Source organism: Salvelinus namaycush, chromosome 21, assembly GCF_016432855.1.
Source record: "Salvelinus namaycush isolate Seneca chromosome 21, SaNama_1.0, whole genome shotgun sequence".
NCBI classification, from domain to species: Eukaryota; Metazoa; Chordata; class Actinopteri; order Salmoniformes; family Salmonidae; genus Salvelinus; species Salvelinus namaycush.
In genome coordinates, this window is record NC_052327.1 from 47,648,008 (window position 1) to 47,892,545 (window position 244,538).

General features: G+C 42.8%; 1 protein-coding gene across 1 annotated transcript; it reads left to right on the forward strand.

Annotated features, from left to right (window-relative positions):
* Positions 1 to 30,729: 30,729 nt before the first annotated feature.
* Positions 30,730 to 168,878, forward strand: LOC120065933 (protein O-mannosyl-transferase TMTC2-like). Its single transcript, XM_039016975.1, has 12 exons — positions 30,730 to 30,881; positions 75,387 to 75,966; positions 116,931 to 117,777; positions 119,959 to 120,073; positions 120,694 to 120,779; positions 122,190 to 122,374; positions 122,979 to 123,057; positions 125,458 to 125,579; positions 134,498 to 134,579; positions 136,020 to 136,134; positions 140,374 to 140,437; positions 165,619 to 168,878. Exons 1-12 carry the CDS (start codon positions 30,730 to 30,732, stop codon positions 165,796 to 165,798), a joined length of 2,607 nt encoding a protein of 868 aa, XP_038872903.1. The 3' UTR covers positions 165,799 to 168,878.
* The last annotated feature ends 75,660 nt before the right edge of the window (positions 168,879 to 244,538 follow it).

Sequence of the window (244,538 nt, forward strand, 5' to 3'; positions counted from 1 at the left end):
GTAGGAAAATACAGCTGTTCTCCTGCGTCAGCCCTGAGGGAGTTGATCAACTTAATGTCTTCTTAGAAAACAGATATAGAGATTTACATTTTTCAGAAGGCCTAGGCCTATACCTACATGCTCTTTTCTGAAATATTGTTGACAATTTCATGATGAAATGAGAGCATTGATCTGAAAGTACTATACCCTAATGGTACATAAGAGTTACAATATCACTATATTGTTTGAGTTACATTACCTTCGGAAAGTATTCAGACCCCGTGACTTGACCCCTTGACTTTTTCCCAAAAATGTTTACGTTACAGCCCTATTCTAAAATGGATCAAATTTAAAAAATCCTCAATCTACACACAATACCATATAATGACTAAGAGAAAACAGGTTTTTAGACATTTCTGCAGAAAAAACGTATTTACATACACTACCGTTCAAAGGTTTGGGGTCACTTAGAATGTCCTTGGTTTTGAAACAAAAGCAATTTTTTTGTCCATTAAAATACCATCAAATTGATCAGAAATACAGTGGAGACATTGTTAATGTTGTAAATGACTATTGTAGCTGGAAACGGCTGATTTATGGAATATCTACATAGGCGTTGTCACGCCCTGGCCTTAGTATTCTTTGTTTTCTTTATTATTTTAGTTAGGTCAGGGTGTGACATGGGAAGTTTGTGTGTTTTGTCTAGTTTAGGGTGTGTGTATTGTTTAGGGGGTGTTGTATAGTGTATGGGGTTGTGTTCAGGAGAGAGTTCTAGGAAAGTCTATGGTTGCCTGGTTTGGTTCTCAATCAGAGACAGATGTCATTTATTGTCTCTGATTGGGAGCCATATTTAAGGCAGCCATAGGCTTTAGGTGATTGTGGGAGATTGTCTATGTTGAACGTAAGTAGCTTGTGTGTGCACTTTCGTTTGTAGCTTCACGGTTGTTTGTTGTTTTGTATAGTTTGTATAAGTGTTTCGTTTCGTGTTCATCTTCGTCGTAAAATAAAAGAAGATGTATTCATATCACGCTGCGCCTTGGTCCATTCATTCACCTCAAGACGACCGTGACAGAATCTCCCACCACACATGGATCAAGCAGCGTGAGCGGAACCAACAACAGCGGCAAAGTAACCAGGACTCGTGGACATGGGAGGATGTATTGGACGGCAAGGGTTGCTACACATGGGAGGAGATCCGAGCTGGAAGAGATCGCCTTCCATGGGAACAGCTGGAGGCGATTAGGAGAGCAGAGGCAACCGGAGAGAGGAACCGAAGTTATGAGGGTACGCGACTAGCAAGGAAGCCTGTGAGTAAACCCCAAAAATTTCTTGGGGGGGGGGCTAAGAGGTAGTGGGCCGAGGGCAGGTAGGAGACCTGCGCCCACTTCCCAGGCTAACCGTGGAGAGCGGGAGTACGGGCAGACACCGTGTTACGCAGTAGAGCGCACGGTGTCTCCTGTACGTGTGCATAGCCCGGTGCGGGTTATTCCACCTCCCCGCACTGGCAGGGCTAGATTGAGTATTGAGCCGGATGTCATGAAGCCGGCCCTACATATCTGGCCACCAGTGCGTCTCCTCGGGCCGGCTTACATGGCACCAGCCTTACGCATGGTGTCCCCGGTTCGCCTACATAGCCCGGTGCGGGTTATTCCACCTCCCCGCACTGGTCAGGCGACGGGGAGCATACAACCAGGTAAGGTTGGGCAGGCTCAGTGCTCAAGGGAGCCAGTACGCCTGCACGGTCCGGTATTTCCGGCGCCACCTCCCTGCTCCAGCCCAGTACCACCAGTGCCTACACCACGCACCAGGCTTCCAGTGCGTATCCAGAGCCCTGTTCCTCCTCCACGCACTCTCCCTATGGTGCGTGTCTCCAGTCCAGTACCACCAGTTCCGGCACCACGCACTAAGCCTCCTGTGCGTCTCCAGAGCCCTGTACGCACTGTTCCTTCTCCCCGTACTCGCCCTAATGTGCGTGCCCTCAGCCCGGTACCACCAGTGCCGGTACCACGCACCAGGCCTATAGTACGCCTTGAGAGTCCAGTGTGCCCTGTTGTTGTTCCCCGCACTAGCCTGAAGGTGCATGTCCTTAGCCCGGTACCTCCAGTTCCGGCACCACGCACCAGGCCTACAGTGCGTCTCAGCCGGCCTGAACTGCCCGTCTGCCCAACGGCGCCTGAACTGCCCGTCTGCCCAACGGCGCCTGAACTGCACGTCTGCCCAACGGCGCCTGAACTGCCCGTCTGCCCTACGCCGTCTGAACTGTCCGTCTGCCAAGTGCCGCATGAGCTGCCCGTCTGTATTGAGCCTTCAAAGCCGCCCGTCTGCCATGAGCCTGCAAAGCCGCCCGTCTGCCATGAGCCTACAGAGCCGTCCGCCAGACAGGAGCCGCTAGAGCCTTCCGCCAGACAGGAGCCGCTAGAGCCTTCCGCCAGACAGGAGCCGCTAGAGCCTTCCGCCAGACAGGAGCCGCTAGAGCCTTCCGCCAGACCGGATCAGCCAGAGCCTTCCGCCAGACCGGATCAGCCAGAGCCTTCCGCCAGACCGGATCAGCCAGAGCCTTCCGCCAGACCGGATCAGCCAGAGCCTTCCGCCAGACCGGATCAGCCAGAGCCTTCCGCCAGACCGGATCAGCCAGAGCCGTCAGCGAGCCATGACCAGCCAGAGCCGTCAGCGAGCCATGACCAGCCAGAGCCGTCAGCGAGCCATGACCAGCCAGAGCCGTCAGCGAGCCATGACCAGCCAGAGCCGTCAGCGAGCCATGACCAGCCAGAGCCGTCAGCGAGCCATGACCAGCCAGAGCCGTCATCCAGCCATGACCAGCCAGAGCCGTCATCCAGCCATGACCAGCCAGAGCCGTCATCCAGCCATGACCAGCCAGAGCCGTCATCCAGCCAGGATCCGCCAGAGCCAGCCAGCCAGGATCCGCCAGAGCCAGCCAGCCAGGATCCGCCAGAGCCAGCCAGCCAGGATCCGCCAGAGCCAGCCAGCCAGGATCCGCCAGAGCCAGCCAGCCAGGATCCGCCAGCCAGCCAGGGTCAGCCAGCCAGTCCGGTGTTGTCCCTCAGTCCGGAGCTGCCGTCCCTCAGTCCGGAGCTGCCCCTTATCCTGGTGCTGCCCCTTATCCTGGTGCTGCCCCTTATCCTGGTGCTGCCCCTTAGTCCGGTGCTGCCCCTTAGTCCGGTGCTGCCCCTTAGTCCGGTGCTGCCACTTAGTCCGGTGCTGCCCCTTAATCCAGTGGGGTTAATTTGGAGGGTGGCCATTTGGAGGAGGATACGAAAGCGGGTAGTGACTATGGTGGGGTGGGGACCACGACCAGCGCCAGAGCCGCCACCGTGGACAGACGCCCACCCAGACCCTCCCCTAGACTTTATGCTGGTGCGTCCGGAGTTCGCACCTTGAGGGGGGGGTTATGTCACGCCCTGGCCTTAGTATTCTTTGTTTTCTTTATTATTTTAGTTAGGTCAGGGTGTGACATGGGAAGTTTGTGTGTTTTGTCTAGTTTAGGGTGTGTGTATTGTTTAGGGGGTGTTGTATAGTGTATGGGGTTGTGTTCAGGAGAGAGTTCTAGGAAAGTCTATGGTTGCCTGGTTTGGTTCTCAATCAGAGACAGATGTCATTTATTGTCTCTGATTGGGAGCCATATTTAAGGCAGCCATAGGCTTTAGGTGATTGTGGGAGATTGTCTATGTTGAACGTAAGTAGCTTGTGTGTGCACTTTCGTTTGTAGCTTCACGGTTGTTTGTTGTTTTGTATAGTTTGTATAAGTGTTTCGTTTCGTGTTCATCTTCGTCGTAAAATAAAAGAAGATGTATTCATATCACGCTGCGCCTTGGTCCATTCATTCACCTCAAGACGACCGTGACAGGCGTACAGAGGCCCATTATCAGCAACCATCACTCCTGTGTTCCAATGGCACGTTGTGTTAGCTAATCCAAGTTTATCATTTTAAAAGGCTAATTGATCATTAGAAAACCCTTTTGTAATTATGTTAGAACAGCTGAAAACTGTTGTTCTGATTAAAGAAGCAATAAAACTGTCCTTCTTTAGACTAGGTGAGTATCTGGAGCATCAGCATTTGTGGGTTCGATTACAGGCTCAAAATGGCCAGAAACGAAGAACTTTCTTCTGAAACTCGTCAGTCTATTCTTGTTCTGAGAAATGAAGGCTATTCCATGCAAGAAATTGCCAAGAAACTGAAGATCTCATACAAAGCTGTGTAATACTCCCGTCTCAGAACAGCGCAAACTGGCTCTAACCGGAATAGAAAAAGGAGTGGGAGGCCCCGGTGCACAACTGAGCAAGAGGACAAGTACATTAGAGTGTCTAGTTTGAGAAACAGATGCCTCACAAGTCCTCAACTGGAAGCTTCATTAAATAGTACCCGCAAAACACCAGTCTCAACATCAACAGTGAAGAGGCGACTCCGGGATGCTGGCCCAACAATTTACTGAGCAAAGGGTCTGTTTTTCCTGTATTTGCTTTGTCATTATGGGGTATTGTGTGCAGATAGATGAGGGGAAAAAATATTTAATAAATTTAAGAATAAGGCTGTAACGTAACAAAATGTGGAAAAAGTCAAGGGGTCTGAATACTTTCCGAATGCATTGTATCTCTTGTCATGGCTAGTATGAAATGCCTTGCTCTTCTTCAACAATGGCCAGGTCGCAGTTGTAAATGAGAACTTGTTCTCAACTAGCCTACCTGGTTAAATAAAGGTGAAATAAAAAATGCTGCATGGCACACATCCCTTTCTCAGCTACAATGTGATCTTGTTAGGATGGTGATATATATAAATGTGTGAATGACATACGTAGTTTGTTATTGAGGACAGAGCCTTCCTGAACGTTGCTGTGGCCTGACAGAGAGAGGAGGGGATGCAGTCAAAGCCTGTAGCACTGCAGTCGGATGATGTGGTCTGGGACTTGATGGCCAGAGCGCAAATGCTTCAGGTCATTGACACTCAAGGCTTCTTCGGTTGGGGAGAGGCAGTGGAATCCCGAAATTCCTAGACTTTTTTATGATAAAGTAGGGATATGTGGAATATAATTAGAATAATATTTTTACAGATATCAAGCACTGCTTAGCGGTAGGATGAATAATTTCCCCCCCAACATGTTGTTACTTAATGTTCAGTATGGATTCATGGTCCATAGTTCCTGCCTGCCCAGTAATCTGTTATAAATAAACCTTGACATTTACTGTATGTTCCCAGTCTTCCACGTATCGCATTAAGGAGTGGTTGAGTAGCTCAAACTGTATTGAATCACTTTGTTTGATGACACGTCTTTAAGTAGCTTTCTGTCAATTAACAACCTCTGCCTCTTATAGTGTAGTCAGAGTGCTGTGTGTGTTTAAAGTGTTATTGTCACGTGCACAAGTACAGTGAAATGCCTTCCCTGCTTGCTCTTTCCCAGCAATGCAGTAATCAGTATCAGTAGGACTATAAAAAAGGTAAAGTAGAACAAAAACACACCAGAAATAAGAAGAACACAAGAAAGTAAGTAAGCTATATACAGGGCCAGTTCCAGGGTCAGTAAGCTATATACAGGGCCAGTTCCAGGGTCAGTAAGCTATATACAGGGCCAGTTCCAGGGTCAGTAAGCTATATACAGGGCCAGTTCCAGGGTCAGTAAGCTATATACAGGGCCAGTTCCAGGGTCAGTAAGCTATATACAGGGCCAGTTCCAGGGTCAGTAAGCTATATACAGGGCCAGTTCCAGGGTCAGTAAGCTATATACAGGGCCAGTTCCAGGGTCAGTAAGCTATATACAGGGCCAGTTCCAGGGTCAGTAGCTATATACAGGGCCAGTTCCAGGGTCAGTGGCTATATACAGGGCCAGTTCCAGGGTCAGTAGCTATATACAGGGCCAGTTCCAGGGTCAGTAGCTATATACAGGGCCAGTTCCAGGGTCAGTAGCTATATACAGGGCCAGTTACAGGGTCTGTAGCTATATACAGGGCCAGTTTACAGGGTCAGTAGCTATATACAGGGCCAGTTTACAGGGTCAGTAGCTATATACAGGGCCAGTTCCAGGGTCAGTAGCTATATACAGGGCCAGTTCCAGGGTCAGTAGCTAGGTTCAGTAAGCTATTTGCAGGGTCAGTTCCAGGGTCAGTAGCTATATACAGGGTCAGTTCCAGGGTCAGTAGCTATATACAGGGTCAGTTCCAGGGTCAGTAAGCTATATACAGGGTCAGTTCCAGGGTCAGTAAGCTATATACAGGGCCAGTTCCAGGGTCAGTAAGCTATACACAGGGCCAGTTCCAGGGTCAGTAAGCTATACACAGGGGCAGTTCCAGGGTCAGTAAGCTATATACAGGGTCAGCAAGCTATATGCAGGGTCAGTTCTTGGGTCAGTAAGCTATATACAGGGCCAGTTCCAGGGTCAGTAAGCTATGTACAGGGTCAGTTCCAGGGTCAGTAAGCTATACACAGGGCCAGTTACAGGGTCAGTAAGCTATATGCAGGGTCAGTTCTAGGGTCAGTAAGCTATGTACAGGGCCAGTTCCAGGGTCAGTAAGCTATATACAGGGTCAGTTCCAGGGTCAGTAAGCTATATACAGGGTCAGTTCCAGGGTCAGTTCCAGGGTCAGTAAGCTATATACAGGGTCAGTTCCAGGTTCAGTAGCTATATACAGGGTCAGTTCTAGGGTCAGTAAGCTATGTACAGGGTCAGTTCCAGGGTCAGTTTCAGGGTCAGTAAGCTATATACAGGGTCAGTTCTAGGGTTAGTAAGCTATATACAGGGTCAGTTCTAGGGTCAGTAAGCTATGTACAGGGTCAGTTCCAGGGTCAGTTCCAGGGTCAGTAAGCTATATACAGGGTCAGTTCCAGGGTCAGTAAGCTATGTACAGGGTCAGTTCCAGGGTCAGTAAGCTATACACAGGGCCAGTTCCAGGGTCAGTAAGCTGTATGCAGGGTCAGTTCTAGGGTCAGTAAGCTATGTACAGGGCCAGTTCCAGGGTCAGTAAGCTATATACAGGGTCAGTTCCAGGGTCAGTAAGCTATATACAGGGTCAGTTCCAGGGTCAGTTCCAGGGTCAGTAAGCTATATACAGGGTCAGTTCCAGGGTCAGTAGCTATATACAGGGTCAGTTCTAGGGTCAGTAAGCTATGTACAGGGTCAGTTCCAGGGTCAGTTTCAGGGTCAGTAAGCTATATACAGGGTCAGTTCTAGGGTTAGTAAGCTATATACAGGGTCAGTTCTAGGGTCAGTAAGCTATGTACAGGGTCAGTTCCAGGGTCAGTTCCAGGGTCAGTAAGCTATATACAGGGTCAGTTCCAGGGTCAGTAAGCTATATGCAGGGTCAGTTCTGGGGTCAGTAAGCTATATACAAGGTCAGTTATAGGGTCAGTAAGCTATATACAGGGTCAGTTCCAGGGTCAGTAAGCTATATGCAGGGTCAGTTCTAGGGTCAGTAAGCTATATACAGGGTCAGTTCTAGGGTCAGTAAGCTATATACAGGGCCAGTTCCAGGGTCAGTAAGCTATATACAGGGTCAGTTATAGGGTCAGTAAGCTATGTACAGGGTCAGTTCCAGGGTCAGTAAGCTATATACAGGGTCAGTTCCAGGGTCAGTAAGCTATATACAGGGTCAGCAAGCTATATGCAGGGTCAGTTCTAGGGTCAGTAAGCTATGTACAGGGTCAGTTCCAGGGTCAGTAAGCTATATACAGGGTCATTTCCAGGGTCAGTAGCTATATACAGGGTCAGTTCCAGGGGCAGTTCCAGGGTCAGTAAGCTATATACAGGGTCAGTTTTAGGGTCAGTAAGCTATATACAGGGTCAGTAAGCTATGTACAGGGTCAGTTCCAGGGTCAGTAAGCTATATACAGGGTCAGTTCCAGGGTCAGTAGCTATATACAGGGTCAGTTCCAGGGTCAGTAAGCTATATACAGTTGTCTGTCCATGTAAGGCTACCTGAGCCCTGTAAATAGCCTTGGCTGGCCCTGGTTGGTTTTCTGTGGTACTGCTGTCTGGGCTCTGCTCTGCTTTGCTCCAGCCCTGCCTGTAGTGTCCACCCAGCCCAAGCACAACCCCGCCCCGGCTCAGCCCGCCCCAGCCCAACCCCAGCCCAGCCCAACCCCAGCCCGCCCCAGCCCGCCCCAGCGCTGTGGGAATGTAAAGAGCCCAAGAACCCAAGGGCGTCAACCTAACAGTCTGAGCATATCTCCCTCAGTCTCTCCCAGTGCTCTGTAATTAGTGGAAGCCTCCAGAGTGGGGTGGATACATGGACGGCAGACAAGGCGTGCAAGACCTCCCGCTCTAATCTTCCGTCAGCCGCCAGATGGTCACATTTGAGAAGCGTTGAGGGTTTTTCTCCCCTGTGCCCTCCGGTTTGAGGTGGAGTCAAGAGGAACATGTTCAGTGCAACCAGGATGGAGATGTCAGTGTTTGCCAGATGACAGATAGTCTGAGCGATGAAGCCATCTAAGAGGTCCATGTGAGAGGGGTCCTTTGTATTGTTCACACATTGACACCTGTTATTTTTCCATGTGCTTTGAGATTTCTTTGAACGCCATTGAGACTCTGAAGAGTTTTGAAATTTTCTCTTATTTCAATGGTTTACCATACAATACAATGTCCTTCCATTCTATTATTAGGCCTATCTCTTGCGACTTCCAGTTATTGAGTTATGCAGTTATTGTTCCCTTAATGCAAATGCTTAGAAGTTGGTTTCAATTGTGATCAGACATAGGATTTCTCATCTACAGTCTAATAAGATCAGCACAGTTCTGATCAGTGATACATGGGTTGACTTCACTTCATAACTGTATTTTCCAGCAGACATGAACATGTTATTTTCACTCTCGCCACAAATGCGAGTCTAAAAAGCTTTCAGTATTTGTTGCTAAAAATACTATTAATAAGAGGTTTCAGTATGTTGTGCATTGCTTCAGTTTCCCACAAACCCACATAATTACTTGAAACATTTTAGCCTTGGATACGATCAGTTCACTTTTAGGTCATGAGAAACAGTTGACTAGATACGATGCACATTTTTCGAACTGCCAATAACCTCTGAATACGATTTGAGGAGACCTTGGTATTTCACGTGACAAACTGACTTAATTTAAAGGCACTGGCCCTCAGTCCACATTTCCTGAGCTGTGGTAGCAAGAATAGCTCAAATACCTGCAATGAGTTTCCATTGAAATTAACAATCGAATCGCATAAAATGTGGAAACATTTGCTCAATATTCCAAGTTTGAACATGAGAATGTGTTGTGTTGATGCACTTTGCAGCACATAATCAGGCTCAACATGGAATGACAGGAAAGGAGGGAGGGATTGGGGTTGCACGTCACACAGCAACACTGTTAACTAACTCAGGGGTATTTTTTACTGCCCTTCTTTTCTGGGTCACTGCCTCTCTCAGTGACTGTCAACATTATTACATGTGATGGCAGCTCCCACTGGGTGATCTGGTGTGACCCTGCCGCGCTGAGGTGAACTTTCTCAGTCATAATCCCTGTGAGCTCTCACTGTCGAAGCACTGCTTCAGGTTATCAAAACTGGATTTGGTTAGAAAAATCAAGGGCGTTGTGGAGAGTAATAACCTTTTGGGTTGGTATCTGCTCTGTAATAACATATTATATATTTTTACATAATTTCAAAGTTACATATCCTCTGTAATCCTCTGCAACCTTACATATCCCAGTATCTCTACTTGCACATTCATCTTCTGCACATCACTCCAGTGTTTAATTGCTAAATTGTAATTACTTCACCACTATGCCCTATTTATTGTTTTACCTCCCTAATCTCACCTCATTTGCACACACTGTATATAGATTTTTCTATTGTGTTATTGACTGTACTTTTGTTTATTCCATGTGTAACTCTGTGTTGTTGTTTTTTTCGCACTGCTTTGCTCCATCTTGGCCAGGTCACAGTTGTAAATGAGAACTTGTTCTCAACTGGCCTACCTGGTTAAATAAAGGTGAAATAAAATAAAACAATGTATCACTGTAGGTTAATTCAAAACAGTAGTGCAAAATGTCAAGTGCTTATCAATTGCAAGTAAATTATCTTTGGACTTTTAATTAATTATTGATGGCATTTAACATAATGAAGGTGTTCCAGAGATGCCAGCAGATAGCCATAACCACCATGGTCCAGATGGTGTCTAGACTTAGGTCTTAAGATAGAGGTCTTACCCTCCCTCTCTCTCCAGCTATTTGAGATGAGCTGCATCAGCATGGAGCAGGTCGAGAGGTTGAAGGGATCAAACTCCCCACGGCTTTGATTGTTGGAGCTGACTGGTATCGGCCATGGGAGAAATTGGATAGACTTGGCCCATTCTGCTGCCTCTGTGATTGCCTTGGCAGATGATTGTCATGTGTGAGTTGCAGTAGGAATAGGGTGAGTGTGGGTTGGCCTGATCAGTCACTGCCCACCAGTTCATGAAAGACCCTGTGCACAGACCGACAGCCTCACAGTAAGTGCTCCTAAATTAAGCAGATGCTTTGTAATCGTCCTACAGGCACCCACAGAGATGAGAAATGGGCCGTATGTAGTTGTCGGGTTTACTGCTCTGTGGTGGACAGCATTAAAGATGAACTTGAAGCATGTTGCACAAGAGTTTAATCGGCGCCCTCTTTGCTTTTTTCCAATCTCTTTGCTGGCTATTTAATTATAGCCAACAGATTATCTCTCCAAATGTATCATGTGGTGCCCTCAACAGCCCCTTGACACACACACACACACACACACACACACACACACACACACACACACACACACACACACACACACACACACACACACACACACACACACACACACACACACACACACACACACACACACACACACACACACACAGACTACTCATAATCATCTTAGACACTTAAGATTGAACAGAAGATTTGATCAACCAGCACGGAAATCTTTCACGTGGGCAGCAGTGCATTGCAAAAAATGCAAGAGTGCGACACAGTAATGTGACATAAGTAATTAAGCTGCCAAAAGAAGACATGAAGCTTGTCTGGGTAAAAATCATGTTTTTGGAAAAGCTGCTTGGTCAAAGAGTAGAACCCTTGCAGCACACTCTCCACAATATCTGAAGGGAGGCCCCCCTCAGTAAAGGTTTGGTGTAGTGTAGGGATCATCAACTAGATTCAGTCGTGGGCTGATCTTTTCTTTAGCAGATGGTAAGGGGGTCGGAACATAATTGGAAATAATTTGTAGACTGCAAATTGACCACAAGAACCCCAAACAGATATAACATTTGACTAAAACATAATAATTTTAAACCTTGCTTACATTTGTATAGAATCACATATACAGTTGAAGTCGGAAGTTTACATACACTTAGGGTGCAGTCATTAAAACTCGTTTTTCAAACACCCCACAAATTTCTTGATATCAAACTATAGTTTTGGCAAGTCGGTTAGGACATCTACTTTGTGCATGAAACAAGTACTTTTTCCAACAATTGTTTACAGACAGATTATTTCACTTATAATTCACTGTATCGCAATTCCAGTGGGTCAGAAGTTTACATACACTAAGTGGACTGTGCCTTTAAAAAGCTTGGAAAATTCCAGGAAATGATGTCATGGCTTTAGAAGCTTCTGATAGGCTAATTGACATCATATGACTCAATTGGAGGTGTACCTGTGGATGTATTTCAAGGCCTACCTTCAAACTCAGTGCCTCTTTGCTTGACATCATGGGAAAATCAAAAGAAATCAGTCAAGACCTCAGTAAAAAAGTTGAAGACCTCCACAAGTTTGGTTCATTCTTGGGAGCAATTTCCAAACACCTGAAGGTACCACCTTCATCTGTACAAACAATAGTATGCAAGTATAAACACAATGGGACCACGCAGCCATCATACCGCTCAGGAAGGTGACGCGTTCTGTCTCCTAGAGATGAACGTACTGTAGTGCGAAAAGTGCAAATCAATCCCAGAACAGCAAAGGACCTTGTGAAGATGCTGGAGGAAACAGGTACAAAAGTATCTATATCCACAGTAAAACGAGTCCTCTATCGACATAACCTGAAAGGCCGCTCAGCAAGGAAGAAGCCACCGCTCCAAAACCGCCATAAAAAAGCCAGACTACGGTTTGTAACTGCACATGGGGACAAAGATCGTACTTTTTGGAGAAATGTCCTCTGGTCTGATGAAACAAAAATAGAACGGTTTGGCCATAATGACCATCATTATTTTTGGTGGAAAAAGGTGGAGGCTTGCAACCCGAAGAACACCATCCCAACTGTGAAGCATGGGGGTGGCAGCATCATGTTGTGGGGGTGCTTTGCTGCAGGAGGGATTGGTGCAATTTACAAAATAGATGGCATCATGAGGCAGGAAAATTATGTGGATACATCTCAAGATATCAGTCAGGAAGTTAAAGCTTGGTCGCAAATTCGTCTTCCAAATGGACAATAACCCCAAGCGTACTTCCAAAGTTGTGGCAACATGACTTAAGGACAACAAAGTCAAGGTATTGGAGTGGCCATCACAAAGCCCTGACCTCAATCCCATAGACAATTTGTGGGCAGAACTGAAAAAGCGTGTGCGAGCAAGGAGGCCTACAAACCTGACTCAGTTACACTAGCTCTGTCAGGAGGAATGGCCCAAAATTCACCCAACTTATTGTGGGAAGCTTATGGAAGGCTACCCGAAAAGTTTGACCCTGTCACGTTCTGACCTTAGTTCCTTTTTTATGTCTTTATTTTAGTTTGGTCAGGGCGTGAGTTGGGGTGGGCATTCTATGTTGTTTTTCTATGTTTTGTTCGATACGTTATATTTCTATGTGTTTGGCCTAGTATGGTTCTCAATCAGAGGCAGGTGTCGATCGTTGTCTCTGATTGAGAATCATAGTTAGTAGCCTGTTTTCCCACTATGGGTTGTGGGTAGTTGTTTTCCGTTTTAGTGTTTTCACCATTCGGGACTGTTTCGGTTTTCATTTTGATTCTCTTGTTCTTTTTGTGTTTTGTATTCATTCTCATTAAAAGTTATTATGGATACGTACCACGCTGCATTTTGGTACTCCTCTCCTTCCACCAACGAAAGCCGTTACAGACCCAAGTTAAACAATTTAAAGGCAATGCTACCAAATACTAATTGAGTTTATGTAAACATCTGACCCAGTGGGAATGTGATGAAAGAAATAAAAGCTGAAATAAATCATTCTCTCTACTATTATTCTGACATTTCACATTCTTAAAATAAAGTGTTGATCCTAACTGACATAAGACAGGGAATTTTTACTAAGATTAAATGTCAGATATTGTGAAAAACTAGGTTTAAACGTGTTTTGCTAAGGTGTATGTAAACTTCCGACTTCAACTTTATCTCTCTATTACGCATAGGAATACTTTGGAACAGATTTCCACAATTAAAATCATTTGGAGTTGATTTGCTGATGTTTTTACAGTCTTTTACAGTCCCCCCAAAAAATCTCTCTCTCTCATATACATGTACAGTACCAGTCAAAAGTTTGGACACACCTACTCATTCCAGGGTTTTTCTTTATTGTTACTATTTTCTACATTGTAGAATAATAGTGAAGTCATCAAAACTATGAAATAACACATATGGAATCATGTAGTAACCAAAAAAGATAGCCTAACATTCTCCTGCAAAATGTCTTTATATACATGGAATTCATTTTTCCGTCAATAATAGCAAGCTGTTCAGGCCCTGAGGCAGCAAAGCAGCCCCAAACCATGATGCTCCCTCCACCATACTTTACAGTTGGGATGAGGTTTTGATGTTGGTGTGCTGTGCCTTTTTTTCTCCACACATAGTGTTGTGTGTTCCTTCCAAACAACTCAACTGGAGTTTTATCTGTCCACAGAAGATTTTGCCAGTAGCACTGTGGAACATCCAGTCACACTTTTGCAAACTTCAGATGTACAGCAATGTTTTTTTCGGACTGCAGTGGCTTCTTCCGTGGTGTCCTTCCATGAACACCATTCTTGTTTCATATTTTATGTATCGTAGACTCGTCAACAGAGATGTTAGCATGTTCCAGAGATTTCTGTAAGTCTTTAGCTGACACTCTAGGATTCTTCTTAACCTTATTGAGCATTCTGCACTGTGCTGTTGCAGTCATCTTTGCAGGACGGCCACTCCTAGGGAGAGTAGCAACAGTGCTGAACTTTCTCAATTTATAGACAATTGGTCTTACTGTGGACTGATGAACAGCAAGGCTTTTAGAGATACTTTTGTAACCCTTTCTAGCTTTATGCAAGTCAACAATTCTTCATCTTAGGTCTTGTGAGATCTCTTTTGTTCGAGGCGAATAGCAAACTCAAACGTTGTCAGTGTTTTTTATAGGACAAGGCAGCTCTAACCAACATCTCCAATCTCGTCTCATTGATTGGACACCAGGTTAGCTGACTCCTGACTCCAATTCTCTTTTGGAGAAGTCATTAGCCTAGGGGTTCACATACTTTTCCCAACCTACACTGTGAAGGTTTAAATTATGTATTCAATATAGACAAGAAAAATACAATAATTTCTGTGTTATTCGTTTAAGCGCACTATGTTTGTCTATTGTTGTGACAGATGAAGATCAGATCAAATTTGAGAACCAATTTATGCAGAAATACAGGTATTTCCAAAGGGTTCACATACTTTTTCTTTCCACTGAATGTATATATAAATATATATATATATATACATGTTGCTTAGACAACTTCGGGGGACAAATAAAGTCAACCGCGGGCCCCCAGTTGGGGAACCCTGGTGTAGTGTTCCCCCCATCAATAGACATGGGTCTCACATCATTTGATTTCATGTGGGTGTGTCAGTAATGGGTCTAGACAAGGCCTTGGATTCAGAGGGCCAGTGTAGGCTAATGGGTCTAATGCCGTGTTCCAGCCCGGGTTGCCGAGCTCTCTTCATATTAATGGGATTAACGGGCTGTCGATGAGGGGGCGAGTAAAGATCCCAATCCATTAGAAACAAAAACTCCCTTGTTGCCTATATCGAACAAGGATGCTGTAGTTCGCCGTTTCAATAAAGGAGCCACTTTTTTCAGTACCGCCATCCCGGTGGCCTTGTTTCCCCGTAACATGGGACATTGGCACATTGTGATAAGACTGTGACACATCCTGGCCCAGACCTGTGCCTTTGTGCATTGTAAAGGGACTGTGTGGGTCTCACTATTCTCCCTGGACCCAAAGAAGGTCCTCATTTGTCACAGATGGCCGAATTAAGGCCCTGGTTGTGTCGGCCGTTGTTTTGGACAGACAGTGAAATAAGACCTCACTGTTGGGGCAGAGAAAAGATGCGGCACCTTTGTGGAACAACTTGTCAGAGCCAATCGGGTCAGCTCTTTGTGGGTGGATGGGGTGTACGTGCCTGGGTTAATGTAGCCTACTTAATGGGAGGGAGAGTTCAGTGTTGCGATGGCCAACTGAAGCTGTTCTGCTGTGTCCGCTCAGCAGTGGGTGGCATGGCTGTGGGATGGATGGGTGTCTGAAGAGTTGAGAAATAAAGTCACCTGTGATAAAATTGTAATATTGTATCTATTTTACAAATCAACTTTTCTCAGTCAGTTAATGTTCTCTGTTGAAGAAGCACTCAGCTTTAGCCAGTGCTGCAAAATACAGGTGTTGGATTTGTTTGAGGTTCTGTTATTATTGTGGTTGTTTTAAGATAGGATTACTGTATCTTGATTTTTCCTAAATGTGGAGAGTGAGTCAGATGTAGGACAGGAGAAACTGTGGTTAGTTATATTTAGTTGCTGTAGTGTTGGCAACCAGGCTCTCTCCACAGATCCTTACTGTCCCACTGCTGAGGTCATATTTTATTTATTTTTTTACCTTTATTTAACTAGTCAAGTCAGTTAAGAACAAATTCTTATTTTTAATGACGGCCTACCAGGAAACAGTGGGTTAACTGCCTTGTTCAGGGGAAGAATGACAGATTTTTACCATGCCAGCTCAGGGATTCAATCCAGCAACCTTTCAGTTTCTGGCCCAACACTCTAACCACTAGGCTACAGACATGCATGGTTTGTTACAGCAGTTGAGAAAGATCAGGCTAAGGTGTGTTGTGAATACTAAAGTAATTTGATGGTGATATGCGGGTAGATAGGCTGTGTGGGAGGTGCCTGCACTGAGACCCAGAATACTAGTCCCAGTAGTGGGCCTGCGCTGTACCGTACTTTATGTCATCCAGGTTTGTGTGAGTACCCATCTCAGGTTGTCACAGTTCATCTCTAATTGTTACTGTGAAGGCTTAGTCCTCCCAACGTTGAATTCATGTCACTCTGCATCGTCTGGCAACCTTTGAGACCCTTAGGACAGTTGCACATATTAACATCCAGACGGAATAGTCTTTACTGTACAGTATACCATTTGTCTCAAGTGGGTGAAAGAACAGCTTTGAAGTGTGACCCCCAACCTTTCCTCAAATTGCTACATTGAGAAAGAAGAAGTTGAATCCACTCCAGCACGGTAATCTCAGGCCCCTGGGGTTTTTCACCAGGTGGTTGTGTGGGGTATAGAATAATGAAACCTGAGATGTTACAGGGTTAAGTCATGGCTATTGAAGCTGGAGTTAACTAACATCCTCCTACTTTTCATTCTCTGCTCAGTCTGACTCAAGCTGGCTGTTATTTTAACTTCTGCTGAGCAGTGAGGGTTTCATCAACCCTACTTCTGTTTTGGCAATAACTGTGTTTTTTTGTGTATGTTGGACGATTGCATATGGCATTATTTGCACAACAAGTAACAACTATGGTAATGAAATTTAGTGTGTAATGGATTTTATTCTAATTCCAGTTTTCCTGGCTCTGAGAGGAAGACAAGTCTGACATTTCTCCAGATGGAGAAAGACTCATGTTGTATTGTATTTCACATGTTCATCCAAGTCTCTCTCTCGCTCTCTGTCTCTCACCATCAAACTTCTTTCTGTTTAAACAGAAAGTATTTCATTAAGACTTCAACAATGAGTCAGCGATAGACAGTGTCAGTCCACCCACTGTTCGAAACATTAACACATTTGCTTCCCGTCGTTTATTTTGGCTGCGCATTGACCCTCAGGATCGCAAACCGTAGCATTTATTATAATCTTTGAACTTGGCATATATGATTTCCCCCCTCTGCCGATCAAGCCAAGTGAGGTCTTCCTCTCCGACGCAAGGAGGGTGCACATGGTGATTGACAGGGGTTATTTCTGGTCAGTGAGGAAGTTTGGGGTTCTGAGAGAGTGTGTGCAACTGTTTTTACTTCATAGGCCCTGAGGTTTGAGAAGCTGAAGTGGAGTGCTGTTAGCTCACCTGACAGACTAATCAGACTTCCTAAATGTAATCTCAACAAAAGTAAAGGATTCAATCTGGAGGGGAAGAGACATTATGAAAAAGGCTGATCTCTGTCTGTTGGTTCATGCTGCTAAGAAGGCCTTGGGCTATCTGTTCTGACCATGAACTCCTGCAGCCTATAAGGACTTGACTTAAAGGACTTTTACCTGATGGTGTCGGCACCACCTCCATATTTAGCACAGTCAGCTCAGCCACAAGTTAAAATCATCAGCCTGTCTAATTATGACAAGTTTAAGTCAATTCATCCTAGTACTGATTGGTGTTTTAAGTTCTGCTTTTCTTTAGTGTGAGTGACTGGTGTAAAAGCCGGGGCTCCTCTTCAAGTCGTTCACAGAGCGAGAACTCTTGAAACAAATTGTCGCTCAAAAACTTCAAGGGCCCCCTCTCTCTACCTCATCAGGGCTCATTTGGATCAACATTCCAGGATTGGTAATGTAGGGCGCCTGTCACTCTCTCTGATTGATGTGACTGAGTACTGGATGGCAGCTAACTAGCGCAGCCCGGCCTTCTCAGGTTGGTGCCATGTGTGCTCCCAGGACCCAGGCTCTTTGTTCGAACAGAATAGATTGACACCATTATCTGTCAGCTCCCCCAGGAATGCTCCCATGCAGCTCAGCTATTGTCAATTGCCTGACAATCATAGAGGCACTACAGGCTGACATTATGGGGTTATTGATTTCTGTTGATGAGTAAAATTGTGGGTCACAGTTTGGTAGTGAGACACCGATCGCTGGTCCTCTTTGGGAGATTTTTGACATTTTATTAATTCATCCCCAGTTTGACAATAAAGGGTATCCATAATGGAAAATAAAGGGTTTTAGCGTCTCTTGCCTACAATTTCACAGAGCCATACTTTATGTATTATATATACACCCTGGGTCTGGATACTGTCTCAAAATGGCGTGTGCACTTATTTATTGATGAATGGAGCCTAGAAGCCACTTTTTTGACTATCACAAGGAAATTAAAGTGCACTAAAAGGACTCTCCTATATCTTCTTAACGTGTGATCCATAGCATGTGGGGCCTGCTGACACACAGAGATCTGAGGTGTGTCTGGAGATGTGGTATATCTCACCCGCTGGGTGCTGTATTGGGAGAGGCGTCTGGGAGTAAACTATGGGAGTGATTGATACTGGGTGTCATGAAGAACAGATGAACTGGCAGGACCCATGCTCTGTGTTTGTCTGCTCAACGAGCTTTTAATTGTGCGGTAATGACTCAATGAACAAAGATGGGGGTCTCTGGTAATCAGAAGCCGTAGGAAAGAATGCTACCAGGTTCTGTTTCCATTTCTCAGGGTGCACTGTTGTAACACGTGTCCGTTGTGTCTGATAGAATAATCTTGTGGTGAGAAAAGAGTTGAAAGATGTGTTTGTTGGACATGGGTGAGACCCAATGAAATGAAAGCTTTCAAAAAGACAATCCGGTGACGTTTGTTTGTTTGTTTGTTTCAAGTTGTAGTTCATTTTTTTATCGCAGCAGTGCCCCACCACTTTCATTTTGATGTCTTGCTTCCAGAAGTGATAGCAAGCTGTGCTTCCGAAGCGCTTGCTCTTTTCAAAAGCGAACAGAAGTGAACACTAGGAGACATCTCGTCTGAAAATACCTAAATTACACAAGGCGAAATACAGTCATCCTTGCTTGCTGGAACATTGGGCACAGTGTGTGTCTCAGCAATGATGCAGCCGCCCATAATCAAAGGCAGATTTTGTGTGTTATGCAAGTCCTCTCCAAAACCCTGCTGATAAGGCTGATGCCTTGTGGTGGATGTCACCTATTCACATGAAAAGTTTTCATGTTCCTTTTTGTGTTGAGCTTTTCGTCTCTCAAAGTGAAGAGCATGACACACAGACGATTTGGCATTCTGAAATGTTTCTCTCATTAAGGCATTTATTTCCTCTGTGTATAAGTTCTGGAGATATTAAACAATAAAACCCAACGAAGCTTTAATTATTTGCAGATTTGTCTGACTTAGGAGACTTTGTGGGTAACTGTTAGGAGATTCACAGGGGATGAGGCAGCTGTTACAGGACTAGACCCCCACTAAACCAGATAAGGGGTTAAAACATTCTAGAGGCAGGGGTTGAGAAGCTCTGTATAACTCTCCTGTGGTGTGCATCTATTCTCTACAAAGGCCTATACAATACATTGGAGAACAAGGTACAGTAATTGCATTTCTATGAAACAGGAACATCACAAATCCTCATTATCATTCAACTCAGGGTTAGAATCCAATTTTATCTGCAGGAACATGCCCATATGAATGACAGAAACCTGTTCTGCTGCCATGGCTCACAACTGAGGATGAGCCTAAAAGGGTCAAAGAATCAATCCTCAGATCACTGGAACCAGAGGCAAAATGTTGCTACACTTTCTAACAGCGTACTGTTTGGACACCCAGGTGCATTTAATAAGCCCTTTGAAGGTTGACCTAGCACAGGGAGGTGTACAAAGCTCTGACAGTGGCAGGAAAGGGCAGCCTTGACAGGTTCATCCATGGCTGTTTGAAAAATGGTCTTTGGATTTATTGAGATCACACAAAAGCAAGTCTGGCTGTACACATCTTTGCTGAGGACTTGCAAGGAGGACCATATATCAGGGCAGGGGTCCAATAAATAATAATTTTCAGGAGATTGCAGCTGCTGTCAAAAAAGTGAACAGCTCTATAAATGGTAGGCCTAGATGCCAGGATTGTCAAACTCACTGCAAAAATAGAAATATAGGCACCTCATAGAGCTCCTGTGCTGTCGATCAAATGAACCAGTGATGATGGTGTGCGTGTTGTGGGGTGAGGGGTAGCCCTTGGCTGTCTCGCTGGTTGTCGCAGGCCCAGCCAGCCCTGTGTAGCAGCCAGCTTCCTCTCTGCCCTTAGCTATGCGGTCGGCTTCCACATCTACTATTACGGAAGTAACTGCTGGTAACAGTAACAGGCATGGGCTTACACAGCTAGACGCGGCTTTATAAACATTGATACATTCAGCCAGTCTCCTCAGTATTTTTTTCTACACAAAACAAATCGGACAAACAGCCTCTTTAAGGGTGTTTCTGAGGTCTAACCAATCTTTATTAGCACAAGCATGTACAGTCGTGGCCAAAAGTTTTGAGAATGACACAAATATTAATTTTCACAAAGTCTGCTGCCTCAGTTTGTATGATGACAATTTTCATATACTCCAGAATGTTATGAAGAGTGATGAGATGAATTGCAATTAATTGCAAAGTCCCTCTTTGCCATGCAAATTAACTGAATCCCCAAAAAACATTTCCACTGCATTTCAGCCCTGCCACGAAAGGACCAGCAGACATCATGTCACTGATTCTCTCGTTAACACAGGTGTGAGTGTTGACGAGGACAAGGCTGGAGATCACTCTGTCATGCAGATTGAGTTCGAATAATAGACTGGAAGCATCAAAAGGAGGGTGGTGCTTGGAGTCATTGTTCTTCCTCTGCCAACCATAGTTACCTGCAAGGAAACACGTGCCATCATCATTGCTTTGCACAAAAAAGGCTTCACAGGCAAGGATATTGCTGCCAGTGAGATTGCACCTAAATCAACAATTTATCGGATCATCAAGAACTTCAAGGAGAGTGGTTCAATTGTTGTGAAGAAGGCTTCAGGGCGCCCAAGAAAGTCCAGCAAGCACCAGGACCATCTCCTAAAGTTGATTCAGCTGCGGGATCGGGGCACCACCAGTACAGAGCTTGCTCAGGAATGGCAGCAGGCAGGTGTGAGTACATCTGCACGCACAGTGAGGTGAAGACTTTTGGAGGATGGCCTGGTGTCAAGAAGGGCAAGAAAGAAGCCACTTCTCTTCAGGAAAAACATCAGGGACAGACTGATATTCTGCAAAAGGTACAGGGATTGGACTGCTGAGGACTGGGGTAAAGTCATTTTCTCTGATGAATCCCCTTTCTGATTGTTTGGGGCATCCGGAAAAAAGCTTGTCCAGAGAAGACAAGGTGAACGCTACCATCAGTCCTGTGTCATGCCAACAGTAAAGCATCCTGAGACCATTCATGTGTGGGGTTGCTTCTCAGCCAAGGGAGTGGGCTCACTCACAATTTTGCCTAAGAACACAGCCATGAATAAAGAATGGTATCAACACATCCTCCGAGAGCAACTTCTCCCAACCATCCAGGAGCAGTTTGGTGACGAACAATGCCTTTTCCAGCATGATGGAGCACCGTGCCATAAGGCAAAAGTGATAACTAAGTGGCTCGGGGAACAAAACATCGATATTTTGGGTCCATGGCCAGGAAACTCCACAGACTTTAATCCCATTGAGAACTTGTGGTCAATCCCCAAGAGGCGGGTGGACAAACATAACCCCACAAATTCTGACAAACTCCAAGCATTGATTATACAAGAATGGGCTGCCATCAGTCAGGATGTGGCCCAGAAGTTAATTGACAGCATGCCAGGGCGGATTGCAGATGCTTGAGAAAGAAGGGTCAACACTGCAAATATTGACTCTTTGCATCAACTTCATGTAATTGTCAATAAAATCCTTTGACACAAAAAGTGACATATTGCAGGTTGTCTCTGCCCCTGACCTCAACATCCTGAGTTTTTTCCCGTCATCTACCGTTTTCTATTTGGCAGCATTGAATCAATAGCACCTGGCGTAGAATTGGCAGAATGAGCCCTTTTCGATCCACTGTGTTTCCCTCTGATTGTAAGAGACATAAGGAGTATCACAGGCAGTCCACGAGGACTAAATCATTTAAACACTGTCTGTGTTCTAACACACTTTGAGAATTGAGTGGGCTGCCTAAGGCTGACCATGGATTGGAAAATGTTCACCACAAATGGTCCAAATGTTACTGTGTGCCTTGGCAACACAGTAACATGACAAAATGGTGATAACTCAAGGATTAAGATTCAAGACTCAATATTAGACTCAAGATTACTGCTGTGGAATATCAAATTAGTCCGAAGCATGGCCGAAATGCTTGTGATAATGTGTGCATTCAAACATACAGTATTCAAGCGTAGGTATTTTAGGTATTTTTTTGTCATTTAATCATGTACGAATTGTGTCCTTATTTTTTTTCTCCTCTATGGTCCTCAACCTCTCCCTAACTCTGTGCTGCTGGCTCCTTATCAAAGGTAATGCAATCATGTTGATTTCTATATGCAATGCTGTGCTCTGCTTTGTTGTTAACATCAATGGTGTCTTTAAGTGGAAATTCCACCTATTCTAGATCAGACCCAAACTGCCCTCTCTTCTCAATACTTTCACATTTCAAACAAAAGGATTCCAGTTTTTCTCAGTGATTTGAAGGAAAATAGGCAATCAGAGTATCTGGAACCAGGCAGCAATAGATCAGTCCAGTTCATCCCTATCACGCGGAGAGAGCAGCATCTGAGCTAACTAGACAGACTAAAGCCAGGAGGGCTCCCCATCAGAGGCATAGGCACCCAATAAGATTATGTTATTTGCTTTACTTGTCAGTGTTCCAAACAGGACATTATTTGTCTTTTTACCTAAGACAGTACTTGACTTGGGCAGGAGCTCACCGGAACTGAGTACCGACACCTCACATGTTCTTCTGCTTGAGTTCCTGCACCTGCTATAGAATATTAGCTCAAAATAATTAAGGAGTTCCTGCACCTAAATATAAATGTGACCAGCACCCAAATTGAGTACAGGCACCTATTTCAGTCCAAGTCAAGCACTGGCCTAAACATGCATACAGTGCCTTCGGGAAGAATTCAGACCCCTTGACTTTTTCCACATTTTGTTAGGTTACAGCTATACTCAAAAATTGATTAAATTGTCCCCCCCCCTCATCAATCTACACACAATACCCAATAATGACAAAGCAATAACAGGTTTTTAGAAATGTTTGCTCATTTATTACAAATAAGAAACTGAAATATACATTTACATAAGTATTCAGACCCTTTAGTCAGTGCTTTGTTGAAGCACCTTTGGCAGTGACTACAGCCTCGAGTCTTCTTGGATATGATGCTACAAGCTTGACACACCTGTATTTGGGGAGTTTCTCCCATTCTCTGCAGATCCTCTCAATCTCTGTCAGGTTGGATGGGGAGCATTGCTGCACAGCTATTTTCATGTCTCTCCAGAGATGTTTGATCGGGTTCAAGTCCGGGTTCTGGCTTGGTCACTCAAGGTCATTCAGAGACTTGTCCCGAAGCCTCTCCTGAGTTGTCTTGTCTGTGTGCTTAGGGTCATTGTCCTGTTGGAAGGTGAACCTTCACCCCAGTCTGAAGTCCTATGCGCTTCAGAGCAGGTTTTCTTTAAGGATCTCTCTGTACTTTGCTCCGTTCATCTTTGCCTCAATCCTGACTAGTTTCCCAGTCCCTGCCGCTGAAAAACATCCCCACGGCATGATTCTGCCACAACCGTGCTTCACCGTAGGGATGGTTTCCTCCAGACGTGACTCTTGGCATTCAGGCCAAAGAGTCTTGGTTTCATCAGACCAAGAGTCTTGGTTTCATCAGACCAGAGAACCTTGTTTCTCATGGTCTGAGAGTCTTTAGGTGCCTTTTGGCAAACTATAAGCGGGCTGTCATGCACCTTTTACTGAGGAGTGTCTTCCGGAGTTGCTTCCGTCTATCCACTCTACCATAAAGGCCTGATTGGTGGAGTGCTACAGAGATGTTTGTCCTTCTGGAAGGTTCTCCCATCTCCACAGAGGAACTCTAGAGCTCTGTCAGAGTGACCATCGGGTTCTTGGTCACCTCCCTGACCAAGGCCTTTCTCCCCCGATTGCTCAGTTTGGTCAGCTCTAGGAAGAGTCTTTGTGGTTCCAAACTTCATCGATTTAAGAATGATGGAGGCCACTGTGTTCTTGGGGACCTTCAATGCTGCAGACATTTTTTGGTACCCTTCCCGAGATCGATGTCTCGACACAATCCTATCTTGGAGCTCTATGGACAATTCCATCGACCTCATGGCTTGGTCTTTGCTCTGACATGCACTGTCAACTGTGGGACCTTATATAGACGGGTGTGTGCTTTTCCAAATTCTTCAAATAGTGTGCTTTTTCAAAACAAGTGTGTGCTTTTCCAATCAATTAAATTACCACAGATGAAATTCAATCAAGTTGTGGTGACATCTCATGGTTGATCAATGGAAACAGGATACACTTGAGCTCAATTTCGGGTCTCATAGCAAAGGGTCTGAATACTTATGTAAATATGTTATTTCTGTTTTCGCTTTGCCATTATGGGGTATTGTGTGTGTAGATTGCTAAGAATTTTTACTTTTTTTATCCATTTTATAGTAAGCTGTAGGCCTACATGGAGAAAATCAGACCTCTCTTATTATATATGAACATAGGCAAATGCATGAAATAATATTTATTTTCAGTCAATGTAAATAGCCTATCACCATTGATCATTTTAATTGATATCAAACAATACATTGTCGGCGTACTTCATCTCCCGCGCCCAGCAGAGAATTGCACTCTGCTTGCATTTTGACTCATAAAGTGATCTCGACTAAGAAAAGGTTGGTGACTATTGTGATTATTACTGTTATATCAAGTCATTATGTTCTAATCTCATAGTCTATTAATTATATGCCTATGGTTTATTATGTGTAGGTTATGTAAGCGGTATGTTAAATTCTAGAGTCATGGCTTTACGTAGGCCGAGAAGACTATTTGGTCTGTAATGTTAGATGGTTTGTTGTGTGTGATTGATTACAGTAGGGCATAGGGTAGGTTATTATTTTATGATCATTTAATGATGATTTGAGTGCCGAAATGTTGTCCCACCTACATTTTTGCTGGCCCTGCCAACAATGGATTTCTGCCTACGCCACTGCTTCCCACAGCAGTGTTACCGGTCATTTATTTGATGGAACTACCTGCTGAGGTGACAAGTCCAGAGGGGACAATGGGAGATGGGAGAGCCTGAGGGCGTTCAATGCTGCAGATTGTGGGCTGTGCATGCTGCAAGGCCTTTGTTACCAACTGCCCCTCTCAGTTGTGAGATTACAAAGGACCATATTTCTGCACAGCCCATTTGTTTTTATGGCCGTATATTGGACCCTGTGGTTTTCCATCGTACCACAGGCCAAAAATATTTATTTTTTCATTTTAAGAGATATCAAAGTCATAAAATGCAATATGAATCCCAACCAAGGGCTGTTAATACGGCATGACATAGACGTCCTGCTATGAAGTTATGTACACGTTACTCACCCTTCTACTGAACTCAAGCCATAAGGAAGGGCAATAACCACAATTCCTTTCTAATAGAAATGTGGTGATATATAGTACAACAGCCGATGCGCGACATTGAGATTGCAGTAGATTCCAACAAAAGCTGTCGCTGGGGTTTGGAAGTTTGTGAGTACATTATGAATTTCACAGGGAAACATTTAATGACAAATTATTTATTTTAGTACTCCTAAACTCCAAAACCAGCTGTACCCATAGTTTAATTCATATGTTTTCATGCAACTGAACCTTACCTTACCTCACAGTACAGTACCTGCCAGCTTTGCCTTTTGTAGCCAACAGACTGGCTTGGTCAATTGTACTGACACTTCTCAAATCGTAAAATTCCATATATTGTACATATTTTTATTTAGGTTCACAATTCCATACTGTGAGGAGGAGAGGGGAAGAGAATAATACCCCACTTTGCACCTCATAAAAACCTGAGTACACCCCTATTGTTGCAGCAAAAGTGCTTTCAATCCCCCTCTGGAGGGGCCTCAGTTGCACCCCTGAATGGGGGTGTCCCAGAGAATAGTAATTTGAAGTGGTGAGGGAGGGTGTGTGAGGGCACTAACTGTCCTCATATTTAAAGTTGTGGAAATGTCTGACAGTTGAGAGTGCTTCTCTGTCTCTGCTTCTCTCCCTCTCCTTCTCTGCCTATGTTTGACAGTTTAGAGTGGAAGTTGATAGGATGCAGGAGGAGCCTGTGACTGGCTTCCACATTGACCCGGCCCCTCTAGCCCACCGCGGCTGCCGGCTGACACTGCCGAGAAGTAAAATGATTATCCCCCTTTTTGTCGCAAATACAAGCGTCTGGGCTGAGCTTTTGGCCACTGAGCTGAATCGAATGTGTATACTGTGTGGTGTTTTAATCCAGTTTACATGATGTCAATTTTTTATATCTGTTAAGATCCAGGAATGCATTCTGTTGCGCTGAAGTTGTTGGATGGGGGAGAACTACCCTCTCCCCAAGTGATTCAATTATTCTGCAACAGTTCACAAACACCCACCAATTAGTGCTCTCCCAAGCTCAAAATGGATTATTGCCACAAATGTCGATGAAAAAGGCAGTATCCCTTAAGCAGCAAGCCATCTTGAATGTGAATGAATGGGACGGCAGGTGGCCTAGTGGTTAGAGCATTGGACTAGAAACCGAAAGGTTGCAAGATCAAGTCCCCGAGCTGACAAGGTACAAATCTGTCATTCTGCCCCTGAACAAGGCAGTTAACCCACTGTTCCTAGGCCGTCATTGAAAAGAAGAATTTGTTCTTAACTGACTTGACTAGTTAAATAAAGGTAACAAAAAAAATATGACCTCAGCAGTGGGACAGTAAGGATCTGTGGAGAGAGCCTGGTTGCCAACACTACAGCAACTAAATATAACTAACCACAGTTTCTCCTGTCCTACACTCATCTGACTCACTCTCCAAAAATGTGTTGTTACTTTGAAAGTAGTAACATTTCCATATCTGGAAGATGTAGTATACAATTCTGATTCCCATGTAGTTAATTTAAAACTAAGAGAGGGGGAAGAATGGGAGGCTATGCTCATAATAACACACTGGGTCATTATCCATGGAATGTGGTTATAGACCTTCCACTGGGAGATGGGTAGTGATTGAGGAATGATTGATACTATCAATCCAGAGGTATCACCAGAGTATCACCAGAGCTTATCAAACCACTGCTCTGCTCATTACTACACAATGATTGTGATGTGTAGCCTATATCAGACTGCCAGGACAGGAGGTATTTTGGAGCTGCTATCATTTATTAGACCAGAAAGATCAAGATAAAAGGACAATTATAGTCTAATTGATTGTCTGGGGGTGGCAAAAATAAGCAAGTAAATGCTCTTCTTTCCTGCTCTTCTCTGAAGTCGTTCATTATAGTATGCCACTCTGGCCAGATGAATGTGGTTCTTATGTCAGTGGATGATGATCCACTAACTCTAAATAGCTAAACACCATTAAGAAATACTGGGGCATTGCGGTGGTAATATTTCTTTCTGCACATAGAGTTAATTTGAAATGTGTCTAATTATCAGACTAGGTTGGAATATCATTTGAACTACAACTAAGACTGTACAGTACTGTATGTGACATGCTAGAAAGTTTGAATTAATCTGTTCCTTCACTGACTTATCCCAGACAATGAGGCCTAAGCCTCACAATGAAAATTAGTGACCTCTTCTGAACTCTGTTATCAGGGAGAAGATCTCTTACTGGCAGGTTAAACCCAACCATGAGTATAATTCAACTCAATGCTTTAATGGGGGCTTTCTATCTACTATCTCTGTCGCTTTTGCTCTCTCTCTCTCTCTCTCTTTCTCAGTCTCAGCATTCCTAATTTATTAAGCATACTGTTTGCTCCTAATTAAGTACATTAGTGCATTAAAGGCCACACACACACACACACACACACACACAAACACACACACACACACACACACACACACACACACACACACACACACACACACACACACACACACACACACACACACACACACACACACACACACACACACACACACACACAGAAGCCTGATGGAATTGATGGTGTAGTAGGATTTGCAGAGCACCTTTGCTCAGCATAGTGGAAGAGATAATTCATACACATTGCCTATATTTAAACATATTTTCTAAAGCATAATGGTATTCAGGTAACATCCTTTTTATGTGGTATGTAATGGCACTTTCTAAAAATACATATCTAATATGTCTATAATATAAGACATATTAGATATTTATTTTTAGGAAGTGCCATTACATACCACATAAAAAGGATGTTACCTGAATACCATTATGCTTTAGAAAATATGTTTAAATACAGGCAATGTGATCAATCAAATTTCAATCAAATGTATTTCTAAAGCACAAAATGCTTCTACAGAAACGAAGCCTAAAACCCCAGAGAGCAAGCAATGCAGATGTAGAATCACGGTGGCTAGGAACAACTCCCTAGAAAAGCTGGAACCTAAGAAGAAACCTAGAGGAACCAGGCTCTGAGGGGTGGCCAGTCCTCTGCTGGCTGTGCCGGGTGGAGATTATATGAGTTCATGGCCATTAAGGCCAGATCGTTCTTCAAGATGTTGAAATGATCACCAGCAGGGTCAAATAATAATCTGTGGTGATCAAATCAAATCAGACTTTATTGTCACATGCGCCGAATACAACAAGTGTAGACTTTACCGTGAAATGCTTACTTACAAGCCCTTAACCAACAGTGCAGTTCAAGAAGATTTAAGAAAACATTTACCAAATAGACTAAAATAAAAAGTAATAATAAAAAGTAAAACAATAAGAATAACAATAACGAGGCCATATACAGGGTGCACCGGTACCGAGTCAGTGTGCGGGATAACAGGTTAGTCGAGGTAATTTGTACATGTAGGTGGGAGTGAAGTGACTATGCATAGATAATAAACAGCAGTAAATTGTCCGGTGACGATTTTATTAATTGTTCAGCAGTCTTATGGCTTGGGGGTAGAAGCTGTTGAGGAGCCTTTTGGTCCTAGACTTGGTGCTCCGGTACCGCTTGCCGTGCGGTAGCAGAGAAAACCGTCTATAACTTGGGTGACTGGAGTCTCTGACAATTCTATGGGCTTTCCTCTGACACCGCCTATTATATAAGTCCTGGATGGCAGGAAGCTTGGCCCCAGTGATGTACTGGGCCATACACAATACCCTCTGTAGCGTCTTACGGTCAGACGCCGAGCAGTTGCCATACCAGGCGGTGATGCAACCGGTCAGGAAGCTCTCGATGGTGCAGCTGTAGAACCTTTTGAGGAACTGGGGACCCATGCCAAATCTTTTCAGTCTCCTGAGGGGGAAAAGGTTTTGTCGTGCCCTCTTCACGACTGTCTTGGTGTGTTTGGACCATGTTAGTTCATTGGTGATGTGGACACCAAGGAACTTGAAACTCTCGACCCGCTCCACTACAGCCCCATTGATGTTAATAGGGGCCTGTTCGGCCCGCCTTTTCCTGTAGTCCACGATCAGCTCCTTAGTCTTGCTCACATTGAGGGAGAGGTTGTTGTCCTGGCACCACACTGCCAGTTCTCTGACCTACTCCCAATAGGCCGTCTCATCGTTGTCGGTGAACAGACCTACCACTGTTGTGTCGTCAGCAAACTGATGATGATGGTGTTGGAGTCGTGTTAAGCCACTCAGTCGTGGGTGAACAGGGAATACAGGAGGGGACTAAGTACACACCCCTGAGGGGCCCCAGTGTTAAGGATCAGCGTGGCAGACGTGTTGTTGCCTACTCTTACCACCTGGGGGCGGCCCGTCAAGAAGTCCAGGATCAAGTTGCAGAGAGAGGTGTTTAGTCCCAGAGTCCTTAGCTTAGTGATGAGCTTCGCGGACACTATGGTGTTGAACGCTGAGCTGTAGTCGATGAACAGCATTCTCACATAGGTGTTCCTTTTGTCCAGGTGAGAAAGGGCAGTGTGGAGTGCGATTGAGATTGTGTCATCTGTGGATCTGTTGGGGTGGTATGCGAATTGGAGTGGGTCTAGGGTGTCCGGGAGGATGCTGTTGTTGTGAGCCATGACCAGTCTTTCAAAGCACTTCATTGCTACCGACGTGAGTGCCACGGGGCGGTAATCATTTAGACAGGTTACCTTCGCTTCCTTGGGCACAGGGACTATGGTGGTCTGCTTGAAACATGTAGTTATTACAGACTCGGTCAGGGAGAGGTTGAAAACAGTTGGTCCGCGCATGCTTTGAGTACACGTCCTGGTAATCCGTCTGGCCTAGCGGCTTTGTGAATGTTGACCTCGGCTACCGAGAGCGTTATCACACAGTCATCCAGAACAGCTGGTGCTCTCATGCATGCTTCAGTGTCGCTTGCCTCGAAGCGAGCATAAAAGGCATTTAGCTCATCTGGTATGCTTGTGTCACTGGGCAGCTCGAGACTCCAGACTGAGGCAGATGGCGGATTGTTGCTCCCACACCGCCGTTGCACAGGCGAGTGCCCTCCCGGACATCAACGTAATAATATACACTATCTTCGAGCGGTCCAATGGAATGTTAAAGGCTGCAGCTTGAAAACGAAGTAGCACTGGGAGAGAAAGACCCAGCAGGTCTCCATCGTAGCTCTCCGGGGGAGGTAAGCGGGGTTCCCAGGAAACCAGCGTGATGGCGCTGCTACCAGCCAGGTTACTGAGGGGCTGGGAGGTTACCATCGTGGTAGACTGCCTAGTAGGCAACCCACTGAATTACATCCCGCAAAGCGTACAATGCTAGGTCATGACGTTCAGCCACGTTCTGGAACCCTTCCATCAGACCATGAAGCAACTCCTCGTGTCTACCAATGAGGGCTCCTTGGGTGGAGATGGCGTTGCGGAGCTGGTACAAGTCTGCTGGGTCAGTCAGGGCCAGATCATACTATCAGGTTTCAGGTAAGACCCAAGTGCAGACTGTGTTGAAGTAACAGTTTATATTGCAACAACAGGGGCAGGCAAACAACAGATCAAAGCAGGCAGGGGTCTATAATCCAGAGTAGTGGGGACAAGGTACAGGATGGCAGGCAGGCCCAGGGTCAGGTCAGGCAGTGGTCGGTCATCCAGAGTAGGGGCAAAGGCACAGGACGGCAGGCAGGCTCAGAGTCAGGACAGGCAAGGGCCAAAACCAGGAGGACGAGAAAAAGAGAGACTGGGGGAAAGCAGGAGCTGAGACAAAACGCTGATTGACTTGAACAAACAAGACGAACTTGCAACAGACAAACAGAGAACACAGGTATAAGTACCCGGGGGATAATGGGGAAGATGGGTGACACCTGGAGGGGGGTGGAGACAAGCACAAGGACAGGTGAAACGGATCAGGGCGTGACACACTCAGGAACATTCACTGTGTTCTTGGTAAGCAACTCCAGTGTAGATTTGGCATGGTTTTAGGTTATTGTCCTGCTGAAAGGTGAATCCATCTCCCATTGTGTGGTGGAAAGCAGACTGAACCAGGTTTTCCTTTAGGATTTTTCCTGTGCTTAGCTCCATTCTGTTTCTTTTTTATCCTGAAAATCTCCCCAGTCCTTAATGATTACAAGCATACCCATGACATAATGCAGCCACCACTATGCTTGAAAATGTGATGTGTTGTGTTGGATTTGCCCCAAACATAACACTTTGTATTCGGGATTTTTTTTTTATTGCTTCGTCACATTTTTTGCAGTATTTACAGTATTAAACAGGATGCATGTTTTGGAATATTTTTATTCTTTACAGGCTACCTTCTTTTCACTCTGTCAATTGGGTTAGTATTGTGGAGTAAGTACAATGTTGTTGATCCATTCAGACTGTAGCACAACAAAATGTGGAAAAGGTCAAGGATGTGTGTTCCATCCTCAGTTTTCTTCAATCACAGCCATTAGACGTGTGTCTGTTTTAAAGTCACCATTGGCCTCATGGTGAAATCCCTGAGCGGTTTCCTTCCCCTCAAGGCAACTGAGTTAGGAAGGATGCCTGTTTCTTTGTAGTGACTGGGTGTATTGATACACCATCCAAAAAGTAATTTATGCCTTCACCATGCCAAAAGGGATATTAAATGTCAGTTGTTTTTTACCCATCTACCTATAGGTGCCCTTCTTTGCGAGGCAATGGAAAACCTCCCTGGGCTTTGTGGTTGAGTCTGTGTTTGAAATTCACTGCTCGACTGAGGGACGTTACAGATAATTGTATGTGTGGGGTACAGAGATGAGGCAGTCATTCAAAAATCATGTTAAGCAAATTTTTACTCCTGAACTTATTTAGGCTTGCCATAACAAAGGGGTTGAATACATTTTTTATAAATTTGTTAACATTTCTAAAAACATCACTCCACTTTGACATTATGAGGTATTCTGTCTAGGCCAGTGACAAAAAAAACTGAATTGAATCAATATTAAATTCAGGCTGTAACACAACAAAAAGTAAAGGGGTGTGAAGGCACTGTATATAGTGAAAACAATAGTGGTGCTAGTACACCGAAACTTAACCATTGATTTGTCAGAGGATAAACCATCCATAGGGACCAACTGATAGCTTTCCGACAAATAAGATCTAAACCACACAATAACTTTTCTTTGTACATCAAATACGGTTTCCAATCTGGCCAAAATAATCTGGTGATCGAAAGCGGTACTAACGTCTAGGAGCACGAGGACAGACGCAGAGCCTTGGTCTGTCGCCATTAAAAGGTAATTTACCACTGAGTGCGGTCTCAGTACCATGATGGGGTCTAAAACCAGACTGGAGTGTTTTGTATACATTATTTGGCTTCAGGATGTAACGGCAGTCCTCCTCCTCTTCATCTGAAGAGGAGGAGTATTGAGGGAACCAAGGCGCAGCGTAGTGAAATGACATATTTTATTAACGAAAACACGAACTTGATTAAACTAACAAAAACAACAAACGGTGTAGACAGACCTAGACGACGTACTTACATAAAACAAGAAAACGCACGAATAGGAACATAGGCTACACAAACCGAACAAACCGTAAACAGTCCCGCGTGGTGTACAAACACAGACACGGAAGACAATCACCCACAACGAACACTGTGACAACGCCTACCTAAATATGACTCTTAATTAGAGGAACGCCAAACACCTGCCTCTAATTAAGAGCCATACCAGGCAACCCAAAACCAACACAGAAACAGAAAACATAGAATGCCCACCCAACCTCACGTCCTGACCAACTAACACACATACCAAACTAACATAAATAGGTCAGGAACGTGACATAACCCCCCCCATAAGGTGCGAACTCCGGGCGCACCAGCACAAAGTCTAGGGGAGGGTCTGGGTGGGCATCTGACCACGGTGGTGGCTCAGGCTCCGGGCGAGGTCCCCACCCCACCATAGTCAATCCTAACCTCCATCTACCCCTAAAAATGTCCACCCATATCTTACCCCCACAAAATCGTCTTTGTAACATCCATGACAGGGACAGCACCGGGACAGAGGGATAAATCAAGACCGAGGGATAGATAAGAATAAAGAGGTAGATCAAGATAGAGAGGGAGATCATAATAGAGGGGCAACTCCGGACTGAAAGGCAGCTCCGGACAGAGAGACAGCTCTGGACTGAGGGGCAGTTCTGGGTATATAGCCGTTTCTGGCTGAAGGGCAGCTCATGGCTGACTGACGAATCTGGACGCTCATGGCAGGCTGACGGCTCTCGACGCTCATGGCTGGCTGACGGCTCTCGACGCTCATGGCTGGCTGACGGCTCTCGACGCTCATGGCTGGCTGACGGCTCTCGACGCTCATGGCTGGCTGACGGCTCTCGACGCTCATGGCTGGCTGACGGCTCTCGACGCTCATGGCTGGCTGACGGCTCTCGACGCTCATGGCTGGCTGACGGCTCTCGACGCTCATGGCTGGCTGACGGCTCTCGACGCTCATGGCTGGCTGACGGCTCTCGACGCTCATGGCTGGCTGACGGCTCTCGACGCTCATGGCTGGCTGACGGCTCTCGACGCTCATGGCTGGCTGACGGCTCTCGACGCTCATGGCTGGCTGGCGGCTCTCGACGCTCATGGCTCGCTGGCGGCTCTCGACGCTCATGGCTCGCTGGCGGCTCTGGCTGCTCATGGCTCGCTGGCGGCTCTGGCAGATCCTGTCTGGTTGGCGGCTCTGGCAGATCCTGTCTGGTTGGCGGCTCTGGCAGATCCTGTCTGGTTGGCGGCTCTGGCGGATCCTGTCTGACGGGCGGCTCTAGCGGCTCCTGTCTGGCGGGCGGCTCTAGCGGCTCCTGTCTGGCGGGCGGCTCTAGCGGCTCATGGCAGACGGGCGGCTTTGCAGGCTCATGGCAGACGGGCGGCTTTGCAGGCTCATTGCAGACGGATGGCTCAGACGGCGCTGGGGAGACGGATGGCTCAGACGGCGCTGGGGAGACGGATGGCTCAGATGGCGCTGGGGAGACGGATGGCTCAGATGGCGCTGGGGAGACGGATGGCTCAGATGGCGCTGGTGAGACGGATGGCTCTGGCCGGATAAGGCGCACTGTAGACCTGGTGCGTGGTGCCGGAACTGGAGGCACCGGGCTAAGGATACGCACCTTCATACTAGTGCGGGGAGCAGGAACAGGGCACACTGTACTCTCAAAGCCCACTCTATACCTGGTGCGTGGTACCGGCACTGGTGACACCGGGCTGAGGACAAGCACATCAGGATTAGTAGGGGGAGAAGAAACAGTGTGTACAGGGCTCTGGAGACGCACAGGAGGCTTAGTGCGTGGTGCCGGAACTGGAGGCACCGAACTGGATACACGCACTACAGGGAGAGTGCGTGGAGGAGGAACAGGGCTCAGGAGACGCACTGGTAGCCTAGTGCGTAGTGTAGGCACTGTAGGTACTAGGCTGGGGCGGGGAGGTGGCGCCGGAAATACCGGACCGTGGAGGCGTACTGGCACTCTTGAGCATTGAGCCTGCCCAACCTTACCTGGTTGAATGCTCCCGGTCGCCCGACCAGTGCGGGGAGGTGGAATAACCCGCACCGGCCTATGTAGGCGAACCGGGGAAACCATGCGTAAGGCCGGTGCCATGTATGCCGGCCCGAGGAGACGCACTGGAGACCAGACGCGTTGAGCCGGCCTCATGACACCTGGCTCAATACCCAATCTAGCCCTACCAGTGCGGGGAGGTGGAATAACCCGCACTGGGCTATGCACTCGTACAGGAGACACCGTGCGCTCTACTGCGTAACACGGCGCCTGCCCGTACTCCCGCTCTCCACGGTAAGCCTGGGAAGTGGGCGCAGGTCTCCTACCTGCCCTTGGCCCACTACCTCTTAGCCCCCCCCCAAGAAATTTTTGGGTGTTACTTACGGGCTTTTTGGGCTTCCGTGCCAGACGCGTTCCCTCATAGCTCCGGTTCCTCTCTCCGGTAGCCTCTGCTCTCCTCAGTGCCTCCAGCTGTTCCCATGGGAGGCGATCCCTACCAGCCAGGATCTCCTCCCATGTGTAGCAACCCTTTCCGTCCAATATATCGTCCCATGTCCATTGCTCCTTCTTTTCCTGTCCCTTACTCCGTTTACTCCGCTGCTTGGCTCTGGTATGGTGGGTGATTCTGTAACGGCAGTCCTCCTCCTCTTCATCTGAAGAGGAGGAGTATTGAGGGAACCAAGGCGCAGCGTAGTGAAATGACATATTTTATTAACGAAAACACGAACTTGATTAAACTAACAAAAACAACAAACGGTGTAGACAGACCTAGACGACGTACTTACATAAAACAAGAAAACGCACGAATAGGAACATAGGCTACACAAACCGAACAAACCGTAAACAGTCCTGCGTGGTGTACAAACACAGACACGGAAGACAATCACCCACAACGAACACTGTGACAACGCCTACCTAAATATGACTCTTAATTAGAGGAACGCCAAACACCTGCCTCTAATTAAGAGCCATACCAGGCAACCCAAAACCAACACAGAAACAGAAAACATAGAATGCCCACCCAACCTCACGTCCTGACCAACTAACACACATACCAAACTAACATAAATAGGTCAGGAACGTGACACAGGAAGGCAGTGAGTTGCTAAGCAACAGCTTTTTAAAAATAAATCGAGAGGTATGGGAAATTCGATTTAGGCCGATTAGTTAAAAAACAAATCTGGGTCAAGGTTTGGCTTTTTCCGGATAGGCTTTATTACTGCCACTTTTAGTGAGCACAGGAAGTAGCTCTTTCAGTAGTTTAGTTGGAATAGGGTCCAGTAGACAGCTGGAAGGTTTAGAGGCCATTACTATTCTTGTGAACTAAGTTTTGGAGAAATGTGCAGAGTCCGTCATTTGTATTTTAATGATCGTTAAAGAAGTGAAGGCCATCCTCAGTGGGAAATGCTGCTTTTTAGTGCTTTGCGACAGTATTGTTTTTATTCTCCTCAATCAGGTTGAAACAGTAGGCTGATCGAGCAGCAGTGTGGGATTTTCGATATTGCACTGTACTGTCTTGCCAAGCTAGTCGGAAGACTTCCAATTTGGTGGAGCGCCATTTCCGTTCCAATTTTCTGGACGCTTACTGGAAGGTTCCTGTATACCAAGGAGCTACTTTCTTGTGACAAATTGTTTTTGTTTTTAGCATCTAGGTTAGTACGCAAGATTAAGATTTTGTACTCCAACGTCCTTGGGTAGGAGGGAGTCTGGAAGGGCATCTTTGGGTTGTCGAATAATTTATAGCGCAGATTTTGATAATCCTTGGTTGGGGTCTAAGCAAATAATTTTTTCACGATTGCAAACATAATAAGATGGTGGTCTGATAGTCCATGATTATGAGCAGAAGCATTTAGATCCACAATATCTATTCTACTGGACAAAACTAGATCCAGGGTATGATTGTGGCAATGTGTAAGTTCCAAGACATGTTGGACAAAACCCACTGAGTCGATGATGGCTTCGAAAGCCTTTTGGAGTGGGTCTATGGACTTCTCCATGTGAATATTGAAGTCCCCAAAAAATGTAATATTATCTGCATGACTACAAGATCCGATAGGAATTCAGGGAACTCAGTGAGGAACGCTGTATATGGCCCAGGAGGCCTGTAGACAGTATGTGCTCTGTGCATCTCAAATCCTTTATACCATTACAGATAAGACTTGTAGTCAATTCAATCAGGCTTTGAGTTTGTTTATTTGTTTGGCACTATGCTGTGTCTGCTTTTCTGATGTCAGAGATTTTGGATTTAAACCACATTATGAATATCGGTTTTAGTTCAATTTAATCTGCAGGTTGGGTCCTGTGAAATAAAAGAGCTCTATGCATGCAAATAGAAGATAGCATATCATTTCTTGGCATAAACCTATTAGACTCAAGTCTCAACTCGTTAACGGTACGGTCTATCAACATATTGTGTTTGAGGCTATATCATTTACAGTTTCCTGGTGAAAGTTTAGTTGACACAGTGAATATCAACTAATTTAATCAACTTTAATAGCTAATGTTGTTTTGTCTGCCTTAGGGCCTTCAGTGCTATACTGTTCTAGTCCATAGTAGATGATCATCACCCTTGGAAAACCTTCCATGTTAGAGAAACACTGCAGCCCATTCTCTAAGGATTCTAAACACCTTTCAACATGTGTCAAGGGAAGCAGTAGGTGTCATACCCTGCATGAGCTGGAATAGATGTAGTTTTTGGCTCCAAAGGAGATCAGGAAAGCATAGCACAACAGCAGAAGCTCAGTGTCTGAAAATATCACCTCTCTTCGGGCTAATGAGAAGCATTGTGAGTCATTGAGGGAGACAAGGGGATTTAGACGATGATGTGATCAGCTCTCGAGGCTTTCTCCCCAGTAATCTGAACCAGTCTGTATGATCAGTGAAGAGAGACGCTTACTGAACTTTTGATTTACTGATACTCTGGGCCTTTGTTCAAAAAGCATCTCAGAGTATAGGATCAGGTCCTCCCTGTCCATATAACCTTATTCATTATGATATCAAAGAAAAAAAGTATCTTATATCAGAACTCTTTTGTCAATACGAGCCCTGAACTCAGCTCCTCTCCCCCTTCAGAGGATGGCTTGGTGTGTGCTTACAGATGAAACCAGGAGTGAGTTCAAGTCTAAGCAGCTGTAATTTCATCACTGTTAACCAATAAACCCTGATGCCTGAGTGTTTCCAAAGGTCTTGGCTTCAAGGAATGTTTACAAATCGCCCCTGTCCACATGATGAGAAAATTATCGTTTTACACCGCAAACAGAAAGATTATCTATCAACCCTGGAAGCCTCAACTGACATGCCGAAGCCACCAGCCAGCCAACCAAACAAAAACCAAATCCCAGTCCAGGGACCAAGAGTGATAAATTCCTGTGAATTGATGATGATTGCCTCCATGTTCCTCCAAAAGCAGTTTACGCTTAGTCACTCACTGAGCCCAGTTTTTACGAGCTCGTATCAGTAATATCCCATAGAGAGTTTTACTACTAGATTCCTCTAGGATGAGTCCGACTGTTTCACTTCCCTACTGACCTCCAGACCTCCCAGTCTCTGGCTTCTTAATGAGCATCGCTCCTAACCGGTGGTCCCTTTGCTCTGGAAAGGCATGTGAGGAAGGATGTTTGCATGTGTAATATTTATTTGCCTTACTGAATATTAAGGCAATACTCTCATATTCCACAGTCGTCTTCTATGCAGCAAATGGTGATCCATAATGTTGGAATCACAATATACTGTATGTCCAATGCCTAAAGAGAATGCAAGATCTTAAAGTGAATAAGTAATCATCCTGAATTGAAATACTTTGTTTTACTATGACATGTAGTAATATTGTAATAACTCCTAACATGAGGCTGCTGACGTTTCCTACACATGCTGCATTCCACAGTGAGTGAGCTGTATTGGAATCCCAATATAAAGGCGGCTCCATGTTACAGCACAGCTGGAATGAAAACAGCCATAAAACAGGTTATTGTTTCCAGTAGTTGCCTGTCCAGCATTTTGCTGGTTCACAGCCAGGAGTCTTACATCTTTTGTGAAACTGTATCTGTATATATAAAGGCCTTTATCCAGACACTCCTTCTGCCCAGCCAATTTAGCAACAGTTTTCATGCTTCATATATTAATTCCCCTTCTGTTATTTTCACTCTTGAAAACCCAACATAAATATAGCTCATACATAGGCCTGCATGTGTTTCCCCCCCAAACGTTCTATATGGCTTGTATGGTGAGCCACAAGCATACTTTTTTCTTAAAGGTCCAATGCAGCGGATTTTATCTCAGTATCAAATCATTTCTGGGTTACAATTAAGTACCTTACCCTTTTCAATTAAAATTATCAAAAATAAACAAAAATAGCTTCTTAGCAAAGAGCAAGGCCAAAACTCCATCCCACCACCAAAACAGGCTAACATTTCAGGCGTTCTTTTCAAACAGCTCATACACTAAAAGGGCATTATCATAATTTTCACAATTTCACAATATTTTTCCAACCTCATAGTGTCAAACTGTATATATAAAAGACAGGAAAATCTTATTTTTTTATGCACTGGGCCTTTCATCTGAAAACGTTGCCCCCATAACTATGTTTGTGTTTTACATATGCTGAGGGCTGAGTCAAGTTTATTTGTTTAAATTAAATGCAACTTCATATTTGACTCGGAATTTAAATACATACTCTTCGATTTACATTTTTTACAAGATCCGAATTCTCTGTAATACTTTGCCATTTTTTCAAATGAGGAGAGTACTGTTACTTTAGCTATGCCAATTGTTACAGGCTATGGTTTTTCCATTTATATTCCAAGGTTGAACTTCAGCCCCTATTGCTCGTTAATATGTAGGGTGCACCGAATGGTGTCACCTCGTTAGTCAGTATGTGTTTCACCGGTGCTGGTTGACATCTCGCTAGTGGGAAGGTGTTTCACCTGGCTCGCCCTATTTTGATTTCTAGACAAGCAATCCTTTATCCAATTTTCCTGGTTGAGTTTTGCGCCACCTTTTTGGTTTGCTTCTTATCTTTAAGTTTGTTGTGGGTTTTTCTTTAGTTTGCCTCTTAGTGGGTAAATTTAGTGGGCACTTATTGTGGGTGTCTTTTAGGTCCCAGTTGTTGTTGCTATGCAACTTTCAGTGGACACCCATGAGTGTCTTTCAGAACCCCTCCTAAAACCCCACCTGTTTCGTTTTGGTTGTTGTTAGTGACTCTTTGTTAGTTCCCCCTTCTGTTTGAGCAACATTTTTGGTTTTCTTGCTGGGGAACGTAACACAATGCGTAACAGGAGCACTCCTGTGTTCTTTTCACTTTCATCTCTGCCTCACTTGTCACTGTGGTTTAGCCACCTACTCCCCCCTCTCCCATGCTACTCCCCCCTCTCCCATGCTACTCCCCCCATGGACATCCTCCACCCCACCCTCTCAACAGTCTTTACTCTGCCTCCACCCCAATGGACATCCTCCACCCCACCCCCTCAACAGTCTTTACTCTGCCTCCACCCCAATGGACATCCTCCACCCCACCCTCTCAACAGTCTTTACTCTGCCTCCACCCCCATGGACATCCTCCACCCCACCCCCTCAACAGTCTTTACTCTGCCTCCACCCCAGTGGACATCCTCCACCCCACCCCCTCAACAGTCTTTACTCTGCCTCCACCCCACCCCCTCAACAGTCTTTACTCTGCCTCCACCCCAATGGACATCCTCCACCCCACCCCCTCAACAGTCTTTACTCTGCCTCCACCCCAATGGACATCCTCCACCCCACCCTCTCAACAGTCTTTACTCTGCCTCCACCCCAATGGACATCCTCCACCCCACCCCCTCAACAGTCTTTACTCTGCCTCCACCCCAATGGACATCCTCCACCCCACCCTCTCAACAGTCTTTACTCTGCCTCCACCCCAATGGACATCCTCCACCCCACCCTCTCAACAGTCTTTACTCTGCCTCCACCCCCATGGACATCCTCCACCCCACCCCCTCAACAGTCTTTACTCTGCCTCCACCCCCATGGACATCCTCCACCCCACCCCCTCAACAGCCTTTACTCTGCCTCCACCCCAATGGACATCCTCCACCCCACCCCCTCAACAGTCTTTACTCTGCCTCCACCCCAATGGACATCCTCCACCCCACCCCCTCAACAGTCTTTACTCTGCCTCCACCCCAATGGACATCCTCCACCCCACCCCCTCAACAGTCTTTACTCTGCCTCCACCCCAATGGACATCCTCCACCCCACCCCCTCAACAGTCTTTACTCTGCCTCCACCCCACCCCCTCAACAGTCTTTACTCTGCCTCCACCCCAATGGACATCCTCCACCCCACCCTCTCAACAGTCTTTACTCTGCCTCCACCCCCATGGACATCCTCCACCCCACCCCCTCAACAGTCTTTACTCTGCCTCCACCCCCATGGACATCCTCCACCCCACCCCCTCAACAGTCTTTACTCTGCCTCCACCCCAATGGACATCCTCCACCCCACCCCCTCAACAGTCTTTACTCTGCCTCCACCCCAATGGACATCCTCCACCCCACCCCCTCAACAGTCTTTACTCTGCCTCCACCCTCATGGACATCCTCCACCCCACCCCCTCAACAGTCTTTACTCTGCCTCCACCCCAATGGACATGTATTTATTCATTACAGTTGTTATGGTGTATAAAGTGCTATTTCTATTGTTTTTTTATTACCAATTTAATTATTTTATTTCGCTAGTACTGCATGTTGGAGCTTGAAGCCTAATATTTTCACTGTACCCTGCAATCACACCTGCAACCCGGTATATGTGACTATTAAACATTCTGAATCTCAATCCGAATCTGAAAGCTGTCCATATGAAAAGGAGTGCTGTGTTACTTGTAGTTGTCACTGCCATTAGAACATTGGAAAATGTTCTAATGAGTCACGCCGAATACATCTAGTCTGCAGCCCCATCCAACGTCTATTATTTAATGTACAAACTGTGGGGGTGCAGTCCTAGAGAATAAAATAAACCAACTTTCATCTTTAGTTACTGGCAGTAACTTGGTTTTCATTTGATTACAGAATAAAAGTTTGACACTTGCAACAAACAAACTTTCTCACAGACTAACAATGTGCACTGTGCTCCCCAGCTGTCCTCTACAGAACAGAAACCTAATGAGTCACACAAGACAAAACATTACTGAAGTTTTATTTGATATACACTTTAATGTCAGTTTCAAAGGAACAAATGTGGATTGATACATGCTTCATCTGAAACATCCCACTGGGCACAGACGTCAATTTCAAAATGCATTGAAATGATATGGAAACAACGTTGAGTCAACCAGCGTGTGCCCAGTGCGGTAACTCTTTTTTATATTGATAATTCATACTTATGCAGTCTCATTGTCAGAAGAAATGAATGGTTTTGTAGTATTTTGGAACAAATGACTTACAAATGTTGCACTAATCCTTTGTAAACTTTTCAGAAGATGAATAATCAGAGAACCAGTGCCTGGGCAGTTGTTTCCTTGGCAGCCTAGACTTTTGGAAAGCTGGTTGCTTAGGCCTCTGCCGACTGCCAAGTGGCGACTCCACATAAAAGCACCAATCTTCAACAATATCCGGGGAAGAAATGTGAAAATAGAGCTGTCATGGACATAGTTCAGAAAAGATTATGATGAATTAGATCAAGCTGTGTTTCTTTTTCCTTCTGGCCCCCATGGCTTCCATTTTCTCTTACACGTCTGGGTTGGGGATTCTTGGTCAGTGCTGGGGCGGCTAACCAGAGTGATGAAACAAAGCAGGCCTGTCTGGCGAGCCCATGTCTTTGTCTCAGAAGTATAGCTCATTAGTTGATGATGGCTGCTCAGGGCATTCCTCTGCACTACAATGTTACTCCACAGGATCGCTTCTGGCTGCAGCTGACTTTTAATAGAAATCGGACTTGAAGGTTGGTGAATAATTCCTTCGTGGGGGTGTGGTTTTTAGGTCACTGTGCCATCGTTTGTCCCTGGTCTGTCTGAGGAGGAATGGCTTGGGGGAGGGGGGACGGCCGTGGGGGAGAAGGAGAAGGAGAAGCCGGTGATGGTTTGTTCGCTTGTGTTGTCAAAGAATTTCAGCACGTCTTGCGCTGCACTGCTGTAGGTGGACTGGAAAATATCCCCCAGCCTGCTTGACCCAGAATTCCCCTCTTCACAGCAACAAAGGGATTAAAATCCAGATATAATTCATCTACTTCCATTAATATACTTGTTCAAAGCATTTTTAACACATGCAACAGATGAATTCCTAATCTGAAAATGCATGCATCATGAATATGCATGCATCATGAAAAGCTGCCTCTGTGGTAACTTTAGTAGAACAAAGAAAAAACATGATATTGTTTACATACTTAACGTTTTGTATTCTTTAGTAGAGGTACTTTAAAGGAGGAGTGATGTTCAATAGAGTCATCTGCAATAACAAATTATTTTCCCATAAGTGATTAGAGAGCAAAACAAGAGTTGCAACGTGCATGCATGTCACGATTGTCGTATTGTGGAAGAGAGGGGGACCAAGGCGCAGCGTGATAACAATACATCTTCTTTTATTAACGAAGACGAACACGAAACGAACACTGACAAACTATACAAAAACAACAAACGACCATGAAGCTATAAAACGAAAGTGCAGACACAAGCAACTAACGTAAAGACATAGACAATCACTCACAAACTACCTAATGACTATGGCTGCCTAAATATGGCTCCCAATCAGAGACAACGATAGACAGCTGTCTCTAATTGAGAACCAATCTAGGCAACCATAGACATACAAACACCTAGACTGAACACTGCCCCATAAACATACAAAAAACCCTAGACAATACAAACACATACATCCCCCATGTCACACCCTGACCTAACTAAAATAATAAAGAAAACAAAGATAACTAAGGCCAGGGTGTGACAATGCATTTGATTTCATTTAGATTATTTAGTAGTATACAGGTTGCACTTGAAATATTACTCATGGTGTTGCATGCAGTATTGCTCTCTATCAATGCACTTCTTTTTTTATGAATAGGGTGCACAGACAAATATCTTTTCACATACCTGATATTGCAGTTCACTAATTGGACAAATTCCTAGACAGATGTTCTCATGTCTCTATCATAAAATGGACCAGCCAAACTAAAACAACTTTGATCTCCACTTTGTTTACATTATTGTTGTCATTCTTATCTATCTCTGTATGAATGAATGAATAAATTAAGTTGTATTTTCGTATCAAATCGCCAATTTGCAACCCATCCCTTATGGGATTAATTGACACATAAACAAACATTACAATAATTCACTATGGTAATTAAATGATAATTCTTCTTCCGGTGTTCTCTGCATTGCGCATTGCATAAAGAGTGAAAACAAAGTAAGGTAAAAATCAATACATAAAAGTAAATTACATCCATGGAGCAGTAAAATAATATACATACATACATATGTAACCGATGTGAAATGGCTAGCTAGTTAGCGGGACGGAAGCTATACTGTTACATTGATGTTGTTGACCCGGATCACTGGTTGCTGCGGAAAAGGAGGAGGTCAAAAGGGGGGTGAGTATAACCGATGTGAAATAGTTAGCGGGGTGCGCGCTAATAGCATTTCAATCGATGACGTCACTCGCTCGGAGACCTTGAAGTAGTTGTTCCCCTTGCAGAGCAAGGGGAGCGATGGGTAACGATGCTTTGTGGGAGGCAGTTGTAGATGTGTGCAGAGGGTCCCTAGTTTGACGCCAGGTAGCGGCGAGGAGAGGGACGGAAGCTATACTGTTACGGAAGCTATACTTTAACTATACTATACAGTTAAAGTTGTAAGTTTACATACACTTAGGTTGGTGTCATTAAAACTCGTTTTTCAACCACTCCACAAATTTCTTGTTAACAAACTATAGTTTTGGCAAGTCGGTTAGGATTGTTGTTGTATGTGTCGAACTGCTTTGCTTTATCTTGGCCAGGTCGCAGTTGCAAATGAGAACTTGTTCTCAACTAGCCTACCTGGTTAAATAAAGGTGAAATAAAAAATAAAATAAATAGGACATCTACTGTGTGCATGACACAAGTAATTTTTCTAACAATTGTTTACAGACAGATTATTTCACTTATAATTCACTGTATCACAATTCCAGTGGGTCAGAAGTCTACATACACTAAGTTGACTGTGCCTTTAAACAGCTTGGACAATTCCAGAAAATGATGTCATGGCTTTAGAAGCTTCTGATAGGCTAATTGACATCATTTGTGTCAATTGGAGGTGTACCTGTGGATGTATTTCAAGGCCTACTTCAAACTCAGTGCCTCTTTGCTTGACATCAGGGGAAAATCAAAATAAATCAGCCAAGACCTCCACAAGTCTGGTTCATCCTTGGGAGCAATTTCCAACCGCCTGAACGTACCACGTTCATCTGTACAAACATCAGTACGCAAGTATAAACACCATAGGACCACGTAGCCATCATACCGCTCAGGAAGGAGACGCCTAGAGATGAACGTACTTCGGTGCGAAAAGTGCAAATCAATCCCAGAACAACAACAAAGGACCTTGTGACGATGCTGGAGGAAACAGGTACAGAAGTATTTATATCCACAGTAAAACGAGTCCTATATCGACATAACCTGATTGGCTGCTCAGCAAGGAAGATGCCACTGCTCCAAAACTGCCATAAAAAAAGCCAGACTACGGTTTGCAACTGCACATGGGGACAAAGATTGTACTTTTTGGAGAAATGTCCTCTGGTCTGATGAAACAAAATTAGAACTGTTTGGCCATAATGACCATCATTATGTTTTGAGGAAAAAGGGGACGCTTGCAAGCCGAAGAACACCACCATCCCAACCGTGAAGCATGGGGGTGGCAGCATCATGTTGTGGGGGTGCTTTGCTGCAGGAGGCACTGGTGCACTTCACAAAATAGATGGCATCACGAGGCAGGAAAATGATGTGGATATATTGAAGCAACATCTCAAGACATCAGTCAGGATTTTAAAGCTTGGTCGCAAATGGGTCTTCCAAATGGACAATGACCCCAAGCATGCTTCCAAAGTTGTGGCAACATGGCTTAAGGACAACAACGTCAAGGTATGGGAGTGGCCATCACAAAGCCAGGACCTCAATCCTATAGAACATTTGTGGGCAGAACTGAAAAAGCATGTGCGAGCAAGGAGGCCTACAAACCTGACTCAGTTACACCAGCTCTGTCAGGAGGAATGGGCCAAAATTCACCCAACTTATTGTGGGAAGCTTGTGGAAGGCTACCCGAAACGTTTGACCCAAGTTAAAAATGTTATAGGCAATGCTACCAAATACTAATTGAGTGTATGTAAACTTCTGACCCACTGGGAATGTGATGAAATAAATAAAGGCTGAAATAAATCATTCTTTCTACTATTATTCTGACATTTCACATTCTTAAAATAAAGTCGTTATCCTAACTGACCTATGACATGGAATTTTTACTAATATTAAATGTCAGGAAATGTGAAAAACTGAGTTTAAATGTATTTGGCTAAGGTGTATGTAAACTTCCGACTTCAACTGTAAATACACATTTTTTCATACATACTGTACATAACATATACTGATGAATAAATACAGTCACTTGAACCCTGTCTGGCACAAAGAGAAGATTCATATGGGAGACAAGCCTATACACAATCTATATACACACATGCCGTTAACCACATGTAAACTAAATATTTTTTTACAATTTAATTATAGGTAGCGCTTTTTCTTTTTTTCCAGGCTTTATCTAAATATTCTGCAAATGGAAATACACAATGGACAAAAAAACATTTCAATTTCTCCTCATCACTCAGCCACATAATGCCAGGGTATATCTGGTGGGCTTTCTGGAATTATAGCAAGCGTATATCATGGTAGAAAGCTCAATAGAGGATAACATGAGTTTCATTCTTTATTTCTTCGAGGTCACAATAGTTACATAGGCTTTCCTCTTCCATTTCACCACAATATGCATAATATATCTCTCACACACAAATTCACCCTTAATCAAACAGAAGGTTCTCAATTTGGGTTTATGATTCATCTCCTCCACCCATTTTTTTCATATTGCATCAACAGTTGTTTTTGAATCATATCTATGTCTCCCTTAATTCGGTTTTTGTTCAGATGTTCACAGTCAGACTGTTGAAAGAAGTCAGACATTTCAGTTGCCCAGGCTCCCCCTATAGATAGATTCCATTGAAAAACTTTACTAGCTATTCTGTAAATTATCATTTCATTTATTTTCTTATTTCACCTTTATTTAACCAGGTAGGCTAGTTGAGAACAAGTTCTGGGATGAGGTGGAGAGGTTTAATAAGGCTGTATTAATCATCCTGTGTTTTCTTAGGTCACACAAATGGAATAGGGCTGTATTCCATCGTGGCTGGCTCCAGTTGTCTTGTTGAAAGTCTTTTGTCTTTTACGTTTTGATAAGGCATTTCCCAGGCTCATACGTTTTATGAGAGGAAGAACGAGACAAGAGATGTAGCTATGTTTCACAGAGGGTAGTTTCAGAGCATGTTCATAATTCATGATAGTGATAATTACATTACTGTTTTAATTTACCATGAGCATTTAATGATCCTCATTAATATCGAATCAATTCATCACACAATCCTTTATCAGTTTATCACACAGGCTATCACACAGTCCTTTATCAGTTTATCACACAGGCCATCACACAGTCCTTTATCAGTTTATCACACAGGCTATCACACAGTCCTTTATCAGTTTATCACACAGGCTATCACACAGTCCTTTATCAGTTTATCACACAGGCTATCACACAGTCCTTTATCAGTTTATCACACAGGCTACCACACAGTCCTTTATCAGTTTATCACACAGGCTATCACACAGTCCTAATTGGTCAGATTGTGTTGCTTTGATGCCTGATGCTTCTCTGTCTCACATGGGATGTGTTTGACTTTGCACGGTGGGAGAACGTGTGGGTCATGTTACTCTGTAACGTATTGTTTGTTGTAATTTTTTCCACATCGCCCCCAGATGCTTTATATCTGGGTGGTCATCCACCCATAATGTTGAACTATGCTGTTTTACGGCCCTTTTTTAAACTTATCCTCTTACAAGGGATCAAAGTGTATACACAGTAGGACCGTTTTACTACAGGCACTTTTACTGGTTTACCTCACCAGCTCAGTACACAAGCCACACACTTTACGTCGTGGGGGACAGATCCTAATGGGGATATTTCCAGATGTTCTCATGGTCAACTCACCACCCCTATTCTTAGACTTGTTGATTTTACATCTGGTTAAAGGGTCCAGTGAGAGCAGGGTCTCGATTTTGATTCAGTATTAAAACATTTTACTATGTAAATTGTTAGATATTACTGTACTGTTGGAGCTAGGACAGAAGCATTTTGCTCCACCTGCAATAACATCTGCTAAATATGTGCAAGATTTGATTTGATTTGATTTTGTTTCCAATGATCGTTTACATCATTTACTGCATTTACTGCCACATCTTGGGACATGCACTCGCCTACAGTTGAGAGATTTTTCTCTTCTTCTGGTACAGTGTTGAGTTACTTCCTTAACCTTATCTGAACCTTTCCTGAACAATCTCATGTTGCATGGACCAGGAAATACTGTATGCCCTTCACACTTCCTCTCTCAGCCCTCCACACGTACTCCATGTGAATTCAAACGTCATGTCGTCACTCAGGCATCCGTCACCGGCTGTAATAAGCGACTTTTCAAAGTATGTTGCAGGATCCTCTCTGAACCTTTAAGATACAGCATGCAGCAACATACCGCAGGCCGGGGTTGTGTGTCAGGCCTGGGTCGTGTGTCAGAGGGGGGTCTACCCGCCTTCATCCTCTCTAAGCAGCAGATAAGATGGCACATAGCCTGTTGTGTAAGACCTGGCTGACTGGTCAGGGCAGGGGAGTGACGTCAGTGTCCTCCTGTTCTTTCCTGTGTTCCCTTGACCTCTTATCCTGTGCACTGGAAGAACACGGCAGACCCTATTTCCTTAAAGAAAGGTTTCCTGAAAAGAGCACTGTTAGGCTGTTATATGTCTTGGCAGGCTGATCTGGAAACAGTGAGAAGAGAGCTAATGCAGATACATCTGTATGTTTGGAGAGGCATGGTCTGTTATGGCCGCTTCCATCCTTTGATGTGAGAAGGATATGGTTCCATCTGTTTCCTGCTGTGCTGTTATGTTCTCAGCATTTGGAGAAGACAGGATGAGGACAGATGAATGTGGAAGGGATGAGGTCTAATATTCATGGTGACACTTGAGTGCTTTAGTGTGATCGTTGAACATTGGTTCAGATTATGCTGAGTAGAGATAAAGGTGGTGTTTCATGATTCCAGATGGAACATGACTGAATAAACACCCTTCGTTCTCAGATGTATCCGTAGACAATAAAAACGTTTTAATGTGGTTGTGTTTACCTGGTAGGGTTCCATTGTTTGTTCTTTCTTAACAAGTTACACAAAATGCGAGACATCAATTCCTGCGGTGCTCTCATCAGAGAGACAGTTGTTTTGTAGGAGTTTGCTTGTTCTGTTTGCTAACCAGCCACCTCCACACTGTGCCTTCTCTCTCTGTCCTCCTCCAGCGCCTGTCAGTGCCATTGTCTCCCCCTGAAGGAGAGGAAGCCCACGCTGTCATGCTCTTACGGCCGCCCCTTATCAATGGTCCTGGTTCTCTCTCGCATTCAGTGAAGGGTGTGCTGGGTGTGGTAATGGACCACACATGGTCCTGCTCCAGTGGCTCTCTAAGACCGGGCCTCAGTGCGTGGGCAAAGGACCGGCTCTCCCTCTCCCTCCCCGATCGATGGACAGATCCACTCAGCTCTTTGTCTGGCTCATTCACAGAGCCAGCTTCTAGGCAGAGCTCTGCCTGTCTCTTTGTCCTCCTCGCTGGGGGCTTGTACCACTGTGTCCTCTGTCCCCTCCCTCTGCTTTATTCACTCCATCTACAATATGCCACCAGAAAGTATTCCAGAAATGCAATGAATGCCAGTTCCTTTGTGAATTTGAATATGCTTAAGTGAAGTGTTGAGTAGGTCGGTCCGTGAATGTATTCGGGTATAAGGATAAACTAAATTCCAGAATTCCTTTCCTTTCTTATAAAAGCTAAAGAGGGTCCTTTACAGGGGGTCTTGCTCTTCTAAATTGGTACTTCTGCAGGGTATTTTGCTGCATAAAGGACTTCACATGTAATTTTGTTAAGTCTATTTGAGTTAAAGGCATCGTGTTGCAAAATATTCCGAATGCTTTGGATTGAAACCCCATATATGGTAAACACTTCAGCAATACTGAACAGACATCACACCCACGCCACTGCTATTGAGTTGTTGAATCCCCTACATTACTGACCACTAAACATTTTAGTGAGTGTGGCAAGAAATGGGTGCTTGGGTTTTGATCAAGCTCAGATCTGAAGACATTATACAGTGGCTCTGCTGAAAGAAAGAGCCAAAAATGATCCTCAAAATCTGGATATCGTAAACAAAAATGTCTGCAGGATAATATATGCCCCTCCGTCTCCTTCTAACATGGCTGACATTGGACCCATAAAATCCCCCTACATGTGAAAGGTTGATTATGGGGCCTTTCTTTCAGAAGGGGTGCTGATTGTTGGAGGATGTTGGAGGATTTTCTTTCTCCTTTTTCATGACGCCGGAGAGCTTGTTAATTTCAAAAACTTCTGTCGAGCCCCCCGGTGGTGCCCTACCCACTCTGATAAATTAACGAGCCACGTTTAGTAGAAATATGATGTCACCTTCATGACAACCCCAAACTTGATTAACTACAATTCATAGTAAACACGCTGTAGTGATGAAAAGGAGGGGACGCTTCCAAATCCCTTGTGAAATGTTTTATATCTTGTTCACTCTCGTCGATATAACTGTCATGGCCAGAAAGACAGGGAAGAGTCAGTTCGATGTGGCGATGGATTTTTCAGCAAATCCCATGATTTATCAAGGCTGCCTTGCCGGCTGAAACCAGCCATAGAAATTACAGACTGACGTATTCCCTCTGTGGCTTGGGTTTATCCATGCTAACAGTATGTCCCCTGTTGTTCTGGTGCTAATCAGGAAACATACTTTGTGAGAACCTGGGGCTAGCTTTGCAGGGCTTCTTTCCTTGAAAAACACTTAAATGTTAGTTTTTTTGCTAGGCTAGCTCAGGCATCTGTGCTGGCAATGGCATAGTTTAAATACATTCAGAGTGGATTCTTTGAGCTATCATTGGGCAGAAAACGTCCTATTATTATGAAAGGAATGGATTTGATTCTTGACTAGGTTAGCTGACCCATGTGAAATTGCTGCTACTTTATTCCAACTTTATTTTGCCTTTTTTATGACTGTTTTTTTCTTCTCTGCTGCATCAGATCTAACTTCTGGTAAACTTTTATAACCCATCATCAAGAAAATACGAGTACGTAAACCAGGAAATCCCCCCAGACCAATCGTGCGTAGTTACAGTGCCTTCAGAAAGTATTCAGACTCCTTGTCTTATGCCACATTTTGATGTGTACAGCCTGAATTTAAAAGGGATTAAATCGTTTTCTTTTCTCTCTACAAATAATACCCCATAAGTGAAAACATGTTTTTAGACATTTTATTTTATATATATATTTTATATTCTTCAAAATAGCCACCCTTTGCCTTTGAACATTTAGCATTCTCTCAACCAGCTTCACCTGGAATACTTTTCCAACAGTCTTGAAGGAGTTCCCACATATGCTGAGCACTTGTTGGCTGCTTTTCCTTCACTCTGCGGTCCAACTCATCCCAAACCATCACAATTGGTTTGAGGTCTGGTGATTGTGGAGGCTAGGTCATCTGATACAGCACATAGTACCACTAAGCGCAAACCAGATTGGATGGTGTATCACTGCAGAATGCTGTGGTAGCCTTGCTGGTTAAGTGTGCCTTGAATTCTAAATAAATCACTGACAGTGTCACCAGCAAAGCACCCCTTGATTCACGCAGTCTCCTCTGAACAGTTGATGTTAAAATGTGTTTGTTACTTGAACTCTGTGAAGCATTAATTTGGGCTGCAATTTCTGAGGCTGGTAACTAACGAACTTATCCTCTGCAGCAGAGGTAACTCTGGGTCTTCTTTTCCTGTGGCGGTCCTCTTGTGAGCCAGTTTTATCATAGTGCTTGATGGTTTTTACGACTGCACTTGAAGAAACTTTAAAAGTTCTTGAAATTTTACAAATTGATTGTCCTGGGGTGGCAGGTAGCCTAGTGGTTAGAGTGTTGGGCCAGTTACCGAAAGGTTGCTGGATTGAATCCTCGAGCGGACAAGGTAAAAATCTGTCGTTCTGCCCCTGAACAAGGCAGTTAATCCACTGTTCCCCAATAGGCTGTCATTGTAAATAAGAAGTTGTTCTTAACTGACTTGCCTAGTTAAGTAAAGGTTAACAAATAAGTATCTTAATTTCTTAAAAGTAATGATGGACCTTCGCTTATTTGAGCTGTTCTTGCCATAATATGGACTTGGTCTTTTACCAAATAGGGCTATCTTCTGTATACCACCCCTACCTTGTCACAACACTGATTGGCTCAAACGCATTAAGAAGGAAAGAAATTCCACAAATTAACTTTTATCAAGGCACACCGTTTAATTGAAATGCATTCCAGGTGACCACCTCATGAAGCTGGTTGAGAGAATGCCAAGAGTGTGCAAAGCTGTCATCAAGGCAAAGGGTGGCTACTTTGAAGAATCTCAAATATAAAATATATTTTGATTTGTTTAACACTTTTTCAGTTACTACATGATTCCATGTGTTATTTAATAGTTTTGATGTCTTCACTATTGTTCACTATGCTCCTTTTATTCTCTGTTCCCAATGCACTAGACGACCAGTTCTTGTAGCCTTTAGCCGTACCCTTAACCTACTTCTCCTCTGTTCCTCTGGTGATGTAGAGGTTAACCCAAGCCCTGTAGCCCCCAGCACCACACCTATTCCCAGGCCCCAGGCACTCTCATTTGTTGACTTCTGTAACCGGAAAAGCCTTGGTTTCATGCATGTTAACATCAGAAGCATCCTCCCTCAGTTTGTTTCACTGCTTTAGCACACTACGCCAACCCTGATGTCCTAGCCCTGTCTGAATCCTGGTTAAGGAAGGCCACCAAAAATTCTGAAATTTCCATCCCCAGCTACAACATTTTCCGACAAGATAGAACTGCCAAAGGGGGCGGAGTTAGCCTGCAAAGTTATGTCATACTATCCAGGTCTGTGCCCAAACAATTCGAGCTTCTACTTTTAAAAACCCATACTTTCAGAAATACGTCTTTCACCATTGCTGGTTGTTATAGACCCCCCTCAGCTCCCAGCTGTGCCCTGGACACCATATGTGAATTGATTGCCCTGCATTTATCTTCAGAGTTCGTACTGTTAGGTGACCTAAACTGGGATATGCTTAACACCCCGACCGTCCTACAATCTAAGCTAGGCGCCCTCAATATCACACAAATTATCAAGGAACCTACCAGGTACAACCCTAAATCCGTAACCATGGGCACCCTCATAGCTATCATCTTGACCAACCTGCCCTCTGCTGTCTTCAACCAGGATCTCAGCGATCACTTCCTCATTGCCTGCGTCCATAATGGGTCCGCAGTCAAACGACCACCCATCATCACTGTCAAACACTCCCTAAAACACTTCTGCGAGCAGGCCTTTCTAATCGACCTGGCCCGGGTATCCTGGAAGGATATTGACCTCATCCCATCAGTAGAGGATGCCTGGTTGCTCTTTAAAAGTGCTTTCCTCACCATCTTAAATAAGCATGCCCCATTCAAAAAATGTAGAACTAAGAACAGATATAGCCCTTGATTTACTCCAGACCTGACTGCCCTTGACCAACACAAAAACATCCTGTGGTGTACTGCATTAGCATCGAATAGCCCCTGTGATATGCAACTTTTCAGGGAAGTCAGGAACCAATATACACAATCAGTTAGGAAAGCGAAGGCTAGCTTTTTCAAACTGAAATTTGCATCCTGCAGCACTAATTCCCAAAAGTTTTGGGACACTGTAAAGTCCATGGAGAATAAGAGTACCTCCTCCCAGCTGCCCACTGCACTGAGGCTAGGAAACACTGTCACCACCGATAAATCTATGATAATCAATAGTTTCAATAAGCATTTTTCTACGGCTGGTCATGCTTTCCACCTGGCTACCCCTACCCCGGCCAACAGCTCTGCACCCCCCTCTGAAATTTGCCCAAGTCCCCCCCGCTTCTCCTTCAGCCAAATCCAGACAGCTGATGTTCTGAAAGAGCTGCAAAATCTGGATCCCTTCAAAGCAGCTGGGCTAGACAATCTGGACCCTCTCTTTCTAAAATTATCCGCCGCAATTATTGCAACCCCTATTACTAGCCTGTTCAACCTTTCTTTCGTATCGTCTGAGATCCCCAAAGATTGGAAAGCTGCCGCTGTCATCCCCCTCTTCAAAGGGGGAGACACTCTAGACTCAAACTAAAATCTTCGAAAGCCAAGTTATCAAACAGATCACCGACCATTTCGAATCCCACCGTACCTTTTGGATGTAGTCTATCACAGTGCCATCCTTTTTGTCACCAAAGCCCCATATACTACCCACCACTGCGACCTGTATGCTCTCATTTGCTGGCCATCCAGGTCATCTATAAGTCTTTGCTAGGTAAATCCCTACCTTATCTCAGCTCACTGGTCACCATAGCAACACCCACCCATAGCACGCGCTCCAGCAGGTATATTCCACTGGTCATCCCCATCCCCAACAGCTCCTTTGGCCGCCTTTCCTTCCAGTTCTCTGCTTCCAATGACTGGAATGAATTGCAAAAATCACTGAAGCTGGAGTCTTATATCTCCCTCTCTAACTTTAAGTATCAACTGTCACAGCAGCTTAACGATCACTGCACCTGTACACAGCCCATCTGTAAATAGCACACCCAACTACCTCATCCCCATATTGTTATTTATTTTTTGCTATTTTGCAGCCCAGTATCTCTACTTGCACATCATCATCTGCACATCTATCACTCCAGTGTTAATGCTAAATTGTAATTATTTCACCTCTATGGCCTATTTATTGCCTTACCTCACTATTCTTACTACATTTGCACACACTGTACATAGATTTTTCTATTGTGTTATTGACTGTATGTTTGTTTATCCCATGTGTAACTGTGTGTTGTTGTTTTTGTCGCACTGCTTTGCTTTATCTTGGCCAGGTCGCAGTTGTAAATGAGAACTTGTTCTCAACTGGCCTACCTGTTTAAATAAAGGTTACACACACACACACCACACTGACCAAAAAGTTATTTTGTTGGCATTTACGTATATCCCCATTACCAGTAAAACATAATCAAAACCTTTTTCTTTCACTTACTTGCTGTGCTGTTTCGTTGTTCATTTGATCATTCTCAACCAGGATTTCAGTGGAATGCCGTTTGGGTCTTTGCGTGTCAAAAAAATACTATTTAACACTATTTGACGTGTCAAATAACACTATTTGACGTGTCAAATAAGCTTGTTGACCAATCAGGACCTGAATATGACTGCACGTCACATAATAATTTAACGCACTCATTCATTTTTTACGTAGTTATTACACATTGATTACACTATCACTCGTATTTCATATGTCACAACGATTCATCGATACGTATGCTATGATGCTGGTAAAGTTGTCTCGCGCACCTGCAGTGCTGGTCATAAAAAAAACCTAGCTAGCTCATGGATGCAAACAATGTTCTTCCCCAAAGACATAGCATCCCTATTCTACAATGTAGAAAATAGTACAAATAAAGAAAAACCCTTGAATGAGTAGGTGTATCCAAACTTTTGACTGGTACTGTAAGTATTCACACCCCTGAGTCAATACATGTTAATCACCTTTGGCAGCGATTACAGCTGTGAGTCTTTCTGGGTACGTCTCTAAGAGCTTTGCACGACTGGATTGTACAATATTTGCCCATTATTCTTTTGAAATTCTTCAAGCTCTGTCAAATTGGTTGTTGATCATTGCTAGACAACCCTTTTCACGTCTTTCCATAGATTTTCAAGCAGATCTAAGTCAAAACTAACTTGCCCACTCAGGAACATTCACTGTCTTCTTGGTAAGCAACTCCTGTGTAGATTTGGCCTTGTGTTTTAGGTTATTGTCCTGCTGAATGTTGAATTCATCTCACCGTGTGTGGTGGAAAGCTGAACAAGGTTTTCCACTAGGATTTTGCCTTTGTTTAGCTCCATTACGTTTCTTTTTTATTCTGAAAAACTCCCCAGTCCTTAATGATTACAAGCATACCCATAACATGATGCAGCCACCACTATGCTTGTAAATATGGAGAGTGGTACTCAGTAATAGGTTTATTCTTTACATTCTTTTCACTCTGCCAGTTAGGTTACTTTTGTTGAGTCACTACAATGTTGTTGATCCATTCAGACTGTAACACAACAACATGTGGAAAAAGTCAAGGGGTGTGAATTAGAGGTCGACCGATTAATTGGCATGGCCGAATAATTAGGTCCGATTTCAAATTTTCATAACAATCGGTAATCTGCCTTTTTGGACGCCGATTACATTGCAATCCACGAGGAAACTGCGTGGCAGGCTTGACCACCTGTTACGCGAGTGCAGCTTCAAAAGGACCTTGTGGCTGCAATGAGCCATGGTAAGTTGCTAGCGAGCATTAAACATATCTTATAATAAACAATCAATCTTCACATAATCACTAGTTAACTACACATGGTTGACGATATTACTAGGTTAACTAGCTTGTCCTGCGTTGCATATAATCAATGCTGTGCCTGTTAATTTATCATCGAATCACAGCCTAATTCAACTGCGCCAAACAGGTGATGATTTAACAAAAGCGCATTCGTGAAAAAAGCACATTTGTTGCACAAATGTACAGTACCTAACCATAAACATCAATGCCTTCTTAAAATCAATACACAGAAGTATATTTTTTTAAACCTGCATGTTTAGTTAAAATAAATGCATGTTAGCAGGCAATATTAACTAGGGAAATTGTGTCACTTCTCTTGCGTTCAGTGCACGCAGAGTCAGGGTATATGCAACAGTTTGGGCCGCCTGACTCGTTGCGAACTGTGTTTCTTCCTAACAAAGACCATAATTAATTTGCTAGAATTTTTCATAATTATGACATAACATTGAATGTTGTGGAATGTAACAGCAATATTTAGACTTAGGGTTGCCACCCGTTCGACAAAATAAAGAATGGTTTCGTATTTCACTGAAAGAATAAATGTTTTGTTTTCTAAATGATAGTTTCCGGATTTGACCATATTAATGACCAAAGGCTCGCATTTCTGTGTGTTTATTATAATTAAGTCTATGATTTGATATTTGATAGAGCAGTCTGACTGAGCGGTTGTACGCAGCAGCAGGCTCGTAAGTATTCATTCAAACAAGCGAGCAGCTCTTAACATTGCTTGAAACACAGCGCTGTTTATGACTTCAAGCCTATCAACTCCCGAGATTAGGCTGGCAATACTAAAGTGCCTATAAGAACATCCAATAGTCAAAGGTATATGAAATACAAATGGTACAGAGAGAAATAGTAGACACGGCATAATTCCTATAATAACTACAACCTAAAACTTCTTAACTGGGAATATTGAAGAAGTGGGAATATTGAACCACCAGCTTTCATATGTTCTCATGTTCTGAGCAAGGAACTTAAATGTTAGCTTTTTTACTTGGCACATATTGCACTTTTACTTTCTTCTCCAACACTGTGTTTTTGCATTATTTAAACCAAGTTGAACATGTTTCATTATTTATTTGAGACTAAATACATTTTATTTATGTATTATATTAAGTTAAAATAAAAGGGTGCATTGTTCATTCAGTATTGTTGTAATTGTCATTATTACAAATATATATAAAAATCGTCCGATTATTCGGTATTGGCTTTTTTTGGTTCTCCAATAATAGGTATCGGTATCAGTGTTGAAAAATCATAATCGGTCGACCTCTAGTGTAAATACTTTCTGAAGGCACTGTATGTGCTACTCTTACAAAAGGTATTTTAATTTCTGATATGTTTCCCTTCAGACCAGACCAGTGGCTTTTGCTTCCTGAATTGAGCTAATTTCACAGTTTGGAGTATTGAAGAGAAACACACAGTAAATGTTATTTAGATCAAACGTGTACATTCTGGGAAAGATTGAGATGCAGAAAAGCTCCCAGCTTAAATCCCACAACACTGTTTTGGCTAGCTAATCAAGAGAAGCTGGTAACCTAGTGGTTAGAGTGTTGGACTTGTAACCGCAAGGTTGCAAGATCGAATCCTTGAACTGACAAGGTACAAATCTGTCATTCTGCCCCTGAACAAGGCAGTTAACCTGCTGTCATTGAAAATAAGAATTTGTTCTTAACTGACTTGCCTAGTTAAATAAAGAGAAAAACAAAAAAAGCAGCTGACAGGTCTACCCTCAGAACAGTGTTTTTCCCCCGATAATTAAATTATCTTCCATCACAGCAGGGAGAATACATCAGGCAAAGCACATTGATCATAGACTATCGATTCTGCTTAGTTTCCCCCAAGCTATTTCAATGCTAATTGGCATTTAGCTCTTCCCATTTAAAACCCCTCAAATGGGATGTTGGCTCTCACAAGGAAAACAAGTGTGCACTGCTTATGGAATGTCTTTTTTATGGCACAAGAACCACACAGAGAGAAATGAGCTGATGATTGCCTCTGTACTGTGGAATTGGTTTACTGAATGGAATGTGCTGACTGTTGTAGTACATCTAGGTCTGTGATTCGATTGAGCCAGCTGAAGGGACTGAGGAAAAATGTTCTTCTTTTTTTTATTAACTCATGGAAGTGGATTAAAGAAAGTATCTCTTAATACCACAGTGATATAATAATGCAGACTATGTGAAGTGACCAGGAAACTGGTTGAGAGGTTGGCTTGGTTAACATCACTGTCTGTGTGGTTGCATTGAACCCGTATGACTTCTTTAGCCTGTTTGCAAGTGGCAATCCTGCTAAAAGTGTTGTTTTCCCCCAGATATCGATCAGTCTGTTTGATCAGTGGTTTTGCATGGTATGTGACCCATAATCTGACACTGTTAGACTGTGTGACGATTAAGCGCGCTTTGTTGTAGGTTCTCACCAATAGTTTTCCATTATTCTATTTAAACAGCTTGTTTTTATTGGCCAGCAGTCTTTTTAACTAAGCCTATGGCAGACTTAAATAACCCGCCACGCCATCAACTGTCTGACCATGTTGTTTATTTGTGTTAATTTCCACATTGATGATTTCAGCATTATATAAATGAAAAAGTAAATGGTAAAATCTAAAGGCAGTAAAAGTACAACTGCTTACCAGGAAGTCTGTGCGGTTTTCGTTATTTGGTGGCCATAAAATTTGAAATACGTAAATGAGCTCCTTCACAAAAATGCAAATTGACACCATGTGGAAGACAAAAGCATTTAAAAACACATAAGTGTCTATTTGGGCTCCTCTTAGTTTATAGGATTACTAGACTCTGCAGTCTCATGCGAGAGCGGTGCCCTTATAAGGCCAATGAGATGGACCAGATCATGAATCCTCATTTCTTTATATATAGATTTATTTATTTTGATCTAACTTTTCAGTTCAACCACACATTTCAGATTTTTTTAAATTCTATATTCCGATATTTGTGTTTTTATACCTGAACTATTACATAGTCTCCTCTGGCTCACCAGTAAATGCCCCATTATGTTTGATACCCGATTACTAGACCTTGACCAGATTACATTTCTCCTTGCGTATCGTGTTTGTTTTCCAGATCACAGCCTGTCATTGGCCTTGGCTATCTAAGAACAAACACTGAGTTAAATGCTGCATTATCAGATGGAGCAGTTAGGCCGCATTGAAGACCATTGGAGAGCTACCAACTACACAATGGGGAACTACTCAATGTTAAGCTAGCTTGGCCCTCCACTGTAGCACTGGGAGCCTTCGCTCAATATGGTCTCCTCCAATGGGGGCTCCATGCACATGTGCCTTCATTTAAGCTCGGAACCCTAATGGGTAAGTAATAAGCTGTACGGTTGGGTGGGAGGCATATGTGAACATAGGCCTGTTGTGATACTATCTAATGAGATCACACAGGGCCGCATCCTGCTTGAGACCACCCTCATTTGCATAATGAATGTGTGCACATGTGGATACGCCACATATGCCACCAGTCTGTGGTGTTGATGCCTCGTGAAAAACAAGGGTGGATACATGCAGTATCCTGTTTCAGAGAGTACACTTGTTTCAAAATAGCAAATGTGTTAGTGTGTCATAGAATTTTGTTTTTCTTTACATAATTTAAACAGAGTTTTTATTTTAATTTGGTTATGGCATCCACATTACACTGATCATCACAATGTGCCAGCCCTGAAGTTTAAAAGGATAGCTGGGTTTTTCACCTCTTGCTCATCTACATAAAGAGGAAATTGGGAATACAATCATGTAAAACCCTAGTTCTCTCTCTCTCTCTGTCTCTCTGTCTCTCTGTCTCTCTGTCTCTCTGTCTCTCTCTGTCTCTCTCTGTCTCTGTCTCTCTGTCTCTCTCTCTCTGTCTCTCTCTCTCTCTGTCTCTCTCTCTCTCTCTCTCTCTGTCTCTCTCTCTCTCTCTCTCTCTCTCTCTGTCTCTGTCTCTCTCTCTGTCTCTCTGTCTCTGTCTCTCTCTCTCTCTCTCTCTCTCTCTCTTCTAATTGATTTGCTATCATGGCTCTTATGTTGATAGATTGCACTGAGCTCTCAGAAAACGCTAGGTAATCACAATTGCTGCCGGAGTGATCAGTAGAGTGATAAGCCATGGCCTCATTATGTACTAACGCACCAGCAGAAGGACAATCGGCGGTAGTAGTAAGATGAATAGAATTTAATGTTACTCCTACAGCTGTTTCGAATGTCACAGACTGAAATAAGACTCGCGCTTGCAGAGGTCAGATCACTAAAACCGTCCTCTCCCTCCTCGTCCACTGGCATTCTTTGTCAGTGGCTCCTCCTGCTACTTACGTTCCTTCTGTAAACTTCAGTGGACAGAGGAAGAGGGAGGGTCAGTGGTGCCGTGCCATGATCTAGCCCATCCTGAGTGTCGGCATGCCTCATAAAATCCTTCAGTGCTGGGGGGCACAGGCCCACCACCCACCCCTCTTCCCTGTTACATGTGCAGCCTCATGGGAGTCTAGAGCTCGGCATTCCACAGGCGCGCTCTCATTCATCTGGTGTCAGCCCTCCCTTTATATCCCCAATCCCCTCCCTTTGCCCTCCTCCAGGTCAACAACCCCCAGCCAAAATGATTAAACAAACTCATGGTTAGCAGGATGGGACTCACATGCAAAAATAGCATGAGCAGATGAGTGAATGGGCCCCCGTATTGATGTTCCAGTCCATGAGAGATGAGGACTCTCCAAAACACAAGGGGAACAAAGTCGAAGGAATTGATTAAACTCTGTCCGAAAAGGTCAATGTTTGACAAAATCTCTCCTGTTGTGAGGAGGGCTGTGGAGGAGCCCCCCCCAAAACTAGAGAGAAACCATTGTTCCGCCGGATCATTGGATAAAGCTTATTTGTCTGTCAGAGCTGTCTGTCAGTAAGATTCTTAAGAGCTAAAAAGTTAAATGCATGTTTTTATTTATTTAACTAGGCAGGTCAGTAAACACTTAAAATTATCCAATTAAAAGATTGTTTGGCTTAATCGGTTTTTAAATATGTATTCCTCTGACTTCACGATCCGTACAGACGTTCAAGCCAGCAGCACATGTATGACCACAAGACAGGCTGAGTTTCCCTGTCTTGTATGACCATACTTTAGACCTGTGTACATGTGTCCCTACACCATCGTTTTGAAGCCTGTCTCATCATATGTCAACGGGGAGCTGTTTAGCAGACAGGTGTTCGAGTTTGTGAGTAGAAGTCCTCACAGGAGGGCCTGCATGTTGAATTAAATCCTCAGGAAGTGGATTAACCCCTGAAGGAAACTACCTGAGACACAACAGTGGAAACCACTGACTTTTGTCTACCCACAATACTTCACCAAAGACAGAGGAGAGAGGTGGGATGGGGATGGGGGGTATATGTAGAGGGGAAAGATACAGAGAGAGGGACGGATAGAGAGTGCATGATGTTGTGTTGTCCCAACAGCTTCCTGTTTTCTATGCCGGAGTCAGGAGCTCGTTGACAGATTTATGGGATGTAATAATCTGGGTGTATATCACCCAGCCTGCTCTGCACTGGCAGGTTTGTAATTGGCTCTCACGCCTGGCTGAGATTGGCTAGGCAAGGCTATAACCTACATGCAACTTGAAAGTTAACCTTGGAAGAGGCACTACAAAAAAAGGATTGTTGTACTGAAGAACACCCTAACTTGGCTCAATGGAAGCAAAAGTGTTTTAGCTATAACTATCATTTTACAGAGGAACTGCTACTGTACACTAAAAGGGTCTTTATAGCTTTCAGAAGAAGCTCAACTACGCAATGCAGCTACAAAATGCAAGATTTCCATGTGTGAAAAGTTGAACTGCTCGCAGAACATGTATCGCCATCCGTGGCTCCCGTTTGACTAAACAGAACTGAGCTGAGTGCTGAACATTTCCTTCATTACTCCGTCCAACCCTGGACAGTGAAGCCAAACAGTGTTCTGTCATAGGGCTAGGGGCACTCCAACAGCCCTATCAATCACAGCCCTGCTGTGGCTCTGCTCTCGATGAGTCTGTTACAGTACCGCCAGTGATGCAACAAACACCTCACCCCCAGCAACCACCCTTACACCATGCATAGCTGCCTAACCAGGGCTGCCCTGCGCTTATTTCTCATGGTGATCAGGATGCATAGCTGCCTAACCAGGGCTGCCCTGCGCTTATTTCTCATGGTGATCAGGATGCATAGCTGCCTAACCAGGGCTGCCCTGCGCTTATTTCTCATGGTGATCAGGATGCATAGCTGCCTAACCAGGGCTGCCCTGCGCTTATTTCTCATGGTGATCAGGATGCATAGCTGCCTAACCAGGGCTGCCCTGCGCTTATTTCTCATGGTGATCAGGATGCATAGCTGCCTAACCAGGGCTGCCCTGCGCTTATTTCTCATGGTGATCAGGATGCATAGCTGCCTAACCAGGGCTGCCCTGCGCTTATTTCTCATGGTGATCAGGATGCATAGCTGCCTAACCAGGGCTGCCCTGCGCTTATTTCTCATGGTGATCAGGATGCATAGCTGCCTAACCAGGGCTGCCCTGCGCTTATTTCTCATGGTGATCAGGATGCATAGCTGCCTAACCAGGGCTGCCCTGCGCTTATTTCTCATGGTGATCAGGATGCATAGCTGCCTAACCAGGGCTGCCCTGCGCTTATTTCTCATGGTGATCAGGATGCATAGCTGCCTAACCAGGGCTGCCCTGCGCTTATTTCTCCATGGTGATCAGGATACAGAGCACACCCCAATGGGACCTTCCCTGTCTAATACAAAGGACTGATCAGGATACAGAGCACACCCCAATGGGACCGTCCCAGTCTAATACAAAGGACTGATCAGGATACAGAGCACACCCCAATGGGACCGTCCCAGTCTAGTACAAAGGACTGATCGGGATGCAGAGCACACCCCAATGGGACCGTCCCTGTCTAATACAAAGGACTGATCGGGATGCAGAGCACACCCCAATGGGACCGTCCCAGTCTAATACAAAGGACTGATCGGGATGCAGAGCACACCCCAATGGGACCGTCCCAGTCTAATACAAAGGACTGATCGGGATGCAGAGCACACCCCAATGGGACCGTCCCAGTCTAATACAAAGGACTGATCGGGATGCAGAGCACACCCCAATGGGACCGTCCCAGTTTAATACAAAGGACTGATCGGGATACAGAGCACATCCCAATGGGACCGTCCCAGTCTAATACAAAGGACTGATCGGGATGCAGAGCACACCCCAATGGGACCGTCCCAGTCTAATACAAAGGACTGATCAGGATACAGAGCACACCCCAATGGGACCGTCCCAGTTTAATACAAAGGACTGATCGGGATGCAGAGCACACCCCAATGGGACCATCCCAGTCTAGTACAAAGGACTGATCGGGATGCAGAGCACACCCCAATGGGACCGTCCCAGTCTAGTACAAAGGACTGATCGGGATGCAGAGCACACCCCAATGGGACCGTCCCAGTCTAGTACAAAGGACTGATCAGGATACAGAGCACACCCCAATGGGACCGTCCCTGTCTAATACAAAGGACTGATCAGGATACAGAGCACATCCCAATGGGACCGTCCCAGTTTAATACAAAGGACTGATCAGGATACAGAGCACACCCCAATGGGACCGTCCCAGTCTAGTACAAAGGACTGATCGGGATGCAGAGCACACCCCAATGGGACCATCCCAGTCTAGTACAAAGGACTGATCGGGATGCAGAGCACACCCCAATGGGACCGTCCCAGTCTAGTACAAAGGACTGATCGGGATGCAGAGCACACCCCAATGGGACCGTCCCCCACAGCATTGAGTTTCTGACCTGAGGATATGGAATCCGTTTTCTTGGAGGTTTATGCCACAGCATTGAGTTTCTGACCTGAGGATATGGAATCCGTTTTCTTGGAGGTTTATGCCACAGCATTGCGTTTCTGACCTGAGGATATGGAATCCGTTTTCTTGGAGGTTTATGCCACAGCATTGAGTTTCTGACCTGAGGATATGGAATCCGTTTTCTTGGAGGTTTATGCCACAGCATTGAGTTTCTGACCTGAGGATATGGAATCCGTTTTCTTGGAGGTTTATGCCACAGCATTGCGTTTCTGACCTGAGGATATGGAATCCGTTTTCTTGGAGGTTTATGCCACAGCATTGAGTTTCTGACCTGAGGATATGGAATCCGTTTTCTTGGAGGTTTATGCCACAGCATTGAGTTTCTGACCTGAGGATATGGAATGAGGTGAATATGAGTGTATAGCCTAAATGGGAGAAGAAGGAAATTCGTAGAGGTTGAGCATTGCTCTTGTTGACTTTGGCCCTGTGATCTATAGGTGTCCATGTCCTGTATCTTGACCCTCCGGTCTCACAGGAGTCACTCCGGTCGCACAGGAGTCATTTACCCTTGTCCGAGGAGAGACGTGTAACACCCAGCACTTCATTTGTGTAGCTGGTGCTTCTCGCTACATCGTGGTATGTAGAAGATATCACATCAAATTGTGGGTCTTCTTTAACCTGTATTTTAGGAGTTTAGCTGTGTGTAATTCATGTAAATATGTTTTTTCCCTCTGACTTATCAAACAATGGATGCATTGAAAGGGATCCTGATTTGTATAACACTCACGCTTCTCAAGGCTGGTTTTGTCTGAGGCTTCTATTATAATCTCACTAATCATACGTGTCAAAGAGTGGAGGAACTATTCATCCCTGACAATGGGGATTTAACGGTGGCCACAGTGGTTGTGTGCTGGCTACAATGAGCTACACCACAATAACCTTCTCTGTTTGTCCTGGCTGACTGGCGGGGTGACTCTACTCTACTCCACTGACTGTATAGCCTGGTGGTCCTGGCTGACTGGCTGACTGGCGGGGTGACTCTACTCTTCACCAATGACTGTATATCTTGGTGGTCCTGGCTGACTGGCGGGGTGACTCTACTCTACTCTACTGACTGTATAGCCTGGTGGTCCTGGCTGACTGGCGGGGTGACTCTACTCTACTCCACTGACTGTATAGCTTGGTGGTCCTGGCTGACTGGCGGGGTGACTCTACTCTACACCACTGACTGTATAGCCTGGTGGTCCTGGCTGACTGGCGGGGTGACTCTACTCTACTCCACTGACTGTATAGCCTGGTGGTCCTGGCTGACTGGCTGACTGGCGGGGTGACTCTACTCTACACCACTGACTGTATAGCCTGGTGGTCCTGGCTGACTGGCGTGGTGACTCTACTCTACACCACTGACTGTATAGCCTGGTGGTCCTGGCTGACTGGCGGGGTGACTCTACTCTACTCCACTGACTGTATAGCCTGGTGGTCCTGGCTGACTGGCTGACTGGCGGGGTGACTCTACTCTACACCACTGACTGTATAGCCTGGTGGTCCTGGCTGACTGGCATGGTGACTCTACTCTACTCCACTGACTGTATAGCCTGATGGTCCTGGCTGACTGGCGGGGTGACTCTACTCTACACCACTGATTGTATAGCCTGGTGGTCCTGGCTGACTGGCGGGGTGACTCTACTCTACTCCACTGACTGTATAGCCTGGTGGTCCTGGCTGAATGGCGGGGTGACTCTACTCTACTCCACTGACTGTATAGCCTGGTGGTCCTGGCTGACTGGCTGACTGGCGGGGTGACTCTACTCTTCACCAATGACTGTATAGCTTGGTGGTCCTGGCTGACTGGCGGGGTGACTCTACTCTACTCTACTGACTGTATAGCCTGGTGGTCCTGGCTGACTGGCGGGGTGACTCTACTCTACTCCACTGACTGTATAGCTTGGTGGTCCTGGCTGACTGGCGGGGTGACTCTACTCTACTCCACTGACTGTATAGCCTGGTGGTCCTGGCTGACTTGCGTGGTGACTCTACTCTACTCCACTGACTGTATAGCTTGGTGGTCCTGGCTGACTGGCGGGGTGACTCTACTCTACTCCACTGACTGTATAGCTTGGTGGTCCTGGCTGACTGGCGGGGTGACTACTCTACTCCACTGACTGTATAGCTTGGTGGTCCTGGCTGACTGGATCGGTGACTCTACTCTACACCACTGACTGTATAGCCTGGTGGTCCTGGCTGACTGGCGGGGTGACTCTACTCTTCACCACTGACTGTATAGCTTGGTGGTCCTGGCTGACTGGCGGGGTGACTCTACTCTACTCCACTGACTCTATAGCCTGGTGGTCCTGGCTGACTGGCGGGGTGACTCTACTCTACTCCACTGACTGTATAGTTTGGTGGTCCTGGCTGACTGGCGTGGTGACTCTACTCTACTCCACTGACTGTATAGCCTGGTGGTCCTGGCTGACTGGCGTGGTGACTCTACTCTATTCCACTGACTGTATAGCCTGGTGGTCCTGGCTGACTGGCGGGGTGACTCTACTCTACTCCACTGACTGTATAGCCTGGTGGTCCTGGCTGACTGGCGGGGTGACTCTACTCTACTCCACTGACTGTATAGCCTGGTGGTCCTGGCTGACTGACGGGGTGACTCTACTCTACACCACTGACTGTATAGCCTGGTGGTCCTGGCTGACTGGCGTGGTGACTCTACTCTACTCCACTGACTGTATAGCCTGGTGGTCCTGGCTGACTGGCGTGGTGACTCTACTCTATTCCACTGACTGTATAGCCTGGTGGTCCTGGCTGACTGGCGGGGTGACTCTACTCTACTCCACTGACTGTATAGCTTGGTGGTCCTGGCTGACTGGCGGGGTGACTCTACTCTACTCCACTGACTGTATAGCCTGGTGGTCCTGGCTGACTGACGGGGTGACTCTACTCTACTGACTGTATAGCCTGGTGGTCCTGGCTGACTGGCGGGGTGACTCTACTCTACTCCACTGACTGTATAGCCTGGTGGTCCCAGATATATGTTTTGCTGTCTTGCCAACTCCTATGCATTGTCAAGATTCAGATTTAGCGATTCAGAGTGTTTAATAGTTACGTATGCAGGTGTGATTGCAGGATGCAGTGAAAATATTAGGCTCCGATATCCAACATGCAGGACTAAGTGAAATAAAAGTATTAAAAAAACAACAATAGAAATAGCACTATGTACAGTGAGGCAAAAAAGTATTTAGTCAGCCACCAATTGTGCAAGTTCTCCCACTTAAAAAGATGAGAGAGGCCTGTAATTTTCATCATAGGTACACTTCAACTATGACAGACAAAATGAGAAAAAAAAATCCAGAAAATCACATTGTAGGATTTTTTATGAATTATTTGCAAATTATGGTGGCCGTTTCAGCTTCCCTGAGATGTGTATGTCAAGGAATTTGAAGTTATTGACCATCTCCACGGCGGCCCCATTGATGATGATGGGAGTGTGTTCAGCCTTGTTCCTCCTGAAGTCCACAATCAGCTCCTTTGTTTTGCTGACTTTGAGGGAGAGGTTGTTTACCTGGCGCCACACCGTCAGAGTGCCTACCTTCTCCCTCTAGGCAGTCTCATCGTTGTTGGTAATCAGGCCTACTACTATCGTGTCGTCAGCGAACTTGATGATGGAGATGGAACTACTGTATGAGACCACGCAGTCGTGGGTATACAGGGAATACAGGAGGGGACTGAGGACGCACCCTTGTGGGGCCCCCGTGTTGGGAATCAGTGTCGAGGAGGTAATGTTGCCTACTTTCACCACCTGGGGGCGGCCCGACAGGAAGTCCAGGACCCAGTTGCATAGAGAGGAGTTCAGAGTTCAGCGTGAATTCTGATTGGTCGGACCAACACTGTACAGACCTGACCACCGGAACTTCCCTCTTGAATTTTTGTTTGTAGGCAGGGTGAAGCAAGATGGAGTCATGGTTGGATTTGCCGAAAGGAGGACGGGAGAGGGCCTTACACCCGTGTCGAAAAGGCGTGTAGCAGGGGTCGAAACTAGAATTTCCGCAAGTTAGACAGTCGATGAGTTGGTAATAATTTGGGAGCACTGTTCTCAAGTTACTTTTGTTAAAGTCCACTGCAACAATGAACGCTGCCTCCGGGAATGCGGTTTTGTCACGATCGTCATAATAAGCGGACCAAGGCGCAGCGGGATATGAGGACATCTTCTTTTATTAGAGATGACGAAACACGAAACGAACACTTTTACAAAACAAAACAACAAACGACCGTGAAGCTACAAACGTTCAACATAGACAATTACCCACAAACACCTAAAGCCTATGGCTGCCTTAAATATGGCTCCCAATCAGAGACAACAATAAACAGCTGTCTCTGATTGAGAACCAAATCAGGCAACCATAGACTTTCCTAAACACCTACACTGAACACAACCCCATACATACTACAAAACCCCCTAAACAATACACACACCCTAAACTAGACAAAAACACACAAACATCCCATGTCACACCCTGACCTAACTAAACTAATAAAGAGAATCAATATAACAAAGGCCAGAGTGTGACAGGTTTCCAGTTTGTTCAGTGTCCAATAAAGATCTTTGAAAGGCTTTTTGGTGTCGGCTTGGAGATGAATGTACACAGCCATGGCGATAATCCTTGAGAACCCTCTCAGAAGGTAAAAAGGGTGACATTTGATGACCAAGTATTCCAAGTCGGGGGAGCAGAACCTCGCAAGTTCCTGTACGTTTCCTCCGTTCCACCATGTGTTGTTGGTCATAAAGCAGAGCTCACCACCTTTGCTCTTGCCAGAGAGACCACCTCCTATCTTCTCCAAAAACTGTAAAACCCGCTGGTCGTGTGTAATCCAATTGGATGTTGGAGGAAAGCCAAATCTCAGAAAAACAGTATGTTGCAGGATATGATGTCCTTCTGGAAGGAGATTCTCATTCTGAGTTTGTCAAGTTTGTTCATTAATTATTGAACATTGGCGAGTAGTATGCTCGGTAATTGAGGACGGGTCGCCCGGCGTCTTAAACTCACTAAGACCCCGCCACGTCTACCTATCCTTTGGCGTCTTCGCTTCCTACTCTCTAGTAGGACTCCCAAGCAGCTAGGCGCCTCACTGAAGAAGCTATCCCATTGTTCAGGGAATTTGTGGAGGTCGGGTGGACAGTGAGTACCCAGCGATTCGTATTCCAATTGTTCTACCCAGGTATACATAGTAATGCACGAAACAAACTGATTAACAACATTTGAGAAAAACACGAGAAAACCTGCAATGTTTTAACAGAGCTCAAGGCGAGTCCATCTTAACCAGTTAAACTGCACAAGATGGCACATATCTGAGACCAGGCTACTTATTGGCCTACTAAACGCAAGTATAAAAATGGCTGACATTTATTCTAGTCGGCTGCCAGCGGGCCATATACATTAAAAAAAATAATAATTGGGGTTTAGCTGGGTGGGGCAGAAATGAATGGTCGTGATAACTCAGGAGATATTGTTGTTGATCAACGTGTCTGTTGACAACGAGATCTGTTATGATTGTTGTCTGAATATGAATGGGACGCAAACCCGCTGTTTCTCAGAGAAGTTATACCTCTGTATGAGTATTTAATAGCGCTGAGACATGATTTTGAACATTTGGCATATTCTTATCCAGACATGTCCCATTAATAGTGTGTTTCTCTAAGAAGTGATTTGTAACAATGACACAAAGGAGTAGGTTTTTCTCTCTCTCGGCAAATCTTTCTCTAGGCAAATTACCCCTGTGACTGACTTTGAGCTTTTTATTTTTCCCTGAGTGAAAGAGACTTCTAAATTTTAACATCTTCAATCAGATAGATGACTTTCACACTAGCACATATGTTCTCTCATGTTCTTATATAATAACATCATTTTCATGTTACACTTCCTTAACAGATATTGTATGTATTGTCAGGATTTTACAAACAGAATCAGTTTTCAAAAGCACTCAATAGTACAAAATTAATTACATTTGTGTTGTTATCAAAAGAGAGTAAGATTGCCAACCTTGAGAAATCACTCAAATTGGCACCATGAGGGTATTCTACTATTCTATTATTGACCTGCTAGCATGCCCATGGGAAGAGACATTAGACAAAGGAGCTGGCAGAAAAGCTGAATGGACAACCCTGAAGCCTCAGTAGGCATTCGCAAAATATGGCTGTGTTCCTTTCAGATATTGAAGCAGGGTGATGACACGTACTTGGCATAGACGACATCACTTTTCCCAACTGCCAGAGCTGTTTTCCTTCATTTCACATGCTGGCATAAATAGAAAAATATGTTCTGAGAAATGTCACTTTCTTCGGTCCTTGCTCTCCCTCTCTACAATTGTCTCTCTGATAGCATGCTGGATGATTAAAGTTACATTTATGTAGGCTATTTAAGTGTTTTACCTAGTAGTTAGTCATCTTTCCATTCTTTTAATCTTAACATTTCCTGTCAAAGACGATGTGTAGTTGTTTTGATGTGAAACCCTTCATTCTCAACTGTCATTTATTAGAGGAAGGAAACACACTGGAAGAATTAGCATAGTCATTCATCTGCAAGTTTCTTCAGTCTTTGGAAGACTATCTGTCCTCATATCTGGCTTCTGCTCTCAGAATTATCTGATTCACCATACCATCCCAAATGGCTAATGGTACTGTTAAAGGAAGATGTGGATTTATATTCCTCTGGCTTTCAATCACAACTCTATTATCTCATCTCATCTCTGTCTCTGACCGCTCCTGGGCCTTTTCTGCCCCTCTTCCTCCCAGAGAGGAGATGGAAAAGTCAATCAATTCTCAGTTTCAGATGGTCTAATGTGGGTTTCTGTTGTCATGGGAATGGTGTAAGCCCTATTTATTTAACCCCAACTGATTTATTCACATGTCAAGCTCTTCTAGGAATACTGAATGATACTGAATGCTAATTACCACAGTGACCATTTCCTATGGATGAGGACACTGAAGGTACCACTTCCTACAGCAAAGCTTAGCTGCATCAGTATCTGTCAACAACTAGAGATAATATTTAATATCACAATATTTGATGACTGACAGAGTAAAAACAACCATTTTGTAGACTTCTTTGCAAAAATACAGTTACAAAATACATTGAGTGTACAAAACATTAAGAACACCTGCTCTTTCCATGACATAGACTGACCAGGTGAAAGCTTTGATCCCTGATTGGTGTCACTTGTTAAATCCACTTGAATCAGTGTAGATGAAGGGGAGGAGACAGGTTAAATAAGGATTTTAAGCTTTAAGACAATTGAGAGATGGATTATGTATGTGTGCCATTCAGAGGGTACATTTTGTTTTAAATCGGTGCAACTGAATATTAGGAAGGTTTTCCTAATGTTTAGTATAGTCTGTGTATTTTCTGTTGCTGTCTCTTTAATGTTGAGCCTGTTTGAAGGGAAAGTGATCCTCCTCATTGAGGGAATTTGGAGGTTGTGAGGAGGGTTAGTCACGGCTTTGATATAAGCACCATACACTTTACTGGGTTTGTTTTTATTTCTGGGTGAATCACACGCCTTTATTTCAATGCACTATTCTGGTCAAAACACTGGGGTGGCGAGCTGCTATCAACACTGCTGCATTTGGGTTTTGTCTAGATCCACCGTAGTAATCACTATGAGTACCATCTTGTCTGGAGGATTAAGTTATCTACATACTAGGCCTACATAAAGTTTAGAATGTTTCCTCTTTGAGCTTACATCCTTTATAGTTGATGTTTTTCTGACTTGCCTGCCCTGTCTGTATCTCTTGAGCTTTCGACGAACCCTCCTTTTGTAACGGAAGTTTCACTACAAATATTTTGTACATAAAAAATGCACCAGACTCTGTGCAAACATTTTGACAAGGCAGAGTGATAAGGAAACAAATATCTGACCGATTGAGTCACATGATACTCTTCCTAGAGATTGGGTGCAGACATGACTTGGCTCGGACAGAGTTGAAGTCTTCGATGGTGATGGGAGTGGGAGGTAGTGCTTTTCGGGTTTATCCGCCACGCAGGCAGGCGGATAAAGCATGGTGTTGGCGGAAGGAATGCGGTCCCGGCTGGAAAAGGTTTGCAGTGCACAGAGAGGTCCTGCTACCGCCAGCTTCCCAGAAGGATGGGGCCCAGCCACAGAAACCCAATCTTCCACTCCACCAGGCAGGCAGGCCCGGCAGGCACTTTAGCCAGAGCTGAATGGGGCTGGATGCGCTGTGGTGATCAGGACCCACGCAGCCATGCAGGATTAATGAATGAATGGCCTTGGATTGCATTGGACACATCATCATGCAAATTTGTTGACATCCACTTGGAACAGTGGTGGGTAAGGAGACATGGGTTAGACGACCCCTTCTCTTTTCCCCCTCTCTCTCTTTCCACATTCTTCTATCCTCTCCCCCTAGAGTGCCTGTCAACCCCAGTGGTGTAGGTGCTCGCCTGCCTCTCTAACATTCAAGAAGAAGGCAATCTGAGAGCTGAACATTTGCATTGTGATTCAGGCATCTATGACTGCTTCAGAGAGACTTGATGGACTGGCATTGGTTTCTGGCCTTCTATTTTGGTGCCAGAGCTGGAGTGTGTTTTGAAGCAATATATATTGTATCTGTCCTTTCTGTCTCCACGGCAATGTGCAATGGAAAAAAGGCACACTTGTCATCCAAATGGTTTAAAGATGTAATTGAACCATAATACCGCTGATGTGAGCCTTTTGTGGTGGAGTGAAGATCTCACTTGACAAATGGGCCAGAGAAAATAAACTGGCATAAACTGGCATGAACCAAAGAGAGAGGCCTAACCCTGCCAGTGATGAGCTGCCTGGAGCCCCAGAAAAACCCATCGGATCTACGTTTAAATATTATTCGAAATCTATCAAATACTTTCAGCGTTTGTTTTAGCCTGTTTGGAGGTCCAGATGGGCAGGGTTGGCACTATTGCAACCATTCTATTGGTTCCATTGCACCAGGCAAGCTCAGTCAAGCCCAGCTTAAGTATATGACATTATTTAAAATAGTTTTGAACCCAGGTCTGAAACCTAATGATCTGCTCACTGACATGTCAGGCATTTCTATTATATAGAAATATCCCCGGCTGATTATCTTGCCTCCCCACTTCCACATAGGCCAGGTTAGTTGTATTCATTTCCCCCCAGATCCATCATAAGGCGGGCTATTTCTCCTCGCCCTGTCAGAAGTCGTTTATTTGGTCATTTGTTGTGGGTTGCAATCTCCACACCCTTTCCCTTTCCAACAAACCCATCTGCTTTCTGGTAAAATCATATTAAGGGTCAGTGCAAGATGGTTGCTACTGGCGGCTACACTATTCAATAGGACAATGTCAGGTAAAAGTACTAGGTTTCAGAGCAACACAAATGCTGCAGTAGTAAGACAAATAAAACATTTTTATGTTTTTAACAAAATCAATGGACCCATAGATCAATTTCAGCTTGATTCATCTGCCGCCGTGGCCTCTTTCTTTGAATTTCTTGTTTGTCTCAGTCTGTTAGTGTGTTGTGCAGTGTGTGCCTGTTTTCTCCCTCTCCTCGCTCCACACCTAATTGTGTGTGCTAATTGAGCTTGCCATGGGGACTGATTACAACCTGGAGCTCTCTGTGTGTTATCACATGTGTCATATCCCATCCATCACTTTTTTAAATGATGCATTCTATGTTATAATGTATCTCCTCCTCTCTAAAGAGACTCATTACATTGCCATCACCTCCCTTCCTGCTCCCCCTGCCTCCCATACACACAGGGTCAAGGCCTTGTCTCACTGCCAGAGCCAGACAACACCTCAGAGCTGGGTGACAAATACCCAGACACTCTCTGCTCCGGTAGGGGGAAAATAGCACACCCTTCCACCCCTCACACAGCTTGGGGCTGATGTATGACCACCAGGGTCAAACACTCAGGCTCGACCCCATCCATCGGGAGAGGGGATAGTACAGTACCCAGGCCAGGGCTGCCCTGTGGTGGGGTAACTACATGTACAGAAATGCACAGACAGCATGGTCTCTCCATGGGCGTTCCATGGCCCCTCAACACTGAATATCCATGGCCTGCTATCCACTGCTTTCTAGTTTGCTCTCTAGTCCCTCCTGCTTTATTCTCTCTCACTCTCTCACTCTCTCACCCCCCCCCCCCCCCCAGTGTGGTGTGTCTGTGTGTGAGATACCCGTTGCTAAACACAAGGCTAGCTGTGATTGACAGGTCCCTGGCTCCCCACGCTCCATTACGCCAACATGGCATTCCCCCTCTATCTCTCGTTTGCTTTATTTGTTTTTGGTGAAGGGTGTGGAGCATGCTCCTCCCTGGCCCCTGAGTCCACACAGTAAGATCACTCCTGTTGGTGGAGGAAACATGACCACACTCTCAAAGGAGATTTACACAACTTTAAAGCTACAGTTCTTGTATACGCCAAAGTATACTACAGTGCATAGCCTACTACTGCTGTTTAGGTCTCCAAAACAGCTAAAAAGGAGACAATACATCCATAGTTTATCAGGAGAAAGGACACACACTGCCTGTGGCATTTGGTCTTGTTGGTATAAATGGATTGAGGCCCCAGGTGGTCAAATTGGAGAAGCTGAGATGGTCACTCAGAGGTTTGATCACACATCCTTACATGTACCTCATCTCTCACTGTGATTGGTTGTGTCTCTGAGCATGAGCAGGTTTCAAGGTGAACTGATTTCTTTCTGAAGCTCTTTTCTTTGGGGCATGATAAATGACCACTTCTGCGTTTAATAGATATCTAGACATGTCTTTCAGTCCTTGCAGTTCTACTGAATGTCATAGTACAGTGAAGACTGAATTGACTGAAAAGACCCAAGTACTATGGTGGCGTTGCTCTTGATCAGGTTATCCATAAGCATGAGGATCATTACACATACACCTTCTAACCCCTCTGTTGTCCTTCTCCCCACAGCCGTGCGATCAAAACTAACCAGGACCTGCTCCCAGAGACCCCGTGGATCAACATCTTCTACGATGACTTCTGGGGCACCCTGCTCACCCACAGCGGCAGCCACAAGTCTTACCGGCCCCTGTGTACCCTCTCCTTCCGCCTCAACCATGCCCTGGGCGGCTTGGAGCCCTGGGGCTACCACCTAGTCAATGTGGGCCTCCATGGGGCAGTCACAGCCCTCTTCACCTGGTTGGCCCGCCTGCTGCTTGGAGGGGGCCTGTGGAGCCTCCTAGCTGGGTTATTGTTTGCCTCGCACCCCATTCACACAGAGGCAGTGGCGGGCGTGGTTGGCCGGGCCGACGTGGGCGCTGCTCTGTTCTTCCTGCTGTCGCTGCTGTGCTACGTACGTCACTGCACCCTGCGAGGGGGCTCTGCGGGGCCCTGCAGGCTGGGGGCCTGGCTCCTGGGCAGCCTGGGCTGCGCCGCCTGCAGCATGCTGTGGAAGGAGCAAGGGGTGACGGTGCTGGCCGTGTCGGCCCTCTACGACGTCTGTGTTTTCCACCGGCTCAAATTGCGTCAGGTCATCACGCTGGTTTACAAGGTAAACAGTTTGTCCTTGCCCTGCGGTGTTGTTTTTTCCCATGTATCTCATTTCCTCCTCTCTCTCCCCTTGGCAAAAGCCTGGCAAACCGCAAAGTGGAAAGCTGATCTGTTCACATGTGGAAGTATTCCTGTGTGTTGTTTGTTTTCATTAGGATGTAATTAAAATTAAAAAAATTAATGTATGTACAGCTGTGTGATCTGGAAGGAGCTGCTGTTTTGTCCTCTGAATGCAAGGAAAATATACAAGTGGGGAAAGAAAATAAAGGGGAAACTATTTATCCTGTTTCTTCATGGAAATTGAGCGTAGACTGTTTGTATATACCCATACAAACACACAGAAACACACATCCATACATGAATGTCAGAGCAGTGACTAGCACTCCAAACCCTTCTTATTATCCCTAGGGTTTTCAGTGGTTAGCTTCGCCCACGGTTGGCTGAGCGTGAACTACAATGTGTAGTTCAAACATTTAGAAACGTCAATAATCATTGCTTGCGAAACGATTTTCGAAACATATGCTGATATTCCACTTATCTTTCATATCAGTCTGATGGAATCGCTCAAATAAAAAATATACACTTACTGTAGCAGTTTGGCACAGATCCACCAGCTGTGTGCCTCCAGCTGACCAACTACACTTCCTCCCAAGTTACGCTTACACACAGGTGTTCAGAGCATGCTAGATAGCTAATTAGCACAGGTGGCTGCCTATCTTCCGTGTGTCTTCCATAACAAGCGATGTAACATGGCCGTGTGGGAACCCTAACCCTATAAAGGTGTGTAGTAATTGAACCTTTTGTTTTTTGGAAAATAATTTCTTGCTGAAATGAAAAAATACGTTCCTTATGTTTCCAAAACCATAACATAAGCAATGCGTTTTTACGTTCAGAATGAGCTTTGGGGATCTTAACAAAACGCCCCCAGCCAGAAGATACTATCGTCAATAGACACTAAAGCAGTTGGCGTCTATGAATGGGTTATGCAGTGACATGAGTTAGGGAACCATATTATTATGGAAATGGGGTCATGGGAGGCTGCTAGGGAGTTTTGTCAGTTGAATTTGAATTCCCATCGTGCCTACATCATTACATTATCCTTAAACAGTGTCATTATCATTATGCATCGTTGCCTTCCCTTGCAACATGATTTGTTACCAAACCCCAATTAGAAAATGCTTTATTAATAAGTAAACCATCGACCCAAACTCAGTTTGTTAATGATTTGTTAATTACTCGTCCGTCACCATAATGTGGTGCATGTTATTGAGATGAAGGATACTGGTATGTAACATAATGATGATAAGCTATTTTGTTTACATGAAATTCATAACATTGACATTAATCTTCAGTGTGTGTGTGTGTGTGTGTGTGTGTGTGTGTGTGTGTGTGTGTGCGCGTGCTTGTGTTAACTGCGCCTTGTCAAGTGCTTACTGTCTGCTGTCTAGTCAATGTGACTTCCACCAGTCTTTGCGCATCAGGCCAAGTTGAAAAAGACGTGCACAAATGTGACAAAGGGGATCCAAGAAGAGTCGATGGCACTCTAGGATGCTGACGCATACATGCGAACGCCAAAGGGTGTTTCTGGGAGTGGGAGAGTTGGTGGAGGGGTGTGGGCGGGGGGCGGGGGAGAGTGAATGAACAGAGAGAAGAGCGAGAGACGGGAAGAAAATCTAGCTTCTCCGTTTTAGTGCTCATCACAGTGTGAAAAAGTGAGTGAGGGCCCTTGCTGTCTTTGTCTCCATGCTAGCCTCTCTCTCTTGATTTAAGCCTTATCTGAGGTTTGGTGTCTTCTGGAGTACTGCCCATCCATTGACAGAGGCATACAGGCCTGCTAATAGTGTGTCAGGGCTGGCTGGGAGAATGCAGTGCTAGGAGGACTGAAGGAAAGGATACCTCATATCTGACAGCTTCTCAACATTTGATTGGAAATCCACCGTACCAACACATCTCCCCTGTCAACCCTTCCCTGAGACGAGAGTCGCAGATCTACTTACACAATGGTCGCATGGATGGACCCGAGCCTATGGATTTCTGTCATGCTTTGCCATGGTGTTGATGAATGTTCTTGGCAGACACCCGTGGGCCATATGCTATGTATACCCATTTCTAGTGTGCAGCTTTGAGGTGGCAGTTGTCAGTTTCACAGACTCACTGCATATCTTTGAACCCCAGCACAGAAGAAACAAGCAGGGAACGTTGAGTGATGTTAAGGCTGGCAGGTCTCATGCATTCCTTGTTAATTATAAGGTTACAGTATGTCTCTTTCTGTGATCACGACGCCAAGTCACCTGAATGAATTCTACTTTGTTATTATGATTGGGACCGGCGCTCTCTCTCTCTCTCTCTCTCTCTCTCTCTCTCTCTCTCTGTCTCTCTGTCTCTGTCTCGCTCTCTCTGTCTCGCTCTCTCTGTCTCGCTCTCTCTGTCTCGCTCTGTCTCTCTCGCTCTGTCTCTCTCGCTCTGTCTCTGTCGCTCTCGCTCTGTCGCTCTCGCTCTCGCTCTGTCGCTCTGTCGCTCTGTCGCTCTGTCGCTCTGTTTCTCTCGCTCTCGATCTGTCGCTCTGTTTCTCTCTCGCTGTCGCTCTGTCTCTCTCGCTCTCTCGCTCTGTCCCTCTCGCTCTCTCGCTCTGTCTCTCTCTCTCAATTACATTTCAATTTAAATGTAAGGGCTTTATTGGCATGAGAAACATATGTTTACATTGCCAAAGCAAGTGAAATAGATAATGAACACTTAGTGAAATAAACAGTAAACATTACACCCACAAAAGTTCCAAAAGAAAAAAGACATTTCAAATGTCTATATACAGTGTTGCAACAATGTGCAAATAGTTAAAATACAAAAGGGAAAATAAATAAACATAAATATGGGTTGTATTTACAATTGTGTTTGTTCTTCACTGTGATTGCACCCAGCAGATATGGGAGTTTATCAAGATTGGATTTGTTTTCGAATTCTTTGTCAGTCTGTGTAATCTTAGGGAAATGTGTCTCTAATATTGTCATACATTTGGCAGGAAGTTAGGAAGTGCAGCTCAGTTTCCACCTCATTTTGTGGGCAGTGTGCACATAACCTGTCTTCTCTTGAGAGCCAGGTCTGCCTACGGTGGCCTTTCTCAATAGCAATGCTATGCTCACTGAGTCTGTACATAGTCAAAGCTTTCCTTAATTTTGGGTCAGTCACAATGGTCAGGTATTCTGCCACTGTGTACTCTCTGTTTAGAGCCAAATAGCATTCTAGTTTGCTCTGTATTTTTATACATTCTTTCCAATGTGTCAAGTAGTTATATTTTTGTTTTCTCATGATTTGGTTGGGTCTAATTGTGTTGCTGTCCTGGGGACCAGCTTGCTTAAGGGACTCTTCTCCAGGTTAATCTCTCTGTAGGTGATGGCTTTGTTATGGAAGGTTTGGGAATCGTTTCCTTTAACGGCTCTTTTCTGGATTTTGATAATTTATCTGATATTTGCCTAATTCTGCTCTGCATGCATTATTTTGTGTTTTACGTTGTACAAGGAGGATATTTTTGCAGAATTCTGCATGCAGAGTCTCAATTTGGTGTTTGTCACCTTTTGTGAATTCTTGGTTGGTTAGCGGATCCCATACCTCACAACCATAATCGGTAAGGGGTTCTATAACTGATTCAAGTATTTTTGGATCCTAATTGGTATGTCGAATTTTATGTTCCTTTTGATAGCATAGTTGGCCCTTCTTGCCTTGTCTCTTAGATCGTTCACAGCTTTGTGGAAGTTACCTGTGGCGCTGATGTTTAGGCCGAGGTATGTATCTTTTTTTGTGTGCTCCAGGGCAGGTATTCCCAAACTGGGGTATTCAAGTATTCCCCAGGGGTACACGCAACGCTGTCGGAGGTACGCCAAATAAAAATGTGATTCACATTAAAATATATATATATATTTTTTTCACATTTTCTAACAGTCCATTTATATTTTTAACTTGCCTGAGTAGCCTTGTTTCACTGCCAAAAATAAAATTAAACCATCTAGTGTTCAGCAAAATAACAACACAATGTCAAATACAGGTAGCCTAGTCAAATAATTAACATCAAATCACTTTAACCGTTACTCTCTCGCGGGAATTCCACTAACGGTCCGTATGTAGCCAAACGTAGCTGCTGCTCATGTTGGTATCTGTACTGATGGCGCAAAAGTCATGACAGGGAGACATAGTGGAGTAGTAATGCACATGAAAGCAGTTGCCCCCGACACCACTTGGGTACACTGCAGCATCCACTGAGAGGCTCTTGCTGCCAAGGGAATGCCTGACAGCGTGAAAGACGTTTTGGACATTACAGTGAAAATGGTTCACTTTGTTAAAGCAAGGCCTCTGAACTCTCGTGTATTTTCTGCACTATGCAATGATATGGGCAGCGACCATGTAACGCTTTTACAACATACAGAAGTGCGCTGGTTATCAAGGGGCAAAGTATTGACAACAATTTTTGAATTGAGAGACGAGTTTAAAGTTTTCTTTACTGACCATAATTTTCACTTGTCTGACCTTGTCAGTGATCTGTTTGTTAACTTGGCTTTCAAAGACTTTAGAAAGGCAGGGCAGCATAGATATAGGTCTGTAACAGTTTGGGTCTAGAGTGTCACCCCATTTGAAGAGGGGGATGACCGCGGCCGCTTTCCAATCTTTAGGAATCTCAGACGATACGAAAGAGAGGTTGAACAGACTAGTAAAAGGGGTTGCAACAATGGCGGCTGATAATTTTAGGAAGAGAGGGTCCAGATTATCTAGCCCAGCTGATTTGTAGGGATCCAGATCTTGCAGCTCTTTCAGAACATCAGCTGTCTGGATTTGGGTGAAGGAGAAGCGGGGGGGGGGGGGGGGGGGGGGGGGGGGGGGGGGGACTTGAGCCAGTTGATGTGGGGGGTGCAGAGCTGTTGGGGTAGCCAGGTGGAAAACATGGCCAGCCGTAGAGAAATGCTTATTGAAATTCTCGATTATTGTGGATTTATCGGTGGTGACAGTGTTTCCTAGTCTCAGTGCATTGGGCAGCTGGGAGGAGGTACTCTTATTCTCCATGGACTTTAGTGTCCCAAAACCTTTTGGAATTAGTGCTGCCGGATGCAAATTTCTGTTTGAAAAAGCTAACCTTTGCTTTCCTAACTGACTGTGTGTATTGGTTCCTGGTTCCTGACTTCCTGAAAAGTTGCATATCGCGGGGACTATTTGATGCTAGTGCACAACTCCACAGGATGTTTTTGTGCTGGTCAAGGGCAGTCAAGTCTGGAGTGAACCAAGGGCTATATCTGTTCTTAGTTCTACATTTTTTGAAAGCGGCATGCTTAATTAAGATGGTGAGGAAAGCACTTTTAAAGAACAACCAGGCTTCCTCTACTGACGGGATGAGGTCAATATCCTTCCAGGATACCCGGGCCAGGTCGATTAGAAATGCCTGCTCGCTGAAGTGTTTTAGGGAGCGTTTGACTGGGATGAGGTGTGGTCGTTTGACCGCGGACCCATACATGATAAGGGGTGGTCGTTTGACCGCGGACCCGAACGACTTTCTGTATACTCTCAGCGGAAGTAGGTTGACATTTCCAGAACTGTGTTCTAGGATAGTGAAATGGGTTCCTTATGTGATTGTGGCTTTCAGTCTATTATTTTATCATTTTATATCCACTGCAAATCTCCCATTGTGTCATTATGGGTTCGTTTTGCGGTTTCAAAAATCTTGACAGTTAAGAGCTAGGGGCTTGAGAGTTATTGTGTGAAAGCAGAGTTATTCTGTGAAAGCAGAGAGTCATTCTGTGAAAGCAGAGAGTTATTCTGTGAAAGCAGAGAGTCATTCTGTGAAAGCAGAATCATTCTGTGAAGTCAGTGCAATAGTATATTATTCAGTCCAAGTTCTTCAGTTAGAGGGGATTTCCACGCAACATGTTCATTTAGATAGCCACTCTAGCTTTGCCCTCATGTGGGTGTTAGCAAGCTAGCAAGCAGGCTAGTTAGTGCTAGGTATCAACAACCAATCCAGTAGGGGCTGGAAGCTATAGTGAGCTTCGATTGGTCAATAGCGTTGTGATACAGTAGAGTATTTGCATAAAGTTCACATTTTCCCCAACTTTGGTCTCGCCTTGTTCACGCTCCAGCACCCGTGCTCGCATAGGAAAGAAGGGAAGAGACTTATAAAGAGAGAATGTGCATGGCTCACTCTCTCTGTATATCCCAGTTTTAGCTGGCCCACTCTCCAAGAACACGAACCACTGGCGTACACTGTACCAGGCACACGTCCACACAGTAATCACTCGACAATGTGAAAATCCCTGCATATTTCATCACGTTTTATTGGAGTGTTGTTGTTGTTTCACCCCTCCCATTCCATATGTATGAGCCTTGGCCCCTTCGAAGTGCTGCTTTATCTGGGCCTAATTTATTAGAGCTTCTATTTACATGCTAATGTACGTTTGTCTCTGCCAGCATCGGATGGCTGCTGTCCATGTCTTTTCATACCTCGGAAGGCACGCAACTGATTGGTCGGTTAAGAAGCCCTATCACACACATGCAGGGGAGAAAAGCATGTTGTTGAACTAAAGACCGAGAGGTCAATCACCCCAATTTAGCATGTGCAATTTCCTGGGAAATTACATGATTATTTTCAGACCATTTTTGTATGCAATCTATTGATAGCACTGAGAATAAATGAATATAATTATATTTTTCTATGCCTTGTCTCAAAAGAACAATAGAATTTATATTACCCTCTTTGGAGGAGGGTCACATCAAGTGTGTCTCTGCTGTCAACCTGAAACAGCCGCCTTTTGGATTTTGTGTTTAGCCATGCTGAAAGAAAGTTACTTTCCACTGGGCACAGACGTCAATTCAACGTCTGTTCCATGTTGGTTCAATATAATTTCGTGGAAATTATGTTGAAACAACATTTATCCAACCAGTGTTTGCCCAGTGGGTTATATTTCAAATGTCATTGGTTCCAATGATTGTTGGTGCTGGAGGGTGGTCACATCAAATGTGTCTCTGTTGTCAGCCTGAGACAGCCACTATTTGTATTTGTTGAAAGATAGGTGTTCTGAAAGAAAGTTGCTTATATTTCAAATGTCTTTGGTTTCAAAGATTGTTGGTGTATTACAGGCATGTGGATTTTCATAAATAAGCATTTAGATAGATATGCTGAAACGCCAGTCTGACTGACGATAAACATGTCATTCATTAATTTGCTAACTTTTGTTTCTTGTATGTATTACAGTATGTAGCCAATCTGTGTATGGACCCTAAAACGTTTGGTATGAATATTAGTTCAGAACCAGAATCTATGAACCTCAGCTATCATAGTTGTTGTATCGACTTCAAGTCTGAATGGCATTAATGAAGCCTATGGATTGAGTAGAATATAATAACTTTATTGTGCCAAGGATGCAAGTCCTATATACATGTAGTTATTACCACGAATGAGATCCCCACATTGTAGCCTGTACATTGAATATATTCACTGATCATGAACTCTTCCTTGACAAATAAAGGTGCGGTTCCATTCTTTGAATGATGCTGTGTCTGCATGTATGTATTACAATTATACACTTCAACAGTGTTTACCACTCCTGCTCCTGGGACATCAATGATTACACAATGTAACTATGGAATAGACTAGAAACACGATTTAAGTGAATGCTGATTTGTAATTCATATATACAGAAAATAAACAGTACACTACACTTCGTATTCGTGTCTAACTCCCTTCATCGGCATTAATCTGAGGACACAGGATAGGTGTAGTATTTCAATGAGATACTTAATTTCAACCAGAGGAGAATGTGAAACACTTTATTGAAAGTTCATTATCCAGGTGTTATAAATGCATAATACATGCATTATGAATATTATAATTGTGATATTATATTATAAATACAAGTTCAATCTGTACTTCAATGCACATATGGTGTGCATTATTAAAAAAAAGAGGCAGAAAGACGAGGTGGGTAGAGAGGTAAGAACAGAGGCAGACAGGATATAATTAATGAATTACAGTGCTACCCTAATATTCTCTCACTTCATCACAATTACATAGTGTCTCTAGCGGTGTCTCCTAACCAGCCTTGGGGCCCCAGTGGCGATGACGGGACTGGCTCCTCTCTCACATCAAAACATACCTGCAGACGAGAGACAGATGGATAGAGAGAGAGCATGATTAAGCCTTGTTTTTTATTCTAACACAGTCATCATAATCATCAGGTGAAATGTAAAACTGACCTTGGATCATTAACTCTGGGACTACTACATCTCTATGTGTATTTCAATGTAAAGCATCTCTTTATTAACACTTCCCGTTGATCCGACCAAGTGACATCTCACCTTTGATCATGCTGTGCCCTCTATGTAGCCAGTCCAGATGCGGGAGGGGTTCACCGACACAGCTGATATAACCTAGAGGATTTAGGGAGAAGGGGGAGAGAGATGAAGTGAAGGAGAGAGACTGTTATTGAGAAAATAAGGTAGTTAAAGAGACTGTTCAATAGGAATCTGTGTGTGTGTAGTCTCACCTGGTGTCCACAATAAGTGGCTACAGAGTACTTTATGCTGAAAATCAGACACATGAAGACAAACAATAGAAGATAATGTCATCATTCGACTTTTACATTACCAGATCATTGTGAATTACTAAAGTATAATATCCCTTATAACAAATCATGATAACATTGGATAGATAGATACATGTGCATGTGTAGCATGTGACAATAACAGGATCATATCAAGGATATCGTCACAAATGAATACATAAATACCACTTGAAGCTTGATGATGACTTGATCATTTGAATCAGCTGTGTAGTGCTAAGGCAAAACAAAAATGTGCACCCCTTTGAGTCCCCAGGACCACGACTGAGAACCACTGCTCTTCATTGGGACCTCTTAATCTGCAGACAGGTTTTCACAGCTCTCTGTATCTGAGGACAGAAAACCTCACAAGAAATAGACTTCATTATACTCAAATTAAACAGCACTGAACATGATGTTCTCTGTCCTCACTTCTAAGGACTGGAACTACACAAAAGTACCTGCTGTATGCAGAATAGCCTACTCTCTCATGTTGACAGCTGGGCCTGCTATCCTTCACCCTCCTCCATGGCTGTTAGCTAGCTACCTAGGTTCTCCCAGCCATCTGGACAATTGAAAACAGGACAGCAAAGTTTGTTTGTCACCAGAGCGGTTTAGAGCATATTACTATTTGCCTGTGAATAATCAGACCTTCATACAAACTTGCTATGCTGAATTCTAGACGCACAACCGAAGGTGCTGCCATATCCTGCCAGCACGCCCACAAGCAAGCCACTCAGGCGGAGAATGACACGTGGAAGAGGGCGAGGAACAAGATGGGAGTTACAATCCAGGCTATTTAACAAGTGTAAAGGGGGAAATTATTATTATTATTATTAACCCTGCATTATAATTATATAAAAGCTCCTTAGATATTCTGTGTTTCGACAGCTGGAGGCATTTTGTTTTTCACAAGCGGACTGTAACAGGCTGTGAATTCTGCAAACAATGTTTCTAGGATGGGCTATCAGCTGAACTGTCACGTCTGCTCCTCCCAAACGGCATTATGATTCACAGCTGAACTGTCACGTCTGCTCCTCCCAAACGGCATTATGATTCACAGCTGAACTGTCACGTCTGCTCCTCCCAAACGGCATTATGATTCACAGCTGAACTGTCACGTCTGCTCCTCCCAAACGGCATTATGATTCACAGCTGAACTGTCACGTCTGCTCCTCCCAAACGGCATTATGATTCACAGCTGAACTGTCACGTCTGCTCCTCCCAAACGGCATTATGATTCACAGCTGGACTCCATTACCTCCATCATTTCCTCCCCTTTTTATGTCACTCTCCCAGGTTCACTCACCAGTTAGTATTGTTCTTGTATATCGGCGTACTGCCTTTTGTTAGTGTCGTGTTCTTGGTTTTGTTGTTTTACTAAAACGTTTCACCTGCACCTACATCTGACTCACCACCCATCATTACATGAACAATAGACTATTCAACCTTTACTAAAGAATTGTCTAATAGCCGAACTAGGTGTGAAAAACCCCTCTCCCCAACTCGCAACATATAATTTGTATCGACCTTTCTAAGGCACTGCATCTCAGTGCAAGAGGCATTACTACAGTCCCTGGTTCGAATACAGGCTGTATCACATCCGACTGTGATTCCGAGTGCCATAAGGCGGCGCACAATTGGCCCAGCATCATCCGGGTTTGGCCGGGGAAGGCCGTCATTGTAAATAAGAATTTGTTCTTACCTGACTTGCCTAGTTAAATAAAGGTTACATTTTAAAAACAACTGGCGGCAACCACAGCGCAATGAATAGGAGGTGAACAGTGGCTGGTGCTGAAAATATAGCTAACTTGTTATACAAGTGACAAGTACACCAACAGATGGAGAAAACCTTCACAAGTCGAGCAATTCATTTCAACAATAATCTTAATTTTAATTTTACTTTACAAACAACAAGAGTGTTTAATTGGAGTCTATTTCTTCAGAGCCTAGACCTATATAAAATAACTTCAAATCAAATCAAATTTTATTTGTCACATACACATGGTTAGCAGATGTTAATGCAAGTGTAGCGAAATGCTTGTGCTTCTAGTTCCGACAATGCAGTAATAACCAACGAGTAATCTAACCTAACAATTCCACAACTACTACCTTATACACACAAGTGTAAAGGGATAAAGAATATGTACATAAAGATATATGAATGAGTGATGGTACAGAACGGCATAGGCAAGATGCAGTAGATGGTATAGAGTACAGTATATACATATGAGATGAGTAATGTAGGGTATATAAACATAAAGTGGCATAGTTTAAAGTGGCTAGTGATACATGTATTACATAAATATGGCAAGATGCAGTAGATGATATAGAGTACAGTATATACATATACATATGAGATGAGTAATGTAGGGTATGTAAACATTATATTAAGTGGCATTGTTTAAAGTGGCTAGTGATACATTTTTACATACATTTCCATCAATTCCCATTTATTAAAGTGGCTGGAGTTGTGTCAGTATGTTGGCAGCGGCCACTAAATGTTAGTGGTGGCTGTTTAACAGTCTGATGGCCTTGAGATAGAAGCTGTTTTTCAGTCTCTCGGTCCCTGCTTTGATGCACCTGTACTGACCTCGCCTTCTGGATGATAGCGGGGTGAACAGGCAGTGGCTCGGGTGGTTGTTGTCCTTGATGATCTTTATGGCCTTCCTGTGACATCGGGTGGTGTAGGTGTCCTGGAGGGCAGGTAGTTTGCCCCCGGTGATGCGTTGTGCAGACCTCACTACCCTCTGGAGAGCCTTACGGTTGTGGGCGGAGCAGTTGCCGTACCAGGCGGTGATACAGCCTGACAGGATGCTCTCGATTGTGCATCTGTAGAAGTTTGTGAGTGCTTTTGGTGACAAGCCGAATTTCTTCAGCCTACTGAGGTTGAAGAGGCGCTGCTGCGCCTTCTTCACAACGCTGTCTGTGTGGGTGGACCAATTCAGTTTATCCGTGATGTGTACACCGAGGAACTTAAAACTTACTACCCTCTCCACTACTGTCCCGTCGATGTGGATAGGGGGGTGCTCCCTCTGCTGTTTCCTGAAGTCCACAATCATCTCCTTTGTTTTGTTGACGTTAAGTGTGAGGTTATTTTCCTGACACCACACTCCGAAGGCTCTCACCTCCTCCCAGTAGGCCGTCTCGTCGTTGTTGGTAATCAAGCCTACCACTGTAGTGTCGTCCGCAAACTTGATGATTGAGTTGGAGGCGTGCATGGCCACGCAGTCGTGGGTTAACAGGGAGTACAGGAGAGGGCTCAGAACGCACCCTTGTGGGGCCCCAGTGTTGAGGATCAGCGGGGTGGAGATGTTGTTTCCTACCCTCACCACCTGGGGGTGGCCCGTCAGGAGTTTGGAGGGTACTATGGTGTTAAATTCTGAGCTGTAGTTGATGAACAGCATTCTCACATAGGTATTCCTCTTGTCCAGATGGGTTAGGACAGTGTGCAGTGTGGTTGCGATTGCGTCGTCTGTGGACCTATTGGGTCGGTAAGCAAATTGGAGTGGGTCTAGGGTGTCAGGTAGGGTGGAGGTGATATGGTCCTTGACTAGTCTCTCAAAGCACTTCATGATGACGGAAGTGAGTGCTACGGGGCGGTAGTCGTTTAGCTCAGTTACCTTAGCTTTCTTGGGAACAGGAACAATGGTGGCCCTCTTGAAGCATGTGGGAACAGCAGACTGGGATAAGGATTGATTGAATATGTCCGTAAAGACACCAGCCAGCTGGTCTGCGCATGCTCTGAGGACGCGGCTGGGAATGCCGTCTGGGCCTGCAGCCTTGCGAGGGTTAACACGTTTAAATTTTTTACTCACCTCGGCTGCAGTGAAGGAGAGCCCGCAGGTTTTGGTAGCGGGCCGTGTCAGTGGCACTGTATTGTCCTCAAAGCGAGCAAAAAAGTTATTTAGTCTGTCTGGGAGCAAGACATCCTGGTCCGCGACGGGGCTGGTTTTCTTTTTGTAATCCGTGATTGACTGTAGACCCTGCCACATACCTCTTGTGTCTGAGCTGTTGAATTGCGACTCTACTTTGTCTCTATACTGGCACTTAGCTTGTTTGATTGCCTTGCGGAGGGAATAGCTACACTGTTTGTATTCGGTCATGTTTCCGGTCACCTTGCCCTGGTTAAAAGCAGTGGTTCGTGCTTTCAGTTTCACGCGAATGCTGCCATCAATCCACGGTTTCTGGTTTGGGAATGTTTTAATCGTTGCTGTGGGTATTATGTCGCCGATGCACTTTCTAATGAACTCGCTCACCGAATCAGCGTATTCGTCAATGTTGTTGTTGGACGCAATGCGGAACATATCCCAATCCACGTGATCGAAGCAGTCTTGAAGCGTGGAGTCAGATTGTTCGGACCAGCGTTGAACAGACCTGAGCGCTGGAGCTTCTTGTTTTAGTTTCTGTTTGTAGGCTGGAAGCAACAAAATGGAGTCGTGGTCAGCTTTTCCGAAAGGAGGGCGGGGGAGGGCCTTATATGCGTTGCGGAAGTTAGAATAACTATGATCCAGGGTTTTACCAGCCCTGGTAGCACAATCGACTGGCTGATGATGCAGGTTCATAACTTAACTGGCTGATGCAGGTTCAATACCCGTGCCAGCCTCCACCGGGAGACCTATGAGGTGGCTTTTGGTTTTAATCCTCCAATCCTCTATACGTAATTATTGGCGGAGTGTCGCTTCATATTTTTCGCCCACCATAGACGACATAAGTCTCACTAGTGTTGAGTAAAGTGCTGTTAAAAGTGGTGTAGGTCTTATTTATTTAAAGAGCATATTGAAGTTAGAAGCAATAGTGTTATACTGTTATAATCTCCACCCGGCACAGCCAGAAGAGGACTGGCCACCCCTCAGAGCCTTTTTCCTCTCTAGGTTTCTTCCTAGGTTCCGGCCTTTCTAGGGAGTTTTTCCTAGCCACCGTGCTTCTACACCTGCATTGCTTGCTGTTTGGGGTTTTAGGCTGGGTTTCTGTACAGCACTTTGAGATATCAGCTGATGTAAAAAGGGCTTTATAAATACATTTGATTGATTGATTGATTGATTGATTGATTGAATAGGATTTGAAGCAAAAGCCTACAACTATTTTAGCACCGTTTCGCACTGCTCTGAGACATGCATGGGGACTGGTCTTGATAAATCAATGACATTTTTATTTTCACTTAATCTCCGTTTGGGTATTGGTTAGACTAGAATAAAAACATTTGGGTGCAGAATTGTTATGCTCTTAGTGTAACCTTTATTTAACTAGACAAGTCAGTTAAGAAACAATTCTTACTTACAAGGACAGCCTGCTCCTTCCTCCCCGTCAGGGAATTGATCCCCGGTCTCCCGTGTGCCCTGCCTCTTTAGCTAAATAGCCCAGTACTGTACTGCCGACCCCCATGTACAGCGTCATATTTTCCGTTTCATCCTGACGGAAACCCAGAGGGTTTTTAGTTTTTCTTGGAATAAAAGAATCATAATATTAATCTAATTAATTAAGCAAGTACCAGACAAAAGTTTGGACACACCTACTCATTCCAGGATTTTTCTTTATTTTTACTATTTTCTACATTCTAGAATAATGGTGAAGACATCACAACTATGAAATAACACATATGGAATCAGTTAAGAACAAATTCTTATTTACAAGGAGATCCTACTCCTTCCTCCCCATCTGGGAATTGAACCCCGGTCTCCCATGTGCCCGTATTTTCTAGTACAGCCATTATTGAAGGTACTTGAGGTCACCAAGAAAGTCAGGACATGGCCTGCTCTCCCTTATGTAAGGAATTAAGCACCTCCCTATGTTTACTACATTATGTATTTTAGGCTATGTTTACTTGTCAGACTGCACCGTAGCCTAATAAACAAATGCAGGTAGCTTATATCTTCAAAATACTTTAAATGCTTTATTATCCAAATGTAAAAGCATATAGTGTACAGTACTGTATTTCTTCATCAGCATCTTTATGCTTTTGCTAATAAAATAATGATAAAAATAATTTTTCAAAATGCAGATGTTGATTTAGTTATGGATCCATAATGAATTACTATGGGAATAAATATCACTGAAATACAGAAATATTGGAACAAAGTCTAATAAAGGCAAACAAATTGTTGCTTACTGGAAATTATGGCTATTAGCAGAGCTATATTTTGGCCTTTACAAATATTATTTTGGCCTTTATTCAGATTACAATCGCTCACTGTCATTTTTTAAAATGAAATAATCTCCAAATATCATTATATATAGCCTTCCCGCTGTGGATGTCTATTTCAGCACCGTTCAAGATATATGTGTTGACTGAATATAAGCAAGTGATGTCTGCTAAATAATCAAGTTAGGTTTCTCTAGAAATAAATAATTCTAAATAACAAACTGGCTTTATTTACAAATTAGTGTGAATGTCTCACACCATGTTCAAGAATTGCCTTTTTCCTCACTCACTCTAGGTCAAATGAAAACAAAATCTCCAAAATACCATTACTTTTTAAACAAAGTGATCATTATTATTATTATTATTATTTTTATTTTTTATTAGTTAATTTAGAATTATATAAAATCCCCTTAGATATTCTCAGATATTCTCACAGATCCTAATGGAAAATGCCCCTTAGATATTAATGTAGAATCCTCCAATCCTATAAATGTAATTATTGGCGGAGAGTCACGTCATCGGAAAAAATATTTTTAGATTTACTGTAGGCCTACCATAGGCGAAATGAGTCTTGGTTACACTACAAATAGGGTGTGGAAATGTTATGCCCCATAGATATTAATTTGGAATCCTCCAATCCTCTTATGCTGTAGCCTACTCCCGACCGTCACGTTGCACAGTGCAATATTTTCCATTCCATCCTAACAGAAACCCTAAGGGTTTCGTTTTTCATTTTTCTCAGAATAGAAACACCATAATATTAATCAAATTAATTAAGCCAAATTTCTTAATCAATCCCATGTTATTTAAAAAAAGGTTTTAATTCTCTAGAAATGCCAATATGGAAGACGATCAAATGCTTCTCAAAGATGCCCTCTTGTGGTTAAACAAGCACTAACTTTCATTAACGTAAAAAATGTCTGACAATTAAATAACATGCCGTAGAATGCTGCAGCAGCCCGTAAGGTGTGCTGCAGTATGACACACCTTTTAAAGGAGGTACCACTGTATGTGCTTGTTGTAATGGTAGATTTATTGTCATCAGCATGAAGTATAATCAGCGTCAAATATGCTGATGTTCAGTATTTCCCGTTCCTTACATAGTCAAGCAATGAAGCGGTGTGCGTGTGTGAGAGGTGATTAGGCGTGTGTGTGCGTCCAAGAACAAAAAAGAGGATGAGAGTAAGTGAATGAACACGTTGGGTTAACAGAGAGAAAGAGAGAGAGAGAGCGGCTGGAGGCTGAGTCTAGTGAGTTGTTGGCAGCCTCTCCTCCCTAGTTCTCTGGGGTGAGTTTTATTGAGAGACCTGGTAGAACTCTTGGTTGCTTTCGGTTGCTGTTCACTTTATAAAAAATCCAAAACACACTGTACTCCTCCAGCCAATCACAGTCGCCCATCACTAAGCTCAAAGAGCTGTTTTTAATTACCATGCAGACTTTTTGTACATCTAGTATGCTGATGGTGTGATATTAACGTCTTTATGACTAACGAACAAACCATAGTATATCCTACTGCAAACATTACTACTATCACGTTTCTTCTAGCTAGCTATAGCTACACTGTATGGGAGTTGGGCCCAATGTTTACAGTGGGGATATCACATTCTGCACTATTTCCAACAGGTCAGGATTAGACTCTTTTTCAATACTAGACTACAGCCAAGACATGTAGTCGATAGGGATGGGAGTAATTTTCGACACTGTCAGTTTGTTTATTCAAGTCCCCCTTCTCTACGTGGATATTCATAATGTCGCCTTTGTAAGTCTTGTAGCATTTATGGAAGAATAGCATGCTAGCCTGTATTACGCCTACCAAATACTTTATTAGCATTCAAATATAACATGGCTGGCAGCGCTTACGTTTGTGGTCTAACCGATTTATCTTTATGTGGAAAAATGTTTTTTATGAGCTAATTTTGTGCGGGGAACTGGTTAATAGGCTCATTTTCAATAACAGATACTGAAGTAAGATACAATTAGTACACCTAGCTTGGCCAACGTTAGCATTGCTTTTCAGTATGAGCTCTTCATTAGCAATATGCAGTAAAATGTCTTTCCTGAGGACTTGGCGTTTGCAATGTTTTTCCACCACGCAAATTGCTTTGTTGGTTGGCTATTAAAGTAAATGTTTGGACAACTGTGTGACAAAGCGTTTTCTCTACTCGGGAGCATTAAAAATGAGAAAAGAGAGGATATATAAATGTTTACCCCATGCTTTTGGGTAAACATTTTATAATGACTGTAATTAAAATAGTTCCCTTTTGATGTGTGGTTAAAATGTTGTTTAAAGGGACTGGGAGTGAATGCCCATTTGTTCCTCTGTTTGTGACTGTGGACAGTTGTGCCCACATAATAGTACATTCGGCCATAATATCTCAAACAGGGGGAAAAACAGAGCACCTCTTGCATCATGTGTACTTTTTATGTTGGGAAAAAGACAGTGGTGGTCAGTGATGTTGCGTATACTCATATGGTCTTATGTCCCTAAGGGGTTGTCAGTCATTCTTTACCATACCATGCCTCCCATACTCTGTGAATACACAATGCTGAAACACCATACATTACAACTATCAGCTGGATAAAGAGGACTTCTCCTGGTGTGATGTCATGACACTTCATGTGACTAACATTAAGGTTAGGTCATCCTCACCGTCACCCCCAAACTAGTCCTACCCCCACCCCTACCCAAACAGGCTCACTCCTGTTCAAGTTCATATGGCTGCAGAGAAACCTGAGAGCAATCTGCAGAGGTCATTTATCCCTCGTCAACATTTAGAAATCAACCATTACACACCTATTTCCCTAAACAAGATTAGATTGAGTGTCAAGCTAACATATTCTTGACATCTCACACCAACTCACATTATCCCCACCTCACATAACATTTGATGCACCCATAGATATAGAACCCTGATATATTGTTGAAGGATGTACTCTCCTCAGACTGCTGCTATTAAGGACATTGTTTCTTTGTTCAGGACTGAGCATGCCCAGTGTAACCAGCCTGGCTCAGGTGTTGTGGAACTGCCGAGGGCTTGGCCTCTCTGTCTGAGAAGAGGGCACTATCTGGGTGTGTTAGGCTTGGGCAGTATACCATATATACCGTTTACCGGGGTATTTGAAATTAGCCATGGGATGGTTTTTCAATATAATTGAAACTATTTATTTGAAGTTTTTCAATACATTTTAATATTTGTAGGTATTTTTTAAGTAAATACCTGCAGTCAACTTGTGCAATGCGTTAGGAGATAAAGCAGATCTCGTTCTTATTTCACCTGTCACATTATTTTACATTATGAAGCTTACTTAGTTCCCCAGCACAGTTGAGCCAGTTACGTTTGTGTTTTTTAAATAGCACAACAGGAGTTCAGCAGTGTATTGACTGGAGTTCAGCAGTGTATTGACTGGAGTTCAGCAGTGTATTGACTGGAGTTCAGCAGTGTATTGACTGGAGTTCAGCAGTGTATTGACTGGAGTTCAGCAGTGTATTGACTGGAGTTCAGCAGTATATTGAAAGCCAACAGTGTATTTTTGCTTCAATATAATGATCAAAGACGTGGAACTATAATTTTCCTTCACAGAAAATACATTAGTGCAACACATTTGGCATAAAATATCTTTATTTTCATCAGATGACAAAATATGTGCAACACTATTTTGATGGTAGCCACACAAGTAAATGAGCTTACAATGAAAAAGCAAAAACGATGCATGGCCATCATATTTCTAATGTTTAGGCCTATCATAGAAATAATGTAGCCAGCTACATTTCCTAATGTTTTGCTTAAAGTTAGTCTTGCATTTTACTGGAGAAACATAGACTGGCTACACTGAGAAAAGTAGCTTCACATCAGTCAGAGCGCTGTCTGCTGATAGATTGCGTTTTATCTTGCTTGAAAACGCAGAATTATACGTTAACACAACCCATAGTTTAACTTGCTATTTAAGTAAGTAGCTGAATTTATAAGGTGACGGTGCATTATATGGTGTTAGCTTTATGCCGTGTTTGAGAAGGCAAAGCCCTTTGGATGAGTCATCTGTACAGCTGCCACTGCTATCTTGATTTCCTTGCATTTTTTCTCCTCTATGTTCTCGGAAGTCTTCTCCCCCCTCTTCTCTGAGCAGAGCAGGCAGGCCCGTTACCCTAGCGACTCCACACAGACACAGCTTGTAGACATGCTGCTGGAGAGCCAGTACTGCATGCCTCAAAACTTTTTTCATTTGCACGTCTCTCATTCACATTCACTTGTCATTGTCGAAACTCACCAAAAATGATATTCGGTAGCTCCTACCTATATACACTACCAGTCAAAAGTTTGGACACACCTACTAATTGCAGGGTTTTTCTTTATTTTTACTAATTTCTACATTGTAAAATAATAGTGAAGACATCAAAACTATGAAATAACACATATGGAATCATGTAGTAACCATAAAGGTGTTAAACAAATCAAAATATATTTGAGATTTGAGATTCTTCCAAGTGTACATTCCAATTAGCAGGTGTGCCTTGTTAAAAGTACATTTGTGGAATTTCTTTCCTTCTTAATGCGTTTGTGCCAATCAGTTGTGTTGTGACAAGGTAGGGATGGTATACAGAAGATAGCCCTATTTGGCAAAAGACCAAGTCCATATTATGGCACCAGCCTCAGAAATTGCAGCCCATATAAATGCTTCACAGAGTTCAAGTAACAGACACATCTCAACATCAACTGTTCAGAGGAGACTGCATGAGTCAGGCCTTCATGGTCAAATTATTGACACCAATAAGAAGAAGAGACTTGCTTGGGCAAGAAACATTAGCAATGGACATTAGACCAGTGGAAATCTGTCCTTTGGTCTAATGAGTCCAATTTTGAGATTTTTGGTTCCGTGTCTTTGTGAGACTCAGTGTAGGTGAATGGATGATCTCCGCATGTGTGGTTCCCACCATGAAGCATGGAGGAGGAGGTGTGATGGTGTGGGGGTGCTCTGCTGGTGACACTGTCAGTGATTTATTTAGAATTCAAGGCACACTTAACCAGCATGGCTACCACAGTATTCTGCAGTGATACACCATCCCATCTGGTTTGCGCTTAGTGGGACTATCATATGTTTTTCAACAGGACAATGACCTAACAAACCTCCAGGCTGTGTAAGTTGAGATGTGTCTGTTACTTGAACTCTGTGAAGCATTTATTTGGCCTACAATTTCTGAGTCTGGTAACTATAATGAACTTATCCTCTGCAGCAGAGGTAGCTCTGGGTCTTCCTTTCCTGTGGCGGTCCTCATGAGAGCCAGTTTCATCCTAGTGCTTGATGGTTTTTGCGACTGCACTTGAAGAAACTTTCAAAGTTCTTAACATTTTCCGTATTGACTAACCTTCATGTCTTATAGTAATGATGGACTGTTGTTTCTTTTTGCTTATTTGAGCTGTTCTTGCCATAATATGGATTTGGTCTTTTACCAAATAGGGCTATCTTCTGTATACCACCCCTACCTTGTCACAACACAACTGATTCTCTCAAATGCATTAAGAACAAAAGAAATTCCACAAATGTACTTTTATGAAGGCACACCTGTTAATTGGAATGTATTCCAGGTGACTACATCATGAAGCTTGTTGAGAGAATGCCAAGAGTGTGCAAAGCTGTCATCAAGGCAAAGGGTGGCTACTTTGAAGAATCTCAAATATAAAATATATTTAGATTTGTTTAACACTTTTTTGGTTACTACATGATTCCATATGTGTTATTTCATAGTTTGATGTCTTATTCTACAATGTAGAAAATAGTAAAAATGAAGAAAAATCCTTGAATGAGTAGGTGTGTCTAAGCTTTTTACTGGTACAGTATGTATAGCTTTATGAGCTGGATTGCCTGTCTTTGCAATTTGTTTATTTTCTGGATACCACCCAACCCTAGTGTGTAGCCTCTCCGGGGGCGGTGAGAACCAGAGGCGGCCAGGTGTGTGTGAGGGCACGTGAGTTGTTGTCACTGCATGTAGACTTGACATGTCCTTGGCATTTCATTTTCTAGAGTGAGACCGTTCAGGGTCTTATATCTCGGGCTCCACAGATGGCTTATGCATGCTCTAATGGCTGCTGTCACTGTATGATGGAGTGAGCATGGTGGAGGTAGCCAGTATCCCCTGCCCTCACCCACCTGCCTCCCACCTGGGGATGGCTACACTCTAGTGGACCTCGCATGACTGAGCAGACCTATAGGCAGACGGTTCAGGTAAAATGCATCTGTCTTTGGAGAGAGCTACTGTTCTGGGTATTTAAAAGTTAAGCAGATATTTTCCACATAAGAGTAGACAAAGTTTATTCTATTTAGGTTGGTCACATGGTCAACAATAAGGCTTTGTTCTCAGTGGTTTCTCTCATTCTACAGATGCTAATATCAAGTAACAGTATAATAATGTGTAGAAATTCCATCTGATGCTGGAGGAACAGGTCTTTCAGTGCATCCAGAGTTTCTCCCGTAATGTCCTCCACAGCTCCAGAAAATGTGGCTACAGTAGTGGGCCTGTGCTGATAGAAAGTGACTGGATTAGGAAGCTCTTGATCTCTCTCTCTGGCCTACCACTCATCAGGGATAAGAGGCGCTGACACACGTCGTGTCGGAGACAGCCAAAGCTCTGACCCTGGTTCTCCCTGTGGCGAGAGAGAGAAACCAAGAGAGTGTGAGAGTGAGAGAAACCGAGAGAGTGAGAGAAACAGAGAGAGTAAGAGAAAAAGAGAGAGTGAAACAGAGAGAGAGAGAAACAGAGAAACAGAGAGAGAGAGAAACAGACTACACCCACTAAGCAGAAAGGAACATTACATCTCTTCGATAACAAAGACCAATCCGTTCACTAGCTGCTCTAAATATTTTACAGCCACTTTCTTTCTCTCCGTCTCTTATTCTTGCTCTTCTTTATTTATCACCAGCCTGTTCCCCCCTTTAGCATTGGCAAGCAGTGTCAGAACTTCTTCCATTGATTCTCTGTTCATTTCCCCCCAGAGTTGCACGCTACAGAAAGAGTGAGAAGTGTCATGCAGCACCCGCTTTAGGTTAAATATAGATTCTGTGGTTGGTGAGTCTGTCTGTTCCATGATCATTGAGGCTTTCCCTGAGCATGTTTGATTTATACGCTGGGCTGAAAATAACCCTGGTCACAGATACAGTTGAGAAATAATATGAAGCTCATGTCTTCGTCAGTGCAGTGTCTTGGAATGCATATTTTCATGCAGAGCTAATTCAATTCATTTGGATGTTGTACATTTTACGTTTTTTTTTTACTTTAACTTTTTACACATTTTAATTCGTGTTTTTATTGAAATCACTCTTGATTTGTTTCGACTGCTGATGCATTTTTTAAATATATATTTTTCACCTTTATTTAACCAAGTAGGCCAGTTGAGAACAAGTTCTCATTTACAACTGCGATCTGGCCAAGATAGAGCAAAGCAGTGCGACACAAACAACACAGAGTTACACATGGGAAAAACAAACGTACAATCACTAACACAATGGAAAAGTATATACACAGTGTGTGCAAATGTAGTGAGATTAGGGAGGTAAGGCAATAAATAGGCCATAGTGGTGAAATAATGACAATTTAGCAATTGAACACCGGAGTGATAGATGTGCAGAAGATGAATGTGCAAGTAGAGATACTGGGGTGCAAATCAGCAAAAAATATAATAACAATATGGGGATGAGGTAGTTGGGTGGGCTATTTAGAGATGGTCTATGTACAGGTGCAGTGATCGGTAAGCTGCTCTGACAGCTAATGCTTAAAGTTAGTGAGGGAGGTTTAACTCTCCAGCTTCAGTGATTTTTGCAATTCGTTCCAGTCATTGGCAGCGGAGAACTGGAAGGAAAGGCGGCCAAAGGAGGAGTTGGCTTTGGGGGTGACCAGTGAAATATACCTGCTGGAGTGTGTGCTACGGGTGGGTGCTGCTATGGTGACCAGTGAGCTGAGATAAGGCAGGGCTTTACCTAGCAAAGACTTATAGATGACCTGGAGCCAGTGGGTTTGGCGACAAATATGTACCGAGGGCCAACCAACGAGAGCATACAGGTCGCAGTGGTGGGTAGTATATGGGGCTTTGGTGACAAAACGGATGGCACTGTGATAGACTACATCCAATTTGTTGAGTAGAGTGTTGGAGGCTACTTTGTAAATTACATCGCCAAAGTCAAGGATCGGTAGGATAGTCAGTTTTACGAGGGTATGTTTGGCAGCATGAGTGAAGGATGCTTTGTTGCGAAATAGGAAGCCGATTCTAGATTTAATTTTGGATTGGAGATGCTTAATGTGAGTCTGGAAGGAGAGTTTACAGTCTAACCAGACACCTAGGTATTTGTAGTTGTCCACATATTCTAAGTCAGAGCCGTCCAGAGTGGTGTTGCTAGACGGGCAGGAGGGTGCGGGCAGCGATCGGTTGAAGAGCATGCATTTAGTTTTGCTTGCATTTAAGAGCAGTTGGAGGCCACGGAAGAAGTTTTGTATGGCATTGAAGCCATACGTCTGGAGATTTGTTAACACAGTGTCCAAAGAAGGGCCAGAAGTATACAGAATGGTGTCGTCTGCGTAGAGGTGGATCAGAGAATCACCAGCAGCAGGAGCGACATCATTGATGTACACAGAGAAAAGAGTCGGCCCGAGAATTGAACCCTGTGGCACACCCATAGAGACTGCCAGAGGTCCGGACAGCAGGCCACTTCGATTTGACACACTGACCTCTATCTGAGAAGTATTTGGTGAACCAGGCGAGGCAGTCATTAGAGAAACCAAGGCTGTTGAGTCTGCCGATAAGAATGCGGTGATTAACATAGTCGAAAGCCTTGGTCAGGTCGATGCAGACGGCTGCACAGTATTGTATTTTATCGATGGCGGTTATGATATCGTTTAGGACCTTGAGCGTGGCTGAGGTGCACCCATGACCAGCTCGGAAACCAGATTGCATAGCGGAGAAGGTACAGTGGGATTTGTTAACTTGGCTTTTGAAGACTTTAGAAAGGCAGGGTAGGATAGACATAGGTCTGTAACAGTTTGGGTCTAGAGTGTCACCCTGTTTGAAGAGGGGGATGACCGTGGCAGCTTTCTAATCTTTAGGGATCTCAGACGATAAGAAAGTGAGGTTGAACAGGCTAGTAATAGGGGTTGCAACTATTGCAGCGGATAATTTTAGAAAGAGAGGGTCCAGATTGTCTTGCCCAGCTGATTTGTAGGGGTCCAGATTTTGCAGCTCTTTCAGAACATCAGCTATCATGATTTGGGTGAAGGAGAAAGGGGGAGACTTGGGCCAGTTGCTGTGGGGGGTGCAGAGCTGTTGACCGGGGTAGGGGTAGCCAGGTGGAAAGCATGGCCAGCCGTAGAAAAATGCTTATTGAAATTCTCGATTATCGTAGATTTATCGGTGGTGACAGTGTTTCCTAGCCTCAGTGCAGTGGGCAGCTGGGAAGAGGTGCTCTTATTCTCCATGGACTTTGCAGTGTCCCAGAACCTTTTGGAATTTGTGCTACAGGATGCAAATTTCTGTTTGAAAAAGCTAGCCTTAGCTTTCCTAACTGCCTGTGTATATTGGTTCCTAACTTCCTAACCTAATGTTTTTGTGCTGGTCAAGGGCAGTTAGGTCTGGAGTGAACCAAGGGCTATATCTGTTCTTAGTTCTACATTTTTTGAATTGGGCATGCTTATTTAAGATGGTGAGGAAAGCACGTTTAAAGAATAACCAGTCATCCTCTACTGACGGAATGAGGTCAATATCCTTCCAGGATACCCGGGCCAGGTCGATTAGAAAGGCCTCCTCGCTGAAGTGTTTTAGGGAGCGTTTGACAGTGATGAGGGGTGGTCGTTTGACCGCGGACACATTACGATGCAGGCAATGAGGCAGTGATCACTGAGATCCTGGTTGAAGACAGCAGAGGTGTATTTAGAGGGCAGATTGGTCAGGATGATAGCTATGTGGGTGCCCATGTTTACTGATTTAGGGTTGTACCTGGTAGGTTCCATAAACATTTGTGTGAGATTGAGGGCATCTAGCTTAGATTGTAGGACGGCCGGGGTGTTAAGCATATCCCAGTTTAGGTCACTTAACAGTACGAACTCTGAAGATAGATGGGGGGCAATTAATTCACATATGGTCTCCAGGGCACAGCAGGGGGCTGAGTGTGGTCTGTAACAAGCGGCAACAGTAAGAGACTTATTCCTGGAAAGGTGGATTTTTAAAAGTAGAAGCTCGAACTCTTTGGGCACAGACTTGGATAGTAAGACAAAACTCTGCAGGCTATCTCTGCAGTAGATTGCAACTCCACCCCCTTTGGCAGTTCTATCTTGGCGGGAAATGTTGTAGTTGGGGATGGAAATTTCAGAATTTTTGGTCGCCTCCTAAGCCAGGATTCAGACACGGCTAGGACATCAGGGTTGGTGAAGTGTGTTAAAGCAGTGAATAAAACATATTTATGGAGGAGGCTTCTGATGTTGACATGCATGAAAGCAAGGCTTTTACGGTTACAGAAGTCAACAAATGATAGCGCCTGTTGGATAGGAGTGGAACTGGGAGCGACAGGGCCTGGGTTCACTTCTACATCACCAGAGGAACAGAAAAGGAGTAGGATAAGGGTACGGCTAAAGGCTATATGAACTGGCTGTCTAGTTTGTTGGTGACAGAATAGAATGAGCAGATTTCTGGGCGTGGTAGAATAGATTCAAGGCATAATGTACAGACAAGGGTATGGTAGGATGTGAGTACAGTGGAGGTAAACCTAGGCGTTGAGTGACGATGAGAGAGGTTTAGTCTCTGGTGGGACAAGTTAAGCCAGGTGAGGTCTCCACGTGTGTGTGGTTTGACGAAAGGGCTATCTAAGGCATTTTGAGCGGGACTGAAGGCACTATGGTGAAATAAGACAGTAAAAACTAGCCAAGACAGCAGTAGACAAGGCATATTGACATTAGAGAGAGGCATAAAGCAATCACAGGTGTTGATCAGGAGAGCTAAGACAACAACGGGTAAATGGCGATGAATGGGCAGAGCGGCTCAGTTAGGTACATACAGGACCTGAGTTCGAGGCTGGGGCTGACCGGTAAACAAAATGTGGCACCGTGTTATTGAAACAGTCCAGGGGGCATCAGCTGTGTAGTCGAGTGATCATAGGGTCAAAACAGAAAACGTCTTAAGGTTCATTTATATTTTTCTAACTGTGATTGGATTGTCGCAAACCACTCTTCTGGAACTCAAAGCAATTCATATTTTTCTTGTTAAAAACTATTTCAGCCTTGATTCAAGTACTAAACCTTGCCCAATAAAGAGACACGTCAAGTCATTCAGCCAGAACCAGCTAATTTGGGAGTATAAGTGAGGATGGTAGTGTAGTTGCTGTGATGTGCCCAATACAGCCTGAAAATACTGCTTTATTAACCACAATGTGTTATCTGTTATCCTCTTCGATCAAATATTTTTTATCCACTTTCATTACATTGTGTCTTGTGGGGTGGTCAGTAATATACTCTAATAAAGGCCTACCGCTTGCTTTTTTTGCATTTACGTCTGAACCCAAGAAAGGCACAGAAAATAGGAACGTATATTTGTGAGAGCTCTCCTGCATGTTGTCCTATAACATCAATATCATTTTTTCTGAGCTCACCCAGAGCAGAGTTGTGGTCTCATTTTTACCTGCGTTGATTGGCTAGCTTTATGATGATTGACTAGCTGTCTGCTGATTGGCTAGCTGTCTGCTATGGTTATGTGACAGGGCTGTGATCGCTCTGAGCACAGCAGCCAAGGCCAGTAGACCACTGCCCACCTACATCTCCCTGCTGCCAAGGCTTCTGGAGATGAGGAGGGAAAGAGAGGAGAGGGAGGAAGGGAAGAAAGGAAGAATGGGGAGTGAGAGAGGAAAGAGGTAAAGAGAGAGAGGGAGAGTGATGGGCAGAGAGAGAGCGAGAGAGAAAGATATACAGAGTTAATGGAGAGAGAAATAGGGAGAGAAAAATAACGATAAAGATGGAGGCTCTGGATGGAACATTCTCAGGGCAATGTTCCATCTGACGTCCTTCACTCAGACGTTTTTGTATTCAGCAAATGTAAGCCAGTTCGATGCACTTCTTTTTTTGTTCAGGGCTTTTTAAATAGCTGTAAAAAAAAAAAAAAAAAAAAATGTTATTCCTAAATGTCTTCTGGATATTTTCTGATTAAGTGTAAAAAATAATGGGGCAAAATAATGTTTACTCTTGATTATTAATGGTCTTTGTCACCAGTATAATCATTTTTTCCATATTTTTAGTCAATATTTCTGTGACCTTATTTGAGGGGGGTTTCTATTGAGTGCTCTGTAATGAGTCAGAGAAAATGGCTCCGATATTCTACCACACACACACACACACACACACACACACACACACACACACACACACACACACACACACACACACACACACACACACACACACACACACACACACACACGTTCACACTCACGCTCACACTCACACCGTCTCTGACAAGCTAATTATTATCTGTTTAGTCATTCATTCGTGAAACCTGCAAGGTTTTTATCCTTCACTCTACCTTGCGGTGTGATCGTGTGATTGTGTGTGTGGGAGGGGTTGTCATATATTTATCTGTTCATATTTAACTTTTGTGTATAGACAATTTAATTCACTCTCATATTTATAACTGAAATAGCGATTATGACTAGATCCAGGGTGAATGTCAAATTGCTTGTTATCGGGTGGGATTTGATCTTAAAACCAATATAAAAAAAAATATTATAATTTTAGTGTACTTTTTAGTCCCGAATGTTGTGATATCCAATTGGTAGTTAGTCTTGTCCCATCGCTGCAACTTCCGTACGGACTAGGGAGAGGCAAAGGTCGAGAGCCATGCGTCCTCCGAAACAAGACCCCACTAAACCGCTCTGCTTCTTGGCACAACGCTCCCTTAATCCGGAAACCAGCCACACCAATGCATCAGAGGAAACACCGTACAGCTGGCGACCGTAGTCAGCGTGAATGCGCCCGGCACGTCACAAGGAGTCGCTAGAGCGCAATGGAACAAGGACATCCCGGCCGGCCAAACCCTCCCCTAACCCGGACGAAACTGGGCCAATTGTGCGCCTTCTCATGGGTCTCCCGCGGCCGGCAGCGACACAGCCTGGGATCAATCCAGGGTCTATAGTGGCACCTCTAGCACTGCAATACAGTGCCTTAGACCACAGCGCCACTCGGGAGGCCTTAAAACCAATATTACCCACTAAATGCTCCCTATAAACCTACGTCAGCAATTCATTGTCACACCACAAGTCATCACTTTGTCTTTATTGAAGTGTGGCCAATAGAAACAGCGCTAATATTACATTGTCACAGCGATGCGGTGAAGATTAACAAGACAAAACAACACAACAATGTCAGTGAAAACCACTCTATGAAATGACCCCTCTCTGACAGAAGTGAAAGTGATTTGCTTCTGACAGCCCTAAGACAGCAGATCTTCTTGGCTTAGATAATCAGAGCTCTTGTCTGCCTCCAAGCATGTTCTGTGAAGAGGCTTACAGTGGTCTGATCTGCCAAACGGCATGGTAATGAGTGGGAATCCCAGGCAGAGGGCAAAGCTCTTTCAAATATTCAACAAGTGTTGTCAACCAACAGGCGACTGGGAATATACAGCATGTGGCTCTATAGAAATCCCAAATCCATGCAGTTTTTGTGGATCGTGCGGAATTATCATCAAACTCCAGGACCTCTGTCCTCTGTCTTTCCTCCCCCCTGCAAGCAAACTTGAATCAGCATCTTGTCTCAGCAGATTAGACATGTATTTCTCACACAGCCAAGCAGGACTCACACAGCCAAGCGAACAAGATAAATAGATAGGGAAACCGGAGGACTAGAATATAGGAGCTGTCACTGGTTAGATTTCAGGCCCTTGTGGTTTCACTCAATAAATATTTCCAATTAAATGTTTTGACTTGTTTTTTCTGTTGTCATTACAGTGTTTTCATTTGGTCTCCATTACCCTTTCTCCTCTTCTGCGAACGGTTTTGGCTAATATTGGTTACTAATGAAGACACATATTCAAACGTATTTCCGTTGGCCTGGTAATAAGGCACTTGAATGAATTGATATTGATTTAATTCTGATTCCACTGTTGATGGATGAGGAGCTAATGTGAGTAACAACTCTATGAAGTCAGCACATTTTCAAGTGAGCATGACCCTTTGCATGACCAGACTCAACAACATAAGGATCTCCCATTGATTGACTGTTTATGTTTCCTAAGGCTTTCGGGTTGGTGTTAGACCACCTCCATCATACTTCAGGGAGAGAAACTGTAGCGCTCCAGCTAACGCAGCACATTCCCTACCCAGCGTTGTTCTACACAGCGATCCGCTTACCCGACACTAGACGTTCACATTTCATCCACTCAAGAGCCTCTCTCCAGTTGGGGTGAGGAAAACATGTCGTTTTTACACTTTGAATTAAGTGTAAATTATTGCTACTGATGAGGGGCATTAATGGGCTCTAATTAAGGCACAAGGGGACCACATGGGAAAGGGGAACCTCACTGACCCTCAAACCAGGGTCACCTGTCTTTGGCACGAAAAGGAACCATTTCCACAGGAGTTTGTGTGATTGTGGTTTCCTCAGAAGGAGCAGAGAGGATTATTGGAACATCAAATGAGAGTGTGCTAAAGAGGTGGAGTTTGAGAGCTGGGAGACGGAGAGAGAGGAAGAGAGGTGCTGGAATGTAGCATTCTGTAAGGGGTCCTCTGTTGATTTTGTGATTATGGTTAATAAAGGCTGACCAACAGAACATGAGCTGGCGTAACTCAAGGCATTTCAGTTGAAACAGTTTCCAGGCTCTATTTGCGCTCATCATCTAGGGTGAAATTCCTCATTGGTTTTGTATATATAGTGCCTTGCAAAAATATTCATCCCCTTGGCATTTTTCCTATTTTGTTGGATTACAACCTGTAATTTAAATGGATTTTTATTTGGATTTCATATAATGGACATACACAAAATAGTCCAACTTTTTGAAGTGAAATTTAATAAATAACTTGTTTCAAAAAATTCTGCGAAAAAATAACTGGAAAGGGGTGCGTGCATATGTATTCACATGCTTTGCTATGAAGACCCTAAATAAGATATGGTGCAACCAATTACCTTCAGAAGTCACATAATTAGTTAAATAAAGTCCACCTGTGTGCAATCTAAGTGTCACATGATCGGTCACATGATCTCAGTATATATACACCTGTTCTGAAAGGCCCCAGAGTCTGCAACACCACTAAGCAAGGGGCACCGCCAAGTACGCGGCACCATGAAGACCAAGGAGCTCTTCAAACAGGTCAGGGACAAAGTTGTGGAGAAGTACAGATCAGGGTTGGGTTATAAAAAAAATATCCGAAACTTTGAACATCCCACGGAGCACCATTAAATCCATTATTAAAAAATGTAAAGAATATGGCACCCCAACAAACCTGTCAAGAGAGGGTAGCCCACCAAAACTCACGGACCAGGCAAGGAGGGCATTAATCAGAGAGGCAACAAAGAGACCAAAAATAACCCTGAAGGAACTGCAAAGCTCAACAGCAGAGATTGGAGTATCTGTCCATACTACCACTTTAAGCCATACACTCCACAGAGCTGGGCTTTACGGAAGAGTGGCCAGAAAAAAAGCCATTGCTTAAAGAAAAAAATAAGCAAGCACGTTTGGTCTTCGCCAAAAGGCATGTGGGAGACTCCCCAAACATATGGAAGAAGGTTCTCTAGTCAGATGAGACTAAAATGGAGCTTTTGGCCATCAAGGAAAACGCTATGTCTGGCGCAAACTCAACACCTCTCATCACCTAAATACAGGGAAATTCTTGAGGGAAACCTGTTTCAGTCTTCCAGACATTTGAGACTGGGACAGAGGTTCACCTTCCAGCAGGACAATGACCCTAAGCATACTGCTAAAGCAACACTCGAGTGGTTTAAGGGAAAACTTTTAAATGTCTTGGAATGGCCTAGTCAAAGCTCAGACCTCAGTCCAATTGAGAATCTGTGGTATGACTTAAAGATTGCTGTACACCAGCGGAACCCATCCAACTTTAAGGAGCTGGAGCAGTTTTGCCTTGAAGAATGGGCAAAAATCCCAGTGGCTAGATGTGCCAAGTTTATAGAGACATACCCCAAGAGACTTGCAGCTGTAATTGCTGCAAAAGGTGGCTCTACAAAGTATTGACTTTCAAGGGGTGAGTAGTTTTGCACGCTCACGTTTTTTTTTGTCTTATTTTGTCTTATTTCTTGTTTGTTTCACAATAAAAAATATATTGCATCTTCAAAGTGGTAGGCATGTTGTGTAAATCAAATCAAATCCCAAAAATCTATTTTAATTCCAGGTTGTAAGGCAACAAAATAGGAAAAATGCCAAGAGGGTGAATACTTTCGCAAGCCACTGTAGGCTGAAACAGAATGCCTAATCCAATCAATATTAGTATAGAAAGGAAATAAAGTGCTTTTAAAGTTCAGCAGTGAGTACTTCATGTCATTGAATATTTTACCAAGATAACCATGGATGATGAATGTTGTAAGTCTCATGCAGAGTTATACTCTTTAATAGGTAATGTCCTGTCATGTGAAGTGATGCTGTGCCATCCTCTCATCTTCCCCTCTTCCTGGCCTTTGCCACTCTGCTGGAAGCCCCCATGTTTTTATCTTCAATGTTTCACAGTCAATAAATGTCCGATTTTATCTCAACCAGATTCCTGCCTCATCTCTGGTCCATTCCCAGAGTCTCCTGTGGGTTTTTCCATGGCTGTCTCTTGGCAGATTCCATTTGCTCCTCAGTAATGGTGACGAAGGGGGTTCCATACCTTCCATACCAGGACCACCTGACTCTGTGGGTTGTGTCTGGGCTGTAAGGAGGTTCAGCCATGATAAATGCTTTGATCCAGGCCACTGCTGTGGCTGACCCACTGAAGGTTTGAAAGTTTGACCCTGTAACCCCTCGGACCCTATGGCCTATGGTCACAACATGACTGCCAGATACAACGATACCAGATTTTCCTTGGCAAAAAATAAAACGCGAAGCAGACTCAACTCTATGGTCCTTTTAAAACCTACTGTATGTAAAATAATGTGTTCTACAGCTTGCAAAATAAACAAATGTGCCTCTGGGTGATAATATAAGACTGTTTTTGCCAACATTGGGACTGTTTTCCTAAAGAAATCGCGTCCGCTTCATGTTTTGTTTCCTTTTGCTTCCTTACTTCTTAGTATTACGATACTAGTATCGTGGTAACGCTACTGCCTAACATGCGAAACCATCGAGGAAACCTTGGCCAGCTGTTGGTAGTCCACAACACATTTTATGGAAGTAAAATAGCCAGCCTCTTATCTTGGCTGCAAACAATCAGTGTTTTACTCACCAGGGTTCCATGCTTACTGAAAGCCAAAGACCAGAACAAATCCGTCAGATAAGAAGAGAGAACACAGATTATCCAATAGTACATGACAGGCCAAAAAGGGCTTTTGCATGTGCTGCATGCTAAAGATTTTGGAGGTCATTCTGTGGTTTAAAGCGGTTGGTTCATATGGTTGGAGTTGTCTGCAATCTATTTGTGTGAAGGAAATCCATGATGAAAGTCCCCCGTTGGGCGATCGATCTGGGTAACGATGAAGATGAGAGAGAGAGGTCAGGCACGCCACTTCTCATTTCAAAGGATTGGTTTTATGGTGGGGTTGATCTGTCAGGCTGACTGGATCTGTCAGTGCCCCCAACTACAAACCAGCTGGGAGATTGGCTTTAGATGAATTTGTTAGGTGTAACATGTAGTAGGTGGTACTCAAAGTAATGTTGAACGATGGTAGGTTCTAATTGACATATTCAAAAGTAAATGTGTGTGGGTTTTGAAAACCGGATTGCCAAAAAAAATAAAAATTAAACGCTGCCCATTCCGGTCCCCAAGCATAATCAATGGCACAGCACCTATCCGACAATTCAGTGGCAGCACTCAAGAATCCTTTCTGGATTAAATTTTCTTACCGGTAGCTTCCACCCCAAGTGTTGAGAAGAAAGGCATTCAAAGCACCAGAAAATACTTTCTGTGAATTGGTCTATTTTGCACTTCATCTCCAAGGATATTTTCTTCGCCTGCCTCATAAAAGCAAAATTGTTTCAGTTCTGAACTGATTGAGCCTGAAATACAAAAGAAAAGCCCCATGCTTCCTACCGGGTTGTGCTAAACCACTTATTTCAAGCTAAACTGGATTAAAGACAAACGAGACAAAGCTGGAATTCCTTGGCTTGCATCATAATGGGGTTGTGGCAATCGGGTACCCCTCGCCGGGCCCCTATTTGAACTTATGCTTTTGAAAAGGCGGACATTTTAACTGGAGGCATATTAGGGAGACGCACATGTTTGTTTACTTGTGAGATAATAGTGATGGTCCTCTAGTTATCCACTGCCGAAAAGTAAACCCTTGAGAGTTTTATTAGCAGGCCCTAATGCATTTCCAGTATGTTCAACTGAAATCCTGTTTTGCAGGCAGTGAGGTTAGTCCATATACAAAAGATTTCAGAGGTCACAAATGTTGTGTCAATATCATTAAAGGCTTTTTTCATGTTTGCCGTACTGCCCTAAGGTATTAGCCTGTACTTAACAGAGAAACATCAGAACATATACACACGTGAATAAAGAAAACTCCAACAAACATATGGATGTGGTTAGCATGGTGGTGTTTGACAGTGTGCACCAAGGCTGGGGAGTGAGTTAGAGTTAGCATGACATACTTTTGTGCCTGAGCCAGGTAGTTCATATGTGTTGGCCCTGGGCCAGAGAGCCATCAGCAGCACACAGGCAGCAGGAAAGACACCCTGCCCTTCTGGAGGGTGGTCCCATCACAACAGGGATAAATCTGCCTGGCAGAGCCAGAGGCAGCCGTGCGCAGCGAGCTCAGCCCTGCAGAGTGGGGTGGTTGCGTGGTGTTCGTTACGTGGCTACAGTACCTCTTACTCTGGCTCCCTGCCAGCATCCTACAGCAGCTTCAGGCCGTGGTCTCCGTCTACATCCACATCATCTTATTTACAGTTTCTCCCGCTTGTTTCAATTTGAGAAGTGGCGGAGCTACTTTGCACTGTAATCGTTTTTCGAGTGTGATTTAGTGTGTGTAATGCCGATGGTGAGATTTGTGGAGTTTTTCAAGCGGACAGCCGACAGGTTCCCGAGAAGTTCATAAGACAAAACTGTGGGACCTAACGGCAGGGTGATCTGGGATGTAGGGTGGCCACCAACAATACTGCTGATTTGTATCTGTTGAAAAGCATTAAATGTCCCCATCGCCACTTTCCTTCTTTTATGCATGTCATATTTCAACCCAAAGCTGTGCTTCTTCTCTGTTACTTCATCCCCAAACTAAACCACATGAACATATTTTAGGCTTTTAACTTCCCTCAAACATAGCAGGAACTCCTACAGCTGTTTACTTCTCAAATTCTTCCCTTTGAAAGATTATGAATTAAGAATTGAATTCCGGTACGTCACCATCATAAGAAGTGCAGTAGACTCGTTATATTAACCCTGTTTGTTCTATCCATTGCCTAAATTCAGCTCCTCACACCGATACATACAGTGGGGCAAAAAAGTATTTAGTCAGCCACCAATTGTGCAAGTTCTCCCACATAAAAAGATGAGAGAGGCCTGTAATTTTCGTCATAGGTACACTACAACTATGACAGACAAAATGAGAAAACAAAATCCAGAAAATCACATTGTAGGATTTTTTATGAATTTATTTGCAAATTATGGTTGAAAGATGTATCATGGCCGGGTGTTGTAATAGCTTTAAACCTCCATGGAACAAGTTTAGTAGGAATTTTATAACATGAAAACCAATGATTTCTTTATTTCGGGAAGAATAGCCATTGTATGCTGTTTACCTGAAGTAATGCTGAGGTGTCTGTTAACGTGTGAAACTGTCCCTCTTCAACCGTTTCCACAGGGACCTGACCTTTTTTTATTTACATTTTTTATTTATTTAATCTTTATTTAACTTCTCTGGGATATGTGGGACGGTAGCGTCCCACTTGGCCAAAAGCCAGAAAAAATGTAGCGCGCCAAATTGAAATATATTACTATAAAAATCAATCTTTCATGAAATCCCACATCAAAGACACAAAATTAAAGCTACACATGTTGTGAATCCAGTCAACATGTCTGATTTTAAAAAGGATTTACGGCGAAAGCACACCAAACAATTATGTTAGCTCAGTACATAGCCACAGAAAAACACAGCCATTTTCCCAGCAAAAGATAGTAGTCACAAAAAGCAGAAATAGAGATACAATTAATCACTAACCTTTGATCTAGTGGAAGGCGTAGGAAGTGCAAACAGATCCATATCTTCCTGGGAATTGAATCGGCGATGAGTTGAACATTGACCAGTCTCAGAATTCTCACTTCCTGTTTGGATGTCTCTCAGGTTTTTGCCTGCCATATGAGTTCTGTTATACTCACAGACATCATTCAAACAGTTTTAGAAACTTCAGAGTGTTTTATATCCAATGGTAATAATAATATGCATATATTAGCATCTGGGACAGAGTAGGAGGCAATTCATCCAAAAGTGAAAATGCTGTCCCATATCATAAAGAAGTTAACCAGGTAGGCCAGTTGAGAACAAGTTCTCATTTACAACTGCGTCCTGGTCAAGATAAAGCAAAGCAGTGCGACAAAAACAACACAGAGTTACACATAGGATAAACACACATACAGTCAATAACACAATAGAAAAATCTGTATACAGTGTGTGCAAATGAAGTAAGGAGGTAAGGCAATAAATAGGCCATAGTGGCGAAGTAATTACAATTTAGCAATCAACACTGGAGTGATAGAATGTGCAGATGAAGATGTGCAAGTAGAAATACTGGTGTGCAAAAAAAAAAAAAAAAAATGGGGATGAGGTAGGTAGTTGGATTGGCTATTTACAGATGGGCTGTGTACAGCTGCAGCGATCGGTAAGCTGCTCTGACAGCTGACGCTTAAAGTTAGTGAGGAAGATGTACGTCTCCAACTTCAGTGATTTTTGCAATTCGTTCCGGTCATTGGCACCAGAGAACTGGAAGGAAAGGCGGCCAAATTAGGTGTTGGCTTTGGGGATGACCAGTGAAATATACCTGCTGGAGCGCATGCTACGGGTGGGTGTTGCTATGGTGACCAGTGAGCTGAGATTAGGCGGAGCTTTACCTAGCAAAGACTTATAGATGACCTGGAGCCAGTGGGTTTGGCGACAAATATGGAGCGAGGACCAGCCAACGAGAGCATACAGGTCGCAGTGGTGGGTAGTATATGGGGCTTTGGTGACAAAACGGATGGCACTGTGATAGACTGCATCCAATTTGCTGAGTAGGGTGTTGGAGGCTATTTTGGAAATGACATCGCCGAAGTCGAGGATCGGTAGGATAGTCAGTTTTACGAGGGTATGTTTGGCAGCATGAGTGAAGTATGCTTTGTTGCGAAATAGGAAGCTGATTCTAGATTTAATTTTGGATTGGAGATGCTTAATATGAGTCTGGAAGGAGAGTTTACACTCTAGTCAGACACCTAGGTATTTATAGTTGTCCACATATTCTAAAGCAGAGCCGTCCAGGGTAGTGATGCTAGTCAGGCAGGAGGGTGCGGACAGCAATCGGTTGAAGAGCATGCATTTAGTTTTACTGCCATTTAAGAGCAGTTGGAGGCCACTGAAGGAGTGTTGTATGGCATTGAAGCTCGTTTGGAGGTTTGTTAACACATTTTCCAAAGAAGGGCCAGATGTATACAGAATGGTGTTGTCTGCGTTGAGTAGAATCACCCACAGCAAGAGCGACATCGTTGATATATACAGAGAAAAGAGTTGGCCTGAGAATTGAACCCTGTGGCACCCCAAAAGAGACTGCCAGAGGTCCCGACAACAGGCCCTCCGATTTGACACACTGAACCCTATCTGAGAAGTAGTTAGTGAACCAGGCGAGGCATTCATTTGAGAAACCAAGACTGTTGAGTCTGCCGATAAGAATACGGTGGTTGACAGAGTCGAAAGCCTTGGCCAGGTCGATGCAGACGGCTGCACAGTACTGTCTTTTATCAATGGCGATTATGATATCGTTTAGGACCTTGAGCGTGGCTGAGATGCACCCGTGACCAGCTCGGAAACCAGATTGCATAGCGGAGAAGGTACGGTGGGATTCGAAATGGTCGGTGATCTATTTGTTAACTTGGCTTTCGAAGACTTTAGAAAGGCAGGGCAGGATGGATATCTGTCTGTAACTGTTTGGGTCTAGAGTGTCTCCCCCTTTGAAGAGAGGGATGACCGCGGCTGCTTTCCAATCTTTATGAATCTCAGACGATACGAAATAGGTTGAACAGGCTAGTAATAGGGGTTGCAACAACGGCAGCGGATAATTTTAGGAAGAGCGGGTCCAGATTGTCTAGCCCAGCTGATTTGTAGGGATCCAGATTTTGCAACTCTTTCAGAACATCAGCTGTCTGGATTTGGGTGAAGGAGAAAGGGGGGGGGGGGGGGGGCTTGGGCCACTTGCTGCGGGGGTGCAAAGCTGTTGGCCGAGTTTGGGGTAGCCAGGTGGAAAGCATGGCCAGCCATAGTGAAATGCTTATTGAATTTCTCGATTATCGTGGATTTATTGGTGGTGACAGTGTTTCCTAGCCTCAGTGCAGTGGGCAGCTGGGAGGAGGTGCTCTTCTTTTCCATTTACGATGGTGAGGAAAGCACTTTTAAAGAACAACCAGGCATCCTCTACTGACGGGATGAGGCCAATATCCTTCCATGATACATGGGCCAGGTCGATTAGAAAGGCCTGCTCGCAGAAGTGTTTTAGGGAGGGTTTGACAGTGATGAGGGGTGGTCGTTTGACCGCGGACCCATAACTGACGCAGGCAATGAGGCAGTGATCACTGAGATCCTGGTTGAAAACAGCAGAGGTGTATTTGGAGGGCAAGTTGGTTAGTATGATATCTATGAGGGTGCCCATGTTTACGGATTTGGGGCTGTATCTGGTAGGTTCCTTGATAATTTGTGTGAGGTTGAGGGCATCTAGTTTAGATTGTAGGACGGCCGGGGTGTTAAGCATATCCCAGTGTAGGTCACCTAACAGTACGAACTCTGAAGATAGATGCAAGGCAATCAATTCACATATTGATTGCCCCCCACCTAAGACTTTTGACAGTTGTTGTCGAATTAGCAAGAAACGTGGGATATGGATTGAACTGGTGACCTTTCTGTTGCCAAGCAACATATTAACCTCTAGAACGGTGGTGGATTGTCTTCCTTTGGAAATCATATCCTGATTTGTCAAAAGTTTTGTTGTGGTTTTGATAGTGTTGCCCTTACACATTGTTTTAATAGGGATGATCTCCCCTGAGCAAGGGAGTCTAAGATAAAGGAATCTTGCTATGGAGCTGTATGGTAGCATAGCCTACATCAACAGGCTTACTCGCAAAATTAGTACCACATGGCTGAATACATGTTTAATACATGTCTTTTAAATCTCAGGAACTGTCTTTATTTTCCCCCAGCATATGCGACTTGGCATAATCAACAGCATTTTCCAAGAAGCATTGTGAATAAATTTAGCTCCAACATACCGAAGGCCTATTTCAAGGCAATGACTAGGAAAGCATTGTTGCTGAACAATTTGTGCCTTCACTGAAGAATTGCTGAAACGCCTAAGATAGGAAGAGTCTCAGGCTGGCTCTGCCTTTCTCTTCAGTCATTATTTTCCTCTCAGCCTCTGTAGCCTGCCGCTGGGTACACAGTTAAACTACCAGGCCCTTTTGACATGAGGCCTACTCCATGGGGGCCTAGCCGGCCCACAAAACCATACCAGGGGAAAAGGAAAGAGACTAAATGCTGGAATCCATCAAGATTTGATCACTGTCAATAGTCCTACATCTAATGATCCGATGATCATCTCCTAGCTACTCTGACACTACACCAGTATATAGTTGGTATTGTAACGGGTGGTACAGCATAGCAGAATCTCTCAACTCAATGTTTATTTGAAGAAAAACTTGGATCAATGAACTTAAACAGAATTATGACGTCTTCAACATGTAGATTTGCAACATTTATTTCTGTAATTTACTAGATACAGTTAATAAATAAAGTCGCTATACTAACTACACATTTGGAATGAAGTGATGTTATTTTATAAAGCTACCAATCGGGTTATGGTTGATACGATGATACGATATACTTTATTGTCCATTTACATGGAAATTCATTTTGTGATGTCAGCATTCAAATACACAAACACAACACAACATATTACATGCAGTACGAAAAACTGGAAAGTTAGTACACAAGTCACACGTCTACATTTTCACATATTCAAAGTCTCTGCGGCCTACTGTCCGACCGTGTGTTTGGCCTGCATCTGTCCTATGTCCCACTGTTCAACAGTCTGGTGGCTGATGGAATGAAACTTACTTTATTCCTATTGTTACTGAACAGTGGGACCCTTAATCTCCTTCCGGGGGTGCAGCAAGCTTGTGCGTGGGTCTTCTATGATGCGCTTGGCCTTGTCCCTTGCCCATTTCTCATAGAAGCCCTGAAGCCCCCTGCACTGCAACCGGCAGAGCTAGGACCCCATGTTCACAGTCCGACTGAGGATACTCCTTATTAGCCACTGTGATCTATTTGGCATGGAGAGATGGAAGAGGGGACATCAAATGGATTTGCACCTGTACACTAGCCGTGGCTTTCCATTTAATGGTAAAGAAGGGTTGTGTGTATATTACCAAAGGAATACTATACAGCACATGGGGAATAAAAACAAATACTCAATTTTGTGTAAGCCTGTAATCTTGAGATCTGTAAGGAATGATATGAATTAAAGACAATTGCAACGATTTTGCCTTTTGGTAGGCCGTTATTGTAAATAAGAATTTGTTCTTAACTGAGTTGTCTAGTTAAATAAAGATGAAATACATTAATAAATAAAAACGCTGCAGGGCTGTTTGTTGGACAGTTAATCATATGACTATGCTGAAAATGTACATTGACCCCCTTTATTATTTATTTATCGTAATTGTTTTGTACTGGCTCTATGGACTCTCACTAGACTACCCATACACTCACACACTACACTGACACTCCAACACACACACACTACATACTGTACGCTCTCACACACCCAAAACACACACATAGAAACACTGTCACACACCAAAAATGCTTTGCTTTGTAATGAACCTATCCTCTACATTGAATCTCTATGGGGAAATCAGTCAATTACTGCATTGCTGGGACATGAAATGCATGTACTGTATGCTAGCCTCATTGTTGTGTACTGTACCAGTATGAGATCATCCTCCCTTGAATACAGAGCACCACTGCAGGGCACAAATGGATGTTGCCCTGCATGTATTAGCTGACAATATTTTGGAAGGGAAGCCATAAAGATTTCTTAGCAGTAGTGTGACTTCCAAAATAAACCCAGTAAGAAAGACTAGTTGATCCTACAGCAGGAACAGTTCTATTGGGAACAATATAGGCCAGGTTTTTTTCTGCACTCCCACAAACGTGCACAAGTTTCAAACACTCAATACTTCATAATCATTTCCATGCAGGAGTTTCAGAAAGTGTTTAATATCGAGCCTGCATTATGATGAATAGGACTGTCTATTGGCCTGTATTCTGGTGTTTATTTAGTCATGTTTAAGGCCGGGTGTGTGAGGAGAAAGATAACACAGAATAAGGGAATGCTATGATGTAAGACCACATTTGCTCAGCAACAGTCAATGAATCCAGTATAGCCATGATTATTTTGGCTTGAATCAAAGACAAAGTCACAGGGCATTTTTCCCCTTTCTTTTTTGATTTGTTTGGTTTATAAGCCCCAGCAACAAAGACATTCACGGTTAACTGATATCTTCCTGTTCATGGGTATTCAAAACCCCACATCACAGCCAAAACATAACAATAAAATCAATTGTAGTTGACTTTCCTTGCAATGCATTCTAAATCTGCAGGCTAACACTTGGCTGGACAAATAGTGCATGAACACAGCTTTTGTTCCAGATAACGTTACATAACAGACTCTTGCGTTTTTTTTCTTCTAAATTACATTCAATCTTATGCTTATAATCAAATGCCAAGAGTCAGAAAAATCACCAACCAACCAGAAAACTACTTTGGCCCTAGCGTCTCATAATATTTTTTCTTGCCTTTGCTGCTAGCTTTCCAGTCAATTGCCGTTCCTCCTAGTTTCAGCTCTGTTGTTGTTTTCTCTCTTCTAGAGGAGGAACGTCCACCTGCTGTTGAGTGTGTTGCTGTTGGCTGCCTGGGGGGCTGTTCTGCTGGCATACCGCCTCTACTGGATGGGTAACAAACCGCCCAACTTCTCCAACTCAGACAACCCAGCGGGGGACTCCCCATCCCTCCTCACTCGGACTCTAACCTTCCTCTATCTGCCCGCCGTCAACATGTGGCTTCTCTTGTGCCCAAACACCCTGAGCTTCGATTGGTCTATGGACGCCCTGCCTCTGATCAGAAGCATCGCCGATTGGAGGAACCTTCATACTTTGGCCTTCTATGTGGGACTGCTCCTTCTGGCTTGGTTTGGGCTTCGCACCCGCCAGGTCAAGGGCAAGGAGACCAACGGAAAAGCCCATCATGTAACCAACGGGAACGGGAGGTCCCACACCAATGGACACAGCTGCCACCACCCCGATGTTTCCAACCACACAAACTCTGAAACAGAGCCTCACACTGCTAGTGCACAGAACGGTACCAAAAAGCACTACATCACCAGGACTCCACTGCCCACCACTGAAAACGTAGTGGTGTTCTCCTTGGGCCTATTGGCCGTCCCTTTCCTCCCTGCCACCAACCTGTTCTTCTACGTGGGCTTTGTGATAGCAGAGAGGGTACTGTACATCCCCAGTATGGGCTTCTGTCTGCTGCTGGCGGTGGGGCTGAGGGCCCTGTACGTACGGCTGAGGTGGAGCTCCTCCAGGACTGTGGTGGTGTACTGTAGCGTTGCCCTGGTCCTACTGTTTGGGGTTAAAACAGTGCTGAGGAACCAAGACTGGCAGAACGAGGAGATGCTCTACAAGTCAGGAATATACTTTAACCCTGCTAAAGGTAATACACAGACAGATCGACACACACAGACACACTCCCTCACTCCCTCACTCACACACTCACACAACATTTCAGACTATGACGTTTCTATAGCCTGAGTGTGCTTTTAAAAGGTGTTCAACAGGCTAGTGTGTGTCATGTCAAATGAGCTTTCATGACTTCTGCACTGAATAATGTAGCTTAGAGCTGCCTGAAAAAGGTCCTACTTAGACAGCCTTCTTCACTTTAACATTCTCACATAATATATTTACAGGTTGACTGTATGACCTAAAGTAGCATCACGTTAAGTGATAGCTACTTCCTGGGATTGAACGAAAGTGTGATTTTCAAGATGTAATTAAAAAATATATATAAGTCAGTTAAGAACAAATTCTTATTTACAATGACGGCCTACCCCGGACAATGCTGGGCCAATTGTGCGCCGCCCTATGGGATTCCCAATCACGGCCAGTTGTGATACAGCCTGGAATCGAACCAGGGTCTGTAGTGACACCTCTTGCACTGGGATGCATTGCCTTAGACCGATGCACCACTCGGGAGCTCATGAGGATTCATGAGTGTTAAGTGCTACCTGTTAAATTGTTTACAGTATGTCTACTTCCAGACAGTTTATCCTCTCCAGGCAGTATATCATGGCTGAAGGACCTTTCAACACAAGGCCTCCATTGTAAACCTACTAAATCCCTCACTATGGGCAGATTACAGTTTCTCTCCTTTTTACTTTTGGAGGGCATCTTCACTGACATCCCTGCTTGACTGGCAATGAGGGGAAACTAGAATACTTGAATAATCAAACATTCAAATTCAGGGTCATCCAAAGATAATACTGAATAACTAGTAGTGTACTAGTGTTATTCTTGAGATAGTGATCCCGGGCTAGGGACAGATGTAACGGCAGGACATGTTGCAGCAGCTATGTTCCTTCCCTGACTCACTGTCCTCATACCATTTGTGAGTCTGAAATAGTGACACGCTCGTTAAGCATTGAGAATGAGTTCTGTGAGAAAACACAGTAAAAGAGACCTAACAAATTCACAGTGGATGGTAACACCACTTAGAACATTTTCTGTTCTAGCATATTTATTTTAAAATGTTTAATATTGTGTTTCCAATAAAGTTCTTGTCTTTTTTTCTCTGCTTGGCTTTGCTAATATTGAATTTGAGACTTTTGAGATATCTCACTCAGATGCCTTAACTAATAAATAATGCACAGCTCAAAGGAGCCTTTGGCATATGTGAGCACTCGATACATTTGAATGAATGCTACACGGGTAACCCGGTAACTACTATAAGCTCTATTTTACTTTCCCCTCCTATACAGCCATCAGGAGAACAAGAAGAAACCGTGTCTAAGGGGAAGATTTTTCTCTGTCAGGCCTGTTCACAGTGCTCATACTGTTGCCCCAGTGTGCCCTGGCTTCAGCTGTACTGTATGTAGACACAGTTAAATAGTGTATAAGCCCATATGTATACATGATGGATTCCAACTGCCCATACTAAGCAGTATGGATTTAGTTTTCAAGCTAAAATATTGAAGGGAAATTATTCAGTCAATTTGGTTGTCAGGCTATGTGCATTTTCCTCTATATGTGAGGTAAAGCATTAATCAATGTAGATGTAGGAAAATAGAATATATAATTACCACTTGACAACTGAAAATTGTCTACCAGATTAATTCCTATAATTTTCACTATTATGACATTTCAAGACCCAATTTACCTGTCAATTAATCTGCAATCCATTTTACAGTAATGCCATTAATCTACTATGGAGTGTCAGGGTGAGCCATTGTTTTCTTCTTTTTCTGTTAGGGAATAATTGGGCTCTTTGACACACTAACTCCCAGGTGCGCCATCAACTCTATCTGTCCTCAGTCTCTAAGCCCAGTAGTTCAGTAGCAGCAGATATGCCCTCTGTTTTAGCCTGCACAATGTCCTCTGAGGAGGGTCAAAACCAGCCTGGTCCCAGATCAGTTTGTACTGTCTTACCAACTCTATACATAGCCTATGTTCATTGTTTGACTTGACATTTGACATGATGAGGCAAGACAGTACAAATAGATCTGGGACCAGGCTAGATAACAAACCGTAAACCCAGGAAGTGATAGTGTGTCCAAAAGGGGCGGGCAGCCATGTTGGTTGACCCTGTTAACCTTAATTACTTTATTCCTCCCTCTATCAGCATGGGGCAACCTTGGGAATGTCCTGAAGAACCAGGGCAAGATGGCGGAGGCGGAGCAGGCATACAGGAATGCCCTCTACTACCGCAGGAACATGGCAGACATGCTGTATAACCTGTGAGTGTCTATAGACTATGTATGCATACATGAGCAGGACTGTCTCTCCTTACACACACACACACACACACACACACACACACACACACACACACACACACACACACACACGCAGGGGCGGACTGGCCATCTGGCATTTCGGGCAAATGCCAGATGGGCTGGTCCATTTTTTGCCTCGAGGGGAAAAAAAGGGCCGATGTGTTAGAAATACGGGGCCGATTTCTGGCTCCAGTCTGTTCCGGCACACACGACTGTCTAATGATCAGTGGTCTTCACAGAGAGATAATGGTGCTTTGTATTCCCCTGGGTACTGTTTCTGTGACAGTAGGTTATTAATCATGCTGTGTCAGCCTGAGGGGAGGACAACAGGAAGCACACACTCAATACTCAACACTAGCCCCAAGGGCTTTAGATGTTACTCAACAGATCCTTAGATTATTTACAGAATTAGATTGTTTAGAACAGAACTAGAGATTTGGTAGCACTACATTTTACAGTACTGTATTTACTAGGAAACTGTATTACATTTAGTTGTCTTATGTTATGTTATTCAGTCTTAACAGACACACACTTCTGTTGAGATTTGTAACCATGAGAGTCCTTAACTTTCTCTGTTACAGTGGTTTGCTGCTACAAGAAAACAACAAGTTCGCTGAGGCACTCCACTACTATAAGCTGGCCATTGGGAGCAGGCCAACTCTGGCTTGTAAGTACCACCGCTCTTTTTATTGACAATTTCAAACTCTTGTGTTTGCACAGCGCAGGTGTCCAGGCATCTGCCAATGGGGGAGGGAGGGCACAGACAAGCTTGCTCCATTACTGGATGAATGATTGAACACAGCCTGTAGATTGGTGTTCAAGGACCACTCATGTCAACAGATTCAATTATTACACAATTGTATTTATTATGAATCCAGTTCAAAGTCAGAGCCTCTCCCTCTCCCCCTTTCTCCCTCTCCCCTTTCTCCCTCTCTCCCCCTTTCTCCATCTTCCCCTTTCTCCCTGTCCCCTTTCTCCCTCTCTCCCTCTCCCCCTTTCTTCTCTCCCCCTTTCTCCCTCTTTCTCCCATTTCTCCATCTCTCCCTCTCTCCATCTCTCCCTCTCTCCATTTCTCCCTCTCTCCCCTTCTCTCCTTATCCCCCAATGGTGGTAGTTTTCCTTGAGTCTTACCTTGAGGAAACTCTTTCAAGCATGCTTCCTGCTAGCCCATTACTGTATCAGTAAGGTTCAGCTGTCACACTGCCTGCTTAGCAGAAGTCACTTTCACCCTCCACTGGTCATGTGCTAAATTATTCCCCTATAGATTTCTATATTAACTGATCACCGACAAGCGGTGGAGTCCTTTCCTTTGTCTCCCAAAGTGTAATTAATAATTATGAATGTAATCAGATGATGATCACACTTTGTAGTTCTCGTTCATTATGCAATGATCCTATCTGTTACTGCCGATAACTAAATTAATGAGTTACCTAAAGCGGTGGTGGGGGGTAATGGAAGTGAAGGTATGAGAGTCAGTCAGATAATAAAAGTCATTTGTCAAGGTTGTACCATAGTTCAGTGTGTTTAGCTGGCAACTGGTACAACGTAGAATCTGTTCATTAGCAATTCCAAAGTGGCAGCTTCATGATGATACTCTAATGATATCCAGTTCCATTCCCACTGCTCTCATGTCCATTCTCTTTCAGACACACATCCTTTATGGGAACTGTCTTCAGAAACACTCTAGCCAGGGGGATATATGCAATTTATTCCTACAAAAGGATTGTTGATTGGACCAGTTCACTTTGGATGGATGAAGGACAGAGAGAACTGTGGATAGGGGCTAGGTTGAACTTTAGTCTAGCGTACAGTTCATCTTGGCATGCCGATGTACACATACAGTATTGGTGGAGCAACGACCACCCCATACACTCCCTTCCACATTCCATCCCCATGAGTGTTCAATATGTATTGGCACCCCATGGATGCGGCAGCCAATTGATCCACAGTGGCTGGCCAATTTATTCAGAAAGAAGTTTGATAATGACTAGTTTCAGCCCCATAGAGCCTAATTACTATCTGGCTGCATGTTGATTACGTAATGGATCACCTATATGTCTCTCGTTCCCCCCTGCAGCCGCCTACTTGAACACAGGGATCGTCCTGATGAACCAGGGGCGACTGGACGAAGCCAAGAGGACCTTCCTAACCTGCGCCGACATCCCTGACGAGAACCTGAAGGACCCCCACACCCACAAGAGCTCCGTCACCAGCTGCCTGTACAACCTGGGAAAGCTGCTCCATGAGCTAGGGCACCAGGAGGTAGGATAGGGGAGCAGACAGGGGTGCACACACACACATACACAGGGAGACACACACCAAACATATTCACAGGAACACACACACTAATCATACACCAACAGGTCTAAAAGTGAACCCGTTCTGAGATTGTGGATATTGTCACGAGAAAAGCTCCACTACCCACTGACCTTCTACACTAGTATACCCACTAATTAACCTAACATAGCAGGCGTAAAAGAAAACGCCTGATTGGAGTTCCCGAATATGGTTTTCAGCAGATGAGGAAGCTAGGTTGAATTAGCTGTATCCCTGAAAACCGGGTGCATCCAGTTGTTAGCAACTCCGCTAAGCCTACCCACTAAAAGAGCCTAAAGGGAATCACTGCCTCGGGCTTTAGCGAGAGAGAGGCTGTGTGACACTGCACTAGCTCTCTGACTGGCCATGTCAAGGAGAGGATAGATCCTTTCTCCTCCACCAAGTCTTAACCACCTCTTAGTGACCTCTGATTCCATGCTTCCATTCAGCTTGTGAGGGCCCAGGCTGCAGTAGACAAATGACTTGTGGCCCTGGCATGGTTGGCTCCTCGTGCCTAACGGATGGTTCCTTCTGTTTTATTCATTCATAGGAGGCCCTCTCCGTGTATAAAGAAGCAATACAGAAAATGCCAAGACAATTTGCACCTCAGAGCCTCTATAACATGATGGGTAAGTGGCAATTATCTTTCTCTCAAACTAAACACACAAGCTAAGATTTTTTTGTGATGAGAAAAAAGAATGGAATAGAAGATTGGTAGATTGGAGGTGTGGGGGGTACATTTGTAATCATTGTGTCAGCTATTGGTTGTCAGCTTGGGTCCATGCACTTCTGGCTGAGTTTGTTGAACTTTATTCCACCTGAAGGATTCACAGGATTGAGTTGCATTGATTGTGGCCAGGGTCTTGAGCTCGTCAGCTGAGCTATGCTTACAGTAAGCATTACCCCTTAGCCCATATTTGTGTAGCAGAGTGTAGACTCTGCTTAAGGCCGTTGGTTTTAGAGGTGCTCTGTTTTCACAACGTCTTATAAATCTCAAGCCAGGATTGGACGTGTAAACCAGCATCAAAGTCGAGTGTGTGGCTCCAGCTCAACGCTCCCATTGAGGCCCCGATGGTGAGGTTTCCACAGCGCGTTAACGATAATAACTGCGCTCCTCGTGTTACAGTCATGTGAAAGCAGCTGCAGACTAAATTGCTGCAGACTAAATTGTGACTTTTGATTTCAAAATGCAATAATTTTCAATTTCAAGTGACCCCCTTAGTACAGTACATTCACCAGTGGAGTCAAATTCAGCTTGACAGAGGTGCTGAGAAATCGTTAGCAAATCGCCTCCCACAGTTTGAAAGCTGTAAGGGCATTAGCAGGGTGGATGTTGCGGCATTTTCCCATATTTCTTGCAGCTGATTTTTACATTACTCTGAGGAGCTCATTTAAATGTTTGGCGCACCTGCTCCTATCTATTTACAATCCAATTCACTTGGGTGCTGCCATTTTGTTTGTCATTCTCAAGAGGGGGAACTTTCGTAAGTGTACATAGCAGTCTGGGTCAAAGTTGGGTCTTTATCTGCCAAAAAAACCCTCCGCTCAAATGGGCAATGGAATGTTCCACTAGATGTGATTTTCAACTCCTTGGAAATTGTGTCACTAACTATTTTATGTCCATGTCTGTGCTTCCTCATAGACCTCCGTCTGAATCTGATGGTAGACTAGAGAGGCACAAAGCCCATTTGACCACACTCAGTCTTCTGCTGTTACTAGCTCTGCGTTACACCATGTCTGACAAATATGTAGATAAAGCGATTCATGTTGCCCTTATCATAATCATAACAGTCAATGTACAGTATTATATTAGCTGCTGGAAAGGAAATACATGAAGTCTAGGTATTCTGTAACCCAACTAGGACATACAGTAAATGTTTCTGCTTATGCAGAACAATTTGAAAGATATCTACTCCAACATAAAGCTGGCTTTCCTTGGATACTTTATATACTTGCTTACAAAAGACTGCATTAACTCTGATCCTTATCATGAGCAAAAATGGAAGTGGGGTCTTATATTTGATACCACTACATGCTTGAGTACCCTGTATTTAGAGGTATATTAAAAGGTCTATTACAGGCCATTGCTAATGAAGAACAGTCTGATGATCGTCTCAGAGGTCAGCAGGTCAACATTCATCACCAGACACCTGTTGTTTCGCTCCTGTTTCTTATCAATGGAAATGATTCGCCATAATCCCCAATGTATTATCTAACTTCAATTAGCACTCCTCTCAAAAACGAAAAAAAAAATATAAGACCCCTGTTACAGGTTCAGAAACTTATCGCAGTCACGTCCCCTATCCCAGTATTATTCCTGTGACCATTACATTTAAAGCATTGTTTTGGCTTGTGTTTTCCCCAATTACCCGACTATGTCGTGAAATGCAGTTATAATTGGTGTCGGGGCAGGAGAGAGAAAGAAAGAGGGACTGTTCGTTCAGGTGGGGGTAAAGTCTTCAAGGCTGGACGAGGTATCAGATACTGTCTGAAGAATTAGGAAGGGTGTTTCTACACATGTCAGCAACATATCAGACAATCAGCTCAGGCCAGTCATAGCAAAGGATTGAGTCAGGCCCATGTCTGTTCTCCTACTCTGAAGTACTTTAGACATCCCAAAGAACTCCATCCAACTAACACATGGGGGATCTGAAAATATACCTTAGTTCGATGACTATTTTTATAGGATTGTTGCTGAGCAGGTATTATCAGTTTGTTATAGGATAGAGGATATTAATAAAACATATTGTGATCCTATCTAGGCTTTTAGTGGGACACTATTCAACTGATGCAGACAAATTCAAAAGCCGTCCTTTGCTTTGCGATTTTGTTATGACCCTAGTCCTAGTAAAAGGTCCTTTAGCTAATAAAACACGAGTTTGGTATCGGGTTTCAAAGTGCACTGAAGTGATGGCAGGCCTTTCTGCATGACTACCCTAGCTGTCATTGGATTCCTTAGTAAGACAATGGGAAGACGTGTGGTTCCTTAACCTCTGAACCTTGACCTGACGCCTCACTTCCCCTCACAGGTGAGGCCTACATGAGACTGAACAAGCTGACCGAGGCCAAGCACTGGTACAGAGAGTCCCTGAGAGCCAAGCCAGACCACATCCCAGCACACTTGACCTATGGCAAACTCCTGGCCCTCACGGTAACTTATTCATCATCATCATCATCATCTTCCTCCTCCTCTTCTTGGCTTTTGTATTCTTATTCAGCTCTGCAAGTAGCCTGAGAGTGTGCATGCAGATAATCAATTGCATGTGTGTGTGTGTGTGGGGGGGGGGGGGGGGGGGGGATCACATTGAGTTTCTCAAGGTGCCCTATCGTCCTGTGGGGATAGCTTCCTGATTGAAACTGATGTCACGGCTGCCCTGTGTTTTTAAAATCTGTTACCAAATCCCATGACTGATTCTTTACAACTGCCTAAACCGGCACTCCATATTGAACCCTAATCAGTTTCACTAACACAGGTTGCAAATGGCTCCAGCTAACTAACCAGCCCCTGCAACACATTAGCCCTGAAGGACTGATCTGATGTGGATCCTCCTCTAACTCCGGACCCTACTGCCTTCTGGGCCTCCGGGGCCTTCCGACTACTCAGATGCTATTCACCAAGGTCACGTAGTTGACCTGGGTTGGACTAAGAGGAGAAAGGCTGGTTTGTGTGCTAGGGGTAATTCACTCCACAGGGTCCCAGACAAAGACAAAGAGCACATTTATCTTTGTCAATCACTCGTTTACCTTTCTAGGGAATAATGGCTGTAGATGAACATGATCTTTCTCCATATTGACCACCTTGCCAGATGTATTTCCCTGTCTGTAGTCAGTGAGTGGTGGTCAGTTTAACAGCTTAGCAGGCATTTAAGGGAAAAGCTGACATGAACTGGTCTCTTAATAAGAGCCATTAGATACAATCTCTGAAAGGTAGATTTGTCTCATCATTACACCAGGGGAACAACAATATACAATAGAAGAAAAAAAACTTCCCTTGAGTGAGCAGGCAAGGGAAAACACACTGGAGAGTGAAGTAGAGTTGTTTTAGTAAAGAAAGGGATATTGATTTAGAGGAAAGCAGGGAGTTCCGAGCTCATGCCTGTATTCCTCTTCTCTCAATCATCCCTGGAACACAAGTGACGTCATCAGAGTGCGCGGCTCAACACTATGCAGGAAACACTCGTTTTGTTATTTTTGACTAAAACATAACCAATATTCATTAAATATAAATACCGAACTTGTTTTTGCATGTATTCCATGACGCGGTTAGCTTTTAACAGCTGGGACCGCTATTTCTTGTCCCGGAATCCCTCTTAACAGACAGCCTGCTTAACAGAGCCGCTAAGCTGCTAGCCATCAAGCTAATGAAGTTAGTCCCAGATTAGTTTTGCAATTGGAAATAAATGAACGCTTCCAGCGCTGTAGATACAGATACAAACAACGAGTAGTATCGCCGTCCTGGAGCCTGATCTTCCTGCACTTTCGTCGCTGGGGGTACCTGTGTCTGCGAGCGGAGTGCCTACTACTACGATTTCGAAGTCGACGTCAGCAAAACTTCCGTTCCTGCTCTGGATCGAGCGGGGCTTCTCCATTTGTCGGAGGCCTGCACCAGTCCCGGGAGCAACGGGCTCAAGTTATCCTGCCTCTCACCCATCCAGAAAGGGTTCTCTGAATCCTGTGAATGAAGCGTGGGAGTGGACGGATTTCCTCGTCCTTCTCGCCAGCCATGATTTTGGTCAGGTCCATGGTTAGAAATATGACCGTTCCTGGTGCAAAAACATCCTATCCCGGAGCTCGAGTAAATTACATTACTAAGCTGCTCCCGAATGTACTACGTCAGGACATGGAAATCGATTCTATCATAGTCCATGTGGGTTTTAATGACATTATGAAGGGCAGTTGAAACTGGATTTTAAAGAGCTGATTGACGCCCTGCTAGACACTAATAAAAGACCCATCATATCTGGCCCTGTGCCCTCTCTGAATCATATCTGGCCCTGTGCCCTCTCTGAATCATATCTGGCCCTATGCCCTCTCTGAATCATATCTGGCCCTGTGCCCTCTCTGAATCATATCTGGCCCTGTGCCCTCTCTGAATCATATCTGGCCCTGTGCCCTCTCTGAATCATATCTGGATCTGTGCCCTCTCTGAATCATATCTGGCCCTGTGTCCTCTCTGAATCATATCTGGCCCTGTGCCCTCTCTGAATCATATCTGGCCCTGTGCCCTCTCTGAATCATATCTGGCCCTGTGCCCTCTCTGAATCATATCTGGATCTGTGCCCTCTCTGAATCATATCTGGCCCTGTGCCCTCTCTGAATCATATCTGGCCCTGTGCCCTCTCTGAATCATATCTGGCCCTGTGCCCTCTCTGAATTGTGGCATTGAGCGCTTTAGCAGGATTCTTTCTCTTCACAACTGGCTAAGTGATTATTGCAGCTCAATGGGTGTAACTTTCATTGACAATTTCAATACCTTTTGGAAACAAAACACATTTTATAAGGAGGATGAGATCCACCCAAATCATTTGGGTTCCTGGATCCTTTCACAGTATTATAAAGCTGCATTGAGACAATGGCTTATCAATGACCCAAGCCCAGCTCAGTTAATCTCTACCATTGTGACGCTGAGTTGTCATAATGCTTCAGCAAATGTACATTATACCAGGGGCGTTGGTAGACACAATGTAAGTAATCTAATTTATGTTCCTCTAACTAACCTCTGCTGATCCTACAGCTATTGTATGCAGTAATCATGTGCCTATGAACCAGATTTATACTGTTAGCACTGAGGCGGTGTGCCCTAGTAGGAAGTCCACTGTGTGCAGCTCACCCTGCACAAACATAAATAAGATGTGAATATCTATTTCTGCTAAGCTTCCCAGTAAAGCAATGAAAACAAGTAAGCATCCCAGAAGAAAAGTTCTCAAAATAGCCCACGTTAACATATGTAGGTTCATGAAATCAATAATTTGCTAGGTACAGATGACATTCATATTCTGACAATCTTTAGAAATCACTTAGATAATACCTTTCATGATACAGTGGTAGCAATAAAAGGTTATAAAATGTACAGAAAATACAGGAATGCCAATGGTGGATGTGTTGCTGTTTTATATTCAGAACCACATTTCTGTAAAGCTTAGAGAGGACCTCATGTTAAATACTGTTGATGTAATATGGCTACAGGTTCATCTGCCTCACCTAAAGCCCATTCTGATGGGACGCTGCTATAGACCACCAAGTGCTAACAGTCAGTATCTGGATAGCATTTGTGAAATGATTGATAATGTATGTGATATCAACAGAGAGGTGTATTTTCTGGGTGATTTTAAATATTGACTGGCTTTCATCAAGCTGCCCACTCAAGAAATAGCTTCAAACTGTAACCAGTGCCTGCAACCTAGTTCAGGTTATCAGTCAACCTACCAGGGTAGTTACCAACAGCACATGCGTGAAATCATCATCATGTATTGATCACATCTTTACTAATGCTGCAGAAATGTGCTTGAAAGCAGTATCTAGATCCATTGAATGTAGTGATCACAATATAGTAGGCATATCTAGGGAAACCAAAGTTCCAAAGGCTGGGCCTAATATAGTGTATAAGAGGTCATATAATACATTTTGTAACGATTCCTATGTTGATGTAAAGAGTATTTGTTGGTCCGTGGTGTGTAATGATAAGCAAACAGACGCTGCACTTGACACATTTATGAAATTGCTTATTCCAGTTACTAATAAACATGCAGCCATTAAGAAAGTGACTCTAAAAACGATTAAATCCCTGTGGATTGATGAGGAATTGAAAAGTTGTATGGTTGAGAGGGATGAGGTAAAGGAATGGCAAATAAGTCTGTCTGCACAACCGATTGGCAAACGTATTGCAAATTGAGAAATCATGTGACGAAATGTAATAAAAAGAAGAAAAAACTACACTATGAAACCAAGGTAAATGACAAAAAGAATGATAGTAAAAAGCTTTGGAACACCTTAAATTACATTTTGGGAAATAAGGCAAACTCAGCTCCATCATTCATTGAATCAGATGGCTCATTCATCACAACAATGACTGATATTGTGCTGACAAACTGCCTGGGAGCTCCTCAGTGGTGAAACTCCTCCTCCTTCAATCAGTGGTGAACCAGGTGGAACAAATCTTCCAGGCAATCTGGGCGTGCCAGCACCTGGCTCTGCTGTTGTCTTTAGACCGCAGTGAAAGGAGCATTTATAACACCACAAGACCAAGGAAACTTCATCTTTGTGATCAAGGTGACTGTGCAAGTCCAAGCCCTCCACAAAACTGTGAAAGACAGCCGGTAAGCGCCATATTGGCCATGCTAGGCTAGACTGACTTAAGCAGTGCACTGCTAATGATACTCTGGAAAACACAGACTCTTAACTCTTAACTTTGATAGGACTTTTGCAGTGGTATTTATAACTTCAAATGTTGTTTGTGGGGTATAAAGGAAAAGTAAGAAGAGCCAAATTCATTGTTGACAAAGAACTTGTTTGAAATGGTTAAAAGTAATTTAAACTTTGTAGAAATCTTAGTAAACCAAGTTCTTAATTCAGTAACAAATGTATAGTCTAAAAAATCTTTGGCTAAAAAATGTAAGATTTGTCTGCTTAAAACTACTGATTAGAAAATAAATGTAATTTTTTACTACTAAAAATATTTTGAATGTATTTGGCTAAAATGCAAATTTAGATAAAAATATACTGATTCTGCTCATTTGATTAAAAATGGTGGGTTTCTATTTTTGGAAAACATTTGCTTAAAAGTGGAAACCTTGTATTTTATAATGGCAGAAACGGGTTTATCTGAGGTGAATGTGGATAATTTTGTGTATTTAATTAGGCTGTCAACTCAAATAATAACTTGTATTTGTCATCACTTTTTTGAGGTTTTTCACCTGTTTACTGACAACCAAAGAATGGTAAATAAAAGACAAACAACTGATTCTATGGCTGTTTATTGAGTGAAATCCAGTTAAAATCTTCATGTGGAGGGACTGTCCTTTTCAAGTGGGGAATTGCACAAGAAGGAGGTCAAAACTTGACAGATATTGACAACTACTTTAATGATTTTTTCATAGGCAAGATTAGCAAACTTAGGCATGACATGCCAGCAACAGACGCTGACACTACACATCCAAGTATATCTGACCAATTTATGAAAGACAAGTGTTGTAATTTTTAATTCCGTAAAGTAAGTGTGGAAGAGGTGTTTTTTTTTGTTGTCTATCAACAATGACAAGCCACCGGGGTCTGACAACTTGGAAAATTACTGAGGATAATAGCGGACAATATTGCCACTCCTATTTGCTATATTTTCAATTTAAACCAACTTGAAAATGTGTGTCCCCAGGCCAGGAGGGAAGCAAAAGTAATTCCGCTACCTAAGAATAGTAAAGCCCCCTTTACTGGCTCAAATAGCTGACCAATCAGTCTGTTACCAAACCTTAGTAAACTTTTGGAAAAAATTGTGTTTCACCAGAAACAATGCTATTTTATAGTAAACAATTTGACAACAGACTTTCAGCACGCTTGTAGGGAAGCACATTCAACAAGCATAGCATACAAATGAGGAATTGATGATAAAAGAGATTGTTGGGGCTGTTTTGTTACACTTCAGTGCGGGTTTTGACATTATCGATCAAAGTCTGCTGCTGGAAAAATGTATGTGTTATGGCTTTACACCCCCTGCTATATATAAATAGTTACCTGTCTAACAGAACACAGAGAGTGTTCTTTAATGGAAGCCTCTCCAACATAATCCAGGTAGAATCAGGAATTCCCCAGGGCAGCTGTCGAGGCCCCTTACTTTTTTCAATCTTTACTAACAACATGAGTAAAGCCAGGCTGTCTATGTATGCGGATGACTCAACATTCTACACGTCAGCTACTACAGCGACTGAAATGACTGCAACACTTAACAAAGAGCTGCAGTTAGTTTCAGAGTGGGTGGAAAGGAATAAGTTAGTCCTAAATATTTCTAAAACTTAAAGCATTGTATTTGGGACAAATCATTCACTAAACCTCAACTAAATCTTGTAATAAATAATGTGGAAATTGAGCAAGTTGAGGTGACTAAACTGCTTGGAGTAATCCTGGATTACTGTCATGATAAAAACATATTGATACAACAGTAGCTAAGATGGGGAGAAGTCTGTCTTGGATGGGGAGAAGTCTGCCTTGGATGTACACAGAGAGCTAACATTAATAATATGCATGTCAATCTTTCCCGGCTCAAAGTGGAGGAGAGATTGACTTCATCACCACTTGTATTTATGAGAGGTATTGACATGTTGAATGCACCAAGCTGTCTGTTTGAACTACTGTCGCACAGCTCGGACACCCATGCATACCCCACGAGACATGCCACAAGAGGTCTCTTCACAGTCCCCAACTCCAGAACAGACTATGGGAGGCGCCCAGTACTACATAGAGCCATGACTACATGGAACTCTATTCCACATCAAGAAACTGATGCAAGCAGTAAAATTTGATTTAAAAAATAGATAAAAATACACCTTATGGAACAGCGGGAACTGTGAAGCAACACAAACATAGGCACAGACACATGCATACACACACACGATAACATATGCACTATACACACACATACACATGGATGTTGTATTGTAGATATGTGGTAGTGGTGGAGTAGGGGCCTGAGTGCACACAGTGTGTTGTGAAATCTGTGAATGTATTGTAATGATTTTAAAATTGTATAAACTGCCTTCATTTTGCTGGACCCCAGGAAGAGGAGCTGCTGCCTTGACAGCAGCTTATGGGGATCCATAATAAATACAAATACCAATACAAGTCTCAGGCAGAGATCAACAATGGTTTACCCGGGCCTTCTTTCTCCTCTGGGTGTAAATGATGCAACCTCAGGGATGAGGAGAGGAGAGAGCTGTCAGACTTACAGACTCAATAGCCTTGAGATGGTTTTCAAAGAACAGAGCGTAGTGTGAAATGCAGTGGCTCAACCAGTTCTAGCACATATTTGTATCTATGAGGGCCCAGGTGTGTAAGTTGGTAAGAGCTACCTTGAAGATGTTCACTTCACCTTCTACCTCCATCAGCCCCATCGTGACCTCCGGCCTTCCACCATACCACTACCTCTACTGTCTCTTCACTGACGACTGAGTTTAGTCTTGATCAAATACCACACCAGGAAAGTGACCCCCACCTCCACTCCCATACCCTTTACCCCCACTGTGAGTGAGGAAACAGCCTTCCTGTCAAGGGTCCTAAGTTCAGATCCTGGCAGGGGATCGTCGGTTGGGGGAGGAGTTGCGCGCATTGGGGGACAGGGTTTGGCGGTGGAGATTGGTGTCGTTCTCCTGCTGGGCTGACCCCTGTGCACCACATCCGGGACCCCCTGCGGGGAGGGGTGTAGCTGAGGGTGGAAATGTGTACCATGGTGGTGGGTGTTATTGAACTCAGTCATTCACAAGTCATTTCCGGGCCTAATCAGATGCAGGCTCCATTCATAATCACCTTGATGGCTGCCAGAGTGGAAGTACACATCTGTTCCACGTCTGATATCACTGGGAGATTAGGGGGTCAACACTAACAATAAGCGCAGTATGTGTGTAAACCGGAGATTTCACCTCCATAATAAGTTGATATTGAATAGGAAGTGGATATGGGTGGTGGGAGACAGACAGACAGACAGATAGAAAGACCGACAGAGCTGTTTCTTCCATCCATTCAAACACTGCAGGCTGTCAGGCCATCTATCAGCATTGATCACACATATTTAATAAGAATCTCTCTCTGCTGCTGTTGCTGTGGGCCGATGTGCTGCACAGCCAGTTTAAGAACCTACTAGGATGCATACAAACCGCCACTTTCCCCCCACACACTAAATAATGTTTTGGATACCTGACAGTTGTGAGGGGGAAAGCTAATGAGCTCTAATGTTGAAATTATGATGTTCGTTAGCAGTCTAGACATGAAACTGGATTTCATTGAACAAGCCACTCAGGAATAGAACTCCTCTAAGCCTGATAATGCCAAAATTGGATTCAAAAGATGAGAACATCAACTGGGGCTCATGGGAAATATTATTTTCACATTCTGCAAAGATTTCTTGACAACTTTTCTCCAGTAAAGAGAGTTTCCTCACTTCTCAGTCAAATCTGCAAAGTACAGGTAACTGACAAAATAATGGAAACATGAGGGAAACAAAGTCTATTGAAACAGGTGCTTCCACACAGGTGTGGTACCTGAGGTAATTAAGCAATTAACATTCCATTATGCTTAGGGTCATGTACAAAAATCCTGGGCAGGCCATTATTTTGGTTACCATGGCTATGCCTCCATAGAATGACAATGCCCCAATCCACAGAACACAAGAGGTCACTGAATGGTTTGATGAGCATGAAAACGATATAGTCCTCCCAGTCACCAGATCTAAACCCAATTGACTACTTTTGGGAGATTCTGGAGCAGTGTCTGAGAGCGTTTTTTTTCACCACCAAACAAAACACAGAATTATGGAATTTCTTGGGTAGAATGGTGTCACATCCCTTCAATAGAGTTCCAGACACTTGTAGAATCTATGCCAAGGTGCATTGAAGCTGTTCTGGCTCGTGGCCCAACGCCCTATTAAGACACTTTATGTTGGTGTTTCCTTTATTTTGGCAGTTACCTGTATGTACCACATGATTCAAATCCACACAAACAATGAGAGCCAGTGCATTAAATTGTCATAACGTGGTTTCCTGACAGGCTTTTTGTTTGAACTTCAATAAATAGAAATATGCTGATGTTATGACTATTCCAGCTGCTCCTCAGCTGAGCGCTTTGTACTATTTGTGAATTTGAGCGCATTGAGCTGCATTAAACATATAATTCAATGTTCCATCTCATCAATGGAGAATACACTCAAATATTTACACTTGGAAATTTTGAGTACTTTTTGAGTTATTGAAGGTAAACCCGGTGAAAAATGTATGAGGCACGGAATCATCCAAATCTGATTTCAGTGTTTGGATAAAGGCAACAAAACAGCAACAAATACTGACAATTGATTTAATTCCTCTCCCTTCGTAGGGTCAGAAGACTGAAGCAGAGAGGTTCTTTCTGAAGGCCATCCAACTAGACCCCACTAAAGGAAATTGCTATATGCATTACGGTAAGTACTGCCATTCTGGGTCAGTTTCTTTTGATTCACCAACATTATATTAAGGTTATAAATTAAGGAATTATCATGGTCAACACACATCAACACAGTCGTGAAGAGGGCACGACAATGCCTCTTCCCCCTCAGGAGGCTGAAAAGATTTGGCATGGGCCCTCAGATCCTCAACAAGTTCTACAGCTGCAGCTTTGAGAGCATCTTGACTGGCTGCATCACCACTGGGTATGGCAGCTGCTTGGCATCCGACCACAAGGCGCTACAGAGGGTAGTGCACACAGCCCAGTACGTCACTGGGGCCGAACCCCCTGTCAACCAGGACCTCTATACCAGGCGGTGTCAGAGGAAGGCCCTAAAAATTGTCAGACTCCAGCCACCCAAGTTATAGACTGTTCTCTCTGCTACTGCACAGCAAGCAGTACCGATGCACCAAGTCTGGAACCAACAGGACCCTGAACAGCTTCTAAGACTGCTAAATAGTTAGATAAATAGTTAACCAATAGCTAACCGGAATTTCTGCATTGACACTTTTTTTCACTAATCTCTTTTGACTCATCACATATGCTGTTGCTTAACATCCGTTGGTTAGTCACTTTATCCCTACCTATATGTACATTTCTACCTTAATAAAGCATGTGACAAATCACATTTTATTTGATACTAAGTCACTTCAAGTTTCCTCTTTGAAATGTGCGTTTGAGAGGGAGTGCCAGTAGAAGAATTTGTGGTTACATACATTACATTATCATTCGTAAAATGAAATCATTTTTTTCATTTCTTGATATTTGAAGGAATTGCTCTTACATATTCTTAACCACTCCAATAAAATAAGAGTTGACATATTGAAATCTATCCCCTGCCAGTAGTGTTTCTAAGCTGTAGGTGCTCTGCAATACATTGGTAATCAGTCTTTCCTTCACATAAGGCCTGTAGCAAGGTCTACATTCACAGCTATTTAGGAAAATATACTTGGTTTCACCCAGTGGTTTGGGAGCATGGTACAGTAGTGGAGCCCACCAAAATCAACAGACTATTAATTCCTCCCAGTTCGTGGCTCCTTCAGTGGTCCACACTCTAGCGTCATTAGGGAGGTCTACAAAGGCCCTGCTCTACATTTCAGCTGCACCTCAGACGTACAGAACTCAGATCTCCAGCCAGGCCTGACGCACATGTAAGAGAAACATTCCTATCACAACCCTACTAATTGGACAAATGGGCCTGAGTGATGGCCAAAGAGTGATGGTACGCTCCACTCGTATCTTGTGTTTCAGCAAATCACTCTTAGGGCTGACAGAGGCTTGCCTATTTCCCCTGGCCAAAGGCAATATTCCCAGCCACTATTCATCCCTCTCTAGGAATACATCCACACGCCGCGTTTTAACATGGTGTTCCTATTCTCTCTCCTTCCCTTTCCTTTCCCCCTCTGGCTGCTCCCAGGTCAGTTTTTGTTGGAGGAGTCTCGTCTGCTGGAAGCTGCTGAGATGGCGGAGAAGGCAGCTCGTCTGGACAGCGGGGAGTTTGATGTGGTCTTCAGCGCAGCCCACATGCTCAGGTGAGTGTTGGATGGGACAGTCACACTGAGAGGGAGGGGAGGGGACAAGGGCTGGAGGAGGGAGGGGACAAGGGCTGGAGGAGGGAGGAGACAGGGGCTGGGGGAGGGAGGAGACAAGGGCTGGGGGAGGGAGGAGACAAGGGCTGGAGGAGGGAGGAGACAAGGGCTGGAGGAGGGAGGAGACAAGGGCTGGAGGAGGGAGGAGACAAGGGCTGGGGGAAGGAGGGAGAGCATCTACTATCTATATGCTTTATTCCAGGGCTTACAGCTCTCCTCTGCCAGTGTGATTTACTTGGCCAGCTGCTGTAATCCCCTTCTCTACTGCAGCGAGCGGTAGCCAGGGAGCTGCCGTCTTGTCTTAGTGCGGCGCGCGGCTACGTGCCTGCCTCTGCTGTTTCTGTCTTATTCATGCGGAGCCAGTTCCAAACCAGAGCAAAGTTCAGCAGCGCGGCGTCTGTCTCACAGCTCTCCTGGAAGCTGCAAGGTGCTGTGTTTCAAGGCACAAGGCGCGAGTGCAAATGTGTAAATAGAGGAACATGCCAATTTAGAATATGCCACACAGACTGAGAGAGGATTACTAGAGCCAACAATATTATATTTCCTAGTTTGGAGATTTCCCTTGTTAAGACTTACCATGGTTAATCAGGGGTTTTCTGTGTGAGGATTACTACTGCTGTCTGTGGGAAATTACGACTACTAAAACAGTTAATGCGATGTCTTGAATCATTGTGCTTCGGGTTCACTTTCTTGACCAAAGACAGAAAGAGGCCATGTCATACAGCTGTGTATAATGTCTTTATCCAGCTGGTTTTCACAAGGTGTCCCACTGCACAGCGCTATGATCCAGGGGGATGTGCACCACCAGCATCCCAGCCGTCCATGCTTTACAGAGCCTCTTCCAGGGTCAGGACCCCTGGCTGTTAAAGAGGGTCTCAGGCTGGGCTCATTGAGGGACTCCCCACCGCCGTGCTGGCATGGGGTCTCTTTCCTATGGAACTCATGTTCTTTATGTGTTTGTCTTGGAACCAAGACGTGGAAGGCCCTCGGTTGGTGGGGGATACTAGTGAATCTGAACAGGGGTGGGAGAGGGTGGGGAGGAGTCGACTTTAAGATGTGCAAACCTTCTCTTATTGCTCTCTGGGGCTCTTGGTCTTTGACAAGTTTACTTCCTTGCTATCCATTTCCCCCGGCCTTCTTTAAACAATCAGCACATTATTCCAAACCTTCGTCCGGGTCTACAGATCAGTGGCAGCAGCCAGCAGACGAGGCGAGGCGAAGGAAAAGGAGAGGAAGGTTGGCTGAGTGCTAACTCCCAGGGGAATGTGCTAATGCTGCCCTTTAAGTGCTCAAATCCCTCGAGGCTGTGAGGCTGTGTGGTGTCACATCACTGTTCTGGAAACCCAGATCTGTTTGACAGAAGGAACAAGGAACAATTGAGTAACGTTTGTGTAACAAGTGTGTCTTGTTGCACGAGACAGATGGGCTAGATGTCGTTAGTACACAGATTGTACACTGGCAGTTGATGCTGAAACAATTAGTTAATTAAGTAATCTGTATTATTTAGATTAAGTGATGTGTAGTGTCAGTCGTGTGATTTGTGTGTCTGTGCGTCTGCACCGGGGTTAATAAAGCACATTTAAATTATTTTCGTTCACTCATTATCCCTATTTTCCCTCTGTCTCTTCCTCTCTGGGCTCTTCTAGTTCTCCTCTCTGCTCTCTTCCCAACAGCTGTATCTCAGAGGACGGGTCTAACCGAAGGCAGACGTTTCGGTTGTTTTCTCCCATTGTGCTTGTTGTGCTTTCACAACCCACTATCCACAGGCAATCCTTTGCCACTCACATTAAATATCTTGTTTGTTTGGTGACAATGGTGTGGCAGTTCTCCAGTCTGATAATGATGTGTTTATAGACCTGAAAATGACATAGAATTAGATTAATTCTTGAGACAATATTCTATTCTGAATATGATTGCCGTTATTGCAACACATGGTCACAGTTAGACAACAAACCCATCTTTGTCATTACTGTACATTTTTTGTAACTTAATATTTTCTGGATTTTTGGTATGGGGCACTATTTAAGTTACTTTTTAAAGGCTATTGATTAAACAGTTCATTGAAGTTAAGCAAATAGTTATTGTTGAGCAAAGAAGTAATACTGCTTGTATGACGGTCATTTAGTGTGAGGCATTTGTTTATTCAACTTGACAAATGATAATTCTTGCTGCTTAATAGAGGTTTGAGTTTGGGCTCTGCTTCCTGGAGTTGAATAAAGACAGGGTGTTTGAGGTTTCGTTGTGAGGACACACACCAGTTCCCACACCTCCTACACAAAAGCCTTGAACTAAAGTGTATCAATAATTCTTTGAGTGAGGCAGTACTCTCTGCACTGAGTAATGATCCTCAATGAGTCTCAGTGATTCTCCACCCTCATTAGTGCTGGAGATACAGTATGACAGATGCAGAAGACAAACTGTGATCCTATACATCAGTCATTCTTCTTGAGTTTGATCATGTCGTGTCCGTCCAAAACATATATCATATCAGTTCACACCATAGAGACTCATTCACCCCACCACTGGTGTTACCTCATTGGGAAAGCATCCACTCCCCATGTCTGTTGACCAGCCATTACCACTGTGGCTTAACGGCAATGTTGGTCACATATGGAGCTTAATGGTCTGTTTGTTTTGAAATGAGCCACAAGGGTATCAAGTGTCGTTTCTTGGAGACATTTGTTTTTGTATGTATATTTAGTTTAGTTTAACCGTCCTAAGAATACACAATGACCCGTTCTCTTACCTTATGAAGTACATACTGTTTTAGCATCTCAAATGTGATTGACTGATTTGGCAGAATTAACATTTCATGAGGGGAAAGCCCTACAGCTGAAATTGGGGTGAATTAAATGTCATTGTCGGGTGCTGGATAGAACTGTTTTTGCTATGATTAGAATCACATGCTGTATGCTAATAATGCAGACTGACATAAGATTAAGATAGCGCATTTACCAAAACTGCTTCTCTTGCCTCACTCATGTCATATTGTGATGACACTTCAACAGGAATAGGACAGCACTTATGCTCTACGGTATGACATGTAGCTCAGGTATTAGCTCTATTGACATCCTATGAGATTTCGTTCTGGGTTTAGAGACTACTCAGGTATGGTGTTGTCATGCTAGTTGTGGAATATGAAAATGTCTGTATATCGCTGCCATATGGAGGAGGATACCTTAATAAGATCAGACAGGCTTAATGGAAGCCCAGTTCAGTTCAGATGGTCTCGCTTTCATCATTACGACTCAGGGCTCCGGAGCCAGCCGTCCTTGACTCCGTCCTTGACTGTGTCAAAGTTAAACTCTTTGCAATGAGACAATTGCTACCATCAGTGAAATGCAGCTGCAGGTTGTAAAAATGATTCCTGGTTTATAGGAATATGAATAAACGGAAAAGCTCTTGGCCAAAGGGAAAGAGTCACACAGTCAGGTACGATGGTAATCTAAGCGTACTGGCGTGGTGTGTTGTACACGGAGATGAGCATATGGAAGACATTCTTGTTTTGACTGGAGTTCTTATTGGAGCGTCTACAGACTTTAAATACTTGTAGTCTTCTGGGATTTGCAGGAGGACCATCTGTCTAGAGGTGCCTTTACCTTAAAATATGTTTTTCACTGTCTTTCATTGTATGATGTGTTGTATTTGTGGCGTCCTTTACAATTTGATTAGATATGATAATCGTATGTGCTCAATGTTTTTGTAAGAAATACTTTAAACGTGCAAATTATTTGACATGGAATTTTGTGACTATCTTCTTCCTAGGCCTCAAATCCTCCCAACCCCATTGACCTTCAGTACCAAAAACAACAGATATTTTTACACAGAAGACAGGGGACTCGCCTTTGAAGTTATATTTGTTCTTACTAAGGCAGTGGTTGATGAGAAGCCTATTTTAATGACACACAGGTCAAAGCTCATGACACAAAGGTCACAACCCCGGATATAATGAAAACAACCAGGGCATGCTGTACACCACTCAGCATGGGGTGCTGTCTGCTGTAAGGCCTGGAAACAAACTGCCTGTTTCATTGACTCCTCTAATTTCGACATGGCATTCTCTCCTCAGCCTGTCCTCACTGACCCCGGAGCAGCAGTAAACAGACAGAGGTCAAGGTCTCCTCTGAACCCTCTGAAGTTCGAAGGAATAAGTGATGATTGTTTTTTTGCTTTCCTTTGCAGACAAGCCAGTCTCAATGACGCAGCCGAGAAGTATTACGGACGGGCAGCCAGCATAAGACCCAACGTGAGTATATCAACCTTTAATCACCCTTTATTACTCAACATGGACACTGAATCACTGGCTGGGTGGCTCTCTGGCCAATCACTGGCTAGGTGGCTCTGTGGCCGGTGGCTCTTTGGCCAATCACTGGCTGGGTGGCTCTCTGGCCGGTGGCTCTTTGGCCAATCACTGGCTGGGTGGCTGTTTGGCCAATCACTGGTTGGGTGGCTCTCTGGCCAATCACTGGCTGGGTGGCTCTCTGGCCGGTGGCTCGTTGGCCAATCACTGGCTGGGTGGCTGTTTGGCCAATCACTGGTTGGGTGGCTCTCTGGCCAATCACTGGCTGGGTGGCACTCTGGCCAATCACTGTCTTGCCTGTTTCCTCATAATGGCCTTTATTGTCAAAAGAGTCATCGGAGTTTCGAGAAAGACATGGGTTAAGTTGTCCTGAGCTGTAAGGTTTGTGTGTGCAGCATCAATCAGGGACTTCAAAGGAGGGGCCAGGGCCATTTTAGGGTGGTCAGATTGAAAGGAATAATGATAATAACACTTAGTCACAGGACTTTGGTGTGTGGATAATGAATAGACCCAAATAGTTGAGTAGGCTATCGTTTGACAACACAGATTTGACTTTGTTTGAACTGCAGTGGGGGAAAGAATGTTTTGCTTCTGTGGTCTTAATGTTAGTTCCTGATTGAAAGAATTCACTTGTCAAGGAACAATCAAAGTGTGTCTGGATAGTGTCAACCGACATTGATGTTTGATTCAGCCAACGGAAATGTTTCCTGTAGATACAAACGTACAAAATACACAATTTACACGGTTTACCCACTATGTTTATGTAATGGTAGTGAGTAAAAACTTTGATTATTTGTTTGAATGCATTCAAATATATGTCTGGCTTCAATGGACTATCTTGTATTTATGAGTCTCAAACTCCCACCCTCTTAGAGCAGCACAATCCTCATTGTCATAGTTCAGCTAAATGCATTGATAGAGACCGTACACCAAAGAATGGGAAGGTAAAGTGTGAAACTCATTTCCATAACTCAGTGCTACTAATAGTATAGACCCCCAGACAGTCCCCGCTGTGAAGACACTGTGATTGTTGTATAGTAACACAGTTATTCTATTTATTTTATATTTTATTTAACCTTTATTTAACCAGGCATGTCAATTAAGAACTAATTCATATTCACAATGATGTTCTACCACAGCAAACTGGAAAAAGGAAAGAGCATAATGTAGTTGGTGTTGAAGCGATGCAAGCTATCCAACCTTACTGGTAAAAATTCTATCTATAATTACAATAGTTCTTGAAGTGTGAGAACCACAATAAGGTCAGAACATTGGCTGAGATCAGAGCAATATATTTAGAGAGTTAGGCCACATGTTAGAATATTTTTCTGATTCTATACATTCCGTTACATAGTATTGTTTAAATATTGTAATATCCCCATGTAATGTTAATGGGGAGCTAACATGGCTGCCATAGACTGTTGTAGTGTCATGTAAATGGGTCATCATGCAGAAACAACATTGGCCCAACTGTCTAAATAGGTTGTTATCAGTAAAACATCACAATAAGGTGCACAGTGTTTTGCCTGCTGGGGGGCTATCTAGCTAATAACAGATCAGGTCAATATGGCTAGTTAACAAGCTAACTTTCAGGGGATAAACTAGATGGCTATATCCAAATATTGTTTGATTTGCTTGCCATCTAGTGGTAATGACATTAGTCCGACTGACAACTTTACCAGGACGAGGACTTGCCGATGTCAAGCTCTTTACAAAAGCCTAATCTCTGATGAAGCAAGCTAAATGACACATAGATAGCTACATGCCAAATGGATAGGCTACCCTCACGTATCTGAAAATACATGATCAATTGATGTTTACTGATCATGAAAAGCAAGCAGTTACTTGCTGTATAACTCTGATGATAGAGCTAAATGTGGAATGCTCTTCAAGATATTATGATATTAAAACCAAATAGTCATAACATTTATTTAACAATCCCTTGAAAATAGTATGTAGTTGTCAATGGTTTTAGTCGAGCTGGGGGTTTCCTTGCCCCACAGCAGCCAAATTGAACGCTCTGCACCCGTATTGTGACATTCTATTGATAATGAGCTATACATGGCTCTGGCTATATTTTTGCCCTCGGAGCAGCAAGATGATTGGCTTTCCTATGTACTTGTCTATTTCAGGAACAGATCATCATTATAATATTTACATTTTAGTCTCTTGGCATCCACAAATATGTAAACATGCATTTGATGCATCCAAGTCCAAAAACAGAGGCTGTTTCAGCCCACTGCGGTCACATTGTTGGGATGCCTCCCTTGCCATTTGGCTTGCTTACAGTGGAGGCTAGGTAATGATTGAGGATGTTCATCCATCTTCCACAGTATTACCCTTTGTTCTCTCGGACAATGTTCCTGTCTATCTTCATTTGTGATTGCATGCTATGCTTCAACTCCTGTATAGCTTGATTGCTTGACTTAGCTTGACTTTCAAGCACTGGCAATTTCATAATATATTAAGTCCACTTGTCCGTTCACTTTACTTAGGACTGGACGATTGGCTTAACTCAAGGGCTTTGGTGCCTTCCTATGCTTTCTATTTACAGTGGTATAAAGTAGGTTTATGGCCAGTCATTGCTCCCTCCTCATCATACTCCCATGGCTTTAAGCAGCTGTTTCTTCTGAGGTCCGGCTAATATACTCTACATCTGGTGATGCTTCCATTACAACTACATGCCAGAGGAAAGGTTTGGAGGGTGTGGAGGGTCGCTGGGGCGGGGATCTTTTGAAGCTCGACTGGAGGACTAAAAGGAAAAGCAGGAAGAGAACGAAGAGCAGTAGAATCCCTACCCAGGAGTCCTTGCACACCATTATCTCTCATGTGTAAGTGTCTGAGGCTGAGGATGTAAAGGCCTAGCCTGTGATGGTATTTCATTGTGTTCAGTCCAAGGAGTCAGAGGTGTTCTCCTCCAGGGGTCTCAGCTTTTACTTCCCCTGATTCTTTCTTCCCAGACAGCTGGTTTCAATTAGTCTTCCTCAAGACAGTTTGATTAAATCAATCCCTAAAACACGTTTACACACTGTCGGTGCGACAGTGTGTAAACGTCGCACCGACGTTTCTCTCTCCCTCTCGCGCTCTCTCGTTCTTGCTCTCACTCTTTCATTCTCTCTCTCTGTCACACACATATGCACCACACACCCAAATATTATGGTAAAGTACAGAGTTGCAAATCAGACAACCAACTAGGCTTGGGCATTATACAGATTTTCATATCGTCATACCGGCCGTCACTCATCCCAGGATTCACGGTATTACCGGCATATCACACAAGGGGTCGCTAAAAACACAAGAAAAGCCCATCAGGCCTCTAATACTAGAATGCTAACCAAATTTGCACAAACTAATAGAGAAATCACACAGACGCTGTTAGCTAAATACTAATGAGCGAAAAAGAACAAAACCCATTGCAAAGACAGGCAAATCCAGCTCATAAAGTTATACAAGCATAGCTAGTAGCTACCGAATGTAATTTTCAGTGAGTGTAGACATTTACAAGCGAAAGTGAACGAGAGAAATTGTGCTAATGGACAAAGTTGTGATGCATGCTTTTCTGAAAGAAGAGCAGCATATGTACATGGAGTAGAGGGGAGAAGAACAGAGGAGAAAAAAATGCTAGTCAGAAGCACAGGGGAAAAATGGCAACTGTACAGATAACTCATCCAGAGCTCTTTGACTTCTGGCAGAAAGCCATTATAATATATCTGATGGCAAACATTGAATAGTGAATTGCATACAAGTGTAACTTCATCACCTTATGAGACTTGTCGATAGATATATCTTATTTACAATGACGGCCTACCCTGGCCAAACCCAGACGACGCTGGGCCAAATGTCCGCCGCCTTATGGGACTCCCAATCACAGCCAGCTGTGATACAACATGGATTCAAACCAGGGACTGTAGTGACGCCTCTTGCACCTAGATGCAGTGCCATAGGCCCTGCGCCACTCAAGAGCCCATCTATGTGCTTTCTTTTTAAAGGAGTTACATTTCGTTGTGGTCAGTTATGGTTATCATTTTCTGGGTTCTAGTTAAAAAGCTCCATCCTGCAAATTGGTTCCTAAAATCTTATCCTGCGCTTTGACCCATCAATTGCAGGGTCAAATACAGGGTAATTTATTACTTAAGCCAGTAAAAAAAGTACCATGACCGTTTAACCATGAAATCTGGCTTCTCATGTGATTTAAACATATAGAAATGTTTTTACTTCTTCTGCTAGAGGATATTGCTTTAGCTACAAAAGTATCAGTCCCGCAGTCTGTGGTTACCGAAGCACTTCTAAGATGAAATCACAAATTATTATTTTTTCTGGCAATTAAACGCTTTAACACATTGGAGAAAGCGGGAGTGGGAATTCCTGGTCAGGCCAGCCTTTACTTTGGCCCCGGCCACTGTAGCCAATGTGTTTTCTTACATCTGTTAAGGGATACGCGGGGCTCTCTAAGGGACAATGAGATTATTCCACAGGCAAGTTTGATTTATTTATCAATTTAATTCCCCCTATGAGAGAAGCGGCGATATTGGACATATTGTTCCCATCGAAATGCTCATGCATGGAGCATCACTCATCTAACCTTGACAATGGAAAAACAGAGATGATGAGTGTCTGAGACCAGAGCCCAGAGCAGAGCAAAACACAGCTGAACACGACTTCTACTGCAGGTAACACAGCTCAGATTACTGTGGACAAAGCAAGACAAATGGCCAGACAATGGGAGAGGGTCTGTGGTTTTATGTCCACAACTCCAGGACCTCATTCAGACTAGATGACCAAAAATGCCTTAAGTGTAGTTCACTGTCACCGTGACATAAGAAGTATTTTAGGTTGCATACCTTCAGACTAACGCTTCTAGGGCCAAGGGTTATGGGGCCAGACATATAGGTAACTGCCACAATAGAAGAAACATTTGAGTAATTGAGGGATTCTAAGTATTCAAAGCAGGTGCTTCCACACAGGTGTGGTTCCTGAGTTAATTAAGCATTCATTTTCCCATCAAATTGTATTAGTCACATGCGCCGAATACAGTGAAATGCTTACTTACAAGCCCCTAACCAACAATGCAGTTAAAAAAAATATGGATAAGAGTAAGAAATAAAAGTAAGAAGTAATTAAAGAGCAGCAGTAAAATAACAATAGCGAGACTATATACAGGGGGGTACCGGTGCAGTGTCAATGTGTGGGGGCACCGGTTAGTTGAGGTAATATGTATATGTACAGTGGTTCCTCCATTAATAGTTGCGAGCTTTAGCCACGGGACTTAGAGGTCATTTGTTGTTTAGTACGGTACCCTGTGTCACCTCTTATTGCTCCAGGCCAGCACAAGGGGGAGTTAGAGCACTGATTATGCCTTTGGGTCCTACTGTTTCTCTAACTGACAAAGAATGGGCGACAAACCTAAATAGAAACTGATAATTGTGCACGACTTCAGTATTACTTACTAAAATTGTTGTTACACTAAGGTTTTTATTATTTGATTTTGTTATGATTATTTTGCTCTTACTGTAGTACTGTAGGCCAATCCCGACCGGTCGCATTGTACACCGCCTGAGTGGCGCAACGGTCTAAGGCACTGCTTAGCAGTGCAAGCTGTGTTGCTACAGATGCTGGTTCAATACCTGTGCTGGCCTTCATGGGGAAACCCATGAGATGACTGTAGGTTTTTGGGTTTTGTCCCTCTAAAAACAGAAATAAATCATTCTAAATAACAAACTGGCTTTATTTACAAATTAGTAACAATATCTCACCCCATGTTCAAGAATGGCCTTTTTCTCACTTATTTTACGTTATTTGAAAATCTCCAAAATATTTAAGGAGCATTGCACTAATAATGGTGCTGACTAGGGAAACGTTCCCGATGTTCTGTTCTTAGTGCCAGTCTGCACGTTCAAACTAAAACAATGTTACTAATAATGGCATCTTTAAAAATAATGATAACAATACTCTTTCAAAATTCAGATATTTATTTAGTTATGGATCCATAACGAGTTACTATGGGAATAAATATCACTGAATTACAGAAATATCTTCCAATGCTCTATCTGTAATTATTGGCGGAGAGTCATGTCATATTTTTTGATATACTGTAGGCCTACCGTAGACGACCTGAGTCTCACAAGTGTTGAGTAATGTGCTGTTAAAAGTGGTGTAGCTCTTATTTATTTAAAGAGCATATTGAAGTTATAAGCAATAGCCTACAACTATTTTAGCACCATTTCGCGCTGCTCTGAGACAAGCATGGGGACTGGTCTTGATAAATCAATGAGATTTTAGAGAGCCTTTTTATGTCTCTATTTGGTTTGGTCAGGGTGTGATTTGGGGTGGGCATTCTATGTTTTGTTTTCTATGTTTCTTTATTTCTATGTTTTGGCCGGGTATGGTTCTCAATCAGGGACAGCTGTCTTTCGTTGTCTCTGATTGGGAACCATACTTACGTAGCCCTTTTTCCCTCCTTTCAGTGTGGGTAGTTAACTTTGTTTGTGGTACTAATGCCCTGTAAGCTTCACGATTGTTTCTTTCGTTTGTTGTTTTGTTGGCGACATTTTAAATAAAAAGGAAAATGTATGCTCACAACGCTGCAGTTTGGTCCACTTCTTTTGACGGCTATGACAGAACTACCCACCACCAAAGGACCAAGCAGTGTGGCCAGGAGGAGCAGGGATCCTGGGCCCGGGAGAAGAGAGAATGGATGACATCTTGGACATGGGAGGAGGTTATGGCAGCGGACAAGACCCTGCCATGGAAACAGGCTGAAGTAGCGAGGGAGGAACGACTTCGCTACCAGGAGCCACGGCAACGGAGCAGGCACGAGAGGCAGCCCACGAGGAGATTGGCTGAGTCAGGTTGGAGACCTGAGCCAACTCCCCGTGCTTACCGGAGGGAGTGTCGTACTGGTCAGGCACCATGTTATGCGGTGGAGCGCATGGTGTCTCCAGTGCGCGTTCATAGCCCGGTGCGCTACATTCCAGCTCCCCGCATTGGACGGGCTAGAGTGAGCATCCAGCCAGGACGGAAGGTGCCGGTTCAGCGCATCTGGCCTCCAGTGCGTCTCCACGGCCCAGGATATCCTGCGCCGGCTCTGCGCACTGTGTCTCCGGTGCGTCTGCACAGCCCAGTGCGTCCTGTGCCAGCGCCTCGCAGCTGCAGGGCGAAAATAACCATCCAGCCAGGACGGGTTGTGCATGCTCTACGCTCAAGACCTCCAGTGCGCCTCCACGGCCCAGTGTATCCTATGCCTGTCCCCAGAACCAGGCCTCCTGTATGTCTCCCCAGCCTGGTGAGCCCTGTGGCAGCTCCACGTACCAGACTGCCCATACATCTCCTCACTCCAGTGATGATCCATGGCAAGAAGCCACCAATGATGATCCATGGCAAGAAGCCACCAATGATGATCCATGGCAAGAAGCCTCCAGTGATGATCCATGGAAAGAAGCCTCCAGTGATGATCCATGGAAAGAAGCCTCCAGTGATGATCCATGGAAAGAAGCCTCCAGTGATGATCCATGGCACGAAGCCTCCAGTGATGATCCATGGCACAAAGCCTCCAGTGATGATCCATGGCAAGAAGCCTCCAGTGACGATCCATGGCACGGAGCCTCCAACGACGTTCTCCAGTCCGGAGCCTCCAGCGACGGCCTCCAGTCCGGAGCCTCCAGCGACGGCCTCCAGTCCGGAGCCTCCAGCGACGTTCCCCAGTCCGGAGCCTCCAGCGACGTTCCCCAGTCCGGAGCCTCCAGCGACGGTCCCCAGTCCGGAACCTCCAGCGACGGTCCCCAGTCCGGGGCCCGCAGCGAGGGTGCCCAGTCCGGGGCCCGCAGCGAGGGTGCCCAGTCCGGGGCCCGCAGCGAGGGTGCCCAGTCCGGGGCCCGCAGCTAGGGTCCCCAGTCCGGGGCCAGCTACGAGGGTCCCCAGTCCGGGGTCGGCGACGAGGGTCCCCGCACCAGAGGTGCCACCAAAGTGGGGTGAGCCAGAGGTGGAGCGGGGTCTGCGTCCCGCACCTGAGCAGCCACCGCGGATAGATGCCCACCCAGGCCCTCCCCTATAGGTTCACGTTTTGCGGCCGGAGTCCGCACCTTTGGGGGGGGGGGGGGGTACTGTCACGCCCTGACCTTAGAGATCCTTTTTATGTCTCTATTTGGGTTGGTCAGGGTGTGATTTGGGGTGGGCATTCTATGTTTTGTTTTCTATGTTTCTTTATTTCTATGTTTTGGCCGGGTATGGTTCTCAATCAGGGACAGCTGTCTATCGTTGTCTCTGATTGGGAACCATACTTAGGTAGCCATTTTTCCCTCCTTTCAGTGTGGGTAGTTAACTGTGTTTGTGGCACTAATGCCCTGTAAGCTTCACGGTTGTTTCTTTCGTTTGTTGTTTTGTTGGCGACATTTTAAATCAAAAGGAAAATGTACGCTCACCACACTGCACCTTGGTCTTCTTCCAGCATCGGCCATGACAATGTAAAAGCTTATGCTGTACAGTACTGTATTTCTTCATCAGCATCTTTATGCTTTCATTAATAAAATAATGATAAAAATACTCAAAATGCAGATGTTGATTTAGTTATGGATCCATTACAAATTACTATGGGAATAAATATCACTGAAATACAGAAATATTGGAACAAAGTTGTCTAATGAAGGCAAACAAATTGTTGCTTACTGGTAAATACTCGTTCAAACACACATGGTCACGTTGTACAGCCTCATTAAGGCTATTAGCAGGGCTATATTTCGCTCACTGTCTTTTTAAAAAAACGAAATAATCTCAAATATCGTTATATATTGCCTTCCCGCTGTGGACGTCTATTTCAGAACCGTTTCGCGCTGCTCTGAGACAAGGATGGAGAAATTATTAATATTCCATGATATTTTTAAAATATATTTGTTGACGGAATATAAGCAAGTGATCTCTGCTAAATAATAAAATTAGATTTCTCCAGAAATAAATAATTCTAAGTAACAAATTGGCTTTATTTACAAAATAGTGAGAATGTCTCACCACATGTTCAAGAATTGCCTTTTTCTCTAGGTTAATGGGAAACGAAATCTCCAAAATATCGTTACTTTTTAAACAAAGTGATTATTATTAATATTAATTAATTTATAATTCTCCGCCCAGGTATGACGTAAAGGTAACGTAAGGGTAATGGCGGACTGAAGGGATTTATGTAGAGCACCTCAAGATAAAACATAATATTCGAAATATCTGCTAAATTAGACTAAAATATTAGCACTACTTAATCTGGTGAGTGATAACCTTCAATCTGGACAATAACACAAAACAAATCCTAAAACTAGAGACATTTATCGACAAATATTACGAAAACAGGCAACAACCAAACATGACGGAGAGTAAGACAGGGGAACCGATTACAAAACGAAAACGTGACTCTTCTACAGACACTGATGATTTAATATTCTCACCACCGGGAATGGTAAAGGTCGAAACCGATCTGTTAAAATCAATAAATGACAAACTGGGTATACTTGAATTAGTTAGTAAGGATATAAAAGAGTTGAAGGCAAGCCTAGAGATGAGTGATGAAAAAGCTGCGACATTGGAGAAGCAAACACACGCGCTAAAAGGGACAGTCAATAAGATTGAAACCGAAATGAATGGAATTAAAAAGGAGAACACCGTTCTGAAGGAAACCTTACTGGACATACAAACTAGATCCATGAGAGAGAATTTGGTACTTACAGGTATCCAAGAAAAAGAAGGAGAAGTTCCTGAATCTATAGTTAGAGAGTTCCTCCTTACAGCGCTTCAGATTCCACGCGAAGTTATCGACAAAATCCAACTTGAACGCGTTCACCGCTTCGGACAGAGAGGGCAGAGGTACGAACGCCCAATCGTTGCCAAATTTGCTTCATTTAAAGATAAAATAATGGTTAAAAGCCTGGGTAAAAGACTTGCTGGGACCAAAATTGGCATGAATGATCAGTTTCCGAAGGAAATTGCAGAACGGCGCAAAGTTCTGTATCCAATTTTCAAAGAAAATAGATTAAAAGCGAAACGAGTAGCTCTCGTCGTTGATAAACTATGTATTGATAACCAGTTGTTCAGAGACACAAAGACTACTCCATGGTTATTTTAAAAATTACAAAGTTCTCATAGACGAGGGAAATAAACACAATTCAAGCCCGGTTACTGATTGTAACAATACAATAAAAAATATAGCTTTTCTATAAATCTTCACATATAACTAATTGAACACACAAGCACTAATTCAACATAGTGAAGATAAAAACTAAGTAAACAGAAGGCACAGTATGTGTGGATGGTATGGTTTGTGTTTATTTTTTATTTTATTTGTTATGTTTGGAAAGTTGAGTGAGTGAGTACTGAAATGGTTGCATATCCCAGAGCCAATGTATTGCTGTGAGCCGGGTATGAGAGGGCTTTCAATGTTGTTCAGATGATGGATATACTTTTATAATGAATTATACGTCTTATTTATTTATTGTCCTACCATGGAGAACTACATTTTTTATTTATTTTTTTATAAATTATATCTAATTATTTATTATCCTATTTTAATGGTACGGTCCATGGCACTATACCCTAGACACCCACCTGAATGACCCAGATACTAAGGAGAAGTCCCTAACTGTTTTATGTGCCCGCTGTAAGCGGTCTGTATGCAGCTAAAATGAGGTCAGAGACCAAGAGCAGCACTGCCCCCTCAAGATTCTGAGCCTGCTTGGCAGGGTTGGTCCTGCAAAGCCAAAGCCCCATAAAGGGAGAGCATAATATACAAGGAAATTCTCAAAGCTGCTAATGAGAACCTTGACGACCTTGTACCTAGCCGGTGGGGATTCCGGTGGGGTGCCCCCACCCAGGCAGTGGCAGTGCTGGCAACACTAGCTGCAGTAACCCATGGGGAGGGGGTCACACTCGGACATTCAGAGAGGAGGTATATTATTGTGGCCCTGGCGGCACAAAATCAAAGTCGGACTGCATGGAGATGCGTGGGGACATGGTCATGACGGGTGGCCGTATTGTGGGTGTTTCAGGAATAAGGTGTACATTTGACCTCCATTATCTAGGATATGACAATGGTAAATAAATCTCTCAATTTTTGCTAATTTTTTGTGCGGTCTTGCAGGCCTTCTCATGCAGCTGCAACTGCAAGTGCATTTGTAAATCATGACCCATCTTGAGTTGGGCTCTGGGATGGTGCAATTGTTGAGAAAGTGAGCTTATGGTTGTGTGGGGGTAAGGGCTGAGTGTGTGTGGGTGTATGTGTGTATCCCACAACTGTTGCGAAGGAAGAAGTAAAAGATGTTAGGGACAATAGAGGATGATCCACAGATATATATAATACAAATCGAGGTGAGGGCAATGGAAATGCATATGGTAATTGATCTTCTTCAATTCGGTAAATGGCACTGTATGCTCTTTTCAAAGAATGGATCCCAGTCGGTTCAGGGCTATGGGATACAGGGGGTCGAGGGTGGTCTGCCGGGCATTGGGATGACAAGCCATCTCGAGATGAGGCCTTTTGGCGGGTGGAATAGTAGGGACCAATTGGAGGTTTACTTAGTAGAAATGCAAATATCATGGTACAACTATATAGACACTCAATCATTATGTTACTTTTTAATAGTACGTTTACAAAAATATATTCTGATTAAAAGAATGAAAGGTGTGTCTCATTATGGTAAGTGGTGAAATAAGTATAGCCAGTTACAATTGTAATGGCTTAGCAGATAATAAGAAAAGACGATCAGTATTTACCTGGCTAAAAGAGAAGGATTATAATATCTATTGTTTACAGGAAACCCATTCAACAGTTTTAGATGAAGTTTTGTGGAAAAAGAACTGGGGGGGCAAAATATATTTCTCCCATGGGCAAATAAATTCAAAAGGGGTGATGGTTTTAATTAACAATAATTTTGATCCAAATGTGCAAATTGTCCAAACAGATCCTCAAGGTAGATGGATTATTTTAAATATGTTATTGGACAATAAACAAATATGGCTTGTTAACCTATACGGTCCGAATAATGATGATCCAAGCTTCTTTGAAAATATATATAAGAATTTATCAACTCTACAAGCAACACTAGACTCTATTATTATAGTGGGAGATTTTAATACGGTCTTAAATACCTCTATAGACCGGAAAGGAAATCACACTACAAACTATCACCCTCAGGCACTTAAGGAAATCATGAATGTCATGGATATATTGGAATTAGTGGATATATGGAGACTTAAATACCCTGATTTAGTGAGATATACATGGCGGAGGCTGAATCAAGCTAGTCGTCTTGACTACTTTCTTATACCATTCTCTCTGGCACCAAAAGTTAAAAAAGTGTTGATAGGGGACAGAATGCGGTCGGATCATCACATAATTGGCATATATATTTCTCTTACAGAATTTCCACGTGGGCGAGGATATTGGAAATTTAATCAAAGTCTACTAGATGATAAATTGTTTAGAACTAGGACAGAAGATTTTATAACTGACTTTTTCAGACATAACATAGGTACAGCAGATCCCCTTATTGTATGGGACACTTTTAAGTGTGCCTTTAGAGGCCATGCAATTCAGTACTCATCTATAAAACAAAGGGAATTTAGATCAAAAGAGTCCATATTAACAAAGGAAATTGAAGGACTAACAGTACAGTTAGATAGCAATAAAAACGGTACCATAGAGGCACAGAATAAGTTAGAGGAAAAACAAAAAGAAATGGAGGAACTTATTCAAGAAAGATCCAGTGTAATATATTATAAAAATAAAGCGAACTGGATGGAATATGGGGAAAAATGCACCAAATTCTTTTTCAATCTTCAATATAGAAATGCTACCAAAAAAAATGTATTAAAACTTGTTACAAATGATGGAGTCACGCATGATTCACCAAATGATATTTTGAAAGAGGAAGTAAAGTACTTTAAGAATATGTTTTCGTTTCAGGCTCCTCCATCTCCACTAACTGAAACTAATTGTATGGATTTTTATCCTATTAATAATGTAAAATTAACATCTGTACAGAAAGACTCATGTGAAGGCCAAATTACAGAGGAGGAACTGCTTGATGCAATTGGGGCCTTTAAGGATGGGAAAACTCCAGGGCTGGATGGCATACCAGTGGAAGTATACAAAACTTTTTTTGATATACTCAAAGGACCATTATTAGCTTGTTTTAACCACTCCTATATAAATGGTAGATTATCAGACACGCAACAAGAAGGTCTGATATCGTTATTACTGAAACAGGACCCAAGTGGTATATATAAAGATCCAGTCCAATTAAAAAATTGGAGACCTCTTACACTTCAGTGTTGTGATGCAAAAATCCTAGCAAAATGCTTGGCGCATAGAATAAAAAAAGTTTTGTCATATTATTCATCCTAATCAGACAGGTTTTTTACATGGACGATACATTGGAGATAATATAAGGCAAGTACTGGAAACAATAGAACACTATGAAATATCGGGGACACCAGGTCTGGTTTTCATAGCTGATTTTGAAAAGGCTTTTGATAAAGTACGACTGGAGTTTATATATAAATGCCTAGAATATTTCAATTTTGGGGAATCTCTTATAAAATGGGTTAAAATTATGTATAGTAACCCTAGGTGTAAAATAGTAAATAATGGCTACATCTCAGAAAGTTTTAAACTATCTAGAGGAGTAAAACAAGGTTGTCCACTATCGGCATATCTATTTATTATTGCCATCGAAATGTTAGCTGTTAAAATTAGATCAAACATTAATATTAATGGATTAGAAATCCGTGGCTTAAAAACTAAGGTGTCATTGTACGCTGATGATTCATGTTTTCTTTTAAAACCACAACTAGAGTCTCTCCACGGCCTCATAGAGGATCTAGATACCTTTGCTATCCTCTCTGGATTAAAACCAAATTATGATAAATGTACCATATTACGTATTGGATCACTAAAAAATACACATTTTATATTGCCATGTAGTTTACCAATTAAATGGTCTGACGGAGATGTGGACATACTCGGTATAAAAATCCCAAAAGAAAGAAATGATCTCACTCCAATAAATTTTTATAGAAAGTTAGCAAAAATAGATAAGATCTTGTTACCATGGAAAGGAAAATACTTGTCTATTTGTGGAAAAATCACCCTGATTAACTCTTTAGTCATATCACAGTTTACCTATTTGCTTATGGTTTTGCCTACACCTAGTGACCTGCTTTTTAAATTATATGAACAAAAAATATTCCATTTTATTTGGAACGGCAAGCCAGATAAAATTAAAAGGGCCTATTTATATAACGAATATGAATTCGGAGGGCAGAAATTATTAAATATTAAAGCATTAGACCTCTCACTAAAGGCATCAGTCATACAAAAGTTATACTTAAATCCAAACTGGTTCTCTAGTAAATTGGTACGAATGTCTCATCCTATGTTCAAGAAGGGCCTTTTTCCCTTTATTCAGATTACACCTGCTCACTTTCGGTTGTTTGAAAAGGAAATAATCTCCAAAATATCCTTATTTTTTAAACAAGCCTTAGAAAGTTGGTTGCAATTTCAGTTTAATCCACCTGAAAGGACGGAACAAATAGTACAACAAATATTGTGGTTAAATTCAAATATAGTAATTGATAAAAAAACTGTATTTATCGAAGAAATGTTTAAAAAAGGTATAATTTTTGTGAATGATATCATAAATAGGACTGGTGGAGTTATGTCACACATGCAGCTAACACAGACATATGGAAATGTCTGCTCTACCCAAAATTACAACCAATTAATTGCAGCATTACCACAAAAATGGAAGAGGCAAGTAGAAGGGGAAAAAAGTAAGGAACTTGTATGTCGGCCCTGTATTAAAGAACATAAATGGTTAAAGAAAAGTGTGATAAATAAAAACATATACCAATTTCATTTAAGGACCAAAAAACTGACAGCTGTGCCATATAAATTGCAAAATAGTTGGGAAGAGATTTTCGATGTACCCATTCCATGGCACATGGTTTATGAATTGATACGCAAAACAACGCCGGATTCAAAACTTCGAATTTTTCAATTTAAATTACTGTACAAAATTCTTGCAACTAATAGAATGTTATATATATGGGGTATACAATCTTCCCAGCTCTGCAGATTCTGTTGTGAGGAGGCAGAGTCATTAGATCATTTATTTTGGTATTGTCCATATGTAGCTCGTTTTTGGTCACAGGTCCAGGAATGGCTGAAGAATTGCAACATTTGCCTAGAACTAACGCTACAGATAGCAATACTGGGGGATTTGAAAAGCCATAGTCAATCAATCAATAATATAATAATTATTTTAGCAAAAATGTTTATTTTTAATTTACAATCTGTAGAAGCTATGAGAATAGGAAGGTTCAAATCTTTTGTGAAGCATCACAGCACAGTTGAAAAATATATGGCAAATAAAAATCCGAAATGGATGATGTTGGAAGATAGATGGGAAGGGTTGAGTGGAACTGAAGGGTGGGACTAATAACAAGATAAACAATGTAGGGCATACGGGATCTGTGAAATGTGTATAGGTGCGGAGCTTTTGTGAAATAGCACAGTTACAAGTGGAAATAAAATTGGATGGACAACAGAAATAGAGGAAGGACTAAGAACAAACAAGAGAGAACTATTATAAAGTAGTCTGTGTCTGTAAAATAGGTATAAGATGTATAAATTGAAGGTAAAAGCAGAAGTGTTTATTAGTTTACTCCAATTGGGGGAGCGGTGGTAGGGTTGCGGGGAATAATAATAAAGGTATATTCTTTAAAAAAGTATGTATGTCTATATAGGTATGTGTATGTATATATGTATATATGTATGCATGCGTGTATGGATATATATATTTACCCAAAAAAATATGGGGGATTGGAAATGATGCAGACAATTACATTGGAAGCAACATTCTTTCCGCAATATTAAGCTGATCCACCCCAAAAAAAAAAAAAAAATATATATATATTAATTAATTTAGAATTATATAGAAGCCCCTTAGATATTCTCACAGATCCTAACGGAAAATGTCCCTTAGATATTAATTTAGAGTCCTCCAATCCTATAAATGTATTTATTGTCACGTCATTTAAAAAAATATTTGTATATATACTGTAGGCCTACCATAGGCAAAATGAGTATTGGTTACACTACAATTAGGGTGTGAAAATGTTATGCCCCTGAGATATTAATTTCGAATCCTCCAATCCTCTTATGCTGTAGCCTTCTCCCGACTGTCACGTTGTACAGCGCAATATTTTCCATTCCATCCTAACGTAAACCCTGAGAGTTTTGTTTTTCGTTGTTCTCAGAATAGAAATACCATAATATTAATCAAAATAACTAAGCCAAATTTCTTAATCAATCCCATGTACTATGCTATTACAAAAAATGTTTTAAATTCTCGTGTAATGCCAATATGGGAGAATATCAAATGCTTCTCAAAGATGCCCTCTGGTGGTCAAACTAGCACTAACTTCCATTAACGTAAAAATGGCTGACAATGAAATAATGTGCCATAGAATGCTGCAGCAGCCCGCAAGATGTGCTGCAGTATGACATAACTTTTAAAGGAGGACCCACTGTAGGTAGAGTTATTAAAGTGACTATGCATAGATGATAACAGCAGAGAGTAGCAGCGGTGTAAATGTGATGTACTGGGGGGCATTGCAAATAGTCTGGGTGGTCTTTTGATTAGGTGTTCAGGAGTCTTATAGCTTGGGGGTAGAAGCTGTTTAGAAGGCTCTTGGACCTAGACTTGGCGCTTGCCATGCGGTAGCAGAGAGAACAGTCTATGACTATGGTGGCTGGATTCTTTGACAATTTTTAGGGCCTTCCTCTGACACCGCCTTGTATAGAGGTCCTGGATGGCAGGAAGCTTAGCCCCAGTGATGTACTGGGCCGTTCGCAATACCCTCTGTAGTGCCTTGCGGACGGAGGCTGAGCAGTTGCCATACCAGGCAGTGATGCAACCAGTCAGGATGCTCTCGATGGTGCAGCTTTAGAACCTTTTGAGGATCTGAGGACCCATACCAAATCTTTTCAGTCTCCTGATGGGAAATAGGTTTTGTCGTGCCCTCTTCACGACTGTCTTGGGGTGCTTGGTCCATGTTAGTTTGTTGGTGATGTGGACACCAAGGAACTTGAAGCTCTCAACCTGCTCCACTGCAGCCCCATCGATGAGAATGGGGGCATGCTCGGTCCACTTTTTCCTGTAGTCCACAATCATCTCCTTTGTCTTGATCATGTTGAGGGAGAGGTTGTTGTCCTGGCACCACACGGCCAGGTCTCTGACCTCCTCCCTATAGGCTGTCTCGTCGTTGTCGGTGATCAGGCCTACCACTGTTGTGTCATCGGCAAACTTAATGATAGTGTCGGAGTCGTGCCTGGCCGTGGAGCCTTGAGTGAACAGGGAGTACAGGAGGGGACTGAGCACGCACCCCTGAGGGGCCCCTGTGTTGAGGATCAGCATGGCGAATGTGTTGTTACCTGCCCTTACCACCCGGGGGCGGCCTGTCAGGAAGTCCAGGATCCAGTTGCAGAGGGAGGTGTTTAGTCCCAGGGTCCTTAGCTTATTGATTAGCTTTGAGGGCAGTATGGTGTTGAAGGCTGAGCTGTAGTCAATGAATTGCATTCTCACTTAGGTGTTCCTTTTATCCAGGTGGGAGCGGGCAGTGTGGAGTGCAATAGAGATGCATCCTCTGTGGATCTTTTGGGGCGATATGCAAATTTGAGTGCGTCTAGGGTTTCTGGGATAATGGTGTTGATGTGAGCCATGACCAGCCTTTTGAAGCACTTCATGGCTACAGACGTGAGAGCTACTTGTTGGTAGTCGTTTAGGCAGGTTACCTTAGTGTTCTTGGGCACAGGCACTATGGTGGTCTGCTTAAAACGTTGGTATTACAGACTCGGACAGGGAGAGGTTGGAAATGTCAATGAAGACATTTGCCAGTTGTTCAGCGCATGCTCGCAGTACACTTCCTGGTTATCCATCTGGCCCTGCGGCCTTCTGAATCTTGACCTGTTTAAAGGTCTTACTCACATCGCCTGAGGAGAGCGTGATCACACAGTCTTCCAGAACAGCTGGTGCTTTCATGCATGTTTCGGTGTTATTTGCCTCGAAGCGGGCATAGAAGTAGTTTAGCTCGTCTGGTAGGCTCGTGTCACTGGGCAGCTCTCGGCTGTGCTTTCCTTTGTAGTCTGTAATGGTTTGCAAGCCCTGCCAGATCCGAAGATCATCATAGCCGGTGTTGTACAATTCGATCTTAGTCCTGTATTGATGCTTTGCCTGTTTGATGGTTCGCCGGAGGGCATAGCAGGATTTCTTATAAGCTTCCGGGTCAGTGTCCCACTCCTTGAAAGCGGCAGCTCTAGCCTTTAGCTTAGTGCGGATGTTGCCTGTAATCCATGGCTTCTGGTTGGGGTATGTACGTACGGTCACTGTGGGGACGACATCATCGATGCACTTATTGATGAAGCCAATGAATGAAGTGGTGTACTCCTCAATGCCATCGAAGGAATCCCGGAACATATTCCAGTCTGTGCTCTCAAAACAGTCCTGTAGCTTAGCATCTGATTCATCTGACCACTTTTTTATTGATCTAGCCACTGGTGCTTCCTGCTTTAATTTTTGCTTTTAAAGCAGGAATCAGAAGGATAGAATTATGGTCAGATTTACCAAAATAAGGGCGAGGAAGAGCTTTGTATGCGTCTCTGTATGTGGAGTAAAGGTGGTCCAGGTTGCTCATTTAACATGCTGATAGAAATTTGGTAAAACGGATTTACATTTTCCCTGCATTAAAGTCCCTGGCCACTAGGAGCGCCTCCTCTGGGTGAGTGTTTTCTTGTTTGCTTATGGCAGAATACAGCTCATTCAATGCTGTCTTAGTGCTTAGTGTGGTGGTATGTAAAACAGCTACGAAAAATACAGATGAAAACTCTCTAGGTAGCTAGTGTGGTCTACAGTTTATCATGAGATACTCTACCTCAGGCGAGAGCAATAGCTTGAGACTTCCTTAGATATCGTGCACCAGCTGTTATTTACAAAAATACATAGTCCGCCACCCCTTGTCTTACCAGACGCCGCTGTTCTATCCTGCCGGTGCAGCGTATTACCAGCCAGCTGTATGTTGATTAGTGTCGTTGTTCAGCCATGACTCCTTGAAGCATAAGATATTACAGTTTTGAATGTCCCGTTGGTAGTTTAATCTTGCGCGTAGGTCATCTATTTTATTGTCCAAAGATTGCACATTTGCTAGCAGAATGGAAGGAAGTGGGGGTTTATTCGATCGCCTACGAATTCTCAGAAGGCAGCCTGCCCTTTGGCCCCTTTTTCTCCACCTCTTCTTGCAAATCATGGGGATCTGGGTCTTTTCCCGAGAAAGCAGTAGAGGATAGGGGGTTTAACTTGTTATGGATAGGGGCAGCATTTTCACGTTTGGATGAAAAGCGTGCCCAGAGTAAACTGCCTGCTACTCAGTCACAGTTGCTAATATATGCATATTATTAGTATATTTATATAGAAAACACTCTGAAGATTCTAAAACTGTTTGAATGATGTCTGTGAGTATAACAGAACTCATATGGCATGCAAAAACCTGAGAAAAAAATCCATCCAGGAAGTGGGAAATCTGAGGTTGGTGGTTGTTCAACTCATTCCCTATTGAAGATGCAGTGGGATATGGGTCATGTTGCACTTCCTAAGGCTTCCACTAGATGTCAACAGTCTTTAGAACCTTGTCTGATGCTTCTACTGTGAAGTGGGGCCGAATGAGAGGGGAATGAGTCAGAGGTCTGGCAGAATGCTTTGAGCTCATCACGCTCGTTCACGTGAGAGCGTTGCTTTTCTACAGACAAAGGAATTTTCCGGTTGGAACATTATTGAAGATTTAAGTTAAAAACATCCTAAAGATTGATTCTATACTTCGTTTGACATGTTTCTACGGACTGTAATATGACTTTTCGTCTGAATTTTTGCCTGGACCTGCCCGCGCGTCGTGAGTTTAGATTGTGTACTGAACGCAGGAACAACAAGGAGGAATTTGGACATAAATGATGGACTTTATGGAACAAATCAATCATTTATTGTGGAACTGGGATTCCTGGGAGTGCATTCTGATGAAGATCATCAAAGGTAAGTGAATATTTATAATGCTATTTCTGACTTATGTTGACTCCAACATTGCGGATATCTTCTTGGTTTGTGTTGGTCTCTGAGCGCTGTACTCAGATTATTGCATGGTTTGCTTTTTCCGTAAAGTTTTTTTGAAATCTGACACAGCGGTTGCATTAAGGAGAAGTATATCTTTAAATCTGTGAATAACACTTGTATCTTTTCTTAATGTTTATTATGAGTATTTCTGTGATTTGATGTGGCTCTGTGCAAATTCACGGGATGCTTTGGAGGCAAAGCCAAAAGTAAACTGAGGTTTTTGGATATAAATATGAACTTGATCGAACAAAACATACATGTATTGTGTAACATGTTGTCCTGGGAGTGTCATCTGATGAAGAATATCAAAGGTTAGTGATTAATTTGATCAATATTTCTGCTTTTTGTGACTCCTCTCTTTGGTTGGAAAATCGCTGTATGCTTTCTGTGACTAGTTGCTGACCTAACATAATGATATGTTCTGCTTTCGCCGAAAAGCTTTTTTGAAATCGGACACTGTGGTTGGATTAACGAGAATTTATCTTTTAAATTGTATTTTAAAAATAAAATTATTTTCGTTTTGTAAATATTTAAGACTAACTTATTTATTGCCACTCGTTTTGAAGCTGACGGCAGCTCTTTGTTAAGTGTTGCAGTGATTTCACTCTCTGTAGTAGCTGATGTGTATAATGTTGAGTGACGCAGGTCATTAGTAAAGATTGAAAAAAAGTAAGGGGCCTAGATAGCTACTGTCATGGAAATTCTAACCAGAAAAGAAGAGAGACTGTAGATTCTTCAAACAACAACTTTTATTAAAGAATTGCAATTCTGGAGCGGTTAACAATCTCTCAAAAGGTTTTTATTATAAAAGTACAACCCCCCTTTGGGTGGTGTGACAACCAAACAGAACAATAGCCGTGAGGAAGCACTGGTTGGTGACCCCAATGTACAGCCAAAGGACTATGAGAAGCTGCGGTTGGCCTGTGGTGAGGTCTTGTTGATAAATGTCACGCCATTTCTAAATGCTCATTGTCTCGACACTGTTTCTAAAAGGAACCGAAACCATTTGTCTTGCTCGTCTCTCAGAGCTTAGTCCAGTCTACTGCTAAATTTGACCTTAAGTCCAGAACCATGAGTCAGTCACTTAGACAAAGGGGAGTGTTCTAGCAGAGGGAGCAAGTCACATTAGTACATTGTGACTTTAGTTAAATGCATAGATACACTGGATAAACGTTATAACAGCAATTTTGCCACCATCCTGCCCTTGGGAATGCCTGATTCTGCCTGGATTATGTTGGAGAGGCTACCATTAAAGAAACCCTCTGTGTTCTGTTAGAAAGGTAACTCTCAATCCACAGTATAGCAGTAAAGCCATAACATATAGATTTTTCCAGCAGCATACTATGGTTGATAATGTCAAAAGCCGCACTGAAGTCTAACAAAACAGCTCCCACAATCTTTAGATGATCAATTTCTCTCAGCCAATCATCGGTCATTTGTCTGAGTGCCATGCATGTTGAATGCCCTTCCCTAAAAAATTTGCTTTTATGTACTGTAAAATAACATTGTATCCGGTCAAACCATTTTTTCTCTCCAAAAGTTTACTAAGGGTTGGTAACAGGCTGATTGGTTGGCTATTTCAGCCAGTAAAAGGTGCTTTATTTTCTTGAGTAGCGGAATGACTTTTCCTTCCTTCCAGGCCCGAGGACACACATAATTACTGTAGGCTTAGATTGAAAGAGATGGCAAATAGGAGTGGCAATATCGTCCGCTATCATCCTCAGTCATTTTCCATCTAAGTTGTCAGATCCAGGTGACTTGTCATTGTTGATAGGCAACAATAATTTTTTCACCTCTTCCACACTCTGAATTCGAGATTATGGAATTCAAAATTACAATAGTTGGATGTGTAGGTTCGGCATTTGTTGCTGGCATGTCATGCCTAAATTTGCTAATCTTGCCAATGAAAAAATCCTTAAAGTAGTTGACAATATCAGTGGGTTTTGTGATGAATGAGTTATCTGATTCAATGAATGAGGGAGTTGAGTTTGCCTTTTTTTCCCAATAATTTAAGGTGCTCCAAAGCATTTTACTATCATTCTTTATATAATTTATCTTAGTTTCATAGTGTAGTTTCTTCTTCGTTTTGTTCTGTTTTGTCACATGATTTCTCAATTTGCAGTAGGTTTGCCAATCAGTTATGCAGCCAGACTTATTTGCCATTCTTTTTGCCTCATCCTTCTCAACCATAACATTTTTCAATTTCTCATCAATCCACAGAGATTTAACAGTTTTTACAAGTCATTTTCTTTTTCAGTCAGTTTCATAAATATGTCAACTGTGGTGTCTGGTTGCTCCTCATTACACACCACAGACCAGTAAATATTCTTTACATCAACTCACATTGCATACTTTGATTCATGGACGGTCTATATCCAGGTTGCAATACGGTTTATACGGACCAACATCACATGCACACTAGCACTCAGTGCACAAAGGGAGCAACGTGAGCAGCGACGATGTCATGAATATAAAATATATTTGTGTGTGTGTGTGTGTGTGTGTGTGTGTGTGTGTGTGTGTGTGTGTGTGTGTGTGTGTGTGTGTGTGTGTGTGTGTGTGTGTGTGTGTGTGTGTGTGTGTGTGTGTGTGTGTGTGTGACTCAGTCACCAGATCTCAACCCAATTGGGAAATTTTGGAGCAGCACCTGAGACAGCGTCTACAAAACACCAAATGATGGAATTTCTCGTGGAAGAATGGTGATGCCAGACACTTGTAGAATCTATACCAAGGCGCATTGAAGCTGTTCTGGTGTCTCGTGGTGGCCCAACGCCCTATTCGGACATTTTCTGTTTGGTGTTTCCTTTATTTTGGCGGTTACAGTGCCTGTATCTATTATTAGCTAGCACACAACATGATTTGGAATTACTAGTCCAGTTTCTATTTGTTCCACACAGTTGATGTTGTTTCATCAATTACAACATTCAAGGTGAAAATTATTTTTGTTTTAAGGACATGAATTGAGTCTAGAGATTTAAGTTCTTCATGTCAACTTTTAATATATCACCAAGACGCTGTTGTTTATACTAATGTGCACAGTGGGGTCCGTTTAGAAATGTGTAAACCTTTGCCATGCAGCATTTCCCATTCCGTTCATAGACACGTTTCCCCTGTCATGCTACAGTATTGGCAGCAGCATTACTCCACAGTGGTTTATGGTCTGAGGGGAAGAAATTAAGTCTTTTATAAACTTTTGGTGAAATTTGTGAAAATGTCAAACCATGATGACATAAACACATGGCGTTTCATGAGGCAAATACCTATGTGTGATAATTACTTATAAGTCACAAAAACAGCAGAATTATATTCTATGACTTTACAAACTGTTATTAGTAATTTTATTGAGACAGATTACACTTGACAAATAGCAAATCAGAAAAAACTATCAGAAAATAATCAATGCATGTGCAGTTCAGCAACTCACCCAGTATGTGTCATTATTTAGTTAGAATTATTTTGATCTTTCTCATGACATGCTCTCAAGTGAACTTTACTTTCAAAACAGTAATTAGTCAACCATAACATAAAGCCATGTGTTATTACTCTGTAACAGTAGCGTAACTACACAAGTACAATGAATTATGTTCCAAATGAATATGAGACGTGAGACGCTTCCTTGGTCTCACGTCTCTCTGGATTGTTTTGCTCTTGTTTTGCTCTGGATTGTTTTGCTCTTGTTTTGCTCTGGATTGTTTTGCTCTTGTTTTGCTCTGGATTGTTTTGCTCTTGTTTTGCTCTGGATTGTTTTGATTTAGATTGGGATTTGAACACTACTCTCCTACGATCCCGGGTGACACATCCCTTGAACTGACTCTGGTATTTTACCTCATGGCATCAGCAGGAAAATGCATTAAAAGATATTAATCCATGTGTCTCACTTCAAAGAGCTGGGTTCAGATGTGGAGCCCCGAACAGAGGGACATGGAGAAGTCCTGACACCACCCCCTGAGAAGGGCACTATGGCCTGGGCGGTCTAGATGTCTGGTCCAATAGCATATCACTACTGTCACAGTATGCTGTGTAACTTTGGAGATTGGTCCTGTTAACTGAGACAGATTTAGTTTAAGGTCTGAAAAATGACTACTTAATCCTATTGGCTGACTGAATTAACCTACAGTATCATGACATTTGTCCTCTGTTTTGGCAATCAGACATTATTGTAATAGGTCAACTGAAAGCATGTTGAGTAGGCCTGTACGATAAAGAGGATTGAGTATTCTGTATTGAGGTAGAGCTTGGTTTCAGGCAATAAAATGGCTCCATTCTAGTCAAACAACCCCAGCAATTTCTATGTGATTAAAACTGTTCTGCTACTTTATTTAAACTTTAATCGTTGTCCTATCAATATTTTCTCAGGACTTGTTAGTGGACTGTCATGCCGTCTCTTTCGAGAAGTGCTTTCCTTATTAAATAATGTATCCGACCAAGTCTAGATTCATAAACTAAGTAGATATGACATAACTTGCATTATTTATATCCAAACATCTTTTTATGGCTGTCAGCCTTGGGATGTTGTAACATTATATATGATCTATGCAATTAATTCCACAGTCAAAACAGAGGCTGTTAGTGGGAGGTTAATAAAATGTTTGAATGAGCTAACAGCTCTGGGGGGTCTGACTGAGTTGTACTGTAGGAGACTGTTACTCTCCTGCCACTTCTGCTACTGCTTCAATAGGTCTAACTGTGCTCTCAGCACTCTACTCCACCCCCAACCACATACTCACTCCCCTTCATATCCATCTCTGACTGTTAGTGTCTGCGATTACTGAAGAGACCATTGAGAGTGACATTTGAACAAAGATTTTCTATACTGCTAGAAGAAATGGTGCTATAAAGAACCAAAGATAACCATTATTTTAAGCAGTGTTGCCTTCTGTGAGATGTGATTCTGAGAATGACTGAACTGAACTGAACTGTCCTGCTCTTGTGTTCCAGTACCCAGCAGCCCTGATGAACCTAGGGGCCATTCTCCATCTCAACGGGAAGCTGCAGGAGGCGGAGACCAACTACCTGCGAGCTCTGCAGCTGAAGCCAGACGACACCATCACCCAGTCCAACCTGCGCAAGCTGTGGAACATCATGGAGAAACAGGGCCTCAGGACCATGGGGCTGTGAGTTTGCTCTCCAGCCAGCCAGCCAGCCATCTGTGCAGCAGGCCTGGGGAAGAAGTGGCCTGCTGCACCCTCAGAGGATGGGGGGAGGAGAGACTGGGAAGGTGAGGAAGGGGGAGGACAGCAGAACGCTCCTCGTGACTGTCTGTTGTGAGGAGCGCTACATTTATGATGATAACTTTCTGGAAATTTGTCCAAAAAGGGTGCTCTCCCAGGATCTGTGATTCTTGACCAGAGCACTTAACTTGAAGTGGGCCATAGGTACAAACTTGATATTTTGTGGTTAATTAGGTTTTGAATTAGTTATAGATGCTTAAAAATTATTTTAGGACAATGTTTGTCCTGGGACAGTGCAAGATTAAAAGTGTGTGCGAGTGACAGGGAAAAAAGACTTCCCAAGGCCCTGCCCTCTGAAGCAGGGGCAGTGGAGCAGAAGTTACTTTTACTCACCGTCTAATTACGTTTTTCGTCTGAAGTCAGTTCATTGGCTTCTGTGCATATCAGTGGAACTCGTGGCATGGTATTGGACTTTACAGCTTTGTCAGTTATGGTTTGTTCTCAAATTTAACACACCCACTGGGTACAGACATCAGTTCAACGTCTAGTTTTGATTCACATTTGGTTGAGTTGTCAACTAACATGAATTCAATGTGAAATCAACAACAACAAAATCACCATGTTATTGGATTTAAGTAAAATGCTGAGTGAAAATAAGACAATTGCCTTACGTTAACTATTTTCAAATCCAATCTGTTATCCACGTTGATTCAACGTCATCACATAGAATTTGGAGGTGGAAATGACATGGAAACCGTTTTTTGCCCAATAGGCAACTAGTGGAGGTCAGTGTTGATTAATTATTGATTCTGATTGCCTATGAGATTTCACTGATTTGACATGTTGTTGGACATTGAGACCTACAGCACCATGCCTGCAAACGATATGTAGCAGATTGTTGAGCATCATTGAGTGATAAAAAGGGAACCCACTAATAGACTTATAAATAACACTTCCACAAGATAAAACAATGTGATACCTTATAAATGGGACACCTGCCCTCATGTAACAGTCATGGAGAGCTCAGAGTATTTCCCACCCTTAAAGATATAGATCCATAGAATATTGTTGCCAAAAAACAGTGGTAGTTGTGAAATAAAATGCCAATACATTTGTCAGAGGGAAAGGTGAAATGACTTTGAACTGAAGGAAATGTCTGTCATTATTTGCAAACTCTATTATACCTTTCTAATTGAAGGTGTGAAACTATTCCATGTAAATGTAGCAGAGAATTTCACATTCCTTCACTAAGCTTGTTGTTTCATAGAGAGACATCACATGGCTCCTGTGTAGGCTACTCATGTGTCCTTGGATATTTGTCTTAGAGGAAAGTAATGTGTTATGAAAGGAAATGGCCAACTAACTTCCGATGGTACTAACATTAGCCCCTATAAGTTGGCATGCTAGCTGGAGGTTTGGACATTACCAGAGAACTGAGGACTTCCCCTTCCTTCGTGATTCATACTGATGACCTGTCTTCAGACATGATTAGAGGACAGTCGGAAGCCATTACTGATGACTGAAATCTCCTAACCAAAATAGCTGTCTAATTGATGCACTCCTTTACATAACAATGCACAGCTTTAGTTTGTCTGAGGGAATCTTTTTATGTAATATTGCTTTGAAAATGTAAATGTTATTTTATTTGTATGTATACATGAAGTTTAATATATACAGTTAAAAGCCACATACATTATAATGGAGACAATAGTCTGACTTGCAAGGGAAGGTCAGTGCCCAGCAGGTTCAGTATCTGTAAGATATTAAGTCTTTTCCATAGTATCAAAACATAATGTTCTCTCACTCTTCTCGGTCTTAAACATCCATTTTGTATATATTATGTGTAATTAACATCTACTTGGTGCTTGTCATTAAAACATTTACCACCGTTTATCAACTGTATCTTACATTTGGAAGGAAGAAAAAGTATTTTGGAGATGATCCCGCTATGACATTTATGTTTATTGTAAAGAAGCCCACAGCCACCGGGCGGTTTAATATTTGTAAGTTATTTCTTTGCGTTATCTTGGCATATAAACCAGCTGGTACTGTGTTATCTTTTTAAATGTATGTTGAAGGAAGTTCGTAAGATAAATATTGATTCATTTCCCTTCAAGAAATGTGATATACCTGTACACGTTTGTCTGGAAGACTTTGCCTTGTAATATGACTGAAAAACAATATTATACAGCTATTTGATTCCTAACACCATTTTCTGACAGGTGTATCTTGATTATGCTAAGATATTGCATTTGATTTAAAAAAACTAAGTTCATCATAGACAATACATTCAATGGCTACCAAAAAGTCAAAAGTATTAAAGCATTGCCATTTCTTTTGCTGTCCACTTAACTTCAGTCACCCCATCCATCCAAGATCATATCCAGTGCTTTATGAAGTTAGTAGTCTGATAGTTGCCTTGTTCTTTCTTGAACAAAAAAATGTATGAGCCCTGTTCCACTCTGTACGTAACCTCTGTTCTCATGTCTGTCTGCCAGTATTGGAGTCACAGCATGGCAATGTGTCTGGCTCTAGCTGGATGGTCTTACTGGTTGTTACAGTGCTGACGATTGTGATGGTCTTGACCATACAGCACAACACTGTACAACACTGTGTTGTATATAGCTATGGTCACCATGTCTATTTGTCTGTTATAGTGAAATGTTGAACTAGGTTATCACAATAAACTATTCTACCTTCACACCTTCCACCCCACTCCCACAACCCCCCATCACAAGTTGTGCTAATTTCTCTTGTGTATAAATTGTTTATGAACAAATTATAGTATGAATGAAGATGGAAATAAGTGTTTCATTCTGTCTCTCTGCTCAGGGATTTCAAGCGGTGGGTTGTATTGCTGAATCATACTCACAGAGCACTCGGAGAGTTTACTAAATTAAAGTTTTATTTTTTGAAAGTTGTTGTATTTGTATAAATGATCAAGATTTGTAGCCTTTCCTTAAACGATGCGCCAGAATAAACTTTCCCAATGTTGCTTTTTTTCCACAATAAAGTAATGGTGTTCTGCTTTCATTGTCTGTCTGAGTATTTTAGGGGGACAGTTTTGGAAAGTTTATTTTACATTTACAGTACTTTAGCATGTCACACTTAGCCTCTAAAACAACATTCCCATGACGTCCTTCTATATACTGATATACAGTGCATTCGTAAAATAATTTTTCCACGTTTTCTTACGTTACAGCTTTATTATAAAATTGATTAAATAGTTTTTTCCCCACATCAATCAATCTACACACAATACCCCATAATGACAAAGCAAAAATACGTTTTTACAAATGTTTGCCAATGTATTAAATATAAAAAACTGAAAATATCACATCTATATAACTATTCAGACCCTTTACTCACTACTTTGTTGAAGCACCTTTGGCAGTGATTACAGCCTCGAGTCTTCTTGGGTTTGACGCTACATGCTTGGCAGTGATGTATTTGGGGAGTTTCTCCCATTCTTCTCTGCAGATCCTCCCAAGCTCTGCCGGGTTGGATGGGGAGCTTTGCTGCACAGCTATTTTCAGATCTCTCCAGAGATGTTCGATCGGGTTCAAGTCCGGGCTCTGGCTGGGCCACTCAAGCACATTGAGACTTGTCCCAAAGCCACTCCTGCTTTGTCTTGGCTGTGTGCAACAGGGTCGTTGTCCTGTTGGAAGGTAACCTTCACCCCATTCTGAGGTCCTGAGCCCTCTGGAGCAGGTTTTCATCAAGGATTTCTTTGTACTTTGCTTCGTTCATCTTTGCCTCGATCCTTACAAGTGTCCCAGTCCCTGCCTCTGAAAAACTTCACCACAGCATGATGCTGCCACCAACATGCTTCACCGTAGAGATGGTCCCAGATTTCCTCCAGATGTGGCGCTTAGCATTCAGGCCAAAGAGTTCAATCTTGGTTTCATCAGACCAGAGAATCTTGTTTCTCATGGTCTGGGAATCTTTAAGTGCCTTTTGGCAAACTCCAAGCGGGCTGTCATGTGCCTTTTACTGAAGAGTGGCTTCCATCTGGCCACTCTACCATAAAGGCCTGATCGGGTTCTTGGTCACCTCCCTGAACAAGGCCCTTCTCCCCCGATTGCTCAGTTTGGCCATGCGGCCAGCTCTAGGAAGAGTCTTGGTGCTTCCAAACTTCTTCCATTTAAGAATGATGGTGCCCACTGTGTTCTTGGAGACCTTCAATGCTGCAGCTATTTTTTGATACCCTTCCCCAGATCTGTGCCTCGACACAATTCTGTCTCTGAGCTCTACGGACAATTCCTTCAACCTCATGGCTTGGTTTTTGCACTGTCAACTGTGGGACCTTATATAGACAGGTGTGTGCCTTACCAAATAATGTCCAATCAATTGCATTTACCACAGGTTGGTAAATCAAGTTGTAGAAACATCTCAATCAAGTTGTCGAAACATCTCAAGAATGGTCAATGGAAACAGGACGCACCTGAGCTCAATTTCGAGTCTCATAGCAAAGGGTCTGAATACTTATGTAAATAAGGTTTTTCGGTTTTTTATTTGTAATACATTTGCAAAAATTTCTAAAAACCTGTTTTCGCTTTGTCATTATGGGGTATTGTGTAGATTGCTGAGGATTTTTATTTATTTAATCAATTTTAGAATAAGGCTGTAATGTAACAAAATTTGGAAAAAGTCAAGGGGTCTGAATACTTTCCGAAGGCACTGTATACAGTCCGTAGGCATAAGGCATATTTACCTCCTATTCACAAAGGGTTTCAGACATAATGGGGTGGTCTTGCAGGCTATGGAAAAAGGTTTTACAAGGCATTTGAAGTTCCCCTGCAAATTTGCTAAAATGTGTCACACAATCAGCTCAAACTGATCTCCTGCTTTCATCTTTGTACAACACAAAGGGGAAGTAAACATTCCCATATGGAAGGGAAGGGTGGGTAACACAGTGTCTACATGTGGCCTGCCTGTCTTGCCCCCTCCTTCCCCGCCCCATATCTCTGACCCCGCTGACAAGCAGAAGTCCTACCCAGTAACCCTTCAGACATGGGAGTCAGTCTTGTGATGTTTCTCATGTGTGAGCCTGATGGCCACTCGCATGATGTGAACACCCCATGGTGACCAGGGTTCCTTATTGATTCATTCAAAATGTCATGTGCAAAGGCCATTGTCATTGTCTGTTCCATTTTGGAACTGTATTCTCCGAATGCAGGTGTGCTCTTATCATGACAAATTATGATCAAACATGTCAGAAAGCAGGGCTCTGGACATTCCAATCCCTTTCAGATGCTAACCATATGATATGGTTGACTTGGACACCATTCTATAAATGCACAAGCAGTTAAAATACATTCTGTGTATGTGTGGTGACTGCCGTTAGAGTGGAAGCCTATATTGCGCAATGCCAGTTCAAATCAATTTTTATTTGTCACTATTTTCTATTGTGGCTAATGCTTTCTCCATTTGCTCCACTCACGTCTCCAAATTAATTAAAAGGTTAATCCGTCTCCTCGCTGCCAAAAAGTGAGGTAATAGTTCTGAAATGAGAGAAACAGGCACATATGTAAAGGGTGTTCACGCACAATATCTCCACATCATAATATTTCTTATTTTGCCTAGCTATATACCTATCAGCATTACAGGTATTTATGTACCACTAATAACTCCATCAGGCATTATTAGCAAGGCATTACAAGTTGAGGACAGATGATGACAGATTACATCCAGTAATGCCATAAGGATGTGATGGTCAATAATAGCCAATAATAGCAAGTATAGTCACTTACTAGGAGAGCAGTGATGCGCTTGGCCATTTTTCATAATAAATGTATTGTTCGCTGCTGCCATATGGGAGCTTTTGTATGCACACCTACATGACAGAGCAGATTGAGAACCTTGTATTCTAGCCATGTAAGATGACCACGACGACTCTTTAAACGTTATAATGAAAAAGGTCTGAACTCACTAAAAAACTTTCCATCTCTGAGGAGCACATCTCATGCGATCTGATATCCTGCTTCTCTATCAATAAATGCACATTTTCATCAGGGCATTAAGCATTAAGTCATGGATTCCCTGTGTCCAGCACCCAAGGAAATACATCACATCTGTCTTCCATTTTCATGACCTACTTCATCACGTTACGATATTGCCTTTTGCATCTAGAGGAGTCCGAGCTGGAAGAGAGGGGCTTACCATTTCCTTATGAGGGTATTTTTCTTATTATGTTGTTATATGGCAAATCTGCCAGCTGTTATCAAGCAAATATTTTGCGGAATGCGCCGGTGACCTATCGGGGCTTTGATCTGAGCGGCATGGGCCAGCCGCTCGGAGCGAACATGCAGCGTCTTTAGAACGGATCGCTGTGCGTGACGCATGGAAGTCTTTCCCTCTGGACCCAATAGCCATTGTTATTGCTTAACAGAAGAAGCATTAGAACGAGGATTAGGCACGAAATGCTTGACTCAACAATAAGGTATCTACCTCTCCAAGACACTGCTTCATATTATTGAAGTGTCTTTTTTAGCTTCAGGAAATTGCATTTCTTTTTGCATTTCTGTGGAAATACTCCTCTCAATGCTCTCTGTTCCACAGGTAGCAGAGGTACATTATCAGTTGAGAAAACAATTTCAGGCCCTGGGGATCAAAGATGCTGGAATGATGGTAGGCCCTCTCTTCCTCTTCTTTGTAGACAGTGTCTGAGCTAGGGTTGCAAAATTCCATGAACTTTCAATACATTTCCTGGTTTTACAGAAATCCTGGTTTTTGCAACCATAGACTGACTCAGAACTAACTCAGTACAGGGAAACCAACAGAGAAAACCATGCGTTTTGAATGATTAATCCATTCCATAAATAGTAGGTATTGTCCTAAATGCTTGTGAAGATAGTCTTTACTGAAGTTACATGAATCTGTGGATTAATACCAAACACTGCGGCAAATGTACCTATAGCTAAATGTAGTCTACTTTTGAAATTTCACAGGCCAACATCTGCCTAAATACTTCCCCTATGTCAAATACATAATCTTAGCTGAGAGTAGAGGATGACTAAGTCTTTCTGTAGTAGGGCCTGCAGAATCATCTCTGACATGCTATATTGTATGTTTTTTTTAAATTGAACATTTTAATTTAACCTTTATTTAACTAGGCAAGTCAGTTAAGAACAAATTCTTATTTACAATGACGGCCTCCCCCGGACGACACTGGGCCAATTGTGCGCTGCCCTATGGGACTCCCAATCACGACTGGTTGTGATACAGCCTGGAATCGAACCAGGGTCTGTAGTGACGCCTCTGGGACTGAGATGTAGTGCCTTAGACCACTCGGGAGTGAACTTGGGCGGCCCGTTGCTATAGAAACGATCAGAAACTAAAAGTGACACCACAGGTCTTTACAGATACAACAACGAGAGAGATATCTTGTCTTTACAGATAAAACAATGAGAGAGATGAGAGAGGTATCTTGTGTTTACAGATACAACAATGAGAGAGATGAGAGAGGTATCTTGTCTTTACAGATAAAACAATGAGAGAGATGAGAGAGGTATCTTGTCTTTACAGATAAAACAATGAGAGAGATGAGAGAGGTATCTTGTCTTTACAGATACAACAATGAGAGAGATGAGAGGTATCTTGTCTTTACAGATACAACAATGAGAGAGATGAGAGAGGTATCTTGTCTTTACAGATACAACAATGAGAGAGATGAGAGAGGTATCTTGTCTTTACAGATAAAACAATGAGAGAGATGAGAGAGGTATCTTGTCTTTACAGATAAAACAATGAGAGAGATGAGAGAGGTATCTTGTCTTTACAGATAAAACAATGAGAGAGGTATCTTGTCTTTACAGATAAAACAATGAGAGCAATGAGAGAGGTATCTTGTCTTTACAGATAAAACAATGAGAGAGAGGAGAGAGGTATCTTGTTTTTACAGATACAACAATGAGAGAGATGAGAGAGGTATCTTGTCTTTACAGATAAAACAATGAGAGAGGTATCTTGTCTTTACAGATAAAACAATGAGAGCAATGAGAGAGGTATCTTGTCTTTACAGATAAAACAATGAGAGAGATGAGAGAGGTATCTTGTCTTTACAGATAAAACAATGAGAGAGTTGAGAGAGGTATCTTGTCTTTACAGATAAAACAATGAGAGAGATGAGAGGTATCTTGTCATTACAGATAAAACAATGAGAGAGGTATCTTGTCTTTACAGATACAACAATGAGAGAGATGAGAGAGGTATCTTGTCTTTACAGATACAACAATGAGAGAGGTATCTTGTCTTTACAGATACAACAATGAGAGAGATGAGAGGTATCTTGTCATTACAGATAAAACAATGAGAGAGGTATCTTGTCTTTACAGATACAACAATGAGAGAGATGAGAGAGGTATCTTGTCTTTACAGATACAACAATGAGAGAGGTATCTTGTCTTTACAGATACAACAATGAGAGAGATGAGAGAGGTATCTTGTCTTTACAGATACAACAATGAGAGAGATGAGAGAGGTATCTTGTCTTTACAGATACAACAATGAGAGAGATGAGAGAGGTATCTTGTCTTTACAGATACAACAATGAGAGAGATGAGAGAGGTATCTTGTCTTTACAGATACAACAATGAGAGAGATGAGAGGTATCTTGTCTTTACAGATAAAACAATGAGAGGTATCTTGTCTTTACAGATAAAACAATGAGAGCAATGAGAGAGATATCTTGTCTTTACAGATACAACAATGAGAGAGATGAGAGAGGTATCTTGTCTTTACAGATACAACAATGAGAGAGATGAGAGAGGTATCTTGTCTTTACAGATAAAACAATGAGAGAGATGAGAGAGGTATCTTGTCTTTACAGATACAACAATGAGAGAGATGAGAGGTATCTTGTCTTTACAGATACAACAATGAGAGAGATGAGAGAGGTATCTTGTCTTTACAGATAAAACAATGAGAGAGATGAGAGAGGTCTTGTCTTTACAGATAAAACATTACATTACATTTACATTTAAGTCATTTAGCAGACGCTCTTATCCAGAGCGACTTACAAATTGGTGCATTCACCTTATGACATCCAGTGGAACAGCCACTTTACAATAGTGCATCTAAATCTTTTAAGGGGGGGGGGGGGGTCAGAAGGATTGCTTTATCCTATCCTAGGTATTCCTTAAAGAGGTGGGGTTTCAGGTGTCTCCGGAAGGTGGTGATTGACTCCGCTGTCCTGGCGTCGTGAGGGAGTTTGTTCCACCATTGGGGTGCCAGAGCAGCGAACAGTTTTGACTGGGCTGAGCGGGAACTGTACTTCCTCAGTGGTAGGGAGGCGAGCAGGCCAGAGGTGGATGAACGCAGTGCCCTTGTTTGGGTGTAGGGCCTGATCAGAGCCTGAAGGTACTGAGGTGCCGTTCCCCTCACAGCTCCGTAGGCAAGCACCATGGTCTTGTAGCGGATGCGAGCTTCAACTGGAAGCCAGTGGAGAGAGCGGAGGAGCGGGGTGACGTGAGAGAACTTGGGAAGGTTGAACACCAGACGGGCTGCGGCGTTCTGGATGAGTTGTAGGGGTTTAATGGCACAGGCAGGGAGCCCAGCCAACAGCGAGTTGCAGTAATCCAGACGGGAGATGACAAGTGCCTGGATTAGGACCTGCGCCGCTTCCTGTGTGAGGCAGGGTCGTACTCTGCGGATGTTGTAGAGCATGAACCTACAGGAACGGGTCACCGCCTTGATGTTAGTTGAGAACGACAGGGTGTTGTCCAGGATCACGCCAAGGTTCTTAGCGCTCTGGGAGGAGGACACAATGGAGTTGTCAACCGTGATGGCGAGATCATGGAACGGGCAGTCCTTCCCCGGGAGGAAGAGCAGCTCCGTCTTGCCGAGGTTCAGCTTGAGGTGGTGATCCGTCATCCACACTGATATGTCTGCCAGACATGCAGAGATGCGATTCGCCACCTGGTCATCAGAAGGGGGAAAGGAGAAGATTAATTGTGTGTCGTCTGCATAGCAATGATAGGAGAGACCATGTGAGGTTATGACAGAGCCAAGTGACTTGGTGTATAGCGAGAATAGGAGAGGGCCTAGAACAGAGCCCTGGGGGACACCAGTGGTGAGAGCGCGTGGTGAGGAGACAGATTCTCGCCACGCCACCTGGTAGGAGCGACCTGTCAGGTAGGACGCAATCCAAGCGTGGGCCGCGCCGGAGATGCCCAACTCGGAGAGGGTGGAGAGGAGGATCTGATGGTTCACAGTATCGAAGGCAGCCGATAGGTCTAGAAGGATGAGAGCAGAGGAGAGAGAGTTAGCTTTAGCAGTGCGGAGCGCCTCCGTGATACAGAGAAGAGCAGTCTCAGTTGAATGACTAGTCTTGAAACCTGACTGATTTGGATCAAGAAGGTCATTCTGAGAGAGATAGCAGGAGAGCTGGCCAAGGACGGCACGTTCAAGAGTTTTGGAGAGAAAAGAAAGAAGGGATACTGGTCTGTAGTTGTTGACATCGGAGGGATCGAGTGTAGGTTTTTTCAGAAGGGGTGCAACTCTCGCTCTCTTGAAGACGGAAGGGACGTAGCCAGCGGTCAAGGATGAGTTGATGAGCGAGGTGAGGTAAGGGAGAAGGTCTCCGGAAATGGTCTGGAGAAGAGAGGAGGGGATAGGGTCAAGCGGGCAGGTTGTTGGGCGGCCGGCCGTCACAAGACGCGAGATTTCATCTGGAGAGAGAGGGGAGAAAGAGGTCAGAGCACAGGGTAGGGCAGTGTGAGCAGAACCAGCGGTGTCGTTTGACTTAGCAAACGAGGATCGGATGTCGTCGACCTTCTTTTCAAAATGGTTGACGAAGTCATCTGCAGAGAGGGAGGAGGGGGGGGGGGGAGGGGGAGGAGGATTCAGGAGGGAGGAGAAGGTGGCAAAGAGCTTCCTAGGGTTAGAGGCAGATGCTTGGAATTTAGAGTGGTAGAAAGTGGCTTTAGCAGCAGAGACAGAAGAGGAAAATGTAGAGAGGAGGGAGTGAAAGGATGCCAGGTCCGCAGGGAGGCGAGTTTTCCTCCATTTCCGCTCGGCTGCCCGGAGCCCTGTTCTGTGAGCTCGCAATGAGTCGTCGAGCCACGGAGCGGGAGGGGAGGACCGAGCCGGCCTGGAGGATAGGGGACATAGAGAGTCAAAGGATGCAGAAAGGGAGGAGAGGAGGGTTGAGGAGGCAGAATCAGGAGATAGGTTGGAGAAGGTTTGAGCAGAGGGAAGAGATGATAGGATGGAAGAGGAGAGAGTAGCGGGGGAGAGAGAGCGAAGGTTGGGACGGCGCGATACCATCCGAGTAGGGGCAGTGTGGGAAGTGTTGGATGAGAGCGAGAGGGAAAAGGATACAAGGTAGTGGTCGGAGACTTGGAGGGGAGTTGCAATGAGGTTAGTGGAAGAACAGCATCTAGTAAAGATGAGGTCAAGCGTATTGCCTGCCTTGTGAGTAGGGGGGGAAGGTGAGAGGGTGAGGTCAAAAGAGGAGAGGAGTGGAAAGAAGGAGGCAGAGAGGAATGAGTCAAAGGTAGACGTGGGGAGGTTAAAGTCACCCAGAACTGTGAGAGGTGAGCCGTCCTCAGGAAAGGAGCTTATCAAGGCATCAAGCTCATTGATGAACTCTCCGAGGGAACCTGGAGGGCGATAAATGATAAGGATGTTAAGCTTGAAAGGGCTGGTAACTGTGACAGCATGGAATTCAAAGGAGGCGATAGACAGATGGGTAAGGGGAGAAAGAGAGAATGACCACTTGGGAGAGATGAGGATCCCGGTGCCACCACCCCGCTGACCAGAAGCTCTCGGGGTGTGCGAGAACACGTGGGCAGACGAAGAGAGAGCAGTAGGAGTAGCAGTGTTATCTGTGGTGATCCATGTTTCCGTCAGTGCCAAGAAGTCGAGGGACTGGAGGGAAGCATAGGCTGAGATGAACTCTGCCTTGTTGGCCGCAGATCGGCAGTTCCAGAGGCTACCGGAGACCTGGAACTCCACGTGGGTCGTGCGGGCTGGGACCACCAGGTTAGGGTGGCCGCGGCCACGCGGTGTGAAGCGTTTGTATGGTCTGTGCAGAGAGGAGAGAACAGGGATAGACAGACACATAGTTGACAGGCTACAGAAGAGGCTACGCTAATGCAAAGGAGATTGGAATGACAAGTGGACTACACGTCTCGAATGTTCAGAAAGTTAAGCTTACGTTGCAAAAATCTTATTGACTAAAATGATTAAAATGATACAGTACTGCTGAAGTAGGCTGGCTAGCAGTGGCTGCGTTGTTGACTTTGTTTGAGAGTGTAGCTGGCTAGGTAACCTCGATAGCTGGCTAGGTAACCTCGGTAACTGGCCAGATAATTAGTCTAACTACACAATTGTCCTAGATACAAGGACAGCAAAGACAACTATGTAGCTAGCTAACACTAGCTAGCTAACACTACACTAATCAAATCGTTCCGTTGTAATGTAATAGTTTCTACAGTGCTGCTATTCGGTAGAAGTTGGCTAGCTAGCAGTGTTAGCAGTGTTAGCAGTGTTGACTAGCAGTATTGACTAGGTAGGGGAACGGCAGCGCGGCGGACGACAATAGCTGGCTAGCTAACCGAAAATTACTTTAGACTCCACAGTTATCTTAGATACAAGGACAGCAAAGACAACTGTGTAGCTAGCTAACACTACACTAATCAAGTCGTTCCGTTGTTCCGTTGAATGTAATGGATTCTACAGTGCTGCTATTCGGTGGCTAGCTGGCTAGCTAGCAGTGTTGATTACGTTACGTTACGTTAAAAGGACGAAAATAGCTGGCTAGCTAACCTAGAAAATCGCTCTAAACTACACAATTATCTTTGATACAAAGACGGCTATGTAGCTAGCTAAGATCAAACAAATCAAACCGTTGTACTGTAATGAAATGAAGTGAAATGTGATACTACCTGTCGGAGCGAAGTGGAATGCGACCGGGTTGTTGAAAGCGGAAGTAAATCAAGGCTGTAAAGACAATGAGAGAGATGAGAGAGGTATCTTGTCTTTACAGATAAAACAATGAGAGAGGTATCTTGTCTTTACAGATACAACAATGAGAGAGATGAGATAGGTATCTTGTCTTTACAGATACAACAATGAGAGAGATGAGAGAGGTATCTTGTCTTTACAGATAAAACAACGAGAGAGATGAGAGAGGTATCTTGTCTTTACAGATACAACAATGAGAGAGATGAGAGAGGTATCTTGTCTTTACAGATAAAACAATGAGAGAGGTATCTTGTCTTTACAGATACAACAATGAGAGAGATGAGAGAGGTATCTTGTCTTTACAGATACAACAATGAGAGAGATGAGAGAGGTATCTTGTCTTTACAGATAAAACAATGAGAGAGATGAGAGAGGTATCTTGTCTTTACAGATACAACAATGAGAGAGATGAGAGGTATCTTGTCTTTACAGATACAACAATGAGAGAGATGAGAGGTATCTTGTCTTTACAGATAAAACAATGAGAGAGGTATCTTGTCTTTACAGATACAACAATGAGAGAGATGAGAGAGGTATCTTGTCTTTACAGATACAACAATGAGAGAGATGAGAGAGGTATCTTGTCTTTACAGATACAACAATGAGAGAGATGAGAGGTATCTTGTCTTTACAGATAAAACAATGAGAGAGGTATCTTGTCTTTACAGATAAAACAATGAGAGCAATGAGAGAGGTATCTTGTCTTTACAGATACAACAATGAGAGCGATGAGAGAGGTATCTTGTCTTTACAGATACAACAATGAGAGCGATGAGAGAGGTATCTTGTCTTTACAGATAAAACAATGAGAGAGATGAGAGAGGTATCTTGTCTTTACAGATAAAACAATGAGAGAGGTATCTTGTCTTTACAGATAAAACAATGAGAGCAATGAGAGAGGTATCTTGTCTTTACAGATAAAACAATGAGAGCGATGAGAGAGGTATTGTAACGGGTGTCTAGTTCTTCCTCCTCCTCGGACGAGGAGAGGAGAGAAGGATCGGAGGACCAAAATGCAGCGGGTTGTGAATACATACTGAATTTATTGAAAGACGAAAACACGAAAAAACACTTGAATAAACTACAAAACAAATAACGACGTAGACTGACCTAAAACATGAGAACTTACATAATACATGAAGAACGCACGAACAGGTACAGACTACAACTAACGAACGAACAAACCGAAACAGTCCCGTGTGGTGCGCAGACACAGACACGGAAGACAATCACCCACAAACAAACAGTGTGAACAGCCAACCTATATATGGTTCTCAATCAGAGGAAAACGTCAAACACCTGTCTCTGATTGAGAACCATATAAGGCTAATTACAAGTGACCTAAACATAGAAACACAAAACATAGAATGCCCACCCCAACTCACGCCCTGACCAACTAAACACATACAAAAATAACATAAAACAGGTCAGGAACGTGACAGGTATCTTGTCTTTACAGATAAAACAATGAGAGCAATGAGAGAGGTATCTTGTCTTTACAGATACAACAATGAGAGAGATGAGAGAGGTATCTTGTCTTTACAGATAAAACAATGAGAGAGATGAGAGAGGTATCTTGTCTTTACAGATACAACAATGAGAGAGGTATCTTGTCTTTACAGATACAACAACGAGAGAGATGAGAGAGGTATCTTGTCTTTACAGATACAACAATGAGAGAGATGAGAGATATCTTGTCTTTACAGATACAACAATGAGAGAGATGAGAGAGGTATCTTGTCTTTACAGATAAAACAATGAGAGAGATGAGAGAGGTATCTTGTCTTTACAGATACAACAATGAGAGAGATGAGAGAGGTACCTTGTCTTTACAGATACAACAACGAGAGAGATGAGAGCGGTATCTTGTCTTTACAGATACAACAATGAGAGAGATGAGAGAGGTATCTTGTCTTTACAGATTCAACAATGAGAGAGATGAGAGAGGTATCTTGTCTTTACAGATACAACAATGAGAGAGATGAGAGAGGTATCTTGTCTTTACAGATACAACAATGAGAGAGATGGGAGAGGTATCTTGTCTTTACAGATACAACAATGAGAGAGATGAGAGAGGTATCTTGTCTTTACAGATGCAACAATGAGAGAGATGAGAGAGGTATCTTGTCTTTACAGATACAACAATGAGAGAGATGAGAGAGGTATCTTGTCTTTACAGATACAACAATGAGAGAGATGAGAGAGGTATCTTGTCTTTACAGATACAACAATGAGAGAGATGAGAGAGGTATCTTGTCTTTACAGATACAACAATGAGAGAGATGAGAGAGGTATCTTGTCTTTACAGACACAACAATGAGAGAGATGAGAGAGGTATCTTGTCTTTACAAATACAACAATTGTAACAACTCTCCTCTTCATCTGATGATGAGAAATAGGAATCATCGGACCAACACGCAGCGTGGTAAGTGCTCATAGTAAATTTAATTAAATAAACTGAACACTGAATGACAAAAAACAACAAAGAGCGTGAACGACACGAAACAGTCCTGTAAGGTGAAAAAACACAAAACAGGAAACAACTACCCACAAACACAGGTGGGAACAGGCTACCTAAGTATGGTTCTCAATCAGAGACAACGATTGACAGCTGCCTCTGATTGGGAACCATACCAGGCCAAACACATAGAAAAGGACAACATAGAACAAAACATAGAATGCCCACCCCAACTCACGCCCTGACCAAACCAAAATAGAGACATAAAAAGGATCTCTAAGGTCAGGGCATGACAGTCCCCCCCCCCAAAGGTGCGGACTCCGGCCGCAAAACCTAAACCTATAGGGGAGGGTCTGGGTGGTATCTATCCGCGGTGGCGGCTCTGGTGCGGGACGTGGACCTCGCTCCACCTTAGTCTTGGCCCACTTAGGTGGCGCCTCTGGAGCGGAGACCCTTGCCGCCGACCCCGGACTGGGGACCCTCGCAGCGGGCCCCGGACAGGAGGGCGACTCTGGCAGCTCCGGACAGGAGGGAGACTCTGGCTGCTCCGGACAGGAGGGAGACTCTGGCTGCTCCGGACAGGAGGGAGACTCTGGCTGCTCCGGACAGGAGGGAGACTCTGGCTGCTCCGGACAGGAGGGAGACTCTGGCTGCTCCGGACTGAATCCCGTCGCTGGAGGCTCCGGACTAGAGGGCGTCGCTGGAAGCTCCGGACTAGAGGGCGTCGCTGGAGGCTCCGGACTAGAGGGTGACGCTGGAGGCTCCGGACTAGAGGGTGACGCTGGAGGCTCCGGACTAGAGGGCGTCGCTGGAGGCTCCGGACTGAAGGGCGTCGCTGGAGGCTCCGGACTGACGGCCTTCGTTGGAGGCTTCGTGCCATGGATCATCACTGGAGGCTTCTTACCGTGGATCATCACTGGAGGCTTTGTGCCATGGATCATCACTGGAGGCTTCGTGCCATGGATCATCACTGGAGGCTTTGTGCCATGGATCATCACTGGAGGCTTCGTGCCATGGATCACCACTGGAGGCTTCGTGCCATGGATCACCACTGGAGGCTTCTTGCCATGGATCATCACTGGAGGCTTCTTGCCATGGATCATCACTGGAGGCTTCTTGCCATGGATCATCACTGGAGGCTTCTTGCCATGGATCATCACTGGAGGCTTCTTGCCATGGATCATCACTGGAGGCTTCGTGCCATGGATCATCACTGGAGGCTTCGTGCCATGGATCATCACTGGAGGCTTCGTGCCATGGATTATCACTGGAGTGGAGAGACATACAGGAGGCCTGGCTCTGGGAGCAGGCACAGGACTCACCAGGCTGGGGAGACATGCAGGAAGGTTAGGGCTTAGCACAGGCACAGGACTCACCAGGTTGGGAAGACATGCAGGAGGCCTTGTCCTTGGCCGAGGCACCGGATGCACTGGGCCGTGGAGGCGCACTGTCTCGAGCAACGAGCCTGCACAACCCGTCCTGGCTCGATGCCCACTCTAGCCCGGCCGATGCGAGGAGCTGCGATGTAGCGCACCAGGCTATGCACATGTACTGGAGACATCGTGCGCCCCACCGCATAACACGGTGCCTGACCAGTACGACGCTCCACCCGGTAAGCACGAGGAGTTGGCTCAGGTCTCCTACCTGACTCTGCCAATCTCCCCGTGTTCCCCACCCAAAAAAATTCTGGGGCTGCCTCTCGTGCACCTCTCCTCGGGCTAACTCCTTGTAGCGTCGCCGCTCCGCTTTAGCTGCCTCGAGCTCCACTTTAGGACGGCGATACTCACCCGGCTGTGCTCAGGGTCCCTTGCCGTCCACGATTTCCTCCCATGTCCAGGAGTCCATCAATTGCTGCTCCTTCCTACCATGCTGCTTGGTCCTTTGGTGGTGGGTAGTTCTGTAACGACTCTCCTCTTCGTCTGATGATGAGGAATAGGAATCATCGGACCAACACGCAGCGTGGTAAGTGCTCATAGTACATTTAATTAAATAAACTGAACACTGAATGACAAAAAAACAACAAAGAGAGTGAACGACACGAAACAGTCCTGTAAGGTGAAAAAACACAAAACAGGAAACAACTACCCACAAACACAGGTGGGAACAGGCTACCTAAGTATGGTTCTCAATCAGAGACAACGATTGACAGCTGCCTCTGATTGGGAACCATACCAGGCCAAACACATAGAAAAGGACAACATAGAACAAAACATAGAATGCCCAACTCACGCCCTGACCAAACCAAAATAGAGACATAAAAAGGATCTCTAAGGACAGGGCGTGACAACAATGAGAGAGATGAGAGAGGTATCTTGTCTTTACAGATACAACAATGAGAGAGATGAGAGAGGTATCTTGTCTTTACAGATACAACAATGAGAGAGGTATCTTGTCTTTACAGATACAACAATGAGAGAGATGAGAGAGGTATCTTGTCTATTGTGAAGTAGCACTCTTAGTGGTGGAGGTTTCCGTGATGAGGCAGTAAGATGGTAACGGTGCAATGCTCAAGGTGAGGCGTTTAAGTTTCAAGTTTTATTGTCATGTGCACAAGTATAGTGAAATGTCTTTCTTGCTTTTCCAACAGTTCAGTAATCAATATCAGTAGTACTATAAAATAATATAAAGTCAAGTAGAACAAAAACACACCAGAAAGTAAGTAAGCTATATACGGGGTCAGTTCCAGGGTCAGTAAGCTATATACGGGGTCAGTTCCAGGGTCAGTAAGCTATATATGGGGTCAGTTCCAGGGTCAGTAAGCTATATACGGGGTCAGTTCCAGGGTCAGTAAGCTATATACGGGGTCAGTTCCAGGGTCAGTAAGCTATATATGGGGTCAGTTCCAGGGTCAGTAAGCTATATACGGGGTCAGTTCCAGGGTCAGTAAGCTATATATGGGGTCAGTTCCAGGGTCAGTAAGCTATATATGGGGTCAGTTCCAGGGTCAGTAAGCTATTTACGGGGTCAGTTCCAGGGTCAGTAAGCTATATACGGGGTCAGTTCCAGGGTCAGTAAGCTATATACGGGGTCAGTTCCAGGGTCAGTAAGCTATATACGGGGTCAGTTCCAGGGTCAGTAAGCTATATACGGGGTCAGTTCCAGGGTCAGTAAGCTATATACGGGGTCAGTTCCAGGGTCAGTAAGCTATATACGGGGTCAGTTCCAGGGTCAGTGCCAATACCATTTTTACAATGTGCAGGGATACTCGAGTAGTAGGGGTAGATATGTATGGGGGTAAAGTGACTACGCATCAGGATATATGATAAACAGAGTAGCAGCAGCGTAAATTATGATTGTATGTGAGTGTGTGTGCAGAGTCACTATGAATGTGGGTGCATGTAACGTGTGTGTGAGCAAATTAAGTGTGTGTGTGTGTGTGTGTGTGTGTGTGTGTGTGTGTGTGTGTGTGTGTGTGTGTGTGTGTGTGTGTGTGTGTGTGTGTGTGTGTGTGTGTGTGTGTGTGTGCGTGCGTGTGTGTGTGTGTGTTGGAGTGTCAGTGTCAGTGTGAGTGAGTTAGTGTGTAGAGTCCTGTGAGTATGCATAGAGTCAGTGCAAAAATAAAAGGGTCAATGCAAAGTCTGTGTAGCCATTTCGTTAGCTATTTAGCAGTCTTATGGCTTGGGGATAGAAGCTGTTCAGGAGCATGTTGGTGTCAGACTTGTTGCTCTGGTACCTCGTGCCGTGTAGAAGCAGAGAGAACAGTCTATGGCTTGAGTGGCTATAGTCTTTAACAATTTTCCGGGCCTTCCTTTCTCGGCCCCAGTGATGTACTGGGCTGTTCGCACCACCCTCTGTAGCGCGTGCGATCGAGAGCGGTTCAGTTGCAATACCAAGCAGTGATACAGCCAGTCAAAATGTTCTCAATGGTGCAACTTTTTGAGGATTTGAGGGCTCATGCCAAAATCTTTTCAACCTCAGTGAAGTAGGGAAATATGCTGTAGCAAACTTAATTACAATATAAATATAGAAAACAATAAACAGTACGATGAACAGAACGGAACATAAACTGGACAGAAAACAACATAATAAGTAAAGAAGTGTAAAGACTTAAACCAAGGGGACATGTTGCTACATGGCTCTTTCTTATCAGGCATTATTGAGGCCTGGGTTTAGACTTCTTGCTGAGCAGGGGAACACAACTATGTACTTGAGCATTACTGGGGAGCTTTTTGACCAGACCACTACTGTCCGCTCATTATAAACCCAGAGGTTTAGATGGCAAATTGGCTTGCATTAGCCTACATAGCCTATAGTAGGCCTAGGTCTGAACCTGAATCCTGCATAGATAAACAGCTTGCTTGTCTTTGTGGCACCGTGTTAACAAACATTGTCTCATTAGTTCACAACAGGAGGTCCAACATGTGTGAGTGACAGTGAATCAAACAAAATAATTGCATTCCTGCTGTTTGTCACCTGCTGAGATGCATAAACAGACTTCGTTATATGACTGACCTTCATTCTGAACTTAGTCTTCTATGAATAAATGTGAAAGTATATTCCGGTTAGCCACACATTTGAACAATAGTCACTGTACCAGACCAAACTCCCGAATAAAGGAGGATTATTAAGGAAATATTGAATGTTAGTTTTTTCCTGTCTAATTTAGGAACCAGGGATATAACCAGGGATTTTACCAGATTGAACACCTTCATTATACCAGTCTGGGCAGTTAATAGGTTAATAGAATGCGTCAAACCCTACAAAAATGTCCATGAATTATAATCCACATAATTCACATCTCCTGTTGGTGTAGGATCATTTTCCTGATGTAGCAAACTGGCTCAAATGAATATCCCACATTTATAGTTCACATTGTTGTGCTATACATGTTTATTTCATCATAACACAAGGAAAATGTTTAATCACTTGTTTTCTCATTACAAAACACAATCCTAACTTTCTGTTTTTCCTTTTAAATGTAGTTGCAAAAATTTCTGAACAACTTTTTTCACGTTGCCATTATGGGGTATTGTGTGTACATTGCTGAGGAACACAATTAATTTAATCAATTTTAGAATAAGGCTGTAACGTAACAAAATGTGGAAAAAGTCAAGGGGTCTGAATACTTTTCGAAGGCACTGTATATTCATGTGAAACGTTGAGAGATATGTCAACACTAAGCTGTAGAAAAATAGAGATTGGGGATTTTTGATCCTGCGGTTAAACCAAGGCAATCTTAGTGATTCATCATTGTTGCAGAGGAAATGTGCTTCGTAATTCCAATAAAAGCCAGCGATTTCTGATAATATTCACAGCAAATGTTACTTTTCTAATACATAAAGCAAACACAACTGACACTGTTATCATGGAAAAATATTTCACTCATCTCCTCTGCCAGCATCCTTTTATCACTTCATAACTTCTTTAACAAGACACTGCTTTAGACCCCAGTAAAGAGTAAACATATTTCTCCTCCTCCCCACTCATGACTCCTTTATGTAGGAGAGGTAGAGCCCACTCAAATGACAATGCATTTATCAACATGGCACATGGTTATGCTTTCAGTAATTCATTTATGTTTCAACATGTAGACAAGTGGCGGTGTAATATAATACCCCACTGATGTGACTGTGTGATAAAAGTAATGAGATTGTGTGTGTGTGTGTGTGTGTGTGTGTGTGTGTGTGTGTGTGTGTGTGTGTGTGTGTGTGTGTGCGTGTGCGTGTGCGTGTGCGTGTGCGTGTGTGTGTGTGTGTGTGCGTGTGCGTGTGTGTGTCAGTCACTGATACTGCCCAGGGAATGAAATTACATTGGGTGGTCCTCCATTATCCTTGGTGAAAAGTTTCCTCTGCATTTCCTCATGGCATTGTCTTCTTGTATCAATCCTGGTGTGTTCCATTTTTACCTTGGAACACTCACTGCTACATTGAAAACAGTGAAACCTATTCAAACATGTTCTATTTCCATTTTCTATATTTGGTAAAGAAAAAGGAAGGTCATTATCAACAGAATCCTTTTAACTTGCACAGTTGATATCCTGATTGAGAAAAGAGATCATACTGAGAGAGAGTTTTTGTTGTAATTTTTCTCCCCAGTTTCATGAATACAATCTTGTTTCATCGCTGCAACTCCCTAACGGGCTCAGGAGAGGCGAAGGTCGTGTCATGAGTCCTCCGAAACATGACCCACCAAACCGCGCTTCTTAACACCCACTCGCTTAACCTGAAAGCACCAATGTGTCGGAGGAAACACTGTTCAACTGACGTCCGAAGTCAGCCTGCAGGCGCCTGGCCCGCCTCAAGGAGTCGCTAGAGCAAAGTAAAGCCCCCCCCCGAGCCAAACCCTCCCCTAATCCGGACAATGCTGGGCTAGTTGTGCACCGCCCAATAATAACACAGCTTGGGATCGAACCCCAGGCTGTAGTGACGCTGCAATATTGCGATGCAGTGCCTTAGACTACTGCGCCACTCAGGAGGGCCCTGAGAGAGAGTTTTTAACATAAATCAACAAACACGTTACACTCTACCACTACAGTCAACCTCAGGGTAACCTCTGTGGAGCCTGGCCTGGCCTCAGATCACCTCTAATGCTTTATTCTCCCAGTGCCCCGGGCCCAGCCTGCCATGGCAAACAGCGCGTGTGAAACGAGGAGCCAGTGATAGAACCCAGAACCGTGTCGTGTCAAAATGGCAGCTTTCGAGGATTTAAGGAGCACTGTTACAGCCAAGGCCCATGGGCCTCATAAACTCCCTATCATTTGGCAGCATCCGAGTGACCAAGTCCTTTGCTCAGGAAATGACCCTTTTTCTCTCTCAGGGAGGACAGGACAGTTTGTCTTCTGCCAGTCCTCACTCCTCACCAGTCTGGTGCCATGGGCAGCCATTCCCATAGTGTTCCCAGCCTGTGTTGAGTTTGTCTATGCATTCTATGCATTACTGTATACTGTGAGAGCAGCAGGTGTGGCCAGAGTGCGGGGTCGGGATTGATTAGTTCCAGGGAGGGAGACGGATGTGAAGGATCCAGCAGGGTATGTCAAAACGAGAGGCACTCCTCCAGATTCCTAGACAGCTGGAGTTCCATTCAAGATGAGGGAATATGGAGCGGGGAATATGGGAGGTGGGGAGCTATCCATGGGACAGCAATAGTTTTTTGCCCAGCAGGAGACAGACGCTCCATACACAATAATAATGGGCTATTAAGCATCTGGGCTACATCTGGGCAGGTTTCCCACTTGTCAGTCCCTCTCTCAGGGCAGGGGTGACTGTGGTCAGTGGGCTTCTATCTACTACTACTTACAGGTGGATTAGGGAAGAACATCTGTGGCTATGGAGCATGTCTGTGATGACAGAAATAGAGCATGAACACTACATATGGAGAGCTGCATTAGAGAAAATGTAGTCCAAGCTATCTTTAGTCTTCCCAATAGCCAGATCATTAATGTACATTTTCATAGCTGCATGACTGTCAAAAATAAAACCTTCTACTGTCTTGTCCACATCATCACCCTGAGTCATGTTTTATACCCATAGAGATGCACGTGGGTGTTGATCTTTATCGCTTACATAATCCACATTTGTTCTTGCCAAAATCAGCACCAAGTGCATAGCAAATTCAAAACTACCCGTCACAGATAGCAATTAGCCTAAATTGTATGGCAAAATGTGCTAAGTGAATCAAAATGATATCCTCCAATATAAGTTAGAATAGAGAATGATTACTGTTTATGTGATGTAATTGCACAGTTCTATGCGCCTCCTGTTGATCTTCTGACTTCCTAAATACAGTTTGAGTGTGATACATCACATCAGATTCACAAAAAGCACTACAAAGCACTGTTATTCATTCACAGCACCATTTCTGTTGGTAAATCCAATGGCCCTCTCTTTTCCTCAGGATTGTTGAGAGAAAAACAATACCATATTCTGTTCAGGATAGAGCTACATTTTCACATTCCTATGTAACACTAGATACTGCCTGGCAACCTAGAATAGTTTTTTCTCCCTTGCTCCAAGCTCAAACATCAGAACTAGAAAGCAGCTTGGCAACACTCTGTACCTATTACAATTCCTACAGATATGCTATCTTAATTTGATCACGCTGTTGTCGCAGACAATTTCCCTGCACAGTAGGAAATGCAAATTGTAGTGTATTCAAGGTTTAAAAGTTTGTAATTTCTCCTTTAAAAGGTCAAACTTTATTTGCCCTAATGAGAAATGTATCATCCCCTACAAAAATGACCATTTGTTCTGATCCACATAATCATTTACATTTCCTGTTGCTACTGTGAGATACAGGGGCAAGTTAATATAGCGCAATTTAATAGATATTTTATTCTATTTTTGTTTTCTCTCTGTCAGTTTACTTAGTGGAATTAGTGCCCTAACTTTTCAATATGGTAATTAGCTGCTCTCTGTGTTTCACCAGCTCAGTTAGCATCTACATTTCTTCATCCCAGATATTGTTGATTTTAATGATTGATTTCATGAACGCAGCTTCTTAGGAATTATAACCTGTGGAAGTTGGCATTATTGTTGGCTGCACTGGCCTTTTAGTTTTCAAACGTCTGTTAAGGGAAATTCCTTAGTATTTCATTGAGATTTGAGGCTGTATCAAATCAACTCAAATTTATTTTATAAAGCCCTTTTTACATCAGCAGTTCTCAAAACCCCCAAACAGCAAGCAATGCAGAGGCAGAAACATAGTGGCTAGGAAAAGGTCCCTAGAAAGCAGGAACCTAGGAAGAAACCTAGAGTGAAACCAGGCTCCAAGGTGTGGCCAGTAATGTTCTGGCTGTACCGGTTAGAGATTTAAGAGTACACCTTTGTAGCCATTTTGACTTAATAGTCCCAAAAAGTTCTATGTTCCAAATGTTCATAGTGCATTTATTCAAACCATGAGGCTGTAGATCTATCACAATCAGACCCAGCCAGCACTGTCCATCCGTTCCAAAACAGTACATTTCCGTGCCCTAAGTAGATTTTTATTAAGAGGTCTTGTCAGTATAATGCTTAACACTTCAAAAAGGAGACAGCTTCCAGTGAACATAAACATTACAGTGGAGTTAAACTCACGGCTCACAAAGCAAGAGAAACTGTCTAGGGCTCATGCATGCGGTTCGACCGGGAGCCAGCACACCTTACGCTACCCTTCATCATGGATTTAGAAACGTTGTGAATTCACACAAATGGACAGATAGGCCATGATTTGGGAAATATGGACATATTTTAGTAGTGTGCAACTCCTGTTCTCTGCCTTCACTCCACATTAGGATCATTATCCGTCTGAAAGAAAAATGCTATTATTGACATTTTCTCAGGGTGCCATGCCGCTGGTTTCCTTCCTGGTCCCTGCTGGACCCCCGGAGCAGAATCCTCCCACTCGTTATTTATCTGGAGCGCAGCGGGAATGGCTGATTGTGCTCCTTAGAGACCTATTAGAACAGACGACCTGACGCAGCCAGACACTGCTCTCATCCATCATATAAATCTGGAACATGGACACCGTGCGCAAATCCACTAACGTCTGCTTTATTACACCCGTGTGTCAGGAGAGAGCCCAACGTTTTGCTAATAACTCTGGACACCAGGATAGAAAAACACAAATAGAGAAATGGAACACCAGCGGTTGGGTGGGTGGGAAGAGGTGCAACAGGCCTTATATCAGTGAGGATTCTGTTACCCAGCTTTGACACTCCTTGGCTCCCCACCTCTCCCCACGTCTGCCCTGTGCAGTAGCTGTCCCAGGTACTCCTTGAATGGAGAGCAGACTGTTATTCTATCCTCCTCTCTGGTGAAGGAGGTAATTTGCAAATAGGCTTCAGAATGTCGAGCAACAGGGTTTCGGAGGTCCTTGACACTTCTGATATGAATTCCAATGGAAAACTCAGAGTTGTGGTTTGGAAATGGACCAGTGTCTGTTCTGGATTGATATAAACAGTGTGTTTTCCTTATATTTGGGATGTCAGAGAATCCGCTTGTGCTGATATATACAAATAATTGTGATGAAGAGTGTGTGTGACGTGACTTAACTTACTTTCCAAGAAACGATACGCTTCATAACCTTTACTGTGACTCACTCTGTGGGAAATGACCCATTGAAAGTGGAATCAACTATGCTCTTTTATCTACTACTATAATCATCTCAACTTTGCTTCAGTTAGCAACAGCTCATATTTGAAAGGCTTGGGGTTGTATTTCTATTGATATAGGAGCATATGCAAACCATTTGGTCTTCAAAACTTAAGCCAAGATATTAAGATTGCTGAGGAGGCTGAGGGTCTTGTCGGTTCCTACTGAGCCATTTACTTTATGTTCATATTCTTATCTTTTATTATTTCTTGATCTTGTTGCATTGTCGAGAAGGAACCTGCAAGTAAGCAATTCGTTGGACGGTGTATACCATGTGTATCTTGTACATATCACGAATTAAACTTGAAATGGGGTTTGCTATGTGACAGTGATGTAGCATTAATAGATTCTGAACTGTTAAAGCTAATTATTGAGCTGTGTTTAATTTTCTGGCAAGTATTGCAATTTTTTCTAAATGTTGAAAAAACATAAAAGTCAAACAGCAATATTAACAAACTTGTGCACTCCTTGCACAAATCATGCAAATGTGTCTTTCATCAAAACATTTTCTTCAGCTAAAGGACTGAGGCAGTGTTTCCGTGTCATTTCTATTTGAACCAATCCTGATAGTTTGCACACACTCCTGATTGTAATCAATCCCTTTGGAGCAGATGATTGTCACAAGCTTTGATATCAGCAGCACATTCCTACAAAAAGGAGTTGAGAAGCTTCCTCATAATATGGCTAAATGTACCAAACATTATACAGTGCACTACTTTTGACCAGAGCCCTATGGGAATAGGGTGCCATTTTGGATGCATACCGTATAGCCTACTAATACTGCTCTCTATCAAGAAGCCTGTACGGTAATAACTCTACTACTGCAAAACGAAACTGGTGTGATTGAATAGCTACTAGATAGAGCTGCAGACTGAAAAGCAAAATAACTGTTTTATTGGCAACATTGTATACCGAAGTGGACATGGCTTTAAACGCCTTTCCACCTTTCCAACGAAAACATGCCATGGTTTGTCATGTTCAATTTATGTAGAGGGCTGAACCATATAATTGGTTTATTCAAATGTTTTTCCTGAAATACACACAAGATACAGCTGGTATCAGTTTTTATTATTGGAAGTAACCAGCCTTAAATAAAATGCATGGCCATGTATCTCAGCCTTGCCACTAGGTAACGTACTACTCTATGTAAACCCAGAGGTAGCCTAAGTGTTTTCCATTTATCAGTAGTCATTTAAATGGGTTTAGTATATCATTCCATTTTCTAGAGAATGAGCAGAGAGCAGATCTGGAAGCAATCATATTATGTTTATATATTTTCCAATATTATATTCAGTTTACTCTCTGTATAAAATGGCATTGTGCTGAATGTGGACTGGCAGTGGGTTAACTCCTTACTAACCCAGCCATTAAGCTGTCAGTGTAAAACCGGCCGTATTTCTTGATTAGCTTGAGAAACCCAGAATGCTTTACAGGGTTTAAAGACATTTTAACCAACATGAGCGACCAGCCATTAATGTGTTCTTATTTGTTATTTTAATTTAAATTGTATATTTACCCCTTTTTCTCCCCAATTTCATGGTATCCAATTGGTAGTTACAGTCTTGTCTCATCGCTGCAACTCCCGTACTTACTCTGGAGAGGCGAAGGTCGAGAGGCGTGCGTCCTCCGAAACACAACCCAACCAAGCCGCACTGTTTCTTGACACATTGCCCACTAAACCCAGAAGCCTGCCACACTGTCACACCCTGATCTGTTTCACCTGTCTTTGTGACCCCCCTCCAGGTGTCGCCCATCTATGCCCCATTATCCCCTGTGTATTTATACCTGTGTTCTCTGTTTGTCTGTTCCCAGTTCGTTTTGTTTCGTCAAGCCTACCAGCATTTTCTCCTCTGTTCCTGTCTCTTGATTGTTCCTGTGTTCTGCCCGCCCTGACCCTGAGCCTGCCTGCCGTCCTGTACCTTTGCCACACAACTCAGGATTATCGACCCATGCCTGCCATTGACCTGTCGTTTGCCTGCCAATGTTGCTGTAATAAACATTTTTACCGAGTCGCTAGTGCGCGATGGGACAAGGACATCCCTGCGGGCCAAACCCAACCTAACCCGGACGATGCTGTGCCAATTGTGCACCACCCCACAGGTCTCCCTTTTGCGGCCGGCTGCAACAGAACCTGAACTTGAACCCATAATCTCTAGTGACACAGCCTTAGACCACTGCGCCACTCAGGAGGCCCTCCCTTAATGTGTTCTATATACACTTAGAAAAAAAGGTGCGATCTAGAAACTTAAAGGGTTCTTCGGCTGTCCACATAGGAGTACCCATTGAAGAACCCTTTTTGGATCTATGTAAAACCCTTTCCAGAGAGGGTTCTCCATGGATCCCAAAAGGGTTCTACCTGGAACCAAAAAGGGTTCTCCTATGGGGACACACGAAGAACCCTTTTGGAACCTTTTTTTCTAAAAGTGTACATCACCAGCTTCTTGTTGCGAATGCTTAATGGCCTTTTTAATGCTTTTTGCATTAGTGAATCATTCCTCTGTTACTGTGTCATAAGGGGGACACTCTTAATTAGTTAAAGGACCCCTTCTCTGCACTCGTTCCAGACTTTTTATCCTTTTAATAACTGGACACATGGAGTTCATTGAGGTTTGAATTGCATCGTAAGTATAGTGCCTTAATGATGCAGTTTGTATCTGAATTGTTTAATTCAATGACATTTTATTAGGATCCCCATTAGCTGACGCCATAACGTCATAATATGACTGCATTAGATGTTATTTTATTGGTCTGAGAAATACTATGGTTTCTTGAAAAATATATAAAAAATATATGAAATAAAAAAAACACTGGATAGGTGCTCTGAAATGTGTTGTTTTACAGGGTCAGCTATTTTAGGAGTCGTTTTGGCTTGTTTCTATGTTGTGTATTTCTTGTCTGTCAAGGGTTATTTTAATTTGTTCTGTACACTAGTAGGCTCTATATTTTGGGGTCATGGGTCAATGGTCACATGTATTCTATATAGGTACGTAGGTGACCAGGAAAGGTTAGCACAGGTGAGAGGAGAGGGTATACAGCTTTCAGTGTATCACAGATACAGTTTATAGAATGCATCTCTCTACACCTTTTGTATAGGACTATGTGTATTTATATTTTATATGGGCAATAAATGGAAACTTCATTCGAAAAGAGTAACGTTTGGAAAGCTGATTCTTGTGGACGGCTCTCTCCTGTGCTAGTGGCTTTTTGTAGGGAATCGCAACTACAGCCATAGTAGTACAGCGCCCCTGGTGCAAATTAGGGTTAAGTGCCTTGCTCAAAGACACATCGACAGATTTTTCCCCTTGACGGCTCAGGTATTCAAACCAGCAACCTTTCGGTGACTGGCCCAATGCTTTAACCGCTAGGAAAATGTAAAGACTGGATAGCAATTTGTGTTTAAAGGGAATTCATGAGAGATTCTCAGGCATTTGGTTGACATTCATTCAGATAAAGCAATGAAGAGCTAATCTGACAGCTCTGCTTTGAGTGAGTTGGTATTTTTTAGCTGCAGATGACCATATAACTGGACAATACCCTAGCTGTGAAAGAACCCGAGATTGAATCACCTGATTCAGAGAGCTGGATGTTACATATTCAGGACATTTTCTTGTTACAGCAATGCCCTTACCCATTTTATTATCAATATGTTCAGACCAGGATAGAGCTGCGTCCAACGTGATGCCAAGTAGTTTGGTATTTTAAACTTGTTCTACAGGCATCCCATTCATCAACAAATTTAATTGGGGGTCTCCAGCAAGCATATTCAGTATCTTGGACCATTTTGTTTTAGAAATATTCAACACAAATGTGTTTATATTAACCCACTGACACCATTCATAGTCATCTGCTCAGTACACCTGTTAGATCATTACATGCTGATGCAGCGCTATACATTGCAGAGTCATCAGCATGCATAACCACTCTTGCTTTGTTCATTACTGAGGGTAAAGCATTAGTAAAGATAGAGAAGAGAAGTGGACCTAGGCAGCTGCCTTGAGGAACACCACAGCGTAGATCATTACTGTACGAAATACTACCATTATAGAAAACTTTTTGCCTTCTACTGGAAAGATAGCTTTCCATCCAGGATAGAGAGGCAGACATAAAACCATAACATTTGAGTTTACCTAGCAACAGTTCATAATAATCTACATCAACACCAGCACTAAAGTCTAACAACACTGCACCCACTAACTTCCTGTCATTCATACTCTTTAGCTAATCATCTGTCATTTGCATTACTCGTGGAATGCCCTTCTCTGTATGCATGCTGGAAACCCGTTATCAGACCATTACATACTAAATAATATTGGATTTGTACAGATGCCATTTTTTCTAATAATTTACTTAACACAGCTTATTGGACGACTATTTGGACCAGTGAGGGCGGATTGTTTTATCCATGGGTAAGGGTAACCTTTGACTCTTTCCACACCCCACAGACTTCTGGGCACACCCCACACATCAAGCACCTATAACAAAAATATGACAAATTGGGGTGGATATGTGGTTGGCAGTAACTCTAAGAAATGTGCTTACCTGATGCTCCAGGTCTTCTGTCTAAATGCTTACTCCGACTTCCCGAGGCTTGACATTTTACCAATAGTATTGAGATTGAAATTGAAATGCACAGTATCCCTCCACTTCTCCCCTGCCTCTGGAATAGGCTACACTGATGCTATTTTCATACTTGAGGTGCTGAATGTATTACAGCAGATGTAAATTATTTCTCCAGATCAAAAAATGTAAGCATTCCATGCAGTCCTATTGGTCACATTAACTTTTGGATAAGCTTGAACAAAATATTTAATTCAGTATTGTGGTTGCCCTTTAATATCCACGGCAACCTACCTTAAACAGAGTGATACTGTGGGACTACTTATAAATGCCTTTCAGGAACATAATGATGATTGACATGTAGGGGAAGGCGGTAGAGCCAGAGTTCTGCAATGAAATGACACTAGAGACGCCTGAGATTAAACTGGTGCAAATATTTGGTTAGGACTCAAATAGGTAATAAGAGACAACCGAGTATAAATCACAGCAAAGTTACTTTAAAGAAAATGTTTCCCTTGTTAATGCCTAATGAAAATATTTGTTAAAACACAATGTATGATAAAATGTCTACTCTGGAATCATTATAAAATTGGAAACAGTACAGATTATGTGGACACCCTTAACTTAATGTGAAACAACAGGTAATTGGCAAGGTTAGGGAAATTAAGTGAACGGTCAGGTGATTAAATCTAAAATAAAGGGATTGAGGCGTTCAGTGTCAGGGATCCCATGGGAGTAGTGCACCAAATCATTACCGGTTAGACATGGAAGGGGATTTCCTGTAGATATGCAAAATAAACAGAAAAGGTTCATGTTCCATAGGGGGAACAGAGCACACAAGAGGCCAAACACATCTTGACTTAACTGGGAAAGACTAAAGATCACGTGACGATAGCAATGTTATCTTTAAATTGATCAGTGATAAAATAAGGAGTCATAGTAAGTTGTGACTGAAATACAGTATAATAATGTTAGGAGAGCCTCTCTCTTCTGCAGATTCTTTACATGAATTGTACATTTTTAAACCTAAAACAGTTCATTTAAGATCCTCTTCTGAGAAGGTATAACAGCGATCATTCCGTTACAGTTACATTTCATCTCCTTCTGAAACAGCTGCATTTCGCCTTCAGATATAGGCTAGCAATTCTATTCTCATCAAGCAGCTGCTTCTAGATAAAAGAAGACTGTTTTTGTATGTATTAAGTTGAAAATTGAATCAGAACACAAATAAATTCATCCCGAGCCGTGAGATCTGTTGGTGATAAACATAACTCTTGTTTAGCCATCTCAGCAGGATCCATTTGACTCTGCCCACTGCAATCGCCGGACATCACAAAGGAGGCACACTGTTTTAATATTGGCTGCCTGCTCCTGAGGTGGTTCTTTTCATGTTTTCTGTCAACATACAGTACTTCATCTACCACAGGATTTCTGGATAGTATATCAGTATATCAGCCACAGGGATGGTGTGCTGGGCATGTGGCTCTGTTTCATATTTTTTTGTATGACATGTCCTTTGTTGACTGTATTATTTAACTTAGACAGCGAATTGAGAAAGTCAAGGATACATAGTCGTCTTTCGTTTGACCATTCTTGGTAACCTTCAAATAACAACAACCATAGGTACTTCAAAATGCAATTTAGCTAATGGCATTGTAAACATTTGCTGAGAATTTTACAAGGTGATACATTTAGATATTTATGGAGGTGAAAAAGCATGTTCTTAGTTATTGCACTGTATTAAAGAGTGTTTTTTAATGAACCCAGGTAGAACGTGCCATTTACACAGACCATGCCTTTGACCTTTACATCCACACCTGGGTGAAAGAAACACAGAGAAAAGTATGGAGGTGCAGCAGAAGCAAGACTGGCCTGGTCTGTTTGGATCAAAGGCTTTCATTCTCCCCCTTTGTCTGTGCACATGTGCGTAACCACAGCCAATTACTCAGGTTCTACCTAAACAATGCATGTGAGAGACCGATTCACCAGTCACAGTCATGCCCCACATGCTCACATACTCTAAACATGAACATCCCCTACAGTTTTAGCCATTCCACCATAATTCCCATATTTCAATTGACTCACAGGGTGTGTTTGTCCACACTGGTATTGTAGATCAAACTTGTAGCAGAGGATTAGTAATTTGTGAGGATTTAAGTGCTATACCAGTTGCTTGACCTCTGACCTAAGAAAGAATGTCCAGTGAGTATCAGTGAGGAAAGAGCGGGAAAAATGCTCCTCCTAATTATGTACGCCCTGCACTTCCTGCATGTCCCCAAAGATCGTAAATCATTGTTGGGTCAGTTAGCTAAAACACTTGAGTTAGCTAATACAACATCAACAGCAAATTACCCTTAGAATGAACATCTGTGTACCATAGCGGATATACTTCCTATTAGGCCCACGAGCTGGAGAACACATGTGGAAGCACCTATGTTATTCATGACTGACAAGAAAGGAGCCATGTGAATAGCAGATAGAAAGAGCTAAGGTAGGATCCCTAAATCTGGTTTGGATATGTGTTGACTTTCAAAATCATTGGAATATGTGGAGACAAAACATTGAAATGAACAGTGACCAATGCTAATTTGGCCCTTGTACATGTATGTACTGATCCCTATCCAATTCCAATGCCTTTCTTTATACTAAACAGTATCCTGAATAAATGATACTGTAAATTATCCTGAATAAATGATACTGTAAATTATCCTGAATAAAAACTTCCTGTAAATGATCCTGAATAAATGATACTGTAAATTACTAGGGTAAACATTAACAATCAGAGATATAGCTGCCTTCTTGCTTGGCATATGTGAAATATGGGTCCTGGAGGAGATTAGAGGAGAGGAGGGGCAGGGAGAGGAGAGGATAGGCGAAGGACATACACTGAGCATGTGAATCGCATCCATCTGCCCCAACCAACCAACCACAGCCTCACCACCAGATGTGGCTGAGGTCTGGACGACAAATAAACCAATCAAAATGAGATGATCTAACAAGGACGTTTTGGAAATTTTTCTCGGGAACATCTGAAGGCTTTGTTTTGGATGGCTGATCAAGCACGGGTTTGTTTCATGTCAGACTCTAAGCTTGGGCAGATTGATTTTGTGTGTGTGTTTGTGTGTGTGCGCATGTGATAATAGATTTTCAAAATGTAATCATTTCATCTAATCACACCGAAATATACATCATACTTAGTCAATTACATAGATTATTTTGGTCATGGGTTGAATTCTGAAATGCATGTTTATAAGAATGAAACACAAGCGTGGGTTTTGTTTATGGGTTGCAGAGGCACTTTAAACAGTGACCCAGATGGAGGAGTGATCTGAGCCCAGATCAGGGAGGTCAATATGCCTGGGTGGTTTAAAGACTGCTCTTCTCCTCCTCATATGATGGGTACACTCTGTTGGTTTTATATGCAGGGATGGTTCTAGGCATGAGCGACATAAGCGGTCTCTCAGGAACCCAGTCGCTGTATTAACTTACTATTGAGAGTAAGAAAAGTAAGCAAAGTAGTTGATGTTTAGTGATCATGAAAATCATGCAGTTACTAGCTGTATAACTCTTATGATAGAGCTAAATGTGGAATAATCTGACATTTTGTAGTTCTGACTATGCTCTTCAAGAGGTGATGATATTAAAACCAAATAGTTAAAACATTTATTTAACAATCCCTTGAAAACTGCATGCAGTTGTCAATGGTTTTGCCTCCCAGCAGGCAAATCGAACGCTCTGCACCTATATAAAACACAGGAAAATCACGTCGACTGCACTGGGCCTTTAAAACTGCAACATTTTCTCTACACCCCATGGAAAATGTGTAGAATTGTAGGAAATGAACTTAAACTTAATGTTTCTCTCCAACGTCAAGAGGGGAGCCTCTAAAATGTTTTTCCACAAGGTGGGGGCCCCCCCAACCAAATCTCGCTCCCCCAAAAGGCTAGAGCCCTGTTAATATGTGATTGCTCCTCTCCTCCTCATGTAATAGGTACATAGGTTGAGTTTATATGTGTTCCATGTTATAAATATGAAGAGGGCCTCTGAAAAGCCTTTCCTTTGAATCCATACAAGCACAAACACTAAGGCAGCAAACAGAAATAAGAGCAAATTAAACAAAAATAAGAGTAAACAGAAATAAGAGCAAATTAAAAAATCTAGTTCAGACGTTACCTACCTCGACAAATGCCTAATCATATATTAAAAGACAGGCAACAGAGCTTTCAAAAATATCACTCCACATCACAATGAAATCTTGACTGTTTTTTCTCACTTTTCCCAAGAACCCTAGAACCAAATGTTTTGTGTTGGTTTGGGATGTTTGTGAGATGAACTGTTACTTCACCTTGGGAAGTTTTGTGATCCATTTTCTGACAAATAAGTAGAAGATTATAGCCTTATGAGTCAGTCACATATTTAATGTGTGATCTATTTCCTGGCTTGCTGTAACGGCAGCCTTCCTCCTCTTCGTCTGAAGAGGAGGTGTAGCAGGGATCGGACCAAGACGCAGCGTAGTTCGTGCTCAACATATTTAATAAAGACGATAAACGTGAACACTTACAAAATACAAAAATAACAAACGTGGCAAACCGAAACAGTCCTCTTTGGTGAAACGAACACCAAGACAGGAAACAACCACCCACAAAATCCCAACACAAAACAAGCCACCTAAATATGATTCCCAATCAGAGACAACACAAAACACCTGCCTCTGATTGAGAACCATATTAGGCCAAACATAGAAACAGACAAACTAGACACACAACATAGAATGCCCACCCAGCTCACGTCCTGACCAACACTAAAACAAGTAAAACACACAAGAACTATGGTCAGAACGTGACACTTGCTATATAATACATTAATCAAACGTAATGCGTGTTCTCACAGCCAGAGGCCAAGCGGTGTCTTTTAGTTCCTCATCGGACTGACTGACATTATTTCAAAACAAGTGAGAACACGATGCATCTGTGTTTTTATCATCATCTCCCATCTCCCATCTTCTCCCCCCAGATAACTCCTTTCACGAGTCATCATTTTTTCGATAAAAAATCTGGAGGCGGGGGGGAAGTGGAGACACAGACAAAGGTTCTGGTTTAACCATCAGGTTTAACAGATGTCCAGAACAAGCCCAGAGTTCAGGAAATAAATGCAGCTTATCACTTTAAAGGCCCTGAGTGGTATGGAAGCTCCAGTTCTTATAAACAAGAAATAGCTGGAAGGAGTCTCATGGCATAGGAACAGACATCCATCAGGCCATGGTATTGCTGTGAGACCGCACTGGCCATCTGAGTGGATGTGATAGATCTTTTTATTCCATGACTTCAACACTTGCCAAGACTTTGGTTTGGAAGTGTACACCTGAAGAAAGAATACATTCTGAGGCATGTGTTATTTTTTATCATATATGTTGAACGAATCTGAGACATTAGTTCAAGTCAGACTCATATCAAGACCACACAAACACCAACATGTAATTGTATTTGGGATGGGTAATGTATACCATCCCTTTAATACACACAAGGGTAGAACTCTGCAGAACTAAAAGCACATTGTTGAACAAGAAGTGTTCATGATTAGGGCTTGGATCAACCTGACAAGCAAAAACTCCCGAGCCCTAGTTTTTCTTTTTTTCCTGGCCAGGTCACAAGCTCATGCAGGAAAAGCTCTTTGCCCTATTGATAAGATTTATAATCCCATATTGAACTCTTGTCCTCTATAAAAGTAGCAGCTGATGAGGATATGAGCTGGCTAGAATGGAATGGACTGGAGAGAGGACTGTGACTGCAGATAATGACTGGCTGTATTCAGACTCATCTGGAGAGTCCACAATGGAGACCCCAGTCCCCAGGCTCCCACATAATCACAGCCAATCCAAACATTTAGATGTGTCCGCCACTTATTCATTGCAGTAAATAGCTTGGACCTTAAGCCATGGTCAAAAAGTGACATTAACATTAAGTTGGGTACATCTGAACTAGACTGGAATGTTCTAGTCTGATGGCCGTTATTTAACTTCTAATCATTTACTGTAGGCCAACAAGAGTTAAAACTCTTATGGCTGCAAGCCCGAGGCCGCCCACAATATGACAACAGCCAGCTCAAGTGCAGGGCGCGAAATTCAAAATATATATTTTTTAAATATTTAACTTTCACACATTAACAAGTCCAATACAGCATATGAAAGGTACACATCTTGTGAATCCAGCCAACATGTCCGATTTTTTTAATGTTTTACAGCGAAAACACCACGTATATTTATGTTAGCTCACCACCAAATACAAAAAAGGACAGACATTTTTCACAGCACAGGTAGCATGCACAAAGCCAACCTAACTAACCAAGAACCAACCAAACTAACCAACAAACAACTTCATCAGATGACAGTCTTATAACATGTTATTCAATAAATCTATGTTTTGTTCGAAAAATGTGCATATTTCAGGTATAAATCATAGTTTACATTGCAGCTACAATCAGAAATTGCACCGAAAGCAGACAGAATAATTACAGACACCAACGTCAAATACCTAATTACTCATCATAAAACATTTCTGAAAAATACATAGTGTACAGCAAATGAAAGACAGGCATCTTGTGATTCCAGCCAATATTTCCGATTTATTAAGTGTTTTACAGCGAAAACACAATATAGCGTTATATTAGCTTACCACAATAGCCAGAAACACAAGCCATTCCCCAGCAGTAAAAGTTAGCGATCGTGACAAACCAGTAAAAGATATAATTTTTGACTAACCTTGATATTCTTCATCAGATGACAGTCCTATAACATCAGGTTATACATACACTTATGTTTTGTTCAAAAATGTGCACATTTAGAGCTGAAATCAGTGGTTACACATTGTGCTAACGTAGCTACTATTTCCCACAACGTCCGGATATTTTTCTGACACTTTTTCTGACACACATATTCTGACCAAATAGCTATTCATAAACATAACTAAAAAATACATGTTGTATAGGAAATGATAGATCCATTAGTTCTTAATGAAATCGCAGTGTTAGAATTCTAAAAAATAACTTCATTACGACATCCAGCTTCGGTATAGCTAGAGTACCCAAAAGTTGGGCGCCGACGACTAATTCACATGTACGACAGATATATGAAATAGCATCATAAAATGTTTCTTACTTTTGCTGATCTTTCATCAGAATGTTGGACAAGGGGTCCTTTGTCGGGAACAATCGTTGTTTGGATTTAGAACGGCCACTTTCCCTCTCGATTTAGCAAGCACACTAGCCAAGTGGCACGAATCTCTCCATCGTCAACAAAGTCAGAGAACGGAACACGGCAAAACTCCCGAAAAGTTCTCAATAATCTGATTAAACTATATTGAAAAAACATACTTTACGATGATATGGTCACATGTATCAAATAAAATCAAAGCCGGAGATAGTAGTCGCATATAACGGCAGCTAAACAGAAGGCAAATCCAGGTACCTCCTCGCGCTCTCCAGAAAACCGGAAATGGGGGACACGTCATACAAAGAGCTTGTATTCCACTTCAGACCAAGATAAACACTAAATTTCTTCTCTCACCGCCTCTTAACATCCAGGGGAAGGTCTATGAAGTGCATGTATACTAATACGTATCATGCCCATTTATAGGCAGGAAGTAGAACAGAGCCTCGATTTCAGACTTTCCACTTCCTGGTCAGGAAGTTTGTGCCAAATGAGTTCTGTTTGACTCACAGATATAATTCAAACGGTTTTAGAAACTAGAGAGTGTTTTCTATCCAATAGTAATAATATGCATATTGTACGAGCAAGAATTGAGTACGAGGCCGTTTGAAATGGGCACCTTTTATCAGAGCTACTCAATACTGCCCCTGCAGCCATAAAAAGTTAAAGTAGGTTATAACTGTGCCATAACTAGTGTCACACACGTTGTACTGCTCAGGTCACACTTGTACTTGACCCTACTTATTACTGAAGTTTTGAATGTAGTTTATTTTATTGTTTTTTAAATTATTACCCTCCTCCCTGTTAAATGACAAATCACTATAAAATTACTGTAAAATAAAAAAATGAATCCTCGAAACTATCAAAGTAGTTGGCCACATTCTCTCCAATATAAACGTTTATAGATGTGGCCATTGGCCCTGCTATCCCAGTTTGCTGTGGTGAGGTAATTGACGCTGCACAAAGTAACGTTTTCCAAGTGGCCCTGACATATCATCACTTTCATTTTTAGAAAATAGGACTTGGCAGATAGTTTTAACAAGCAAAAGAAAAACAACAAGCCACACTGTCACAACGTCCAACAATTTATTTAGCGATAACAAGCGAAATGAGAGAAAGACCAGGAAGACCATCCAACTATAATAATATAACTCCATCTTAGGAACTGATGTTTTGGAAGTTAATACAGTCAATGAACAATGTTCTTCCTCTGAGAGCACTATATTGTACCTGACTACTTGGATCAAAACAAAGATGTCACTCACAATGATGACAAAAAATTAATGATTGCTCAATAAGATCTCAAAGTTCAGCAAAGGTCGAAAACATATAATTTTAGTACAGGAGAATTTAAAGACACGTTTGTTAGTCTACACCTGGGTGGTTTACATATCATAATTCACATGTCATTCATCAGAGAGTCTGCAGTCCAACATAAGCACAACCAAGAGATTTTAGTGTTTGGTTTTCTGTAACTTTTAAAAGAATATTCCCTGGTGACTTAGTTCATTATAAATAGTGTTGTGCACTTAAAGCAAATACTTTTCTGGTTCTGTTGTGTGAGATTGTTCAGAAGTCAATGTTGCTGTGCAGTCAGGGTGAAATGTTTTAGCAAGAGAATCAAATGTATCTCTCGGCCCCAAACTGTTTAAATATAAGCTTTATAAAGATGGCATGTCGTATTTCCAATAGAAATACTTTAAATGATGATTTTCTCTGCTAAACGGCTTTCACATTTGACCCATTGAGTGCCACCAAGTAAAGTTGTGTTATTCAATACTTGCAATCCATGTATGAGGGCATGTCGTTCCCCACGTTATGAACACTCTAAGCTTTCAGCACTATCAGTAGGCCTATAGTGCATTGTAACATTTTTGTCAGTGGGTCATTTTTGGTCAATGAATGTGGTTCCGTTAAATATTTTGGATATTTCTGTAACTGATATCTATCCCATATAATACAAGAGGCTCAACATTTTAGCTTTCTCATAATAAATCATGAAATGTTAATAAAAAATAAAAAATATGGTTGTCACATATTTTTCTTTGAAAAAATCTAAATTGCATAGCAGAATCTGGACAGGAACTTTAATCCACATAATAAATCAGAATGCCAGAAGTAAATAGATAAACCTCAATCATTCTGAATCGGGGTCATTTAACAAATGAGTGTTGGAATACAAGATAATATTTTCTTTGGCTTCTAATAGTTTGGTTTGTGGTTGATTCCAATGTTTTCCACTCAAACTTGGAGCACATGTGCTGTTACTGTTATACATACTTTATTTGCTGTCATCCTTCTCTCAAATAACACTAGCTGAATGTAAAAGCAACACTTAGTTAAACCCAGTGGTTATTGAAAGTATTCTCAAATGTTTTCAACCCAGGCCATCAATTTCACTGTACGTTTGTTTATGTGTGACTCTGTGTTGTTGTTTTTGTCGCACTGCTTTGCTTTATCTTGGCCAGGTCGCAGTTGTAAATGAGAACTTGTTCTCAACTGGCCTACCTGGTTAAATAAAGGTGAAATAATTTTTTACAAATAAATTCACTTGAGAATGCTATTTATTTGCCTTGAATCACTGTACCTTTTTCACTTCCAGCGCTTATACAATTCTGCTCCTGAGCTGAATGTCTTGCATTGTATCCTTCTTGATTTGGGTGAATGCACTTTGAGGAGGAGTTGCTCCATTGACAAAATTATACCGTATGTTACAATATTATATTTCCATAAAATCATAATTTAAGCCAAGCTTTGAAAAAACAAATGACTAGTTACAAATCCATTAAAGACTACTATTTAACATGCAGCCAAATGAATACTGGTGGCATGTTTTCATCTGGGAGTGATCATTCATTTTAGCTTTGGACTGTTGACTAGCCAGACGATGATGATAATTAGCCACTCACTCTTTGATTTCCCCTCGTCTCAGTGCTTTTCTACTGCCCCATGTCACAACAGTAGAAACTTGAACTTGTCATGGTGAGAATGACTCATATATTTGACAATGCTGTTGCCTTCAGCTCAATACAATAACCGTTATCTCAATACACATAACCATTATTACGCTGTTCACAGATATTCTCTCTAAACTATATAGACGTGCCTCTACTGATGAAGATAAGAAAGGATTTCACAAATAAATGTCAAGAGAGAAGAGCATCATTCTCTTCACCAAAACCTTGAAAGATTAAATGAAAAGACCACAAGAATCGAGAGCACAGTACTATTTAGCAAAAAAATGTTACGTTTAATTAAATAAAAAAATTGAGTTTCTTAAGCAGGCATTCATTAAATGAGGATACCCTATGTTTTTGTGGAAGCAGTCATCCCAGGCCTTGATGACTCATTCATCCTCAATAGGACTCTTTGGTCCAAAATATAAATCCTCAGAGACGCTCTGGTCTCCCTCATTCCTGGGCTAAATCAGGACCAGCCCTACTCTGCTGATTACACAGTCATTCATCTCACTTGACACACTCGCTGTCATTTTATTTTCAGAATTCTCCATTAATTGGAATGCTCTATGATCTTACCAGGATTCCACTTTATGGGAATAAAATGCACATACACAGTGTCCAAAACAAGAGCGCACCAGCACTCAGTTTCTCTTTTTCTGTACTTTTACGAAAAATATATTTTGGGTACAAGTGTAAATCTGATACACGTGTTAATTTGTCAGAACACTTTCGATATGGGAACACACTACAGTTGTTGTGGACAGCTCTTGAACTGAAGTTTGGTTGCTACTCATGAAGATACAATCGACCCAAGTGTCAAAGTGGTTAAAACACCAGACCAGTATTATGCAGCTCTGAGTCTTGGGAATCTTCACCTAAATGGCCCCACTCTGGTAAAAAAAAGAGCCAGTCATTCACACAGGCGTCAGCAATCTCCTCATTCAGAGCAGCAGGCCTGTAGGAGTCCCTTAATGCGACTGGGTGCATGTCTTTGGCCAGCTCTGAGTGAAGTGAAAGGAATTCAAAGTGAAAGTGAAAGGTGAAACTCAAAGTGAAACTCAAAGTGAAAGGAATTCCCAATTAATGACGGAATTATGCTAATCGTATTGTTGAGCTGCTTGCTTGCATCCACTCCTCCAAAGTATCAGTCCCATTGAGGAATGTGTACAAGTGAAAGAATGGCCAATTTGACCTCGGATCGAGCATTCATCCATACATCTGGGCCTGAGGGGGATAATACAAAGCTGAAGGAGCAGAGGAGAATCTCAGGGCAGCAAAAGTTCGGAGAAAACAAGTTGTCTGGGAACCCGACACAATTACCATTTTCATCAGTCAACTTTCTATAACCTGTGTGTTTAATTACTTACAGTAAGTCTAATGCTGAAAGACAGTGTATGAATAGACTCCATATGGACCACTACTAGGTACACAAAATATCTTGTGCACACTATGCTGTATATCTGCAGAATGTCACAGATGTGGAGCTGACACAAACCTGTACATGCTCATGTATCAATTCCATGTATGTCATTAAGGTCCCTTTTTAAATATAAGTCTGTCAAACAGCATACACTGTTATCCAAAGCAACTTACAGCTCAGTGAGTGCATTCATGTTTAGCATGTGATCCTTACAGGACTTGAACCCACAACCTCAGAAGACCTTGTACACAATACATTGTACTGGCTGTTTTGCAGGCCGGTGGGCAATTTGTGCAGTTTCATTATCTTGTCAGTCATGTTACAGTGGTTTGGACCAGTTTAGACCAGTTTGGACACACTCAGTTGGGTATTAATTTGTATTCAAATTGAGCAGACCAAAACTGTATTTTCTTGACTATACAGTAGGCTACAATAAATCTGGAGTACAGATAAAATGGCATAATATAAACATAATTTTAATCCATGGTGACAAATAACTATTTAAAACTTCTTGTCAATAGGGGGGCGCTGTTTTCACTTTGGAAAAAATCGTGCCCAAATGAAACGGCCTCGTACTCTTTTCTAGATCATACAATATGCATATTATTATTATTATTGGATAGAAAACACTCTCAAGTTTCTAAAACTGTTTGAATTATATCTGTGAGTAAAACAGAACTCATTTTGCAGCAAACTTCCATACAGGAAGTGAAAAATCTGAAAACGAGGCTCTGTTTCAGGGCCTGCCTATTCAATTGGCTTTTATTTATCGATATGCATGCACTTCATACGCCTTCCACTAGATGTCAACAGGCAGTGGAAGGTGGAATGGGGTGTCTAGCTTGATCTGAGGCCGAACAAGAGCTTTTGGAGTGACAGGTCCGGAATTTTCTTTGTCTTCTCAGGCGCGCGGCGGAGCTCGACATTGTGTTCTGAAAAGCGTTCGGTATACACGGCGAATATCTCCGGCTCTGATTTTATTTGATACATATGATAATAACATCATAAAGTAGGTTTTTTCAACCGAGTTTTATCAGTTTATTCAACGTTTATTGGGACTTTTGGTGTTTTCCGTTCTTTGCGTCAAGAGAGGATGGGAATGTTAGCAACCTTGGCTAGCAGTGTGGCGCGAATTCGACAGAAGAAATGGACATTCTAAAACCAAACAACGATTTATTCTGGACTAAGGACTCCTTGTACAACATTCTGATGGAAGCTCAGCAAAAGTAAGAAAACATTTATGATGTTATTTCGTATTTCTGTGTAAAATGTTGAGTCCTATTCTCCGCTGTTTTGGTGAGCGCTGTCTCGCAATAACGCAAGCTGTATGTTATGGTAAAGTTATTTTTATAAATCTAACAGCGGTTGCATTAAGAACCAGTTTATCTTTCATTTGACATACAACAAGTATTTTTATGTAAAGTTTATGATGAGTTCTTTGGTCAGATTAGGTGAGTGTCCAAAATATCTCTGGAGATTCTGGTGAATCGATGCTACGTATTCACAATGTATAATCAGGATTTGTAGCTCTAAATATGCACATTTTCGAACAAAACATAATTGTATTGTATAACATGATGTTATAAGACTGTCATCTGATGAATTTGTTCAAGGTTAGTGATTAATTTTATCTCTATTTTGTCGGTTTTGTGCAAGCTATTTTTTGCGGGGAGTAAATTGCGTTGTGTGTTTGGCTACTGTAGTGAGCTAATATAAATATATATTGTGTTTTCGCTGTAAAACACATAAAAAATCGGAAATATTGGCTGGATTCACAAGATGTTTATCTTTCATTTGCTGTACACCATGTATTTTCCATAAATGTTTTATGATGAGTATTTATGTATTTCACATTGCTCTCTGTAATTATTCTGGCTGCTTTGGTGCTATTTGTGATTGTGGCTGCAATGTAAAACTATGATTTATACCTCAAATATGCACATTTTCGAACAAAACATAAATGTATTGTATAACATGTTATAAGACTGTCATCTGATGAAGTTGTTTCTTGGTTAGTGACTAATTTTATCTCTATTTGGTCGGTTTTGTGAAAGCTACCTATGCGGTGGAAACATGGTGAAAATATGCGGTTGTGTGTTTGGCTATTGTGGTTAGCTAATAGAAATACATATTGTGTTTTCGCTGTAAAACATTTTAAAAATTTGAAATGATGGCTGGATTCACAAGATGTTTATCTTTCATTTGCTGTATTGGACTATATGATATCCCTGTCCCGTTAGGCTAGGCTATGCTAGTCAGCTTTTTTGATGAGGAGGATCCCGGATCCGGGATGGGTATTAATTAATGAATGGAGGACCTAATTGCGCTTGCATACTCACTCCTACAGTTGCCACAACAGTGGTCGCACTATAAAACCAAGGAAGACGGATGTATTTTTGTTGGCTTTGCCACTATCGTTTAATAGAGGCTTGACTATTTCTCTAACACAATGCATGGCTTCCATTCGGGAACCGTGCAGTGCTTGTATTTCTTCATTCACTCTGTCACGCTCTGTTCTTAATTCACCATGCTCCATGCCAATTCTAACAGGCTATTATTTTAATACCACCTGAAACCACCAGCTACAGAATATATTGACTCAGCAGGTCTGTATTTATCTATGGTTACGCTTGTGAAATCAGGAAAATCTAATCCTGTTCTGTTCTGTAGTAGCATACCGACTATTATCAGTATGTTTTGGCATGTGTTTTGAGATGTTCAGTAATAGATTACAAGGATATTCTTTATCCCCTATTCATGAGAAGGATCCAATGTCAGTGCCCTTTGTTGAAAGGTTAAAAATGAATATCAGCAGACCAGATTTGACCCTACACATATCCAGTATAATGTTTTAATGTGCCCAGTTAAGAAATTAAATGCAGTCTAACATGTATCAACACATGAATAATTAATCATGTCTGGCCTCTCCAAGCCTGTTCTTCGAAAGATGCTGTTTATCAATGAATATTGCTTGGATCCAGCACAACAATTACTTTTTATATTTATTCAACACTGATTTGATGAAACTGAGATCCAGACTTCAGACAGGTCAGTTGCAATAGTCCCATCACGCTATACAGCTTTGCTATTTCAAGTCTGAATCGTAAATGCTGTATAATACTCTGGGGTGGTTTGGTTTTAATTAAAATAGGAGCATAAATTACTGGCAAAATAACACCTGTAATTACATTATTCCCAATGTTTAAAACTTTAATTTATATCTTAGACAGGGGTTCCAGAGGAAATAAATATTTGAGTAAGGATATTGCTTTAATGTCCTCAGGTACACCTAACAATAATCACACATTTTAAACTTGAATCTTGAAAAGCATGATAAGATATACTTACTGTACATCCTGTACTGTGCTGTGCAACCTACTGTACATGTCTCTCATGGAATTCATTATTGGCGTGAGAACAAACATATAGCTAGAAATGTCATTACTGTAAAAGATTACCATTGGATACTGACAAGCCATATTTCATTCATTACACATCTCTGGCTGGCACATTGCCACAACCCAGTCCACCTCTCTGACAATCAATGACAGTGAGCTGTGCATCTAAAGGCATGTACTAGGAACAACCCTAAAGAGGACCTACAATGGCTACCCAGAGCGTGACAGTCTGCCGGTGGAAGAAATGAATACTAACTACTAGTAGACAATCCCGCCTGTATGTGTGAAGGTTGTGAACTGGGGGGAAATTCTGCTAATGGTTCCGGAGACTTCTGTCTGAGATAATAAAAGGGCTGGCTCAATGTTTAGTCTTGTCAGTCACTGGCCAGATGACTACAGAGAGGAAGCAGCACTCCCAGCCAGCCAAGACTCTGAGACTCCTCTTCTCATCACTAGTCTCAGCCATGGAGACAGTGATGCAAGCTGGAGTTGGAGAATGATTTTCTTCTGGATTTACTAAATAACCAAGTGCTGTGCCAATGGAACACTCACATTGCCTGTGTCAGCATTGTATGCTTTTTTCACTTTTGTATTGAATGCTTTAGCAATGTAGGATACGTTAGATAGAATACTGCTCCTCTAAGCTTCATAAAAAATTATGAAACTACATACAGATGTAAGCCTACTGTAAGATCTTAAATTGAGCTGGTTTGGTACAGCAGGAAAAGAATCCTGCACCAACAGGAAATATTAATTACCGACATTTTATGTTGGGGTTGATACATTTTTCGAAAGGTGAAACTCAAGTCTGAAATTTCAAATTGGAAATTGCACACTTTAGAAGCCTTTTTAAACCTCAAATAAACTACAAGTTTTACATGTTTTGCATTGCAGGAAAGCTTACATTGAAAGGGTGATCAAATTCATATCCTGCATCTGTACATTCTATAATGCAATAGCAGTGGTTTTCAAAAGATTCCATCATTTGTCTGAAGATGATATTTTTATCAAATGAACTGAGTGACCCAAATATCTGTATATTCTGAATGAGCCTTCAGCTCTTGCAAGGTGTCCCTGAACCCTCAAAGAATAACAGTACAGCACTGATCTCTAGAGCATTATCCATCAGAGTGGAAAGTGTAACAGCACACACACAGACGATTTATCCCAGTTCCACCAGATTATATTATATTTTTTAGATTCAGTTTCCACACATGGAATACTTTTATAGGGATACTCTCTTGATTTATGTTAGCCTCACCATGGTTCATTATTTTTCAATTAATATCTCTGACATTGGTTGATCGCACACTCATTACCACATGTGAGAATAACACCCCAGTGAGCTCCTAAAAATGAATTGACTGTTTCTTCAAAGAAAAGTTTAGGAGAAATGTGAAGGCCTAGTGCTAGTAGATTTTCCAGATCATGTGACCTGATCAGGAAAAACTCTGAGCTCTACTTGGATTAATTAAGACTACAGATCCAGAGTTTTTCTGGTCTGTACATGTGGTCAGTCATCAGGAAAAACTCTTGATACTAGTTTGATTTTGCAATAAAGCAACAAAAGCCTCTAGACCTTCACACACACATGTCCATCTGTATCCTGCATGGATTATGGCCATCATGGACTTTACATCTAAGACCATGGAGAGGAAACAGTTTATGAGAAAGTCTGATGAGGATATCGTAAAATTAAACAATGAACTGGTACGATTAGACAGATTACAGTTAAATCCATTATAATACAATGATTAGACTAGTTGCATGTAATGACTTGACAATACGCCTTTAAACATGTAGATAGGGATATTATGTGCTCAAATACTGATGAATTGAATTCTCTCGATGCTCTCAATTTATTACATTTTTCCTCTTAGACATTGATGGTGGTTGTTTCTTCATTTTTGTTCCTTACGTATTATTGGATGTGCCCAATATGAGGTAGGCCTATCTCGTGACAAAATCAAGAAGCCAAGTCATTCCTACACTTGGTGTGTGAAGAACAGCCTGCCTGTTGTATCCATTAGAGTCGGAAAACCTGGACATAAGGTGAGCTAATTTCCCTCACGCAGGGATTTCCTCTCAGCATGTTCCAATGGTACCTCCTCTACACAGGACACCACACGGGTCACCTCCAACTAAACTCAATGGAGATTGTTTTCACGGCACATCTACCCAATAGCATGAAGTGCATCATAATAAACGCCACAAAAAAAGCATGTTGATTCTCAGTTACAAACAAAATAGGAACATTTAGTGCGTACCGACTTTCATTCAAAAATGTTACAGCTAAGACCTCCAGAACTCTTTAAGCTTTTATGTTACAAAAAATACAGTTAGAATGCAATAAACACTGGAATGGCCTTTTCTCAGTTGGTTATTGCCCTTTTACTGAGGCAGGGTTAACCAGTTGTTTGCTAACACTACAAGTTGTTATTGTTATGCCCTCCTCAACATATGCAGTATATTTGGAAGCAAAAACAACTGAGTCCTTAAACATCATCTCCTGTGTACAGATATTGCCCGCCTGGGGCTTGCTGGAAACGCTGGCTGCGTGGTCCAAATCAGTCCAATTCCTTATCGCCAGCTGGAGTACAATCATCAACATTTCTCTGCTACTGAAATTATGCAACGTATACAATGCTCCAACCAAGTATTTGTCTTTTAACTGTAGTCAAGAAGGATTTCACTTTGTTTACTAATCATAGGTTCCTCTGATTAAATGAAAATTACAGTTGAGGGAAGAGACAGGGCTCTGGACACTCTCCTACTAGAATTCTTAATCTCATGAAATCATAACCTTGTCATTAAATCAAATCAAATCAAACTGTATTTGTCACATGCGCCAAATACAATAAGTGTAGACCTTACCATGAAATGCTTACTTACAAGCCCTTAACCAACAGTGCAGTTCATGAAGAGTTATGAAAATAGTTACCAAAAAAACTAAAGTAAAAAATAATAAATAGTAGCAAAATGGCAATAACGAAGCTATATACAGGGGGTACCGGTACCAAGTCAGTGTGCGGGGGTACAGGTGTCAATGTAAATAGGCCGGTGGCCATTTGAGTAATTGTTCAGCAGTCATATGGCTTGGGGGTAGAATCTGTTAAGGAGCCTTTTGGTCCTAGACTTGGCGCTCTGGTACCGCTTGCCATGCGGTAGCAGAGATAACAGTCTATGACTTGGGTGACTGGAGTCTCTGACAATTGTATTGGCTTTCCTCTGACACCGCCTATTATATACGGTTTACATACACCTTAGCCAAATACATTTAAACTCAGTTTTTCACAATTCCTGACATTTAATCCTGGTAAAAATCCCTGTCTAAGGTCAGTTAGGATCAACACTTTATTTTAAGAATGTGAAATGACAGAATAATAGTAGAGAGAATGATTTATTTCAGCCTTTATTTCTTTCATCACATTCCCAGTGGGTCAGAAGTTTACATACACTCAATTAGTATTTGGTAGCAATGCCTTTAAATTGTTTAACTTGGGTCAAACTTTACGGGTAGCCTTCCACAAGCTTCCCACAATAAGTTGGGTGAATTTTGGCCCATTCCTCTTGACAGAGCTGGTGTAACTGAGTCAGGTTTGTAGGCCTCCTTGCTCGCACACGCTTTTTCAGTTCTGCCTACAAATTTTCTATAGGATTGAGGTCAGGGCTTTGTGATGGCCACTCCAATACCTTGACTTTGTTGTCCTTTAGCCATTTTGCCACAACTTTGGAAATATGCTTGGGGTCATTGTCCATTTGGAAGACCCATTTGCGACCAAGCTTTAACTTCCTGACTGATGTTATGAGATGTTGCTTCAATATATCCACAAAATTTTCCTCCCTCATGATGCCATCTGTTTTGTGAAGTGCACCAGTCCCTCCTGCAGCAAAGCACCCCCACAACAGGAAGCTGCCACCCCCGTGCGTCACGGTTGGGATGGTGTTCTTCGGCTTGCAAGCCTCCCCCTTTCTCCTCCAAACATAACGATGGTCATTATGGCCAAACAGTTCTATTTTTGTTTCATTAGACCAGAGGATATTTCTCCAAAAAGTATGATCTTTGTCCCCATGTGCAGTTGCAAACCATAGTCTGGCTTTTTTATGGCGGTTTTGGAGCAGTGGCTTCTTCCTTGCTGAGCGGCCTTTCAGGTTATGTTGATATAGGACTCGTTTTACTGTGGATATAGACACTCTTGTACCCGTTTCCTCCAGCATCTTCACAGGGTCCTTTGCTGTTGTTCTGGGACTGATTTGCACTTTTCGCACCAAGGTACGTTCATCTCTAGGAGACAGAACGCGTCTCCTTCCTGAGAGGTATGACGGCTCGGTGGTCCCATGGTGTTTATACTTGCGTACTATTGTTTGTACAGATGAACGTGGTACCTTCAGGCGTTTGGAAATTGCTCCCAAGGATGAACCAGACTTGTGGAGGTCTACAATTGTTTTTCTGAGATCTTGGCTGATTTCTTTTGACTTTTCCATGATGTCAAGCAAAGAGGCACTGAGTTTGAAGGTAGGCCTTGAAATACATCCACAGGAACACCTCCAATTGACTCAAATGATGTCAATCAGCCTATCAGAAGCTTCTAAAGCAATAACTTAATTTTCATTATAAGTGAAATAATCTGTCTGTAGACAATTGTTGGAAAAATTAAGTCTTAACCGACTTGCCAAAACTATAGTTTGTTAACAAGAAATTTGTGGAATGGTTGAAAAACAAATTTTAATGACTCCAACCTATTTGTATGTAAACTTCCGACTTCAACTGTAGGTCATGGATGGCAGGAGCTTGGCACCAGTGATGTACTGGGCCGTACGCACTACCTACTGTAACGCCTTACGGTCAGATGCCGAGCAGTTGCCATACCAGGCAGTGATGAAACCAGTCAGGATGCTCTCGATGGTGCAGCTGCATAACTTTTTGAGGATCGGGGACCCATGCCAAATCTTTTCAATCTCCTCAGGGGGAAAAGGTTTTGTTGTGCCCTCTTCACGACTGTCTTGGTGTGTTTGGACCATGATAGTTCATTGCTGATGTGGACACCAAGGAACTTGAAGCTCTCAACCCACTCCACTACAGCCCCATCGATGTTAATGGGGGCCTGTTTGGCGCGCCTTTTCCTGTAGTCCCCAATCAGCTCGTTTGTCTTGCTCACATTGAGGGAGAGGTTGTTGTCCTGGCACCACAATGCCAGTTCTCTGACCTCCTCACTCTAGGCTGTCTCATCGTTGTCGGTGATTTGGCCTACCACTGTTGTATCGTCAGCAAACTTAAGGATGGTGTTGGATTCGTGTTTGGGAGTACAGGAGGGGACTAAATACACACCCCTGGGGGGCCCCAGTGTCGAGGATCAGCATGGCAGACGTGTTGTTGCCTACCCTTACCACCTTGGGGCCTGGATCTAGTTGCAGAGTGAGGTGTTTAGTCCCTGGGTCCTTAGCTTAGTGATGGGATTTGTGGACACTATGGTGTTGAACGCTGAGCTGTAGTCAATGAACAGCATTCTCACTTAGGTGTTCCTTTTGTCCAGGTGGGAAAGGGCAGTGTGGAGTGCGATTGAGATGCATCATCTGTGGATCTGTTGGGGCGGTATGGGAATTGGAGTGGGTCTAGGGTATCTGGGATGATGCTGTTGATGTGAGCCATTTCCAGCCTTTCAAAGCACTTCATGGCTACGGACATGAGTGCTACGGGGCTGTAATCATTTAGGCAGGTTACCTTCACTTTCTTGGGCACAGAGACTATAGTGGTCTGCTTGAAACATGTAGGTTTTACAGACTCGGTCAGGGAGAGGTTGAAAATGTCAGTGAAGACATTTGCCAGTTGGTCCGCGTATGCTTTGAGTACACGTCCTGGTAATCCGTCTGGCCCCGCGACTTTGTGAATGTTGACCTGTTTAAAGTTCTTGCTCAAAACGGCTACCAAGAGCGTTTTCACATAGTCATCCAGATCAGCTGGTGCTCTCATGCATGCGTCAGTATTGCTTGCCTCGAAGCAAGCATAAAAGGCATTTAGCTCGTCTGGTAGTCTCGCATCACTGGGCAGCTCGCGTCTGGGTTTCCCTTTGTAGTCTGTAATAGACCGTAATAATTAAAAACCTGTCTTCACTGCATGTTCAAGACTTTAACTGGTGGAATACATTATGTATTGTATTCCATATCTCTTTTTAGACATAGAATGATATAGTCACACTTCTTTCTATTTCCTTGGTAATATACTGTAATAATATTTTTTCCAGGTACTACTTTTAACTTAAAATTGACCCCTTCATTTGTATTTCAGGGGTAGAGACTAACAGTCTTTCAGATCAGAGTCCTTTTTGGGGAAAATATTCCTTTGACACTAGACTTATTTTTCCAGTTGTGGTTCTTTGATTGACAGATGAGACAGAGGTCAACTCCAATTAAATCCTCAGGCTATTGTAGGGAAATCTGGTGGGTCTGTTTTGGCTTCACATTAAACCACACTGAACCACATAGAAAGGATGATTACTGTGTTATGATCCTGTGATGAGGTTTTCCTTAGGGTCCCAGGGAGAACAGAGGTTTCAGCCATCATGTCATCAGGCTCAGGAACTAACCGGAGGATTAACCATAAACTAAGTGGTCAGGGGGGAAACACGCTAATGCAAACAACATTTGTTTCCATGTGAAGTGCAAACTAAATATAGAACGCTGCATAGGAAATACAGTACATGTAATTCTTCATTTAAAAAAAAAAATGTATTACAATGACAAAAATCAATTATATTCATAAAATAAATGGGCAAGAAGATAGTGTTTCAGGTTAGATCCCGGTTTCACTTCCTCTACTGAATTCAGAAGTAAATTATTCAAAGTCACGTATTGTATTAGATAAAACCGGTGGACACAAAAAGACAGAAGACAGAAGGTCTGTCTGTGAAGACAGAAGGTCTGTCTGTGAAGACAGAAGGTCTGTCTGTTCATCTTTAGAGCTTAATCTGGGTATGTGAGTCAGCTGTTGTTTGTTTATCATACAGTGCAGTACCTGAAATGGTTCTTAATCAAGAATCAGGTCTCACCATTCCTCAGATCCTCTCCCACAACAAATGTTCATGGCACGTTAAGGATGAGAAAGGGCGGTAAAGTGTCTGAGGAGGGATGTACTTGCAGCTATATGGTTTTTGGTTACCCATAACACTATGCTTACAATAGGACGGTGTGGGTGGTGTGCAGTGTGTCAGAGTACAGCTGGCAAAAATACCTTTCCACCATCCGATTAGGACACGGCGCAAACACCATCTCACCTCTCTGTTGTTAATTTCAGGCAAGAAGGGAAGTAAAGGTCAAGTAAATGAGGAGAGAAGGTTTGAGGTTGTTTAAGGAACACTTTAATAGTCTGAACTGAGGGTGACGTGTTGCATGCTTTTCCAGCACATGCACAAAAGAGCCTTAGTTTCCCGAGCAGTGAGAGGTGAAGAGAGGGATAAAGGGAGTGTGGGAACAGGGGGTTCGACTCTGCCCATGTAGGTCCTGCTGAACGCAGCATTCATTTGACAAATGAAAGGCAAACCTGTGTGGAATATGGGTCCTCAGCTTTTAAAGCCCCATTTGTGTAACATTACAGCTTGTGTCAGACCACGCCCAGTTCAGCTACTATATACAGTTGAAGTCGGAAGTTTACATACACTTATGTTGGAGTCATTAAAACTCGTTTTTCAACCACTCCATCAATTTCTTATTATCAAACTATAGTTTTGGCAAGTCGATTAGAACATCTACTTTGTGCATGAAACAAGTAATTTTTCCAACAATTGTTTACAGACAGATTATTTCACTTATCATTCACTGTATCACAATTCCAGTGGGTCAGAGGTTTACATACACTAAGTTGACTGTGCCTTTAAACAGCTTGGAAAATTCCAGAAAATGATGTCATGGCTATAGAAGCTTCTGATAGGCGAATTGACATCATTTGAGTCAATTGGAGGTGTACCTGTGGATGTATTTCAAGGCCTACCTTCAAACCCAGTGCCTCTTTGCTTGACATCATGGGAAAATCAAAAGAAATCAGCCAAGACCTCAGAAAAAAAATGGTAGACCTCCACAAGTCTGGTTCATTCTTGGGAGCAATTTACAAACGCCTGAAGGTACCACGTTCATCTGTACAAACAATAGTACGCAAGTATAAACACCATGGGACCACGCAGCCGTCATACTGCTCAAGAAGGAGACGCGTTCTGTCTCCTAGAGATGAACGTACTTTGGTGCGAAAAGTGCAAATCAGTCCCAGAACAACAGCAAAGGACCCTGTGAAGATGCTAGAGGAAACAGGCACAAAAGTATCTATATCCACAGTAAAACGAGTCCTATATCGACATAACCTGAAAAGCAGCTCAGCAAGGAAGAAGCCGCTGCTCAAAATCCGCCATAAAAAAGCCAGACTACGGTCTGCAACTGCACATGGGGACAAAGATCTTACTTTTTGGAGAAATATCCTCTGGTCTGATGAAACAAAAATAGAACTGTTTGGCCATAATGACCATCGTTATGTTTGGAGGAAAAAGGGGGAGGCTTGCAAGCCGAAGAACACCATCCCAACCGTGAAGCACGGGGGTGGCAGCATCCTGTTGTGGGGGTGCTTTGCTGCAGGATGGACTGGTGCACTTCAGAAAACAGATGGAAAATTATGTGGATATATTGAAGCAACATCTCAAAACATCAGTCAGTAAGTAAAAGCTTGGTCGCAAATGGGTCTTCCAAATGGACAATGACCCCAAGCATACTTCCAAAGCTGTGGCAAAATGGCTTAAGTACAACAAAATCAAGGTAATGGAGTGGCCATCACAAAGCCCAGCCTTAATCCTATAGAAAAGGGGCCTACAAACCTGACTCAGTTACACAAGCTCTGTCAAGAGGAATGGGCCAAAATTCACCCAACTTATTGTGGGAAGCTTGTGGAAGGCTACCTGAAACGTTTGACCAAAATTAAACAATTTAAAGGCAATGCTACCAAATACTAATTGAGTGTATGTAAACTTCTGACCCACTGGGAATGTGTTGAATGAAATAAAGGCTGAAATAAATCATTCTCTCTACTATTATTCTGACATTTCACATTCTTAAAATAAAGTGTTGATCCTAACTGACCTTAGACAGCGAATTTTTTCCAGGATTAAATGTCAGGAATTGTGAAACTCAGTTAAAATGTTTTTGGCTAAGGTGTATGTAAACTTCCGACTTCAACTGTATGTGGTTTTGGATTAAGACTTCAGTGGAGGTTACTTTAAAGATATACATATTGTCGTCTCTTTGGACTGCATCCATAAGAAAGTGCTAGGGTCCTCTTTTTAGAATTTGCACCTTGTGGTTAACCAAAAGTAGCAGGCGTAAAAGAAACGCCTGAGTGGCTCCCCACATCTAGTTTTCAGGGGAAAAGGAAGCTAGGTTGAAGATACTGTATCCCTGAAAACTGCAAAGTTCTGGTTTCTGTCGTCCCTCTGAGGGTGCCTTGTGGTTGCTCCCGATAATACAAAGTACTGTTTTAAGGTTAAAAACCTGAGGTAGCTAAAAGGTGCTGAAGGCCCCACACACACCTGTACAGTACAGCTTTCCACTCTTTATGTTCTTATTAAAGGTCTCCCTCAGGCAGTTCTAATGGCATTCCCAGGCACAGTGTGATTATGTTGCATCATAATGATTCTGTAGACAATGCCATCCCTCAGAGCTGGGAGGGAAATCTGTTTTACAGCAGGGGTAGCCTGACACAGATGTTAACAGAATCATCACCATCTGTCTCAATATGGCCGCCCGCAACAGACTCTCCCATACTGCCATGCCCTGGGTTCTGGGTTTCAGCAGATACACACTGAGCCGCGGCTGTAAAACATCCACAAGGGCACAAAGGGTTAAACCTGTCTCTGCCTCTCTTCCCTCTTCTCCTTCTCATAGGGGTCACCAGTTGACTTCTTGGCCGCTCCTTGTCACCCACATGCCATCCTCACCGCAGGCTCCGTCGTACGACACACAATGACTCCACCGGTTAGATGATTCATGAGATTTTCAACACCCACAACACCCCGGGTTCTGTGGTTAGTGTATCATATATATTTATAATTTTTTTATTTCACCTTTATTTAACCAGGTAGGCCAGTTGAGAACAAGTTCTCATTTACAACTGCGACCTGGCCAAGATAAAGCAAAGCAGTGCGACAAAAACAACAACACAGAGTTACACATGGGATAAACAAACGTACAGTCAATAACACAATAGAAAATCTGTATACAGTGTGTGCAAATGAAGTTAGGAGGTAAGGCAATAAATAGGCCAGAGTGGCGAAGTAATTACAATTTAGCAATTAACACTGGAGTGAAATATGTGGAGCTGAGGATGTGCAAGTAGAAATACTGGTGTGCAAAAGAGCAGAAAAAAAACAAATGTGGGATGAGGTAGGTAGTTGGTTGGATGGGCTATTTACAGATGGGCTGTGTACAGCTGCAGCAATTGGTAAGCTGCTCTGACAGCTGATGCTGAAAGTTAGTGAGGGAGATATGAGTCTCCAACTTCAGTGATTTTTGCAATTCGTTCCAGTCATTGGCAGCAGAGAACTGGAAGGAAAGGCGGCCAAAGAACTGTTGGCTTTGGGGATGACCAGTGAAATATACCTGCTGGAGCGCGTGCTTCGGGTGGGTGTTGCTATGGTGACCGGTGAGCTGAGATAAGGCGGAGCTTTACCTAGCAAATACTTAAAGATGACCTGGAGCCAGTGGGTTTGTCGATGAATATGTAGTGAGGACCAGCCAACGAGAGCATACAGGTCGCAGTGGTGGATAGTATATGGGGCTTTGGTGACAAAACGGATGGCACTGTGATAGACTACATCCAATTTGCTGAGTAGAGTGTTGGAGTCTATTTTGTAAATGACATCGTCGAAGTCAAGGATCGGTAGGATAGTCAGTTTACGAGGGTATCTTTGGCAGTATGAGTATAGGAGGCTTTGTTGCAAAATAGGAAGCCGATTCTAGATTTAATTTTGGATTGGAGATGCTTAATATGAGTCTGGAAGGAGAGTTTACAGTCTAGCCAGACACCTAGGTATTTATAGTCCACATATTCTAAGTCAGAACCGGTTGAAGAGCATAAATTTCGTTTTACTTGCATTTAAGAGCAGTTGGAGGCCACGGAAGGACTGTTGTATGGCACTGAAGCTCGTTTGGAGGTTTGTTAACACAGTGTCCATAGAAGAGCCAGATGTATACAGAAAAGTGTCATCTGCGTAGAGGTGGATCAAAGATTCACCCGCGCAAGAGCGACATCATTGATATATACAGAGAAAAGAGTCGGCCCGGGAATTGAACCCTGTGTCACCCCCATAGAGACTGCCAGAGGTCCGGACAAAAGGCCCTCCGATTTGACACACTGAACAAGGCGAGGCTGTCATTAGAGAAACCAAGGCTGTTGAGTCTGCCGATAAGAATACGGTGATTGACAGAGTCGAAAGCCTTGGCCAGGTCGATGAAGATGGCTGCACAGTACTGTCTTTTATCGATGGCGGTTATGATATGATATTGTTTAGGACCTTGAGCGTGGCTGAAGTGCACCCGTGACCAGCTCGGAAACCGGATTGCATAGCGGAGAAGGTACGGTGGGAATCTAAATGGTCGGTGATCTGTTTATTCACTTGGATTCGAAGACTTTAGAAAGGCAGGTCAGGATGGATATAGGTCCGTTACAGTTTGGGTCTAGAGTGTCTCCCCCTTTAAAGAGGGGGATGACCGCGGCCACTCTCCAATCTTTAGGAATCTCAGCCGATACGAAAGAGAGGTTGAACAGACTAGTAATAGGGGTTGCAACAATGGGGGCAAATCATTTTAGGAAGAGGGGGTCCAGATTGTCTAGCCCAGCTGATTTGTAGGGATTGCAGCTCTATCAGAACCTCAGCTGTTGGGAATTGGGTTAAGGAGAAGCGGGGGGGGGGGGGGGCAGTTGCTGTAGGGGGTGCATAGCTGTTGGCTGGGGTTAGGGTAGCCAGGTGGAAAGCATTGCCAGCCGTAGAGAAATGCTTATTGAAATTCTCGATTATTGTGGATTTATCGGTGGTGACAGTGTTTCCTAGCCTCAGTGCAGTGGGCAGCTGGGAGGAGGTGCTCTTATTCTCCATGGACTTTACAGTATTCCAAAACGTTTTGGAATTAGTGCTGCTGGACGCAAATTTCTGTTTGAAAAAGCTAGCCTTTGCTTTCCTAACTGCCTGTGTACATTGGTTCCTGACTTCCCTGAAAAGTTGCATATCGCGGGGACTATTCGATGCTAGTGCAGAACGCCACAGGATGTTTTTGTGCTGGTCAAGGGTAGTCAAATCTGGAGTGAATCAAGGGCTATAGCTGTTCTTAGTTCAACATTTTTTGAAAGGGGCATGCTTATTTAAGATGGTGAGGAAAGCACTTTTAAAGAATAACCAGGCATCCTCTACTGATGGGATGAGGTCAATATCCTTCCAGGATACCCGGGCCAGGTCGATTAGAAAGGCCTGCTCGCAGAACTGTTTTAGGGAGCGTTTGACATTGATGAGGGGTGGTCGTTTGACCACGGACCCATAATGGATGCAGGCAATGAGGCAGTGATTGCTGAGATCTTGGTTGAAAACAGCAGAGGTGTATTTAGATTGCAGGTTGGTCAGGATGATATCTATGAGGGTGCCCATGTTTATGGATTTTGGGTTGTACCTGGTAGGTTCATTGATAATTTGTGTGAGATTGAGGGCACCTAGCCTAGATTGTAGGACGGCCGGGGTGTTAAGCATATCCCAGTTTAGGTCACCTAACAGTACGAACTCTGACGATAGATCGGGGGGCAATCAATTCACATATGGTGTCCAGGGCACATCTGGGAGCTGAGGGGGGTCTATAACAAGCGGCAACAGTGAGGGACTTATTTCTGGCGAGATGGATTTTTAAAAGTAGAAGCTCAAACTGTTTGGGCATAGACCTGGATAGCACGACATAATTCTGCAGGCTATCTCTACAGTAGATTGCAACCCCTTTAGCAGTTCTATCTTGACGGAAAATGTTGTAATTGGGGATGGAAATTTCATAATTTTTGGTGGCCTTCCTAAGCCAGGATTCGGACACGGCTAGGACATCAGGGTTGGCGGAGTGTGCTAAAGCAGTGAATAAAGCAAACTTAGGGAGGAGGCTTCTGATGTTAACATGCATGAACACAAGGCTTTTACGGTTACGGAAGTCAACAAATGAGAGCGCCTGGGGACATACAGGGCCTGGGTTTACCTCTACATCACCAGAGGAACAGAGGAGGAGTAGGATGAGGGTACGTCTAAAGGCTATAAGAACTGGTTGTCTGGTGCGGTGGGAACAGAGAATAAAAGGAGCAGATTTCTGGGTGTGGTAGGATAGATTCAGGGCATAAGGTACATACAAGGGTATGGTAGGGTGCTAGTAGTGGAGGTAAACCTAGGCATTGAGTGACGATGAGAGAGGTTACCTCTGGAGGCGCCAGTTAAACTAGGTGCGGTCTCCGCATGTATGGGGGGTGGGACAAAGGAGCTATCTGAGGCATGTTGAGCAGGACTAGGGGCTCCGCAGTAAAATAAAACAATGAGAGCTACCCTCAACAACAGTATACAAGGCATGTTGACATTAGAGAGAGGCATAAAGCAATCACAGGTGTTGATTTGGAGAGCTAAGACAACAACGAGCAAAGACAACCTGTCCCGTGAGGAGTAACATTAGACAGTCAAATAAAGCCTAGACGTTGTACCATATTTTTATGTAATCCCCTGGCTGTGTGGCCATGTTTAAATATCTCTAAATGTGTCTTTAATTCATTTATTGCAATTCCAACCTGAGGCAACTCATCTGAACCTGTGACGGAATTAAAAAGGATATTAAAATAAACTGGTTGTCCTTGACCTTTGCCCTCACACCGGTAGGTGGCTGAAGTGGATTAGACTGCCAAAGACTGCAGACCATGACACTCATCCAAGAGCCAATGGGTTTTTGGGATGTGAGGCTGGCAGAGTCCAGACAGAGGAAATAAATACCAGCTGGGACAATAACCAAAGCACAGGGCATTCTTGCATGACTGGTCAGTGCGGTCAGCTCTGCATCGGAGAAGGAAGGATGTTGGTCGGAAAGATGCTGGACAGAGATGCCGGGAGTGGTGGATGGAGAGCACAGTGAGTGAATTGAATGAAAGGAATAAATGGTTGGGTGGAAATAGGTGAACCAAACCACCTGCATTGTCATCATGTCTGGCTCATTAGTCATTCGAACTTACTTTGCTGTGTGCTATGCTTATTTTTCAAAGATGGCTATCACCAGCTCTTTCTGGAGCACAGGTCCAAGGGATATTCTCTGGAGTTTCTCCCTGGGAAATAGAGAAGAAAAAGAAACATGACAAAGAAAAAGTGGAAGAAGCAGACCTATTACTCACTGTGTTAAACGTCACATGAATCTTCACTTCCACAAGCCCCCTAATGGAACTGTTTGATGTCTGCGCGGCATGGCCTGATGGGAAACTGCTTCTGAGGCTCTCTGCCCAGTAATTGCTCCTCGGTGGCCACTCCTCTCTGCAGCTGTGGACCCGCCATGCCAACTCACATGAATCTGGCCCCTTATTGCCACATTAACATGGCAGGGATATAAACAGACCAAACCTGGGGGAACAGGGGAACGACATGACCCGACCATTGTCTAATGCTGACTGAGTAGAGACTACAGCACATTATATTGGTTAGATCATGGACTAAAGATCATTTGCTTTTTCATTCTTTAAAACTTCTTATGGCTGCAAGGGAAAGTATTGAGTAGCCAGTGAAATCGTGCCCATTTCAAACGGCCTCGTACTCAATTCTTGCTCGTACAATATGGATATTATTATTATTATTGGATAGAAAACACTCTCTAGTTTCTAAAACCGTTGGAATTATTTCTCTGAGTGAAACAGAACTCATTTGGCAGCACTTTCCCTGACCAGGAAGTAGAATGTCAGAAATATATGCTCTCTTCAACTTCCTGCCTATACATGGTCATGACACGTAGGAGTCTACGTACACTCCATACGCCTTCCTCTGGGTGTCAAGATGATGTGAGAGAAGAAATTTTGTGTTTATCTTGGTCTGGGGTGGAATAAAAGCTATTTCTTTGACGTGACCGTCCACTTCCGGTACTCTGAAGCGCGCGACTTGGAAGTGCGATTGCCTTCTGTTTTGCTGCCGTAATGGATGACAACTATCTCCGGCTCGGATTTTATTTGATACATGTGACCATATCATCGTAATGTATGTTTTTTCAATATAGTTTAATCAGATTATTGAAATTTTTTCGGGAGTTTTGCCGTGTTGCGTTCTCTGACTGTGTTTACGTTGGAGAGATATGTAGCACTCGGCTAGTGCCCATGCTAAATGAAGAGGGAAAGTTGCCATTCTGAATCCAAACAACGACTCATCTGGACAAAGGACACCTTGTTCAACATTCTGATGAAAGATCAGCAAAAGTAAGACCCAATTTATGATGTTATTTCATATATCTGTCGTAGTCGCCGGCGCCCAAGTGTTTCTATTGTGCTAAGCTAAGCTAATATAACGCTACATTTTGTTTTTGCTGTAAAACACTTAATAAATCGGAAATATTGTCTGGCATCACAAGATGCCTGTCTTTCATTTACTGTACACTATGTATTTTTCAGAAATGTTTTATGATGAGTAATTAGGTATTTGACGTTGGTGTCTGTAAATATTATGGCTGCTTTCGGTGCAATTTCTGATTGTAGCTGAAATGTAAACTATGATTTATACCTGAAATATGCAAATTTTTCGAACAAAACATATGCTATACATAAATATGTTATCAGACTGTCATCTGATGAAGTTTTTTCTTGGTTAGTGGCTATTTATTTCTTTATTTGGTCGAATTTGTGATAGCTAGTGATGGAGTAAGAAACTGATGGAGTTAGAAAAGTGGTGTCTTTTGCTAACGTGGTTAGCTAATAGATTTACATATTTTGTCTTCCCTGTAAAACATTTTAAAAATCGGACATGTTGGCTTGATTCACAAGATGTGTACCTTTCATATGCTGTATTGGACTTGTTAATGTGTGAAAGTTAAATATTTTTTTAAAATATCTTTTGAATTTCGCGCCCTGCACTTGAGCTGGATGTTGTCATAAGTGTACCGGTGTCGGGCCAGCCAGCCTAACAGGATAAATAGTGAATGACACTCTCCCAAAGCTAACGTAGTCCATGACACAAACATCTGAACTGGATGCTCCCTGAATCACTCTCATGAATACGTATGGAGCTAATGGAGAAATGCTGTGGCTGCCATGCAGTTCAAGTAAACCAGTACCGCTCTTGCAGTACAGCACAGGCCTCGCTCTCATAATGGAAATGGAACTGTATTTGGTGGTGGTGGTGGTGAGGTCTCTATTCTAATATACGCATAACTGGAGAAGTCTGCCTTTCTCATGAATGATCTAAACCAGCTGTCTCAATTAAAAAGGTAAGGACCACAGGAAGTGCCCCCCAACATGTATCTTCCCAGTACAACCACAGAACATGTTCTCTACACTATAGATCTCATACGGGCGCACTGATTATAAAGCTGCTGGACCTTCCAGACTCCATCAAATCACACTCATTTAGTCTTGACATTACACATTCATTACACAGCTTCCATACCAAATCAAATCGAATCAAATCGTATCAAATGTTATTGGTCACATACACATGGTTAGCAGATGTTAATGCAAGTGTAGTGACATGCTTGTGCTTCTAGTTCCGACAGTGCAGTAATATTTAACAAGTAATCTAATAAACACAAATCTAAAGGGATGGAATAAGAATATGTACATATAAATATATGGATGAGCGATGACCGAGCAGCATAGACAAGATGCAACAGATACAGTAACACCAGTCTCAACGTCAACAGTGAAGAGGTGACTCCGGGATGCTGGCCTTCTAGGCAGAGTTCCTCTGTCCAGTATCTGTGTTCTTTTGCCCATCTTCATCTTTTCTTTTTATTGGCCAGTCTGAGATATGGCTTTTTCTTTGCAACTCTGCCTAGAAGGCCAGCATCCCGGAGTCGCCTCTTCACTGTTGATGTTGAGACTGGTGTTTTGCGGGTACTATTTAATGAAGCTGCCAGTTGAGTACTTGTGAGGCGTCAGTTTCTCAAACTAGACACTCTAATGTACTTGTCCTCTTGCTCAGTTGTGCACCGGGGCCTCCCACTCCTCTTTCTATTCTGGTTAGAGCCAGTTTGCGCTGTTCTGTGAAAGGAGTAGTACACAGCGTTGTACGAGATCTTCAGTTTCTTGACAATTTCTTGCATGGAATAGCCTTCATTTCTCAGAACAAGAATAGACCGAGTTTCAGAAGAAAGTTCTTTGTTTCTGGCCATTTTGAGCCTGTAATCGAACCCACAAATGCTGATGCTCCAGATACTCACCTAGTCTAAAGAAGGACAGTTTTATTGCTTCTTTAATCAGCACAACAGTTTCCAGCTGTGCTAACATAATTGCAAAAGGGTTTTGTAATGGTCAATTAGCCTTTTAAAATGATAAACTTGGATTAGCTAACACAACATGCCATTGGAACACAGGAGTGATGGTTGCTGATAATGGGCCTCTGTACACCTATGTATATATTCCATAAAACATCTACCATTTCCAGCTACAATAGTCATTTACAACATTAACAATGTCTACACTGTATTTCTGATCAATTTGGTGTTATTTTAATGGACAAAAAATTTGCTTTTCTTTTAAAAACAAGGATATTTCTAAGTGACCCCAAACTTTTGAACGGTAGTGTACATTATCAAGCATTTCCCACATGTTATCCAGATACTGACTGTTAGCACATGGTGGTCTTTAGCAGCTTCCCACCAGAATGGGCTTTAGATGAGGCAGATGAACCTTTAGCCATATTTCTTCAACAGCATTTAACATGAGATCCTCTCTGTTTTACAGGAATGTTGTTCTAAATATAAACAGCCACAACTCCACCTTTGGCATTTCTGTCTTTCTGTAGATCTTATAACCATGTATTGCTACCACTGTATCATCAAATGTATTATCTAAGTGAGTTTCAGAGATTGTCAGAATGTCACGCCCTGACCTTAGAGAGCCTTTTTATGTCTCTATTTGGTTTGGTCAGGGTGTGATTTGGGGTGGGCATTCTATGTTTTTGTTTTCTATGATTTTGTATTTCTATGTTTTGGCCGGGTATGGTTCTCAATCAGGGACAGCTGTTTATCGTTGTCTCTGATTGGGAACCATACTTAGGTAGCCCATTTCCCTCCTTTCAGTGTGGGAAGTGTCTTTGTTTGTGGCACTATAGCCTTAAGCTTCACGGTCGGTTTTGTATTGTTTATTGTTTTTGTCGGCGTCATCCTTAATAAAAAGGAATATGTATGCTTACCACCCTGCGCTTTGGTCCAGTTCTTTCGACGGCCGTGACACAGAATATGAATGTCATCTGTTACTAGCAAATTATTGATTTCATGAATCTTGTTTCTTAAGCTACATATGTTAACGTGGGCTATTTTAATACTTTCTGGGATGCTTGATTGTTTTTCTTGCTTTACTGGGAAGCTTATCAGAGTTAGATATGCTCAGGTTATTTGTATTAGTGCAGGTTGAGCTGCACACAGTGGACGTCCTACCAGGGCACACCACCTCAGTACTAACCGTATTACTCTGGTTCATAGTCATATGATTACTGCATACAATAGCTGTAGGATCAGCAGGGGCATTCAGGGCAGTATTTATTTTATTTATTTAACATTTATTTAACTAGGCAAGTCAGTTAAGAACAAATTCTTAAGTAAGAGGAACATAAATTAGATTACTTACATTGTGTCTACTAACGCCCCTGGTATAATGGACATTTGCTGAAGCATTATGACAACTCAGCGACACAATGGTAGAGATTAACTGAGCTGGGCTTGGGTCATTGATAAGTCATTGTCTCAACACTGCCTTATAATGCTGTGAAAGGATCCAGGAACCCAAATGATTTGGGTGGATCCCATCCTCCTTATAATACAAGTTTTGTTTCCAGAATGTATCAAAATTGTAAATAAATGTTATACCCACAGAGCTGCAATAGTCTCGTAGCCAGTTATGTAGGGCTAAAAGTCTGCTGAACCGTTCAATGCCATGATTTAGGGAGGGCAGAGGGCCAACTATTATGGGGCATTTGTTGGTATCAAGTAGAGCCCCAATCAGTTCTTTAAAATCCATCTTCAGCTGTTCTGAGCTGCCCTTCATAATGTCATTTGACCCCACATGAACCATGGCAGTATCAGCCCCCAGTGACTGACTCACAGCCTCGGGAAGCAAACTGGTGATATCCTGAACTTTGACCCCACATGAACCATGACAGTATCAGCCCCCGGTGACTGACTCACAGCCTCGGGAAGCAACCTGGTGATGTCCTGGGTACAGATATATGCCGGGTACAGATATATGCCTCACCATCGAACACCCTATCACAATCGTCGGAATGATCCGGCCTCTGGCATGTCTCGAAGCAGATTGCAGACCGTATAGGAAAATGTACAGTCATGAAGCAGAGATTAAAAAATAAATTGACTATTTGGGGGGTAATGGTGCAGATTATAATAAAAAAAATAAGCCCTTGTGCTGGTACTACGTAGAAATGCAGTGTCAGTCACCACCATCTCTAATATTGATTGAGAAAAACTGTTACATTGAGAAAGTGTACACATACACTCGAACACACACACACCTCATGATTTCACCTTTTAAACTTTGTCAAATGTTTTCATACCTTGGGAGTATCCTTTAATCAAGCTGTGTTATTCAAATGTTCTTCCTTTTTTTAAACTTGTTCCTGTCACGACTTCCGCCGAAGTCGGTCCCTCTCCTTGTTCGGGTGGTGTTCGGCGGTCGACGTCACCGACCTTCTAGCCATCATTGATCCATTTTTTCATTTTCCATTGGTTTTGTCTTGTCTTTCCTTCCTGTGTATTTAACCCTCTGTTTCCCCTCATGTCCTTGTCAGAGATTGTTTGTTGTATGTAGGTGTGTTATTTGTTCTGGTGTGCGACGGGTTTTGCACCCTATTATGTTATTTTTGTATACTTCGGTTTTCAGAGGTTTTTTGAATGTTTATTAACCTTTCACGAGTATCAACCCCGTATCCGGGATCACCCCCCACCCCCCCCACACTGATTAGCATCGCTAGCATAGCTTCACAAGTAAATAGTAGCATCTAAATATCATTAAATCACAAGTCCAAGACACCAGATGAAAGATACAGATCTTGTGAATAAACCCATCATTTCTGTTTTTTAAAATGTTTTACAGGGAAGACACAATATGTAAATCTATTAGCTAACCACGTTAGCAAAATACACCATCTTTCTTTGTCCACCATTTTCTCTCTCCACCACTAGCTATCACCAATTCGGCTAAACTAAGATATTGATAGCAACAAACCAAGAAAAAAACTCATCAGATGACAGTCTGATAACATATTCATGGTATAGGATAGGTGTTGTTAGAAAAAAGTGCATATTTCAGGTAGAAATCACAGTTTACAATTGCACCCACCATCACAAATCGACTAGAATTACTAGATAGAGCAACGTGTATGACCAATTTACTCATCATAAAACATTTCATAAAAATAGACAAAGCATAGCAATGGAAAGACCCAGTTCTTGTGATTTCAGACCATATTTCAGATTTTCTAAGCGTTTTTCAGCGAAAACACAATAAATCGATAAGTTAGCATACCACATGTACAAACGTTACCAGAGCATCGATTCCAGGCAAAGGGAGCTATAACGTTATCATCGCCAAAATATATTAATTTTTTCACTAACCTTCTCAGAATTCTTCCGATGACACTCCTGTAACATCATTTTACAATATACATATACAGTTTGTTCGAAAAGGTGCATATTTAGCCATACAAAACCGTGGTTACACAATAAAAATACTAGGAAATCAAGCCTCAATATGTCTGACGTCATCTATCAGAGTGATCTAGTTTAATTGAAAGCTAATCATATACTTGACTAAAAAATACAGGGTTGACAGCAATCGAAAGACAAATTAGTTCTTAATGCAACCGCTGATTTACATTTTTAAAATTATCCTTACTTTTCAATACAGGGTTGGCCAAGTGAAGCTATACCAAACAAAATGGCGAAATATGCGTTTAAAATATTTAGACAGAAACACGATTTATCATATTAAATATTGCTTACTTTGAGCTGTTCTTCCATCAGATTCTTGGGCAATGTATCCTTTCTATGTTATAAACGTCTTTTGGTCGATAGATGTCCTCTGTCCTTCGAAATGTCCACCACCAACGACCGACACCCCAAAACGTGTCCAAACTTTCAGAGTGCACAACAAAGAAATTCCTCAAAATCGCACTAAACGGATATAAATTGCTATAAAACGGTTCAAATTAACTACATTATGATGTTTTTAACAACTATAACAACTGAAAACATGACCGGAGAAATATTGCTGGTTAGAAAACGATTTGGAACGAGGCAGGTCCGATGTCCTTCACGCTTCAGGCGCACGACGAGAAAGGGCGGTCTCTATACATTTTGGTCTTTTATAATGGCTGTGAATGTCCCATCGATTCCATTGAAAACGTGATGACGTACAGACACCCAGAGGAAGACGTAGGCAGTGTCGGTTTCTTCATAGCATTCACTGTCGCCTTAAAAACAGACCCCAGATCAGAGGTAAAAATTTCTGAAATCTGAACCCTGTCATGAAAAGTGCTGTAGAAATTGTTCTGTACCACTCAGAGACAAAATTCCAACTTCTATAGAAACTAGAAGGTGTTTTCTATCCAATAATAACAATAATATGCATATTGTACGATCAAGAATTTAGCACGAGGCAGTTTAATTTGGAGACACAAATATGCTAATGCGGAACAGCACCCCCTATAGTTGCAAGAAGTTTTAAACAGCTCCATTTTTACCAAGTTCATTCTCCTGCGTCTGACTTCCCTGCCACCAGCACGCACCGCATTACAGTTCCCTTGGAATCATACAATTATATAGGCTACTTGAAGAGATAGGTACAAAGACGGAAGAAAAACTAGCCTATAATGAAAAGTTATATCAGCAAACTCAATTATAATCTAATTAATTAGGAACACATATTTCTACAGTACAGTACTATTCTACTGCTGTTGGTGCAGTACAGGGAATTAATCATTCAAAATAGACTATAGACATACATCTGACTTACAGCAGAGACAGCACAAAAAAAACAGTTGTGCAGTTCAAAGGGGTCCGAGTCAGTAAATAACCTGGGAGAGTGTTGACATCTGTAAGGTCATGACATCTTTCTTTCTTTACTTTGCTTGCCCCACTTTTCATTGCAGAATTATTCCGGGCCACTTTCATGTTGCCGAATAGGTTTGAACTCATAATTTTAAAAAGCAGTGATTTTCCTGTTTATTTTTTATGATATTTCCAAACTATGAGGTTTAAATAAAACAGAAATTGTGAAAATTATGATAATGCCCTTTTTGTGTAAATACAAAATAATAAGCCTGGAATTTCAGCCTGTTCAGGTGGGATGGAGTTTTTGGCTCAGATCATGATTCAACATTTGATCTGATTATACTGACCAATGACCAGTCATATTTTATTTGCATATGTATCCTCCTACTAGATGCTCTACAGATGGTCATACTATCAACAAACTATGGTCATACTATCAACAAACTATGATTGGCAATCAGAGCTGTCTATATAAATATATTTACATTTGTATCAATGCCCACACAATCAGACTGAGCATTTCAATGGCAAAAGGAGGCTCAGGGGGAAAAACAGGTTACAAAATATATTTGGATTTATTTTCATGAAATAAACACACAGTGATATACTGTATTAGACATACAGTGATGATTTTAAAAGACTGCATGGGGGCTTTAAGACTTTATGACTCTATAAAAGTCAAATGAAGGAAGAAAAAAACGTCCAATTTTTTTCTGAAGGTTAGCTTGGGGCCTCTCTGTTATAACGGTAGCTCTCTCCTCTCGCTAAAACACTGCTCTTACTCTGAAAGAGAGTTTCTGCCTGTATATTTATGTGCTAGGAGGTCACTAACAGTAAAGCATGTAGCAGGAGTGAAACCAAGCAGTATATGTCTCTTACAGTGAAACTAAAGGGCAAAATATCTTAAACACTGGCATGGGTCACGCTGTGTTTGCAGTTCATGGGCGAATAGTAATTTTATCTGAGACAGAAACCTATATTGAATTTAGGAGCTGCTTCTCACATATAACTGAAGTGATGTTTAACTCAGTGCATAAGTGAAGTAATGTTTTCCAATCAATCAACACAGGAAGCAATATTGTTTTTTTTATTTGGTAACACTCACATATTGTTTGTGAGTTTCTTTCCGACCTCATTCTTGAAAAAAAAAGTCTAGGCCTAAAATGTCTAGGCCTAAACTCAAGGCAGTTATAATGCATGGTTAATATGATCCTGTGGGTTTATCTGAACTCTCCACGTGGCCTTGTGTCGTCATACAACGTCATGCTCATTGAGACAGGGATTGTATCACATTAGGAACAGCCAGTCAATGCGTTGTTTGGGAAAACACTATGGGGCGGATCCAAAGGCCTAATCCTAGGTTCTACTGAACAGATGTATCATACCGTTACCCTCAGTGTCGGCTACCTTGTCATGCACACAATAGGTATGGACTGCCACTAATAAATCTACATCTGATTCTGAAGAAAAAGTACCATGAGTCCATTTAACATACCATCAGATGCCTAGTGTAGTTGTAGCCACAATCAGAGTAGAGAGGTTTCACCATCTAAGGCCTCCTCCTCCTCCTCCACCTCCACCTCTACTTTATTGACTCATGATTCAGTGAGGCTCACCCTAAGCTCCTAGCACCTGGTCCTGATCACAAGCTTGTCCTCCCAGATAATATATGGGTTAGACATGCTCTATATTCATTTTCATAAAGTGACTTCTTCAGAAAATGATAACGGATAGGAGAGTACAATGTAATAACAAAGCTTTATCCTGGTACTGTGTTGACTGTCTGGGTTGTGGGTGGCATTTTGGAATGCATGTTCGTCTACTGAAAGACATTTGCTTTCTATACCCCTTCATGAGTCTCTCCGTCATTGCACTCTACCTTTCACACTGCACAAAGTAGCCTACAGTGTACACTCTACCTTTCACACTGCACGAAGTAGCCTAGACATTCTATTATTTGATTGGATTTAGAACATAAATTCAATAGATGAAGATAAATGCCTTTCATATCTCTTTTATAACACAAGTGAGGCACATGAACTCCCTGCCTCACTCTTTGGTTTCCTCTGTCATAAATAGTGTCCAGTCAAAAGGGATTATTACCCTCTGGTTAACGGGGCCCCTTGGGTTAGCGTGTAATAATTTATCTAAGAACATTAAAATAATCTATCATCAAAAATGAGGTTACTGATAGAGTAGTGACAAGTAAAGACAAATGTTGATAAGAAAATAAACAAAAACTCCCAACTGTGAGTAATTGGCATTCAGTTGTTTTAAATGTCATTATATTTGCACAAATATCCATAATAGCTACCTAAGGTGTAAGATGGACACTTGAGTTCACTTATGTTTGTTAAGGCTTTGTTCACTTTTTAAATGGCCTTTGATGATTGTTTCTCAATCAACCACAGTCCCACTGGGCCCTCAAGTACAGTTGTAATTGAAATCAAAATATGTTTCAGTGAAAACGCTTGGACCAAACATAAAAAGGGACTCTCAACAGCCCTTAAAAACTATTTCTCAGAATCTAGCTAATGTTTTAGACATTCCCCTGTGCTGATGTGGTAAGGACTATCTTAAGGGAGCTCATGGGGTGAGAACAGAAGACGCTAAATCTTATTTTGGATAGTAGTTCAGGTCTGTCATGCAGCTGGACAAAAATACAGAGACAAAACTCTTGAAAACAAGCCCTGTCTCAGCCACAAGAACGCAACTGAAATGTGTGTTTTCAATTATATAAAACCCACTCAACCATAGTCTCCTTCATTTGGCTGCCTGTGAAGAAGTCTAAATTACACTTCTTCACAGTAAATCAGTACACTGTCATGTTAATTAATGCACACACAATCTCAAACGATTTAAATTAGGAAAAAACGTGACAAATCCTAGGTTCTCCAAAACAAATCTGTAAATTCAAACTAAAATAGGTGGCCTACTGGCAAAATGGAAATATCTGTGGTTTTCAACTGAAGAAAGTGAGCGGTATGCTGAAAATAATTTGGAAACCTTCCCTGCCATGTTCTTGCATACTGTGGTGGAAAAGCGGGGAATACTGTCAAAGTTAGCCAGGGGGAAGGCAAATATAGAATGATGTTCTAGAGTTAGGGTCTATTCGGTGTGAAATAGCAGATATGTTTGTATTGATGGAAAATATCTAAGTGACTGATTCAGCAGTATTGATTTTCTAATGTCAAGCATATGAGCTTTGCGTAAATTATTTTACTTGACTTTAGTCAAGTTGCCATAGTTCTGAAGTGTCTCTACAACCTCATTCATTCTTACAGTATATAATGCAACACATTGCTACTGATAGAGCCTCACTACCAAAGCATATATTTTAGACAGCCAAACGTATTTGAGAAAAAAGCAGTAGGAATTCTAAATAGAATGAACATGTCACTGCATCTGTACACAGCCCATCTGTAAATAGCACACCCAACTACCTCATCCCCATATAGTTATTTATTTTTGCTCTTTTGCACCCCAGTATCTCTACTTGCACATCATCATCTGCACATCTATCACTCCAGTATGCTAAACTGTAATGCTAAACTGTAATTAATTCGCCACTATGGCCTATTTATTGCCTTACCTCCCTAATCTTACTACATTTGCACACACTGTATATAGATGTTCTATTGTTTTATTGACTGTACGTTTGTTTATCCCATGTGTAACTGTGTGTTGTTTTTGTCGCACTGCTTTGCTTTATCTTGGCCATGTCGCAGTTGTAAATGAGAACTTGTTCTCAACTGGCCTACCTGGTTAAATAAAGGTGAAATAAAAAAGAAATAAAACATTTAACTGTGAGAGTTGATAACAAAAGCCTCAGACTGTCTGTTTACCCCGCATATATATTTCAAGTTGCATGTTTATCAAAACATGTATTTGAGAGAGCCTCACTACCCAAACTAGACAGCCAAACGTATTTGAGAAAAAGCAGTAGGAATTCTAAATAGAATGAACGTATCACTGATGACAAGATATTCAAGGGGATAAGATAGGGAGTTATACAAAACAATGAGTCCTTAAAGTGCTGTGAATTGTGGCCTACCCACTCCAGAAAGGACATGTCACCCCTTTAAATGTTTCCCAGCCTCTCTCTCCCAAAGGAAGATTTGCCTAATGACTTTCCATATGTGGAGCACAATGTGTTTGTCCCACTTGTTTGTCCCGCTTGTTTTCGAGTTGTGCATTGTGCCATCAGGTTCTTCAGACCCTTTAATTGTCCCTAGATGTCTTAAACAAGGCTGTCAGTCTCTGGTCTCTGGGCCTGGGAACATGGTCACCACCACCCCTCTCCTGGGCAGATAACTCCTACCCACTGCCTTGGCGTGGAGATGTGGTTCTCTGGTTTTCTCTCTCCAACTTCCTACTTCTCAGTGTAGAGCCTCAGTGGCCTGGTGTTGAGGTTGGAATAGGGGACGGGACATCGGGAGAGGATATTTCCTTTCACGAATTCCTCATTTTCTTCCCATTACCAGGATGCTTGGTGTTGCTGGGCAGTCACATTACCAGGATGCTTGGTGTTGCTGGCCAGTCACATTATCAGGATGCTAGGGGTTGCTGGCCAGTCACATTACCAGGATGCTTGGTGTTGCTGGCCAGTCACATTACCAGGATGCTTGGTGTTGCTGGGCAGTCACATTACCAGGATGCTTTGTGTTGCTGGCCAGTCACGTTACCAGGATGCTTGGTGTTGCTGGCCAGTCACGTTACCAGGATGCTTGGTGTTGCTGGCCAGTCACATTACCAGGATGCTTGGTGTTGCTGGGCAGTCACATTACCAGGATGCTTGGTGTTGCTGGCCAGTCACATTACCAGGATGCTTGGTGTTGCTGGCCAGTCACGTTACCAGGATGCTTGGTTAGGCTGGCCAGTCACGTTACCAGGATGCTTGGTGTTGCTGGCCAGTCACGTTACCAGGATGCTTGGTGTTGCTGGCCAGTCACATTACCAGGATGCTTGGTGTTGCTGGCCAGTCACGTTACCAGGATGCTTGGTGTTGCTAGCCAGTCACGTTACCAGGATGCTTGGTGTTGCTGGCCAGTCAGGCTGTTTGATGACATGCAAAGCGCAGACAGACCTCTTATTAGATTTGTTGACCACTTGAAGTCATAACTAAGGATAAAAGCAGCTAATATTTAGTCAACTACAGTATCATTTATTCAACTTTTCTGTCGTTCAACCTCAGATGTGTCTAATTGTGAAATACAATGCTCTGAGCATCAATTGATCACACTCCATAAGAAAAAGAATACACAAGCTCTAATTATTTTCCTGTAGGCTCTCTTACATTATAATCCCAAAATGTCTAATCCAGCAGTGGCTTATCCCATTTCACATCTCAACATGTACCTACTTGCCCTTTGATCTTTTGTTCGGCAACCCCTCCTCTGCTCACTGAGAGACACGCTCAGGCCCCTACTCCACTTCCACATCATCAACAGCGAGATTAAGCTCTCTCTGATCTATAATTTACAGTGCCCACTGCAGCCGTTCAGCCAAACAGCAGGCCATAGCTCCACTCTGCAGCCTGCCCAAACCTGAGTTTGCTGCCTGATATTTGTCAAGCTTTTAGCAAGCACTTTTATATACTGCCAATAAAGACTCTAGCAGAGAGTGGGGCTCTATAGGAGCGTGGGTCTGCTGAAGAAGGGTTGCCCATTGATGGAGTATTTTTTGCCATAAAGATCCTCAGCACGGTAGGAGGGATACATTCCAGAGCTATGCACGAAGCGTTATGGAAGACTACAGTCTTCCAGTTTCCATCGCTCAACACTCTTAGAAAAAGGGCTTCTAAAGGGTTCTTCGACTCTCCCTGTAGGAGAACCCTTTTTGGTTACAGGTAGAACTATTTTGGGTTCCATGGATTAGCCTCTGGGGAAAGGGTTCTACATGCAACCCAATAGGGTTCTTCCTGGAACCAAAACGGGTTCTTCAAAGGGTTCTCTAATGGGGACAGCCGAAGAACCCTTTTAGATTCTAGATTGCCCTTTTTTTCTAAGAGTGTAGTCTATATGATTGTGTTCTGAATGTTTTAATACTGTTTTTAGGTATGGAGACTTCTTAACCATACATACTTTCCATGCCACTTTTTGCAGTACTATACCACTAGTACTGTACCACTATGTTTCCTCTATATCTTCCACACAAATTGGTGTGTATAGTTTAGTTTAAAAAAAAGGTATATAAAAAAATATATATACTTTCATGGACGTTCTTGTGGACAGAGAAGTTGTAAATTGTAATTATTACCCACATACCCTTAGTAGATAGTTTTCGCAGTTATAGCCTGGTGGTCCTCTTCTAAATTAAAACTGAATCCTCTCGTAAATCAAAAATGGCTCGGTGGAAAACAATAACCAAGACCTGGAGACAGCTAATGTATACAACAGTAAACACTAAGACGATTTCATCCCATTACTGTCCACATTAAGGCTTTCAAAGGGATTTTCTTTTCTGGGAGACGCTAATGCGGTTTACCAGTCTTTTTACCGAAAGGTATTGTGGTCTCCCATTGCGCTGGGAGACCACAAAAAAAGTATCATTAAAATCTTATGAGGCAGATGGTAGATCTGCTAACAGGCTTGGGGTATAGGCAATCCACCGCAAGATATCAAATATTATTTTGATATGTGTTAATGCAGACACATTGATATATGGCTGCTGAATGCAAGTTTGCCTGTTTGTTTTGATCCTAATCATGTGGATGTCTGTGGGTAGGAGCGAATCCTGTTTCCCCTTGCTATAAGTCACTGTCAGAAACAGATTTTCAGCATCAGCACATCAGCTTTCTCCTATTGGGAAACTGAATAGAGTGAGATTCACAATGAATCAACAGCAGCAGAGTTCTGTATTCTGTATATAGCACACGAGAGCTGCAAGCCGAGCGGTGGGCAACAGTGAGAAATTCTAGAATACACACTCATTATTCTGTCTTGACCTCTAGGGTCAAAGAGAGGAAGGAAGCCGGATACAGTGCCAAAATGGAGCCGAGACACTTGCTTTGAAACCAGCCTCAGACAACAAGATTCACTGTTTTCAACTGCTGGAATTAGAAGGAAGTGGTATCTCTGGAATATATCATTAGCTTCACCCCTTTTCCTTTGAATTATCCTGTTGCTCATTGGTGGTTGGGAACAAATGCCCCTAGCCAATACAAACAGCGCTCTCAGTCTAAATACTAATGGCTATAAAGTTGCTATATCTTATTTAGAAAACATTCTCTGTATTTGGTTCCAACAAAGGAGAAAGTCTGGGTATCTGAGTTCAGTTTAACCTTTTACCAGTCATTAATTCATGGGAAAAAATGCATTTTTAGAATGCAAGCTAGTTGATTGGTTGATTAGGGATTATTATGGTCTCCATAGTACAATTGAATGGAAGCAAAATTACTGCAATAATGGTTAGTCTTCAGCAGAGTTTCTCTTTGTTTTTACATACAAAAAATCTAAATCATTGTGGCTAGGTATTTTTGAAATGTCATCCACCCTGCAGTTATAATCTACCAAATAAAGCAGTTTGCAGTATGGCAAAGACTTGGCACTCCCTTTTTTATACAGTATTCACTGCATACATTATAGGGCTAGTAAACACGTGGTCTGGCAAATCCAAACGCTCTAGGGCCTAAGGCTAGCATCTTACCCAAATAGCAGTCCCATGCTCTCATATGACTCTTAAAGTCAAATCTCTTCAGAGAGGCCACTTTCACATTGAGTTTGGAATATTCATATAGAAGTCAGCACATTGTAATTACAAATGTATCCGACATTGTCTAGTAGTGTCATCCTTTAGTCCCCTAACCAAATGATTCAATAAGGATTTAAAATGATTGGAAAATCCTATTGTACGTGTATCTCATGTTGTTGGCATGTCAAGACTTTCTCAACATTTGGCTTTGGGTTTTGTATATCATCCCTGATTGTGCATTACTGTGTACATGTAATGTAGAATTGTGCAGTATACAACTGTGCAGTGTACTGTAATTTATTCATGAGGCACAGACTTGAATGCCCCTCTCCTCAGCATCATCGCTCAGCATCATCTGCCAAACCCACCTCATCTATGGAACCATACTACACAGTCATTAAAAAGCTATAAATGTACCATATATGCCTGCTTTCTCTTGTCTGCATGTGGCTTGGATTGAAATGATCTGGTATTTTCTCTGTCCTCTATCATTTTCAGAGATCAACCACCTCCACTTAAAGCAGAATGAAACATCCCCTATGGGAGCTCTCTTCAACCAGATGTTCACTATCTGACAACTCTGAGTGCACTTTTTCCATTCCACATAAACACTTGGAAAACAAATAAGAGAAGACTGGGAATAGAGTTTTGGCACTATAAACTGCCATGAATTTCAGGTTTGTAGACAATACAAAGCAGTAGCTAAAATGACTATACATTGGGGGAGAGAGAAATACACATTTGTCAGTGTGAATTTCCATTATATTCTTGTCATCCTTTCTGGTTACACAACTTATTTTTAGAATTTTGTTTATTAATGTATGTTTATTATTCTAAAAGTCAAAATGAGAATCTGATAGTTAAAAACTGTTCCTTTAATTCCTAACAAAGCATTGGAATGAAATGCAATGGAGAGAAGCCATGCATTCCTGGACTGCCCCAGAGCTAAGATTTGTCAGGTCTGTTTGATGCCCAGTGCTGTAGTAGGCTAGCCATAACATTCAATAAGACTGTGACGTGTGGTGCTCATCTTCATTGGATTGCCACTGAACACCTGGACTCATAGTCTGAGGAATGTTGGGGGGTTTCATCATGTATGATTTACATTCTGTGTCTCTGGAACTAACGCTGTAAATTGCTCACGTCATTGTACGTATCTGTCCTTAATACTACATTGATGTGCCTCATCCAAAATGAATGTCATTTGTACAGTACACATGGTTCAACACACAGAGTTGTCCATATTACTGGCAAGATATGTATCACACTACACCATGAATGTTGAGCACAGTCCGTGCTTCTTCGCTGCCATGTTGCAACATCAATTATTACCGCACAGTGTGTCCAACAGATTACCATTCGACATACATATGCATCATTTATTGTCACGCCCTGACCATAGTTTGCTTTGTATGTTTTATGTTTTGTTTGGTCAGGGTGTGATCTGAGTGGGCATTCTATGTTGTATGTCTGGTTTGTCTATTTCTATGTGTTTGGCCTGATATGGTTCTCAATCAGAGACAGGTGTTTTGCGTTGTCTCTGATTGGGAACCATATTTAGGTAGCCTGTTTTGTATTGTGGGTTGTGGGTTATTGTCTATGTTAGTTGCCTGTGTCTGCACTGTTTATATGTAGCGTCACGTTCGTCGTTTTGTTGTTTTGTATAGTTTGTCAAGTGTTCTTCGTTTCGTTTCATTAAAAGAAGAATGTATTCACTTCACGCTGCGCCTTGGTCCTCCTCTCTTCCACATTACGACGATCGTGACATTTATTAAGACTTTAATGTTTTGTATAGGCACCCGTATGGAAAAGACACAGGAAGTTCACATGTGAACACATCTGAAGTGTTCCAAAAACACATGTTTTCATGTGATCACGTGATCTTATGTGAAGTAAAGCAACATGTTATAACATGAAACTAGACATGGGAACTCTCATGTGAAATCATGTGATTTTCCACAGGTGAAAACGTGTTTTTTCTGTAAGGGGAGGAACAACATTGTAGCAATGTTCTACTAATTTAAGACACTACAGTACTGTATGTACAAATGCACATTTCTTGGAAGCATTTAATTGGTTTGTGAATTTAAATGCTTTTCGCCTCTAGTTAAAAGATCGATTAAAGCCATTCAAAAGTAGGATAAAGTTTGGTGTGTGTGTGTGTGTGTGTGTGTGTGTGTGTGTGTGTGTGTGTGTGTGTGTGTGTGTGTGTGTGTGTGTGTGTGTGTGTGTGTGTGTGTGTGTGTGTGTGTGTGTGTGTGTGTGTGTGTGTGTGTGTGTGTGTGTGTGTGAATGGCACAGTCTGGAGAGAGAACACTTTGTATAATAAGACTAATGCACTCTCAGCGACACTTCTCTCTTCTGCTCAGGGAGGACGATAGTGGAGACAGCATGGAGGTGCACTGAGCTGAGCCCAGCATGAGAGACACAATACAGAGAGGTTCACAACAGATGGAAGGAGCTTATGATTTAATAACATTGTTTATACCTGCCGGGTTGATAACATTTCAACAGATTGAGAGGAAAGACTGCGTGCTGCTGAATGTCAGCCAGAGGACACAGAACTGCGTATTTTTTAGAGGATGACTTTCAAGGTTTCACTTTAACTATGTAGTATAATATCTGTAAACTAAAGATCTATAAAAAGGGCAATTAAAAAAACTTTGGTAAGGGGTACATTTTAGCATATTAGTCAAAAGATCCACTCAAACTACTTAGACTTTAGCAGAGTAGCTCATCTGATTCTGGGTGCCGGGATTACACTCAAACTGATGTACTTCAACTATTATTCTAGTTGGTCTCAACCTATATCAAATTGAACGGTGATATTATCCTAGCCCATATTGTTTGGTGGTTACAACATACATCCTTTAGATATTCAACAGTTGTAATAGTTTCTGCAACAATATCAATGTCAAGACAAGCCTGACCTCTAAGCCCAAATATTTTAAGAACCACACAATAATAAGAGTGTTACATTTTGCTTTGCAGCTAAAACCACTATTGGCTTTGTTGGATCTTCAACATTCCCTTATGTAGAGAAAAGAAGAACAACTTGCAACTGTTATTAAACATGTGGCTATGGTTATGTGGAAAGGTCTAAAATTACACTGGATTTGCAAAACATCTTATGATCAACATTCAGAGCTCCATGCAGCCAATACAAACCCAAATCAAATATTTCACAATGGCTGTTTTATCTTCTTGGTGTAGTGGTTGTAAAAAAAATCACTTGCAAGCAAAACGTCAAACAGGACCATCCTCCTGATACTAAAGTTCTGCGATGGCAAATCAACTGGAATTTTATCATTTAGTCCACTCCCCCAAAAAGAAAACTAACATATATTATCAGACTGAATGACATTGATTTTGCCTGATTTGTAACCTAGCATTTGGATTGTCAGCTTCCAAGACATTGGCCAATGATATACAGTTGGTGACATAGCCTGTGTACTCTAGAAATGTATAGATGATACATTAGCACACTGGGAGGAGGGAGAGAGTGAAATATGTGTCCTGTTTGTTTAACTTGGAACAAGGCGCAAATCTTAGCACATTTTGGAATCCATGAATATTTCCATCTTAAACAATACGCATCTCATCCCTGACAAGCAATTCATCTGAATGTGTGTTTTTTTTATTTTATTGACTTGCTACTGGGAATTAGATTTCCAAGGCATTGTA

Bases quoted from the DNA above. Each gene is read 5' to 3' on its own strand.
- LOC120065933 (XM_039016975.1), top strand. From the start codon at position 30,730: ATGACGTTCAGCCACGTTCTGGAACCCTTCCATCAGACCATGAAGCAA. The intron at 120,074-120,693 runs GTGAGTGTCTAT...TCTCTGTTACAG, and splicing joins GCAGACATGCTGTATAACCT to TGGTTTGCTGCTACAAGAAA. The intron at 140,438-165,618 runs GTGAGTATATCA...CTTGTGTTCCAG, and splicing joins CAGCCAGCATAAGACCCAAC to TACCCAGCAGCCCTGATGAA.